Raw genomic sequence first — 288,358 nt, forward strand, 5'->3', positions numbered from 1 at the left:
TTATATCTGCAAAATGAAAGAAACAAATACAAAGTTGTAGTGTTCCTTATGCTGTTATGCCATGAAGCATCTCATGTATACTACACCTATACTCGAGACTGAGCAACAAGTGTCATACATGCTTAGCGCTACTATTACAAACTGCATGAAAAGGGTTATTCAATCTAGAAGAGATACACCACTAGGGTGCTGGTTGTAAATACCCCTCCCTCAGCGACCCACATGTCAACCATAACGCAGCCAGAGTGACCCACATAACAGTAATAGCGCAGCCAGAGCGAGCTTAGAGTTACCAGTCACGATCGTGACCCACTTCAAACTGAACATGTGAGGCTACGCGGAGTCGGCGGGTTAAAGCATATAACATTTAGCCCATTGAGCGAAAAACGAAAGGGTACTTCCCTGGCGCTTCGTTTAGAATGAAAGAGTACTTCCCTGGCGCTTCGTTTACAATCCGTCTCACCGTGACTAACTGGGAAGACGCCTTTCCTCAGCCGTGTCGGACGCCCACACCAGGAGCACTCAAGACGGCAGCGCCGGTGCAGCCACGCCCATCGCGTCACATCACGTGATCGCGACTCCTTGCGTGGCGGCCATCTTAGCCTAGTCAATAGGCTTCAAACACTACAGCAGGGTACACTGGCCCAGCCCTATCTAGGGGGTAAGGTGCTATACCACTGCAACATTGCCCTGGCAAAAATACTGGGTATTGATACTAGGAGGGCAGGGACATAATACCATAGAATGTCAGAACTTCCCCACATAAATAAAACGTGAAACAGGACACACTGATTAGTTAATAAACAAATGAATGATATGCTAGGTATCGCACTGTCCCCCTAGACCATATCCTGTGCAATTCACCCCCATGAGCATATTGAAAACAGTGTAATAAGAACACCCGTAGCTCCAGAGTAACACACAGTCAGGGAGTGCTGTGCTAGAAAGGAAATTGTCATCAAGGGGCAACCAATATGGAGCGACTGGGTTCTGGGCACAGGAAGGGCAAGTTTACACGGAACCACTCCTTGATCCAACTGGGAGATCGTGAACCCAAGTTTGGCCGGGGGGCATGACCCAAAAACATAGAGGGGGACCCAGAGTGGTGCAACATAAGACCCAGGTTCACAGTTTAATCCTGTTCCATTCAATGATTTCGTTGAGCCCAACTCTATCAGTTTTCTCATTATAGATCCAGCGCGATTCTTTAGCCAGCAAGATCTCATCAATGTTCTGGGGGGAGCCTGTGATTTTCTCAAGCACTGTCCACTGAAAGGTGTGTTTCTCAGTAGAGCAGTGCTGAACGAGCTTTGTTGTTAATTTACCTGCTCTTATTGTGCTGAGATGTTCCTGTATGCGCACTTTGATCTTGCGCGAAGTCAGACCTATATACTGCAGTCCACACTGGCACGTTAGCCTGTATACCACTTGTGTGGAGTTACAGTTACTAAACTGATTTTGAAACCACTCCTTCCCTGATGTGAGACTCACACTTTTGCTTTTCTTGGTGAGTGGACATACAGAGCATGTCCCGCACGGGAAGTGGCCTTTGGGTACAGTGGAATTGTGGTCAGTTGGTGCCTGGGGGGCCTTTGAGTGTACCAGTTTATCCTTCAAATTGGTCGCCCTTTTAAATGCAAATCTCGGGGGTGGCATGCGGAACTCACTGTTAGATAGGATGGACCAATGTTTACGGATGGACTGGCGGATTCTGGTGGCCATAGGGTCAAACGTCATGACCACAGGTATACAGTCGTCCCTCTTCTTGGTAGCCTTTTCTAAAAGAGCACTCCTAGGGGTGTTGAGAGCTCTCTTTTTGGCTTGTTTTACAACCTTCATAGGATAGTTCCTATTGGTCAACTTAGAAGTTAATACTTCAGATTGTTCCAAGAAGGTGCTGGTGTTAGAACAGTTACGTCTATACCTCAGGAACTGCCCTACGGGCAAGTTGTCCCTCAAAGCTCTTGGGTGAAAGGAATCATACGAGAGCAAGGAATTCCTGTCTGTGGGTTTTTGATGTACACAGGTGTTAATGGTGCCCATACTGTATTCAATATCGAGGTCAAGGTACACTGCTTTGTGTCTGTCATATGTCCAAGTGAACTTAAGGTTCTCATCTTGTGCATTCAGCCAGTTAAGGAATTCCAACAAGAGTTCCTCCGTTCCTGACCAAATGCAGAACACGTCATCTATATATCTCTTCCAGAGCCGGATCTGGCTCTGGAAGGGGTTGTTGTTATGATAGATGACGTGCTCCTCGAACTGTCCAACATAGATACAAGCTATGCTGGGTGCCATCGTAGCCCCCATAGAGGTGCCAGACACCTGTAGATAAAGCTGATCTTTGTAACAGAAGTAGTTCTTGGTAAGGGCTAGCTCTATACACTGCAGCACGAATGTCTGTGTAGTGTCATAGAACCATTCCTGGTCACCCAGGGCGCGGGCTGCTGCCACCAGCGCCGCGTCCTGGGGAATGCAAGTGTACAAGGATTCGATGTCAATAGTGACAAAGAATTCATTTGTGGGGTCGTAATGGATGTCTTCAAGTACCTTAAGGATGTCCATCGTGTCTTTGACAAAGGACTTTTGGGTGACTACAGATTCTCTGAGAAAGTAATCCGCGTACTGGGATAGCGGTTCCAAAATCGATTGAATACCCGCCACAATCGGGCGACCCGGAGGTGGACGAGTGGGTTTATGGATCTTTGGGAGGATGTAAAAAGACGGAGTCCTAGGGCTGGTATTTACAAGGAACTCCGCCTCTTTAACCGAAATCCATTTTCTTTCTTTAGCGACCCCAACCATGTCGCGAATGGTTTTTGACAATTCTTCCACCGGATCTTTTTTAAGCGGTACATAGTTGGTCCTGACACTCAGGAGGCGTAGTGCTTCGGCCTCGTAATCAGTGGTATTAAGAAGGACGATAGCACCGCCCTTGTCCGCCGATTTTATAGTCAGCGTGTGATTATTTTGGAGGCTTTTAACTGCTTCCCAGTCTTCTTTAGTCATGTTTTTATGATGGAACTGTCTCTTCGTGTTTTCTATTTTTTCTATGTCCTGTAAGACCAGAGACTCAAAAACCACTATTTCTGGGCCTACCACAGAAGTGGGCGGGCAGAAAGTGGACGGATTTCTCAGATTAGAGGTATAGGTGGTATTCTCTAATGTTTGCTTATCTTTGAAGAACTTTTTGAGTTTAATTTTTCTCATTGTTTCCTGAAACTCAATTCTGCATTTGAATGCGTCATGAGTAGGGGTAGGAACGAATCCCAAACCCTTGTTCAGTACTCTTTTTTCATTGTCAGACAGGACATGATCAGAGAGATTCACTACGATGTTGCCGCTTACTTCTGGGTCCTGCCTCTGCTGCGGGTCAGCCTCGGCGAGAACGTCTGCCATTGCTGGCGTTGCTGATTCGGCTGATTGGTATGATTTCCTCTGCCTCTTCCGCCTAGAAAAGGCTACCAAGAAGAGGGACGACTGTATACCTGTGGTCATGACGTTTGACCCTATGGCCACCAGAATCCGCCAGTCCATCCGTAAATATTGGTCCATCCTATCTAACAGTGAGTTCCGCATGCCACCCCCGAGATTTGCATTTAAAAGGGCGACCAGTTTGAAGGATAAACTGGTACACTCAAAGGCCCCCCAGGCACCAACTGACCACAATTCCACTGTACCCAAAGGCCACTTCCCGTGCGGGACATGCTCTGTATGTCCACTCACCAAGAAAAGCAAAAGTGTGAGTCTCACATCAGGGAAGGAGTGGTTTCAAAATCAGTTTAGTAACTGTAACTCCACACAAGTGGTATACAGGCTAACGTGCCAGTGTGGACTGCAGTATATAGGTCTGACTTCGCGCAAGATCAAAGTGCGCATACAGGAACATCTCAGCACAATAAGAGCAGGTAAATTAACAACAAAGCTCGTTCAGCACTGCTCTACTGAGAAACACACCTTTCAGTGGACAGTGCTTGAGAAAATCACAGGCTCCCCCCAGAACATTGATGAGATCTTGCTGGCTAAAGAATCGCGCTGGATCTATAATGAGAAAACTGATAGAGTTGGGCTCAACGAAATCATTGAATGGAACAGGATTAAACTGTGAACCTGGGTCTTATGTTGCACCACTCTGGGTCCCCCTCTATGTTTTTGGGTCATGCCCCCCGGCCAAACTTGGGTTCACGATCTCCCAGTTGGATCAAGGAGTGGTTCCGTGTAAACTTGCCCTTCCTGTGCCCAGAACCCAGTCGCTCCATATTGGTTGCCCCTTGATGACAATTTCCTTTCTAGCACAGCACTCCCTGACTGTGTGTTACTCTGGAGCTACGGGTGTTCTTATTACACTGTTTTCAATATGCTCATGGGGGTGAATTGCACAGGATATGGTCTAGGGGGACAGTGCGATACCTAGCATATCATTCATTTGTTTATTAACTAATCAGTGTGTCCTGTTTCACGTTTTATTTATGTGGGGAAGTTCTGACATTCTATGGTATTATGTCCCTGCCCTCCTAGTATCAATACCCAGTATTTTTGCCAGGGCAATGTTGCAGTGGTATAGCACCTTACCCCCTAGATAGGGCTGGGCCAGTGTACCCTGCTGTAGTGTTTGAAGCCTATTGACTAGGCTAAGATGGCCGCCACGCAAGGAGTCGCGATCACGTGATGTGACGCGATGGGCGTGGCTGCACCGGCGCTGCCGTCTTGAGTGCTCCTGGTGTGGGCGTCCGACACGGCTGAGGAAAGGCGTCTTCCCAGTTAGTCACGGTGAGACGGATTGTAAACGAAGCGCCAGGGAAGTACTCTTTCATTCTAAACGAAGCGCCAGGGAAGTACCCTTTCGTTTTTCGCTCAATGGGCTAAATGTTATATGCTTTAACCCGCCGACTCCGCGTAGCCTCACATGTTCAGTTTGAAGTGGGTCACGATCGTGACTGGTAACTCTAAGCTCGCTCTGGCTGCGCTATTACTGTTATGTGGGTCACTCTGGCTGCGTTATGGTTGACATGTGGGTCGCTGAGGGAGGGGTATTTACAACCAGCACCCTAGTGGTGTATCTCTTCTAGATTGAATAACCCTTTTCATGCAGTTTGTAATAGTAGCGCTAAGCATGTATGACACTTGTTGCTCAGTCTCGAGTATAGGTGTAGTATACATGAGATGCTTCATGGCATAACAGCATAAGGAACACTACAACTTTGTATTTGTTTCTTTCATTTTGCAGATATAATAGTTTTATTACAAATCAAGGGGCACACTCACGTTTGGAGTATTTAGGGTCCCAGTTTGATAACGGAGTGGCCGGTATGCAATGCTTTGCTGCTCCTGGGTAAATATTCCTCACACTACCACTTGGCATATACCTTCATAGTATACCTCTGGCCAGCCTAAGTCTACATGTTTTTAAACCTTGTATCTGGTCTCCATTTACAGCACGTTATAGAGCTGAGTGTCCAAAAAGAGTGAAGTGGCAGCACTTGAGTGCAGCCCTGATGAAACTGCTCTACGTTATACAGCAGTGAAACATGTCGGCACTGTAGGTAATGGTATGCATGACTAGCTACCAGCCTTTTTAATACCCAATAGCACGCAATCACCACCCTACGAATAAAAGTGGATAAGGGATTGGTGTGTTGTGTGTGGTTTTAGGCACTCTATCATTATGTTTGTGTGTGTTTGTCACTAGCAGAGTTTTCTGCACTTCACTGCAGCACTTTATATGTTGTTTGTTTTGGACACGTCTTCTTTTCTATCACCTTTATTTTCCCGAGGAGCAAGTGACCACCGATGATGAGACAGGGGCCTGTCTGGAAATTGCATACCAGTTACCCCGCTTGGTGGTGTTTCCGTGAGGGGTCACTTGCTTCTCGCACATTTTTTCCTCTATTTAGAGTAATGTCCAATGTGTGTTGTGGACGGTTGTGAACAACTAAGAGTGAGGTCACTCTGAGATCTTCGCTCTGTTTGGTTGTTGTGGAGAACAGATATTTTTAACAAGGCAGAGCACAGTGCATTATCTCATTATTATGTGGATAAGAGATTAGTGGGGAGTGGGATATATTTGACCCCCCATATGTCACTGATAGATTTGCTCGCCAGTTGGATTGGGTCTCATTGTATATTATATTCCAATATATGCCAAAGACAGAAATGGAGGTGGTCCAACCAATTTTGTCCACAAATTGAGAAAGCGAGGAAGCATGTAAACAAATCTGTTTCAGCTTACATGAGAGACCATGGAATGGGCTCCTTGTACAACAATAACTTGCGTTACTACATGCAAGATATCTACAGAGGAGATGGAGTTCACTTCTCAGATGAGGGCAACAGAATTTTCATTCTGAATTTAAGACTGTGCATTGGTACCTACTTATAAGTACCTAAATGTACCATAAACCCAAAAGCTCTTCTCAGAGCTACCCTTCATCTGATCACTCAACAATTATTATTTTTTTCTAACTTTTTTCACTAATTTTCCACAAATTACGCTCCCCGGGGCGCTACCCGGTTCGCGAACCGAAAGCTAACCTCGCGGAATTTTTTAAAAAAATGTTTTTTTTCCGCACATATAAGCCTCCTCAGCCACCCTCAGAAAACCTAGGGGGTCAAGATAAGTCTACCATGACCCCTTCTACCCATTCTAAACATTATTTGTCCTCCATCTTGTATCTTAATGCGACCGAAACACAAAATGGTGGACCCCCGTGACGCTTAAAGTTCGCGAACCGAGCCGCTTCCCGGGAAGCGGTCCAAAAAAAAGGTGGGAAAGTAATTTACAGAAAAACGACTAGAGACACTCTCACCAAATATAGATTAGCTCATACTACATAGCAATCCCTTTCATTTTCACAAATTTGATTGAAATTCCATTTAGCCATTAAGCCTGTAGACCTCTCTAAGTACCGTGAGGTAAATTACTTCACAAAACACATCTGAAGTGTTGGAATTGACAACCAATGAAAATGTTACTTTCATTTTCTACTTTTATTATCTGACATTTGATTGGTTATATACCTGTATATATATAAAGGAGGAGAAGAAAACACAGCCATTTTGACTGCTACTTCTTGTTGTACTTGTACATCACATTTGAATAGCTATCAAAAATTCAACTTGTTTGTGAAGGTAAGTTGTTATTTTTAAAACTGAAGTATATTGTGCACTATAACTTAATATGGTAGACTTTTTCTGATAGATATATACTATCCCTCTATAGTAGTTATAGATTTAGATAGACTTCTCTGTTATAGTTATGAATGTAGTTAGGCTTGTCTTGGTTAAACCACATACACTTTTTTATAGTCCTATTTCCACTCTGATACTATACACTGCCAAAAGATAAATTCACTGATAAAAACTGCCTATCTAAAATTAATTCCAACAGTGCCCTATCTCTACTAATATATATTTTTTTAATCAAAATTTCAGGCAAAATGGAAGGCGAGCAACAAGTTAAATTTACAATTGTACTGGAGGAGAGCAGCCAAGAAAAAATTGATGATTTTATGGATCAAAGTAGAGACCAGGAACTACTACAATGTGTTGAAGCAGTGGATAACCTGCTTCAAAATGAGGACAATTTACACCCTATATTCAATTTTGAAATTTCTGACACTGAAATGTTAGAAAATTTAATGAATTATGAAACACAATCAAAATAAAAAAAATACTTTAAAAATAAAGAAAACAAAAAAAAACAACAAAAACAACAAACAATTAACATACAGTATTAGAAAAGTCTATCATTCTTTTATCCTTATAGTACGCTGCCCAGAACACTTCCCGGTTCGCGAACTTGGCGCTCTCCTGGGCCCTTTTAAAACCTCCACATAAAACCTAGGGGGTCAACGAGGATCTACTATGCCCCCTTATGGTAATTTCCCCCTTTGTTTTGGCCTCTTCTTCTCTCTCGATCCTACCGAGAGTTAAGATGGCGGAGGGATCTGCCTGTAATTTTCCTTAAATTTGCCTCGTTGTGCTCCGCTCCTTCCCTGAAAGTTTCGGGGGATTCGTCAAGCGGGGGCCGAGAATAAAGAGGGGTCCCAAAACGTGTTTTCCCCATGTTAATTTCCAAAGGGACATTCTGACAAGGCTACAGCTCGAACGGCTGAACGGAATTACACCATATTTGGCAAAATGGTAGGGACTGGTATGCAGATATGCCTTTTGTATGTTTGGTGTAAATCCCTCCAGTAGTTCTTGAGAAAATTGAATTTGAAATTTTTCAAATGGCATTTTCTATGGGACCTTTAGACACGGCTACAGCCCGAACGGCTGAACGGAATTACACCAAACTTGGGAAATGGTAGGGACAGGTATGCAGTAGTTCCTTTTCTATATTTGGTGAAAATCCCTCCAGTAGTTGTTGAGAAAATTGAATTTGAGCAAATTATATATCTATATGCGATCACCGTAGGCGCACCGTACGTGTACGGTACGCGTACCGTACGCGTACGTGCACGTACCCTTAGGTGAGCGAGCGAGTTTCTGATTGGCTGGCAGTTGACTGTCAACATTCCAAACTGTCCAAACCAGGGAGTGTTTACCACCATCTTGTTTTTCAGGAGAACTGAGGCACAAGAGAGCCCAAAACAAGAGTGGAAAACACGAAAAGGGGGCAGGGAAGAGGCCCCCCAACCCTCTAGCCCTTCTCAGGGGGTCCCAAAAGGACTCATACACCTATACAGACACTCACACACTGCCACCCATCCATGGAGTTACTCACACTCCTAGTCAGTCATTCAAAGAATCGATCACACTTCCATTTCCTCAACTATACAGTTATACACACAACACCTTACTTATTCAAACATATACTAACACATACTTACTCTCTTCTACAATCACTGATACAAGTACACAATGATCCATACAGCCACTCGCACATTCACTGGCTCTCATGTATAGTCATTTATATATGCCAACTCTCACATGCACTGTGTTTTACATATGTACTTACTTGGACATGTAGCACTGAGATATCCATTCACTCACCAACACACCCATGCACACAGTCAACCGCCCATATAGCTGTTTCCACATGCACTCTTGAACTTGTACACCTAGTGAATCAACTGCCACGTAAGCTGGAACCTTGCAGAGCTGCAAAAGAATGTACAATTACTTACAAATGCCACAAATGCTGCTCATTCTGAGCACACATGTATATGATTTGTAGCTGGAACTATGATGACACTCTCCCCCCACATTGGCAAATACCTTTCATTTGAGTCGTCTTCCGATTTTGAATCCCGCATACAAGAGTTCGATTACAGAAGGGGGTGGGGTTGGGGGGTGTTAAGGGTATGGTTTTCTTTACACACTTTGAGCTCCTAATCTAAGATCATTTCTGGTGTCAGGTGAAGGTACTGATAGATTTCATCCTCCTCTTGAGAGCCAAAGCACTGAGCAAGCAGAGCCTCGTGCGTGGTGCTCATCGGAGGCAGGCCTGTAACCAGCAGCAAGCCCAGCAACAGCTAATCTCAAGCTCAGATGTACTGCTGTATCATAGAAGACAAACTACAGCAAGTCTAAAAACCTCATAATGACGGCCAAAAAAACACAAATATGTGAATTCCGATATCGCAAGGCTGCATCAACACAAAGTCATTTCAACATGATCAGCCACTCCAAGTTACCCACAGACCCATAAATCAAACTGGAAGCGGCTGAAATCTATGTGAGGGCCCATTGTTGACAAACACTGAAATCATTCAAGGAGGAGTCTGTGGGCATCCTGGCAACACACACTGGCACAAACATGAAAACATCTCGGTTGTGGGATTATAGGGGAATAGGGTGGGAAGTAATTTAATTAATAATAATTAAATATGTAAATATATTTATTGATAGTAATTAGTAAATAATTGATAATTAATTTATATGTGTTCATTAATTTAATAATAATTGTTAATTATTTTATATTAATTGAATAATTGGTTAATATGTGATTTTTACTAATTTAATTTTTACAACTACGCTTTCCAACGCTTTCCTTACTTTTGCATCCAATGGAGTTGGAATAGTAATTTTAACCCCTACGCTATCCAACGCTTTCCCTACTGTTGCACCCACTGGAGTGGGAATAGTAATTTTAACCCCTACGCTATCCAACGCTTTCCCTACTGTTGCACCCACTGGAGTGGGAATAGTAATTTTAACCCCTACGCTATCCAGCGCTTTCCCTACTGTTGCACCCACTGGAGTAGGAATAGTAATTTTAACCCCTACGCTATCCAACGCTTTCCCTACTTTTGCACCCACTGGAGTGGGAATAGTAATTTTAACCCCTACGCTATCCAACCCTTTCCCTACTGTTGCACCCACTGGAGTGGGAATAGTAATTTTAACCCCTGCGCTATCCAACCCTTTCCCTACTGTTGCACTCTTTGGAGTGGGAATAGTAATTTTAACCCCTACGCTATCCAACGCTTTCCCTAATGTTGCACCCACTGGAGAGGGAATAGTAATTTTAACCCCTACGCTATCCAACACTTTCCCTACTGTTGCACTCTTTGGAGTGGGAATAGTAATTTTAACCCCTACGCTATCCAATGCTTTCCCTACTGTTGCACCCACTGGAGTGGGAATAGTAATTTTAACCCCTACGCTATTCAACGCTTTCCCTACTTTTGCACCCACTGGAGTGGGAATAGTAATTTTAACCCCAACGCTATCCAACGCTTTCCCTACTGTTGCACCCACTGGAGTGGGAATAGTAATTGTAACCCCTACGCTATCCAACGCTTTCCCTACTGTTGCACTCTTTGGAGTGGGAATAGTAATTTTAACCCCTACGCTATCCAACGCTTTAGCTATTGTAGAATTCACTACAGTTGTTATAATAATTGTTAACTATTTTGTTATGCTACGGTAAAATTATTATATATGTTTATTTAATATAAAAAAAATTATATAAATATATATATATTATTTCTTTAGATTTATTTTTATTTTAAAATAAATAATTATTAATATAACATTATTTTAATAATGTAAAGTAAGTTTAGACTAAACATATTTATTATTACATTAGTATTAACTTAATTTAAAGACATTTAAAAAAACGATATTTTTTACAGTCTATATTTTAGTAACTCGATATTTTGTAGTCGATATTTTTGTACTTACCTGTTTAAAGATAGCCAGTCGATATTTTGTCCATCGATATTTTGTCAACGATATTTTGTCACCTCGATATTTGTGAGGTCGATATTATTTCAGTGATCCATATATTGTACATATCCAAACCCTATAGCAAGCGTTTTTTACCTGAAAGCAGGGCAAGGATAGAGGGTATGTTGGCTTTTGGCGTCATAACACCGAGATTTTAGTTTCGATTAAAAAGTTCAGATTGTTCATCCAACAGCAGCATCGCTTTTTTTTTTTTTTTTTATTACATTTTTGAAAACCTTTATTGAATCAGAACACACAGCTATTCAGCCTGACATCCCGGAGGCGAGGCAGCAGGAATAAAAGGAGAGAAGTAGTGTCAAACAATTGAAACATATACGTCAAAGGTTGATTTTATATTAATGAAGATAACAACAAGGCGCCCGCGGGCGCGAAAGTGGCAGTGCGAATAGCGTGACGCTGGGTGTCAGGGAAGGGTAGGGAAAGAGGCAGGAAAACGCGCATCAAGGATCAGGTACAGAATGGGAAGGAGGAGGGAGGGGGAAGGTGACAGGAGAATATAGTACAATAGAGCTCAGTTGGCGTCACAGGCTAGGGGGAAACATCATCATGCTGGCTGATTGGTTCAGGCGGTAAGCACACATCTCCCCTGTATTCATTCCATGCTCCCCAAATTTTAGACCAAGTTCGAGGCCTCCCTCTGGCCACATAGACTGTCTTCTCCCTGAACATGCACCAGTCCATGTTGGCCTTCCACTGTACCAGCAGGGGGGCAGCAGCATCGCTTTTAAACAACTGAAAGATATATTTCACATTTTTTCCAATAATCACATACGGACTCATCTTGTGACAATACATCATGACCAGCTTTGCATGCTGCGGGATAAATGAAGTTTAAAAGAGCATCCATCATGGTGCCTTAAAGTAGAAATTTTGAATGCTACTGCAGCTATGCTTGCCTTGGGAATGCCTTCTTTCATCAGATCTTCCACATGGTATTCTAATTGTATAGTTTTTTGGAACAGGGACCAGCTTTTACCATTATCCTTTTAGAAGATTTAAACAGATCAATGCCGCTGCCAGTGCGACTATCATGGCCTTTTGCCATTACTATCCTGTACATAGCTAATAAATCAAGTTTCGAAAAAAGAACTTGGCAAGTATCGGGGAATAACTGGAATTACAAGCAACAGTTTCCAAACAGCAACAAGGAAGACAGCGAAACCGAAAGCAGCCCGGGCTGAGAGTGAGAGGGCGGGGGCTGCCCGCGCATGAGCGCTCTTTGTTATGGAGACCGAAGTCCGGCAGCTGAAGTCCCGGTGCCAGGAGGGGGCCGGGTGAAGACCAGCGCTGTGGAGCTCCCATGTCGAGACTGACCCACTGGCTGACGAGAAAGGCAGGGACACAGAACACGCTGAAAGAGCCCAGGGAGTGTGGGGGGATGTGTGCGCGTGTGTGTGCGTCTGTGTGTGTGTGTGTGCGTGCGTCTGCCTGTGTGTGTGTGTGTTGTGTGTGTGTGTGCCTGCCTGCGTATGTGTGTGCATGTGTGTGTGTTTGCGCACTTCAGGGAATCTGAGGCAGGGGATGTGCACGGCGCCGGACTTGACGTGCGTGTCCACAGACACCAATCGCCGCGCGTGCCCGACCCCTGTCTCAGATTCCCAGGAGACGGGCAACATTAGTTTTCGAGCTGGATGCAATGCTTCGGATTGCTTTCTCCAGCTCGACCTAAAAATGAAATACATGCACATTCCATAGAGGAGCTCTGGGGCAGCCGTCTTCGTTCATTGGCCTGTTCGCATCTCATTCATATCTTGCTTCTTCCCGTGGCAGCATTCAGCAGTTCAGTGTGTCTGCCGGAGCAGCTATTAGTTGTAAGGCACTTTGAGTGACAGCACTTACCCTGATCACATGTGCACAATTCCCCCTCGAATATATATCGTGGTCTTCAGTGCCAAGCTAGGGGGTATATTCTTACTCCTTTTTTTTTGAATGCCTGACACCTGTTCCTGCAGACCTACTGCTCTTTTTAATTATACGAGAATTGAGAAACAACTTAAACTGCCTCGAGGCCAGACCGAGAAAGTACTTTTTTTGCTGCACTTCAACCACCAGCTTGTTGCACTTTGACCTCTGACTGATGGGATGGATATCGCTCAGCAGAGGGCGTGTCAGGAAGGAGAGGGTGCGGATTGCTTTCACTTTATAAACAGCAGAAACGAAACTCGTCTATTTCCTGCATCATGGCGGCGGCAGCTCAGTCTCAGAATCTGGAGGACGAAGTTACTTGTTCCATTTGTTTGGAATATTTCAAGAATCCGGTGAGCATTGACTGCGGGCACAATTTCTGCCAGTCCTGTATCTCACAGTGCTGGCAGGGGATAAACACAGACTTCGCCTGTCCCCAGTGCAGGGCCACATCTCCAGAGACAAACTTCCGGCCAAACAGGCAGCTGGGAAACCTCGTGGAAATGCTAAAAATTCATCTCCCTTTCCTGAAGCCGCAGGAGAACGTGTGCGAGAAACACCAGCAGCGGCTGCAGCTCTTCTGTGAGGATGACCAGGAGCCCATCTGTGTGGTGTGTGACCGGTCCAGGGACCACCGGGCTCACACCGTCGTTCCTGTAGAGGAGGCTGCCCAAGAGTACAAGGTATGTGTGAGAAACGGCTGGGGTCGCAGCTCTTTTACTACAAACTGTACTGCTTGATTGAATGTGCCCAGGAGTACAAGGTACGTGTGAGGTGCTTCTGGGACCACAGTTCTTTTACTGGGCATAATTACAACCTGGGGTACAGGGAATGTGTGAGACAATGCTGGGAACGTAATTGTTATACGGTAGCTCCTTATCTCCATAGCAGCCAAGGCTTCAGAATGCTGTGTGACATTTTCATAATGTCAGTGTAATTTCGAGTGACATTTCAATAAATACGAGTGACACTTTCTCGCAAGCAAAATCAAGCAATGAAGATGAGGGAAACATATAAATATCAAAAATATGACACCCATTTGAGCAACATAAAACTCTAAGACGTAATTGAACTAAAGTGCACTAACAGCAGGCAGCTGAAAGCAGGGCAGAGTCAGACTGCGAGAGTGCACAGTTCTCACTCAGTACACTACAGGCAGCTCAGAATGATTGAAGCATTCATTTAATTTATTAATAACATCCATAGCAAGTTAGCTGAGCTAAAAATACACAGAGGCATTAGATTTGCTCACACTGGGTCACCGGGATCCTATCTGCTGCCAGCATCAATCAATCATATCAGGATGCCGAGCATCAGTGGGGGCACAGAGGCCTTTCTGTCACAAGTGGGACCAGGCACACAACAGATGGATGTGAGGCCCCAACATTTACATCTCTTCTCAGCTGCCTAATTAAGAGCCAAACACCGCAGCTGATGCAGACAAGCTCTGGGCACTGGGCAAGCTTCTGGTTGAGGGGCACACAGTCCCACATAGGTTATAGCTGGCAGCCAGAGCTCTGTAATGTTATATTCCAAAAGCTACTCTGAGTCTAACACGCGGCACTGGGCAGGGCTGTGCATGTGCGATGCAGCCAGTTTCATATACACAGAGCGTAACTTTCCTTATCACAATACTGGACAATAATTGCTAAGACAAGAGGAGAGATAGTTTCTGTGGTAACAGACAGCACAGCCAAACATAGCAGTTAGGTTATGTGGTTGAGGTGTTATGCAGATAACATTACTAGTGAATCACAGGCCAGGTAAAATAAAGATGCAGGGTTCAGCCTCAAAGTTTGAAGTGAAACGGCTGCAGCACGCACAGTATTGCAACTGATTAAAGTTCGGACCTAACCAGAGGGCCCGTTCAGAAACTAGTATTTGGCGGAGAGCATGAAAGTTGATGCAGGACCCACTTGAACTAACGCCGTTCAGCAGATGCACACCCCTCAGACAACACATTGAATTGGTTTCATTCAACGCGACGGAGACCCACAATGGGAAGAAGAGAGTCTATGGAGGAGTTTTGATGCTCCGAGAGAGACGCCAGCAGGAAGTGCAGCTAATATTCAGTGCGCTTTGTAGCGGACGGTAAAGACTGGCCTAGGTAGCTGGCGGTGTGCCGGTCACCAGTACCGAAGTGGAAGGCCCCAAATCATCATATACTCTGTGCACTGCACCCAGGGATCCCAAACAGCAAAGTCAGGGCGTCAGCGGCACAGTAATGCAGCGGTGTGCGGCAGCAGTCAGTGCTGGGAAAAGGGTGGGAAGGGCCTGGTCACAACACTACAGAGCCGATGGTCTCTCCCCTCCCTGAAACAGCGTGTTGAGCCCTCGGTACAAGGCTCAAGTCCAGGGCTCTGTCAGCACTCACGCAGCACCCCTGGGCAGCACACGGCCGCTGTGTTCACTCTGGTGTCTCCAGCATAGGAACAGGTCAAAAGTATAATGTTGCAACACTTACGTTCCGCTTGCGCCACTACGTTCCCAGGGCTGTTACTCTATTTATGGCTGCACCGCAACTCCCCCGCAGGGCAGGCGGCACTGACACAAGTTACAATATAAACTGTGTACACTAAAGTCAGTCACAGCTGTGACTAGCGCGCAGCGTGTTGGCTAATGTAACAATTAATTAACTAGATTTCAGACAGCTGTCTCTGCGTCCTGGTCCGTCCGGCGTCCACGGCGTGAGCCGCACAGGGACCCGCGGCCGCACAGCACACTCCATGATGCACTCTGCAGTCTTCCAATCCAGACTGACTCACGGACTCGTACCCCGCCTCGCCGCAATTTGCGCCGCCGCCCGCGATCACCACAATTTCGATGCCTCTGATGCGTGGCGGCCATGAGTGTCCTGTCGGTGAGTGACTAATTAATTAGTCACTGGTCGGTCCGGCAACGCCGGGGGTTTTATTGCGTGGACAGTCAGCAGCGCACTGAGGACTCAACTCTCTCTGATTGACTCCCCCACCGCTTTTGACCTTACCTCACTCCCTCTTCCTCCAGGATGTGACTACGGTCACATCCGGATTATAATCCCGGCCTCCCCCCATGGTGTGCCACAGCCAGTAGCAACAACTGCTGATGGCAGGCCCTGCCCAGTCTCGGTAATTTGCAGTGTTAGTGTGGTGCGTGTCTGAAAGCCACACGGAAATATGCAGCCGGGCATGAAAGGCTGGGCAGATTTGTAACATTGTAGCACTCTCAGCCACTCCAGAGCTGAGAGCAGACAAGATCTTTAACTATTAACTTACTGAGCCCAGCTGCTGGCAGCAAGTCTTCGGGGAGCAGCAGAGCCGGCACACAGGTGCACAGGCGCCTGCAGCGCACGCTGGTACCCTTAGTAGCCAGATTTTCAGAGGGGTATTAAATGCGTGACAATGCATTTCAGTGCGGGATGCGGGACAACACACTGAAATGAGTTAGCAGGCCTGTCTATCCTGTAATTACCACAATCTACTGATGACACGGATGGCTATTTCATTTATTGTTTCTTTATTTTGTCCTTGAAGCCTGCCTGGAAGCGAGCAGAAAACACGCTGCATCATTCTTGCAGGTGCGTGCCCATCTATATAATATTACAGTGGAGAGTGCTCAACACTGATTTAAGTGTTGCACGCGCTCAGCACTAGAACCAGTAACAAAGAGTTTTAGAAATGTTGACCCCTTGCTGTTCGCAGGGTCGGTCCTGGGATATGTGAGGCCCCAGGCAGAAGAGGAACATGCAAGGCCTCTATAAGTTTCATAAGATTTAACCTCACAGGAAGTGACATCATAGGAAGTAATATCAATTGGCCATTATTTATATGGCATTGATGAAGCTGCTTTGCAAGAAGCTACTTACATAAATTGGATTTCAGTAACATGGTTAAAATAGCATTAATAATCCTTTTAAAATACGTACATAGATATTAAATTGCTAGTAAGTAGATTAAATGAAGTTTACATGTAGTTTAAATTAGTTAAACTTGGTTATTGTTCTATTGAATGGGATGAATGAAAATGATATGCTAACCAGTCATTCTGATTCTGGCACTAAGAGATGTCCAAAAGAGAGGTGCAAACTTTACTAATGTGGAGTAAAGACAGTTTTGAGTGTATTTCCAAAAGACTGGAGTTACACCATAGCTCAAGAGGGTGATAGTTTCAGTCCTGCACAACTAGAAAGGAGAAGGATCTGCGTCCAATCGGAGCCATCTACATTTTAGGATGTCACAGGAGTTTGGCTGGCTCTGAGTATGAGGTTCTGGACTGAACATAAGGAGTGCTGTAGAAAGGTAGATCCTTTTTAATGCAGTGCACAACGACAAATGAATGGTGCCTCGCAGATAGAGGGTTTTGCAGCAAAAACCCAGCAGACAGCAAAAAGGTGAGAAGAAATGACATGCAGATGAGGACGGTTCTGAATGATTTGAAGGGTACTGAATGCAAGAAGGCAGGAAGCCCAAGTAAAAGGGCATTTGCGTAATCTAGTGAGAAGACAATTGACTGTACAACACCCTCATGGTAGTGAGAGGACTGAAAAGAAATGATTTTCTGTTGCTTATGGATGTAGTATAGGCAAGTGGTTGAAAAATGGTTATTATATTCTTAAAACAAGAGAAGATGCTGGAAAATGAATCCAAGATTGTATTGCTGACTCTGCCCTTGTGGGCGATTGACTTACTTCCACCAGACATCACAGAGAACACCATTTGGTATGAGATCCTTCAAAAATGAGAACCCTTGATTTGTTACTATAAAGTTTAAAATTAATTTGTCTTCATTAATAAAGCAACTGCAAGCTTGCACATACAAACATATTCTTCGGCAGAGACCTGATTGCCACTGAGGAAAATCATGGTTGGGTATCAATATGTGCAAGATATCAGCAAGAAACCATACATATAACACTACAACTGACATACACCAAAAAACAGCCAGGAGTATTAGTTTTGTCAATGGTTGTTAGCTGTTTAAGCTAAATGAGTAACAATAATACATTATTTTACTTTCACATTGTTGTTTTAATCAATAAGTAGCTCCTTCACACACATTTGCATAGAATCACAAATAGAATGCAGGACCATTGCTATGTGTGCTCTGCAGAGAGGCCATATTTTGAATGATCATGTAATCTGAACACCTTTTTGAACCACAGACAGGCACAGTGTGAAATTTGTACTGCCTGCAGACTTAACTCCAAAGTGCTCAATTTAGCCTGTTATAAACACCTGGAGGCGACTCAGTACAAAGGGTGCATCATCCAAGAGTAATATGCTGTGAAAGGAAATACAGAAACACACATGTTGGAAATAGTTAGCACTCTTGGGGAATGCAAGATTAAGTAAAGCATGGGAAATATAAACAGGAACAAAATCACTGCCATGGATTACCCTAACATCAGGACCGCAGGAATTATGCGGAAGGGGAAGGCTTAATTATGTGGCAGGGGGAGTAAATTATGTGACAAGAAAAGGCAAATTATGCGGCATAATGTGGCACATTTTGAAATAGTATTGCTTAATTGTTTTACACTTTTTAAACTTGGTAAAACCTTTGTGCATTAGTACCAATTTAACACCCAAATTTAGTAGTGGGAACAGAAAGTTGACTATTCCAGCTTTTCAATGGGCCTTCACACATGTGGCAAGACGTGTCTCTGTATTTTTAGTAACTTTTAAACCGTTTCAGATAGAAAGCAATTTTGTTGTTAAAATCTGTAGAATATGCAGCAGATGGTGGATTATGTGGTAAATGCGGCAAATTCATAATTATGCAGAAATCGACGCCACCGCCCAATCACATAATTCCAGTGGCCCTGCCTACCATGCAGCATCAGACTGGGACAGAAAATAGACCAAGTACCAAAATAAAAGAGGCCCCCATTAGTGAGTTAGTTAGCTAGAAATGTGTCCCATTTTTGCAAACTAGGGCCGTTTTCAACTTGTAAAGACATGGGGTATAAGTGTTTTGTAAGGTATGGAAGACTGCACTGATTTGAATTTGCTGCAGGCAATGTTTGCTTTAATATCATAAAAATCAACAGTATAAACCGGCTCAACTGACAATAAAGCAGGTTCACAACTAGCCCAAAAAAACGGCATACATACTGACCTGACAGCAGGGCTTTAAGTGGGATGAAAAAACTGGGGGGGGGGAGTGTCTTTCAAAGTGACATGGCTGATGTAATTAAGGGTGTGGCTTAAAAACATGTAAGCTATATAAATTTGTGCAAAGCATACCGTGCCGCCATACTGGTATTTTGCTGCTTCTGTCACTGCATCCAGATAAATAATAGAACAAGTAACATTACACCTACAACAAGCCAGGACTATTGGCTTTGCCAGTGGTTATTAGTTGCATAAGATGAATAAGCAACATCTACAGCTTCCTTGCATAAAATGTTGAAAATGCTTCAGTTCTGAAATGATGAGACTGGTAGAACTAGAACGCGTTTCGTTGAAGTTACATTTAAGGCAGTGAAGAGTGGCACTGCTGCAGAGTTAAGGTTTGTTTTTCCCTCTGAGGGTGAGGACAGAAATGGAGAGTGAGCCCGTCTCATCACCTCCTTTTCAGAACTTTCATTCATTGTGTAGACAATGGATCAATGTTTTTGCAGGCAAAGTATAGGACATAAATATAGGGTCTCTTTTCAATATCCATTTTAATTTACTACTTGGTCTAAGACTTGAGTGACCCAGCACACTTTAAACCCTGCTCCATCCACTTTTACATGATGATTCTGCTCCTCTGCCTGCACCTCCAGATGGGGGCGCGGTGCGGGCGTTCTAAAGGGTGGGCGGGGCTTCGTCGGCCAATGGTCGTCCACAGCACCAGGGAGCGAGGGAAGGAGCACGGAATGGGTTAAGACATTCTACTCCCTTAGGTACAATTGCAAATACCTACCATCACAACACAGAGGAAGGAATTTCTGCACTCATCGGCCCATAATGTACATTCGGGATCAGGAAAAGTGGCTTAACAAGGTCGAGAAATCCCACAAATGTGTCCTGTTTTCTCATCGTGCATGTTAAAATGCGTGGACATGTGCCAATAAAAAAATCACGAATATGTTACTGTGGTGTATGTGCACGATGACAAGCGTGAGTCGAAAGGCAGTGCTTATGTATACCTTAAAAAGCAAAAACACAGTTGATGGACAGAATGCAGAACAATGCCATACATTCACCCCATTACAGAGATCTGGGCCTAAATCCATCGTTTTTTGGCACTCCACATCACCCCAGTTCAGACATGGCCATATGCAAATCAGCCTTGACCCTGTGCCTCATGGGAACAGTCCAGCCCGAACTGCCAAGCCATGTCTTTCCTGGACCGGAATCAAGCATCCTAGGACCGGTTTCTGGCTATCAACCGTCTTCAGCCAGGATAGCTTGACTCCAGTGTTCTGGAGAGCATGGGACTCACGTCTGAGCATACCCATCCCACTCGGGGTGACAAATGCAAAAAACACAGTTGATGGACAGAATGCAGAACAATGTCAAACATTCACCCCAGTACAGAGATCTGGGCCTAAATCCATCGTTTTTTTGCACTCCACACCACTCCAGTTCAGACATGGCCATATGCAAATCAGCCTTGACCCTGTGCCTCATGGAAACAGTCCAGCCCGAACTGCCAAGCCATGTCTTTCCTGGACCGGAATCAAGCATCCTACGACCGGTTTCTGGCTATCAGCCGTCTTCTGCCAGGATAGCTTGACTCCAGTGGTGTGAAGAGCATGGGACTCACGTCAAGTGTGGCAGGGTATGCTCAGACGTGAGTCCCTTGCTCACTTTGCCACTGGATTCAAGCAAGCCGGCTGAAGACGACTGGGTCAGACTGATTTGCATATAGCCATGTCTGAACTGAGGTGGCAGAGCGGGCTAAAGAACGGTGATGGATTAAACCTAGATCTTTTGACTGGGTGTGAGTGTTTGATTAGTTCAGATGCTCCGTCCATTACTACCCCCTTTTGTACCGCTTTTGGCCACCACAAGTGTGGCAGGGTATGCTCAGACGTGAGTCCCTTGCTCACTTTGCCACTAGATTCAAGCAAGCCGGGCTGAAGACGGCTGGAATGCCAGAAACCGGTCCTCGGAAGCTTGTTTCCGGTCCAGGGAAGGCATGACTTGGCAGTTCGGGCTGGACTGTTCCCATGAGGCACAGGGTCAGACTGATTTGCATATAGCCATGTCTGAACTGGGGTGGCAGAGTGGGCTAAAGAATGGTGATGGATTAAACCCAGATCTTTTGACTGGGTGTGAGTGTTTGATTGGTTCAGATGCTCCGTCCATTACCACCCCCTTTTGTACTGCTTTTGGCCGCCACAAGTGTGGCAGGGTATGCTCAGACGTGAGTCCCTTGCTCACTTTGCCACTGGATTCAAGCAAGCCGGGCTGAAGACGCCTGGAATGCCAGAAACCGGTCCTCAGAAGCTTGTTTCCGGTCCAGGGAAGGCATGACTTGGCAGTTCAGGCTGGACTGTTCCCATGATGCACAGGGTCAGACTGATTTGCATATAGCCATGTCTGGACTGGGGTGACAGAGTGGGCTAAAGAACGGTGATGGATTAAACCCAGACCTTTTGACTGGGTGTGAGTGTTTGATTGGTTCAGATGCTCCGTCCATTACCACCCCCTTTTGTACCGCTTTTGGCCGCCATAAGTGTGGCAGGGTATGCTCAGACATGAGTCCCTTGCTCACTTTGCCACTGGATTCAAGCAAGCCGGGCTGAAGACGGCTGGAATGCCAGAAAGCGGTCCTCGGAAGCTTGTTTCCGGTCCAGGGAAGGCATGACTTGGCAGTTCGGGCTGGACTGTTCCCATGAGGCACAGGGTCAGACTGATTTGCATATAGCCATGTCTGAACTGGGGTGGCAGAGTGGGCTAAAGAACGGTGATGGATTAAACCCAGATCTTTTGACTGGGTGTGAGTGTTTGATTGGTTCAGATGCTCCATCCATTACCACCCCCTTTTGTACCTTAAAAAGTAGACATAGGGCTTAGTTTAGACATCCTGTGCCCATATTTCACAGTGCCATGTAAGAATCTAACTCAAATACCCCCGGGGGATATGATGTTCGTGCATGGCCTCATGCCAGAGTTTGCGCCTAAGGCTTTTAGAGTGGAATAACCTGAAAAACCCTTTTCTGTGCTATTTTGTGCATGTTGCTCCCTTCACTGCATCCTTTGGTTACGCAGTTTTCCTACTTCTGGTGCAAAAAGTTCACAGGTTTTGCTCAATTTGTGCAGAAGCTTTGAGCTGGGTGCAATCACTCGGAATGAACCTTTGTGAATTGTGGCCGGTGTCCCGTACTTGTCCTGGTCTTCTATGAGCTAGGTGTTCAAACCTCAGTATTCACCAGTACACGATCAGAACACAGGAGAGTGTGAAACCTATGAAAGCACGTGTGTGCAAACAGCAGCCTAGAAGCTTGTTAAGTACATTTTTACACTGATGGACACAGGCAACTAAAGAAACAAAGTAATGCTGTGACATTTTGCAGTTTGGAGGACAGCAGCGACTGCAGCTTGACACTATTTTTCAAGCACCTGTATTACACGTGTCTTTGTAACTAACGTGCGATGAATATAGGCTCGGAAGGACACAGAGTGTGCTCCGAGCACTTGCTTTGTCATTTAAATTGCGATTCTCATATTAACATGACTAGAGAATCTGGATTTCATTAAAGAGATGGAGGCTGACATTATGCATCATTCCTTTAATGCAGTCCAAGCAGCAGCTTACATCACAATCTTAAAAGGTTCCAGAATCGAACAATAGCAACCCATGAAAGGCATGAGCCATCAACAATCTGCCTCTTTTAAATGTGGAGGAAAATAAGTTCATGAAACTTGAAACATCAAAACGATCTTCTGATGAGCAGGATGAAGGAGAAGGAAGAACAAAGGTAAAACCAAAGGCCAGATGACACACAGTTAAGGAGCGTTACCTGAAAAGAGAAAGAGGTAAATAACTCTTGAATGTAAAAAATAGTGTCACGCTTATCAAGCTAAAAGGAACAAGAGATGAAACAAGTACTGTTAATAAAAAGTACAGTAATAAACTGTAACAAAAACAGCGTTAAATCATTGTAAGACCACCAAGGGGTGGGATGGGAGGGATAATGTCAGCCTCCGTGTCTTTAATGAAATTCAGATTCTCTAGTCATGTTAATATGAGAACCGCAATTTCATTACAAGAACGGAGGCTACATTATGCATGTTGGTAGCTTTGTAAAACAATATCAGACATATGTTCAATAGGCTTGCAATAATGATGTGCAAAGGTGCTAGCATTTTTGTTGCTCTGGAGAGAGAGGCATGTCTCTTGGGAAAGAAGTTTTGTAAAGGTATGTGAGTCCAATCTATCATAAACCCATTGACAGTGTTTAAGAACCAAGGATCTTGAGTGATCAATCTCCAATTGTGAAGGAAGTATTTGAGTCTGCCACCCACTTTTTGGGGGAAAGAAGGAGAAGGGAGATGGGAGAGAGTTCTCACTTGCAGGGTTGTTTGAGATGAAGGTTCACAGTATAAACAAGTTTTTCCCTTGGCTCAGTTCAATAGCTATTGAAGCCCAAATACTCGTCTTGGACACAAGCAACTAGAGGTTAAATCATAAACATGGCAACATTCTTTGTATGAAAGTATAAAAGATATTTTATTAAAACAATTGACAATTCCGGACCATATGGACATACACTTCATAAAAATAGAGTCGAAGAAGGCTCTATGCGTAAATTATAAAAACATCATCACATAATTACATATTTGTATTAAAAAACATGAAAGAAACGTGTATATAGCATTAAACAGACAATTGATCAAAAGGAAGACCTACTCAAGTTCAGTACAGACATAAAGGAAAGATGTTTGGGGGAGAGAAACAAAACAGACACAGACAATCACAATTTGTCATTGGATGTTGCACATTAAATATCCCATCTAACTCAAACCCAGACCCGACTTGTTCTCGATGTTCGTGGGGCGAGTTTGGTTGTTTAATTGTGCACTAGCATGCGTCGACACGTTTCGATAGTCTTTTTAGATGAATGCCATCTTTATCAAGACTTGTAAATCTTGTTTATTGCTCTCCTACAATGGCACTGGATGGTTGCCTTTGTACATAGATCCTGTCGATAAATATATTTGAGTAAATATGTGGCATGAAGTTACATATTATTTACACTGTGAAAATGTCTTTAGTTATGCTCAACATTTGTTAGCTCTTGTCCGAGTATGCCGTTTCTGTTTTACATTTATGCTATGCACAAGGTTAGCAATCATTAGTCAAATACACCTTGTTTTTATAACACCCTTGCATAATTTCTAGGCACATACTTTTTAGAAAACATGCTATTCACACAACTTGTTCGTCCTACTAGTATGTGGGCTTCTGTTACAAATTTCCTCCACAACTTACAGGGTTGGGACCCGCCGTAATTGTAATTGATAGGGGTGTGGACCATCGCTTGGGCAGTACTCTGTATCTCCTCCCACTCTATGTTAGGGGGCGAGGCAAAAGGGATTAATTACCTTAAATCATCTTCCTTCTGAGATGTAAGGCTTTTTGCATCCTATTGTACAGGATAGTACTCATTGACGGACTTAGTCTGAAATGAGATGAGATGACGGGTTTGGACTCAAATATTCTATTTTTAGTCCTGGATTAATTTGATTGTTTGGGGTGTATAGTTTACCTGAAGCTTGTATCCCCTTCGAGAATTACTGGTTCTGGTCAAAAATTCTTAATCTTGGATCAGGAGATGTGGGGGCAATAATGCAATCACACCTACACAGTAAATACAAATATTCTTATAAAGGAGTGTTCACGATGGTTCTACTTTGATTGTTAGACCTATTAGTCACTAATACATTGCATGTGCAAAGGTACCTCCAGTATTCTTGTCCTAAGCCTGGTGTTTCCGTTCCTTTCTGCTTGCTGTCCGCTGAAAAATGGGATACCCTCTCTTTTTTACTTCATGTCCTGGAGGAAATATTAGTTCTTGTGTCAATGAAATCCTGCTAGTCTATTGGGTTTTGATAAAACGGGGCTTGCAGAAGGTGCTGCCTTACCTCTAAGTTGCAGTTAAAGGGTCTCGGGATCGGGTGGTTTTAACAATGGAGGGCGCCGTGTTTCCACGTCAGATTAACCCGGCGCACACTAAGGGGTGATAGAAATAGGATAGAGTAGTTAGTTCTCTCTCCCATTGAACAGATTTCAGACTCCCAGGGTAGTGGAACCTTACCTATCGATATGTTTCTCCCGTCGTCCAGCCCGTCCGTATCACGTCTGTCTTACTCTCCGTCTTCCGAAAAAGTGCTGATTCTCGTAGACGGTAGGCGTCTTTTTAAATCTATATTTCTGGACGGCGATTGGTTGATAATAAATTTGTAGCAGCTGTGTTTTGGAAACCTCTAGGCGGGATCATGTTTATGCCTATCGAACGCGGGTTGGGTTACTACCGCGTTCCAAGCCTCGTTGTCAGTTTGTACACGCCTCATTGTGGATATGCTTCCGTGTGTTGCAAACTCGTTTCCGGGTGCCTCTGTATGTTTTCTAAATTGCTATATTTACAATAAAGATGGCAAATCTTCATGGGATCCTGGCGTGTCATTAAAGATTTTTAGACTTTTTGAAGATCCATGTTATATAGGTCTGAAGCGCGCGATTGAATACTTCCGCGTTTCCAGCCTCATTCTGAGTTCATGCAAGCCTCGTTTTGGTTATACTTGCGCGCAATGGGCCTTTATGGTAAACAAACCTTGTTGTCACTACATGGGCCGTCAACCCTATATATAGATGGAATTGTGTTATTATCAGCTTCATATTGTCGATGTACTTACAATGGCGAGTTATTGATTCCTTATATTGTTCGCAAGTTGGCGTACACTCTATTTATATTTGACCAGGTTAGATACTCTGTATTCATAGAGTCGGCTGACACCCTTTTTTTAAATAATAGACCCAGATAAATCCTATAAGCTGGTCTGACTAGGTATAATGAAAAACTGGATCGTCCTATGTATTTATTTATTGTATATTGGCTTTTGATTGTGAAAATGACACTGTTGCTTCATCCCATTTGTTGTCATTTATCTTACAGATTCAAAATAATTTTTGTCCATTTTAATAGACCCAGATGGATCCTATAAGCTGGTTTGACTAGGTATAAAAAAAACACTGGATCGTCTACCCTGGGAGTCTGAAATCTGTTCAATGGGAGAGAGAACTAACTACTCTCTCCTATTTCTATCACCCCTTAGTGTACGCCGGGTTAATCTGACGTGGAAACACGGCGCCCACCATTGTTAAAACCACCCGATCCCGAGACCCTTTAACTGCAACTTAGAGGTAAGGCAGCACCTTCTGCAAGCCCCGTTTTATCAAAACCCAATAGACTAGCAGGATTTCATTGACACAAGAACTAATATTTCCTCCAGGACATGAAGTAAAAAAGAGAGGGTATCCCATTTTTCAGCGGACAGCAAGCAGAAAGGAACGGAAACACCAGGCTTAGGACAAGAATACTGGAGGTACCTTTGCACACGCAATTTATTAGTGACTAATAGGTCTAACAATCAAAGTAGAACCATCGTGAACACTCCTTTATAAGAATATTTTTATTTACAGTGTAGGTGTGATTGCATTATTGCCCCCACATCTACTGATCCAAGATTAAGAATTTTTGACCAGAACCAGTAATTCTCGAAGGGGATACAAGCTTCAGGTAAACTATACACCCCATACAATCAAATTAATCCAGGACTAAAAATAGAATATTTGAGTCCAAACCCGTCATCTCATCTCATTTCAGACTAAGTCCGTCAATGAGTACTATCCTGTACAATAGGATGCAAAAAGCCTTACATCTCAGAAGGAAGATGATTTAAGGTAATTAATCCCTTTTGCCTCGCCCCCTAACATAGAGTGGGAGGAGATACAGAGTACTGCCCAAGCGATGGTCCACACCCCTATCAATTACAATTACGGCGGGTCCCAACCCTGTAAGTTGTTGAGGAAATTTGTAACAACAGAGGCCCACATACTAGTAGGACGAACAAGTTGTGTGAATAGCATGTTTTCTAAAAAGTATGTGCCTAGAAATTATGCAAGGGTGTTATAAAAACAAGGTGTATTTGACTAATGATTGCTAACCTTGTGCATAGCATAAATGTAAAACAGAAACGGTATACTCAGCCAACAAAAGCTAACAAATGTTGAGCATAACTAAAGAAATGTTCACAGTGTAAATAATATGTAACTTCATGCCACATATTTACTCAAATATATTTATCAACAGGATCTATGTACAAAGGCAACCATCCAGTGCCATTGTAGGAGAGCAATAAACAAGATTTACAAGTCTTCATAAAGATGGCATTCATCTAAAAAGACCATCGAAACGCGTCAACGCATACTAGTGCACAATTAAACAACCAAACTCGCACCACGAACATCGAGAACAAGTCGGGTCTGGGTTTGAGTTAGATTGGATATTTAATGTGCAACATCCAATGACAAATTGTGATTGTCTGTGTCTGTTTTGTTTCTCTCCCCCAAACATCTTTCCTTTATGTCTGTACTGAACTTGAGTAGGTCTTCCTTTTGATCAATTGTCTGTTTAATGCTATATACACATGTTTCTTTCATGTTTTTTAATACAATTATGTAATTATGTGATGATGTTTTTATAATTTACGCATAGAGCCTTCTTCGACTCTATTTTTATGAAGTGTATGTCCATATGGTCCGGAATTGTCAATTGTTTTAATAAAATATCTTTTATACTTTCATACAAAGAATGTTGCCATGTTTATGATTTAACCTATAGTTGCTTGTGTCCAAGACGAGTATTTGGGCTTCAATAGCTATTGAACTGAGCCAAGGGAAAAACTTGTTTATACTGTGTGTCAGTACCCCATTCCCCTGGTTTTAAGGGGTCTCTCTCAAAAATCTTAATAACTTGAGATGAAGGTTCCACAGGATCTAAATCCTCTGATGCGTTGGCCTCTAATTCTCTGGGGGTAGAATTAAAGCACATTGTACTGCTGATGCCCTCTTCCGAAACCGCAGGCTCTTGGAAATGGCCTTTGATTGAAGCGGCCGAAAGAGAGGACCCGTCTTCTGGCCCTCCATAAAAGGTTAGGATTGAAAACTCTGCGCATATTTTGCTGTGCCTGGTCCAGGGCGGTGGAAGTGGAGATATATTTCCCCAAGGATTTAATGAGGTCTTCCCCAAAGAGTAAACCTTTTGGGTTTTGCGAGGGTTCTTTACCCCCATGTCAGTTAGTTTTGGATTTATTTTAGTCAAAACAACTTTTTGTCTTTCTGCATTAATGCTAGCATTGGCATTACCCAGTAGAATTAATGCTCTCTGGTTCCATCCCCTGATGAGATTGGTGTTGAGAGGGGTGCCATTGATGTGGCTGTCTTCTGAGGAATCTAGGATTCTGGCTAATGGTCCTAGTACGTCGAGAAGACGGTCTTGGCACCCTTTAAGGGATTTTTCCATCCCTTTTCTTGGATCACGTCCAAGTTTGAATAGGAATTTGATGAGTTTAGGGTCCAAATTGGGGGGTATAGCAGATTTTATCCTCAGTAGAAGGGCTAGAGAATTCAGCTCTAAGGATGTTACGAGTGACCCTTTCTAAGAGGTTTCTTACCCATTTTTTTATGAATTTTGCACTGTAGTCCTGAGGGAACCACGCAGAACTTCTTCAGTGTTTCAGATTTAATGGGGAAAACCTTTCTTCCCCTACGGGGTCAAGGATAATGTCCTTAGAGGATGAGGGGAGTTCCTCCTATGGATTGTAAAATTCTTGATCAGCTTCATCAAGATAAAGGAAATACTCATTAGGTGTGTCTGAGGATTCTCTATTATTAGATTCGTTATCTACCATATTTTAAAGAGCATTATGATATTTTGTGCCACTAGGGACATTCAGATGTTTTGTGCTGCTAAGGACACCCAGATAAGTTGTGCCGCTAAGGACACGCAGATAAGTTGTGCCGCTAAGGACACCCAGATAAGTTGTGCTGCTAAGGACACCCAGGTAAGTTGTGACACTAGGGACACCTTGGGGGTTTGAGGTGCGAGGACCTCCATTAGAAGTTGAGGCTAAGACCTCCCTGAATTGATGAGGTGCTTGGAGCTCCTACATTGCTCTTATCAATGTTTTTACTTTTCTTAACCCCATCGCCGTGGGGTTAATTTCTTCGCGGCGCGGGGGAAGGGGGCGGCGCCAGGATGCTGCTGACAAGCTTGGCTCGTCATGCAGCACAGTGACGCTGTGCTGATGACGAGCTAAGCTTGTCATGGCCCCGCCCGCTCAATGGAACGCCTAGCACAGCGGGGTAATTATCCCCGCATTGGCGTTCCGCTCGTCACCAGCACACGGCCACCGTGCTGCATGATGAGCTGAGCGCGTCATCAGCATACAAGGAGTTAAGTCTTTTACCCCTTAATTCAGTGATCTTGTCAGAGTAAGGTTTGGAATTTCTGAGATTTTGTCCTCATCAGGGAGTGACCTTTTAGAGGACATGATCTGACTTAAGGTCTCAAACATGCAGGACCTCAATTCCTTATGAAGGATTTTTTGCAGGGCTTCGTTGTCTATGTTAGGAGTAGGGGCAGAAGGCTTGTCTGAGTCAGAGTCAGACATGGTATATAGGAAATGTTAACTTATAAAAAGTGGTAAAGCCCTTTAATGAAAGATAATTAGGGAGTGACCAGGTTTATAGATGAAGGAATGTCAAGAGAATAATTCCTCTCATTATAACTAATTTTGTTATAGAATGTTAAAAGGCCAGTTTAATGAGTATTTCCTGCTAAAACCCCTTTTTTAGGTCGAGCTGACTTGGCATTCATGCGAAAACATGAATGCTGTCAGTTCGACAACTAATGTTACCCGTATTTGTGAAAGTGGACAGCAATCAGACGCGCGCCTTTCCATTGTCAGATTTCACCTCGGGAGCGCGCTGCTTGCTGTGTGTGCAGTGTCAGTGTCAGTTTCGCTTTTCATTAGTTTCGTTTTCCCGAGGCTGGCTTTGAATGAACACACTTGCTGTGACCATTATCTGTAATTCTGGCTTTTGAATAACATGCTCGCTGTTAGCATCATTTTTAAAGCAGGATTTAAATTATTATTTGCAAGCTGCCTCGTAATGAACATGCTCATTATTTTTTATGAAGCTGTCTTTTCATTATTTTTGTGGCGCCATGGTTTTCTGCTGAGCACTATGCACGTATTATGTTTTTAAACGCGTCTATCCCTTTGAAAACACTTCTTTGCAGTGGTCTTATTTTAAAGCTATCAATGAGTCAAACTGCTTGTATTTTTGATTCTTAGGAGCAACAACACAATCAATGCAGTGAAAACACTCAAGGCGAAAACTCCAAAGCCATTTCCCAAGTGCCATGTTTATAAGTTACATTTAACATCAGGTCAGAGTTCCTGTTGCCCTATTCTTCCCTTCGAGCACAAACAGACATCATTAAAACACTGGCTTGAAAGACAGCGTAACATGTAATCTGTACTCAAGACTTCAGGCGACATTACCGGGCATGCTTAACCTTGTGGCCGCACTACTACTGCTGGCAATGTGATTACAGTTCAGCATGTAACTACTCAATAATGCAAAGTAACGTGCACTTACAATTATATGCAACACCAGCCTCTTATACAGCACCCATTACTTCTGCAAACACCCTTGCATGTGCTCAAATAAACAATAAGTCCACAATAGTGAAAGCGTAACGCTGTCTGGTCCATATTCACTTGCACAGCATTATGTACAGCTTTTCTTGCGCTTCCCTCTCCGCTTCCAGCTACCATCACCCAGCCCCCCTCCCCCCCTTTCCGCTGCCGCCCCCTGTCCGCTCCAAATTCACGCATTATTTACCGCTTTTCTTGCACTCGCTCTCTGCTTCCAACTACTATCATACAGCCCCCCCACCCTGCTGCCGCCCCCTAACCGCTAAATATTTACTTATAAAGCAATATTTACTGCTTTTCTTCCGCTTCGCTCTCCGCTTTCAGCTACCATCACCCAGCCCCCCCCTGCTGCCCACTGCCCTTCTTTCACTAGTTTCTATTTACACGCTTTATATTACTACACAACAAAGCTGCTCCTCTCTCCTCCCACCTCGTACTTTCTACGCGCCAAGCTGCGCACATCAAAATAACTGCGCAAATACGTTTAAATTATTGGATTGGCATAGTAGATTATTAGTATATAAAGGAACGTGCACTTACAATTAAATGCCACACCAGCCTTTTAGACAGCACCCATAACTTCTGCAAACACCCTCGCATTTGCTCAAACAAAACAATAACTCTACAATAGTGAAGGCCTCACCCCTTGCATTACAGGTACGTAACAATAACAAAACAACATTTATTTCCCCAAAAAAGCTGCATTTTCGTACTTTACTAATATCTTCCTGCATCAACATTCACATGCAACATGTCTTAAAGGCGCCATTTTAAGTAACGGCCGTACAATCTGCAATAACAACAGAGAACAAAACACACGTTTAAATATTCGCATTATTTTACTATTTACAGCATCTTTAAAACGTTACACTACACTTCACGCATACAGCATTTCATGTGCGATACATAAACAGTATATTACGCGTACAACACATATAGTATCACACACACTTCACATATAGCGTACAATGAGAGCTTCACATGTACAACATAACACTCAATATATACATAGAACGTGCTCAACTTACCAGCCACTAAACTTCTGTAAACACGTCTTCAACTTCTGCTTCTGTAAATAGTTAGCAACATGCAAGCACAAACAGCTTACCAAAAATTAGACTCTGCCACGTGCTCTATCCCACGCCCATGTCCAAGGCACAGGGCGCATGCGCAATGCATACGCTTATGTGACGAACGGCTACCACTTTCAGTTTCAGCGTACTATTTGTTTTTTTGTTACCATTAATAATCGTATTTTTTATGTTATTAATTATTAAGCTTGAAAAAATTATGCAATATACTAAAAATCGGCAGTCATAGAAAAGAATTATTTTAGCAATTACATTTAAATTAAATATTGAAATACTGCATTTGTATTACAATGCTATTATATTACAATCTCAATGCATCTCTGTACGTTCTTGCTTGCGCGCGGCACCTGCTTCTTAGATATCACCCCATAACTGCCGCAAACACGCTTACATTCGCCGAAACAAAAATACGAACTCCATAATACCCCACGCCTGCCTCCTGTCCCTCTTAACATTCATTTGCATTGCACGATCTATCGCTTTTCTTCCCGCCTTGCTCTGCCCTACCAGCCACTATTACTCAGCATACTCTCTCACCTGCTGCTCAATGCCCTTTTCCAATTATTCTTTTTTACACGCTCCATACTACAGCACTACAAGCCCGCCCCTCTCTTTACTTCACCTATCACTTTGGAAACGCCGCACTGCGCAAAAAAATAATGCAGTAATCTGTGTATATGTAAGGCATCACTATGTGTGTGTGATGCAATGCACTATGTATGTATATATAATGCAGCACAACGTATATGTAAAATAACAGTGCATTTATAAAGCAATGCAATGTGTATGTATGAAGCAGCACATATGTGTGTATACATTTGTAAAGCAGCATTGTGTGTGTGTGAAACAGCATAGTATAATTGTACAATAAGCAGCAATGTGTGTGTGTAAGGCAGTTAATATGTGTTTGTTTATAAGGCAACAATATATGTGGGTACAAAAGTGCTATGTGTGTCTGTATGTATAAGGCAGCACTATGTGTGTGTGAAATGTGGCAGTGTGTATGTAAGGCAGCATTGTGTGTATGTAAGACAGCATAGTGTATATATAAAGCAATGCAATATGTATGTACAGAGCAGCACAGTGTATGTGTGTACATGTGTAAAGCAGCATGGTGTGTAACACAGCACAATATAGTGTATGCAAGGCAGCACTGTGTATTTGTAAGGCAGTGCAATGTATATGTAAGGCAATACAATATGTATATGTGTGAGGAAGTGTATTATGTGTCTGTATGTTTATAAAGCAACAGTATGTGTATGTATAACAATGCAATGTGTATGTAAGGCAGCCAATGTGTATACGGTAGTGCAGTGTATGTATAGCAGTGCAGTATATGTGTGAAAAAGCACAGTATGTGTATGTAAAGCAGTGCAGTATGCATAAGAAGCAACACAGTGTATGTGAGGCAGCATTGTATATGAGTCAAGTACCGCAGTGTGTGTATAAGCAGCCAATGTGTATAAGGTACTACAGTGTATGTATAGCAGCAGTATATGTGTGAAAAAGCACAGTATGTGTATGTAAAGCAGTGCAGTATGTATAAGAGGCAACACAGTGTATGTAAGGCATCATTGTATATGTGTCAAGCAGCGCAGTGTGTGTATAAACAAGCACAGTGTGTGTGTGGAGACAGCACAGTATATGTATGTTAAAAAGCATAATGTATATATGAAATAACAGTGTGTGTATAAAAAAGTGCAATGTATGTATATGTAAGTTAACACAGTATATGTTTCTAAAGCAATACAGTATTTATGTATAAAGCAGCACCATGTGTATTAGACAGTGCAGTGTGTGTAAGGAGTGAATTGTCTATGTTTGTAACACAGCAATGTGTGTGTGTAAGGCAGCACATTATGTGTGTAATGCAATGCAGTGTATTTATATGTGAGGCAGTACAATATTTGTGTGTATATGAATGAAGTAGCATTATGTTGTGTAAATTAACGCAGTACATATCAATAATAATAACTAATAATTGCCGCACCACCTTTGCAAAATTTCACAAACTCGCCAACAACTTTAATATGCATATTACTTATTTAAACAAGTTACAAGATTTTCTTATTATTCATAATAGCACAACAACTTATTAACAGACAGACAACACATATTGCAATACAAATAATACAAATGTCACATTTGCAAAAGTTTGAACACGTGGCATTGTAAATAACACACCTATTACTTTAATTATTTGAAAACTAAGAACATAAATAAAAGCTTCGCCATTTACAATGCCAATAGCTCAAACTTTCCTAATGCGAGACCTATTGCATTGCAAATGCTTGTTATGAATATGTTTGTAAAACAATAACAACTTGCGGATGAAATCCGAAATAATAAAAGTAAGTATGGGCGAAATGCGCAAATTCGCGTTCCGCATAATCCGCGAATTCGTGCGAATTTGCGGATCATTTTTTTTTGCGTGCTCGCGGGGCGCTTTGTGTGTTCGCGGGCCTCTTGCAGCGCACCGACCGCGAAGTTACCCATGCGGTCATACATGGGCGCGGCCATCTTGTCCTCGTTGCGTATTTCCGTTTCCAGGCGCTAGGTGCATGCTCGCGTTGTACGCGGGGCGCGATTACGTTGTCGCAGGCGTTTTTGCGTGCTCGCAGGGGAAATATCGCGCAAACTTACCCATGCGGTCCTCTATGGGCGTGGCCATCTTGTTTTTCAGTCATTGCTATGGTTCAGGGCATGCTATTTCAATCCTTCCCTAATCTTTGCAATCCTTTGTTTCTTTGAACTTTTTTTTAATCTTTTTTGCTCATTATCTATCTCTCTATTTTTCTACATCTATCTTTTGTGTTTTTTTTAACTTTTTGTTAATTTAATAACTACTTTTTTTGTTTAGCTCTCTCTTATTTTAATTTTTTCCCCCTATTCTTTTCTTCTTTCGCCCAGGACCATCATGCATGCGCTTGAGGGCGAGAATGTACAGGCCAGAGAAGTCTTTACTGCGGTGGAGGTGGCCGCACTCATCTTCTATGTGCAGCTCCACCTCCCGAAGACCGTGGCAGCAGGGGGCAGGCTTGCTTCAGGTTATGGCCTCCGGGAGCATCGCCAGCTGTGGGACAAGGTGTGCCGGGCCATGCGTAGGGAGTCGGCGGTCCGGCGCACCTACCAGCAAGCGACGCACTGGTAGTCGGACCTCCTTGACCGGGAGCAGGACCTGCTCCACCTGCTAAGTGTGGAGATCCCTGTCCTTGGTGAGTAGCTATTTAATAACTACTTTGTTTTCTTCTGCTCTGTGTTATATTGCTAATGTATGTTTTTCCTGAGGAGCAAGAATGCTGCTGATTCGATTACATTACAGGTAAATTAATGTTTAAATAGCTTCTGTCATTGCCGGAGCTCGCCTGCTCAGTGGCGTTGCTACTAAGCTTACTTGTTTGCAACTTTGTGCTCATTTGAGAGCAGAACTGCGTAATGCTAGAGAGACTAGAGACTCAAGTCTAGTCCTTCCTTTGTACTCCTGTTGCCACTAAGAAGAGATAGTGGTGGATTGATACGTTGAGTATATTATTTATGACTTGTTATTTAGTAGTAGGACATTTTTAGTGGTCTGCAATCATGATGACGGACTGTGTCTGTCACGTCGCGTTATGCTGAGTGCTGGCAGTTGTAGTAGAACCTTTTTGTTGTTGGTGTAGTTACTGATTTACATAACTTTCCTAGTAGACGGTCTGCGAATCCAATAATACTGTACTATCCTCCTAGTTGACCAGATCAGATAGGTCAATACATGTAGTGCAATTGTTGGTAATTTGTTTCCCCGAGATAATTTTAGATTGTTGTCAAAGAAATCAAATATTTCAAAAAAACAATCATCCCTGTTGTGTTTATTTCATGATCATCAGCACCTCCCAGGGGCAAGGAGACTACCACAACAGAGACTCCGGCGGAACACGGTGGGCAGCAGGATCGGTCCTCTGCAGGCTCTTCTGCTGGCCCCAGTAAGTTGTTCTATTGTTATATTAATACTTATACTTCCCTAGCTTTTACAGCTCCTATTCATTACAAGCTGTTTCCTAATTCTATTTTTTACAAAATAGTCTTTGATCTTCTTCTAGACTGTTTCTACATTCTTATCCTGCCTCTACCATCACTCTCTGTGCTAATACTATTTACTATTATTATGAGTCGGTCTGTGTAGGTAGCTAAGCTTGCCTAGTCGGAAAACGGTGTTAAATAAAACTCGGATCCAGCAATAGCTCTAGGCACTGAGTGCAGTCCTCTGGGTTGCCCTTGCTGTCTATTCTGGTCTTCTTAATGCAAGTGCTTTGACAATTTCCAACAACAAAATATTAATGTGTCCACCAAGAATAAGCTAGTAGTTGGCTTTTTTGATTTGATAGGAGCACATACCATACCGCTAGTGTTTCAGGGACTATTCTGTACATTCAGAAGTATGGACTAGAGAAATAGGACATTGTTGATGATAGGTGCAGTTCGACTTTCCACATACCTCCGTCCGAACAGAAGTTGAACCCCCAATCCCCTGACCGACTATCTGGTGTGTCTGACCAATGATTACCACCCAGTAGAACAGAAGAAGACTACCGCCGAGTCCCGACCTATCAGAGTCACGGAATCATGCCTGCAAAGTGCAGTAGTTCAAACCCTTCTGCTCACTCACTCGTGAACAAAAACCACACAGTGTTTGTTCGTTTTAAAGTTTTATTTGCAAATAAGATATAAAAAAACAATTTCTTTATTTTTAATAGCGCAGTATTCCGAGCGAGCACTGATGATAGATGACGTTAAAGTTTAAATAACATTCCCTTGAATCAATATATTTCAACTTAACACATCAAATTATTAGAATAACTGTGCAGGAGCCCCCACCTTCTTTAAAGTACTTAAATTACTGCTGGTGATGAGGAGTAGGTGGTGAATTGTCCTGTTGGCAGAAGGGCAATGGAATCTTCTTTCTGTAATTAGAAAAATGGTGCACGTTAAAAAGCAAGCATTCATTAGTTGTCCTAAAAAGTGTAGCATTTAATGGCTAACCATATAAAAGGTTAACACCCTCCCCAAAACCGTCACTTTTTTCATTCCCAATAATTAAAAATTGGTTATGTATTAACGTTTTCTTCCATTACGAGACGAAATAGGGGGTGGTGTATGGCATCTGAAAATATGACATGTTTTTTCTAGACATCACAACATTGGATGCGGCACCTAACATCACCAGTGCCGGGGCCAGCAGTGCGGATGGGTCACTCCAGGGGGTGATGCGGCGGCACCACAAGTGCCACCAGCTGGAGCTGTAGGGGATGGCTCAGCGGTGGCGGACAGTGGTAAGTTATTATACTCCTTACTTATTGACATTTTTGAGTAGGCTCGCAAAGGAGTGTATGATGTACTGTACAGTAGACAGTACAAGTACACTGTACTGAGTTACTAATTTAGAACTACATTTTTGCCAATCACGGAGAAGACAGTCAACCTTGACTTAGTAATAGCATTAGCAGCGGTAGTTCTCAGGTAAGCAATGGCCCCCTCTATTGGACCTCAACTCAGCTGGGAAACTTTTATCGTGAAGCCAAGTCATATCAGATGAACTTGAGGGATGTGAAGAACGAAAAGGGAAACAAGGGTGAAAGGAAGGACGAGGGAGTCATAACATTTATGACTGTAAAGAATGATACGTGTTTTTGAGTGCAGGCAGAGGTGGCTGATAGGAAGGAATCAGATGCATGGCTGCTTGAAGCAAGGATGGTTGGAGAAGAAAGAAAAGATGACTGCCTGTGTGGGTGAACCAGAAAATGCATGTGTGGTGTGCATTGCAATATATATCATTTGGGTCAAACTCAAATGCAAGTCAAGACGGTGGTTTACCATATAAAATGAAAAGGGTGTTAGTTGGTTGTTGAGAAAAAGTAAAATTGGTACAGTTGAGACATTAAGAAGAATGATAGACGTTTACTTTGGAAACCTGGATGGTATCTTCTTCTTCCTCATAGATAACAGAGGTGTATGTAGTAGAGCAGACGCTCAGTGGATGAACAGTGTTACTTTGAACAGCATGTCCGTGCCAGAGTAGCAAAGCTGAGGAAATCCAAATACTAGAAGTTGTGATTGTTCAGAAATACTCCCTTGACTAACAGTACAGTAGTTACTTTGCAAGCACAGCATATATTGTGTATGTATTGTATAGTTGACATTATATCAAGTCAAGTTGCTTCCTCTGGCAATTATGGGTACCACACTCACTCCCTATGTTAATAATTTTCTTTCAGCTGTGTCATGAGTGGACTATCGCTGTTGTTCACTCAATCGATCGAAACAAAGCACCTAAAGTCATCCATCATATAAGCAAAGATCATGTGATCGGCAGGATATATGATCAGAAATGAATAATCTTCATTTTCCTTTTGTAGTAGTCAGTGCAAAATATAAATTACATAGAGCAGTAGCCCTTGATGTAACTGAGTATGGCCAGTGCCACCCCTATAGAAAAGTAAGAGCTTCCTATCCCCACCTGCATGTACTGCTTAAAGTAATGCGAGTCTGCGTCATCATGGCTTGTGTCTGTTTATCTTGGGTGCAAGCTGAGTGAGCTGGCATTATGCCGGCTACCACAAGTTCACGTACAAGTAATTTCTTTTGCAAAACAAGAGAAAAAAAGAAAAGAACACTGGTGTAGTCTCCGACTCTCTGACTATGTAGTAGTGAGTCCATAGTGCTGCTAGTAGAATTCCTGAAACTCCCACTAATGTCACAGGCCTACAAAGACGGCGGAAAGATACATGCCAAAATGTTATACTGTGCTTGCAAGTTGCTAGTGTTACTGTGAGACAACTTTCTGTTGAATTATTTTGACTTAATGTTAAAAACTATTGGCTACAGTGTTTTTCTTTCTTTCTTCATACATATGCTCCGCAACAAAAAAAGCTCACCCGGAAGGAGATGGCTGTCCGGGCCAGGGCCCGTAAGCTGGAGGCCATTTGCGCCGAATATCGGCGGCTGTGTGCTCGGGAGGAGGAGGAGGAGAAGGAGGATGAGGAGGCGGCAACTACTGCATCCTCCTCCAGTACCCCCGGGGCCACCAGCCAGCAGCCTCCAGCAAAACGGGCCGTGGTCCGACAGCCTCCCGCCGCCCCCGCACAGCAGCAATAACAATAGCAGTCCTCCCCAGAGCCTGGATGGCACGTCTGCGCCGCCTCCGAAAGAGAGTGGACTACCTGGAGCGCTTGGCAGAGAAGCAACAGCGCCAGCTCCGGGAGCTCCGCAAAGAGCTGCGGGACCACCTGTCCACAGGACACCGCCGGAGGAAGTGACTGTCCCTTGCCCCTTTTATAAAGGCTGTTGGGGGGGGGGGGTGGGAATTGGGCATTGGGGAAAGGGACTTGGTTGGGGTTAGGGAGGGGGATGAGTTGGTTAAGTTTATTTTTGTTAGGGGAAATATATTCATTTATTTTACATACTTAAACATAGTATACATGTTCATATTATTTTGTGTCGTGGTGGGCGGGGGTTACTGTACGTTTGGTTTCTTCAAACTTACCAGCATGAATTATCTAAACGTCCAAAAATGTACAAAAGTGCCACTAACAGAGTTAGTAAATTCAATTGCCCTACTAGTACTTTACTAGAACTACTGTCAGTCTCTCCTCTCCTCCGAGTCTTAGCCCATTATTCTACCTCCACAAAGTGCTTATCTTACCTGTGATTCGTGTTTGAGAATAGGGCTAGGCACAGGGCTGGCTGCATGGCAAATGGCGATTAAGGTTGGGTGTTGACTTGAATCCTGGACGGATGAAATATCATCGTTGTGCTGTTAGTAGTAGTGGTTCACACTGGCAGTAGCAGCATATGAAAAAAAAGGAAATGAAACATTGAGTGGCCTGAGCGTAGCATTAGAAACTGTACGATAGATAGTACGGTAGAGAACATTTCCATAAATTGTAGCCTAAGCAGTGCTAAAGTATTCTAAATATAAGTACTAGTTGTGTGGAGTATGGCTTCTATAAGAAATAGTATTAAGGCAAAGGACACAGCAATGTAAGCATTAAGCATTCGATTCGTCAACTGTAGGAGGAGGATGTTGTTGATCAATCCACGATGGCACACATAAAATTCTGATTTGAATGATTTTTCTGTTGCTTTCACCTTATCCTCCCCAGGAAGTGTGTGGAATTTATTGTTGGCATTTAGTCACACCTCAATGAAAAACCACACAGCCCGGGGAAGAGGGTTAGGATGTGAAAATTGGATGGGAATGGGGGGTTTTGAGAAAGTGTTGTGGAGAGAGGAAAAAAAAAACACAGCATGGACATAAAACAAATGAAGAAAAACAAATCTTTGGATTTGAAGATATCCATAAATCTTTTAAGGGACATAAAGGAAGTGCACTACTGCATGCATGAAGTTGTTTGCTAGATGGATGGTTAGGTTACTGAAAAGAAGTACTTACTACAACTTACTAGTAACTATGAAGGAACAATTTGACAGTACAGGGCTGCAGTAATTACGCAATTTCACTTGCCTCTCTGCCCTCAGAGAGAATAAACACTTATTATTAGTACATTAAATTAGTTTTAAAAATAGCAAAGAAACTTATCAAATAGCTGGAGGGATGAATTTGAAGCAGAGAGCAAACAAACGCACAGAGTCACACTCAGAAGTTCAAGTTCACAACAATAACATTTAAAAGATAAGGAGAAGTGAAGAGGATACTGTAACTGTATGTTGTAGTTGTCCTGTCGAATTTGTGAAGTTGCATGCATCCAGCCATTCCTCTTATTCGTGGTACTCCTCCATTACATCTGACGCTCCGTCGATCAATCTTGGTGATCAGACACACTGTCCACTGCCTGCCTGATGCGGAATTGCGGATTGCTAATGGTTAGCCTGAGTTAATCGTTTGTTCCATGGCACAGGGTAAAAGCCTGCCTGTAATTGTTGATGGAAAAACAGGAAGTGATATTAAAACACCACGGATAAAAAAATATAAGGTACGCTGCATAGTGCAAAAATAACACTGTCAGTTTCAGAGGTGACAGTATTACATACAAATATCATTTCGAAAGTGCGTACCCTGAGTCTCCTTTTCAAGCATAGTAATTAGTAACTATGGGCGAATTTTGCGGTTCAGCGGTCCGCGAATTCGTGCGAAATCGCAAAAAAATCCACAAATTTGTGCGAAATTGCAAAAAAATCTGAGAATTTGCGGATTTTCCGGCAAAACTGGCGGATTCTTTTGCGATTTGCATAACTATTACTGGAGTACTTTCTACTGGCTAATCCAGTAAGTGCTACCTTGTTTGGTAAATGTATAGTGCTTTTCCTACACTACAGCTGCGTAAAGTGCCAGAAGAGTTGTCTCCAGTTACATCTGCAATAACACATTACCGGCAATGTTAGCCTATGCGCCGAAATGCACCTCAGAAACAGGGCCAAATTCCCCTTTCCCCTCAACCTACGACCAAACTGCTACTTTCACACAAAATTAGACCTTCCCAGCAGAGCTCCCAGACTTCTAAACCCACTCCCAAAAATCTAGTACACACCACATTACCCTCCCAAAAACGTGCAATACTGCTAGCTCGCAGAGGCCTAAGTTCAAATCGTGCCAAAACGCACTCTGAAAGTAGGCTCAAAACACCCCTTTTACACCATGGATTTTCTTCAAACCACTTGCAATTAAAATTAGACCTTCCCAGCTGTGCTCCCAGACCCCTCAACCCACTTCCAAAAATCTAGAACACCCCACATTACCCTCCCAAAAACGTGCAATACTGCTACCTCGCAGATGCCTAAGTTCAAATCGTGCCAAAACGCACTCAGAAAGTAGGCCCAAACCCACCTTTTCCACCATGAATTTTCTTCAAACCACTTGCAATCAAAATTAGACCTTCCCAGCAGTGCTCCCAGACCCCTAAACCCACTCCCAAAAATCTAGAACACCCCCAACCAGCCCCCCAAAAACATGCAATACTGCTAAAAAAACACCTCTTTTCCACCATGGATTTTCTTCAAACCACTTGCAATCGAAATTAGACCTTCCCACAGTGCCTCCCATACCCCTCAACCCATCCCCAAAAATCTAAAACACCCCCAAACAGCCCACCAAAAACATGCAACACTGCTATCCCCAAAGAGGCCTAACTTAAAATCGTGCCAAAACACTTTCTGTAACTAGGCCCATATCCCCCTTTTCCACCATGGATTTTCTTCAAACCATTTGCAATCAAAATTAGACCTTCCCAGCAGTGCTCCCAGACCTCTCAACCCACTCCCAAAAATCTAGAACACCCCACATTGCCCTCCCAAAAACGTACCTCGCAGAGGCCTAAGTTCAAATCGTGCCAAAACGCACTCTGAAAGGAGGCCTAAAACACCCCTTTTCCTCCATGGATTTTCTTCAAACCACTTGCAATCAAAATGAGACCTTCCCAGCAGTGCTCCCAGGCCCCTAAACCCACTCCCAAAAATCTAGAACACCCCCAAACAGCCCCCCAAAACATGCAATACTGCTAAAAAACACCCCTTTTCCACCATGGATTTTCTTCAAACCACTTGCAATCAAAACCAGACATTCCCAACTCTCCTCCCAGCTAAGCAAATCCACTAAGAACCACCTACAACACACTCCAATCGCTCCCTAAAACACGCAATAATCGAAAATGAACATGGGCGCCTATGGCAGCGGTTTCCCTTCCTCGACTTAGCCTAAACAAACCCTTCCCATCAATCTATTCCTCCCAAATTTCCTGCACAACCACCTATTCCCCCTCCCTACCACTCACAGAAGCCCCGTTCCCCTAGCTCAACTGGAACACCCCAAACACACTTCTCCTTGCGCCCCCAAACATGGCAAATCTCGCCTTGACAAAAAATTGCTATTTTCAGCACTTCCACTACTTCGATCCTCTTGAAACTGACCAGGACACTTGTTTCAGTGATTCCCAAGAATCTAAGCAAGGCAGAACAAAATCGATCCGCTGGAAGGTGTACAACTTTTCACCCAAACACACGCAAAACACCAAAAAAGGCCAATTCTGGGCCAAAAAATGCCAAACCCCCCCAAAAACCTTGCCGACGTCATTATGAACGAGCCTGCATCGGGCCCTGAGCCCTAGACTCTGGGAACCCTACCAAATTCAACCCAAAAACCCTAGTAAACCGCACTGAATCCCCAAAACAGCCCTAAACCCTAAAAAACACCCAAATTCCCTCAAACCTAGCCCTCAACCCTACACTGAGCTGACCTAAAAAAAATATATCCGCCCACATGTGCGAATTTTCGGCAATTTTCGGCAATTTTGCGAGATTCTCGGATTGCGAATTTTCCGGCGAAAATCCACAAATTTCGGAGCGGAACGGATTTTTGGCCCATGCTTGCGGCAGGGCCATGCAGATGGTCAAGGCAGGCACCACTGAGTGAAGCAACCTGATGTAGCATACCTAGGCTCTTTGACACAGACAGATAAAGCATATCTAATTGTATGCAGCAAGCCACATAGCCCCAATTTTACATGAACTGCAGTCTGTGCTCTGCCTGGCACAACAACACTACACTGCCTCGACCACTCCATACCACGACTAGACAGACATGTAGTTCTGCTGTAGTAGCTATTGTAGACTGGTATATCTGTTTGGCACTCACGAATTGGCCATAGTTCTTCTGTAAACCAACGATGATGATCGATCCATCACCGGTGAGTGACTGTAAAGAAAAAAGATATATTATTTAACTTTGATCATCAACACTCATCATCAATAAACATGGTATATTGGCAAACAGTGAGTCCAAGGACATTTTGCATATTGGAAAATGCAACGTAGTGGCCCCTGCAGTTGAAGTACAATTTGAATTAAACAAGGTTAAAAAAAAAACAGAGACTTGAGTTACATTTAGTGTGTAAAAGATTAAATAATAACAGAAGACATACGATTCATTTCATGCACAACAAACAAACAGCAATTGCTTTCATCAGAGCCAGACAGCCATTCCTGTCCACTGCTTGCCATCTTCTCATCATTCATTACCTGTTCCACTTTTTGTCCGCATCTTCTTCTGAAAGTGAAGGCCAACAGGGCAGCCTCTCTTGTCAATTCCAGAAGTAACTGTCAGCAATCAGCATGTAGTGAGTAATTTCAGAACCCCCTGAGGGGACTCGTCTACGAAGACAAAGTTTCTTGATTCTACGTAATCCAGCCATCTGCCTTGAGGGAAATGGATAGGGGGTGTCTGGAGGAGGAGGATAGAGGAGCATGATTGAGTTGTGAACTTGTGAACCTCAGGAATGCAGACTGCGGCACCTTTAAATCAATAAGGAAAGAAGATGACAGTGCTGCTGATGGACTTGTTGTGATTAGGTGATTAGAGTTTTGTTGTGGTAAAAGTTGCAAATCAAAGAAAGACACACAAGAATAAAAGTGAATAAGGACGAAAAAAAAGGAAGTCATTTCCAGGCCTCTGTGTCAGAGAAGTAGAGCTCATCCTCAAACTCTGTGAATTGAGACGGGAGTAGGTCACCTAAGTCGGTGTCCTCTTCTTCCTGTGTGCATTCACCTATTTTGTAATCTGGTGGTATGAAGTGTTGACTCATCTTGATCATTCTTAACCTCTTCACATTTTTGGGCGAGAGGCGGGTCCTTTTTGAAGTTACAATGGCACCAGCAGCACTGAAAACACGTTCAGAAGACACGCTTGCGAGTGGGCAAGACAAATAATTTAAAGCCAGGTTGGTGATCAGTCGCCATAGAGGCCTTTTCCCATACCAATACTGCAATGTGTTCTGATTAACAAAGACCTCTGTTGGGTCATTCAGACAGGCCTGCACCATCGACTCAAGGTTCTCCAGGGTTGCTCCACTTTGCGTACCATCTGTGGCCTTTGCATCACTGGAACGAGCAAACCCTTGATGAGTTAGCCAATCTGCTTCCGACAATATTATGGCTGGGCCTGGTGCAGGTAAGGATGATGATTCGGTTGCTGGTGTTGTTAACGGCTGTGAGGGAAAGTGACTCCCTTCGGCCACAGATTCAGAAGTGGACCCTGATGCCGGATGGCCTGCTGATTCAGTAGCACTTCTGCCGGTTCCTTAAATTTTCTGCCGCTCTTTTTCGAACCGAGTGGCTGACAGAGCTAGCCAATGTTTGTACTTTGAAACATCCGCTTCATTAAAAAGAATGAATGCTTTGCTGGCCACAGCCTTTTTGTACCGTGGATCCAGAATAGTGGCACAAATGTAATACTGTTCTGTATGTATTTTAAGCCTTTCATTGTCAACTAGGCGGCTTAATAACCTCTCCGCCAACTGATATGCGTCTTGCTTTTCAGCATCATCTCGGAACGTTGAAGACACCGCCTTCAGTTGGTGCTCTAGCATGCGCAACAATGGGATAGCTTTGCCCAAAGTACAGTCCTCCCTGCTGACTTCACGCGTGAAGACCTCAAAAGAACGAAGCATGTCTGTCAGGCTTTTAACTGGCTTCCATTCCTCCAACTCTAGCCACATGTCTTTCATAGAAGAACCCAGTCCATAGACATACTGATTGATTACCACCCACTGCTCAGACAGACGCTCAAGCATGTAGAAGGTTGAGTTCCAACGTGTTACCACCTCCTGGATGAGTCCTCTGACTGGCAGTCTATGTTCACTTTGCATGTTCCTCAGCTGCTTCTGGGCCTTAAAAGAATGGCTGAAATGTGTGCAGATTCTTCGGCAGGTTGTCAGTAACTTGCTGACTGTCTTTTCTTTTTTCGAAAAATCTTGCACAACAATGTTAATACTGTGCGCCAAACACGGCACTCTGAAATAGTCACCGTCATGCATGGCCTTAACTATATTAGTACTGTAAATAACAAGGACCCCCTGATTTAAAAATTCATTCAATTCCTAGGTCAGGGACAAATATATATGAAAAGTAACAACCTAGGCAATTATATCAACTTGTCCGTACAATGACAACTGGGAGAAGTAACACAATGCCAACTATGGTTCTAGTTTTTATTAACACAGTTACATGGAAAATACATATCTCATTAAAAGAACTTGTATCCATATCCAATATAGACCAAATCCCACCATATTAATAAAACAAAATCACAAAAATAAAATACAAGGAAAAACACAGTGGCACATTAATGAAATTGACGCGCGTTTTGGTGACCAGCGCCTTCTTCAGGAGTAGCCACAAATTTCCTGGAAACATTATATAATGGAATACATTCATTATAAAACATAACATATTTAGTCACATATTTAATAATTCACAAATATAAAAATAGGTGTATAACGACTGCAAAAAAGATTTAAAACAATATCGAACCCATAGTTGAACAGCCTACATTCTCTTTTTTCTTTACAAACTCCCATTTAAAAAAGACAAGAAAGACTTACAGTAATAAAAGTCTTTTGAATACAGTTTAACTTCAATGCTCATTTTAGGGCCTATATCCTATTTCAAATTGGCATATTGGTCAAAAGTAAGAACTACTCGCACCGGGTGGTTTGTCTAACTTTATAGAGCATATTGATTTCTGACTTGGTTCTGAACCATATTATATTTGTACATAGGCATAATTGTCTCTTATTTCTGATAATTCCAACCACTTTGACCTATATAAAAGTTAGCCGACCTTTAAAGTAATGCTTATAGCATGGATCATTTTGAAACCTAAATGAAAGGTTTACTAGCTCATATTATTATTTATAGACATAATAGCAAATGGTACATCTTGGTTCCATAAATTCTAGCCTATGTCAGGTATGACCGAAATGTAAGGTAATACTTACTTATAATGATTCTGGCAGGTCATTAAAATTTGGTGTCTTAAAGATGTAATAAATTATACATCTGTAAAGAATAATACAATCGATATAGATAAAGCCTTCAAATAAAGAACTTAAATGTATAGACATGACCGGTATCAAATTGTGTTATTTACTCACTAAAAATATGATATTTGATGTCTTTTAGAATTCTCTTGGCTGACGATCTGTTTTATTTGTGATGTCGAATGAGAACAGCCAACATCCGGGAAAGTATGTTGTTACTCTTCTGTTGCTAGCGTAGAACGTGTAACAGCGAAGTCTAATTTTTGATAGTGCACAGTCGCTATTAAAGGCACGTCTTATCCACGTTTCTACATTCGAAAGAAAAGATCGTATAAGATTGAATAAAGACACCTCAACAGTCCATAACGTGGCCCTAAATTTTATTATAACACAAATATAGTTACCCATTTGTTTAAGGAGATCGAAATCAACTTTTTATACAAATGGTGCTCGTTGCAACGAAAGACTGCAAAAACATAGAAAAAAAAGTCAAGTCCCCATAAAAATACGCCGTTTCGAATTACAGTTTATCAACAAATAAATTGTTGAAAGTAGATCACTGACTCAATATGTATGAACAGAATTAAGATCGTAATGCAGAAACGCTATAGTTTCCAACTCGGTAAAACCATGACTTATTAGTAAGGCATAGAGCTGCAAAATTATAGAATAAAAGCCTATAGATTAGAGCAAAGGGCACCTGGATAAAATACCAATTTTGAATAGTCATGTCTCTAAAAGACAGGCGTGATTATGCAGCCGATATTGCCTTCTAACAAACAAATGTTGGAACAAAGTACAATAATTGCCTAATGTGTTAAAACGTTGAAAATTCAAGGCCGCCCTCTGGTAAATGGATAGCTTTCCAGGCACACACCTGAAAAAGTAAATACGAACTGATAAGGAACACTATCCAAAATGGAAATGTAATCCTAGGTAGAGAAACGCCTTATCGCGTTTACCTTTGATAATGGCAGCCGGCGAAGTCCAGAGGCGAACGGCGTCCTACGTCAACCACGGAATAATGGCGAGAAGGTATCAACAACCCGTTACCCTGAGAGCTCTTTAAATACTTATACTTGATGGGAGGGGCTCTTCTGTGACTGGTCGTATGATTCAGAACGTGATCTGAGTATTACACCCAGTCGTAAAAATAACAAAAAGACTATCAAAAATAAAAAGCGACAGGAGAGCCGACCGGATTACCCATACGTCGCAAGATAGTCAATAGAAAGCAGACTATTTAAAAAAAGATATATATTGCCAGAATCGTTATAAGTAAGTATTACCTTACATTTCGGTCATACCTGACATAGGCTAGAATTTATGGACCCAAGATGTACCATTAGCTATTATGTCTATAAATAATAATATGAGCTAGTAAACCTTTCATTTAGGTTTCAAAATGATCCATGCTATAAGCATTACTTTAAAGGTTGGCTAAATTTTATATAGGTCAATGTGGTTGGAATTATCAGAAATAAGAGACAATTATGCCTATGTACAAATATAATATGGTTCAGAACCAAGTCAGAAATCAATATGTTCTATAAAGTTAGACAAACCACCCGGTGCATGTGGTTCTTACTTTTGAACAATATGCCAATTTGAACTATGATATAGGCCCTAAAATGAGCATTGAAGTTAAACTGTATTCAAAAGACTTTTATTACTGTAAGTCTTTCTTGTCTTTTTTAAATGGGAGTTTGTAAAGAAAAAAGAGAATGTAGGCTGTTCAACTATGGGTTCCATATTGTTTTAAATCTTTTTTGCGTTAGTTTATACACCTATATTTATATTTGTGAATTATTAAATATGTGACTAAATATGTTATGTTTTATAATGAATGTATTCCATTATATAATTTTTCCAGGAAATTCGTGGCCACTCCTGAAGAAGGCGCTGGTCGCTGAAACACGCGTCGATTTCATTAATGTGCCACTAATTGTGTTTTTCCTTGTATTTTATTTTTATGATTTTGTTTTATTAATATTGTGGGATTTGGTCTATATTGGATATGGATACAAGTTTTTTAATGAGATATGTATTTTCCATGTAACTGTGTTAATAAAAACCAGAACCATAGTTGGCATTGTGTTACTTCTCCCAGTTGTCATTGTACGGACAAGTTGATATAATTGCCTAGGTTGTTACTTTTCATATATATCTTAACTATATTAGTGCCATTATCCGTGGAAACATAACCAATCATGAGCTTTCTTGGATGCAGCCATTGAAAGACCTTACTGTTAAACTCCTCCAAAATGTTTACTGCAGTATGAGATTTCTCCATGGCAAACATGGCTACTGTTGCATGTTTCCGAGTAGCTTGAAAAACTGTGTCCGGGTCAACACCTGCATTTATCTTGTCTCTAACTCCTGCAAAAGTGACCCAGTGTGCAGTGATGCACATGTAATCAAGGACTTGGCAACTGGTCCACATGTCTGTTGTCAGGTGGATAGTGTGAACAGCACTCTTCTGCAAAGCTGCCCCAATCACCTCCAGCACATCTTGATGTAGTGCTGAAACCGCAACTCTGGTAAAATAGGACGGGCTAGGAACCTTCCATTAAGGGCAGACTGTTGCCATAAATTCTAGAAAACCCACCCCTTCCACAAAAGAAAAAGGGAGAAGGTCCAGCGCTAGCATTTTAGCCAGCTTTGCCTTATACAGACGTGCCGTTGGGTGGTTGTGTTCAAATGTTGCATCCGACCAAAACATGCTTCTATTGGTGGTCTGGACCGTTTTACGTGATGATGATGCAGACTTCTTCAAACCAGTTAGGCTCATTGATGTACTTTTTCGCATTGGTGTCTCTCCCAGACTCTAAGTGTGGCTCATACATGTTGCTGGTGTAGAGGGTGTGGGCGCTACCACTGCACTGCTGCTGCCAGGGGTACTGGGTGTACCAGAAAAAATGTCTGTCGCTTCTTCACTTCCCCCCTGCACGATCAGCCCCTCGTCATCATCAGATGCAATATGAATGGATACATTTGGATTTATTTTTCTTATGGCTTCCTGGATCTTCCTTAGGTGCGCCTCCCACTGGATGGTGTGGTCTTTTTTGAGATGACCTCTCTGGCCTCCCGTACCATAGTTGGTACAAAGCTTACCCCGACTAACTAGTATTTTACAAATCGAACAAACCACCATGTTTTCCGCCTTTTTGCTAACACTAAAGAAGCCCTAAACTAGGGACTGGAGATGTCTGTTGGTGGTGGAGGTGCTACTTTCAGTTTCAATGCCAGATGAAGTGGAGGATGGGCGTGGCTGAATTTGACTCTGTTTTGCACTTACAGCACCACTACTTGAGGTAATGGAGGTCGAGCTGGATGGAGGTCCCTGCCGGCCCTTCTGACGAGAAAATATGGAAGCTGTAGGTTGTGTTGGTGTAGTAGTTAACTGCGTTGGTGGTACCAGTGCCAAGTCGCCCACATCCCGCTGAGCATCAATTCGGGATAGGGTCAAAATGTGTGTCTGCTGCATGCCTGCTGGGGCTGGAGTGATGACTGTGATGACTGGGTCGTCGTCAGACTGTTCATTAGCAGCAGAATACACCACTTCTTGTTCGTCGTCATCATCACCCATAATTGAAAGCCTTGCGGGAACCTTCATTTTAGGCTTAGCTATCTTTGTCGGCTCATGGCGTGCCTCCCTCTCAGACTGCATTGCTGGGTTCCAATCAACATCAAGATCATCAGAAGGAAGGGGGCTTGAAGAAGAACTTGTAGTAGCCCTCCTTGACCTTTTTCTTGATGGGGATCTGGAAGACAATGGATCATCATCAGGAGGAGTGGCTTCCTCGGATGATACCTCCGCTTGAATCTCGATTTCCTGATGTGCCCCTACTTCTGGAGGAACAAGCATTGTGGGCAGTTGTGCCGCGTCATGCGCCTCTAGTTGCGCCTCCCCATGCGCCTCTCCATGCGCCTCTCCATGCACCTCTCCTTGCACCTCTCCTTGCACCTCTACTTGCACCTCTACTTGCACCTCTACTTGCACCTCTACTTGCACCTCTACTTGCGCTTGTACTAGTTGCACCTGTGGTTGTCGTTGCGGGATTGGATGCTACTTTCTTGCGATGAGCCAACGTCACTGGTCGATGTTGATTCAGCAATTAAAGTGGCTGCCGCTGCAGCAGTCATGGGCTTGGACCTAACTCGGTGTGGTGGCCCTGAGCCCAATGAAGCGGAGGTGCTGCTTCCAGCTTGGTCCCCGGCGGACACCGCTGCTGCTGCAGGCTTCGCTTTTTTTCTCCCAAAAAAGGTGTATGTGGGCACACCAGTCTCCTTTGTAGGTGGTGCCACTTGCTTCTTCTGCTCCTTCTTACTGGCAGTGGCACCGGCAACTTTTTTCTTAGAGGCGCTACGGCCACCTTTCTTTGGGCCCATCTTCTTCAGATGTCAGAACAGCAGGCCGGAGTTGCACGAGTTGCAGAGTTGTCTGAGGCCACACGTGACGTCACTTGACGTTGTTCTGCACACACCGCTGTAGGACTTCTTCCTGGCACTGATGATGAACAATGACTGATGTGATTCTCTTGTGCACCTAAAAGCAAAGGAAGCCAGAGGAACATCAGTAAATAAATGTTGCATATGTTGTGCTTCAATTAATATTTGCAACTAGGCATTGCATTTATTATTATTACAACAACACACCTAAAAATGGAAAGACACAAAATAAAAATTGCAACTCGAATCCAAAATGGATGCTTAAATTAATAGAAGAGAGACCACACAGAGAGAGTTGGTCCATGCACCACTGAGTACCCCTGGGCATAATGGATGAAAGGCAAGCAAGGCAAACTGGGTGCAGGCCTGAGCACACTGCCTGGCTTCAAAATGGCCCCTTGACCCCCCCACCACATGGCCAGGCCCTGCCTGAACCAGGCCTCAAAATGGCCCCCACCCACATGGCCAGGCCCCAACATCACCCCAAAAAGTCAAAAAACACACAACAATCACCACAATCCATGCCCTCAATTATGTTTAAATTCAAGACACCCCACAGAAAGACTTGGTCCATGCACCACTGAGTACCTCTGGGCATTAAGGATGAAAGCAAGGCAAACTGCGTGCAGGCCTGAGCACACTGCCTGGCTTCAAAATGGCTCCTTAACCCCCAGCCACATGGCCAGGACGTGCCTGGACCAGGCCTCAAAATGCCCCCCACCCACATGGCCAGGCCCCAAGAACACCCCAAAAAGTCGAAAAACACACATAAACCACCACAATCCAATGCCATCCACGCCCTCAATGATGTTTAAATTCAAGACACCCCATAGAAAGACTTGGTCCATGCTCCACTGAGTACTCCTGGGCATAATGGATGAAAGCAAGTCAAATTGGGTGCAGGCCTGAGCACACTACCTGGCTTCAAAATGGCCCCTTGACCCCCCACCACATGGCCAGGCCCTGCCTGAACCAGGCCTCAAAATGGCCCCCACCAACATGGCCAGGCCCCAACAACACTCCAAAAAGTCAAAAAATACACAAAGATCACCACAACCCAATGCCATCCATGCCCTCAATTATGTTTAAATTCAAGACACCCCACAGAAAGACTTGGTCCATGCACCACTGAGTACCCCTGGGCATAATGGATGAAAGCAAGGCAACTGGGTGAAGGCCTGATCACACTGCCTGGCTTCAAAATGGCCCCTTGACCCCCAGCCACATGGCCAGGCCCTGCCTGGAACAGGCCTCAAAATGGCCCCCACCCACATGGCCAGGCCCCAAGAACACCCAAAAAAGTCGAAAAACACACCAAAATCACCACACTCCAATGCCATCCATGCCCTCAATGATGTTTAAATTCAAAGCACTCCACAGAAAGACTTGGTCCATGCACCACTCACTACCCTTGGGCCTAGTGGCTAGTGAGGCTTTACAGGCAACTCCAAAATTAAAAAAAAAAACACATATAACAGTGAGCTAAAACTCCATGACATGAATGAGATTTAATTTCAACAAAACTCACATAAACAGTTGTATCATGCACCCATGACTAACCCTGGGCTTACTGGATACTGTGGCTACCCAACAATATATTTTTTTTAAAGTTGTGAAAAAGTTTTAAAATTGTAGTTGCAGCAACTGCAATGCCCCAAACAAACAACACCAACTTACTTGTAAACTCTCAAATCCAAACGTGATCCAAACTCCAAAGTCCAAAAAGTTCTCAAATACAAATATCCAGCAGCAGCCACAAAAAGTATTCCTTCCAGCTCCAGATCCAAATGAAAAGTGACCAGGACATGGACAAAGCACTCGGAGGAGCCTGCTGGGCAGGAACAAGAAGTTGGAGACTCTGGGGAACTTCCTTCCTCCCACCCACCCAAAAATGGACTCCTTGCACAAAAAAGTGCAGCCAAATGTCAATCTGAGGAGTTATTCTGATCAAAATCATCATTTTCAGAAGATTTATGCTGCCTGCGGAGGATTTCTTGTGCAGAATTGCAATTTTTGCAAGTTCGGGAAAGCGAGCTGTTCAAATCTCCCTCCGGAAGTCAGCTGCACGCCGCATCTATGTGTTCGCAATTATTTACTCCCACGATGCATGATCACAGGCCCTTATGACGTACTCGCGTTGTCAAAATCTCGCTGTTCAAGATGGCGGGCCGCGATTACGTACTTGCGGTCGAAAAACTCTTGCGCGATCACGCAGCAAGATCCAAAATGGCGCAGCACACGCAAAACGGGAGGAAAACAACTCGGCGAACTCAGAATCACGGTAAGTCAACGCCGCGTGCGCGTTATTGTATTTTTGAAGCGCGACCAGGCAAAAAAATCCACCAGCTTGCGAATTCGCAGACTGCAACATTTCCAAAAATCTGCAAATTCCGCGCACGGAACAAATTTTACGCCCACGCTTAAATAAAAGGTTGCGATGCAGAGCCGCGTTGGAGTGCGCAGCCTGTATCGTGGACAGAGTTGAAAAACGGGAGTTAAACGAAGACATTAGGTAAGCTCATTATGGCATCAGGAAGTAGAACAAGGATGAAATTGAAGAATAATCGTTTACACAATAAATAAAATATTAAGGTTTAATTAAACATCTAAAAATCTTTAAATATATTCAAACATTAGAAATAGTACATAAGCTGAAAAGAAAGGCAGGTTAATCTGGTCAGTCACGCAAGGAATGGACTCCGTAAATTGGAGATCGGTAGAGAGGCAGTAGGAAGGGGGGGGGTTAAGCCACACACTAAGGAGCTTCAAAATAGAGATAATAATGGTAATGAAGGAAAATTAACTTATCTGCTTGGAGCCGCATTTAAAAGAGGCAGATTGTTGATGGCTCATGCCTTTCATGTGTTGCTATTGTTCTATTCTGGAACCTTTTAATATTGTGATGTAAGCGGCTGCTTGGACTGCATTAAAGGAATAATACATAATGTAGCCTCCGTTCTTGTAATTAAATCATGTCATAATTCACAGCACCCCTCTGGGGTTGTTAAATGCACTAGTGTTGGTACTTTATCAAAACCATAAGCAAAGCAAAAGCACACCTATCTGCCCCCCCTTTATTCTGTTTGTCTTGCTCCTTTTATTCGCCGCTCTGCTCCCTTTCCACTTGTCCTTGATTAGCAATTTCCATTGTGATGCGCCACCATCACCACTCTATCCTTTGCTATGCCCCTGCTGGATATTCAGCCTTTTATTCATACAGGGGCAGGGCACTTCACAGGCAAGCACACTTAAATGACCTGTCCGATTGCCGTCATCAATATGCAGATGCAGCCATTAGGCCCACAGAGAGGGGCCAGCAGGGGAGATTGATAACAAAAAGACAAATATAAACTCTCAGGGGGCCCCCTGGGCCTCGAAACTCTGGAGTCTTTAAAGGTGCGAGGCCCCATGGCTGGGAGCAGACGGGGGCCCAGGGCAGCTGCTCACGCTGCCCATGCCTAGCGTCGGCCCTGGCTGTTTGGGGGTATGTTGGTTGGTTCTGAGGTGAGGTAAATAAGTTTATAAAAGTAACTGCAGCCTTCGGTACCGGTGGCTAGCTAGTCAAAAAGCAACAGACCACAACACTACGTTTTGGTGACGCAGAAGCATGTTACAGCGCATGCCTAACTCTATGTAGTCATTTTCTCTGTACAACATACATTTTGGCGAAGAGAGCTGCGGCCTACGCTTCTCACAGGTGATGGCGCGAGATTACCAGCTTAGGATATTGCTAAAACACCATACTGACCTGGGCCCATAAACATACACACTATAAGCCGGTTATCTATTTGCTGCAGATCAGGAATTTACCCTAATATGACTTATACCTGTACACCATGACTTACCAAGTCCTTGTCACTTCTAATTTTAATTTACTCGGGTCAATGAATTAGGTTGTTAGATTAATAGGCATAAACAAACAATTTACCTTATTTCATGAAATGACCACAGATTTACGAGAGTTTTAAAACCTTTATCTATGCAATATTTTGTGAGTCAAATATCAATACATGTCAAGCACCAACTTGTCAAGGAGGAAAAATACGAACAAGGCACAAATCTTTAGAGCCCTGTAACGGCCGGATTCTCGGACCAGATAGGATCAGCTCCTCGGAGCACCACCAACCCAGCCGGAACGTAATCACCTCCCTCCTCAGGACGTATTTACAATGGGTATCTATGCCTTGTACCTAAGGATGGGGAATTAGCAATATACATGCATAGGTTTTCTACAATATCACACTCACACCAATTAGTCTCGCGGCAACTTAGGCCCAGACTAATCTACGCTAGGGCAGTTCTGATTAGCTACCATTACACACTGATCACAGTCAGTGCCCACCCGACAAGCCGCAATCCTGCGTGTCTAGACACCAGTCTCCTCCCTGGTGTTCTCTCACTTACATTCCGAGCCGCAATCCTGCGGATCTAGGCACCAGTATCCTCCCTGGTGTTCTCATTACTTACATCCCAAGCCGCAATCCTGCGGGTATCGGCACCAGTTTCTTGCCTGGTGTTCTCCTTAACGCCGCTTACCAACGACGATCACTTTCCTATGAATACCCTTGGAAGGAATCTCTCATTAGCTACTAGGGATACGATACTACAATATTATAGATCACACAACATTTTTTCCAAATTAGATGATGTACAATCTATTCTCCTCCTCAAGGGGCCCCTCTCTCCCTCATTGCTCAGTCACTACTTACCTGACCGGGAATTACATCCGTTCATGAAAACAATGCCTGACTAGAAGAACAGGTTACCCTGATTGAACAAGAATACAAGGCACATGCTGGTTCACTAAGAACTTGGGTACTTTATTACAATGATCATAAAAACACAATACTATACTATAACATATATCCTACAAAGGAAAGTGAAAGATTAGAATGTGCACACTATAGAATATAGACTGACGTCACCTGATTAATGTGAAGTCGGGGTTCAGCAGTCATCTAGGTTCCCTTCTCGTCTGTGTCTTGGCTCGTCTTAAAGTCACCCTTCAGCAGTCACGGGTACACGTCCGCACCGCTATGCTCGGTTTTCTCTGCTTCCCTCCAAGTCACTGGAACCTTCCTTTTATTGCTGCTTTCTCTCTGGCTGTTCTGCGCTACTCCTCTCTCCTCTCAATCACGGACCATCTTCACTTCTCGGCTTCGATCTTATAACTCAGTTTCAGCCACTCTGGTATTCGTTCTCTTGACTAACTGCTTCATTCGGAATACTCTGATCTTATGGGTCAAAGCTCGCCAGCTGCTCCAACTAAAATAACTCCAATCTTTCTCAGAGAGTATCAGCCTCTCGGTCGTTCTCGGACTTCAAAATGGGGACTGTCTGCCCGGAAATAATTAATGGCATTGATGCTAACGGCTAGCTGCCGCCTACAGACTGACTAACTCACTGCCTCATGCTTTCGCTAATATGGAAGCTTGTCCCTTCATGGAAAGTTACGGCCAGTAACCTGCCGCCCACCAAATTCTTGTACCTCCCCGTACCAAGGACACTTTCCCAGCCGGCCGGCCTGATGTTGTGTCTTCGGAATGGAGAAAAATACAGTCTTTCGATAAGGGCCAGCCTGAGCCGGTTCTCTCCAAGCGAACAACACTTCGAAACTAAAACATTACACTTGACCTAGAAGCAGCTCAAGCTGCCGGGGCAGAAAGCAAGATGGAGTCTCTCCCGTTTGAGGCCTACAAGGCCCGAAATAAGCATAACTCCATAGAAGGTATACTAACACTCTTGCAAAAGGACGGATTATCACTAGTACTAATGAATCTATCCCCTAACATAAGTTTATAAGCCCTGATCTAAGGAAAAGGGTACGAAAGTGCATTACTGTACCCTGTGAATAGGCCCTGTCTATGGTTCTAATCCTTGCACTAGAATGATAATAGACTGGAGTCACCTCCAATCATCTTCTCTCATAGGAAGGCTGAAAAAGTCGGTCAGAACACTTCACCCTTGACTTTAGTCTATTAATCATTCGTTAAATGGAACTCACGTCTGTGGAAGAATAATATGAAACAAAACTAACTGATCTATTTCTCGTGCCGAATCTACAGTATTGGAGTAGGGAAGGAATGCACTGAATAAAGCAGCAAATAGCCACTAAAATACTAATAGCAATCATAATACCCCCTAATATCTGTTGTAAGGAATGTAAGTCAGGTAACCAATTGAAGAGCCAGTCAAACCAGCCCTGGTCAATGTGTTTTCTAACCTCTTCAGTCAAGTCATGAAGTTTGTCAATATCAGCCTGAATGGATTTAGTATGGTCTGATAAGTTGAAACAGCAAAGACCCTCAAAATCAGAACAGTCATGTCCATGTTTAAGCAAAAGATAATCGATAGCAGCACGATTTTGCAGAATAGCTCTGCGTTCACCCTGGGCATCTAATAACATATCAGACAAAATTGTAGAAGTATGATTGAGTGATTTGACCATCCAACAGGCCATTTTCCCGATGGATTTAGCGTTATAAACAGCCAATGCTGGGACACCAATAATCGAAATAGCTAAACTAAGGTATTCAGACTTGGAATAGAGATGTAAGGAAGAATCACAATCCTCATGTAACATCATAGCATTACGAACTATACGGGAATAGGTATTAGGATGTGAAGAAAACATTAATAAACTCAGTCTAGTGATGGCACATGGGCCTCCGGAAATATTTGCGGGAATATAGGGCCAGGAGGTGTTGCCACAGGAAAAAAGCCAACCAGAAGGTAACAACATTGTACGATAATGGCTAGGGGCAACTACTAGACTCTTGCAAGTCATATTATTTTTAACAGAAGTACATGACTTTGGAGGTCTCCGGGAGCACAAAGTTCGTTCATGAGCCGAAAAAGAAGTTGCTGCTTTGAGCTTCAACTTTACACATTCAGTAATTGCATTGGGATCACAAGTAAGAAAGAAACACAGGTCACCCTGTGTGATATTATAGGTAGTGATTTGGGAATGAATCGGGGGAATTGAATCTGAAAGGATAGTACATAAGGGACAGTACTCATGCGCGGCAAGATCACCAAGAATTACATTGGGTCGGGCATTTGATATATTAAAAATATGCTTCAAAGTCTCTAATGAGGCGGGGACAGCAACCAAACAGGTCGCTAGAATGTCAGTCACTGAACGCATCGGTGTCAGGCAAACATGTGGAGAGTTGGTAACTCGTTTAGCTAAAGTTGTCCAAAAGTTCGATGATGAATCCCATGCAGCGAAGGAACGCGGTACTCGGGTTCTCGAATCAAGCAAAGTCTGTGGGTTCCCTCCTCTCCCGACGTAGCAGGCCAAAAGGAGTCCAACGCCGGCACATCCTGCAGCAACAGTCCAGAGAGTGATCTGAAAGAAAATCAAATACAGGCATTATTCATTCTCGTAGATAACATTTGTCAGCCGGGACAGCTTCCCAGCTATCTTTCCCTGGTCTCATTACTAAAATGGTATTGTCATGACCGGTTGCAATGATTTCAGCTTGTTCAGGGGGATTTTTAGGCGATTGCACCCATATTCTCGCTCCAGGATTATCCGTAGAGCCAAAGCCTTTCTGGCCTCGCACAGTTAGCAAAGTTGGGGCGGTGCCTTTCTGAATCTCACCACTGAAAACAGGCATAATTAGGAATTGAGCAACTCGGTCAGTCTTTTGAATCGATAAATCAACCTCACTGCTATTCAGCAGGAGAACCTTAATCTCACCCTGATAATCGCTGTCAATTACTCCTCCGAGAACTTGAATGACTTTTAAGGCCAGGCCCGATCTAGGGGCAATCAGTCAAAAATTTCCAGTTGGTATACAGACACCAACACCAGTTTCAATGATGACTCGATCTCTACTCTTAATCACAGTGTCATTCATGGCATGCAGGTCCAAGCCTGCGGAACCTGGGGTTGCTCTGCATGGAGCTAGGCCTCCGGGGGAAATTTCCCAGTACATTACAGTATTGCCAATGGAGTTGGGCTTTGCATCAACAGCTGGAGGAAATAAACGCATTAAAGGAGATTCAGCATTCAAAGAGGGACGATTGTTCAAAATTAACAGTGCTTGGAACAAATAATCTCTCCAATTCTTATATTTATTGTCAGTCAATTTTCGCAATTGTTCTTTTAGCAAACCATTCATTCTTTCAATAAGGCCTGATGCCTGTGGATAATATGGTATATGAAACACCCATTCAATGTTATTTTCCACACAAAATTCCTGTATCAATCTTCCACGAAAGTGGGATGCATTGTCAGATTGAATTTGAAATGGAACACCATAATAGAGCATAATCAATTCCAATGTTTTAATGGTATTCACTTGCGTAGCTTGTTTACAAGGAAAGGCCACTAAAAGGCCACTATAGGTATCGACAATTGTACAAACATATTGGCAATTTTTACTCATAGGGAGTGGACCAATATAGTCAATCTGCCAAATTTGAACGGGCAATTTTCCTCGATGTAAATGACCTCTAACAATTTGTGGTACTTTTCGTCGTCGGGAATGTTGACAGATGGGACAATGCAATATTGTGCCTTTAATCAAATTTAAAGGAATATAAATTCCTCGATCGGCGGCCCACCTGCTAGTGGCTCTCTCCAAAATGTCCTGCTTTCTGGTGGGCCCATTTCGCCAATCCCGCCAAATCAGAATCTTGCATGTCCACCACTGCCTCAGCAATTTTAGATTTCTCATCTGCAATGTTATGAAAGAATTTGTCAAGGGAATCTATCGGGGTATGAGCATCCACATGAAAGATTGTCACAGTACTTTGTGGGAGCATCTCCCAAATTTCTTGCCATAATTCTTTTCCCCACAGTTCTTTTGAATGCAATTCCCAATTATGAGAATGCCAAGTTGGTAACCAAACCGCCAGTCCATTAGCAGTAGACCAGGAGTCAGTAAAAATATGACATGTGCCAGGTAATTTCTGTTTCAAAACTTGGTAAACTGCATATAATTCAGCGAATTGAATACTCTTTCCCTCACCGGTTGTACTCAGCAACTTTTGTGTGATCGGATTATAGGACACACAAAAGTTCTCTCCTATGAACTTTGCTGAACCATCCGTAAACCACACGTTTTCTGTCCTCCACGGACAAATCATCAAATGGCTTACCCCACTTAACAGGAGATTCCTGTGCTACAGGTACAGAGCAATCACTTCCAGTCTCCATCGATGGCGCCTGCGCCACTTGCTCATGTAAAGATGCTACACCTTTCGGACCCACACGTGCCCTATCTTGAATGTACCATTTCCATTTAATCACACTCGCTTCTTGAGCATGTCCAATTCGATGAGTTTTCGGCGAACTCAAGACCCACTGCATGATAGGAATTTCAGGTCTCAAAATGACATCATGACCCAAAGTCAATTGCTCGGTATCCACCAGAGCCCAATAGCACGGAAGCAACTGTTTCTCAAAAGGTGTATAACGCTCACCAGCCTCAGGTAACTTTTTGGTCCAAAAACCTAATGGTACTTTTTGTCTGCCTTGTTTTTGCCACAGACTCCAATTTGCATAAAGACCTTGCACGGACACATTCAAATCCACATCACCCTCGCACACAGGCCACAGATCCAGAGCATACTGAATCGCTTCTTTTGCTAGATTGAACGCAGCTTGCTGTGGTTCGCCCCATTCAAACACATTCATTTTGCGAGTGACTCGATATAAAGGGGCCAATATCTGACTCAAATGTGGAATATGCTGATGCCAAAAGCCAAACAAGCCAATGAAGCTCTGGGCTTCCTTCCTGTTTCTTAAGACTGCAAAATCTAAAACTTTTTGTTTAACGTGTGGGATCACCTCTCTGTGACCTTCATGCCAATTGATGCCTAAAAACTTTACACTTTGGGATGGACCTTGTAACTTATCGGGATAAATTTCCCAATCTTTCTCACGTAAGCACTCAAGGGTTTGATCTAATTGGGTCTGAACGTGATCTTGTGTTTCACCTTGAATCAAAATGTCGTCAATATAATGACAGATCTGGATTTGCGGGTGTACAGATACTTCGGACAAATGTTCCGCCACCAGCCGGTGACAGATCGTAGGACTGTGTACATAGCCTTGGGGAAGACTTCTAAACGTCATTTGACGTCCATTCCATGTAAAACTGAATTGTTCCTGACACTCTGGGGCAATCGGAATTGAAAAGAAGGCGTTAGCAATATCAATGGATGCATACCATGTACCTGGATGCTTTTGGATTCTTTCAATTAAAGTAATAATATCCGGTACTGCAACAGTCAAAGGGAGTGTATGTTTGTTCAGCTCGCGATAATCAACAGTCATGCGCCAAGAATTATCACTTTTGCGCACGGGCCAAACGGGATTATTCCAAGCAGAAGTAACCGGAGTTATAACTCCTGCATCAACCAAATCCTGAATAGTGGCACTAATCTCTTCATGGCCACCTGGAATATGATATTGCTTCTGAGAAACAACTTTTGTAGCCTGAGGGATTTTTATGGGGGGCATTCGTAAACGACCAACCCGTACGTGTCTGGACGATATATAATGTTTAGTTCCAAATTGATAACAGCCGTCATCTAAATGCAAAATCATTCCTTTTAGAATGTCAATTCCAATTATATACTCCAAAAGTGGTACAACAAATACAGAATATTCTTTTCGGGGAATTCTGCCTATTCTCATTTCAAGTGTAGGTTGCTCTGCGGGAGTTTCCTTTCCACCTAAACCAGTAATTGTGAAAAATTGGCTTTTGAATTTCTTTGATTTTCCATGAATAAGAGTGGCCTCCGCTCCTGTATCTACCAATGCTCGGGCCCTTTGGATATTACGATGTTTCCAAAAAATGTCAATATCTACATAGGGTCTATTGTCTTTGTGAGCCCACCTGCGTACTGGAGCTTGACCTATTTCCTAGTCATTCTTACTGCTTTCTGTCAACCAGGACAAATCAGGGTAAATGCTCTCATGTTTCTTGGGTATTAAAACATCATGTTCATATCCATCTCCATTACGAAATGGATTCCTGTCATCTGTATGGTACTGTGAATTACGATCGGAAAGTCTGTGTCGATCCTCCCTTCTCCTCAACTCAGGGGACTGATCCCTTTCATCTCTATATCTGTTGTAGACACGATCATCTCTCCCCCTTTCTCTTTCCCCCTCTCGCCCCCTCTCCTTCTGGCTACGAGGGGACACATCACGCTCATATCGCCGTTCATCACGACGATCAGAATCCTCACGACGCCTGTCGTCACCACTATCATCAGAACAACCGCGATCACAATCATTCTTATGCACACGACGGGCACCCTCCTTTCGATCCAAACCACGCTTGCGAAACATCTCCCATATGCGATTATTAGGTTCACCATCAATGTCCTCCTTTTTCACACCATCATTCAACAGCGCAAGAAACATATCACATCTAGAGAATTTATAATCTCCAGCAGTACGACCCTCCGGTCGAGACTGTCTCTCAGGTTTAAACCAGTCACCCAATTCACCAAGCTGACGGACAGATTCAAGCACCATAGATAGAGCATTGCCAGTTTGATTGATTAACAAAGTCATCATAACCTGCTTATAAGCAACAGGGGAAGAATGGATAATGCGATTCTGCACAGAAGATGTCAATAAGCCATCCAACAACCTGTCAGCAGTACTGAGAAAAATCGCAGTTTTCATCACCTCCTCTTTCAACCGCTGCGCCGCATCACGCAAAGTGTACCACGGCTTGTCATTGACAGGCCAGTCAGATTCGGTAGGATATTTATGGTTACAGCCATCAGTCGCTAACTGAAGTAGACTAATCTGGCCAGCACCATTAAAATTTCGAAAATGATCTTGGACAGTAGAATCGGAACTCAAAGAGCAAAATTTCAAGGCATCTCCTGCATCTAACATGATACCTGCAGCGCCCAATTCATAAAGGCGCACCATCCACGTAAGCAAAGCCTCACCAGGCCGTTGCCGAAATCGTTGCAAAATGTCACTAACTTCCTGTTGAGTAAAGTCTTCCAAGCTATCCAAAGCAATACCATTTGGGTTACCAGGAGCCTGTTGTAATTTGCGTCGAAAAACCGGGTGCGCAGAAACCTCCGGACGAGCATCCGAAGAAGCCCGATCCATAGATTTAGAAGAACAATCAGGACGAGAAACATCATTAGAATGGGAAGAGCGACCACGGTCGCCAGAATCATCATTTGTGTCACAAGAAGTAGATTTACAATCACGTCCGGAGCGAGAAGACTCGCGTCTGTCAGACTCCTCAGCCGAGAAACCAGAATCATTCGAGTCCCAGATATTACCATCCCATTCGTCGGGGTTCCAATCCGGTCCCGCTTTCGCCACAACTAGACGCACTTTCGGTTTACAAACACGACCGCGACGACGTCTATACTTATGTTTCGCAATGCGAACAGCAGCCCTTTCGGCAATGGTCTGATAAGTTTCAAGTTTGTCGGCAAGCAACTTATTTTGACAACGCAAAAGAGTATGCACATTTTGCACTTCAACAAACTTTTCCTCCATATCCACAAATTGTTGCTGTAATTTTACAAATTTCTCATGTAGAATTCTGTACGCAGTCAAGACAATCCAACTTCTGCGTCCTAAAATAGGAAGCTCATCACCCTTCACTACTGGTGCCTTCTGCAAGCAAGAAACCACATCAGCCGGCTCCGCCAGCTCCAAACAAGAAGTCCAATTCTCACTCAAACCAGTAGAATCGGCCCACTCACGGGCCAAGGCCTCGTAAGGCGTTGATTCCCAGCTGGGAATTTCAACAGGCAATTTAAAAGTAGATTTCGACTTACGCGAAAACATTTTGATACACAAAAAAGATATATACAACTATTAACAAACAATATACAAAATAAACCACGTACGAGCCGAGCGCAAATTAACAAAATTAAAACAATACAGCGCACACAGGCTTCGTAAGCAGTTCGTGACGCCAGATGTAACAGCCAGATTCTCGGACCAGATAGGATCAGCTCCTCGGAGCACCACCAACCCAGCCGGAACGTAATCACCTCCCTCCTCAGGACGTATTTACAATGGGTATCTATGCCTTGTACCTAAGGATGGGGAATTAGCAATATACATGCATAGGTTTTCTACAATATCACACTCACACCAATTAGTCTTGCGGCAACTTAGGCCCAGACTAATCTACCCTAGGGCAGTTCTGATTAGCTACCATTACACACTGATCACAGTCAGTGCCCACCCGACAAGCCGCAATCCTGCGTGTCTAGACACCAGTCTCCTCCCTGGTGTTCTCTCACTTACATTCCGAGCCGCAATCCTGCGGATCTAGGCACCAGTATCCTCCCTGGTGTTCTCATTACTTACATCCCAAGCCGCAATCCTGCAGGTATCGGCACCAGTTTCCCGCCTGGTGTTCTCATTAACGCCGCTTACCAATGACGATCACTTTCCTATGAATACCCTTGGAAGGAATCTCTCATTGGCTACTAGGGATACAATACTACAATATTATAGATCACACAACAGTTTACCAAATTAGATGATGTACAATCTATGCTCCTCCTCAAGGGGCCCCTCTCTCCCTCATTGCTCAGTCACTACTTACTTGACCGGGAATTACATCCGTTCATGAAAACAATGCCTGACTAGAAGAACAGGTTACCCTGATTGAACAAGAATACAAGGCACATGCTGGTTCACTAAGAACTGGGGTACTTTATTACAATGATCATAAAAACACAATACTATACTATAACATATATTCTACAAAGGAAAGTGAAAGATTAGAATGTGCACACTATAGAATATAGACTGACGTCACCTGATTAACGTGAAGTCGGGGTTCAGCAGTCATCTAGGTTCCCTTCTCGTCTGTGTCTTGGCTCGTCTTAAAGTCACCCTTCAGCAGTCACGGGTACACGTCTACACCGCTATGCTCGGTTTTCTCTGCTTCCCTCCAAGTCACTGGAACCTTCCTTTTATTGACTGCTTTCTCTCTGGCTGTTCTGCGCTACTCCTCTCTCCTCTCAATCACGGACCATCTTCACTTCTCGGCTTCGATCTTATAACTCAGTTTCAGCCACTCTGGTATTCGTTCTCTTGACTAACTGCTTCATTCGGAATGCTCTGATCTTATGGGTCAAAGCTCGCCAGCTGCTCCAACTAAAATAACTCCAATCTTTCTCAGAGAGTATCAGCCTCTCGGTCTTTCTCGGACTACAAAATGGCGACTGTCAGCCTGGAAATAGTTAATGGCATTGATGCTAACGGCTAGCTGCCGCCTACAGACTGACTAACTCACTGCCTCATGCTTTCGCTAATATGGAAGCTTGTCCCTTCATGGAAAGTTACGGCCAGTAACCTGCCGCCCACCAAATTCTTGGACCTCCACGTACCAAGGACACGTTCCCAGCCGGCCGGCCTGATGTTGTGTCTTCGGAATGGAGAAAAATACAGTCTTTCGATAAGGGCCAGCCTGAGCCGGTTCTCTCCAAGCGAACAACACTTCGTAACTAAAACATTACACTTGACCTAGAAGCATCTCAAGCTGCCGGGGCAGAAAGCAAGATGGAGTCTCTCCCGTTTGAGGCCTACAAGGCCCGAAATAAGCATAACTCCATAGAAGGTATACTAACACTCTTGAAAAAGGACGGATTATCACTAGTACTAATGAATCTATCCCCTAACATAAGTTTATAAGCCCTGATCTAAGGAAAAGGGTACGAAAGTGCATTACTGTGCCCTGTGAATAGGCCCTGTCTATGGTTCTAATCCTTGCACTAGAATGATAATAGACTGGAGTCACCTCCAATCATCTTCTCTCATAGGAAGGCTGAAAAAGTCGGTCAGAACAAGCCCCCGCCAGGCCGACAGTAGCCACCGCCGGCCTGGTGGGGACGATCCGCCCACCATCTATGCAGAAATGACCCCCCGTCATATTATAATGGCTGGGGGGTCCGCGGTGGACGGAAAGAACGTCCGCCGCTTTTCCGCCCGGTCGACATGTCGACTGGGCGGAAAATTCTATATGGTGGCAGTGTCTGAAAGACACCGCCAGCCATATTAGATTGTGCATTTTACAATACCAACGGAAAGGCATGGGGAGTCTGCTTTAGAGGCCTGTTGCAGGCCCCCATGGACCCCGGGGCGTGGGGGTGCACATGGGGGTACTTATGGTACCCCCCTGCCTTTCAAAGAACAACATGGCAAGCACTGCGCGGTGCCTGTCACGTTGTGCTTTGAAAAGCACAACATGTATTTTTAGCATTGTGGCGGTGTTGCTGCTCAATGTTAAAAATACGGGATGCGACCACCACTGTGGCGGGCGCATCCTAATTGCTCCCATAAGACCCCCGTCCCTATTGGGGTGGTCCCTTTTACCATGAGGATGGCGGGCTGATGATGCCCTTAGTAATATTTCTAGACATTGGTACCTGAGAAGGGTGGAGAAGGAAACACGGTACAAGGACATACCAGACAGATGTATATTTACCTAGAATGGTGCGAGGACCAACCCCTGGCCAAGGACAGGACAGGTAACCTCCTGAAGTAGTCCTGCAACATAAGACTGGACACAGGAAATAGTTTCTTCTTAAGTTTATTCTATAGAGGATCCCATCCATCAACCGGTACTCAATCTCTTCTACAGCGTAAGCTTTCATCTGAATCCTAACATAAGGGCCCATTAGGATCACGAGCGGTTTGCCACTGCCCGCATGGCGGGGGCGATCCGCCCGTGATCCGACCCCGCCCACCACACAATTCCCCGTCATATTACTATGGCGGGGGAACCACGGTGGAGGGAAAGTTGACCGGGCGGAAAAGGGTTTAATATGGTGGCGGTGTCTGTCGGACACCGCCAGCCATATTACTATGCAGGCAGTGACGCCGCCACGGAAAGGCATGTGGTGTTTGACTTTGGGGGCCCATTGCGGGCCCTCAGGTACTCTGGGGGGTGGGGGGGTGCACATGGGGGTACCTATGGTACCCCCCAGCAATTCCATGCACAACATGCCTTCCTGGCATTGTGGCAGGTGGTGCTAAGTGCACCGCCCGCCACAATGCCAGGAATGCAGGATGCGCCCGCAACAGTGGCGGGCGCATCCTAATTGCCCCCCACGGGACCCCTGCACTTATGGCCGGCAGTCCCTTTTACCGTGAGGATGGCGGGCGGACCATCCTAATGATTCCTATAGAATCTATTGACATATATACAATTCCTACATGACATGACCATATGACATACTTGCAATTCCTTTAATAACACAATACAATTCTAATACTGACATGGTGAAACAAATCATAAGAAAGGCAGAATTCCACACATCTCCCTTCCATATCAAAAACAATATAAAGGAAAACACAGTTAAACATAATCTGAAAGATAAAATGGAGGTTTGCATTTTCTAAGTGAACTTCGACTTTCACATCTTACATTAATCTGAGGATGAACACAAGTTCTGCCTAACTACATGGATTTACATTAGAGTCATCATTTAAATTACCTTTGACCACCACTACCCTATTTAAATTCCAAATATGATGGTCTTGTGTTTTTATTGCATTTCTAAACACTTTTATCACTTTGATGGGTTTCATGAATTTTGAAACAGACTTTCTTCCTAAACCTGGACGTTTAACCATTACCAAATCGCCCACCTCAACTTTGGTTTTCTTAACCGCTTTTTTAAAATCAAAGTATGTTTTTCATTGCTTTGCCTTCTCTTCCTTTCTCTCTAGAAGGTCAAGATTATCACACTCCCTTTCTTTACCTTTGTTTAATTCATATTTGTTAACCCATGCAGGGTCTTTACATGTATTAGGAACTCTACCTCTGAATATGGGAAAGGTGTTTTTCCAGTGATAGCATGAGGAGATAATCTATATTCCTCAATTTGTTTAACAACTTCACATTTCCAATCTAAAGATGATGATTTTGCTAATAGAATAGTTTCTTTAATTACTTTGTTGAATCAGCAATGTTAATATCCACACCAGGGATGTACTTAAGGGAAAAATTGCATTCTTGAAGACTTATAACCCATTTGGTTATTCTACTCGAAATTTAATCAAGTCCCTTCTTGCTAAATACCTCAACTAAGGGCTTATGATCGGTGCACACCTCAAAATCAATAACTCAGAGAATTTCTTGTTAGTTTTTTTATAGCCCAAAAGACTGCCAGAGATTCCCTTTCTATTCCTGAATACCTAGTTTCAGGATCTTTAGGACTGCGTGATAAAAATATTATTGTTTGCATTTCTTTGGAGCTTTGTTGTTGCAGAATCACCCCCAAACCCTTTTCTCTAGCATCGGTGATGAGTATAGGCTTAATCTTGGGATTGAAACTTCTAAGTAAAGGTGCAGCTTTGAGTTTCTCCTTGATGCTAATAAACTCTTTTTCACAAAGATCAGTCCATTCAAAATCAACCCCTTTTCTTAATAAATACCTCATGTTTGCAGCAGTCAGCAACATTTTTAATGACTTTTGCATAATACTCGACAACTCCCAAAAATGCCATGAGTTCACTCTTATTAGTAGGAGAACTCATGTCTTGAATAGTGTTAATTAAGTCATTCTTAGGTTTAACTCCTTCACTAGTAATGTTGTGTCCCAAATAATTTATAGAGTTTGTTCTAAACTTATATTTTTCTGCTTTGATAGTTAGGTTATGATCACTCAACTTTTCCAAGACTAATTTCAAACAAGAATCATGCTGAGATGCATCATCTCCAAAAACCAAGATATCATCTTGGTAAACAAATATACACGTGTGGCCATGAAGCACATTTTCCATTACTCTCTGGAACACTGATGAGGCTGAGACTAAGCCAAAAGGCATCCGTATGAATCTGTAAGTGCCAAAAGGAGTTATAAAAGATGTAAAGTCTCTACATGACTCCTCCAACTCTGTTTGATGGTAAGCCGACTACGATCAGTTGTGCTGAAAATGTTTGCTCCACCCAATAGAACTAACAACTCATTTATGTTTGGTAACGGGTATCTATCAACCACTACACATTTGTTTAACTGTCTCAAATCAATGCAGAGACGCAAATCCCCATTGGGTTTGCGTGCTGCTACAACTGGGGCCAACCATTCCGTACCTTCGACCTTCTCAATTATTCCCCAATCTTCTAGTTTAACAATTTCTTTTTGCATGTCCTCTCTTACAGAAAGAGGAACATTACTTACTCTAGAACATACTGCCATTGCATCCTTTTTGAGTATTATCTTATGTTGATAACCTTTAAGACAACCCAAATATTTTCTAAAGACACTAGTAAATTCTTTTTTTAAATCGAAAACCATATCATTATCATCCTTCTCAAGAACAGAATTCACACAATTTTTAAGCTGAATAGGAGGATCAGCATTAGGATCGAGAAAGGCCCTAAGATCAGCTCAACTAATAATGCTGTCTCCTTTTTTAGAAACATATATAGACCAGTCTGCCTTTGTATTCTATAAACAGTATAAAATATCCATGTAATTTGATGGGCTCCCCTCCATAAGCCAAAGGCATTATATCTGGTTTCAAAAGCTTGACTTTGTTTTTCAAGTTATTCATAGAAAAACCACTAGAGACCATGGTGATTTTAGCACTTGAATCAAAGAGTACTCTATTAGTGTTTGCTCCTTCCACCACAATGTCATCGAATGACAAGATTTTCTCTTTTCCCCATTTTCTACCTGTACTACAATTTGACCACAATCAAAATCATCCGTACTTGACTCATCAGTGTCCCCTTCATAAACCTCCACCTCCTTTACTTTGGGAATAGGCCTTCTGTTGCACATCAAGGCGAAATGACCCTTCTTCTTGCATTTAGGACAAGTTTGGTCCTATGCAGAACATTTCTTCTCATTAGCAAAATGTCCCACCTTACCACACCTGTAGCATTTACAGTCAACCCACTTTTCATTATGTTTTACTATGTTTGATACAAAACCTTTAGAATTTTTATCTTTAGTTACCACTTTTTTTTTGTTTTTACTCTTAGGGGGCAGATGTATCAAGATTCCATTTTGCGATTTCTAAATAGCGATTTTTAAGGAATCGCTATTTAGAAATCGCAAAATGGAATGTATGTAGAAAATCGCTATTTTTGAGCAATTTGTTAGTTTTCCTTATTTGCAAATCCGCAATTAAGGAAAAATTTCCCATTCATTCCTATGCGCGAGGAGGCCCATAGGAATGATTGTGAAATAAATCTCAATTTATGATTCGCAATTTGCTAAATCGCAAATTGAGAATTATTTCATGGGTGCAGGGGTGTCTCAAGGACACCCTGCTGCTGAGGTACCGGGTTTTTATGGACCCGGCGGTGCCAGGGAGAACACCCGAAGACCTCGAGTCCTTCCTGTTTTGGACCACAGAAACACAGAGTCTTCTAGGTGATGTCAAGGATCGAATTTATTGGCTGCAACCAATAACAGGTATCCTAGAAGTACAACAGCATGTAGGTTCTCAGGAGACTGCTCGTTTTTACAGAACCAGTCTTCTCTCTTTATACTAAATTACGTGCTTCAGGCAAACATTCCTTGTTTTATGGTCAACCATACAAATATTTCTATTACAAAGAGAAAGCAGAGTCATGATGACAAGCCCACATTTCAGTTTGTCCAGTTCGTGATAGATTACCCGGCAAGGCCCAGAACTTTCATCAGATATCGACGGACCCCTAATAAAATCGGGCACCTCCTCCTTGTAAAGCAAGTAATGTAATGTAATGTAAAAATTACTTTTAAAGCGCAGCTAACACCTAGCGGTTTCTTGGCGCTTGAGCAAACAGGGGGGAAACCATTAGCAACACATGGGTATTAGCAGAAGGCATTACAGAACAGATAGGTTTTAAGAAGAGATCTAAAACGTGCATAGGGAGAAACAACTCTGATATTCAGAGGGAGTGAGTTCTAGAAAAAAGGGGCAAGAAAAGAAAATCTTGAACCTCCATGTTTCTTGCGTTTAAAAACAGGGACCTTGAGTAAAGCAAGATGGGAGGAACGAAGATTACGGACAGGAACATAAGCGTGCAGCAGTGAAGAGATGAAGGAAGGACTCAAGCCGGCAAGGGATTTGAAAGTAATACAGCCAAGTTTGAATTTGCACCACTCAGACACGGGGAGCCAGTGAAGGGACTTTAACAATGGACTGACGTGGCAGTGCCTGGGCTGATGATGGATGAGGCGTGCAGCTTGGTTCTGAATAAGCTGCAGCCTCTTCATCAAGTAGGATGGAATGCCTGCATAGAGTGAATTGGCATAGTCAATTCTTGAGATGACTAATGCCAGCAGAACTAAGGTAAGTGCTTCAGTGGTCAAGAAACGGGCTATCTTCCGGATCTTTCGGAGCTGAAAAAAACTGGAGGAGACTACTGCATAATCTGGGGCTTCATCGTAAGATCGTTACTGATGATCCCACCCAGACTTTTTGCTGAGTCGACTGGATTTGGGGGAGAGCCAAGGCACACCGGCCAGAAGGTGGATTTCCATGGGTTGGCGGCACCCCCGACAAGAACCAGTTCGGTCTTGTCGGGGTTAAGTATTAGATGGTTAGCCCCCATCCAGTCACAAATGTGGCAGAGGGTGGACTGAAAGGTGTAAATAGACTCCGCTGAGCCATCAATGTTAAAAATCAGCTGAATGTCATCTGCGTAATTGAACGCGGTGACATGACTGCCTCGTAGAGACCGGATAAGAGGGGTCAAATATAAATTAAAAAGAAGAGGGGATAAAGAGGAACCCTGCGGGACGCCACAGGTTAGACCTACCCTATCAGCGGTAAACTGGGAGAGCCGAACCGCCTGATGGCGGTTGGACAAAAAGGAGCAAACCGATGGGGAGGAGCCAAGCCGGCATCCACGATGGCCGCCCAGTCCCTCGGCTCCGAGTACCATCTCCTCCCGAGGGTACCTTCTGCCTAACATCCTGACCCGTAAGGGTACACACGGGTGTAGGAACAGTTCCGGCGATAGATGGCCCAATCCCAAGGTTCGTACCTGCTCCACACGGGGAGAAACAGCCAGCGGCGTTTGCGGCCCGCGGCAGCTCAAAGACCGGGGACTCGTCTGGACTGCAGGGCCACCAGTGGCAGTGAGGGGCCGGTCGGCTCCGGGTCAAAACGGAACGGCTGATTCTTGGAACACTCGCTTGGCCGATTGGGGGCATGAGTCGGGATAAGCCTTTCATAGTTCCCCTGAGTGGATTGTGTCTTTCCTGGAACTTTGCTCGCTTGCCGCCGGGGAATGTTATGAGACCCGTCCCGCTAACTGCGGGAGTATCCCGAATTTGTGCCCAGCCGCGTCCTAATAGTGCCGATTCCATCGGTGGCTGCGATTTGGCTACACTTTAACTGTTTAGGTGACCTGCTGTTGGTACCATGACGCCTGATGCCCCACTGCGTGTGCTTCGGCCCCAATCCATGATGGTGCTACCCCAGAACATAGCGAGGGGAGCAGATTGCAGCTTCTGGGAGACCGAGTCCCGACCTGATTTACATCATATGGAGGAAAGGAGCTTGACAAAAGGGGGGCACGGAGCAGAACTACACCTTGGCGATCTTCTGGCTGCCCTAGCTGACCTTCCCGACACCTTGGAGCAGGATGCCCGATCACTGGGGGATAAAATGGATGGTATGGTCTTTGTTGCGGAACTAATGATACTGGGTGGTTCGTGGACGCACAGTGAGATGCCTCACTTAGTACCCAGATGCAACAATATGGCGTCGGCCACTGACACCGAAAAATCCGGGACACAGACTCCCGAGCCATCTCCAGTTAGTGACGTCGGTGACCTAGGATTATCCGTGGGCCCTAGCTTGGAACCGAGCGATGGACTTTCTTTCCACGTCATGCTGTTAGTATCTCTGGTTCTGCTCCAGCCGTGCTTGGACATTGTGACGATCTTCCCCTGCTCTGTATTGCCGATCGAAATGTGGCGGTCATGTTATTGCGCTAGGTTAGGTCCATCATACTGGCAGGAAACGGGCTCGGCTGAGGTCCGGTCGCATCGCAGCACTGCAGACTTGCTGCTGTCTGGGTTTGCTCTGGTATTCCGATTCCCTACGATTATGGATTAGGAGTGCGACAATTTGGCTGACCATCGCGGTATGCGCAGGACTGGACAAGGTTAAATACTGTTTCCTCCGTGTTGACAATTTCTGATTACGGGTTCATGAGGGATGTGCGGCACATTGTTTTACTTATTGACATATTGGGCTGATCCTGTGCCTAGTGCATTGTGCTACTGTACTGATTTTAGCAGAAGTGTTTTACATCCTGTGCAAATACGATATTGGCATGAGGGAGAGGCCGGGGGACTGTTAGGGGGCTCCCCTCCGTTTCTCATTTCCTTCTTTGTAGTTGTAGACCTGAACCCCCCGTTTTTCCTTATCTTTTCTTCTCTCTTTCATAGACTTTGGGGTTCCTCTTTTCTTTCTTCCCTCACTTGGGTTCTTCTTTTAGTCTAGGTGGGTGGTAGTTCCTTTTCTCTCTCTTCTAAATTTCGGGTTTCATACAATGGGCGACAGGCACGCTGCTGAGGGGGAGGCCGTAGCCGGAGGCAGGGGTGCAGGGAGGGGGGTTAGGGGGAGGGGTATTCTCGGTTTTCTTTCCCTCTTTCAGTCTCTAGGGCACCTTTTTCTCACTTGTTCTGCTTGGCTTTCTCTCTCCTTTCTCTCTTTTTCTTATCTTCGGGATTCCGAGTGGTAGGTGGCTTGCTGGATGTTCTTATCTCTCAAACCATAAGGGTGGATGTTATAATAGAGCTCTCAGCTACAGCGGGCGAGTGCTGCATTGGGGGGCGTAATGTACTATTTACTGTCTATCCTGTTTAATGTGCTTTAGTACCAACGTCCTGCCTGCAGTGGTCCCGAATGTGAATATCCTGTTTTGTGATATCCCCTAGTCTTGGTCTTATTGGATTGTACGACATCGGATCCTGTTCTTCCTTTAAACTCTTAAAAGAAACCTCTCTTATCCTGGTACCATTACGGTGCGACAGTATCCTGGGCTTCGATGTGGAATTGAGGAGGCGGAATGTATATGTTTGGATTTATTGATTTGCATTGACCGTCTCTGAAATAATGGCCGTCTGTGCCTACTCTAGGCCTGATATTATATTTGCCTTATGTGACAATAAAGGTTTACCAAAAACTAAAAAAAAAAAAAGACGCGAACCCAGCCCAGAGCGGTGCCCCGGATGCCGGCCTCCTCGACACGGTCGACCAAAATATTATGGTCGACCGTGTCGAAGGCGGCCGATAGATCCAGGAGCACCAGAACCTGGCTGATGTTAGAGTCCGCTCCTCTCCGCAGTTCTTCCATAACTGAGAGTATAACTAACTCTGTAGAATGGGCGGGTCTAAAACCGGCCTGTTGGGAATCAAGATATTGGGAGTGCACAATGAAGGAGCTCAAAGTGTTGGTAACATGAGACTCCAGCACTTTGCTGAGGTAAGGAAGGAGGGAGATGGGGCGAAAATTGCTCATAATTGTCGGGTCTGCCGTGGGTTGTTTTAAAATAGGCACGACCTCAGCCACCTTAAAGGAGCTGGGAACTAAGCCAGAAGACAGAGACAAATTCAGGAGTCTCAAGGGAGGAAGCGGACAGGCTGTAAAAGCCTCGCGCAAAATCAGAGGAGGACAGCAGTCAGTCGGGGATCCAGAGGTGACCTTGCTTAACAAGGTGGAAAACTCAACCTCTGAGATAGGGGGGATATGAGTGAGTTGCTGCAGATTAGGGGAGGACAGAGGGAGAACGGACCCAATAAGAAGAGGGGAGCCGGCGAGAGAGATACTCTTTTTAATTTTGGCAATCTTATCCACGAAAAACTGATTCAGGGAGTCGCAGAGCGCTTGGGAGGGGAGGGGTTTGATGGTGATCCTGTCCGGGTGTGATAGCTCCTCCACTATGGAGAAGATATCTTTCGTTTTAGTCGCAGAGTTCACTATTTTTTGTGAAAAATAGGAGGTCTTAGCCGATAAAATTGCAATTTTATATTCTTTGAGCAGGGACCTGTACCGCGACTTCGTGTCAGCGGCATACCCACGCCGCCATTGACGCTCAGCCTGCCTAAGCTCAAATTGTTGAGCTTTAAGGTCTTCAGTAAACCATTTTTGTGCATCATGTGGGCGTTTAAGCTTAATGTGTTTAAGAGGGCAACAATATTACTGGCTGTTACAAGCCAGTTCGTAAGAGCTAAGGCTTGTGTGTCGATAGAGGCAGTAGAATTGGTAACAGGGGGGGGGAAGAGTTTTTGAGTAAATCAGCAAATTCACAGAGATCCACCCTGTTCCAGTTCTGGGCTTGAAAATTACTCTGCAGAATTCTGCTAGGACAGGCAAAAACTGTGAGGGTAAAGGAAATTAAAAATGATCTGACCATAGACAGGGGGAAATAAGGGGAGCCGAGATCTCCACATTAGAGGTCCAGACCTGGTCCAAGACATGGCCTTTGATGTGGGTCGGGGTATTTATGTGTTGGCGGCAGTTCATACCAGATAAAAGATCCGAGAACATGATGGAACAAGCACTCTCCTTCTCGTCAAAAGGCCAATAATTAAAATCTCCTAAAATTAGGATATTAGAATTATTAATAACAAGTTCAGAGAGCATCTCACCAAACAATGACAAAAAGTTAGGCATAAGTTGAGGGGGGCGGTATGCCAACACACAGATCAGGGGTGTGGCTGAGGATTCCAGTTTCAGCACAAGGTAATCTATCAAAGGAATACAGGCCGTAGTTAATGAGGAGAATCTAATAGAGGAAGTAATAATCGCTGCTACTCCTCCGCCGGGCCTGTCAGAGGCTCGGTCTGCTTGCAGAATATAGTAGCCAGGGGGGATAGCCACAAGGATATCTGGGGTAGATTCAGCGTTAAGCCAGGTCTCAGTCAACAACAGTATGTCGGGTTTCACGGAGTCTAGGTAGTTGAAAATGTCCAACTGGTGTCTAACCAGTGAGCGAGTGTTGAGATAGCTCACTGAGAGTTTTGATGCCCGAGGCCCTTTGGTAGGAGGGGTGTCCGTGCAAGTGGGGGGGGACAAAGGGGAATGAGCTGCAGAGACTCGTGAAGGGAGTGCCAAAAACTCAGGAAACTAGTCCCTGGCGCATAATAGCCCCAATGAATCAAGTGTCGACCGAATAATGGCTGACAGAGGCCAGTTAGCATGTAGATGACGAAGACAAGAGGATGAGTATCCGAATAAACGGACAGGGGGACTGGCCCCCTAGCCCCGGTCGGCCGCGGACGGGCGCAGACGGGCTTACTTTAGGCTTACCTTCAGCGCGCCATCGTCGCGCCCGCTGCGCTCGTCCGCTGCGCTTCCGGGGAGCCATTGCAATTTAAAGCCAAACCCCACCCCCAGCTAGAGCGCAGCGCGCGTCACCGCCGGGAACCAGGTCCTCACGTAAGATGGCGCCTGCCCTCCAAAACAATCGGCACGTCAGCCGTGGTGGACCGGGGCAGGGAGGCACACCCCACGCAAGAAAACGAGTCTCAAGTCACCCGCTGTCTGGTCGGATATTAAAAGGTAAGAATACCGAAATTGCAGGAGTTTTAAAAGGTCGCGCTGCCAGGTGCTGTCAAGCAGCTAAAGGAAGTAAAAAACACAGCAGGAGTCATAAAGAAGAAACAGGGACAGGTGCGTGTGAGATTAGCCATAGTTTGTATGCGATGAACGGTTTATGACATGTTGTGCCTTGATACTAATCTCATTCGGCCACTGGAATGGGAACTGCCCGAACAGGTTTGGCTTGAGGCAGTGGAGTCAGCTCACCCAGGTCACAGGGGAGTCAGCAAAGGTGTACGTGTCCTTTTAGGTCGAATTCGGCCTTAGTTATTTGACTATGTAAGGGCAATCACAAAATGGATGCCTCTCACAAAATTGAACCCGAGGGTTCAAGACAAAAACTACGATTTCAGGGTGATTTCGTCACTCGATCATGACGTAAATGCTTAGGTATAGTATCTCAATCATTACCGGTCTGCCAATACCAAAATCGTCATGATACGATGATATTTCTGACACGAGTGTAGAGCTTCGACACCACACAATAGCAGGGTCCAGAATTTTCAGTACCACACTGCACCCCTGAAATGTACATGTGTGTGCATATGGCGCACATACATGCCCTATGGGCATGTGTGTGCGTCACATGCCACCTTCAAAAATGCCAAATTGTGCATTTTTAAAAGAATTAGCAAATTACCATCAACTACAAGTTGGTGGTAATTTGCGATTTCTTAACCAAAATTTGCAAATGAAAAATGTTACATACATAGCATTTAAGGAATCGCAAAATTGCAATTCCTTAAATGCTATGGCAAAATAAGGAATCGCAAATTTTTGCAATTCCTTAATTTGCAAATTTTTGATGCATGCCAAGGCCTAGATGTATCAAGCCGTTTGCGAATGGCAAACAGTCTTTTTGCATGTTTTGGCATGCATCAAAAATTCGCAAATTAAGGAATCGCAAAAATTGACGAGGGTAAACAAAAACAAGTCTTCAAGCGATGAGGTCAACCACAATGTAAGAACGTTGATATTATTTTTTTAGTTGATATTATTTTTCAAATGTAGAAACAAGTAACGTTGCTAACGTTACAGCCCTGTCCAAAACCCCCCAAAAAAACAACAGTTCTCGTATTAACTTTATCCAATTCATGAACAACGCTGCTCTGGCACTTTAGAAAGTCACTCACTCTTGCATTCTCCTCACACCATAGACTGATGCTTTCGGATTAACCTTTCTCAATTCATGAATAACGCTGCTCTGTCAAGCTTTAGAAAGTCAATAAATAACGCTGCTCTTGCAATCTTTCGAAAGTCAATCAATAATGCTGCTCTGGCAAGCTCTAAAAAGTCAATCGCTGTCGCATACTTTACATCAGAGTTTTTCCAAGTCTACTTTTCTTCCTTGCCACAATGTTAAGCGCTTAGTTAAAGCCCTACATAAATGAGCCCGCTAAGATGAGCCTGCATCGGTTATCTCCCAACCCTCCAAGTTAAATAAAAGGGGCGAGCATGCGGCAAAGCTCCCAATGATTAGCAATAGAAAGTTAAAACACCAAATAAATTCTTATTAGATTGGAAGTTAGGAGAGGAGAAATACGTCATGTAATGAGGTTTCTTGAAGAAAGGCTTCCTGAATAATTGAAGTTGACAGAAACCAGAAACCTTATCAAAAATAAAATACTTCTCTCCAAAAGTTTGTGTTGAGATTCTCTTTAGATTATCCTGCCGACTACGCCAGTGAAGTATTCCTGCAACATAAGACTGGACACAGGAAATTGTTTCTTCTTAAGTTTATTCTTTATAGGATCCCATCCATCAACCAGTACTCAATCTCTCCAACAGCTTAAGCTTTCCTTTGAATCCTAACATAGAATCTAATGACATAGATACAATTCCTACATGACATGACCATATGACATACTTACAATTTGTTTAATGACACTATACAATTCTAATACTGACATGGTGAAACCATAGGAAAGGCAGAACTCCACACCTCCTCTAAGTGGAACACCAGCATTACACCCCTTTCTGGTGCTACTCTCGTTCCCTTCTAGATAGATTGATCTTCTCCTTCAGCAATCTCCTGATTCTTCTTTCAGAGTGCTCGACCAGCTCTCTGAACTCTGTGACATCCACGATCTCCTTCAGCAAAACATTGGGTCTGTAACAAGACTGACTGACAATCTAACTGACTAAGCCTACCTTAGTTATACTATTCTCAGTGTATGTACCCCCCCCCAATGTTTCAATATTTGTGTATTCCCTGCATTCAATTGGTCAGGTGGGGGGGGGAAGAGGTCATCACACCATACTAATGTAAAGTCATCTTCTTTGGTTTAATTGTTCTATGTTCCCGCCCTTAATTTTACTTGCCCATACCTTATTACTCCCAGCAACATTCACATTACTTCAAGTACAATGTATATGATTTAAGAAAGTGATCTTCCCCTTCTCCTAGTCAAGAGTTAAAGTTCTCAGGCGCATCGCTGGTAAGATGAGACTTGGCAACCCTTCAATGTCATCGTTCGAGGTCTTTCAGTGCTTTTCAACGCATGCATGTAAATTTCAAAATGGAGATTCCAGTCACCCTCCAGGCCCAAATACGAGCTATTAATAAAGTCAAAGAAGAACATGTTTGAATACGAAAATAAATGAATGCACTGCGTACGACTTATTCCTATTCTAATCCCATTATTTTATTTTAACTATGGCAATAATAGTTTATCAGGACATGCAAGGTTTAGTTTAGGCAAAAGCATATGCATTAGCATGTGAAGTACAAAGCAGACATTTTGGCTACTACTGCGCAGCTGCAAAGAATTCCCACCAAAAGCAAAAGACATCATACTACGCAGATGCAGTAGACGCATGCGCAGAAGAGTTCCCGCGTTTTCGGCAGCCATATTAGATACTCGGATTACTGGTTAGTAAAGCACATTGGTAAGCTTCCCCTAGATGACCTAAAATGTCGTGTAATGCAGTTATTTATAAATACAAACATGTTGATCAGTTTATTACATGCTATTTTGAGAGAATTGAGTCTGAGCAAGTTTCTTTACGCATGAAACCTTGCTCCATCACAGGCTGGAAGGACTCCCTCTGCTACTACAAGTCTGTGTGCCTAGGATTGCCTTCTACTTGCACCACCGGCATTTTAATGTCTCTGCCAGTACAAACATAAGCAAAAGCAACTAAAGCAGGTATTTTTAGCCTTTAGCTGTACATCCTTCAAAAGCAAATTTAAATAGAAAGCACATTTAAATATGTTCTAATCTGGACCTGCTTCTAAGACTGACTAATAATTAGAGTAAACAAAGACAGGAAAGTAAGGTTACCAATGAATGCACCCGGTTTTGTTTACATTCTTTTTCAGAATCACAACCAGAACTTTGCAGACTCAACTACATCCAGTAGCTGGAATTCTTCTCTTGGAAAGGTAGCAATCCTACGTGTAGCTGTAGTTGACCTGCGTGCCTATCAGCAGCCAATGCCAATTCCCCCATTCAATAAAGTGCAATGTTACTCATAGCTCTCTATATAAGTGGTTCTTAACCTTTTGACTTCTAAGGACTCCCATTTAATCATTACTGGAGTCCAAGGACCCCAAGGAGTTATTATTGGAAACTGGGACCCCTGCCTAAGCAATTTCAATGACTTAAACAGCAAAAAAATACACAAAAAAAATCAGAAACAAGCATTCATCATTAGTTTAATTATTTTATTTACTTCACAAACACATGAAAAAACGTCACAATTTTTATTTTAATAGAAAGGTTGGAGCTCTTCTAAATTCAATTGATCCTACCCATCATCGATACTAAATTCTGTTTGATGCTCTTGAATTGCTCCAACATATACATCTGAGGATATCAATTTAATGTTTAGCATTAATTTTTAAGTTCCTTCATATTTACAGAACATTTCAAAACTTTCAGTGTTAAATTTTGCTTTTTTATTTATGTACACTTTATAAATCTAATAATATTTAATTTTCTAGGCAGTCACGGACCCCTTGTGTAGGCTTTGCGGACCCCAATGGGTTCCCATTCCACAGGTTAAGAACCACTGCTCTATATAAGCCAGTGAGTTGGGCGCTGCCTACCACCAAAGCGTACCCAAGGGTTCCACGACACTCTATCTCCAGGCAGAAAGCAGCTCTGGTGATGCTGATTGCTGCTGCACCTTCACCACTAGAGGGCACATAGCCCGAGTTTCCTATGGTGCCATGCCCTGTCTGCAATATTTGAAAGGAAGTGAACCACCTCACCTCTGCAGTGCTACCACAAAAGACCCACCCACCCTGAAGCTAGCCAAGGGGGAAGAGGTGGTCACTTCAGAGAAATCCTGTGGGCTATACTGCAAAAGTGAGGGTGGCTAGCAACGTAGAAGGGCCGCTGAAGAGGCTCTGCCCAAGCGTTGAGGTCAGGCCTACACCACAAAATGAATGAACAGGAAGAGAAGAGTATTGGCCAAGAAGTGCAGCAGGTAACACCCTAAGGTGGGTCGCGAGTCTTCATGCACACCAAGACACACAGAGTGACAGCCATCCCCTCCGGTGAAGGCATGCTGATTGATAAACCGCCCGATAAGGAAAACATAGCTAGAGAGAGCTTCGATAGGACCAGGGTGTTAAGAAGAAATGCTGATTATTTCAAGTTTTGAGTCCGTCATCATCTCTGGCAATCATCTGTACAGCCTCACACGTAGAAGCAATGGATGGAGATGCTCAACATGTACTTGACTGCCTTTACTGTAAAGGACAACCAGAAGTGGCATATGTTGCTATATCTCGTGGGTGGATACATCTACAAGCTATCACAAAACGTCTCAGTGTCGGGTCTGCATTCACATACCTCACCATAATTGGGGCTAGGTCAATCAGTGCTGCGCCTTAGCCAGACTTGGAGAACCGGTTCTAAAAGGACACAGCAACTCTCTGCAGGGAATTCTAGCCTAAGGCACCCAAAAGAGCTTTCAAAAGGAGGAGTTTCGTACATGAAGGCTGCCGTACACAAACTCCCCAACCAGATCCTCAACTCTGATGCTCTGCCAAAGGGAGAAGGGCATCAAAGAACACGTGGCCAAATGGGCACTATGAAGGGCCATTCTCTCACTCAGTTCTTTTCTCAGCCAGTTGTAAGAAATGCTCTGCGTGTGGAAAGATAAACCACCCCGTTAAAGTATGTAGGCCATATCTCCCACAGAAAATGCCCCAGAAGACAGAAAACGCTGTTGCAGTCCTTACAGATGATTGCACTGAGGATGATAGATTAGGTCATGCTCGCCACTGAAATGCCAGTAATGCTCCCATCAATATCATGGCCAAAGACATGTACGAAATCCTGACTAATCAGCTAACAATAAACTCTATAAAATTAGAGTTCATGCTTATCAACATTCCAACCTGCTGCCACAAGTGGGCTTGACACTTACATCACCCATTATGATACAGCCTAAGAAAAGGTGGATGTCTCTCAAGGAGGGATAGGCATGCAACGGTGCCGGCAAACAGCTAAAATTCTTCAGCTCATTCAGTTTGCATTCAGGGCGCACATACAGATCTGGATGGCCTCCTTGAAGAATTCAAAGAGCTATCCCAAGGGATCTGGTACCTACAAAGGAAGATGGTATGACTACGGAAATTGGAACAGGCTCAAGAGAGTAGAAGAACTCACTCTGGGTGTTGCCAATTGTAATGACTGGTAAAGCAAAGCTACAGAGAGAGGTGAAACTGTGTATTGAAATGTGCTGTTATATGGCTCCTACAAATTGTAGGACTGAGTATTATGTCAACAAAAACTTCACAATCTAGAGACGTAGTCTACTGATATCGTCAGTAAATGTTGGTTTATTAGGCTAGCTTAATGTACCACATCAAAACCCCTAACCTTTCAGGGTAATAGATGTTGGTAATCTCAAACATGACCACTCCAATTCCCAAGGAATTTGTGGAAACAGATCTAACCTTTTTGTTACTGTTGCATACCCAAGCTGTCAACAAGGAAAGATATGAAAATACGTTTTCAAATATTTATTGCAAAAGATATTATTCTTGCAAATAAAACATGAGCTGCGTTTATTAAAAAGATATGAAACATTGTTGTAATAAGAATTATTAGAACAGTGAAAAAAATAAACAATTCAACCAGGTTAATTGTTTCTAATGTTACTTTTATTTCTCACTAGTACCTATACACTAGAAAGAGCATAGCAGGAGCATACATCTGCCAGACCTGTTGGGATGATTTGACCCCCATATCTTGGTATTATGTGTTAGGAAGCCAGCCTCAGCGCATTCACAAATGCACCTGTCTACATATGCAGTGCTATCTTCCTTCTCATGATGAAGGTTGGAGTCAGCACGGCTCAATAACAAAGTGGTTCAATGATAATCTCAGCATGAAGTGCTCCTCTTACGGACTTAAGCATGGGTGCTGTTTATATAATAAAATACTAACCTTATCGCACTGTGCCAGAGGTGCAGAGCAGCGTCTTTAGTTTTTCTAGGGAGAAAGAGTTGACTCCTACGAGCACAGAAAATATAACAAAGGACATCTCGTACTAATTCTGTTTCCCTGGAACTAAATAGGCAGACTACAGGACGACATTGAGCTAAAAAAGAAATCTAAAATGGACAACAGTGTTACTTGAATTTGATGCTTAAACAAGAAAGACATAGTTTATGCTATATTTAGCAAAATGAGTGGGATTGCTAGTTTTCAAAGGTGGACCTTCGGTGTGGCTATCACCAAATGTTGTCAGATACAATGCAACCATTTTTCTTGCTTTCGGGTTCTGCTGATAGAAAAGACTGAAATTTGATATGTGTCTTCCAAAACACCATACAAGAGGTACAGCCAGGCGCAACTAGTGATAATATGAGTGAAGATAGATTAGTGTACGCTCCTTCACTTGAAGAACACCATGCTTGGTTCTGCAAAGTGTTTCCAAATCTTCTAGACTGGTCTCATGCCTCACAGGGAAAAGAGCAAACTTTTGCAGTCAGTGTTTTAGTCCACTTTTTGGAATAATAAGTGGCCCCAGACTCAGCCAATGGATAAGGCATTACATCAGCACCTCTTCTGCCTTCGGTGACTGAAGTGAGAAGTTTCATGGGGATGGTCAATTATTGTGGGCAGTTTGTTATAAAATTAACCTCTCATACCACCCCTCTCTGTGAGCTCGCAAAGGCATAAAGGTGTCATCCACATGGTCATGGGAAAAGGCCCATGACTTGTTCTTTCAAAACACCAAATAGGCACTGCTGACTGAGACCACTGTGGTGTATTTTGACCCACCAAGGAGTCTGAGCTCTCTGTGGATGCTATCCCTACAGGATAGGGGGCTGTTCTTTCATGAAGGCAGAGATGTGGCAAATTAATTCCTGTCGGTTTTCCTGACGTGAGGTGATCCCTTTCACTGGACGGCACATCAGGACAGCCTAGGCTCCCAACCTGGGGTCCCCTTCTGAAACTCTCCAGGCCCTGAGACTGAGGTTGGGGCACCTCGGGACATCTCCCCGTCTCACTCCTTCCTGTAGATAGGATGTGAGGCCCTACAACCCTCTCACTTCCCTGGGACCTAGCTGGGCTATTCCTCACCTCTCCCGCCTCGCTGGGTCGGAAGATCCCTGTACCACTCCCTTCAGGATCACTCCCCAATGTCCTCTCAGACTCTCTGGCACATATCCAAAGGTCTGCCTCCGGTGCAATTTCCCTGGGGCCTGAGAACCCACACTTTAACAGGTGGTGACGCAGCTTTAGGAAACAATTTCTTAGCATGTGTTCTCTGATAACTACAAGGCATAGCCCTTTCTAATCCTCCACTGCGCTAACCACCACCCAATCCACCAATGCAGTCCAACACTCCTCCGCAAACTCCCCCCAGGACTGGTGGGACAGTTTCCCCCTGCCCCTGAACTCCAACCTATCCCCCTCTTCATGGGAATCCGGCACGGTCTCCTGGGGTCTGGGAGTGGGACTCCCTGCACTGGAACCACTCTCGCTGCCACCACTGGATCCCACCCTCACTGGTGAATCCAGACTCCTGAAACCACTCTCAGGGGACAACCTACCCACCTGAGCTAGTCCCTCCCTGGCGAAGACCCTCTCTGCCTCTGCCATCCTTTCCTGTGCTAGGACCTTCTCCGTCTCTAGCCTCCGCTCCTCCACCCTCAGCTGCGCTAACTCCTCCGCAAGCTCCAATCTGAGCTTCTCCAGAGCCAGCTGATGCTCCCTTTCTTCCCTCCTATCTACCCACTCTTCTGGGGACAGGGAAAGGGATGGGGCAGTGCGCCCAGGACTGGACCCAGCACAGGACTCTCTATATACGGTGTCCTCCATCGCTACTGGCGTCTACGCCCTATAAACTTCATCCTCCTCCTCCTCAAAGTCACCACCCTCCAGGGTTATGGACTGGGACCCCTCACTCTGCGAATGTCGCCTACTGGGGGTATCCCTCTCTCTCGGCAGAAATACAGCACTTCCTGCTCGCTGTACTCCATGAGGTAATCCTCATCATAGACCAACCCCATCCTGGCAAGGTACACCAGGGACACACCACCCACAGTGCAACAGGGGGACACAATTCAAAAAAACACTTTCAGGAGGAAACAATAATAAAGAAAACACAATAATCAGAAAAACACAATAATCCCCAAGAAAAACTGTGACTACTTTTCAATGCTCTATTTGCAGTTTAATCCGTGGCCGCTGTGGTACTGCGCAAACACAAGTCCTATCCCACCGCTCGCCAACAATGTTAGAAATCACGTAACCAATTCTACGGGGGTAGCATGGTGCAGAGCGGGCAGGCCAAACTCCTGAGGACATGTGTGAAGCATCCACTCAGTACACGCAGACGACACACCAGGCACAACGCAAAAAGAGACACTACACCGGTTTTGGTGAAAAAAGAATAACTTTTGTATTGTCTCAAATCTGCAACAGAAATCACAGTAGTCACAACGCTGCGCCAACCGGCGCCAGGGCACTATATACACAGGGGATTATTTACAGGGTAAATGAAAAAGAAGACCAAGGTGAGTCCATTAGGGTCAATAGTGCAATTAAAACGTCAGCATTAACCTTTTGCCTAAGCGATTTGGTATCAGTATTAACATCAGGCCTAGACCCGCAGCACACCTAAATCATGAGGCAGGAATCCATCAACAGTGGGCGTAACCTTAGCCCGGAGCCCAAATATTGTATCCTAAAAACAGTAGGCCTCAGGAGCATTAGCATTAGGCATCGAATCATGAGTAAGGGACTAACTCCTAGCATAGGTCCCACTCTGCGGTGTGCAAAATCCTGGGAGCCCAGGGGCATCAACCTTAGGAAAACATCAGGCACAATAGTATAGGCAGAACACATTTGGCCAGCAGCACAGTGCACATATAAATGGAAGGTATACAACTGTTACCACAGATTTTTTACAACGCATACCATTACCACGCATACATTTACAACGCAAGTCATTTTACAACGCATACCTTTACATTGCAATACACTACAACGCACATACTATTACAACACATACCATTACAACGTAAGTATTATTATTGGTAAGTTTATTATCCATTTTTAGGTTTTAGGGCTGGGTATGGGTTTTGGGGTACAGGGGTATTTTTAGGTTTTAGGGCTGGGTATGGGTTTTGGGGTACAGGGGTATTTTTAGGTTTTAGGGCTGGGTATGGGTTTTGGGGTACAGGGGTATTTTTAGGTTTTAGGGCTGGGTTTGGGTTTTGGGGTACAGGGATATTTTTAGGTTTTAGGGCTGGGTATGAGTTTTGGGGTACAGGGGTATTTTTAGGTTTTAGGGCTGGGTTTGGGTTTTGGGGTACAGGGGTATTTTTAGGTTTTAGGGCTGGGTTTGGGTTTTGGGGTACAGGGGTATTTTTAGGTTTTAGGGCTGGGTATGGGTTTTGGGGTACAGGGGTATTTTTAGGTTTTAGGGCTGGGTATGGGTTTTGGGGTACAGGGGTATTTTTAGGTTTAAGGGCTGGGTTTGGGTTTTGGGGTACAGGGGTATTTTTAATATATATTTACAAATATACAAATACCATTACCACGCATACATTTACAACGCAAGTCATTTTACAACGCATACCTTTACATCGCAATACACTACAACGCACATACTATTACAACGCATACCATTACAACGTAAGTATTATTATTGGTAAGTTTATTATCTATTTTTTTAAAAGGGCTGGGTATTGTTTTTGGGGTACAGGGGTATTTTTAGGTTTTAGGGCTGGGTATGGGTTTTGGGGTACAGGGGTATTTTTAGGTTTTAGGGCTGGGTATGGGTTTTGGGGTACAGGGGTATTTTTACTGGACAAATTGGTCCCAGTTAAACAACGGTCACGCAACCGATCTACCCCTTCGGCCCCGTGGTACACGGAGGAACTGCGTACACAAAAGCAACAGTGTCAAAATAGAGAGAGACACTGGCGGAAGGACTACTCTCCAGAGGCCAAATTCCTATACAAGGAGTCTGTAGCAAAATACAAACAACTTATTTTTGATGCAAAAAAAAAGTACTACTGCAACAAAATAGAAAGCGCACAAAACTCGAATAAATCCCTATATGAGACCACTAAACAACTAGCAGGTCTCTCAGTTGACCTCACACCTCCCCCGTCCCAAACTCTCTGTGACGCTTTGTCAAAGTTCTTCTTCAGTAAAGTTGACGATATTTACCGGGTCTTCGCCAATAACATAACCCTCTCCCACAGGCCATCAACTCAACCTGAAGGACCTATCCTCCCTCAGTTCAGAGAGGTGACGTGTCCGCAGGTGCTAAACATTGTATCCTCCATTAAATCCGGCTCGGCCCTTGACCCTTGTCCCCTGAAGGTCCTGCGACCAATCATGGATGCAGTCCTGCCGACTATAACCAATATCTGCAATTCCATGTTTAGCACTGGTATCTATCCCGAGACACTGAAGAAAACTCTAATAAAGCCGCTTCTCAAAAAATCCACCCTTGACAAAGAAGAACCCAAAAGCTACCGTCCTATCGCCAGTCTCCCACTATTAGCGAAGATAGTGGAAAAAATCTTGAATGCCCAACTCTCTTCCTTTATTGAGGAAAACAAATGCCTTGATGAATCGCAGTTTGGCTTCCGTCGTTTCCACGGAACTGAGACGGCCTTGGTCAAAGCGGCGGACGACATCAGATCCATCCGGGACGCGGGAGGCACCGCTGTCCTGATATTACTGGATCTATCGGCGGCCTTCGACACGGTCGACCATACCACCTTGGTCGACCGTGTCGAGAGCATAGGCATTCAAGGCAATGCTAAAAATCTTCTTGCCTCCTTCCTGGCTAACAGAACCCAGGTCGTCACTGTAGGACCTTTTGAATCCCCCCCCCCCTGTCACTACCATGTGGAGTCCCCCAAGGCTGATCCCTTAGTCCGACACTATTTAACATTTATGTGTCGGACCTTGCCAATGTCATCAGGGCACACGGGATGAGCCTCACGTCATACGCTGATGACACCCAATTGGTCCTTGCCGTCAAAAATGACGGGCCTCAGAAAGCCATCTTGTTCAACCAGGGCATGTCGGCAATTGGGAACTGGATGTCACACAATTGTTTGAAGTTAAACTCCGACAAATCGGAGGTTGTAATTTTTGGCAATCTCTCCCCGGAGTGGTCCCCCCTTTGGTGGCCTTCATCCATGGGCCAGCCCCCAGACCCGGTTGACAAGGTGAGGAACCTGGGAGTCATGTTCGACAACCGTCTGAACTTCCTACCACATGCCAACCAAATATCCTCATCAGCCTTTCATAAACTAAGGCTTATCAAAAAAATCCTGCCCTTTCTACCGGAATACACCGCTAAAACTTTGGTAAGCTCCCTGGTGCTCTCTACCCTAGATTATTGTAACGCGTTGTTTCTAGGTGCCCAGGAGAGAGTATTATCGAAAATGCAGGCTATCCAGAACGTGGCCGCCAGGCTCCTAGGGCGAATCCCCAAATTCCAACCGGTTTCACCCACCATAAGACAGCTTCACTGGCTCCCGGTGAAGAAGAGGATTAAGTTCAAGTCCCTGTGCTTGGTATACAAAGCTTTACACAACGCCGGACCAGTTTTCTTCACTCAGAACCTAACCCCCTACTGCCCGTCCAGAACACTGCGCTCCTCCAGTTTATTGGAACTAGTGATCCCCCGAACTAAATCTGTCAATTGGGGCGACAGAAGATTCCTTGTGGCCGCTCCAAAATTATGGAACACACTGCCTCACTCAATCAAGACCAGCACCTCCCTCTGGTCTTTCCGCAAAAACCTGAAAACCTGGCTGTTTAATCAGTGAACTCTCAGTCCCCTTGTTGGCTAAGCATTGCAGCTACTTAGCGCCGAGATGCCCACGGGCCTTCGTTTCGCGCTTTACAAATGTTTTTATAAATAAATAAATTACAATTAAAATTAATTTAATTAATATAATTATTTAATGATTAAATAATGAATAATAAAATTAAATATTACACAAATAATTATTTAATATATAATAATGAATAATTAAATTAAATATTACAAAAATAATAAAAAAAAAAAATATATATATATATACTTACCTATACTTACGTTGTAATGGTATGCGTTGTAATAGTATGTGCGTTGTAGTGTATTGCGTTGTAAGGGTATCCGTTGTAACATGACCTGTATTGTAAAAAATCCGTGGTAGACACAACAAATGCTTGCTTTTCTGAATAGACATGGTGCACAGGTGGTTTTTCTTCAGGAAACACACCTTAGGGGTAAGGCGGCTGAAATGGTGGGCAAGCAGTGGGCAGGGGTGCGACTGGCTACGGCATACTCCTCCTATGCCCGTGGGGTGATGATTCTGATAAAGAGAAATGTCCCGTTTGAAATAATCCATGAGGAGATTGACCAGGATGGTAGATATGTCATTGTACAGGGTAAATTATGTGGTACGCTGATCACTCTTCTCAATGTATATGGTCCGAATGTCGATGATCCTGATTTCTTTGTTGCACTCTGGAACAAACTTTATATGCTTCCCCCATCGGCTATCCTATGTGGAGGGGATTGGAATGTCATGCTAGATTCCGAATTGGACAAGAAACACGACTGGCCCATATGTGCGCAAGAAAGCAGTGGACGCGGTATGTGAGGGTATGAGTGGGCTGCAACTGTTGGATGTCTGGAGATTGCGGTATCCGAGCAAGCGGGAGGGAACATGTTACACGTCGGCGCATGATACGTGGTCGAGATTGGATTACTGGCTAATGACTCGTGATGTGAGTGGTTGGGTGATGGGTGTTGAACATTTACCTCGTACTATCTCTGACCATGCGCCTGTTACACTGGTGCTGCAGCTGCCAACGCATGCTCCCGCTCCTTTCACTTGGCGACTCTCCCCTGGTGTGTTGACTGATCAGGTGTTGTGTGAGCGTCTGAGACAGATAATTGAGGAGTTTTTCGTGAACAATGTGGGGTCTGTTGACACTATGAGTACAGTGTGGGAGGCCTTCAAGGTGACGGTGAGAGGGGCGTGTATTGGTCTAAGATCAGGGGTTCTCACATCTATCCGGGATTCCATGGCCAGGCTGGAAAGAGAGTTGTTGGTTCTGGAGCGGCGACTGGAGGAGGGTGCGGAGGTCACATTACTGGCTGAAATTAGATCAAAAGTCACTGAATATAACGACTTGGCAGAGCAGGAGGTGAAATTCCTGTCCAAACATGCTACAGCTAGGTATTATGGTGAAGGGGGTAGGCCAGGAAAGGAGCTCGCGGATCGGGTCAGGGACCCCTGGGCACGCCACTGCACGGTACAGGAGATTGAAGATCAGGGGGACGTGGTGACTAGCACGGACGGTATTCTCGCCTGCTTTGCGAAACATTATGCGCAGCTCTATGAGCACAGGGACACGGCGGATGAGGAGGACGTGAATCGGTACTTAGAGGACATCGCCTTGGTATGGTTGTCCAGGGGTCAGCAGGAATTCCTTATGCATCATGTCACTGAGGCGGAGTTTAGGGACGCAATTGCCGCTCTCCCGAATGGGAAGGCGGCTGGCACGGATGGTCTACCCTCCGAATTCTATAAAGCGTATGCCGATTTGCTGATCCCGCAATTGGCAATGGTTTTGGAGGAGGCGTTTGAGTGTGGACGGCTCCCGGCGACAATGAGAGAGGCGCTGTTGGTAGCACTGCCTAAACCAGGGAAACCCCCGAACAAGTGCGATTCGTATCGTCCCCTTTCACTCATGAACACCGATGTTAAGATAATTGCCAAAGTTTTAGCTACAAGATTGCGTTTACTTCTGCCAGTCATGGTACTGCCGGATCAGTCGGGATTTGTTCCCCTCAGGTCCACTACTCACAATCTGAGGGCGCTGTTTGCTGTGCTACACCTGCTTAAACCGGAGCTGGCTGCGGTGGCAGTCATGCTTGACGCTGCCAAGGCCTTTGATTCAGTGGCATGGAAGTATATGTTGGCTGTCCTGCACCGGATGGGGGTGCCTTTCTTTTTTACATCGCTGATTGCCCTCTTGTATACTGCGCCCACAGCAAGAGTTAGGGTCAATGGTCATGTTTCTTCCTCATTTCCGATTCAGAGGGGGACGAGGCAGGGTTGCCCTCTCTCACCCTTGCTTTTTGCCATCATGATGGAACCACTGGCCTGTATCTTGCGGCAGAGGTATGCGGAAGCGGCGTTAAAGTTCCCTCTTAGGTCTTTGGCTGTGTCAATGTATGCTGACGACATGGTCCTCTATGTTAGGGACCCGGTGCTCCATCTAGAAAACATACTCCGTGAATTCATTAAGTTTGGTCGCCACTCCGGACTGACCATCAACTGGGACAAATCTGTAGTGTTACCTCTCACGGACGCAACTCACCAAATTCCCTTGAAATTCCCGCTGGAATGGGCAACAGAGTCGGTTCGATATCTAGGCATCTGGGTGCATAAGGACTGTCAAGAAGTCATAAGGGCTAACTATGGCGTTGCCGTCTCTAAGTTAGAAGATCAGGTGGCGCGATGGACTCGTCTTCCACTGACCCTGGCGGATCGAGTGTCCTTGATTAAAATGGTAGTGCTGCCGAAATGTCTTTATCTTTTTGTTAACATTCCTGTCCCGCTGAAGTCGCATTTCTTTGCAAGGATGCGGTCCCTTTTGATATCTCTCACCTGGGCCGGTAAGAAGCGACGTGTAACGTGGGAGGTACTGATCAAGCCATTTGAACTGGGAGGGTTCGCCATACCGGACATGAAGCTCTATTATCTCTGCGCGCAAGCACATTTTGCGATTTACTGGATGAATGCTCCGCCGTACACCCCGCATGTGGCGCTTGAGGCCAGTGCTGTTCTGCCACATCCCCTGAGGGCCATGATTGTTAACGAACATTCGGTGTTTGAGAAGGGGGAGATTGATACGGTGCGAATCACAGCGACCGCCTGGGAGGACCTGGGTAGACGGGCTGCCAGGTTGCCGTTATATGCGCCGGCTATGCCGCTGCTTTATCACTCAGGTATTTCAGTATCGGGTGAGATCGGAGGATTACAGGTTCTGCGGGAAGCTGGACTACAAACAATGGGGGACCTCTTTCCCGGGGCATCGTTTCTCTCCTTACAGGCCATGACAGCCCGCTCAACTAATGCTGGTATGTCTACCTTTGTCTACGTTAGGCTTCGGGCTGCTGTACGTGATCTATATCCAACATACCCAGGGGAGCCGTTAGCACTCGGGGCTTTACAACTGCTTTACACAGCTAAGGACAGGACTAAATTGCTATCTAAACTATATAAAGCTGCGCAGGAAGATGAGGGAGGGGGCGCAGTCCTGGCTAGGGCCAGATGGGATAGGAGCCTCCCAGAACCGCTGAGTGATGACGAATGGACCGAATGTTGTACTATGACTGGGGGGTATGTGATTAATGGCAATTTCCGCCTTCTGCATTATAAGTTTCTACATCAGTGGTACTACTCGCCGGTTCAGCTGGTTCGGTTTGGCCTTCGAGCTACTGCTCAGTGTGTCCGGTGCGGTGCTGAGGACGCTGACTTTGTGCACCTGGCCTGGGGATGCTCGCGTGTGTATGACTTCTGGAAGGTGGTGACTGAGAAGCTGACTGTCATGACGTCGACTGAAGTTGCGTTGGATGTGCACCTCTGCCTTTTGGGAATAGCTTCTGGTGTGTCACGCAATCGCGACGGTTTGTGGTGTTGGCGCTCCAATTGGCTAAAAGGAGAGTTGCTATGGGATGGGGAGGGAGGAGAGCGCCTGATGTGCAGCTGTGGCTGAATGGCATGGCTTACTGCAGGGACCAACTGCACTGTTACTATGAGGGACTGCCAGCGAAGTCGCGTCCACGGGATGTATGGGCTCAGTTTACGCTCTATATGCTGTCCCTGGCTGACACCGATAGCGAGAGGAGTGAGAGTGCCGACTTGTCAGAGGGAGGCGGCGAATCTGCATGAGTGATACCTGAGTGCGGGAGGGACGACTGTCCTGTGTAGTATGACTGAGCTATGGAGCTAATTGGAGGTCCCACATGCGCTATGAAAGGTTAGCGTGGCCTAGCTGCCTTCCAAATCCCCGCTATGGTCTGTGCCCGGTTGGAGAGACCGGTTAAAGGTTGCCTACCCTGTTAATGACCTTTTTGCCATTTTTGAGGTTGAGTGACTCTTGGACACTGTACCTATCGAACTCGGAATGCTCACCAGGACCAGGATCGGAAGGGTTGGGGGGACGGGGGGGGGGGGGGGGGGGGGAGTTGGGATTTGTTGTTGCTTGACTTTGTTTCTGCAAAACTTGAAAATGAGACCGAGATCACATAAGGGCGACACGGCCACAGTCTTCAGGTGTGCTTTGAACATTACATTTAGATCATCTGTGGTGCCTTCGTGAGCTGTGCCTTTCCAAATCATGCATTTGTGCCAATGATGTATGATTTCAAGCTCGTCTTTCTTGTATGGTACACTGATTGCGGCCGGCCCTACCAGTGGGTTGTAGGCACACCGCTGTGTATATGTATAATGTGCAATAAAGGTCTTCCAAAAAAAAAAAAATCTGTGGTAATGGTATGCGTGCTAAAAGTACGCGTGGTAACGTCATATATCCAAATGGCATAGAACATCAGCAATGTAAGCGCGAGGGTAAGAAACACTAGGCATCAGCCTTTGGGCATATCAGCGCATTAGGCAACATACTGGCATGAACACACTCCACCGGGGCATATACCATTAGCCGCACAACAAATTATCAGCATGGGAAGCATTAGCATAAACACCCAGGCAGGAAGGTATAACCACATAAACATGCCCTCGGTCATTGCAGCTGCCCACTGTCCTGCGGGGCAGCTAGGTAGAACTCAGGCCCACGTGAAAAGCAGGGGAGTCCCTCTTGCGCGGCTCTCAAGTTGCCGAGGCCCCACCCAGGGCAGTCCCACTATCCGGTGGCCAGTTGAGCAAAGGGGCAGATAGCAAGAGCACCCAGCAATGCGTCCCAATGGGCCCCCTTCCTATGCTCACTTCAGGTATGCCCCAAACAACTCTCTCCCCTCCTGGAAGTATGTAGGTGCAGGGGCCGGGCAATGACTGTGCCCCGACACACACCCCCCGCCACCACACAGTTGAGCCCCACTCACCGGGCTCCGGGCTCTCCCGCTCTCACCTGCGGGTCCTCTGGAACTTTAACGCGATGCTGGGGAGGGGGCAGGCACCAATACCGTGCCTCGATGCTCCCCCTCCCCCTCCCGCTCTTCCCTTGCGGGCACTGCGGGACTCTGTAAAAGGTGCAGGGCTCACTCACCACCTGGAGCCCTGCAGACGTTGTGCAGCCCGCTCCTGCGGCTTCCGGCTGCGGCTGCTACACCGCGGGACTCTCCTCGCCTCACGGGAGCCCCGCCGACACCACCACACCTCCCATCTTCACCCGGGCTCCCTCCTGGGACCTGGGGCTTAGGTCAGCTTCCTCCGGCTTCCCTCCGGGTCGCTCCGGGTCTTCTGGCTGCCTTCCAGGCCGGCAGCCAATCCCTGCGCGGCTACTTCGGGGCGCGGCAGCCTTCGCCAATGGCTGCGCCGCTTCCCAGGGGCAGGAACCAATTGTTTGACAGCTTTCCGGTGGACGCGGCCACAGGATCCAATGGGGCCGTACCTACCACCAGACGCGGCCGATGACGTTGGCCTCGGAGAACGCTCGTGCGGGGTAGGCTCCTGCTGTTATGGATAACACTACGAGAGGTAGGCACTTGCTCCAGATGCAGGCAAACGCTGGCTTGGCACCCGCTTTGATGGGCAGCAGGGCGCAATCACACGGGGTAGGCACCCGCAGCGCTTTTTAGTAGAAGAGTTCCCCTGGCCAGGCAGCGATTTGCAGGCACAGGCAGTATAGCACTTGACAGGCTCAGTCCTTCATGGCTCAGCGCTTCCAGCACACAGCGCTTTGTGGGCACAGCACTCCACCATACAGCGCTTTGTAGGCACAGCACTCCTGCACATAGCGCTTTTGGGTTACAGCCCTTAGGGGGGCAGACAGTCCCAACGGCAAGCCACAGGGGCCCCAGGATAACGCTTCTCACCTCCTGGGGGGGTCCAGTCCAGCCCCAAAATTGCGCTCTCCTCTTCAGGCGCTTTTAGGTATAGTGCTCGTGTGGCGCAAGGTCCCACCAGCCTCTGGGACCTAGGATGGCACTCCTTCTTCAGGGGCCGGGTGGCAGAGCAGCAGGCACTACTGGGCCAGGTCAGCAGTCAGTGGGAACTCAGCAAGACAGGGCGGTAGGCTTTAACCATCCTCCACTGTAGCGTGGCCCTCCTCCTGTACAGCAGCCTGTACTCCTGCAGTGGGGCTTCCACTAGCCCGGGGGACAGCAGTGGGGTTTTAGTTGGGTGCAGGGTCCAACACACAGGCCCAAGTGGCGGTATCCCCTGACAGCAGGTCCCCTCACGATCATGTCCCTGCCCTGACTGAGCACATGGTGGCACATCCCCCTTATTTATATGCCCCTCACCCCCTCCTACCAGGCAGTGCCAGAAGCTGCTGGAATCCTCTGGGGAACTGGTTCTAGCTGGCTCAGGGGGAGGAGTAGAGAACCCTGGGTGCCAGGCTTTCCCTCCAAATGCTGGGATGACTGGGTACCAAACAACTAGACCGCTAACCCTCTGCAGTCAGGTGGCACAACGCACAGCCATGGAATCCATTTTAAATGCAGCATGTTACCAGGGTATATTTCTACAATGGGGGGTTAACAAGTGCACACACCATTGCATTATATTTCCACATTAAACAGGGCATCTCATACCACACATGGCCTAGATATTTAGCTAAAATGTAATGGGGTTGGAAGCGCACACCTATGTTTTTGTGAAATAATCAAATATTTACAACAAACTGAAAAAATCTCAGCACAAAGGTGCAGCAGTGTAACCCTCGCTGTCTAACAAGGGCCAGTAGACAAAAAAGTAGAATACTACCAGAGCGTTCACAACACTGCGCGCTATTCACAAGTGGTCACTAGGTGACCCTCCGGGTCATTGAGTACAATTTAAAGACACTGTATCCAAAATAAACCACATAAAAGAAAATATACTCGTAAATGTAAATCTTTACATGTAATTTATAGAATCAAAAGTTCATTAACATCACTTTTTGGTTGTATTCACATGTGGAACAAAATTAGATTCATAGAACATTTGTCTTCAAAACATTCACATATGTACAAATGATCAATTCTTTGCAATGCGTTTTGTAGGGGCCCGATGCATTTCCGGACCTGAAAGTCCCTTCTTCAGGGGCCAATCTATACGGAAAGCAATAAGCATATGTCACTTAACATAATTGCGTGAACACGCAGCGAGAGAAAAAATAGCAGGAAGTTACACGAAGGTGCACAAGGAACCATAACTAGGTGATAGTATTACTATCAATATTTGCCATAGAAGTCAAATAACCACGTATTGTCCATATAGATAAAACCTGTGAGCTCAACGTGTCCAGGGCCGTGGTGATAATAATAAAAAAACAAAAAAGGAAAGTAAATAGAACCCTTCACCTGGAGCGTGAAGGAAAGGAAATAGCAACATGTGTGAGTATAAACCCCAAGGTAACTACAGTATCAACCCTGTGCTATAAAGCGTACCTGACTGTCCAGTGGAATGAACTTCTGTAACGTAAATACAAATGCTACTGATCGTGAATAAACAGCGCTATGCAATGGCTGTACAATGCTAGACACCTATAAATCAATCTTCTAGGTACGCACCTGAATGGCCTCCGGGAAGGCAGACAATAGAGACTTCCAAAACTTTATCGACAAATGTCTGTTCTTGTGTGGTGCTGTGAGGGGTATTAAGGATGTAAGTCACGGTGAAAATATAAACATATAGCGGAGCTGGTAAACTCGTGGTTTCTACTGGGGTAAGGTTATGCACTCACCAAAAGGGAAATCCTCAGTTGTAAACACCACTCTACTTCTTAGTTCTGAAATTTGAACAAGCCCCCTGTGAACAGGGAATAACCGTCACTATGGAGCATTCGAGAAAAAAGGCATTGTTTTAGAGCTACAGTGGTAGGAAGAAGAATCCTCGATCTAACAGTTGACTCACCGGTGGGAACCGCGGGGAAAAGAAACAGCCTAGGGGTCGCCTCATTCAGTTGTAAATAAAGCTCGGAATACGTCGTAGTGAACTCGGGGAGTACTTGAAGAGAGAAGAAGGACTCCTGCCGCAATTAAGCCAGCGCCATCTTAGAGTGGTGTGTGAACTGTGTGGTAATGCCTCATTAAGTTGTAAATAAAGCTCGGAATACGTCTTAGTGAACTCATGATCAGGATAGCCAACAAGTGATCTAGAACTGTCTAGGTGGTAGCACACACACCAATCATGTGGCACATAGGAACCTACAGGTATGAGGTGGTAGAAGAAGGATACTACAAGTAAGAGACTGAAAGTGAAGATAATAATCAAAAGAGAACGTGTGGACAGTGTGTGGAAGGAAAAAATAATACTAAATTCACCAAATCAATGATTATGAAATAAAGAACCATGAATAATGAAAGAATGTCACATAAACATAGTAAATTTCCCAGTTGGGTACAGTGATGGCAATATGGCAGCCTATGACCTGCAGAGATACATGCATGGACAGAGAACTACTCAAAACATTTCAATACGTGCCAATATACAGTAATATACAAACTGGACACAAAGGATAAGGTACATAATTATACAGACAATATACATGTCGAAAAAGAACACAAACATGATAAAGGGATGGTTCTTGGGGTCCTTAGTGTACGGCCTGGCACATATCTAAAAATAGTCAGTGAGGGTCAAGCAAAAAAAATGTGCCTACTTTACAGAAAACAGATCATATCAAGCCGGTCATTAAGACCCACTGGATGCATTGTTCCCAGTGATTGAATCCAGTGTATCTCCCTCTGTAGTAATAGCTTGTCGATATCTAGGCCAGATCTAACCTTAATTTGTTCAACAACTTGTACCCGCAGCTGGGATATCGTGTGGTGAGCTTCGTCCCAATGTCTTGCCAGACTTGAAGTGTTGCTTTTGGTTCAAATTCGACTTTTATGCTCAGTAATTCGTACCTTGAGTTTGCGTGTGGTCTTACCTATATAGGCTTTGCCGCAAGGGCATTTAATACAATATATTATATTGGCCGAGTTGCAATCTGTGTTGTGCTTGAGGTGTATTTTCTTGCCTTATGTGGGGTGTGTTAAAGTATTCCCAATGGTCACATTATTACAATGGGTACAGTTGTTGCAGCGTTTGGTTCCTGTAAAAAGCTGAGTCTTGTCTATGATTGTAGGTCTCGCTAAAAGTGAGCGTAAGTTAAGCCCTTTAGTATAGGCAAACAGGTCTCTCGTTAAAGATACCCTGCAAGTCTTCCTCGGTCTGCAATAGTTCCCAACGGTTAACAATGATCTGTTTAACACATAAACCATATGTTTATTGTCCTCCTTAATGGTAGGTTGTAACAACTCATCACGTGTTTTCTGGAGGGATTTTTGAAAACACTCCTGCACAGTCTGCTCGGGGTAACCTCGATTGAGGAATCCCTGTGAGTATTCTTGCATTTTCACCTGACTAACCAAAACATCTGAACAAATCCTGAGAATTCTGATGAATTGGGAGTACAGTAAATTCTTGAGTAGGCCCCTTGGATGAAAGCTGGTATGCGAAAGGGTGCTGTTGCGGGCTGTCGGTGGAATATACTGATGTTTGAAATTGGTTCAGGGGTGTTTTGCGAACTTCAACGTCCAAATAATGGATGGAATCCGTGCTGATGTTGAACATTAAACGTATATGTGGATTCAAATCATTGAGAGTGTTGATCATGTTAGTGAGTGATTGTTCGGTGTCCTGCCATAACAGAAAGATATCGTCAATATATCTACAGTAAAGGGGAATTTTTTCCCACCATGTTTTGTTGGAAATGATGTGGTCAAACTCATACTGAGATATATATGTATTGGCATATGCCGGGGCTCCAGAAAAGCCCATCGATGTACCCGTTAGTTGAACAAAAAAGTTTTGTTGCCATTGGAAATAGCTGTTATGTAAACAGAATTTCAAAAGTTGCAAAATGAATATTTTTTCCATCTCAGTCCGGAGTAATACCCACTCTACCGCCTCTAGCCCAGCAGAGTGCGGGATCGAGGTGTAGATTGCTGTCACATCTATTGTGCATAACAAAATTTGGGCATGAGGGTCAATATCAAGCCAAGCTGGTTTCTGCAAAAAATGGGTGGTGTCCTTAAGGTAAGTGGGCCAATTTTGGACAAAAAGCTGTAAATAAAAGTCCAAAAATCTGCCGATAGGGTCAAAAATGGACCCACATCCCGACACAATGGGTCGAAATGGTGGGTCCTGGGCGTCTTTATGCATTTTGGGAATCATATAGATTCTGGGGCGTCTGGGATGTGTTGTAACCAAAAATGCTTTGATTGACTCATCAATCCAATCATTGTTGAGAGCCTCCGTGAGTAGAGTCTCTAGCATTTCTTGTAGTTGTACCGTAGGATCATAAGAAAGTGCCATGTATGTGGATGTGCAAACAAAACAGGTGATGGACCGAATGTGGATCAATGTCACACACTCACCCCAGTCCGAAGATCTGGGCCCAAATCCATCGTTTTTTTGCATGTATGTGGATGTGTCATTGATGTGAGCCTGAACTTTGGATTCGTAGTATTGGGTGTCCATCACGACCAGGGCACCCCCTTTGTCTGCCGGTTGTAAAGTTAAGGTCGGATCATTGGCTAAAGCTGTTATAATCTTACGCTCGTGTGGATTAAGGTTGTCACGTTTTTTGGTGGTGTAGGATAATTTCTTAATATCATTATGGATCAATGTCTCAAATGTATCCAATGTCTTGTGGGACACAGGTGGCATGAACGTACTCTTGGGTTTGAATGGGCAAAGCCTTGTAGCTGGAAGTTGGGAGTCTGGTGGAACCACATTGGTAGAAAAATGGCGCAGCCTTAACAGCCGCATAAACTTGAACATGTCAGCCTGTACCTGCAACGGGGTGGTAGTATTGGTGGGTACAAAAGACATTCCATGGTTAAGCATTGCGATCTGTTGAGGATTAAGTTGTTGAGAGGAAATATTCATGACTAAATCACGGTCTTGCCGCTTCGCAAGGATCGTCCAGATTTTTCTTTGTCCTCGCCTGGTTTTTCTGTTAATGATGTTGGGCCTGTGACCTGACTGGTCGGAGGTCTGTCTAGATTCTGTACCTGTGCTAAAAAAGGTACAGTAACCGCTGGTTGGGATATTTCTATACTGGAGGTTGAAGGCCCTGCCATTTTCCTACCATGGGTGAGACATCCTGAAACAGGGGGGGTGAAAGGTGAACATTTTTGGGGAAAATGGGCCAAGTCCAACAGGGTCTCATTATGATGGCAGACGTACTGGCTCAGTCCGCCACGGTGGCATGAACCGGGACCGTCCGCCATGCACGCGGCGGTCCCGCATACCCCATTATGATGCGACCGCCACTGTGGTGCTATTGTTCCGCACCGTTAACATTGCGGCGGTGGCTGCTGACAGCAGCACTGCCGCAATGCCAAAAGGAGCATGTTGTGCATTTCACTGCACTACGTGGCAGGCACTACACTGTGCCTGCCACTTGGTACAGTGAAATGTTGGAGGGTACCACGGGTACCCCCCAGTGCAACCTCACCTCCCCCCACCAAAAGGGGGGCCCGCAACAGGCCCCCTAAACGAAACTCCGACTGCCTTTCAACAGCAGTTGCACCGCCGCGCAAAGGCTGGCTGGAGACCTCATCATAATTTGGCGTACAGTGCTTGCTAGGCACTGCCACAATTTTGTGGATACAGACCGCTCTGCCAGGCAATCTGAATCCCACCGCCGTCGTAATATGGCGGTGGGAGAATCGCAGTCCGCAGGGCCGGCGGACAACACCACCGGCCTGGCGGTGGCGGTCCTTCTGCCATCATAATGTGCCCCTTAGTTCTGTATTTGTAAAAATAACATTTGAGGCATACATCTACAATCTTTTGTAGAGTTGCCACCAATGTTTAATGCAGAGACTTGATGGCAACACCATGGGAGAGGGAAGTCAGTATGGAGACTCTTTTCTGCTTTTTTTCTGATGTCAAAGATAGTGGAAAAAGACAGAGGAAAGCCTCATTGGCCTTCATGAAGCATAGACGGAATTTAAGTTACATTTTAGATGATGTTTATGAAATAACTCCTGTCCTAGCAGGATAAGCTAATCCGAAGGACTTCATGAAACAGAACATATCCAAAATGTCAAAGTATAAGCAACTGATAATCGGGAATTGAAGAAATCACGTTAACTACAGACAAGGCTCTCCAGGGGAAAGCCTCTAAAATCAAGTTTTTAAACATACCTAACTATCCAAAATTACCATACCTGGCACTTAGTGGTCAGAGAGCATTAGACGTTAACATTACTTCGAAACTGAATAGAAAGGGCTATGACATCACCCTGTCATCACCAAGATCTACTGAACAAAAATGCCCAGGTTACCAGAAATCCAAGGTAGCAGTTGCAGGTGTGAAGTCACATGGGAAGAGCATTTTCCCAGTACTAGGAACCAAATGTACTTTGGTGTTCCTAGGGCGGACATCCTTTATACCGGTGCCTCTTACTTCTTCCCAGCCAATGTGGGCTCCATGTTCTAATCGGAAAGTATGTCTTTTGTCCAAATGCTCATAGCACAGGCTCTTGGGAGTTGATGTTCAGGTAATGGTCAAAAGAATGTCAGTGCAGTTTCTGAAGCTGACAAGAGCTAAAAGAAAGTATGGAATGTGCAAAAAGAACACAGGTTTCGTTTGGTTCCTCCAGTGCTAGCTAGTTGAGTCCAGGTGCAGTTGTGCATGCAGGCAGTTTTGTATTGTACCCACCATCTGTGGAGTGGTCGGTGTCTTCCAGTTTATTCCATATGGTGCATGGTGACTAGAGAGGCGAAGAGAGCTTTGGAAGTCCAGTCTTGCATTAACTGTAATACATGCTCTGATGCCCACATTGGAATGGGAAGTGGACTAAATCCCAGGCATAATCCCAGGCATAAACCCATATTATGTCTGGCTGCATTATACGATCTTATGGGTCCAATGTGGATGAAAGAAAGAACCATTTTTTGACCAGTTATACTACATACCCGGAAGAGTCTACCTATAGTATGTCAGGCATTTATGAACTGGACTAAGTACAAACTTGCTGCACACAACACAGTGTTGTGTGTGAGGTGTTCAATTGAAACCAGATTCCAGAAACCAGGATGAAGCGGATCACTGGGAGATAATGTAGTGTGATTGTGAGGAGCTTTGTTTTTAAATTCACTGTGTGTTTTCTTCTTTGCAAGATGAAACTTGTAAGTGGATCATCCAGAACAATTACATTAGAAGAGCCTGGTACTGTGGAACAATGGTTACATCTGAATCTTATTATTGGGAAATACATGGTAGCAAAGCAGACATCTATTTCCCTCACTTTCATGGACCTGTTAATGGCCTTTGACTGTGTTAACTGGTTGAAGCTGTGGCAATTACTTTGTGAGATGGGCCTGGATTCTAATTTAGTGCATTTATTTGTATCACTACACACTGACACCAAGGCCAGGGTCAGGCTTGGGCATAACGGCGAGGTAACAGATGTAATATCGGTCATGGAGTCCATCAAGGATGGTCTCTTGCCATTTTGTTATTCATTCTTCACATCAATAAACTCGCCTCTGACTTAATCTCAGGTACTCCTGATGCCCCTAGAATAAACAGCACTCCGCTACCTGTTTTGTTGTATGCCGATGACACCATATTTATTGCTCACAGTCCCAAAGCATTGAGCGTATTGGTGCAATCATTCATACATTTTATGGTCGATCATGAATTAACAACAAATTATGCCAAAACATTTATTACGAGCTGTGGCCCTAAGAGCACTAAACTCATGAGCATCCAAGCAGGTAGTCATTGCCTAATGAGCATTGGCACTTATTCGTATCTTGGTTTGTCTTTTAGTTCTTCAGGATCCTGGGCTCCTCATGTATCATTATGTAGAGTAAAATTGGCTAGAGCAGTGGGATCCCTTCTTAGGCTTCCCTGCTGTCGGGTGGCAGGGCACTTGCCCCATTGTTACAGATTTATCCTGCCCAATGAAACCCAATAGCAACATATGTGCCAGAAATTTGGGGCATAAAAGATCATGTGACTCTGCAGAGGGAAGAACATCGCTTCCTTAGAAAAATGTAGCTGTCCAGCTTTCAACTCCACATTATATTTGCCACAAAGATTTGGGTATGAATTTTTAGAATGATTATATTTGTACTAAACACCACTTGCTGTGGCTTTCTGATTGGAAGAATGAGGCCGCATCATTAACTAGGGGCTTATTAATCTGACTGTTTGGCATGCGACAAGGTCTCTTAATCCCATGGCTGGCGTTTGTCAAGAAATGATTTGAGGAGATTGGATTACTTGAGATATTTTCTGAGAGGGCATCATGTGTTGCGAGTGACAGAAAGCATTACTGGATGAGTTACAAGTAGGCAGGAAAAATGTTGAATGCTTGAAAACATCTATTGCTCGACAATTGCACCTAAATCCAGAAATCTCTCCTACCAGGAATTTATGGAATATTAGAGGACACTGGCCGCCTTCATTATTGTTTAACCTCAGAGCTGATTTGAGTAAATATTTGCTTTGCTTCCCGTTTGGATATCAGCAAAAATTATATAGCAAATTTTGCCCATGCAATAATGTTTCTAGCCATTCGATGTTTCATTTCTTTATAAATGCGATTTTTATAAGATTTCACCAAAACGTTTTTAGTTCCTTTTTAAAAACTTAGGAATGTAAGGTATTGTGTTCAGGCTTAATATTATATTTAGCAACTTTCAGATGAAGAGACCTTTTTATGTGCGATCACGAGGCACAATGCACTAACCTAGATGGCCTGGAGTAACCAGGCCATCTAGGATGCTTTTTATATGTTCAGGCTCTGGTTTTAGTACTGTGTGTGGGTTCACTGTTCATGTAATTTATTGTGTACGTTTAAATGCATTTGGTAGTATTATACTAAATGGTCTTTTGTATTTTATGATTGTGCACTGTTGTTTTTATGTATGTTTAAGATCGAATGTTCTTTTATGGTTAGTTTATGAACCGAATAAAGTTTATATTGATTGATTTATTGATTGACATTAGAAGAGCTGGGGGCAGACCATCGAATATATGAAGGTCTGATCCGAAAGGAGAGGGAGAGCTCAAAGAGAGGTTGGGCCCCCATTGACTCAAACAAAACAGAGATTTTGATAATGTAAGAGAGCATCAACCTGTGGTCATCAGACTTCCTCTGCCAACCTGCCCCAGTCCTGTGGGGGTGGAAAGGAACATTGGCATAACGATTACTATGATATGAGGCTGACCACACACCTTGTAACCACCTGCTTCTTCTATCTGCACTGGCTACATAGAGTGATGCGGTTCCTCACTCAGGGAGTCTCTTTGTGATTGGCTGCAATCGTGATTACGCCATTTGCATAAACTCAGGCTCAAGTCTTTTGGTTCTCCTGCATACAAATCATCAAAAATGATGCAGCTAGACTTGAGACCGTTGTCATCATTGGTAGCCATCATTGGTAGCCAAGTCTCTCTACTACAAAATAAGTTCCTTCTCCAAGCTAAAGTAGCCTTTAAGAAGCAGTTTTTTTAGGTCGAGCAGACCTACTCTCAATGCGTGAGCATTGAGAGTGTCTGCTTCAGACCTAATGGGGCCCGTATTTAGGAAAGTGGACACGACTCAGACGCGCGCTTTTGCAGTCTCAGTTTTGACCGCGGGAGCGCGCGTCTGAGCCGCGCTTGCGCAGAGTAACTCACAGCCCCTGCTCACACACAGACACAGCCAGCCCCCACCCCTCTGCATGCACGCACACACACACAGGCGCACGCACAAACACACAGGTGCGCGCACACACACACACACACACATACATACACACGCTGCTGCCCCCCACCCCCCTGCATACACACAGATACGCAAGCACGGAGCCCCACTCACCGGGACCTCTACTCCGCAGGACTCGCAAGACAACGTGCCCGGTCAGGTCCCGCTCCGGGGCTGCTCACTCCGACGTCAACGGGCACAGGGACACCGGCACTCCGCTCCTTGGCTTCCCGGGCGGACTCCGGCTGCATGCAGGGCTCTCCTCTCTCTGCACCGGAGCCATGCGCCAGCCACTGCAACCTGCCTCCTGGGAAGCTCCGGTCGCGTGTCCGGCCCCGCCCCCGTCCCAACAAAGGTTGCCTGGCTTCCTGTTGAAGCCGGGCTGCGGCGGTGAGTTTGCTTGTTTAATAAGTGCTGCTAATGGGCTGTTGAGCCAGGTCCAGGCATTCCATTACAACCACTGAACAATATATATATATTTAAGCTGAGCATCAAGCGATCACTGATAAATTGCTCCTCGGTGTACCAGTTTTTGCTTGCGTGCTCGGAGTGTCCCGAGACAATGTGCATGTAAAGTGAACGTGTCACATTTATTTAGGCGTTTCTGCAAAAATTAATGGAACTGACACGAACTCCATTTATCCGGTTTATGAAATAAAATATGCTGTTGAGTTGTTCTATATTTGCTTAGGGTCGTTTCTGAGGCTTTGGAATTTTGAAGTAAATCAGATTAGTTACATTGATTTTGTTTTTTGATATTATATTATTTATTGTATATTTATGCGAGGTTCTTAATGTAAGACTATAAAAAAAGAGAATCTGCTCCCGAGAAAATACGTGTACTGCAGGAGTAGTTTCCCTTTGTTCTAAAGGTAACAGGCAAACTTTCATTTATGGTGTGGAGAAGAGAAGATATTGACAAAAGGTGTGTTTCTACAAAAAAAGCTGTTGAGTATTTACAATGGTGTTTGAGGCAGGCGCAAGCAAAGTTTCAATGAGGGTACAGTGCAACTAGTTTTCACAGGCTGAACCCTTACATCATGAAAGAACACTAGAAGACTCCATATCACGACACGCAATGCTCCTGGGCAATATTTTCATGTAACAACAAGTTGCATTGTGGGAGCTGTAGGCTGGGTTTCCTTCAATCGAACTAATTGACCCTGCATGCCTAAACTGCACCCTTTCTGCTCAGCTTACAGGACTAGCAAATAGCAGTCCCCTCGAGCCAGTACTGCTTGAGACTATAAAATGAAATAAAAATAGCGCCCACGACAAATTCACCGACACACACAGACAAGTAAAATGCATGCACACACAACGACTTGTCACACACAGGCAATTATAAATACATACAGTCATACAGATGCTAACATGCAACTCACACCATGCACAGTTACCCCAATACGCACACACACAAGCACAAACCCACACGTTCATGCAGTTGCATTCCTTACTGTTACATATATGACCGCACAAGCACTCACGCACATATGAGCTAATTCAGACATGTACAGATATAATAAAAATTAAGCAAAGACAGACAGATACATGTAACAATTGACATAACGTGCACAAAAGCACTCACGCACAGACAACAAACGGAGACACAAACAGAGAAAACACAAAATACAGACATATGATTCCATAGATAAACAGCAACGGTTGCTGTTTATCTATGCTGCAACACACACATGCAACCGCAAGCAGACACGCAGCACACCTACACTACAGCACATCACAGTGTGTTATATTATGGCATGCTCTGAGCGTGTTTTTATAGTACATTTCCACCCCAGCATCAATCTGTGCAACCATTCAACAACAACTGGTTCAAATATGTTCTCTCAATGTTTCAAACTTTATTACAAATGTCACAAAAAAGATGTTAATATTTCACTACTGTTCTTGGATTTTCGTCACAATAAAATACACTGAACATAATCTTCACAAAAGTTATTTACAAAAGTTTAAGCTATTGCCATTATAAATTAAAATCTCTTTTATTTAAGTATTAATTATTTAAAAAAATTAAAAGCCATTGTAATTTGTAATATTAATACCGCTAAGTCACGTAAATACAAAACATGTTGCATTACAAATGCTATAGGTGTCACATTTGCGAAAGTTATAACTATTGGCATTGTAAATGACAAAGCTATTAATTTAGCTATTTTCTCTATAAATCCATTGATGGTAATGCACCTCACTTATTGAGAAAAGTCAGTGCCTGGAGTGCTACTTACGATTACCATCAGATGTATCGCAATTCTTGATCCGACACTTTGGAACTATCTGCAATCCACTTTTGGACTTATTTCTGACCTAAGTAGACTTGCAAACACTGAACTCCCTGAACTGTCTCCCCCCCCTCTCTTTGCCCTCGGACCCGCAGACGTAGGGATCTTAGCGCTGGTATACCTCCGGGTGACTACGCGCTTTATAAAATTTTTTAATAATAATAATAATTATTATTGCTCGAATCTGTATTTGTAGGCTTAATAGTTGATTGACCCGTGCCACGAAACCAGTGTCTAAGCACATTCTAAGAATAGCCCTTTAACATGGCATATGGATCTGACAGTCTTTGTTTAGACATATTCAATATGGAGTGCTGCTGCCCAGGCCTGTCATTCGCCTTAGAATAAGCTGCATTACACAGAAGCAGTTGCGTCCATCTCATTCTGCATGTATGGTAAAAACCTCTTTTTTTTATTTCTAGAAAATGTTACAAAGTCGCTTGATTGAACTGAAGAGCAATTTAGAAGATGTGAAGAGATTAACAACAGAGATGATAAAGAAACGAGTAACGCTGGAAGTGAGTTACACAGTGATGTAGGAATTGTTCCCTGTAGTGTTTTAATTACATTATTTATATTTATGCTATTTCTATTGATACGCTCTCTAGAGATTTCCAGAGCTACAGCAGTTGGTTTCCTAGAACCTCTTCCCTCCCCCAAGCACTAAAGACTGACAGCCTGACCGACCAGCGGGCGACTGCCACAGTCGCCCGCTGCCCGCCCACCATATTACGAGTCATTTCCTGGACTGGCAGACGGCGGGTGGTCTTGTGGTCTCATATGTGAGCCTTTGTACTGCAGCGCCAAAGCAAGTTCCTGCTTGGTATGGATTTTGCAGTCCAGCCATGCTGGAACTGGGGTGCATGCACACATGGGAGCACAGCATGTGCCCCCCTGCATGTGCCCCCAGGCCATGAGGCAGCAGGGGCCCTGTAGGGCCCCCTTAGTTTCCTCACCACCAGCATTTTAATGGAGTGAGGCCCCTGAGCATATTATGTCCTCAGACCGCTGTGCCACCGCCAGAGATTGTGGTTCCTTGGCCGTTGCCGCGGTCCTATGGCAGTCTGACTGCCGTAGTCAAAATAGAGCGATCCAACCTCAGATGCAGTGGTCCCCGACCACCACCGCACCTCCACCATGGGATTGGTGGTCCACTGGACCGCCAAACTCGTAATTAGACCCTCAGTAAATTTGATAATCTGTTGAAAGACAGTTGGACTGCAACGAATACACAACCCAGTAAAGAAAGTTTGCATAAGATGTTTTTCTGGTATTGATCAATCAAGGATCACTAAAAACTGAATCTGTATTTTGACATTTTTATTTTAAAATCCTATTCTAGTGCACATGATATGAATGGTAACCAAAAGAAGAAAAGAAATGTGGCAACAAAGACGTTTATGAGCCATGAAACAGAACAAATGACTCTAGCATTTATGTAAGCTTTCATAGCACAAGCACACTCATTTCCTACTTCTAGACACTATACTACTTCTAGAAAGTCAGGAAATAAATTCAATCTGAGTTTGAAAGGTTTTGCATAACTGAATTCGAACAACAGAACCTTTTGTGTCCTCTTAAATAGCAAGTCTGCTATGCCAGTTGCAGATGTGCAAAGGGGAAGAATAAGCACAGTGTTTTGATCTCTTCACAATAAGGAGATTGAGAATTTGGAGCTGTCTCAGGGTATAAAATAAACGAGGATAAAACGGAAATTATGAGTTGGAATTTGGATCCGGGCCCTATAAAATGCGAATCAAAAATGAGGTATCTGGGGGTCAGGATTACTCAGAACTTGGATGACTTGGCAAAAATTAATTTTGTAAGAGTTAAGAGAGAAATAGGAGGAATGCTTCGAGGATGGAGTCATTTGTGTCTTAATCTGTATGGCCGTACAAATCTGATAAAAATGATGGTTCTTCCAAAACTAACTTTTCTATTTGAGACAATCCCTCTTGCATTCAAAAGAGAATGGTTGAAGAAGCTTCAGAGCGAAGTCAGTACATTTATATGGGCCTCAAAAGGATCTCGTCTCTCATGGACTAAGATAAGGAGAAAACTGCTTAAAGGGGGGCTGTCAGCCCCGGATTTTCAGTTATATTGTTGGGCTTTTCAGTTAAAAAATCTTAGAATTCTTGTAAATACTCCACCGACTTCGGGTATTGGTGTATTGTTGGCAGTAATGCTAAAAAGCTGCCAATATAAGGAATCTGGTTTTCTTTGTAAATTTGCGGATCCAAAGTATTTTAAAAAAGTGCGTCTTAAGCTACTGCGGGAAGCAGCGGAACTTTGGTACTGGATTAGGAGGATACTAAAAATCCCCTATTATGGGTATTATACTTCCATTTGGGACAGCCCAGGATCTCCTGCTTGGACTAAAGATGCATTAGCTATTCCTCTAAGAACTGCAGGGGTAGAAATATGGGGACATCTTTTTCCGGATGGAAAGCTGGTTGGGTGGAGTCAGGGAGTGGACATCTGGGGGCAGGCTATATCGAAATTTAAATATCTGCAAATCCATAGTTGGGCTGGTAAAGCTGAAACTATCGTGGGACTTCAGAATGAATTGGAAGAGAAGATCCACTCAAGCCAAGTGTATAAAAAAGAAGTAGGACTCTAGTACTGGTCAATATTGGAGACGACGGATGGTCAGTTTATACTGCCAGAAACGCTGTGGAGTGATTGCTTGCCGGACATCGCATCTGACACTCAATGGCAAGTAACTATGGCTATGTTGTATAAAGTTGTCAAACCCGCAAATTTAAGGCGAAATCATCTTTTTACACTCCACAGAGCGTATTGGTCTCCATATAGACTTTCAAAGTTCAAGTCTGGAGGGCTGGTGGAATGCCCAAAGTGTAGAAGTCCCAATGAGAAAGATATACACATGTTCGTGGAGTGTCCAAATATTAAAGAGTTTTGGGAGGAAGTAAGTAGCTGTTTATCCCAAGCTATCCTTTCGCCGACCGCCGAGGACGAGGAAGACAGACTCCGTGATTCCTTAAGTTCGGATGCATGCAGTTTAAAGAAAGGGGTCAGTAATTCAACCAAAGAAAGGAACACCCGCAATCCTCGGCTGATGTACGGCGTGATAACTCGAATTAAAGAGAGGAATACGTTTAGGTGCCAATAATAAGATACCGCAGTTATTGAGACCATTTTTTGCCGACCCGCATTACACCATTGAGGGCATCATCAGTCATTAAAAGTTTTTAATTGACTCCCTGGAGAACTATCTCTGAACAGGTTGAAGTAATCGCGCCCTGTCCCGCAAAGAAAACTGGTCCCCTGATATTTCTTGTTCCACAAGAGAAAAAAAGGTCCTGAGGAAGGTGGTTCACCCACCGAAACGCGCGTCGACCTATCATGTGCGGGGGTCTCGAATTCTCCAGAGACCCTAGAATTTGACAACTTGTATACTTGTCAATCAACATCTAGTCCCTCCTTTTTTCCCCTTTTGGTAGTATGGTTGTGGTATGTATGTGTGTATGTTAGTGAATTGAGCTGAGTTTTTAATATCAGGTGGCTGTTTCAAAATTAATTGTGTATTATAATCTTGTATGAATTTTTCTATCACTGATGCTTTATAATTATGTGTGTTCTTAAAAGTAAAAAATATAAGTCTGTTAAATGTACCTATGATAAATCATGTCTTTTTATATAAAAAAAAGGTGAAATGAAAAAATACATTAAATGAAAATAAAAACTATGATTAAGTAAACACTGTTATTTAATTCTGTCACCATTCTCAATTATTGGATGTATATTGCTTACTTGATACTTATGACCACAGAAGGAACATTTCTCTAGAATAAATATTCCAAGCTATCGACCAGACTGTCAAGGTAAGCCCTGAATTTATTATAACTGGAAGGTTGAATTTGCAGATAAAAAGCATAGATGATAAAGCTAAACTTGTATTTTATGGGATACTCTTGGCCCGCAGAGAGATATGTAAACTTTGGGTCTCCCCTTTATCTCCCGGGATTTTAGACTGGTTGCGAGCTATGAGATTCACAGCTAAAATGGATACTCTGGGTCCGACAAAAGTTAAATGCAAATTTTGGACATTATTTTTGGCACACTTTGGGTGATGAGTGTTTCTCTTAGAGTAAAGGGATAGGTGGATTTGTAAGTAATTTCAGTCCAATGATTAAGGTCTTGGCCTATCTCGCCGGTGGTGCTTTTTCAACGTGACGGTGGAGTTCACCCATGTACCAACCTCCTACAAAGGGTGGCATATATAAAGAGGCGGTCATGGACTGACACTACTAGTGAGGTTGTTAATGGTCCCGGTATATGAGATAAAAAACCCATAGGCGGTATCGTTTGGTTAGAAATGGGTGGCGTAAAGGCTAATGAGGACAAAAAGAAAAAAAAGGAAAAGAAAGAAAAAAATAAAAATAAAAAAATAAGGAGATTGATGTACAGGGCCTTTGGTTCTAGTAAGATGAAGATATTTATTTCTGCAACAAGCATAACATTTGATTTTTCCACATCGCATGAGCTCATACTACACTTGGACGCAGTTCCTTGGAGATATAAATACCGTAATAACCTTATCATTTCACTCATGCGCCAAACATTACCATCTGTTAACTAAACCACCTCTTCACCTAAATGATGAGGAGACCATTGAATAGGGTAACAATAAACATCTGTTATTCAGAGCCAAGATGCCTAAGGGTGACCGCGCGATTTACAAATACACGTTATGTTATGTTATGTTATGTTATGATGTGTAGTAGTTTTGCAACCTCTCCTTGTAATAATGGCGCAATTTGTGATCAGGTTGGTTTGTAAAACGTTAGCTCAGTCCTGGGTAGCAGTGGCTCAGAACAGTCAGACTTAATCAAAAGAACAAGTTGATTAAGAACGAAACAAGATAAGAAAGAAATCTAACACCAATTTGTAAACATAGGTTGTATTTTTGTCTCTAAATAGACTCTTGAATGGAAAAAATTCACTGAAGGGTTCAGAGATATACATTTTTAAAGAATCAATTAATCACTGCTTTTCACCAGATGCAGTAAATCATTGGAACGTACCACAATAGCGGTAGAGGTTATCCCACTTTAGGAAGGCAAAACATATTATATGGGCATGCTTTCAGGTGCCAGCTCTGGCAGGGAGCAGGTCACAGGGACCAACAAGGTCCAGTTGATCAGGTATCTCACAAGAAAAGCAGTCTCCAGTCCAGTTGCAGGTTCTGTGGGTGAATCACCATTGGAATGGAGCTCTCCTGATGCTAGGGATGCAGGATGCTGAAGATGCTCATGGATGTTGAGGATGCTGAGCTGTTGCTGGGGGTCTTCCTGTGGCCACCCTGAAGTCCTCAAGCTTAAGGGGGTGGTGACTTTGTCCTCAGGGGTCATTATCTCACGACGTCCTGCGAAAAACCAGTTGCCAGTGGTCTACTGGCCTCCAGTTACAACCAAACCAGTGGTGCTCTTTAACTTGCAGTAACTTCTGTCCAGGGCAACTAAACTGCACTCCAGTGACTCTCCTAAGTCCAGCAGACGCAGTGCAAATTTTGAGGGTCAAGACTCTGACTCCCAAGCTGCACTTGGCGGTCAGCAGGGATCAGGAATCTTGGGGCTGGCTGGCAAAGGTGCAGGCTTCTCAGCTTTGTGGTCCTTTGGGTGGAACAGGGAATCAGCCAACTAACTCTTGGAGTCACCTATTCAGTTTGGGGAATCGGGGACAACTTTTCCATGAGTGGGGCAAGACAGACACAGTTCTTTCTTTTCTTGTTCAAAGTTCAGAAGCTGCTGTCCAGTCTTTGGTTCATCCTCTCTTTGCTAGGTCAAGAGAACAGCTGGGCGGTCCTTCTTCAGTCTTCTTTCCAGTTCAAATGTGATCTGAATGGGTGTCACTTTTATGCACATGTGGGAGGTAGCAGCCACTAGCCAATTGGCTACTCTCTCTCCTCCCATCTAGTGATGACTTACTGTGAAGTTTGGCATCTGGCTATCCCAGAATGCACTATTCATCCCACTCCCTACATGACAGAAGCCTTCCCTTGGTGTGTGGAGATCCCTAGCCCAACCCAAAGCGTTGTTACCTAGGGGCTACACTTCCCTCAAAACACTGGTTTGACAGCGCTCTCTCCATCTCTGCCTGCCTGCCTAAACAAAAGAGCAGCCCCTTCAGTATGTGAGTACCATTTGCCTTTCAAAGGCAGGTTCCCCTTTGAAGCTCACCTTTGGGGCTCACACTGACTCTTTGCCATCATGGCAGGAGGAGGTTGCACCTCTTTCTGTAGCAGATCCATTGTTTGGCTTCCTGAGAGACATTGCCACCTTCCCCCATGAGGGCAGAAGCCTGTCTCAAGCACAGGAGGACGCGCAACTGTAAATGGCTGATAGAGTCTGCACAACTTTCTAAAGTTTACATTTATATAAAAGTTGCCTAAAATTCTATGAGAGCAACAAGTGGGGTTTCATGCAATGGTTCTTTTGATACCAAAGTATAATTGTTAGTAGTCTCTTTGGAAGTTAGCACTGCTGAGTTGTCAGTTTATAGCCCATACTCGCCAATGGGGCAACTAGCCTTTCCAACTTCTCGTCTTTTCTTTTATGTCCAGCATCCACATCTGTTTTAAATAGCACAGTGCAAATCTACCCCTCATCTTTTCAACAGGAGAATTCTCGCCAGTAATTCTGGAAGTAATGCAGTCTCCCCAAAGTAACCCTTTGATCGCTTGATGACTATCTTGCTCATTTGCCAATGTCAACTGCAACTCTTCTTTCAAAACCCTTATCCTCCTCTCCACAATACCATTGCTCTAGAGATAATACACTGACATGTCTATATGTCTGATTCCGTGACTTGACAAGAATTATTTAATTTATGATGATGATAATCAGTGGCGGCTTCCCCATTGGGGCGTGGTGGCGTCGCCCCACTGCTTTCTAGCGGTGCGAGAAGGCAGAAACATAAACGGTAAAAATTACCATTGGCTTGCCTACTGTTGTGGGCACTGACTGTTGGGTCAGCGCTGGAGCGACGAAACAGTCAGTACCCACATCAGTAGGTAAGCCACTCCCCCCTGCCCTCGAGCAGGACCGCCTACTCTCCCTTTTTAGGTCTCGCTAGACCTATTGTTACCGAGTTCCTTGTGAAGCGACCTAGATCTGGCCACGAGCGCCGATTACACCTCGTGGACGCGCCCCCTGGCCCCGCCCCCCCAGCCGTGCACATCTCCAGAAGCGCTAGACCTATTGTTACCGAGTTCCTTGTGAAGCGACCTAGATCTGGCCACGAGCGCCGATTACACCTCGTGGACGCGCCCCCTGGCCCCGCCCCCCCAGCCGTGCACATCTCCAGAAGCCGATTGCCAGGGTCAGCCATGCCTCTCCAGTCACACGCGCACACACTGCATACACGCACGCACACACACACACTGCATACACACACGCTGACACACAGGTGCCAAGCCCCCCAAGCCCCACTTACCGCCTCAGCCGCCTCTGCCGCCTCTCCTGACTTCTGCTGCCATCCACTTAGTGAGAGTGGGCGCGGGCTTCTCCAAAAGATGGAAGTCCCGCCCCACGACTGCCGTGAGCGTGCACATCCCGAGACCGGAAGTTCGGGAGAGTGCACGCTCACGGCTTGTTTTTCCTCTTATCCTACAAGGCAAAGGTTAAGCCGTGCATCGGGCGAGTTTCAGGTTGTAGATGAACCTTTGACCTTTTTTTGGTATTCCCTTGTAACTTTAATATTACCTGTAATTTGTTCCTTTTGTCACGTTGAATGGAACCGAAACTGCAATTACCGCGTGCAACTTTCTAGTACGTTGGATTGAGCTCCCAGCAGCAAGTGAAGGCTATGCATGTCATTGATGGGATTTGATTGGAGGACCGATTAAAGCAGCTTTAATCTGCTGACCTTCTGTGCAACCTATACTGTCTCCTTGGGCCGAGATGGCATAGACTAGCAAGGTGGTACATCAGTGCAATCAGGTTAAAAAATGCGTTCTAATTCATTGTATGAGTGTGGATATTTGTATTTGCTTCGGTGTGCAGTCGGTGCACGAGGTGCCTATTGCCTCCCCGCGCAGCTTTCCCTGAAATAAAAGTGGGGGTCTGATATATGTGGAATAAGTGAATGCAGCAATGCCGCGCGGGAGGCGCTGACATCTAAAGGTGGGGGTTATCGGGGTAACTGGGCGGCACGGAGTCTCTTGTCAACCTGTCTTCTACTGTTTTTGGGGGTTCATGTCTAATACGTGAACCCCAACTAACGTAGTCCGCAAATGACTATAGAACTCTGTGTCTCCCCTTCCCGTTCTCCCCTTCAAAAGAAGACACTGACACACAGCCTGTCCAGACCTGTGTGGGTCCCAGACACTGATACAACCTGTCCAGTCCTGTGTGTGTCCCAGCAGACACCGACACACACCACTGAGACACAGGCTGTCCAGAATTGCGTGTGTTCCCAGCAGGCTTCGAGACACTGTTGGCTTAGAGCTGTGCTGTACACAGCAGACACTGAAACAGTACGCATCGAGATGTGTGTGTCACCAGGAGTTCCTAAGAGACACAAGTGCCCTCTCTATTGTACTTTACAAAAGTAGAATTGTACATTCCACGCGTTCTGCCACGTCCCACGGTAGTTCGACGCGTCTTCCGTCTCTTTCTATTAACCCGTTCTTGTTTTCTTTCAAGTGTTTTTATTCGCGTTTTCCTTTGCTGAATTCATGAAAACTGAAATGTGCACACTAATGACTACAGAAATGCGGACAGACCAATACACAGAAGGACTGTAACATTACACACAAAAAACCAGCACACATCCAAGACACACGAATGTACTCTAGCACACTCACACCTACGTGCGGGTATGCAGTAAGGAACACCTGCATACAGAGGCACTTGAACATCATCTAAGCCATAAACACCAACACGCACAAGCTATCACCTGCGCGCACACACTAAGCAGAAACACACAAGCGTGCAAGAACACTGTCAAGCCAAGACAAACTCACGCTTACACACACACATGCAGTGAAGTAGTGTGGCTCACTGGTTAGAGGCGGCAGACCCGAGAGCAGAGGACGCCCCGGGACCAGGGTTCGATTCCCGGCGCGGCAGGTTTCTGGACCAGGGTCAGCGGACTTGATAATTCTCTCGCCTCGGTGCCCACTCTGATCAGCGATCACACTCGGCAACTCTGGGCATTAGCTTGCCTCATCTTCACTAACGGCCCCACCAGACCGCCGGGGATGCCTGGTCTCACCCTGGAGATACCCATTAAGGGACCATCTCTCAGAGAAGCCAGGAAGGGTTTCGCAGCGGTCGAAGCGCCTTGGGACCCTACGGGTAAGTAGTGCGCTATATAAATGCCAATACATTTACATGCACACACATGCACACATGCGCACGCACACACACACACCAAAGAACCCCCCAAGTAAAGCTGACAGGAACAAACACGTGCGCTGTCACACGAAAAAGTAACAAGCTGAAAAATGAACAAGAATGTGTGCGCACACATCACCCCAAAAACGTGAGCGCTAAAAATCTAACGGAGAGAATAACTGCAGAACAACCACGTTAATGTAGACATAGGTGGTTAAAAACTAGCAAACCCACAAGCAAACAGTTGAGACAAGCATTTGCAATGGGTCTCGCATTTGTGAGTGTTTAAGCTATTGGCATTGCAAATGACAATGCCTTTTACTTATGTTTTAAAAACCAACACGTAAATGAAAAGCATTGCCATTTACAATGCCAATAGCTCAAACTCTCACAACTGCGAGACCTATTGCATTGCAAATGCTTGTTCTCTATGCAAAGAAAATGTCCCGGCTGGGGCGCTTGCCTGCCTCGCCTCCCAGCGTTGTGATTGGCTTCGCTTGCGTTGTGTAGGGGAGGTAGGCTGCCTGCTGGCTGCTTCCTGCTGCAGGACACGCGGACTCACCAGTACAGCCAAAGCAGAGGCGATGCGGTATCCCGGTACTCAGGTACGTTTTTATTTTAATTGTAATTTGTTTTATTCCCCACCCGCGACTTCCCCTCCCTCGAGCATGCCGGCTGCCGCTGATGAGGTTGTACAATTCATTTATGTGATCAGTAAATAGCAAGGCCATGGAATGAGCAGCACAGGTGATTTATTTGTTTAGAAACGCTTTAATTGTTTTCAGGGTAGCTCTTGCTTCGAAGATTAGTGACAGAAGCTACAGCACAGAGAAGCCTCTCGAGTGTGGCCAGCTTACTGTAGGAGGACAGTATTTTTTAAACTATTGGGACGGGGGTCTGTTCTTCAATGCGATGCCCCTTTTTCTTACCTTAGTCACATTTGTAAAGCGCCAACCACCATTGTCATGGCATTTTGAGCACTAGTTCTTTTTGGCCGTCCTTACTTTCAGATCAGGGAACGCCAACAAACTGCAGGAAGTTTGGTTGAAAGGGTGTGTTTGGTTCTGTGTGGTTGCAGCGTTTGTTCATTGTTTTGACTTGGTGGAAAGTGTGAGGGGCTTTTAGTTCAGTTAACGTCACCAGAACTCAATGCGTTTCAGATTCTGAGGTATCCTTTCCACATTAACAATATACCTCCAAGTAGCAGACACGGAGCATTGCACAGAACATTTTTGTTGTAGCAGAGACCTCCAAACATCAGGGTTTGTACATAGAACAGCTGGTGTGCGGCGAGACCAGATCACAGAAACAGGATGTGGTGATCGTGTCTGGGGCACTGCTGGACAGCACATTTCTCAGTTTCATTTTTCTGATATTTACGTTTTGAGACACCATATGATAAACTTGCCAGAATCTCTTGCATTTTTCTTTTTTGGGGGGTTTAACGATATACTGGCCACAGCCGATTTTGGGATTCCCGGGGTCTCTGCAGAGAGCATATCTCACTGAACCCCAATCCATGCTGCCGTGTCTGGCACTTTGAATTTGACAGCCATGCTTCAGTTGTTTTTCGTTCGACTGTACAAAGCTGGCTGGCATTAAACTGCTCTCTTTCAATGTAAACATGCATTTTCTGAAGCAGAATTTGAGACTGTGGAGATTGTAAGCGCTATGAATTTGCAAAGATCCGGAAACTCGCTTGCCGAAGATCTCACAGTTTGGTCAAGTGGACATTCCGAAATGTGACCACGTATCACCGGGTTTCACATCCAAAATGTATCCGTAGGGCACCCCTTTCCGCTGCTGCTCTCGTGAGGCATGTCTACCCAGACACATAGCTTATCCTCACCTGAACCCCGAGACGCCCCGGCAGCGGTACCAGCAGAGACCAGCCACCCTGCTGCATAAGCCGCCAGGATTTGCAGATTTAAGACGCCTGCTTGCCAGTGCTTACCTGGAGCAATTGAACACCGGACTGTTGAAACAGCGTCAATGTAGTGAATACTAGAGTGCGAGGCCTCACACCGACCTAGAGGTGCCAAGAAGCAGCCGTGCCTTGCAGAGACCGCCCCTAAATGGGGGCCTCGAGGGCCGGCGCCATAACGGACGCGAGAGCCCAGAAAGGATCAAGTTCCAGCTGCCAGAAAGCGCCTCGAAGCAGAAGGGGCCCTTTCATCGCGGCAGAATTCGCGGCAGGATGGCGCAGAGTCACCTGGCCATTGGGGGTCAGGTAAGGTTTGACATTCCTCCAAATGGAGAAACCGCCCCCCTTTTCATGGCGGGAAAATTGTGAGGGATGATAAGACGTCGTTCCCCCACAGTGCAGGTCGTCAGCCTCCCTAGCGGCGTGGCGGTAAGAGAGGTACAGCGGATGGTTGTGGAGGCACACCGACGGGGCGCTGTGTAGAAGGAGGGCCATCCACTATGGAATGTCGAACGGCAGGGTGAGTAGGCCTGACAGAGGGGGGTAGCAAACGGAGACGGCGCTCGCAGCCCAGACCCAGCCGGTTGGCAGGGCACAAAAAGAGACTAGCAAGGTAGCGAGTTGAGGCCTAACTCTGGGGAGAGGCTATCCCCCACATGCAAAGTGGCGTGGAAACTAACAGAACAAGTTGGACCCAAAAGTGACCAGAAAGGAGATACGCCTATGAGAGAGCAGAATAACGAACTGTCATGGTGATTCGCGATTCTATGATATGCAAAGGAGGTATGACAAGCAAATGATTTATGAACAGGAATGATGGATGACAAATGATTTACGACAATGTAACGCAAATGATTTATGATATCCAAGTTATGGCGGTCCATGACACAAATGATTTATGGTACAAAAATGATTTATGACACATCATGTATGATCCTCTGATATGCAAATGAGTGATGACAGACACATGATTTAGGACTGACAAAATAATGTATGACAAATGATTTATGACCCAAATGATTTATGACCAGCGACGCAAATCATGTATGACGTCCAGTTATCATGACACTAATGATTTATGACATACGGTTAAGGTATGACACATGATTTACGATAAGCCATGATAACAATTTATGCCCCTGGCCTTAAAAAATTATGCCCAAGGGACAAAATTGAGTTGGTATGTAATGGTAATAAAACTGCGGCCAACAACGACTACAACAAAACTATAACTCGTGTTGGCTGTGTTTTTGATAATATGTAGCTAAGGAAATTTGCAGGCCATCCGGGAATGGGCCTGTGCGGGAGTTATGGCCCTGAGGCACTGGAGTAGGGCAGGATGCCTTTATACTCGGATGAGTGCAGGGTATCGGACTAAGGTAAAGTATTGTTTATCTGTGTTTACCACTGTTTCTATGTTTTGTGTGTTTGTTTGTATATGCATGTGTGGCACCTGTGGGCGCTCTGCCACCAGTAGCCATTTCATCCTGCCTAAAAAGGCGTTAATAAATGTGCACTGTAAAATTGACGCCTGTATGCGCTCTAGTACTGGCAGTCCTTTGATCCTGCAAATATGGACAGTTATACAATGCACTGCACACGTGGCACCTGTAGTTCTTTGATCCCGCAAATAATTAGATTCAGACAGTGCACCTTACTCAAATTTGCTTGGAAATGTACCATTTACCCACTCTTTTTTCAAACTTTTTTCGGTGGAGATCCCCCGAACCCAACGTAGTTGGTTCGGTCTCTCACGCTATGCCCACTCGCTGCAGTGCAGTATTTACGCCCCGCCACTTTCAAATGTCACCAGCCGCTACTGATGGTAATTGTACTCCACAATCAGTCATGATGCTTTTTGAGAAGCTCTCCCTCTCCAAAGCGTCTTTCATAAACTCAGTAATATTTCTAGATGTAACTTTTCTCACCATTTTCACATACAGCCATGCAACATTTGATCGTTTAAAAAAATTGTAAAATACCTGCCTTTTCAATAAGCTTATAGAACCAGCAATGTCTAACAATATTCTGCCCCAAATCCTCCCTGGTCTAGACCTTGATAATGTTGTGTAGTTCATTATTCTCTGTGATTTGTCGCTTGTGAAACACTCTTTACATGACCCCTCTTTCTCTTCTACATGCCTGTTGATGCTTAGCACCCAGAAATTACAGGTCAGTCAAGTCAAGTCAAAGAATTTATATAGCGCACTACCTACCCAGAGGGTCTCAAGGCGCTTAGAAAGGGGAGAGGATTACTTGTCAAATATCCATGTTTTAAGTTGCTTTCTGAATGCTAGGTGGTTCTGGGTGAGGCGAAGGTAAGCGGGGAGAGAGTTCCATGTTTTAGCAGCCAGGTATGAGAAGGATCTGCCTCCCATGGTGGTCTTGTTGATGCGAGGTACATTAGCGAGGGCTTGGCTGGAAGAACGTAGTTGGCGGGAGGGGGTGTAGAAGGACAGTCGTGAGTTGAGGCATTCTGGTCCGATGTCGTAGAGTGATTTGTGTGCGTGGGTTAGCAGTCGGAAAGTGATTCTCTTATTGACGGGTAGCCAGTGGAGGTTTTTCAGGTGACCAGAGATGTGTTCGTTGCGCCGGATGTCTAATATGATCCTGGCTGAGGCGTTTTGGATTCGTTGGAGTTTCTTCTGGAGTTTAGCGGTAGTACCTGCGTAGAGGGTGTTTCCGTAGTCCAGTCGGCTCGTGACTAGCGCATGGGTGACTGTTTTCCTTGTTTCGGTGGGGATCCAGCGAAATGTTTTTCTGAGCATGCGAAGAATGTTGAAGCAGGATGAGGATACGGCGCTGACTTGTCTGTTCATTGAGAGTGAAGAATCCAGGATGACGCCTAGGTTCCGTGCGTGGTCTGTCGGGATGGGTGCTTTTCCAAGGGCTTCCGGCCACCAAGAGTCGTCCCATGCAGAGGGGGATGTACCTAAGATGAGGACTTCTGTTTTGTCTGAGTTCAGTTTCAGACGGCTTTGTTTCATCCATTCGGCAACTTCCTTCATTCCTTCGTGTAGGTTAGTTTTGGCGGTGCTGGGGTCATTGGTGAGAGAAAGGATTAGTTGAGTGTCATCCGCGTAAGAGATGATGTTGAGGTTGTGTTGACGGGCGATGGCCGCGAGGGGGCTCATGTATACGTTGAAAAGGGTGGGGCTGAGTGAAGATCCTTGTGGTACGCCACAGATGACTTCAGTGGCCTCGGACTTGAATGGTGGGAGGCGGACTCTCTGGGTTCTTCCGGTGAGGAACGAGGTGATCCATTCAAGTGCTTTTCCTTGTATTCCGATGTTATTGAGGCGCTGTAACAGGATGCTGTGGCAGACTGTGTCGAATGCTGCAGAGAGGTCGAGGAGGATGAGGGCGACTGTGTCTCCATTGTCCAGTAGAGTTCGAATGTCGTCTGTTGCTGCGATGAGGGCGGTCTCAGTGCTGTGTTTTGCTCGGAAGCCAGATTGTGAGGAGTCGAGGGATTTGTTGGTTTCGAGGAAAGCGGCGAGCTGGTTGTTGACAGCTTTCTCGATGACTTTGGCCGGGAATGGAAGGAGCGAAATGGGGCGGTAATTTTTGAGTTCGGTGGGGTCCGCTGTGGGTTTTTTCAGAAGGGCGGTGAGTTCAGCGTGTTTCCAGTCTTCCGGGAAGGTGGCGGAGTTGAAGGAGCAGTTGATGACGTCTCGGAGGTGCGGTGCAATGACGGAGTCTGCTTTGTTGAAGATGTGATGAGGACAAGGGTCTGTGGGTGATCCTGAGTGGATGGAATTCATCAGGCGGATTGTGTCCTCAGTGGAGATTGGGTTCCAGTCGTAAAGGGTGTTCACGGGGGGAGAATGTTCAGCAAATGGTTGGGTGGGTTGGTCTCCGGGTTGGTTGTCGAAGCTGTTGTGGATGTCTGCAATCTTGTTGTGGAAGAATGAGGCTAGGGAGTCGCAGAAGGCTTGAGAGGGGGTGATGTCGTTGGAGTTGGCCGAGGGGTTGGAAAATTCCTTGACGATGTTAAAGAGTTCCTTGCTGTTGTGGGCGTTGTTGTCAAGTCGATCCTTGAATGCTGTTTTCTTGGCCTTTCGGATAAGTTGGTGGTGAGTGCGGGAGGCGTTTTTGAAGGCGTCCTTGGTGCTAGTGGTTGGGTCTTTTTTCCAGGCCTTTTCAAGGGAGCGGCAGAGTTTCTTGGACTTCTTAAGATCATCGTTGAACCATGAGGCCTTCTTGCTGCCAGGTTTGCTTTGACGTTTTTTCAGTGGTGCTAAGGTGTCGGCGGTGCTGGATAACCATAGGGTGAGGTTGGCGGCGGCTTGGTTTGGGTTAGAAGAGTGGGCTGGGGTGTTTAGAAGGAGCGATGCGGAGATCTGGTCGGTGGTGATTTTGTTCTAGTTTCTTTGCAGCGTTGGTTGGAGGTGGTTGGTGGGTTTTGGCTTGTTGTAGGTGAAGTGAACGCAGCTGTGGTCAGTCCAGAGGAGATCCGTAGTGTGGCTGAAGGAGACATGATTGCTGGAGGTGAAGATGGGGTCGAGTGTGTGACCTGCGATGTGGGTGGGGGAAGTGACCAGTTGTTTAAGTCCGAGGTTGGCGAGGTTGTCCAAGAGGGTGGTGGTGTTGCGGTCGTTGATCTTTTCAAGGTGAAAGTTGAGGTCTCCCAGAAGGATGTAGTCTTTGGAGGGGAGCGCGTGTGGAGTGATGAAGTCCGTGATGTCTTCACTGAATTTAGCGCGGGGTCCTGGTGGTCTGTAGAGGAGGGTGCCTCTGAGTGTGGTCTTGGGGTTGATGTGTATTTGGAAGTGAAGGTGTTCGGAGTTGGCGAGGTTGGCGTCAGAGCTGGTTGAGATGCAGATTGATTTCTTATGGACGATAGCGATTCCTCCTCCTGTGTGGCCAGTACGGTCCTTGCGTATGATCTTATAGTCTTCAGGGATGGCAATGGTGATGTCTGGGGCGGAGGAGGCGTTCATCCATGTTTCTGTTAGGAAGGCGACGTCTGGAGAGATGGTGTCTAGTAGATTCCATAGGTCAATGGCGTGTCTGTGGACTGAGCGGGTGTTGAGAAGTATGCATTGTAGGTGGTTGGGGTCGGGACTCTGTGGTGTGGTCGTAGCGGAGATGCAGTTGGTGCCGCTGAATTTGCAGGAGTAGCAGGAGAAAGGTCCATGAGTGTGTCCAGGAGCTGCTTGGACGCAGTTGGGGGCGCGACCGGGGTTAAGGGCTAGGGGGGCGGCTGCATCGTAGGTGATGCGGGAGGGCAGCGCAGCGCGAGGGCCAGGGGGTATGGCGCTGGGCGCGGTCCAGGCGCGGACGGGCGTAGACGGGCTTACCTTTGGCGCACCTTCGGCGTGGCCGTAGCGCGTGGACGCTGCGCGTGTGGACATTCGACATAAATGGAGAGTGGAGGGGGCGGAGCGTGGGAGGGGCAGCAGCTGGGAGGCGGTAGCGGGGAGGAGGGGCGGGTCAGGGAGCTGCTACAGACAAAATGGAGGGTCAAAGGGAAGGTGAGGTAGGGGCAGCAAATGGACCAGCGCTCCTACTGTTCTGTTAAAGCGCCACAAAGTCCCTCGCACAGCGCTATTCAGTTACAATTATAGTGCCTTTTGAAAACAAGCTAGTTAATTACCAAGTCCCTCGCACAGCGCTATTAAAATACAGAGGCTCTTGGAAGGCAATCGAGTCAATTTCAGGGGTAGCGATACCAGATGGAGTCAGCAGTGTCCACAGTGCCTTATGAAAACAAGCGAGTCAATTACCAAGCTCCTCGCATAGCGCTATTAAAATACAGAGGCTCTTGGAAGGCAATCGAGTCAATTTCAGGGGTAGCGATACCGGATGGAGTCAGCAGTGTCCACAGTGCCTTATGAAAACAAGCGAGTCAATTACCAAGCTCCTCGCATAGCGCTATTAAAATACAGAGGCTCTTGGAAGGCAATCGAGCCGATTTCAGAATAAAGGTAACAATACCAAATGGAGTCAGCAGCGTCCACAGTGCGTGAGACCACCGGGGGAGGGAGGGAGCGACCGTTCAGGAACAAGTCCGGGCGGTCACAGAGGGTCAGAGGAGGAGGTGAGCTCTCTATCCGTGGGTGGGAGGGGCAGCAGCTGGGAGGCGGTAGCGGGGAGGAGGGGCGGGTCAGGGAGCTGCTACAGACAAAATGGAGGGTCAAAGGGAAGGTGAGGTAGGGGCAGCAAATGGACCAGCGCTCCTACTGTTCTGTTAAAGCGCCACAAAGTCCCTCGCACAGCGCTATTCAGTTACAATTATAGTGCCTTTTGAAAACAAGCTAGTTAATTACCAAGTCCCTCGCACAGCGCTATTAAAATACAGAGGCTCTTGGAAGGCAATCGAGTCAATTTCAGGGGTAGCGATACCAGATGGAGTCAGCAGTGTCCACAGTGCCTTATGAAAACAAGCGAGTCAATTACCAAGCTCCTCGCATAGCGCTATTAAAATACAGAGGCTCTTGGAAGGCAATCGAGTCAATTTCAGGGGTAGCGATACCGGATGGAGTCAGCAGTGTCCACAGTGCCTTATGAAAACAAGCGAGTCAATTACCAAGCTCCTCGCATAGCGCTATTAAAATACAGAGGCTCTTGGAAGGCAATCGAGCCGATTTCAGAATAAAGGTAACAATACCAAATGGAGTCAGCAGCGTCCACAGTGCGTGAGACCACCGGGGGAGGGAGGGAGCGACCGTTCAGGAACAAGTCCGGTCAGTCTTGTTTTCATGCTACTTATTCCTTGAGGCCCCATATGAGCCAAGCCTGAGGTTCCGTGACAATTGTAAGTGGTGTTTTTAACTCGCACGAATATGGTCGAGTCTAGTATCTATGAACCGCAAATGACGAGTTTTGTAAGTGTGCGCAGTTTCGCTGTGCTAACTTAAACCGTTCGTTTGTTATGTGGGTTTGTCATCTGTACCCACGGGTTCCATCTTAGATACGGCATCCATTTTGTCTCTTGCCCTCAAGTAGCCAGCGAACGGACGCTGTCCGCTTCGCGACCCTGGGACTCCCAAGATATTTGCGGAAGACACATGTTCTTTGAAAGTGTCTTTATGACGAGGGGGATGCTACTGTAAGGCAGATGGCGCCGCTCGAGGCTCATCTTGCCGCACGGGCTTATTGTCTCAGTCGTGCATCTCATTAGGCACGTCCCTTTGATGCCTGTATCTCGTGCTTCTCGACACTCCCCTTTTACACCCTTTCCGATCTCCCTACTGTCTCCGTCTTCCTCTGCACCTGTCTTCGTTCCTATTTCGATCTACTTTACTGCTGATTGGAATTTGCTAATGGTGGGAAGATGGGTTTTTACAGTTGGGAACCGCCAAATGTTTCCGCACTTATGTTCCGGATCTTGTGTGTTTCAAAGTGATCTAAGCGACCCCTCTGAGAGCGACTTGTGGGAACCAGGTTGTAAACTATTGTGTATCATGTTATCCTATGGGTAAAAACTGTATAAAAGGAGCGATCCACAAATACAATTGGAAGCAGTCTCCCCGAACTACACTCGATGTACTTCCTGTGACTTCTGTGTTCCCTGCAGTAAATAAACCTTGACTCTTTGACGCCGAAGGAAGTGTCCCGTGTCTCTGTGACTTGTACGCCGGAGCAGGTTACCCACGAAGGTTTCAGGTGTTGTGCCCTGGCACCGCTGGGTCCAAAGAACCCAGTCCTTCAGTTGGCGCCCAACGTGGGGCTGCATCAGTGGTACCGGTCCAAGCCCGACGATCGTGAGGAACTTCGTGTGAAATCTCCGAGGGAAGGTGCACCCCGCTTCATCGATCCTGTTGTCGAAATAAGTGGCCCGAAGACTTTTCCCGCGAAGATTCCCGCCTCCTAACGGCTGCGACGGACTGCTGCCCTGACTGTAGACCTGTTTTGGCGCCTGGCGTAGACCTTGGTATAGCGAGACGATTGACGGGCCTTCCTGAGGACGCCATTGATCTTTGAGTTAAGTATTTGTGGGTCGCTCCCAGAGTTCTTGGTTGTAGACACTTTAGCGAGTGTCTTTGTTGTAAACACTTTAGCGAGTGTTTTTGTTGTAGACACTTTAGCGGGTGTCTTTGTTGTACACGCTGTGTGAGTGTTTTTGTCGGTGACACTTTGCTAGCGTACTTTGTTGTTGTTGTATTTGTTTGACGACTGCAGCCGCCAAAGACCGAGGGTTTAGTTCTTTGCTGGGACTTGGTAAATCCCGAAATCCCGTAACCCTTGAAGTTTGTGAAACTCGGCTAGTGTGCAAGATGCCTGGTCGCAGTACTTTGTTCAGTTGCTTTAGACCTTGTGGTGCGGATTCCCTGCTGGAGGACTCGTGTCCGATACCTCCGGTTGGAACTCCTACATATGACTTATATAGCAAACATGGGCTAGGCCCGATTGCTTTTAACGATTATTGGATCAAATATACAAAGAAAGACGGCGATCTTCGTTGGCCACCTCACGGTAGCTTCGAAGCGTCGATCTTAGATAATTTGGAAATAAAGTTGTTCGAACGTAAATCAAGGCCGGCCATGTTTGATGCCTTTCGGTTCTGGCGCAAAGAAGCCCGACAGAAAGAGATCAGACAAAATAAACGTAGTCAGCGAGATACTGTTGCTACTATAGTGAAGAAAGCTGAGCAGTTTCAGCGTGATAAGGAGGATAAGGATAAGGAAGTGTTTGAGAGATTACAGCGTATGTCCATAGACAAATGCTATCCTGTTTTGCCTACGGAGTCGGATAAGAAGGAAGAGGCAGTTGAGGATTCTTTAATGTCCTATCTTATGAAGTCGCCACCTCCGTACGTACAGGGTACCGCAGCTCCTGTGGTCCCTGCCGTACCTGTTCTTCCACCTGTTATTCCTCCACCAGTTCCTCAACCTGCACCTGCTCTTCCGACTGTTCCTGCTCCTTTGCCTATTTCTATTCCTACTGCTCCTCCGCTTCCACATACTCCTGTTCCCGCTACTGCTCACGCTACTGCTCCTGTGTTGTTAACCCCTGTTGCTGCTAACGTCTCTACTCCTTCTCTTGTTAGTCCTGTGTCTTACTCTTCTCCCTCTACTCGTAATCGTGATTCTCCCCTTGCGACAAACTTCTTTCAGTCGCTCGGACCTGTTTTTGGGTCTGCAGGTTCTGATGGTCCACAGAGACGTAGCCAGCTTCCTGGTAATAGAGAACGTGTTGCGCTATACAATATGGCGATGGGTTGGATGATAAACCCTGTTAGAAATCCACCTCGTGTTGTCCTCGAAACGTTTGATCAATTCAACATACCTACTCAGAGATATGTGTTTGATGAAATGTGCAAGTTCTTACATGATCAGATAGCGGCCAATGCGCCTGACGAGGTGCTGACCGCCCTGTCTGAACTCCGGCTTCAGTTCGCAACTGGACTGATAGTCGACACTAATGTCCGACGTGCTATTGAGCGGTTGCTATCTCTTCGTCCCGCTCCTATTCCTCATGCATTGTTCGTTGAGGACATTGAACAACGAGATGGGTCTGGCCAATATCCTATGCGTGAAGTTCCGCCAGTTTGGGTACCCGCTGATAATACTAATGCTAATGCTCCAATACCAGCACATTTCCAGAGAGTGTGGATACACCTCCCTTGGAAACGATCGGAAGTGCTTCAGGTGAAACAAACTTTGCCTGATCCTCGCAAAAATCCTGCGGGGTATTACAAAGAATTATCGCAGCTCGTAGACGCTACGATAATGAATCTGGCCGATATCGACATGTTGTTTGGCAATGTCGTACCGCAACCGGTATGGGCCAAGATTCGTCACCAAGATCACGCGAATGAATTAGGTGGTGATTGGGCTGCCATTACAGCGGCAGACGCTGGACAAGTGGCTGCTACTAAACCCGATCAGTTGATTGAACTTCTTCCCCAGCGAATCATTACATTAATGAAAACGCTTATGCCAGCTATGAGGGTAAATTGGGACAAGTTGTCAGCCTGTAAGCAGAAGAAAGATGAGAGTGTTTCAGACTTCTTTACGAGGTTCGAGGAAACATTCGTCGATCATAGTGGGCAGGATATGGGTACTGAGGGTGGACAGAGGTTGTTTGTGGATAAATTCGTATCGAACTTATTGCCCGACTTGAGCCATAAATTGAAAAATTCAGAAAGTTCATGGGCCGTTTCTACCTCAGCTCAGATATTGGCTACGGCACAATATTACGAAAATAGAGAAAAAGAGGAAAATGACCGTGCCGATAAAAAGACGAAAGAGCTGAAAACTAAAGTGTTGTTACAACAAGCATATCCGCCGCGTTCTAATCAGAATGCGCCTCAGCAGAATAGATCGCAGTCGCAATCGAATCGATCGCAGCCGCGTAATGATTCATCTTTTCAGAGATCTTCATTAGGGTACAATCAATGTGCTTATTGTAGACAGGAGGGACACATTAAATTCAATTGTCCTGCTTTAAATGACCGTAGTGGTGGTAATTCGTCTAGAGGAGGTCGTGGTGGTGCACAGCACGCATCACGTGGTAGAGGTCGTGGTGCTCAGAATGATCGCTCTGACCATTCATCAAATTCTAATAACTGTTTCGATCAACGTGGATCATCGCAAGGACGATCTGCGCAGTACAATGTAGACGATTATTACGTCGATCAGGGACCTGACGATAGTAATTACTAGGACAGCCAAAGACAAGGAGAGGGAGTGGTATCAGTTCCGGTTGATCAGAGAGGGCCTTACGTCGCAGTTGCTACATCGGGCGTCGTTGAGCCTTTTCTGTTGGACACTGGTGCAGCGAAAAGTTCTATCATGCATTCGAAACTCCCTGGCGCACCTTTGTCTGGCTTAACAAATGTTTCCGTTGGATTCTCTGGCGCCCCCGTTAGCAATCCAGTTTCGCGCCCTTTGCCCCTTAAAATTGGGCCACGTGAGCTCGAAGCTCCATTGATTTTGTCTACTGGTTGTGGCGAAAATCTTTTGGGTCTGGATTTGCTTAAACGCTTGTATGCGACTTTGTATTGTTCTCCTGCGGGTGTAAAGCTTATGTTAGGAGAGAGGGTAGTCTCTCCCATGTACTTGTCCCTCGATAAGCTTCCACCGGAATTGAGTTCTCTTCCTGCATCTTTGTGGGCGACGGGTCCAAATGACGTGGGCCTACTTGATATCTCCCCTTATGTTGTTCAGTTGAAATCGAATGTGCGATTGCCACGTATTCCCCAATATCGTATCTCCCTTGATGGTGAACGAGCTTTGTTAGCGATCATCTATGATTTGATCGAGAAAGATGTCATTGAAGAAACTCGGGGAAACGTGTGCAATAGTCCTGTACTGCCCATTCTTAAACGTACTGATCCTACCAAACCGCCTGTTTATCGTTTTGTTATCGATTTACGGGAGGTGAATAAAATTGTGGTTCCTCAATTCCCTGTTGTGCCTGACATTACGGCGCTACTGACTCTGATTCCAGCTACAGCTTCATGGTTTTCGGTGATTGATTTGAAAAATGCGTTTTTCAGCATCCCGATTGCCGAAGAGAGCAGGGACCTTTTCGGTTTCTCTCTTGGTGGACGTAGCTTCCGGTTCAAACGCGCTCCTCAGGGCTACTGTGAAAGTCCATCGATTTACAGTCAAGCTTTGAAGGGTCAACTAGATGCGTTTAGGTTGCCGGTTGGTGCGGCTTTAATCCAATACGTCGACGACTTATTGGTGGCTGCTGATACTCAGGACATTTGCAAAATTGCTACAGTGTCGTTGCTGCAACATCTCTGTGAGTTAAATCACAAGGTGTCACCTTCTAAACTCCAATATTGTTGTCAAGAAGTAACCTACCTAGGTCACTTATTGTCAAAGGAGGGAAGGAGATTGACCCCAGAGAGAATTGCAGCGATTGCGCGCATGGCTGTGCCACAAACCCAAAGAGATGTGCGTGCCTTTCTAGGTATCACATCGTACTGCAGGCAGTGGATTCCTAATTTTTCATTGCTAGCGAAACCATTGGTGGCTCTTACGTGCAAGGATGTTTCGACTCCTTTACCATGGACGGAAGAATGTCAGAAAAGTTTTTCTGAATTACGTGATTCATTGTGTTCGGCTCCTGTGTTAGGTACCCCTGATTACAGTAAACCGTTCACGTTATATGTTCACGAGAGGGAAGGTTGTGCTTTAAGCGTCTTAACGCAACCTTTTGGTGGTAAGCAACGTCCATGTGCATATTTTTCCTCGACCTTAGACCCAGTAGCTAGAGCATTGCCGAGTTGTTTGAGAGCAACTGCGGCAGCTGCGGTCTCCATCCGACAATCAGCAGGATTGGTCATGGATAATATGCTTACGGTGATGGTTCCGCATGCAGTCGATACTCTTTTGAACCGTACGAAAACTCAGCACTTGACGAGTGCGAGGTTATCTGGGTACGAATTGACGCTCTTGGCAAGCCACATTCAGATAAAACGTTGTAATGTCCTAAATCCGGCAACTTTGTTACCAATTAGTGCAGAGTCAGATGCAGTAACAGAACATGACTGTTACTTGCGGACAGAGGAGGAAACAAAAGGTCGTGTGGACCTTAAAAACACCCCATTGGAAGACCCGGATGGCATCCTGTATGTGGATGGGTCATGTTTTAAATTGCCGAATGGTGATGTGACTACTGCTTATGCTGTGGTGACATTGAATACTGTTGTTGAGACTGCGAGATTGAATCAGAATTCTGCCCAAGCTGCAGAGCTGATCGCTCTTACTAGAGCATGTGTATTAGCAAAAGGTAAACGTGTGAATGTGTACACCGATAGTCAGTATGCTTTCGGTGTAGCGCATAGTTTCGGACGATTGTGGCGAGAACGTGGTTTCTTGACGTCACATGGCACGAAAATACAGCATGGCCAGCTTGTGAACGATCTTTTGGATGCATTGACTTTGCCTGCTCAAGTTGCAATTGTTAAATGTAGTGCGCATCGTAAAGTGACGGATGATGTTGGTCGTGGTAATGCGTTTGCAGATGAGATTGCTAAGGAGACTGCCCGGAACCTTAGCACTCGAATGTATGTGACGAATTCGGTTAGGTGGCCTACAGAATCAAGTATGTGTGAGAATACTATAGAGAGTGTGAAAGCAATTCAGAATGAGGCCACCGACACTGAAAAGATGAAGTGGAAAGAAAGTACGGGAAGGTTGGATGTGAATGGTTGCTGGATTGATTTGTCAGATCAGAAAAGATGGATGTTGCCTGATGCGTATGTACTGGCCGTTGTGCAAATGGCACATGGGTTAGCACATATTAGCGCGAAAGGTATTTGCAAGTTGTTGGCTGATGTGTGGAAGAATGATGGAATTACTAAGTGTGCTGAACGTTTGGTGAAGAATTGTATGGTGTGTATAATGTACAATCCTGGCAAAGGAACCCCAACTCCCCCTGGCAGTTTTGCTCCTCCTTTGTATCCCTTTGAGGTGATCCAATTGGACTTCATCCATATGGAGCGATGCAATAACCTGAAATACGTTTTGGTTGTGGTTTGCGCATTCTCCCGATGGATCGAGGCCTATCCCCTCAAAGACAATACTGCTTTGTCTACTGCGAAAATCCTACTGAAGGAATACTTTCCTCGGTATGGAATGCCTAGAGTCGTGTGGTCAGATAACGGAAGTGAGTTTGTTGGAAGTGTGATGAAGAGTGTGTGTAAGGGCCTTGGAATAAATCAGAAATTCCATAGCGCCAATCATCCCCAGTCAGCTGGATTGGTTGAAGGGTACAATGGCACCCTTAAACTAAAATTAGCGAAGATTCAAGCTACGACTGGACTTTCGTGGCCTGATGCTTTGCCTCTAGCATTACTGTCAACTAGGGCGACTGTACACTCCCGAATAGGGCTCAGTCCCTATGAAATAGTGTTCGGCCGTCCTGCGAATGTGTGGGGGGTTCCTAGGCCAGGAATATTCTCTGATCTTGAGTTTCCGATGTTGATTGATTACTTACATGACTTGACTGCTAAACTGAGGTTAATTCATCAACAGGTTTACGACGCCTTGCCGACGCAGACGGAGGGTCCAGGCCACCAGCTCCAGCCCGGAGATTGGGTGGTTACCCGAAATTTTTCACGAAAAAACAATCTGGACCCTCGCTTCACCGGACCTTACCAGGTGCTCCTGGCCACGAGGACTGCCGTTCGTCTTGAGGGGCGGAAAAATTGGGTACATGCTACCCATTGTAAGCGAGTCCCTATTCCTTTGTCGGCAGACCCGTGGGTAAGGAAAGGCATTGCGTCAACAGAAACAGAAACATTGCCGGCGTTTGTACCTTTTAGCGACGCACAGCTTGTTGGAGAACCCTCAGCGCAGCAGAAAGCCACTGTTGAACATTTGTCAGCAAGAGACTCAAGACCAGACCAACGAACTGATCAGCAGGACGCTGTCTCTTCGACAGATCCTTTGTTCGACGTGCAGACACGTCCCGGGAAACATCGATATTCTTTGCGATCTCACACTAAGGACAAATAAAAATTTGCTTGCTTTGCTGAAATTGATAACTGCAATATCTTCGTTTCCCATGATCAACTTTGAACATTCGTATCATTGAAAATTGTTTTGTATATATATATATATCAAGCTTCTTCCTTGTCCACAGCTGAGAAATATTGTGCTAATATATACATATTGTGTATTGAGGGCCGTAGGGCCGCGCGCGTACTTCCTTCTGGACAGTAGGTCTTGACACTAGGTTAAAGACCGTCGGTTCCTAGGAACTCCTGGGGATTGACTATTGCTGCACAGAACGAAGTGCGTCAAGAAACGTTGCGGACGGTCGTAGGGAAATGGCATTTTCGAAGCTGAATGATTTGGAAGGAGCTCAGGCATATAGAGTCAAGCTGCAGAAACTTAGTCGTACGAAATGTTTTGTATCCCAGTTGTTTGTTTTGTTTTTAACTGCTTCTGCATTTTTGGCGGGTGGGGTGTATTACACTATGTCTTACTTCTTACTTCCTACCCCTACTCCTACTCCTTACCCTAACATTACTTCTACTGCTTCTCCTCATTCCTTTCATATGTTACCAGAACACGAACAGGCTAGACGTGTAGAATTCCGCAACAATTCCTTTATCCAGCTCCTCCATCAGCATCAGTTAGTGGTTAACACTACTAATTGTTGGGTGTGTGGGTTGATGCCACATACTACGGGTAAGGGAATTCCATATCTGGTGTTACCGTATAGTTCCCAAGGGTCAGCTCGAGCATTCCAAACAATGCTTCGAAGCGCACTGGGTTTCCACCCCACTCCAGAACAACGTTCCCCCAACGCTGGTCCTACCTCGTATCAGTGGGTGGTATCGATGGCAATACAGGATTTAGAAGATGAGATCTATGATGCTTTTCTCATCCCTAAGGCAGAGGTACAAGCCTATAGGGCACCGAATAGAGGGGAATATAGTACGTTCACTAATGAAAAGCAGCTTAAAAGCTCGCCTCCAATATGGGTCGTACCCCACACTGGTAATCTTTGTCTTGTGGGTCGTGGTTCGCAAGCCTCACTTGGAGTAAGTGCTTGCACTGAAAGTTACGTTCTGCCAATGTCCCCGATCCCTGTGTTTCTGGCTGCCAAGGGTACATACTTTATCTGTCATGATCGTGCATACACATGGTTGCCCGCAGACTTCATGGGCTCATGTTTTGTTGCAAATCTGTTGCCTCCGACGTTTACTGTAGATGCCGATTATCATAAGACTAGAGTTGTACGAGGCGTAATTAGCAAAGAGGATACTGCCGGTCAAGAGGCAGGAGACTTTTTCAAGGGTTTCCTCCCGTTTTGGGGACCTATGGTTAATAGTAGGAACCTGAGACATTTGACTCGAGTGGTAGAATCGACAGCTAACATTACTGCCAGTGCCCTTGGTAATATCACCACAGAACTTCAGGCGGAGAGACTTATGACATTACAAAACCGTATGGTTTTAGATGTTGTCTTAGCAGATCGCGGTGGGGTATGTAAAGTGATCCATTCGAGCTGTTGCATTTTCATTCCAGATAATGCTCCTACTGTCTATCAAGCCATCTCGAAGTTGCACAAGATCTCCGAATCCATACACGTGGATGTAGGGGATTGGACGCTACTTGGTTGGTTTTGGGGCCTGGTGTCGACTTGGGGTTGGAAGATTCTGACGATCATCGGGGTTGTGGTAGTGTTCCTGTTCACGTGTTGCCTTTGTGTGCAGTGTGGTCCTGCCTTATGTGGCCTCTGTGCTACAACGTGTATGAGACAACCATCTGTTACCAAGGGGACTCGGTTGGACAGAGCTATGCTACAACGACATCTTGATGGTCTGATGAATATCGAGTATGATTCCGACTAGTGCTTGCCTACATGAGGGCAAAAGGAGCGTCTGAGGTTCCGTGACAATTGTAAGTGGTGTTTTTAACTCGCACGAATATGGTCGAGTCTAGTATCTATGAACCGCAAATGACGAGTTTTGTAAGTGTGCGCAGTTTCGCTGTGCTAACTTAAACCGTTCGTTTGTTATGTGGGTTTGTCATCTGTACCCACGGGTTCCATCTTAGATACGGCATCCATTTTGTCTCTTGCCCTCAAGTAGCCAGCGAACGGACGCTGTCCGCTTCGCGACCCTGGGACTCCCAAGATATTTGCGGAAGACACATGTTCTTTGAAAGTGTCTTTATGACGAGGGGGATGCTACTGTAAGGCAGATGGCGCCGCTCGAGGCTCATCTTGCCGCACGGGCTTATTGTCTCAGTCGTGCATCTCATTAGGCACGTCCCTTTGATGCCTGTATCTCGTGCTTCTCGACACTCCCCTTTTACACCCTTTCCGATCTCCCTACTGTCTCCGTCTTCCTCTGCACCTGTCTTCGTTCCTATTTCGATCTACTTTACTGCTGATTGGAATTTGCTAATGGTGGGAAGATGGGTTTTTACAGTTGGGAACCGCCAAATGTTTCCGCACTTATGTTCCGGATCTTGTGTGTTTCAAAGTGATCTAAGCGACCCCTCTGAGAGCGACTTGTGGGAACCAGGTTGTAAACTATTGTGTATCATGTTATCCTATGGGTAAAAACTGTATAAAAGGAGCGATCCACAAATACAATTGGAAGCAGTCTCCCCGAACTACACTCGATGTACTTCCTGTGACTTCTGTGTTCCCTGCAGTAAATAAACCTTGACTCTTTGACGCCGAAGGAAGTGTCCCGTGTCTCTGTGACTTGTACGCCGGAGCAGGTTACCCACGAAGGTTTCAGGTGTTGTGCCCTGGCACCGCTGGGTCCAAAGAACCCAGTCCTTCAAGCCTAACATGGTTTGCCTCAGTTTCCCAGAAACCACCAACAGCTCGCCCCATATTAACACACCATCCTGTTCAGATAGCCCCTCTGTACCATGAAAGTACAATAACACACCTTCATCTAACACTTTCTTATTAGGCCATTTTGTCGTAGTGTAATTCAAAACCTTATGAATCCATTACACTTGCTTCTTTCCATTCTGTCTCTGTGACACATCCATTTGCAACCACTAGATACGTCACAAATCAATGCTACTGAAGTCTGAATCTTCAAGACAAACATCATTGGTGTCTCTGATGGGAAGATGTGATCATTTCTGGCCCAGGGAACTTATTCCACATGAAAGTGGTACACTTAGAATTTGATCTTCCATCTTACTACTATGGCGAGTGTCCACCTACAATCCTTTGTAGGTGGATTTTCTTGTTCACTTTACAGGTTTTTGTCAATGATCTTGTCATATCGGCATTGGGAGTTACCGTTTTTGTTTCAGAAAATCACTTTTGGTGTATAATAAACCAATATTTTTAACTTTGAATTCCTTTTTTGGGGGGTTCCAGGGGCATTTCTTTGTACACACACTTTTTTTTAGTTTTTTTAATGTTTTCTACAAACCTTAGATTGCATTGAGGGATGTCTATTTGATTTGTTTTATTATTGCATTTTCTGGGGGGGCTTTTTGGAAACAGGGTTCCCGTTTTTAGTGGGTGTGAAATGTTAAATGATATTGTTTGTGTAAATATTATGTGATTGTTATTTTGAAATGTATGATTTTTGTGCAGTATTTATTTTACGATGATGATTTGAGTTTGTTCTTCAAGCTTTTTGGTCGTAAGCTTTACTTTTTTAATTTAAATACATTTATTTAAATTCATGTCTCCACAGAGTGTTATGGGAAGTTGCCAGTGCACCAGCTCTTCATTTACCCAGTTGATTATGCCCGGCTAGTCTAAATTACTCCCATACATAGAGCAGATCGTAAATGCAAAGTTTGTCAAAAGTGAACAACCCACAATTACCCATCTCCCGAGACCATCTGACTTAACTCCATTCACCTTTAAAGACAGTCTTATATTAGATAGGAGCCCCACTGCTTTCACCCTTGCCCCTTGAGTTGTTGCCCCCAAAACCTTATATCCCAATGTATTCAATAGATGTTTTTGAGCACCTTCAATATGCGTCTCCTGGAGACAAATCGGATCGGGTCCTAATGACCGCAGTCAATGTGCTACTTTCTGTCTTTTTGCAGGGTCATTGAGACCACAGATATTTACAGAGACTATTCTAATTTTTTTTTTAAACTCATTTATGGATTTATAGCCTCTTTTGGCCTATTTCTTTCTTCCATGCTTATCCCCCCACACCAATTCCCTGATGAAACATCCCATGAATTACAAATAACACTCCATTCTAAAACCTCTGCCCCCTCCCTACAGCAAAGTTTTGGTGTCCCCTCCCCTCTTCCCCCCCTTAATTGAGCAGTCAAGATGACCCTGTATGATGGTTGGCATGTGTGAGTTCCAGCCCCCATGTCACACATAAAAAAAGAAAAGGAAGAATTAAAGTAAGAATACACATTTTTTGTTGTCCTCCCTCAGATACCACTAGTGATTACAGTTTACAGTTCACATGAAAGATGTCTTCATGTCTTCATAATGTAAATGTAAATGTAAATGTCCTAAATGTAAATGTAAATAATCCTTTCAACTCGGAGTTTGTAACCCTTATGACCCTGGACATCGGTTAATTCAGTCTCTTCCGCCTTGTAATTTCTTTTAGAAATTCCCCCGCTTTAATCTCTGAGAGAAAAACTCGAGTTGTGCCATCGTAAAGGAATTTCAAACTGGCCGGGTTCATTAAATAGACTTGTGCCCCTTGTTGTAGATATTAGCTGGCGTAGTCTCCATCTCCGTTCTACAGTTGCATGGCTAAAGTCTGGTTTTGCAAAGACCTTAACTCCATTCACTTCTTTATGGGAATTTGGTCTGGCTTTATTGTAGACCAGCTGTCTTAAGAGGAAATTCCCAAAAAAGACCAGAAACACCCTGGGCTTCTCGTTCGTGCTGTTATCACCCCGTCTCAATTTAATATTGAAGGGAAAACGGTGGGCCCTTTATATTTCTTGGTCCCATTTCCAGTTGGTATCTGTGGGGAATACAGCTTGTAACAATTTCACTATGAACTCTCGGGGGTCATCTCCTTCCATTCCCTCGTGAATCCCAAGCAGTCGCAGATTATTTCGCCATTGTCTGTTTTCCTGCTCTTCAAGTTTAGTCATCAAGTCTACTAGGCAGGCCTCGTGCGCCCCCCCTGCTCTTTAGCCTTGGCGGCTTCCAATTCTAGTGTTGGGCTTCCACCATAGCTACCCGATCTCCAATGTCCGTGCAGACCTTATTTAATTGTCCTATACCGCCTTGTAGTTTCTTGGCGGCTGTCTTAGCGGACAGACTGTCTTACCGAGCCTCTTCCTGGAACATTTTAATATAATTCAAGATTGATGACAAAGAAGGCACCTCATGTTTTCCTCCTGAGCCCTTGGAGCCACCAGTTGTAATGCGCCTGATGCATTTCCAGGGGAGAGTAGACTAGGGGTATCTGACTAGTCCCATTTCAGTTGAGTGCGATTTTTCCGTGATTGCCTTTTCCAAAGCAGTGTTGGAGGCTTTAGGATCGGCCTCTTCCTCGCTATTGCCCTCGTCGAGTAAAACATCCTCACTTGAGGAAGACTCCTCATTATCAGTGTCAGTTAGAGATCCATCTGATACTGAAAAAAAAAATTTCGCCAGTGGGATCGGGCGAAAAGAAGGAGGTAAGGGGTCAGAGTTAAATGGTGTTTGCAACACCATTCTGTGGTCTTCACTGGTTTTTGTCCCACCTGTCTCCCTAAACGTAATATCAGACTCCGGGAAGTCGGGTAAGGGGTCTGAGTTCGAGGGGGGCCCCACATCTGTAGGACCAACCAGCCCCGGAGCAGGTTGTGAGAGTTGGCCGGGGTCAACCTGATCAACTATGATAAAAAATTTATTAACCTCCTTCCAGGGCATTGTGCCCGATCCCATACTTGTAGAGGTGGGCTCAAGAACGGTAAAGTGTTTACTTATAGAGGGGGAGCCCCAGGTGTTATCTGTTCCTGATTCCTTCATTAAGCCAGTTTTACCAGTGTTTTTCTTGAAAGCTCCAATGTCCCTTTTACCTTTGGATGGCGGTGGCGGTTCCATTTTTTCTCCGTCCCCCTGTGCCGAAACAAACCTTGTTTTAAGTCTTTTCTGCCCCCGTGTTGTCATGTTCTCTTTCTCTGCCCTCAGCCTCCTCTCCGCTGTGCGTGTTCCAAGCCCGAAACCCTCCCGGCTTCAATCCTTAGAAGGCGGAGACACGCCTGGAAAGTCCCGTGCAGTTCTACCCAGCTCCTGGCAGCCGTGGGGTGAATAATCAGGCTGCCCGAATAGCGGAATTCCGCTCGGTTCCGCGAAGTACGCACAGTGCTTCTGTGCACGACCACAGCGGACATCAGTGGCAGCGGTAACGGTCAGTCTCAGGGCGGCTTGTGGATCGCCGAGCTTTCAGACTCCTCCCAGCATGCAACTGTGGCGTGGCGACTGTATCGTGGCTCCTCACACCTGCGCTATCACTGCTCCTCACTGTGTATTCACTTTGTAAATTTACCAAGCAACTGGAAATCTGAATATAGAGGCAGAAAGCCAAAGGTGTTTCAAGCCATGATAAACCTAATCAACACACATGGATTAGTAGATGTTTGGGCAGATCAGACCAAGATTGCTTTACCTTCTTTTCAGCTCCCCACTTGTCACTAGCAAGACTAGATTATTTTTTAGTCTCCTCCTCCTTAGTCAGCTCATGCCATATTGATATTTCACCCAGGTTTATTTCAAATCACAACCTGCTGATTCTAACGCTAGAGGGTCCAGGCTCTGAAAGGGTGAAGTCTAACTGGAGCTTTGAAAAGGTGCTTCTATATGACTGTAAATATAAGGAATATATGCAGGGGTGGTTTTGAGAGTTCCTGAGGATGAATATTGTATCGGCACCTATCATGATGGTGTGGGACAGCTTTAAAGCGGCGGTCAGGGGAGAGACTCTCCATTTCTCATTTAGTAGGAATTAAATAGAGAAAGAGCTAGTGAAACAGCTACTAGATAAACTGACAGCAGAGGAAAGGAAGTTAACTTCAGCAGTTATGACGGGAGTTGGGGTAGAAGTAGCACAGCACATTGTAGCCGCAGTAAAAGCCGAGATCGGATCTATTTTTGCGGAAAGAAGAGCAGCTAGATGGGCTTCTGCCCGAGGGAAACTGTATGAATGTGGGAGAGCATTGGACATCAATTGGCATTAGCCATTAGGCAACAGTCATCCTCCAATGCAATAACTTCTATCCGCACAATGGCAGATTGAATAACGAATGACCCCAAAAAGATCCATAAGGCCTTTAGTCGGGTTTTATAGGGAATTGTATACAGAAGAGGATACTAGACCCCCTGAGATCAGGACAATTGATAATCCAGAGTACTTAGAGTCTATACCTACGGCTAAACTTAATTTAGAGGACCAAGAACCAATGGAACACCCTCCCACATGGGAAGAGATAGCTTCCTCCCTGGCGAGCCTACCGGATGGCAAAGTTACATGCTTGGACAGCATTCCTGTAGAATTTTATAAGCACTTTTTACCGCAAATTAAGGAAATCCTCACCTCAGTGATCTTTTCAGTTTTTAATGGGACATCGCCACCCCCCTCTCTGTCCCTAGCTAAAATAGTGATCTTTCCCAAAAGATACAAATCTCCTCTCAAAATGGCCTCCTACAGACCTATAACCTTAATAAACACAGATTCTAAAATATTTTCAAAAATGTTAGCAACCAGAATTTCCAACAAAAAAGAGGGTGTGGTATCCAGATGGCAACATGGGTTTATCCCTAAAAAGGGAACCACAGAACATGTCCGTAGGACAATTACATTGTTCGATGCCGCCAGGATGTCAGGAGACCCGATCGCATTAATTCTACTCGACACTGAAAAAGCTTTCGACCGGGTCTCCTGGCTATTCCTTTGGGACGTTTTGAGGAGGACTGGCTTTGGACCTAAGATGCTACAGGCAATTCAAGCTTTATATAAAAATCCCGTAGCCAGAATCAATATTAACGGACAGCTTACAGAACTGATTGAGAGTTTGCGTGGGACTAGGCAGGGGTGCCCCTGTTCTCCACTTCTTTTTGCCCTTTTTTATCAATCCACTCGTTAGCAAAATTGAAGATAATCCAAAAATAGTGGCGGTTAGCAGACATGGCATAGACACTAAGATCATCGCCTATGCTGATGATTTGGCGGTAATTACCCCTGCCCCCACATCCGCCATTAAGGCTCTAGAACGTGAAGCTCTTGAGTTTGGGAAATTATCAGGGTACGCCCTCAATAGAACAAAAACTCAGATAATCCTGAACAATGAAATTAAATGGGTTAATAGTCTAGTAGTTCCGAAAGCTAAGTATCTCGGAGTTAATATAGTGGTTGATACGGATTCAATAGTAGAAGAAAATCTGATTACACTAGTGGTAGGCATTAAAAAATCCCTCAAGAGAATTGATAATTTGCATCTAACAATAGTCGGTAGATGCAACGTCATAAAAATGACTTTTTTCATGAAGCTACTTTATTTCTTTAGAACCATTCCCCTTGAGTTTAATTATAATATTTTGCACTTATTTGAACACATTTTTTGTCAATTTATTTGGGCTTATTCACAGCCTAGGAGAGCGTATAAACTACTTTCTCTATCTAAGGAAAGAGCATTTGGGCGTTGCCCAACATAAAGCTATACTATTGGGCAACAGTCTTACAGTATAGCACGTTTCTATTGCATGAAGTTTTTGACCCGGACCCTACAGGAGTACCATCTCCATACACATTACTCTTGGGGGAAAGTGCTATGGGATGTCTATGGAGACAACTTGACTTTGGATATTATAAACGAGTCCGGTTTAAGACTTTAATAAGTGCATATTGGGTATTTACCAATATTCGAAGAACTTTTGGGCTGGATAGACTAAATCATTACACCCCCATTAAAAATAATCCAAATCTGCCATCAATCTTTGGATACTCATACCTACAGAAATGGTATAGAGCAGGAATAACTAAATTGGGGGAGCCAGTAACTCCAGCCCGGGTACGGCCCTTTGATGAGCTAAAGGACCAATTTGACTTCATTGCGAATCAGATTTTCTTCTACTGTGCGGTTAAAATATTTCTAGCGCATAAAACAGGTGGGCTTGCTGGTTTTGTAAGGCTAGATTTCATAGATAAAATACAGGAACATAAGACACCCCAGATTGGTGGAATCTATTCAATTTTAAAAGCCAAAATGCCAGATGACCTGGAGAAAATTGATGCAAAATGGCAACTGAAGTTGAATACCTCTCAAGATACTTTTCTCTACACTAGACCTTGCTCATAAATATCTGTTGTCATCTAAGCTACAGGCTCAATTTTTTAAGTCTGGATTTTTTCTCTATATTACCCTGAGTAAAATAGCAAAGTGGGGAACTGGAAGTAGAACTTGTGTCCCAGATGCTCCGAGTATTCTGCTGACCAGATTCACATGTTTGCAACATGTCCAAATTAAAAATCTTTCCTAAAAGATTTTCAACAATTTTTAGGAGTAGTCCTGGCTCAAGACATCCAACTTACTCCTACAACTATCATGCTAGGCCAAGACGATACTATTAGCACTAGGGCAGGCGGCGCTTTGATATTTGTTGCTATGACCATTTACAGGATTTGTCTGGCCTTATACTGGAAAGATCCAAACCCTCCTTTGTTCACACAATGCCAGGCCAGGTTACTGGCCATTTGTAAACTAGAGTGTGCTAACTATGCTAAAAAGGGTGGTCGCCCGCCTACCTGTTGAATCCACCGGAACACACCAGCAGCAAACAGGAGTCACTTTTCATTCTCCTTTGCGCCGTGAGGGAAACGGCAATTGTCAGCTCACCAACGCCGTGAGGAGAACGGCCGACGGAGCCTCTCAGTTGGGACTGGACCACATCACCCAGAATCCCTAGCCCAGACGCCCGCCAACATCATCATCAGGCAGCTCCAGGGCTTCACAAAAGACCAGCCGGTGCCCCGCAGCATGGGACGCCCGCCTACCTGTTGAATCCACCGGAACACACCAGCAGCAAACAGGGGGCACTTTTCATTCTCCTTTGCGCCGTGAGGGAAACAGCAATTGTCAGCTCACCAAAGCCGTGAGGAGAATGGCCGACGGAGCCTCTCAGCTGGGACTGGACCACATCACCCAGAAGCCCTAGCCCAGGCTCCCGCCAACATTGTCCTCAGGCAGCGCCAGGGCTTCACAAAAGACCAGCCGGTGCCCCGCAGCGTGGGACGCCCGCCTACCTGTTGAATCCACAGGAACACACCAGCAGCAAACAGGGGGCACTTTTCATTATCCTTTGCGCCGTGAGGAAAACGGCAATTGTCAGCTCACCAACGCTGTGAGGAGAACGGCCGACAGAGCCTCTCAGCTGTGACTGGACCACATGACCCAGAAGTCCTAGCCCAGACGCCCGCCAACATCGTTGTATAAATATGGAATGTACCCTACGGGGTAAAAGCGTTGTGGAAGTGGGTACCACTATCACTAATGTGGAGCCACATAGACTAGGGCGTAAGAATGAGATGGGTTGGGGAGAAAGCTAAAGATTTGCTAAACTCAATAGTTAAAGAAAGTTTGACTGACATCACCCTTATTCTGGATCATGACACCGACCACAGGAGGGTTCTAACTGCTTTCTCAGAGATTAATAAATCCATTGACGCAAGGTTCACTAGACCTAAAAAAGTACAAAGTAGGAATGGACCGGGTTGGTTTGACCATATGTGTACTAGTCTATTAACTAAGCCCTTGCAAAAAAGCCTAGGGACCCAGGGGAAATCGTTAAGTATAAGCAAGCTCTTAAGAGGAGGAAGGGTGAGATGCAGCAACAGGCATGGGATTCCCTTAACGAAGCTGCAGAATTATCAAATAATACTCTGTTTTGAGCTACTGTTAACTCTACTTTCCTTAGGGAGGAAAATATCCCTGAGTTAACCTCCAACATATCTAGCGATGACTGGGTCTTGCATTTCTCCCACATTTTTGGTCTGTCTAACATTGCTGATAACTATTCTAGTAGATGGCCCATAATTGACTTGGACATTAGTGTTAAAGGGGTCGAGCTTGGGATCAGTGCGAGTAAGGGGGGCAAAGCCCAGGGACCCGATGGGGTCCCTATAGATGTTTATAAGGCAGCCCCAGAGCTGTGGAGCCCTCTTTTGGCTATTGTTTTTAATGCTGCCGTTTGTACTGCAGCACCAAAAACTTGGGGGGAATCCATCATAATCCCGATTCATAAAAAGGGTAGTTGATCTGATGCTAGAAATTACCGGCCCATCTCTCTTTTAGACTCCTCAGTTAAGATCATGAGTAGAGTTATGTTGGCTAGACTAGAAGAGTGGGTGGAGCAAAAGGGTATCCTGGCTGATAGCCAGTTTGGGTTTAGAAAGGGTCGGGGGACACTCGACCAGTGTATCAACCTTGATTTATTGATAGGCAAATACACCGAAGCAAAAGAGGGCTCAGTATATCTCTGCTTTGCAGACCTTAGCAGCGCCTTCGATATGGTCGACCACACTATACTATGGCCGACCCTGTTATAGCTAGGAGCCCCAGAGGGAATAATTTTCTTTCTCACTAGATTGTACGAGAAGCTAGAAACATGTGTACGCTATGGCCCCAAAGGTGAATGCACCCCGAAATTTAGGGTTAATCGAGGGATCAGGCAGGACTGCTTATTAGCCCCCTTACTTTTTATATTGTTTATTAATGAAATTGACCCAATTTTAAAAACTGTAAATGCGGATGTCCCTAAAATTAAAGGCGTCTCAGTACCAGTGTTATTGTACGCTGATGACACTGTCCTGCTTTCAAGAACACCACGCGGACTACAACGTCTGATCGATAGATTTTCTAACTTTATTAAAGATAGAAAACTATCTATCAATAAAGGGAAAACTTATACTATGACGTATGGGGCTAAAAGGAAAACATCCAATGCCTTTTTTATGGAGGGTGAAAGGTGCTAGAAGTAGATAAATTCTGCTATTTTGGGAAACCTTCTCCAAAAATAAAAAAATGGACTAATGAATTCAACAATATTAGTAACAAAATGGCAAAAAACGCACATGGTGTTTTCAGATTTGCGACAAAGGTTGGTGACAGACGCACAAGGCATATGCTCTATATTTATCAAGCTAGATGTGTCTCTATTGCAATGTACGGTGCAGGGGTGTGGGGACATATTTGTTCCCATAATTTGCAAATGGAGGAGAATACCTTTTTAAAAAGACTTTTATGTCTACCCTCCTCTGCTCCCACCGAGCAGATCCATCGAGAATTGGATATTCATTTCTTAGATGATCTACTATCAATGAGGCCATTGCTGTTATGGAGGTCGATATGGCTCCAGGAAGAAAAGACTTTTAGTAGATCTATTATTGAGGATTGTATTTCCCTGGATACGTTTTGCAATATCCCATGGTTAAAATACGTTGCTAACTGTTATCTTGAAATATTTAACATTAATTTACTGACTAATCATAGTGCCGTATCCAAGATACCCAAAGTAGAGTTGAAATCAACATTCTTGGCCCTTAAAGCAAGGAAACGGGCCTCAGCATATGGATCTATGTCCACGGTTATGTTTTATTGTAAATACAATATAAGTGAAGGTTTTCCAGGATATCTTGCTATGGTAACTAGGCCATCCCATAAGTTTGTGTTAACCAGGCTGAGGTTCGGCGTGGCACATCACCTAGTGGCCTTACTCTGGTCAAGAAACACCCAACTGGGCCCTGTTTTTGTGATGCCATTACCAAACAAAGCACTTTGCACTTTTTATTGATCTGTAAATTGTATATGAATTTCAGACTAGCCTATCTGAAACCCTTGTTTATCAAATATGGTGTACGTACTGTTAACCAGGCGATGAATCTACTATTTAATACAGTGTCCGCTGACATTTGCTTTTTTACTGCTACTTTTTTAAATTGTTGTATCAAGGCACGTAAAAGTATGCTATTTTAGGAATGCTGTCTGTATTTTATGACTCCTTTTAACATGTCTTGTATTCTGTAAAATTGTTATTATACATGTTCTGTGCTTTTATGGTCATTTTTAATTTGCCGAATAAAGCTTCATGAATTGAATTGGGTAGACGCTCACAAAAAAAGAGGTATGGGAATTTGGGAACCTTTAATGAATTGGTTAGAAGGGGTAAACGCATAGATTGTTTTGGACTGCTCTTTTTCTGCTAAATGTTTAAATACAGCAAAATTCTTAATAAGTTGATACTTTATTGCATTTTATCGTTCCTTTTTCTTTTTCTCCCTCTTTTTTCTTCTCATTTCTCTTCTGTTTGATGTTCTTTTTTTTTAAATTAATTGTACAATAGTAATCGTCATCCTACTGTTCCTTTTTGATTTCACCCTGAATGTACAGATTGGTGTCAGGGTGAAGGGAGAGGGGGGCGCTGCAATGAACTTCTTGAATATTTGGAATGTTTTTACTTGTGTTGTATATTTTGTTATCAAAGTCTTATTTAATATTGGAGTTTTAGTTAATGTTTTGACTGATGTAAGAAAATATTATGTTTATTATTTATATCAAAAATTATTTGTCATTTTGGTATAGATTGTGTGACTTTTTTCGTCACTTTCGTACTTTAATATTTATTTTATTAAATGCTTTTGGCAATTATTTGTTAGTAGTCTACTCCATTGTTGTTCATGAATAGTTTGACTTTAAATTATAGCATGTCATACATTCTGTTGGTTTGTTTTCTGAGTGTAGGTGCTAGTTGGGTAACAGATTGCTCTACTTGTTGTTAGGTTTGTTCTTTTTGTAATGCTTTTATAAATGTATACATTGTAGTCTGGGTTCTGCCTAGTGTAGATTACAGGGCATTGTGCCATCCTTCCACTGTGTTGAATGTTTTAGCTTCCTGTGCCAGATTGTTGTCATGTACATTCCACCATTCTGTTTGGGTTGGCATCTGTGCCCAGAGTGATGCAAAGTGTCCTTGAAGTAACCAATTAGGAGGCTTAGTTTGTCTTCGTTTTGTTGGTAGAAAGGACTTTCTATTAGTAAACGTAGTGGTTATGTACCTCTGCGACATGTGGTATCATTTGTTTTATTTCAAAGGGGAATGTGGCTGTATATAGCACATTCTGCATCCTATGCTTTGATAGTAACAACCTTGAATGGCTGTGTGGGGGTATATTTTTAAATCGGTCTGGATCATGGCTTTTTCAAAGTCTATGATTATTTTTTGTGGGTAGTAGTTTTTATTTTTTTATTTTAAATGTAGTTTAAGAGTTCGCAGTAAGTGCTGCTTTGTTTATTTGGTGGAAGGGAATGTATAAAAGATATATTAGTTTTTTGATATGCACCATATGTGGTGCATATCTGAGTGAAAGGTTAAGGACACATTTTGTGTTATAAAGATTATATCTTATCTCCATCTTAGTTTTTCTTTCTAACTTAGCACATTTGCGAGATGGTGGTTTAAACATATTTTTCACTAACACAACAAAATGCCACACACGCATTTATTATAGTTTGACATTGTTGTTCTGTAGTTCCAGGGACTCATTTTAGAACACAATGTTGTTGCTTTATTTTGTACTCTTAGGAGATGACCTTTTTACCCAGACGAGTTAAAGCTGTTTTTCTGCGTCTTCTGCAGATAAGATAAGGCCAGTATTTGGCGAGAGGCACTTCACACTGGAGTCATCATGGATACTGTGGAGAGCTGTGAATTATATGCAGTACTCCAGGCCTGACACATATTCTAAGTAGGAAGATAGCTACGCTGGCAGAGGTGTGTAGGGTTGCATACTGAGACAGAGTGCATTTGTTAATGCATTGAGGACAGCTTCCTGAGATAATCATTCCAACTGGGTCTGGCAGAAGGCTACTCCAATAATGTGCTCACTAGTGTAGGGCTATTAGTGATAGATAGGAGTAATATTAGAAATAATCAACATTGTTGAATTATTCATACGTTTCACCATTCTAATAATGCTTATAACAATGATGTGTATCATCTGATTAATAATATACAGTTCACGTTTTAATTTAAAAGAGTAAATCTTTTGAATAAACATTTGAAAATGTATTTTTCTCTCTTCTCCTTGTCAAACCTTGGGCATGCAAAAGTGATATATGAAAGGTTTACATCTATTTCCACGAACACCTTGGGAATAAGTGTGGGCGTGTTCAATGTTGCCAACAGCATCTATAACTCTGAAGGTTTAGGAGTTTAGATGCAGTACTGTGAGCTAGATGGACCAACATTTACTGATAATATGAGAAGACTCAGTCTCTTCATTATGAAGTTTGTGGATCCAACCCACATTCCTACTACATTCATAGGAGCCGTGTAACATTTGTAGCTTTACAGCAGCTTAGTTTTAGTAAGTTATTTGCTGTAGAGAATAATAGGATTTATTTTTCTTGTTTAGATTGTAATGTAAAAGGAAAAGTGGGCCATTATGTGTCATTGTTGAATGTTCAGATATTTCTATGTCTTGGTATCTTCTAGGCCAGGGCAGGAGTAGTATTGCGGGTGGCTTTTTTAGTTCGTGCAACTATGTGTTTTAAAGTGGGCATAAGTGGTAGTTACTCTGTGATGTTCCTGGACACTTTGGGCACTATATCTTTTAAGATTTTGGTTGTGCGTTCCTGGTAGCTAGTGTTTGCCTCTCTTTGGGCCATATGTATGAAGGTACCGATTTGCGATTCTGAAATAGCGATTTTTAAGAAATCGCAAATTGGTATGTATGTACAAATTCGCTTTTTTTAGCGAATTCTTAGTAGTCCTTAATTGCGATTAGCAAATTGCGAATCTCAATTAAGGAATATTTTCCCATTCATTTCTATGGGCCAGGAGGCCCATAGGAATGAATGGGAAGGTATTCTCAATTTTGCAATTCACAATTTAAAAATCGCTAATTGAGAATAATTTCAAGGGTGCAGGGGTGTCCAAAGGACACCCTGTTGCACCCCTGAAATATGCATGGGTGCACATGTGGCGCACATACATGCCCTAAGGGCATTTACGTGCGTCACATGGCACTTTGAAATATGCTGAAATGTGCATTTTTAAAGGAAATCGCAACTTACCACCAACTAGAAGTTGGTGGTAATTTGCGATTCCTTAAGGGCATTTTGGACATTTTTTTGGCTTCATACATTGCATTTAAGGAATCGCAAAATTTGCGATTCCTTAAATGCGATTGCAAAATAAGGAATTGCAAATTTTGCAATTCCTTATTTTGCACCAGAATTTACTTCATACATATCATTTTCCTAATTCGCATTCGCAAAGGCCGAATTTCTGCAAATTTCGGCCTTTGCGAATGCAAATTTGCTTCATACATATGGCCCTTATATCCTTTATTACCTCCCTTACTTCCATTTCTGTCACATTTGGGGCATGGTTGAGTTCTTTTACATGAAATACAGCATCATCTTTTGTAGTGGCTCTCCCATAGCATGCCATAGAATATTACTCGGTTCAATTCCCATTCACATTTTCTGTTGATGCACTTTGTTGATTGTAGATGTAACCCATGTGGCTTAGGGAGTAATTACGAATTTGGCAAACCTGCTGTGGCTACCGCTGCACTGATAGTCTGACCGCCCTATTGTGAGTTTGGCAGTCGGACTGCTGCAGGCCCGCTGCAATCACCAGGGAACTGCTGTTCCCCAGTGGTGCTGCTGCTGTGTGAGGCAGTAATATGTTGGCGGTGCTGTCGCAGCACCGTCAAGCATATTGCGAGTTTCGTCACTGCCAGCCTTTTCATTGGCGGTGAGCCTGGCATGAAAAGGCTGGCGGTGAGGGAACTAAGAGGGTCCTACAGGGGCCCCAGTGCCTAAGAGCCATGGGGATACATGCAGGACTCCCGGTCTGCATGCATGCCCAGTTCCTGCATGGCAAGGACTTGGCAGTTCATACCATGCAGCCTTTTTAATAGACACCGCCGTGGGAACACCAAAGGAAAGCTTGCCAGACAACAAAGTAACTCGTAATCTGGCAGCAGGCCATTGGTGAGCTTTGGCGTTGTAGCTGTGGGCTGATGGTGTGCTGCCCCTATCCCACAACTCAGAATCATCCCCTTACTAATTGCTTTCATTTCTGAGATGTAATTTTTTTATTTTTTAGAGTTTTATATAGCGCAAACTTGACCCAAATCGGGTATCAGAGCGCCTTACATAGCACCAGTTGCATTACAGGAGGACACATTGTTAGGCACAGGGAGAATAAGTGATTTGCCTAGATTCACAGGATGTTCAGCGTTATTGACGAGACTCGAACCCAGTTCCCCAGATTCAAGGCCTATCGCCCTAGCCGTCAGGCCAACTCCTCTCCCGAAATGTATATTTGGCTTGCTGTGCCATTTTGTCTAAAACTAGTGTGATAGAATAAATAAATAAACTTTTTTAAAGTTCATACGTTTGTTATTTACATATAATTTTATGCAACTACTTCTATTTTTTATACTTCCTATTTTGAGTTTGGCAGCCGGACCACTGCACTCCCGTTGCAATCACTGGGGAACCGTTGTTCCATGGAGGTGTTGCAGCGGTGTGAGGCAGTAATATGCTGGTGGTGCAGTTGCGGCACCGCCAAGCATATTAAGAGTTTCCTTACTGCCAGTCTTTTCATGGCGGTGAGCCCGCCATGAAAAGGCTGGCGTTATGGAACTAAGGGGGTCCTACAGGGCCACCTGCTGCCTCAGGGCCATGGGGATGCATGTAGGGAGGCACATGGTGTGCCCCCATAGCTGCATGTACGCCCAGTTCCTGCACGGCATGACATAGCAGTCCACGCGATGCAGAAACTTGCATTGGTGTACCCATTGCGGTGCCATTTTGTATAGGCACCGCTGTGGAAATGTCATTGTACTCGAATGTGTGCCGTGTGCAAAGCAGCGCAGGAAAGTAAAAATGGCGTTTAAACTTCTAATAAGCTCATGCTAAGTTAACATTGTGTAAATGCAAAGCTCAGCCCCACTACACCCTCCCTTGATCGGAGCACGTAAAAAAACGTGGGCAATTTAGGAACGCAGAGTTCAAGTTCGAGAAGCAGAAACAAGTTCAAATTTTCCGTAATGTGAACTCCGAATTATAGAATCATACGCAAAGTTAATATACACCTTTGGTGTGGACAAAGCACGGTGAAAAAAGATTTAAAAATCAAAATCTGCTGGTCAACACACGACAGCAGTCTTGACAATCATCAGAGGACAACTCGGGTCTTCTTCAATGAAACTGCGTGCCAAGAAGTCATGCGCCGCTGCAAAAACATTCCAATGTCCCAAGACTCCATGCATTGCTGCAAAGGGCATAATCCCGCCGCCAGAACAGAACAATTTATGAGCAACTAAGGGGCTCATTAGCTGATCATAATCCGCGTTGGGATACACCGTTCTGTAGAGACAAAAATCCAGAGCCCAGTTGAAATCGCAGCTCAGGCAGTGAAAGACAGGCTGAACGCATGTGAGAAAGGAAAATCGAAACGATAATCCATAAGCTGCACTCAATGTAGCCAGAGGCAGCGCTTCATAGTAACTAAGCCTTCGGTTGCGGAGCAGCAACAGCCGTGACATATTGTCATGTGCCACAGGATGTGCATCCATTTTTAAACAAACAAATCAACAGAAGCACACCGCCGACTATAGCGAGCATTAAGGGAAAACCACCAAAAAGGCTGGAAAACATTGAATGAAAAAATGCTGGGAACACACCAAATATAGTTTGGAAGGAAGTCACAAGGCCACTACTAATAACTTTAAAAAAGCGTGCCAGCCCTGTTGTCGAGGAGGCATTAAAGATAGTGTGAATTAACTCCCCAAAATGCAGGGGGAGATCTATATTTAATAACGCATGCACTTCTGTGCCGGTGTTTGCTACGTGAAGGACAAATGTTTCACGGGCAGATGTAAGGGCAACTTCCTTCTGGAACAAAAGCGCTCTTATTCCACTCATCTTGTTGAACTCTGCTTTCAAGGTCTGAATCGACGGCCAGATGGAAACATCCAGCTTCCCATGTGGAGGAGGAAACAGGACGTTTTTACAACAAATTATTCTTAGGGAAACCGTAACCACGTAAGAAATTCCACTGAACATCCCACAACAATCCTCATTATTTAAAAGTAAATAACTCCTGTTTGCTAGTAATGTGAATGTTGGTGAAATATTAGGTATAGGTGTGCCTTTTAAAACACAAGCCAAATTTGGTTCATTCTGATTACAAGAGCCATGCAATTGGATATTCCTACACACTAATGAGTGATCAGGTGTTGTAGTACAGTCTTCACCATTTAAATAAACCTCTTTACCCTCCCGCAGGCACCTATAGGTAAACGGTAGTGACCAAGCTTCATGGAGATAAGCACTGCCTAACGGTTCATATCTGCCAATAGCATAATACTTCATACAAGCTTCAAATATGAACAGCGGGAAAGGGAGCGTTATCAATCCATGGATAAGCCACACAGCAGAATTGGATTCGGCCACAGAAAATGTGAAGGGTTCTAACTTTTCAATGTGTAACATGGAAAACGTGGCATCCTTCATTGACATAAACTGTTGCTTCTCAGTCAAAAATTAAATGGCGCGAACAAGGACAACGTGTTCATGTAGTCCCAAGGCACGGGCCAGCTTTTAACGTTTGCAAAGTCCATGCAAACTGCATGTTGGAACGCAGTTGATTTTGACCATGAAACAAAACAGACACATCTTCTTGCACAATATCAACAACAGATGAAACAATATTATCTAATGTGTAAATGCGGGAAGAAAGCGTGTTAATGCTATTATCTACAACTGCAAGCACTTTTTCTAAATTTGCTGGATCCATAGCTCTTAACCGGGAAGCAGCCTCAATTTGAGACAGTTTCCAAACTTCGTTGTACACAGCATATATCCATCTTTTAGATCTGCATGAAGCTGGTCCCTTGACAAAGTCATTCATATCAACATCGTCAGTCAGTTTAGATAAATGAAGCTTAACTGACACTAAAGTGGAGTGTTTGAGCCAACTCTGACTCAATTTACCTACAGAATAGGTAGTGACAGAATGGTCACTCTCAAAGCGGGGATCCACCCTAACCTGTGTATAGCCACGTTCTCCAAGTGTGTGTGATCATGACTGCACAGTGCATTATTAAACGCACCAGTATCAGAGGCAGCCGCAGCTGCATATGTGTTATGGCTAGAACGTGCGATGATCATTCCGAACAGACACAGTGTTCAAGATAACCTTGACTGTCGTAGCACTCACGGTACAGACTAAACTCACAAAGCAGCCTAGGAATGTAGCAAAACAAGCCATTCTCATGTGAAGCAAAATACTCAGCCTTCTCTAAACAATAGCTCGATTGTGTGCCGTGTGCAAAGCAGCGCAGGAAAGTTAAAATGGCGTTTAAACTTCTAATAAGCTCATGCTAACTTAACATTGTGTAAATGCAAAGCTCAGTCCCACTACAGTTGTTTACATACAAATGTATGCAACTACTTCTATTTTTTATACATCCATGTATCTTCTTAGATGTTTCACACTGTTTTGCAGCTTATCTGTTGGGTGAGATTTCTAAATTCTTGGCTTAAACTCTAAAGAATTAGGGACTTGATTTTCTTCTATAAATATAGTAGATTTTATCTACGATTAGTCTAAAGTTTGTATTCTTGAAGTCAAATGTTTTGTAAATATTACACTGTTCAACACTTCTCTCGATGCCAAATGAAAAAAGGGAATGCACACCTAAGACAATGTTCTACTAATACAGCAAGGTACCTTTATACTTTAATCCAAGAAGTCCTGCTAGGTATTAGTTTAAGAGCTCGCAAGAGCCAAAGGACCCAGAGCCTGTAAACAGGTGAATATGATTCTCCACTCTTAGGGGGAGTTGCAAGTGGTAACCTTTTCTGCTGCAGGCCTAGAGGAACATTTTCTAAATGTCCTTCATCTGCTGTGATATTTGAGGTCTTCAGTGATGCCAGTCTGCAGTGCCATGTACAAGAACACGGGCAGTGCATTCCGGGCTTACCTACTGTCTTGGCTGTATTTAAGAAAATTGTTGATGTGTTTTTGAGAATCCACTTAACTGCACCTATTTTTACCTGAGTTACTTTTATTCAGGGACAATTCAAGAATCAAGCTATGATAATCACAAGAACCTTTGAAGATCTGCAGCGGTTTCTAGAGCAGGAAAAGAAAAACATTCTGGGCAAGATGGAGAAACATCAGCTGGAAATTCTAGAGAAGATGCCTTTTAAAATGACTGTTGTGGAGAAACAGAATGCCTCCCTGAAAAGCGTGATTGAGGAGATAGAGGCCAAGTGTCAGCAACAGGATGTGCAGTTATTGAAGGTAAGAGCGGGTTAGACATCAATAGAACTAGAAGGGGAAAATTCCTGCACTAGGAACCTGATCCAGTTAGATGTGTCCACACCAGGGTGTAGAATTTCACAATGTAGAGCATGTACTTTTTGTCCTTACGAATCTGACCAGAGATAGTGGAAGTTCCCTTAATAGGATCTGTAGTCACAGAAAGGGACAGGGGATAGGAAACTAGATGCAAGTTTGGGAGCACACCATTGAGTTAATGCAGGTGAAAGACTTTTGAAATGTATAGTTCTAGAAGAGCAGTTTCAAGAGGAAAGGTGAATCTTCCTATCCCTACATCTACAAAGGAGGGATTGTCTCTACATTAAGGGGGGTAGAGAGAACTCTGATTCAAGAGGCTCAACTCGTTGACTGACCATATCAGAAGAGAAGGAGTCGGCTTACCTTTAGTGAAGGCAGTCAGTTGTGTCTGAAGCATTACATCTCAAGCTTTCATTATATATCTGTCGAAAGTAATGTAAGTTAGGTTGCATATCGTATAGATATACTATTTATCATGACCCTGTCTCCCTGAGCCCATGTTTCACTACCTAATGTTTTATAAAATCATGGAACTCTGACATGGCTTGCAATATATATTTGTTACACATTTAGATTATTCCTTATAATACATTGCTTAACATGCATAATTACTTTCCTAACAGCAAATGTTTAAATCTTTTGTATGTTTCTACTTCTTATAAATACTTTCTCGGACTGCAGGAATAAAGACTACACATAGAACAAATACTGTTAAATTAAATGTGTTAATATCCGACTTTCTTGTTGTGTACTACATCAGGGCAATAAATAATCATGCTACTAAACATGCATCCTTGTTTGCTAATCAAAGTGACTATCAATGAAACATTCAGCAGGTTGCTGAAAAGGTATGTTGTGCTTTATTTGTGTAACCAGAATTTGCAATTCTGGTCTTTGATTTGACTTTCATTTTTTCCTTTAGGGTAGGAAAATAGGCAACTGGAATAGTGTGTGACGCTGGAGTGTGCAAACTTCCTGTCATATGACAAATGATGATTGATAATATCACAAGTACACTGTAATATTGAAATTAGACTCAGATTTTCTACAAAAATACAGTGAATATAACTTTCTATAGGTATACAGACTTTCACTATATATAGCACCACATAAATGTACCCCGATGATATATTCAAGGTACCTAGATGTGGAGTTAAGAATAGTAAATCTATACTTACCTATTTTCACTTACATATTTTGTCCTTACTATTTCTGTCAGTGATCTCCATTGTTAAGTCCCCCCCCCCCCCCCGAAATTAGTGGCTGCGATTTCCTAAGCCTCAAAAAGAAAACTGGTAAGTGCCTCTCATCCCTCACAACAAGTTATACTCATTTGGGAAAGGGTGTTAGGAATCATAAAAAAGTTTCTGAAAATCTTACATCTGTGGGTGCATACAAATGCCACCCTGATCCACAAAATCAGTAAACTAACATTTAATACATTCTTTTTTCCTACAAATTATATATGAATTATTGCCAGAATTATTAATAACTCAGCAAACAAAATGAATAAAAATTGAAACCTAAAAACACTCAAATCATAGAAGCTGCCAGTATTGTATATTTTAGTTCTTCTGATAAAGACCAATAAAAGGCTGTTTGTATTTTTTTGTGCAGCTCAACAACTACTGTAAAAGCAACCTGCTGTAGGGACTGGAAAAATCCCTTCTCTGGCTTATTGATGTGAGCAACAGAATGTGTCAGAATTCAAGCCACATAATTTAAAAACAGGCCTATCTTCATAGTCTTTAAACTTCTATCATGCAGCAAAGCCTGTTCTCTCTTTATGCTGTACTAGCAGCCCGTCCCGACGTTGTCCGGGTAGGCTTTGCGAGGTGAAAGTAAGTCACCAGCATTGCGTAACCCGGACACGGCCAGCTCCTTTTTGTGTTTTAGCAATCAGCCCTTTTTGCCCACTTCCCCTCAAAGTACTTGGCCTTCTGTTGTGAGAGCCTGCGCACCTTCCCTCCCCCCCCCCCCGCAAATCCCCTGTAGTCACCAACATTGCGCAACCCGGACACGGCCAGCTCCTTTCTGTGTGTTCCCCTCAAAGTACTTGTCCTTCTGTTGTGAGAGCCTGCGCACCTTCCCCCCCCCCAATCTCCTGAGCCCAGTCACCTCATCCTCACACTATCACTGGAATACACTCACTTCCGCGCTCCTCCGCAGTGAACCGTGTGTCGGTTCACACTATCACTCGAGTACACTTACTTCCGCTCTCCTCCCTGCGCTCCTGGCCGTAGGCTGAACATTGCTTACTTTTCTTCTTTACGGCTGCACTTTCGCCGCTCCTCCCCATGGCTCCAGTGGCTCACATTGCAGTGAACGGGGTGTTGGTTGCACATCGCCGCTCCTCCCCACGGCTCCAGGAACGCCATTGCAGTGAACCAGGTGTTGATAGCGCTTTCGCCGCTCCTCCCCACGGCTCCAGGAATGCCGCCTTACTTTTATTGTTTATCCTGCACTTTCGCCGCTCCTCCCCACGGCTCCAGTGTCGCACATTGCAGTGAACCGGGTTGAATGCTATCGCGTTGTATGCACCAAACACCGCGTTATGCACCCATGACGCTGACGCTGAACGCCGCGATCAATCACTGTATGCCTACGCCTAAGGACTACTTTTCCCCTAACGTTCTATCCCCCCCAATGTGTATGGTGTGGTGATTTATAGCCTATGTCCATCTCCTGGACCTCCCCTTTCCAACGCTGTATTGGGTGTTGTGATTGGTGGTGTACTTCTGGAGTTTACCTTGCCCAAAGGTTCCCAGTTCTCTCTTTATAATAGTAGTATAAATTGAATAACTTCAAAACACAAAGTCAAATAGAGTGCATTCGTAGGACAAAAACAAAAGCATATGGTGTAAATGCAGACTGAAATCCTAATACAGGCATTGTATTCTCTACATACTTTTTGTAGTCAACAGGCAAGCCGCAACCATCACATCTTGTATTTCTTATAGTTAGGGATCTGTTTGGCAATGTGAGGCAGGTGATACTTACCTATATACCCTCCGTATTACAACACACACAAGCCCACATCCTACTACTGAACATGTACATGTGGTAGGAGATAGACCTGTAGATGACGCCAGATGATTTGAGTCAGTTAGTTGGTGGAACTGTAGAGTAGTGTTGCAAGGATTTCTGCTCATACACAAAACTGTGCACAGAGACCTAGGACATTAGTGAATTATGGTGTACCAGAAACTCACCTCATTACCTTGAAATCCCCAACCAACTAGCATCAGTGTCACATTAGCTCTTCGTCCTTTAGCAAAGTAACCAATGATTATACAACCTAGGACATGCGACTTAAGACTATCTCAGGAATGGTGGAAAGTGAGAACACTCTTTTGTTATACTCTCATACCAGTCCACAACAGGAGTAAAATAAGAGACACAGTAAGGTTAAAATATTTATTTTAACGAAGTGATCTCAAGCACAGTATTTTAGTCAACATAAGCAGACATATGATTAAAAATAATATGGTCAGCATGGTTACAACTCCATAAAATACAAAAGGAGGAATCATATTACAATGATAGTGCAAACAGGTGATATAGCACCTAGTTTTAACACCCTCCCTATATAGGAGGAACTATGTATTATAAACTATAGAAGGTCTCTTGAGCTTGTTTTGGGGGACCCCATTACCTTTCCACTCAGTAAGTGTAATTTACATCTGGATTAGCAAGGCTCTCTGCATCCCTGGAATTTTCCAAGTGTGTGAAATTATGGCAAGTGTGCTATGATAAAGGTGCCAGAATCATGCTTGGCTCGCAGCTGCCAAAATGTTGTGTCTAGAATGTGTTACACGTACATGCCGATAAACAGGCTCACATGTTATGATAACCTTGACGGCTCAGCACTCACTGTACAGACTGGGGGCACGATGTACGTCTAGAGATGTCGAAAAACAAACCTTTTTTCATGTATATACCTAAGTGAAAGCTAACTTGCAAAAACAGCTAAGAAGTGCTGTGTGCAAAAAGCAGCAAAATGTAAAATGGCGTTTAAACTTCTAATAAGCCATGCTAACATAACATGCACGCAAAAAGGGGTCCTAAACCATACTACAGTAGTACAGCTCAAACTGGTCATTGCAGTATATCAAGTTGGTAAACCAACCCTTCACCATGGGACCTCCATCCCTGTCCCACACACTGGCTATCCATCTTTTGGCCAGCAGCAGAGCCCAGACACAAACAACCGAATGCTCCGAATCAGTGCCCTGGTACAGGCACGCAGTGCCAGCTTCACAATGGTGCTATGGTGTCATCAGGCATGTTGAACAGGAGCTTTAACACATTACACCAATATTTGGCTACTGGAGGACAGCACCACGCTATATGGAGAAGTCTGTTCCAAACGTGGGACATCTGAAAGGCGTGTAGTAGGTTCTGAGCTTAACCCCTTCGATGCTCATGACAAGCTCAGCTCGACATGAGGTACAGTGGAGCTGTGCTCATGACTAGCTGAGCTCGTCGTGAACACACCTGTTTCCATTGACCTTCAGGACAAGAGAGGGATACCATCAGCAGCGATGGTGTTAATATTAAATATTGGTGTGTGGTATGTCTGATGGAGGAACTTCAAATGTAGGATGTGTAGGCGACCTTCAGGGGACTGGTTACCACAGTAGAGCCAGTCTTTTTCAGAGAGTTTGTCAAGCCATATCTGTCACCCAGTTGGCTTTTGTCCTGTGGATCACTAATGCAGCCACTGATTGCTTTGATTAATATAATCTAGAGACCAAAAGTGGGTGGGTTGTGTGTGTGTGCCATCAGTATTGGTGTGTTTGTGATTCTGAAGTAGGGCTTTTATCCCTCATTTGTTGGTTCTTGTCCAAGATCTCTCTCAGGTTTTTTCACTTCAAAAGTGCCTTCATTGAACAGCCTTACTAATTTCCCTCCTTTAATGACCCTACTTGTCACCTTTATATGTAAGCAAAGTGCCCAAAGCTATTAGGTCCATTAAAGCAGGCTCTCCTCTAGACAGGTGTCTTCCAGCTCAGGAAAGTTGCTCCGACAAGACCTCCCGCTATCTGTCATGGTCTGCAAAGTTTTAACCATAGCCATCATACCATGCACCTTTTTAAATATGCTATTGTAATCCCTCTCTGTAATGATCCGAAGTAAAATGATAGCAAGGAAGCCTACATTATAGTTTTGTGTGAAACAAAGATCAGCTAGGAGAGAAGCCTTCATTAAACTTCTACTTTCATTCCTATGATATAGAAATAAAAATAAGCCTTCTTTGCCTTGGATATATAGAAAAGATAAAAAGCTCAGCCCAGGCAGAATTTGGGATATGTTATGTGTATTTATATTCACGCTAATCACCCATGAGGCCATCCAGGCACTTTGCATGTGAAAACAGCATCTGCCTCCTTGGAGTGACTATTTGAAAAGCCAGGTCTTCAGCTTCACTTGGAACCCAAGAAGTGAAGAAGAGGCCCTGATGTGGTGTGGGAGGTCGGTGCATTCCTTGACTAGGGGATACCAGACCAAAATGTAATTGTAGGAGACAGGCTTCAAGCTCTGTTTTGTAGATCGGCATTGAGATACATGGTGGCGTACACAGGGCTTTAAGTGGGATGAAAAACTGCTGGGGGGTCTCTCAAAGGGACGTGGTCAATGTAATTAAGGCCGTGGCTTAATAACACATAAACTAAAAATCTGTGCTTAGGTGTGCCGCCGGACTTGCATTTTGCTGTTTCTGTCATTGCATCCAGATACAAGTAACATCATACCTACAACAAGGCAGGACTATTGGCTTGTTAATGGTTGTTAGTTGCATAAGATAAATAAGCAGCAACTATGGCTTGTTGTATATAATACGGAAAAAGCTGCCACTTAAAGCCCTGCAGACACCACAATGATGTTGCTGCTCCTGAGTTTCAAAAAGAGAAGGGAAATTCATTGAGAAAATAACTCGTTCAAGGATTTCCCTTCTCCTACAATGCTCACCTAGCATGACGTCATGCCATAACTTCTCCACTAGTGAGAAGTGAGCAGTGTGAGCACGTGCACATTGATGTGCCTGCTGTCACTCGCCTTGGCGAGATCTATTGTTGTTCGTTTTGTGTCGGGCTTCTTTGGAAGTGGGGTTTTTTGTCCGCCCTGTCTCTCTTAGGCCCCGCCCACCCTGACTGGAGATGTAGCTCGTGCACGGCGTCCCTTTTGCTCACGCACGGCGTCTCTTCCAGACACGCGTGTTTATATTTGCATTGCGCTTTCACTGAAACTGAAAGCACGATGCAAATATAAACAAGCAGCTATCGTTGGCATAATGGCGACAGAGGCAGCATCATGGCCGTGCGGCGGCAGCATGATCAGAGGCACCGCATGATGATTGGGCCATGTGGGGAGACTGCATGCAGTGCTGCACAGCTGTGCGCCCGCCGGACTCCATGTGGGCACAATGGCTGAGCAAGTCGCTCGCACCACCACCACGGCGGTATTGATGTTGTAGACCCGACCCCATCGGCGCCAGCGGCAGGCTGCTGAATGTGAACCAAGCCAGCCCGGCCGTCAGAGTGGTTCAGCAGCAGACTCTTGTCATCAGAGTCCTGTGAGGCAGATGTGTGCCAGAATCATGCTGTGTTGGTTGCCGCTGTAGTCTGCTCCAGTCCTAGCGGGCCAGCCACCATAGGGCCCACCTGTAAACGAGGTGCGGCTTGCCTTGCAGAAGTAAGTGCCTGAACTGACAGTAATCATCTCCTAATTGCACTGACTTGCTATGCTCAAAATTTACTTTTTCGGCTGACGCGCGGCCATGAGATCAATCAGAACTTGTGTCCTCCAGGGCCCTCTCACTTGGATACTGCATTGCTCTGCAGTCTATCCGACTCCTGTGACTGCCCTCTAGTGAAGCTCCTGTTAGGTGACCACTTAATATGGGCCGATCTCCTCTATCCACCCGTGGCCTGCCTAAAATGTCAGCTGCAGTACCAAGTTCTGGAATACTCCAGGGCTTATCTTCACAGCTACATAAAACAAGCATTTACAGTGCAGTAGGTCTCGCTACTGACATTGCAAATAACAATGCCTTTTCTTTTTATTTATTTTTAAAAACATAAATAAAAGGCATTGTTATTTACAATGCCAATAGCTTAAACTCGCGTAACTGCGAAACCTATTGCATTGCAAATGCTTGTTCTATTGTAGCTTGTGTTGCGACCCTCTTCCAAGCCTCTGGACAAGTCGCAATGGAAAAAGGACAGCGTGTGTATTGTAATTGGGCTGTCGGGACCGCTGACTGCTTATCAGACGGTATTGAGCTTGGAACGATGGCAGTTGGACGCTCGTCCCACCGCCATCGTAAATGAAATTTCAAATATAGATTAGCAAATTTCAAAAGAGTTTGCAACTTTAAAGACATAAAAGTACATCATTCTACTGGTAAAGCTGAGATTTTCTGTTTTAGTACACTCTATTATCTCTTTTTGCTCCACAATGTATTTTGTCCATACTGATAATCTCCCCCTCTCTCTCACTGTCTGTTTTTTCTCTCTCTAAATTTACACCATATTTTGCTGCTATGGAACAAGGCACAATTACAGTAAAAAAACAGTCAAACCTTTTTTTTTTCTTTAACCCAGGTTGCACAACAACTTGTGGGCAAGCGTGTTTGGATGTACATGAGCCAGCTGCTTTACACACAGACACATTCGTATTTTATTAGTAAGAGCTCCCTGCTGCAGGGTCACAGGAAGAGCTAGACTGGGGTTGGTTACTCTTTTTTTATTAGTCCTATTGGTGTGTTTCAAGTAAAAAAAAGCACTATAATTCTGTTGATCATGTCAAAGCGCTTTTTTCAACTATAATACATGCTGCACAACAGCTAAAGTTGCTGTGGAACATTTCTATAAAACATTGTCAAAACCAATAGATTTTACAGAGGCCAAAAATAAGTCATAGCACTTTTACTTAGTTTCTTTCACTTATATTGCACAACTCCTTACCAAGCTAAATCTTACACAAAAAAGGTATTAATAATCACATAGGCACAACCTGTTGGCTTTGCCAATGCTTGTTGTGATTTGGTGTAAATCTGTTCAGTAGTTTTACGAGATATCAAGGTTCAAAATCTATGGATATTCCATCCCGCAGAGGATTTTCGGCCGTTACCGACCGGTAATAGACTTTTCCAATGTAGGAGGCTTTTTTACCGATTCTGTAAATAACGAATCAGTATTTACCGATTCGGTATTTATCGAATCATCATTTACCGATTCGATATTTACCGAATCGGTAAATGAGATCTAGGAAGCACTGTAAACAGTGCTTCTGGGCTTTAAGAATTCGTTATTTACCACCAACTATTAGTTGGTGGTAAATAAGGAATTCCTATGTAAATGCAAATATGTGCATTTACACCTGTGCCATGTGATAAACATACATGGCCGTAGGGCATATATGTATGCCACATGTGCACACCAGCACTATTGAGGGGTGCAACAGGGTGTCAATGTGACACCCGGCCACCCTTGACTATTTCCCTATTTTACCGAATCGGTATTTACCGATTCGGTAATTGACATTCATTCCTATGGGCCTTCCTATGGGAATCTTAACGATTCGGTAATTTTTACCGAATAATTACCTACATAGGATTTACCGATTCTAAAATACCAAATCGGTAAAATTTGGTATTTTAGAATCGGTAAAACCTATTTACCTACATCTAGCCCTCAGTCTCTTATACCAAGGCCTGGTGGGGTAGTCCCAGAGGAACATCCCCTGGGGCCCAAAAAATGTTAACGCAGATCCCTTTTGATAAATTAGGCCCTGGTGGTCTGCACAATGTATTTTATGAGGGAGTGGGCATGCAGCTCCCCCTCACAGTCATTTTCAGGCGCAAACCCTATTCTCTAGGGTCAGTATAGTTATTTATTTATGGGGAATGGGATGTGTGGTCCTGGTCCCCTAGCCTTTGTAAGGACACGGCGACCCAATCCCCTGGGGCTAAACATTCTATTTGGGGATGGGTCGTGCGGACCAATGCCTTGGGCCTCTTTCCTCACCCCTCCCCCCCAATGATAGAATGATAGACCACATTGTGGGTGTCTCTTGTGAGCACCTGGGCACCAACAAAATAGATGGCTCCTGCTGGCACCCACAATAAGTGCTGACTGGAGAGCCGGCAGGGGTCGTATGGGGCTTCAGGCTCCGCCCTTGGCTCCTAAGTAGATGGGCAGTTATATATGCTCCCCGTGGGAGGTCACTGTCAAATAATAGCTGGCTCCTACCGGCAGCCACTGTGTGTGCTGGCTAGGAAGTGCAGGGGGCCGCGGCCTCCGCTGCCCCAAAGTTAATATAAACTTCGGGTTCCCCAATTGGGACTGAGACACACAAAAAATAAATAAAAAACCTTATTAAAAGAATAAAGAATGAGCAGCAGGAGCCACTCATGTATTATTCACTGCTCCAAGCAAAGTGCCCTTAAGGGCATTTTAGTTATATTTTGGCTTCCTGGTGGTGCTCCTCGCAGGGGCTGGGAACTTCCAACCATTTTTTTAATGTTGTGGAGAGCTGCAGGGAGCACTGCAGCCCCCCTAGCAATATTTAAAAAACACAGTAAGTCTCCTGGGACATTGAATCCATGATCCCAAGACAGCTTACCATATTTTTAAAGCAGTCTGAGCTGGAGCTGCATGCTCTTCAGTTGGAGTGCAAAGACCACTTGTGGTTGGTTCTGTCACTGTGCAGGGGCCCTGCTGCATTGGTTCTGTGGCTGCCCTTTTTTCCCTGAAAAATGTTTAAAAGACTCGAAGACATGTTCAATGTTTTTTTAAAGATGTCTTTTAATGAAAAACTTGTATTGAAAATCCCTCACAAATCCTAAAATTCACTTCTAGAAATACCACTGCGGATTACATTCAAGTTCATGTGTCTCGTACATCAAGCTCTATATATGGACAAACAGACACTTCCGTCATCTCGCTTAACCTAATAACAGCCATGAGATTTTCTAAGGTCAACAGATCAATACCTTCTCCCATCCCAAAGATCAAGCTTTCTTCTGGTAGTGGTAGGGCTTTCTAAGTAGCGACAGCAGCACATTGAAGTTTACTTCTCTTAGTGAAGCCCCATCTAAAAACGGGTGCAAGGAGTGTTCATTGGTGATGAACTAACCCAAGGCTTGCCTTTTTCTTGTGACTGAATCAGCTTAATAAGCTCTTAAAGGCATCCTACTGCAGGTGCATTTTCGTCCTGCAAACAATGGCATTTTCAAAGCGAAGTGATATTAATCAAAGAGTAGAATGAATGATGTCTCCGGAGTAGCAGGTAGTATTTCTAATAATAAAAACGGATTCACAAAAACAGATCACCATCAGAAATCACCAGTGCCTGACAAGGGTGGAACTCCAGGAAGCCTGTCAATTATACATGTTTAGGTCTATCTAACAGACAACTTTTGCTGGGTGTTGCATATTTTCCCCCATTGACTTGAATTTAAATGAGGGCAATTTCAGTGGGAGAACGCTAAATCGAAGCCATTTTTAGTTTTTGGTTTTAAAAATTGTGAGTCTCCCGTCTGAATAACGTATGTTGACATGTATGGCGCTGGTGAACAGACCTATTGTATTCAGTGCATGTTTAGAGTCCACTTTAGGTCCTGATTCAGTGGCCTTCCTGTCCATCTCAGTACCTGCTCCATATTCAATGGCTAGCCTCGTTATTCTTGTGTGTCCCCCATAAGAGCATTCCGGTCTCACTGTGTTGTGACTTTATACTTCTGATGTCATGCACTGCACTCTCCTCCAGTGCCCACCCAGCCTCTGATTACACCCCCATCCAGTTGATATGGGCGGAGGCCATCTTTGAATGGTTTTGAAACCATTTTAATATTCCTTATTTTTACGACCAGTTGAATTTATAGTTATTGTAGTTGTTACAAATGTTGCTGGGAGCCGAAGTATCATGTATTCAATTCGACTAATCGCAATGGAGAGGTTGGTACAAAATACTTTTCTGCAAGGGACATCTACCATCCTCAAGGCCCATCAACTTAATGCGTGCAAAGATTATAAAGCACTGAAACAGATGAGGAATCAAATATCTTTACTGACCGATCTCAAAAGGGGAGCATGGAAAGTGGATACCCATGAGAGGTAGAGGTCTCACGTTTTCCAGATACATCAATGAGTAGCCATCTGGTGCATGTTTTTGCTTTGAATTCTGGGACTTTTGGTCTAGATAATCCATTTAGAAATTCAGGACGGTAAGTTCCATTCTACAAAACTAAAATCTGAAGTAGAAGAGCTGCTCTATTGCATTTATGACTGAATTGCAATGAAACAACTATATGTAGACCAGCCCAGCGTACAACTCAACAGGCTTGGAATGAGTTCTGCAAAGCATGCGTTTACGGAGTGTAGTAAGAGCCTGCCTACACTGAGAAGTGCCTACAGGACGGAGTAAGAAGAGAAAAACATTATTTTTAAAAAGATCGTTAAAGTCACAAGAAACATATTTTCCTTCAGTGATTTAGTGCTTCAGGTCATGTTTTAATATCTGCAATATTATGGTCCTTAAAGTCATCATTAAACCTCTTTATAATCTCCATTTGCATTATTGTCATGTTAATTGTTACAAATGCTGTTTACATTGAATTAATGAGTACCTTAACTATAATATGCAACTGGAAATATAAACTAAAAACATTGACAAAACTCTCTGGTATAAACCGGACCTCTTGGTTTTGCCAATACTTGTTTAGTTTCAGTGCAGTTCACACATCCGCCCACCGTTCTTCTAGCTATCGCTGGGGTAGAGTTCACAATTGTGTTTCACCGTGCCCGTTGTATAGTGTTATATACCGAAGCCGTGTGGCAGAGAGGCCAAATTACCTCCCCGGCACAAATAAGGGGCCACGGTCTGCCCTCTAATCACAGGTCAGAGTATTCGCCGCCTTTAGATCAATGCTTACTAATTATGTGGCACAGACGCATCTATATTCCTGTAATGATGACCTGCAAAAGTAATAGTTATAAATAGTTTAATGATAAAATATTTTCTCTGTCTCCTTCTCTCCCTCTCTCTAGGATGCCCGGGGCCTACTGAACAGGTATGGTTCTCTTCTCAGGTAATGTCTCCTATAATGAAAACTGTGACGCTAAACCGACCTTGACTTCTGAAACTAAAATCTTGTGTGTGTGTTAAATGCACATCGTTCAAGATGACACACTAAAAGCTATCTATGTAAGGAATTCAGACTAATCCATGTGCACATCTATTATGTGACGAACAAGTGTGCACTAATGGCACTGCCTGTACAATTTCAGGGACGGGTGAACAGAAGAACAGATTAAATAATACCTGACTTGCAGAAGGGTGAGACGATTCTGCTCTATGCGGTGAAGCTGGTGTAGTGTGTTGGAGGTGAACAGACACTCACCTGCTTCACAGATTCAATAGGGTCAACCAGATTCAGATTGCGTTGTTTCCGCAAGTGAGTGCAGTTCCACTGGTGGTCGTAGCTTAGAGGCTTTCACCCCATACTAGTGCACAGCCATGGGCACCAACTCACTCGCCTGTGTCCACCTATGAATGTCTGCATGAGTTTGCAGGTCTGTCCCCATTGTACAGGGCTAGATACATTTTCATGGGTGCAGCCACATCAGATCAAGAGAAGAAACACTGACAGTTGTAAGCAAGGCAACCTTAGTAGGACCTATTACCAAACACCTACCCAGAAACATGTCACAGCTCTAAATAGAGCTCCTCACAAGAGGAGGTTTATAATGTTTGCAGCATGGGTTTGTCTCAATGACCATGCGCATGTTAAAGGATATCCCCCCCCCCCCAAATTCCCTAGTAGTTCCTACCACCCGCAAGCAGGTCTCTGCCCTGGTTAGGGACAACGCCCCTCCACCTGATTAAGGGAGGACAGGCTTAGGGGGGTTACCCACTGGCATTTGACCAACACTGCTGACATCCTTTGCTAATAAAGGGCAGTGGGTGAAGATGCAAGTAATAGGCAAGCATCTTCCTGAGGCCTTCAAAAAGATTGGGAAGGAAATAGTGGCAGAGGGAAAGCCTATCTCCAGTGCCACCATCCGTTGTGCCCTTGATGCTGTGGACACAGCCTCCCGGCATACTTAGGTACCATGTCTGGCTCTGTATTTAGGGGATCAAGTTGCAGGTTCAGCAAAATCTCAACCTCACACTCAATGGGTAAGTAACCACAGTTGATCAAATGGGAGGAAGCTTGAGCCTCAGTAGTGGTAAAAATAAAAAAATGCCTCAAATAGACCGACAATACTGCTTTTATTTTTAATTAAAGGCACTCTTTTTAAGTCATTAGCTTTTTATGAATTGTATTTTAATCATGTTTACCAGTGAGAAAACCTGAGGATGAATTTCGAATCACTTGTTAAATTATGGAAACTTAAGAAAAATTGTGACAATTGTTATTATTCCGATTTCATCTGCAATTAATGGACTTTGACAGACTTCATTGTCTAAATAAAGTATTTTTTTTTAATTGGATTGCCAAATCCACAGATGCCCTTCACACTCCATCTGCTATAGGTTCCCTTCACAGATTACAGTACAGGCCAGGATTTAAGGCCACCGTTCCAGATGAGCCACAATCCTATCAAACACAGCAATAGCCTTTTCAGTGAGCCAATTAAGGGCTTGACAAAGCCGCAGCAACAGGAGCAGGTAAAGAGGCCTCCACCTTCAACCAATGACCTGCCCTGCATCCCACCCTTCCAGAGATCACACCTTTTGGTGGGAGACTGAAGAATCTCCTTCCTTGCTGGCAGGAAATCTTCTGCAGTCATCAGACATGACTACTACATAGAACTTGTTAAAACCCCTCCCAACATTCAACTCCGGGCTCATTTCCTCAGCAGAGAACATCTTTACCTTGTTCAGGAAGAGGTACCGGACCTTCTCCTCAAAGGGGCAATGGAGTGTCTCACATTACTGGGGCAAGGGCGTGTACTTTTTCTCCTTCCACATTCCCAAGAAGGACGCTCCCTCAAACCTATCCTGGATCTCAGATCTCTAAACAAGTACATTGTGTTGGAACATTTCTAATGTAAGGTAAGGACGCCTCCCCCGCTGTACTACTTGAGCCTTGGGAGGATGACTCCTGGGGGAAAGACACAGATGACTCGGACACGCTTAACAAATGCCGTGCCCATACTAGCCCTCAAAGTTTCAGCGAGCTCTTACTCATTGTGATTGAGACCGGGGCCAGTGCCTGACTCCAAGGTAGCGCCCGTTGTGACTGTATAGGGGTTTTTCCAGGTAGCGCATTTTAAGAGTTAATGGTAGCAGTGGGGCATTACCGAGATTCCACCTGACAGTTAGATCTGACCCAGGGACCTTGTTGAAGCCAATATTTTCTTTGCTGAGCCTTCCCTGGGTAGTGCCTGACCTCATGATGGCGACTGGCACCAATCCTGATCAACACCGCGGGGGTCCCCTGAGGCACCGGGCTCACCCAAACAGCTGTTGTGGCTTTATATCTGGACCCCCTTACATTGGTGCTCTATTCTGTTGCCATTTCAATGACATGGTGTCTCCTATAGGATCTGGCCATGACAACGCCTGACTCCAAGATGATGCCCACCTTCGGACTCCGTACTGACCCCAGTTTTTCTCCGGCTCGGAGGCAGCTTCCTCTCCCAGACACCGAGCCTCCTGCTGATTACGCCTTTATAACCACAGAAAGAATATCCCCTTTCCCACCTGGATTCTGATCGGACTGTGATTTCTCATCTCTCCTATTCCCTTGTTTGATTTTGACTTTCCTAGTCTATACCTGACCTTCTCCTGACAGTGGAGCCCGAGCATTATGGCAGTTGCCCGGTAGAGCTGGCTTGACAGCTATAGAGATCTCCCTGGTTTATTCCCTCGGCCGTCACCTACCCAGCCGGACATTGGACACAATTTCTCCCCATTGCCCTGTTTTTGTCTCCTCCCCCCTCATCCCTCTGACGTATTACCGCAACATTGCTTTTTTTATCCCATGATGACTATGCTTCTGTAACATGTAACTTGTAACCTGTAACTCATGATCCTCATGTAAAGTGCTCTGATACCCCCAGGTCTAGCAGTCTCTCCATCGTATTCTGCCTCCTACCCCTTTACTCCACCCCCTTTCTCCTTTACGCTCAATGTATCCCTTTTTGCTCTTTAATTGTTTTCCCGTTGAGACCTAGCTGTTTAGCTGATGCCCTGTGGAGCTACCTGATAGCTATAGATTAGAAGGGCTGTGGACTTCCACCTTGGCCGTCAACTACCCAGCCGGACTTTGGGCATATTGTCTCCCTCCTACCCCTTTACCCCACCCCCATACCCTCAAAGCTCCAGTTATTTTGTCTTCCACGCTCTTGAAATGTTTTTCTAGTAACTGATGTAATTTGTTATTGATGTAATCTTGTAATTTTGTGGAACCTTATGTAAAGCGCTCTTGATACCTGTGGGTCTAGCCAGTGCTATATAAAACTCGCATAAATAAATATAAATAAATACATGATTACCCTTCACAACATCATTCCATGCTACAGCAAGACAACTACATGATGTTGTCAGACTTCAGGAGGACCTATTTTCACATACCCATCACCACTGCCAACAGTACTACCACTGCATCATGGTAAGTGGTCAGCACTACCAATTAATAAAATACTGCCTTTCCAGATGACCACTGCAGAAACAGTGTTCACAAAGTGCCTTATGCTGGTAGCCGCCTATTGAAGGAGGGGCAGGACACGTGTCCCCCTACCTCAATGATTGGCTCATCAAGAGCACAGTAAAGGCAGTCATGCATAGACCACACTTAAGCTGCAATTTCCCTGCTGCACAGCCTGGGTTTCATTATAAATGCCACCTAATCCCACCTTCAAACCCTTCAGGTACAGGCCTTTCTGGGGTTCACATTAAACATTGTTACAGGTAAGGTGTACCCAAATGCACAGAGGGTATTAGCAATTCAGCAGCTGTTACCTCTTTTTCAGCCAGATCATCTCCTCTCGGTCATAATTTTAATGCACATCCTAGGGATGATGGCAAGGCTACTCACCCAACTTTTATCATTATTATTATAATATTAATTTGTATGGCGCAACAAATCATCCCCTGGGGGATCTCTCGGCGCCTGAGGAGAGGACACCGAATGAGCAGTATAATCTTAAAACAGCCAGATCTTAAGCATTTTCTTGAATGGAGAAAGGTTGGAACAGGCACGGATCTCCTCAGGAAGACTGTTCCAGTGGCTGGGGGCTAGATGAAACAAGAATTTACAATGCAATGGTTTCGCCTTTGGAAAAGTTAGAGCTATTGGCATTGTAAATGACAAATTTTGTATTTATGTGTTGGTTCTGAAAACAGATAAATAAATGGCATTGTCATTTACATTGCCATCAGCTTAATCTCTCGCAAATGTGAGACCTATTGTACCCTACGGACGAGCTCAGCAGACAGCAATTACTACCACACACACACACCCAGAGCCACACACACACACACACCCAGAGCCAGCCACACACACCCAGAGCCACACACACACACCCAGAGCCACACACACACACCCACTCAGAGCCACACACACACAGAGCCACACACACACACACACCCAGAGCCACACACACACACACACCCAGAGCCACACACACACACACCCAGAGCCACACACACACACCCAGAGCCACACACACACACCCAGAGCCACACACACCCAGAGCCACACACACACACAGAGCCACACACACACACAGAGCCACACACACACACAGAGCCACACACACACACACCCACCCAGAGCCACACACACACACCCAGAGCCACACACACACCCAGACAGCACCATACATACATCTTAAAAGTACACAATCCGTTGTGTGTCGGGGTCGATGCCCCGCACACCGCCCTACTCTACACACGCTAACGTGCTGCATCAATGCCCACAGAAGAGTGCCACAGCCCAGCCACCGCCCTGCATCTCTGGCACTGCACAGATAAACAACTGTCGATATATGTGATACCAATGCAGCAAACCCAGCTGCTGTATCATTAGAGACAGGCACTCATCCTTTTATCGTCGTCCTGCTATTATATTGCTTCCTATAAATGACTTTGATGTGCCAATGCCGTTCCCACATTTCACGTCTCTACCAGGACAGGTCCCACCAACAGGGTCTATACCCCAAAAGCTTTACTGTCATCTTTCTGATATCAACAAAATGGGTGCCAAACAGAAGGTGGGAAGAGAGCATCTCCACGCCCGTCGAGGGACGTCATCCCCCAAGGTAGATTGCTTTCAGCATTTGTTCATGCCCAACCACATAACACAATTCAGCTCCGTCCGGCTGTGCAAACAGTTTTAATTTTTCTTGTATAGGGAGGACAGAACTGAACTCCAAAAATAAAACATTAGCAGAGCACAGAAGAGGATAAAGAAATATCGGAGACTTATTTCAAAGAACAGCAGTGCCACAAACAGGTATGAAATACCAGCACCGCCCGGTAGTTAGGAGAGATCACCCCACAATTACCATCACACTAATATACACAACTATCTTACAGAATACCCTGAGACGTAGACAAAGTAAGAAGGCTGTTGAACCCCTTGGATCCGGCTACACGCAAAGTTACAGGTACATAATTGCTGACAGACAGAGGCCAAGTGAAGCGTAATGGGATAGAACAGAATCACTAAAGTGTTGTTTTCTCTCGGTTGCACACTTTCCAGATAGAGAAAGAATAGAAGTGACAAAGCCCTGATGAGACCCCGTGTATTGAGTTTACGGGTTCGAAACGGGTCGGCATGAAGAAGGCTATAAAAGTGCACAGGATTGATTGCGATATTTGATTTATTGATTTGTATCTACTAGCCTTCTTGCAGACTCCTTTTGTCCTTCAATGACTCTTTAAAAATTCTCATTTCATGATACAGGCATTTTGGAAAATAATGTGCAAAATGTTGTTTGTTTTTTCCATTTTTGTTTAGATTTAATGTTCTTACAGTTAATGTGTTGTCATTCATGAGCTGTATATTTTTTGATATATTTTTTGATTAAGTGTTATATGTTACGTGTGTTTCTCATACATGTAAAAGAAACTGATTTTTGTATTTGAATGAAGAAAAAGTTAATGGTGAAATTAAATAAACCTACATAATCAGAAGTAACCCTGATTTATGTGCTTGTATTAACAAGCAACAAAGAAGTGTGAGAGGGGCAAATTGTATGTTAATCTAAACAGAAGGTGGGTGGCATTAATCTATGTAAGCATTTGGAGACTAGTCAGCCTGCACTATGAGTCATTGTGCCCTCCAGCAGCTTATTAATTCCTGTTTCAAGTCCTCTCTCAACCACGAGGGCCCTAATGCTCATAACACCAAGACACTACCGTGCTCACATTTGGGCTCAATTGGTGGTAAAAGCTCCGAGTGTCACAATCTTTTTTTTTTTTGGGGGAAAACCTTTATTGTTACTTCAAACGAGTACAAGTATGGGCCTACAACCACCAGGGCCGGCCGCTAATCAGTTGTCAGCACTGCAAGTCAGTTATGACACAACTCGGCAGCCCGTGAATCGGAGGTACCATAAATTCAATTAAAAACTGGTTATCGAGCTTATCAACTCAATTACAGGATTCAAAAGGCTCCATTTTATAATATAAAAATGAAAGGATCAGGTGCCATACAATAACACAGAGTCACACCTAGGGCGGGCAAAATAGTAAGACATCCACAGTTAAAACAATCGCAGTTAGAACAATGGCGCTAAAGCGTATGAATCAGGACAAACAAGCATACAGTCACAGTTCGCACCAGTTAAGCGCCTGCCCATTGATACTGATAATACTGTAGGCAATGTAGGCACAAATAAAGAAAAAAAAAATCAATAATAGACACAAGAATGAACCCACAATGCTGATCCGAAAAATGAAGAAACAAAAGAAAAGGCAAAACGAAAGAGAAAAAAGGCCATAGAAACAAAGAAAGGCAAAACAAAAAATCCCCTCCCCCAACCCCCCATCCTGCACCCCTGCAGATGACTACGGCCTACCCCCCCTAGCAGCGTGCCTGTCGCCCCAAATAACTGAAACCCGAAATATAGAGAGAACGAAGAGACATAAAGCATAACTAAACCCCGACACTAAAAGTAGAAGTAGAAAAGGAGGAGGGCATTGTCGTACACATTCCGGGTCCCCCCCAACCCCCCGTCCCAACAAGGAATCCCCCCACAAAGCAAATGCAATCGAGCAAAACACAATAGAAGATTACACTGGAGGAAACCATAAACCCCGCCCGGTCTCCGTTAACCTAATAAAGCAAGTCCCGTTTACCGATTAAACCACAATAGTAGGCCCATAACAACAGTCTCAGCCTTTACCCCGTCGATCAAACTTGTTGACTGCCTCTGGTAAGTAGAACTCCATCCACAAGTTGTCAAAATACAGATAGAAGTTGCCGAAATATAGTCTGCTAGATGGAGAAAAATTGGCAAACCCCAATATACATGGCCGGTTCCAACGATACCCCTCCCCGACTCCAAGGCCCGACACTGGTTCCACCGCCATCTTGATAAACCAGCTGGGAAGGGGGTGCGACGGAATCCGACGCAGTTCACAGTCTCGACCAAAAGTTACCAGAATGGGAACAACAGTTAAATGATCCACTGGTAGTGAAAACAAGAATTCCAACCATACAGTCGGTACGCAGATCGCAGCGTGGTCGATCAGCTCCACTTCTGTAGGGGCAGGCACATCTCCATGCACAGGGTCTGAATGCACCGCTGGGGTGTCCATCGGGAGTAGAGCTGGCACTCTAGTCCCGTACGATGAATCAGGGTCCGGTCCCGATTGCCCAATTCCGCTAGCTGCCGACATCAGTTTACGGACCCGAGCCTCCATAGTCACTTGAAGTGCCTCGAGGGCTGCCAGCATGGACCGCAGTGACGGGCCACATTCAGCCCGCTCTGCCAGGTCTCTCACGATATCAGGCATAGTGACCCCCTCGGAGAGCCCGCCCTCCCCTGGGGAAGATTAGACAGAGTAGGAATGAACAGTGAGGGACAGATCGTTAACGTGCGCTCTTGCGCACCGAGTTCCCAACCCAAAGGTACCGGCGGGGTGAACACCAGGCCTCCGGGTCAGGGACCTCCGCCACACTGCCAGGGCGTCACACGTCCCCTCACCTTCAATATGAGACCAGGCAATAGATCGGCAGAAAAGCAGTCCGAAAGATGTCGGAAGTTCCACGGACCGGACCCTGCCGCCCTCACCAGTCCGCTGTTGTTCGACTGGGACCCGGCAGGACCAGCACTCAAGACCCCAGCATCCAGGCAGGGTTAGGCTTCAAGTCAAACCTCGAAATTACTCCACTCCACAATGTCAGAAAAGTCTCGGGTTTGCTCCATCGGACTGCAGATCAGTTCATAGACACGGATATGTGGCGGAAAATCAGGATAGACGACAGGATATGCACGCAAAAGACGGAGGTCGGGGGAGCCGGGAGACTAAGCGGTCATCTTGTTGCTGTCGTAGCTCCTCCCGTCGAGTGTCACAATCTTGGCCCAGTAACTCCTGTCTGCCATGGCCTTCCTGAATTAAAAAGTCCCCACATACACCCTCACTTTATTAAATTCAAGTGCATGTCATCAGAGCTTTCAGGTAAACCACTGCCAAGAGAAAGATTTAAACGAGAAACATGGGCACACGTTTACATCTGAAAGCATTCTGGGATTTGCAGTCTTTTTCTTCCTGTGCGCGAACTGTTTAAGTAATCCATAATTTTTTGACAAGGCTAAACTAAATACTAGGTCACTCGAGCATTAGGTAGGCCATCAGCGCCCTGTCAGCAGGTGGGATGCGGCGCGAGGAAGGAGATGAATGGGCAAGAAGGAGCAACATGCAGAGGGACACTTAGCTGGACTGGGAGATTAGTCCAAATTCACCCACAGGCAACACACCTTCAAAGGATTGCAACATCAGCACTTTTCTAAAGCGGCAGCTGCAGGGGAAACTTTGCTGAGGCGCACACTCATTACCAGGCCCCTCAGACGCAGCCCAGAAAATAATCAGCAGGTTCCTCTTTGGAAGAAAACACTCCTGCTTACAAAACAAAACCACCTGCAACCAGGCCACTTTGCTGAGGACTGGCAACCGGCTCCTTAGTGCGAGGCGAAACAGGGCCGTGCGCCTGCAGCCTTGACGTCCACTAACATGGGCTCGGGCAAACCAGGGATGGGGCTCTCTCTGCCCGGACACAAGCTCGCACTCAACAGCACAGACAAGCACACAGGGGCACAGTGACTATTCGGCACGCATAAACCAGGGATGGGGCTCTCTCTGCCCGGACACACACAGCAACATGCTCGCACTCAACAGCACAGGCAAGCACACAGGGGCACAGTGACTATTCAGCATGCATAAACCAGGGACGGGGTCTCTCTGCCCGGACACACACAGCAACATGCACGCACTCAACAGTACAGGGAAGCACACAGAGGCACAATGCGCTCTTCGGCACGCATGAACCAGGGACGGGGTCTCTCTCCCCAGACACACACAGTAACATGCTCGCACACCAGCACATACAAGCACACAGGGGCACAATGTACTCTTCAACACGCATAAACCGGAGACTAGGCACTCCATGCTCTGGACACAAGCAATAACATTCCCGCATACAACGGCACATGCAAGCACACAGGGGCACAGTGCACTATTCGGCACGCATAAACCAGGGACTTAACGGGCTCTGTCTGTATCGGACACACACAGCAACATGAGTCGAACGGGCACACGGACAGCGGGAGGGGGGCGGGTTAACGGGCACACGGACAGCGGGAGGGGGGAGGGGGGGCAAGGGAAAGTAATAAAGACAAACAGAAAGCAATACATTGAAGAAAGGCGAGAGAAGAAAACAAATGAAATGAAAATACCATGGCGTTCGGGCACAGAGGGGGAGACCACACCTCCGGCATCATGGAGACATCCTCGGGGGCTGCCGAAGACAAACAAGAGAAAAGGGTCCGAGCTTCGGAGCTTCCGAAGTAAGCTACTGCCCGCCCGCCATCTTCGGAGGAATGAAAAAAAATAACCTTGGAGAAAAAAAAACACCCGCCCACCGCCGCATGACGCACGAAAATGGGCGGGATGAGTAAAAATCGCCGGAACGCCCACAAATCTGCTCGAGGAATGAGTGATGCATCTCTGTTCCAATGGCTAGCCTCCATTTATGGAGCTAGCCAATGGAACAGAGAGGCTGAACAAAGCCCCATACTTGTAAACAAAAGTTTTCGCCTGCGCGAAACGCTGATGCGCAGCTGTTCGCCAGGCGAAACCTAAAAAGGCCCAGCCCCGCATTTTGGCCTTCCTTATTCTCCGTGTGAAAAGCAGATTTTGATTGCTAGATCTCAGCTGACGCACAGGTTGATAGAGTTCAAGTTCCTTCTTAAAATAGGCTGGGCCTGTCCCCGGGAGAGATCCAAAGACCGTACATAACAACTTGAAGATAGCTCGTTTCCTGATAGGAAGCCAGTGTAGTTGGCGGAGGGGAGGTAAAGAGGGGGTGCGCGCCGGTTTATTGAGGGCAAGGCGGGCTGCTGTATTTTTGAATTACCTGCAGTTTTGATAACAGATCCTCCCTTATTCCAACCAGCAAAGAATTGCCATTATCCAGTTGACTAACCAGGAGCGACTGAATAAGAGTTTTTCTAGCCGTGAGAGGGATCCAAGGGAAGATCTTTCTAAGCATCTGCATTGTTCCGAAGCAGGTGCCTGGCAACGTCTTCACCTGTTCCTCCATAGACAAATTGTTATCAATTCTGATGCTGATTCTTAGCCCATCTTTTTGGGGAGGGTGCCTCTCCTAGTTCTGGTGGCCACCAATCTGGAGTGCCCAATTCCTCCGCTTTACCAAACACCAGTATCTCGGTTTTCATGGAACTAACCTGAAGGAAATTCCATCTCGTTATGTTAGACATACAGTTTTTAAACTTTAATTTGGTTGCTGCAGGGTTCTCCTCTATAGGGACCACCACCTGCATGTCGTCTGCATACGATATGGTCTCAAACCCACAACTTCTAATAATTGAGGCCAAGAAAGCCACTTATACATTAAACAAGGTGGGACTTAGGATGGATCCCTGTGGGACTCCCTTATCCACCAAAGTGGTTTGTGACACGGTAGGCAGACAAAATATCGTTTTTTTAATATCGACCTACCATAATATCGATGTTTTAATATCGAAGGGACAGAATATAGAAGGTAAGTAATATTGATTTTTTTTTAATATTGAAGGGACAGAATTTCGGAGGTAAGTAATATTGATTTTGTTAACATAGATGTAAGTAATATCGATGTTACTAATATCGATGTTAGTAATATCGATGTTACTAATATCGATTTTTATATGATTTTTATGTATATTATTATGTATTTAATATGTATTATTTTTTTAATGTAATTTAACCCCTTCGATGCCTGTGACAAGGTCAACTCGTCATGGGTGTTACCTGCGCTGTGCTTATGACGAGTTGACCTTGTCACAAACAATGGGATTTTGCAAATGGCAGCACACAGAGGGAATATACTGTAGCAATGATGTGGTTAAGTACATTTTTAATTTTAGTACCGTAGCGGGTTGTGGTTTATAGGGGAATAGGGTGGGAAGTAATTTAATTATACTAAATTAATTAATATTTTTCTAGGAATTATAAATTAATTTTAATTAATTGTTAATTAGTTGTTATTAATTGGTAATTTATTTTGATTAATTGAGCCATTGATAATTATGTTCTGTCACAGGTTGTGGGTTTATAGGGGAATAGAGTGGGAAGTAATTTAAATGTAATTAAGTAATAATTTATTTTCATTATTTGTTTTTGCTAATTATATTATTTAATTGATTAATTGATAATTATGTTAAGTGTATTATTTTATTATTGGCGTTTGTTGTGCGTTAATAGAGGAATAGTGTGTAAAGTAATTGATATGCAATTAAGTAGTTATTACTATTATAGTTGGGTATTGATAATTAATTAATTTTCTGGATAATTATTAATTGGTAATTTTTTTTAAATAACTATTGGTGTTTATAAATAGTATATATTAATTTAATAAATCATTGTTTTAATATTTTAAAATATTAATTTATTTATAAGTATGTTATTTTTAACTTCTACTCTATCCCTACTGTTGCACTCTCTGGAGTTGGAATAGTAATTTTTACCCCTACGCTATCCAACACTTTCCCTACTGTTGCTCTCTCTAGAATGGGAATAGAAATTGTTACCCCTACGCTATCCAACACTTTCCCTACTGTTGCACTCTCTGGAGTTGGAATAGTAATTTTTACCCCTACGCTAGCCAACACTTTCCCTACCGTTGCACTCTCTGGAGTGGGATTAGTAATTTGTACCCCTATGCTATCCAACACTTTCCCTACTGTTGCATTCTCTGGAGTGGGAATAGTAATTTTTACCCCTACGCTATCCAACTCTTTCTCTACTGTTGCACTCTCTGGAGTGGGAATAGTAATTTTTACCCCTACGCTATTCAACGCTTTCCCTACTGTTACATTCTCTGGATTGGGAATAGTAATTTTTACCCCTATGCTATCCAACACTTTCCCTACTGTTGCACTCTCTGGAGTTGGAATAGTAATTTTTACCCCTACGCTATCCAAAACTTTCCCTACTGTTGCAATCTCTGGAGTTGGAATAGTAATTTTTACCCCTACGCTATCCAACACTTTCCCTACTGTTGCACTCTCTGGAGTCGGAATAGTAATTTGTACCCCTACGCTATCCAACACTTTCCCTACGGTTGCACTCTCTGGAGTTGGAATAGTAATTTTTACCCCTACGCTATCCAACAGTTTCCCTACTGTTGCGCTCTCTGGAGTGGGAATAGTAATTTTTACCCCTACGCTTTCCAACATTTTCCTTATTGTTTTTTTTGGGGAGTTGGAATAGTTTTTTATTCCCTCTGTTGCTTAATATTTTTTGTATTGTTTTAGTTAATGTAGTATATAATTAATTTAAAAAATATTAAAAGTAAATTGAATTTCTTTAATTTGTTTTGCATAACTATTTAATTTCTATTCATGTTATTATTGTATGTGTATAGATGAATTTGTAATTTATATTTTTAATTATTTATAAGTTATTACAATAAATAATAAAACTGATTATTAAGTATATATTATATATCATATGTATATGTTTAATTATTTTTTATTAAATCATGTATATTACTTATTAATTTTAAATAATATAACATATTTTTTACTATGTTTATTTTTGACTTCGATATTTTTTTCTCGATATTTTTGTGCTTACCTAGTTGTAGATAGGATGTCGATATTGTTGACATCGATATTATTGCTCCGATATGGGAGATGGTGTCAAAGGCTGCCGACAGATCGAAGAGAAATAACATCGCTGGAGTCCCATTGTCCAATGACACCCTCTTAGTGTCAGTTTTGCTGGAGTGTCCTTTCATAGTGTCCTTTTACTGGAGTGCTTTTTGGTGAGGGGCTCACAAGCAAAGGTTCATTTGAAGGCCAGCATCCATCATTTTCTGCAGTGATGGGGACACACACTCTTCCCAGCTTCAGCACTAGCACAATAGATTTGGCACTGGGCCAACCGCCATCGCATACACTTCATGGCGGAATACCTTCAGGGTGTGATTAACTAGATAATTTTGTATGGACTAATTATTAAATATGTGTAAATTAATTGCCATTAATTATTCATTATTAATTGTAATTGTGTAATTAATTTTAGGTGTGTGTTGTGGTGTTTATATGTAAATGGTGTGAAAGGTGATCAGCAATTAATTTGTTATTGATTAATTAGTAAATAATTATAAATTAATTTTCATTAATTAGTAATTATTAAGTGTATTGTGTAATTAATTATTTTTTATTATCTTTGTTACAAATATTATATTCAAATTTATATATTAATTATGTTAATATTGTAAATTAAATGTGATAAAAATGTTGATGGTTTTGTTTTTTATTGTTGTGGGATCCAGCGCTTTCCCTACTGTTACACTCACTGGAGTGGGAATAGTCATTTTTACCCCTATGCCATCCAAAGTTTTCCCTACAGTTGCACTCATTGGAGTGGGAATAGTAATTTTTACCCCTCCCCTATCCAGCGATTTCCTTACTGTTGCACTCACTGGAGTGGGAATAGTAATTTATACCCCTACGCTATCCAACGCTTTCCCTATTGTTGCACTCGTGGGAGTGGGTATAGTCATTTTTACCCCTCCGCTATCCGGCGCTTTCACTACTGTTGCACTCACTCGAGTAGGGAATAGTAAATTTTACCCCACCGCTATCCAGTGCTTCACTCACTGGAGTGGGAATAGTGATTTATACGCCCTCGCTATCTAACGTTTTAACCACTAATGTTTTCATTTTGTTATTAAATGTATGTATTATTATTTTTTTTAAATAGTTTAATGTGTTAATTAAACATAGAATATTTTATTTTAAATTATTTATATATGTGTTAATTTTATTTTTATATTATTTAAAAAGTTTATAAATTAAATAGGGATAATAGTTAATAAAATGTATTTAAGTAAATATATGTATATGTACAAATTCTTTGTGTTTATAATTATTGAATTAAGTTTATTTGTTATAATTAGTTAAAATATGTATTCAATTTAAATTATGTTGTTAATTTTAATATTATTTAATTAATTTTATTCAAGTTATGTTATTTTTGAAAGTCGATATTTTTTACATCTATATTTTTTATATCGATATTATTGAGTCAATATTATTGTGCTTACCTGTTTAAGTATGGGGAGTCGATATTTTCGTTTTCGTTATCGAAATTTTTACATCAATATTTTTTTCATCGATAGTTGTTACATCGATATTTAAACATGGAACTCTAGAACATCTGTTAACTTATTCTGAATAATTTCCATAGTGCAGTTAACATTACATTTGATTTTAATCAGCGAGTTAGGATTTGGCGATTTAGCTCTTGTGCATTTCAAGTTCAACTTCTCTTTTTTGTGTGCCTTATGTGTGATTTCTTTCTCTTACAACTGAACTTGAATGATCTGTAATTTTGCTGTGTATTGTAAACAAAAGACATGAGCGTGCTTGAGATTGGCCTTAATTGTGTTTTTGCCCCTTAATTGCGTTGTTGATGATCCAGCACATTCTCTGCTTGTTTAGATACTCCTGGAGTTCATGATGGGATGAGAGAGATTATTAATTACCCAAAGAAACACAATAGATCTGTAGAGTGAATCACCAAAATAGTCTGACCTTTTATTGTTGGTGTGCAAGTTGTTTCTGCATCTAGACCGTGACCCAAGAGGTCGTCAGATAGCTTGAATAACTTGCATTGCTACTTGCTATCATGTTAAATAACTTGTTGTAGTGAACATGAGATAAGTGACTGTTTATTCTTTTATATGGGCCTAGCACAGTACATTATTCAGGAGATAGTCATTGTACTGTTAATTTTTATTTACATTGAAGTTATGCACTTTGCTTGAAAACCCTCATTGCTCTGCACTGTCAGGTTAGAGAGCTCGCCGGAGTGGCTGGGAGTTTGATGAATTGCAATGTATTTTTGCAATCTTTGACTTAAAGATTCAATTAAGCAGTCATTGATTTAAAAGCAAGAGTTTTATCAAACTGTTGCACTTATCACGTCCTCGCTGCATATGGATGCCATGTTGGGTAAGTATGTAGGAAAGTCATGCTTTCAATAATACACTTATGAACAAAGGGTTTAAGCAACACGATTATTCCACGCAATTAGGCAATCGCAATACCTTATTGAAATGGTGGACATTGTTCCTTTTAAGGGTTGTTTACTCATATTAGGTTTTGGAAGGTTGTTGAGACTCTCATTACATGGCTAGTTTAGCTCTGCTCTCTTGTCATAGGCCCAATCTAGGCCTGACTGTACATTCACGCCTTACACGCTGTCAAACTGAGGAAGAATGGTCTCAAATCCTTCCTTTACTTTCATTAATCTGGGTTTGGTGTTATAAGACTGAACTAACTGAGATCAAGGGCAGGGATTACATTTGCAGAGCTGTTCAATTAAGTGGTCATCTTTTCCTCTGACTGAGCCACTCCTTGAACACTCTGCAGTCTGAAGAGTGTGCAAAGAAATTATACCAATAGAGAGATTTGTTAACGCTGCCATCTGGAGATAAATTCTTACTTTCTGTTGACATGTCTTTGGACTTCAGGGCAATGCCCAAGTTGGCCTGGGATCTTTGTACAACTCATTTAGAGAATATTATCCTACTCTTAGATGGAGTTCCTTATTGTCATTGCTAACTGTTGCATGTGTGTAGGATCATTTTTCTGTACTGTGCAGAATGTATGAGTTTCAATAAAGAGCCCATGAGGTGGAAAGGTTACTTTTAGCCCTACTTCTTCCTCGAAGTAATCGTAAACAAAAGCAGTCCTCCTCACCTGCAACTGACCATGTTAAATTCCTAATTCAAGGAGGATTGAAGATCTCACTGTAACAAAATAAAAAGGACCTGAGTGACCAATTGGCAGCACAGAGCATGGTAGAACATAGATGATGCATCCTCAGCTAGAGTTGCCTCTGAAAGTTGCTGCTGCAGTCACATTCATGTATGTTTTCCTTTAAAAATTACTTCCTTTTGCAGACTGAGCAGTCCAGTTCTGGGTCTATTTACATTTGCAGTTGGCCTGCTCTTAAATACAATTTTTTAAAAATGCCCTGGCCATTGCCTGTAGACAGACAAGTATTCAAAAAACAATATTCTAAAGAGATTTTACCTCTCACTAAATGTCCTTCAGGATCCGGTACCCTGCCGGAAACATTCCATTTCTTTGGCTTCACTGAAGATTCCCATAATGGAGTAATTTATATAAGTATGCATTGTCTTATGCTAATGAACACTCCAGTATCCTGCACATCTTTACTCCCTATTAAGGGGCATATTATGATTCCCTTGAGAAAGCATTTGGGTTAGGAATGCTTTCCGTATGAATCCCACACCAAGAGTCCTACCCAAGAGTCCCAAGAGTATGTGTAAGGACTCGGTTAGGTCGCACTTCCGTTGAATTCAATGGGAGCTTGTGTACCCAACGTGAACACAGGCTCCCATTAAAAAAGGGGTCGGTGGGGGAAAATGTGCACCCTGTGGCGGGCACCCCATGGTGCCAACCAGACTGTGCATGCATGGAAAGGGGGGACCCATGAGTAGCCACCTGCAACTGATTCTGAGGGCCTTGGGTGAAGGGGGTCCTGCTACAGCCCCCGCAGTCCAGTTCCCACAACTGTTTCGCCTCAGCAAAAATGAGTCAGTACGGCTGTCAGAATCGGTCATCGTACTCGCTCATTCAGAAACCGTCCCCACTGAGCTGCACGATTCGGCTTCGAACAAGTCATACTGACTGATTCGGGTTCGGAACCGACTTGGTCAGCGTGGACGGCTTCCTCACATCGTACTTGGTCGTTAGGAAAGGGGACGATTCATTCTGAACCATGGGCTCCGAATCAGATTTTGTGTTCCTGAATCCCGTTTGGAGCCTTTCCTAACGAGATCGTAATCGGCCCCTAAGTGGTAATTCTAGTGTTGATAAGTGCAGCAGAGTGACTGTTCATAGAGGTGTGGCTCCCACAGATCTACGAAGCCCGGCTACACATGGGGTGCATTCAGAAATCAGTTCTTGGGATGTTGCTTCCACATTGAAGTCGATTTCTAACTTTTTAGGGATCAGCAAAGAATTACGCAAGTACAACAGGAAATCTACAGTTATCATGTATGAAATTTTACCCAGCTTGGTTTTGTACCAGGTCAACATTTCTGCATGGCTAAATTAAAGTCTGATATGAATTAGTGTTTTTCTCTTTTTTTGTCCCCTAAAAAAAAAAATGTTTTCCCTGTGGACGAACTGCATTGCCTAATATATTTGTTAAGACTGGAGATCCACTCTGGAAACACACTTCCTCCTGCCTGTAGCACAAGGAGAACCACGTTTTACCAGGATGGAATGGGCCTGCAAGCTGCATGTGATACCCACAAGCGTACTAGTTGTGGCTATTGACCTGTGTTCACCTATTCAATGATGGGTGAATTTCCACAGTTGTAACACTAAAGCACTACAAACACTAAAATTTCTTCCAACCATGATTATGTGAGTTAAGATTAGGATTTTACACTAATTTATTTAGATGCAAAAAGCCTTAGGTAATCAAGACTACAGGCACTTGCATGGATTAGTATACCATGGTCTTTGGGCCTTCAATAGGGAAACAATGCAGTATATCAAGAGACCGCTGAGAGTCTAGAGAATACAGGTGGTTACGGAGCACAAACATATTACCAAGACTCACTGAGTTGCATAGAATGTATTTCAGAGATTTGACTGCAAACATTCTGTAACCTTTAGGCACAAGGAGGGACGGAGCCAAGACTAAAACTTTTGGGTCAGTGTTGTTTATTGCACACAGGGCAAGATTAACATAACGAAATATAGAGGCTTTTCCGGGAAGCTTCTTCTGTACAGGGCATCTCCTTCCTGGTCTTCCGGTGTACTGCTTCCACTTGCCCACCGTAAAACAAAAGACACAAACGTGGCTGTTAGGGCACAGCACTTACTAGCACGTGATATGGGAAAGGGGTTGTGAGGAGGACTTTCGTGTAACACAGTTACCACCACCAATAAAGACTTCAGCCCGAAAGTGCAGTGCGGTACAGTCGGTAACTTGGTCCTTGCCTCCCGTCTACCCGGTCCCTCCCCTCTTAAACCCCAGCAAGGCACGCAAACGCCCACGCACCTGGCTTAGCCACGCGTCCTCCTGCGCGTGGCTGGGCGAAGAGCGATATTGGTGGCCTCCTGGCTTCTCCTGGTCGTCCGTTAGCTCCCGTTCTCTTTGCTCTGCGGCTGCTTCCTTGAGCTTCCTCCCGACCTCCGGATCTTCACTCGGGCATGCCGGTTCTGCTCCCGGGACCTTGTCTTGGATTCCGTTCCGCGTCGCCTCGTCTTCCTGGTCCGCTGCAACGTCCTCCTTCCACGAGTCCCAGGACACGAGCACCTTGGCGTCTTCCGCGTCCGCCTTTCTCACTGATAAGGACGGTCCTGATAGGTTCACGTGACGCTGTGTCAGAGGGGCGGAGCTGGTCTCACCGTAGCTTAGACAGTTCTTAAAGGGGCCAGCCCAGTCCTGTAGGCAAGAGGGAAAGTCCGTTACGGGGCTAACTTCAGGAGAACTCCCAACCCGCTGACAAACCTCCCCCCCTGGCTTTTCCCGTTCGGGGGAAAGAGGGTAGCGTGAGAAATAGTCTGCATTCGTGTGCTGCGTCCCCTTTCGATGGCACACCTCGAAATTATATGGCTGCAGAGAAAGGAACCATCGTAGGATGCGATCGTTCTGGCCTTTGTACTGATAGAGCCAAGTCAAGGGGGCATGATCAGTGATCAATGTAAAATGTCGGCCTTCCAAGTAATAACGGAGTTTCTCGATACTCCACTTCACAGCCAAGCATTCTTTCTCTATTGTTGGGTAAGCAGCCTCTCGGGGGAACAACTTGCGGCTTAAGTGTAAGATGGGTCTTTCCCTCCCCTCTCTGTCATGCTGGGACAATACTGCACCTAGACCAACCCCTGAGGCATCCGTTTGTAGACAAAAAGGTTTGGTGAAGTCTGGGGTTGCCAACACGGGAGCTGAGGAGAGAATGTTTTTCAGATCCCTGAAAGCAGTTGTGGCTTGAGGGGAGGGCTGTTTGAACTGTACAGAAGTGGCTGTTTTCTTTAACATATCCGTCAGGGGGGCTGACACAGAGGCAAAGTGTGGTATGAAGCGGCGATAGTAGCCAACCAGACGAAGAAATGCCCTTAGGTCTCTTCGGTTTTCTGGGAAGGTTTGTGACTGTATTGCTTTTACTTTCTCCTCTTGAGGGTACAGCTGACCACTTCCCAGGACGTACCCTAGATACTTTTTTCGAGTTAATGTGTAGTCCCGCTTTTCCCAACGCACCTAGAATCTGGTCGACATGTCTCAAATGGGTCTCCCAGTTGGGGCTGTGTATGACTATGTCATCCAAATACGCAGCTGCAAACTGAGTATATGGAGCGAGAACAGTGTCTATGAGGCGCTGGAAGGTCGCTGGAGCTCCGTGCAACCCAAAGGGTAACACAGTGAAATGGAACAATCCGTCTGGTGTGGTGAAAGCGTTTTTTTCCTGGTCTTGAGGGCACAGAGGCACCTGCCAATAACCCTTGGTGAGGTCAATAGTTGTTATATACTGGGCCTCACCAAGGCGCTCAATCAGTTCGTCGACCCGTGGTAGCGGGTACCCGTCCAGTTTTGACACTTTGTTGACCCCGCGGAAGTCAATGCAAAAGCGAGTGCTTCCGTCAGGTTTTGGTACGAGTACTACTGGGGAGGACCAATTGCTTTTTGATGGCACTATTATTCCTGCTTTGAGCATGTTATTTACTTCGGTTTGCAACAGCAACCGTCGTGCCTCTGGTACTCGATAGGGTCTTTGTTTGACAGTGACTCCCGGCGGTGTATGTATGTGATGTTCTGCCAGCGTGGTTCTGCCTGGTTGATCAGAGAATATGGACGGATGTTCGTACAACCCGTCCAGAACTTCCTTCCTTTGTGTCTCCGACAGATCAGGGTTTATCACTGCTTGTTCTATTGTATGGGGAGTGGTCATGGCTAGGGATACTGACACTGGGGTTCGGGAGGGGGACCTAGCCATTTCTTCAGAATATTGATGTGATAAATTTGAGTCCGGGAAACCGTTATCTTTAGGGCATAAGTGGTTCGCCCAATTTTTCTTACTATCGGGAAGGGTCCCTGCCACTCTTTACGTAATTTGTGGGTAGGAGTGGGAAGTAGGACAAGAGCCCAATCGCCGATGTCTAATTCTCTCCACTTCTTTCCTTTATCGTAAAAGAACTTATGTTTTGCCTGGGCTTTTTCTAGGGTATCATAGGACAATGTCCTTAGTTTATGTAACCTATTTTTCAGCTGTTGGGCATAGTCCATTAGTTCTTGTGCGTCCTGTGCTCCTTCCTTTTCCCAACTATCTTTTGTTATCTCCAACAAGGTGCATGGCTTCCTTCCAAACAACAGCTCAAAAGGAGAGGCTCCTAGACTACTCTGGTGTTGACTCCGTAACACAAAGAGGGCCAGCGGAAGTAGTTGATCCCACTGTTTCCCATCTCCTGACAGAAGTTTTTTTAGTGTAGTCTTAATCAGGCCTTTGTAGCGTTCAACCAGCCCGTCGGTTTGCGGATGGTAAACCGACGTGCGCAGGTGTTTTAACTGTAAAAGAGCGCAGACCTGTTTCATGAGCCTGGAGACGAATGGTGTACCCTGATCAGTGATAAGGTCTTTAGGGAATCCCATTCTAGCAAAGAGCTCTACCAATTTTTGCGAAATGGCATTAGTGGTGGCAGCCCTTAATGGAAACGCCTCCGGATAGCGGGTGGCATAGTCTACTACTACCATCACGTACTGGTAACCCCTATGAGATTTAGGCAGGGGTCCTATGATATCAACTCCTATTCTTTCGAATGGTTTCCCAATGATAGGAAGAGGGACAAGAGGAACTTTGGGCGGAAGGTATGGGTTGCCTTTCTGACAAATTTGGCACTCCTTGCAGTATTTCTTTACTTGTGCGTACACCCCAGGCCAATAAAAGTGCTGCACAATAGCCTCAGTTGTTTTCTCAGCCCCGGAGTGACCAGCCAATAGGTGGGCATGGGCGTAGAACAATACCTGTTCACGGAACTCCGTTGGTACAAGTAACTGAGGAGTGGCTTTATCATGGCTCAACCTATACAAGAGCCCGTCCTTCTTTTGGAAACAAGGGTATGTACGCTGTCCCTGCCCTTGAGCGTCCTGGGCATTCTGCCAGGCTGCAGCTAAAGACGCATCATTCAACTGAGCAGCCCTAAAATTACAATCATTAGCCCAGGGTTCGGTAGTTAGCAATCCGGGGACAACCTCAGATGGTTTACACTGGTTCAAAGCTTCTGCCATCAGAGTAGGGAAACACTTGTTGTCAGTCCCTATTATAAGGGGTTCGGGCAAGTTTGAAAGAACACCTACCTCACACTGAACCGGAGTCCCTTTTTCTGTGACTAGCTGCACCCTAGCTAGGGGATAGGTGCGAACATCTCCATGCACACATTTTATCCTAACAGTACGATTCAGGAAAACAGAGGAGTCAGTCAGGGAAGTACTTTTCACTACAGAGTGGCGGCAACCGGAATCTAACAATGCCCGAATAGGGCGGTCATCAAGGAGGACACTTACGTAGTAGGTTGGTCCTGTTTCCTGGGCATAGAGGATGGCACGTGGAACATATCCCACCTCCATCGGCTCTTCTTCCTTCTCTTTTCTTTTTCGGCAATGTCTCGCGATGTGACCCCAGTCACCGCATTCGTAGCATTGAGGTCCGCTGAAGACTGGGCATTCAGGTCCTACTGGTCTGAGTTTTGGGGGTGGTGGAGGGTCAGTAGAGCCCTTGGCGGGTTTCTTGTCAAATTTTGCGAGGGCTTTATTAGGAAGAGTTTTCTCTGTTTCTCAGAAAGTTGGACGGATTTGAGCCCGGGCATATGAGTTGGCCATCTTGATGGCATGTTCAAGCGTCAGACCTGCGTGTTGCCTGAGCCACCTCTGTGTCCCATAGGGCAATGCATCCAGGAATTGCTCTAGATAGATTTTGTTCATTACATCATCTAAATTGCCATCTTGAGGTTTCAACCACCGATCAGCGGCTTCTTTTAATTTATAAAAGAGCGTCTTCGGTGTATCGTTGGGTTGTCCTCTCTCTTGTCTAAACCTTATTCTATGGCTTTCGTCATCTACCCCTAGTCTGTCTAGGACTATTTGTTTTACATGTCCATAGGCAGCAGTGCCGTCCTTATTAGCAAGTTGGTAAGCCGCCTGGGCTTCACCAGTCAAAAGGGGCGCCAAATAAAACGGCCACCTTTCACCTGGCCAGGCGCTAGCACGGGCTGCTCTTTCAAAGTTAAAAAAAAACGAAACAGGATCGTCTCCTGCCACGTACTTTTATAGAGGTACCACTGCTCCTGGGGGTGCAGCAGATCTTTGCTGTCCGAGAACAGTGAGGAGCTGGGACTGTCCTTCCGTGAGCTTACTGATGTGGTCCGCCTGTTGTTGTATATTGCCTGCTCTGTTGATTGTCCAATGGACCATTCTAGCTTGGCCTGTCCCTCGGACATCTGTGTGAGTATGGCCTCCATCTGTTCAGACGGATATCTCCTGGCTGGCTCGCCACTTGTAACCTTTAGGCACAAGGAGGGACGGAGCCAAGACTAAAACGTTTGGGTCAGTGTTGTTTATTGCACATAGGGCAGGTTTAACATAACGAAATATAGAGGCTTTTCCGGGAAGCTTCTTCTGTACAGGGCGTCTCCTTCCTGGTCTTCCGGGGTACTGCTTCCACTCGCCCACCGTAAAACAAAAGAAACAAACGTGGCTGTTAGGGCACAGCACTTACTAGCACGTGATATGGGAAAGGGGTTGTGAGGAGGACTTTCGTGTAACACAGTTACCACCACCAATAAAGACTTCAGCCCGAAAGTGCAGTGCGGTACAGTCGGTAACTTTGTCCTTGCCTCCCGTCTACCCGGTCCCTCCCCTCTTAAACCCCAGCAAGGCATGCAAACGCCCACGCACCTGGCTTAGCCACGCGTCCTCCTGCGCGTGGCTGGGCGAAGAGTGATATCGTGGCCTCCTGGCTTCTCCTGGTCGTCCGTTCGCTCCCGTTCTCCTTGCTCTGCGGCTGCTTCCTCCTTCTCCGTCTCGTCGCGCTTCTTCCGGACTTCCGATCTTCACTCGGGCATGCCGCTTCTGCTCCCGGGACCTTGTCTTGGATTCCGTTCCGTGTCGCCTCGTCCTCCTGGTCCGCTGCAACGTCCGCCTTCCACGAGTCCCAGGTCACGAACACCTTGGCGTCTTCCGCGTCCGCCTTTCTCACTGATAAGGCCGGTCCTGATAGGTTCACGTGACGCTGTGTCAGAGGGGCGGAGCTGGCGTCACCGGAGCTTAGACAGTTCTTAAAGGGGCCAGCCCAGTCCTGTAGGGAAGAGGGAAAGTCCGTTACGGGGCTAACTTCAGGAGAGCTCCCGACCCGCTGACACATTCCTTCTTCTTTCTTTATGTGATAAGTTCATCAGCGAAGGGAGTGATGCAAGTTTACTCCTCTGCATTTGAGAAATGTGGTACTGACACCAGATGGAATCACATAAACATCTCAAAATACATAAGAACAAGTTATTTACCTTCGCTAACGCTTTTTCTGGTAGATACAGTATCTGCCTGTGGATTCCTCACCTTGTGAATATCCCTTTGCGTCAGCAACATTCGGAAATTCTTTTCGTAGCCTCGCGCCGACGTGGACTTGGACGTCATAGAGACACGGCATCGCACGCGACTCCGCTGACGTCACCGACGCCCATAATAGGCCCACGCCGGCGTGATGACATCAGTTCCGCCCTTTTTTCCGTGCCTTTGAGGCACACGGACGGACCAACGACAGTAGAAACATACATAGTATACACAATACACGAAAGTCAAGGTAGCACACACACAGTGTGAAGCAAATGTAAGAAAACATTTGAAATGACACATTTTCATTTAACCATAAAACAAAAACAATACAGTTTTTCGGGTAAAGAAGAGTGGACAACGGGGAGGCGGGTGGGTCAGTGAGGAATCCACCGGCAGATACTGTATCTACCAGAAAAAGCGTTACCGAAGGTAAGTAACTTGTTCTTCTGATAGATACATCTGCCTTGTGGATTCCTCACCTTGTGAATAGAGTCCCACAGCAGTCCCCACTCCCGGAGGAGGGTGTCCACTCTCCTAAACCAGAAAGTCCTGGAGGACAGAGCGCGCAAAGTGGCCGTCCCTCCTCACTTCGGTATCCAAGCAGTAATGCTTCGCCAAAGTGTGGAGGGAGGACCAAGTTGCGGCCCTACAAATATCCTCTACAGGAACACCTCTAGACAAGGCAGAGGTTGACGACTTAGCTCTTGTAGAATGAGCCCTTATACCCTCTGGAGGCTCCTTACCGGCCAAGGAGTAGCAGATCTTTATACAGAGGATGATCCATCTTGAAAGAGTTCTCTTATGAACCGCTCTTCCTTTTTTGCAGCCAGCGAACCCAATGAAGGGCTGGTCATCCACACGACAGTCTTTAGTTCTGTCCAGGTAAAAGCTCACCGCCCTCCTAGGGTCCAGACGGAGTAACCTCTCGTCCTCCTTGGAAGGGTGTGGTAGAGTATAAAAGGTAGGGAGGGTAATGGATTGTCCTAGGTGGAAGGGAGTCACCACTTTAGGGAGAAAAGCAGCCCTGGTCCTAAGAACCATTCGTTCAGCATGAATGGTCAAGAAAGGGGGCTTGGAACTAAGAGCTTGAAGCTCACTTACCCTCCTTGCCGAGGTAATTGCAACGAGGAAGACTGTCTTAAAAGTCAAAAGCCTCATAGGACACTTGTGTAAGGGCTCAAAGGGAGCACCCATCAAGTATGTTAATACAAGATTTAAGTCCCACTGAGGTACAATAAAGGGAGTAGGAGGGAATTTATTCGTTAGACCCTTCAAAAATCTTAAGACTATAGGAGATTTGAAAAGGGACAGTTGATCCGGCAAACACAGAAATGCCGACAAGGCCGAGAGATAACCCTTGACTGTGGCAACAGCAAGCCCTTGCTGCGCCAGAGAGAGAGCAAATTTGAGAATATCAGATAAATGGGCTTTCAAAGGGTCTACAGACAAATTTAGACCATCTGTAGGAATAAATGGATTTAGTGGAGTCACGCCTGGCCGATAAAATGACATCCACCACATCGTGTGGAAGAGAAAAGGAATTCAGGTTGCCCCGTTCAATCTCCAGGCATGAAGGTGTAATGTCTGGAGGTGGGGGTGTAGAACCTGCCCCTCCATCTGAGAGAGGATGTCTGCCCTGAGAGGGAGACGGAGCGGCGGGTGAGAGGAGAGGTGGAGAAGATCTGTGTACCACACCCTTCTTGGCCAATCCGGGGCGACCAATATGACTTGGGCCCGGCCTTGGCGAATCTTCCTCAGAACCCGAGGAATCAAAGGTATGGGGGGAAACGCGTAAAGGAGTTGGCTTCCCCAACTCAACTGAAACGCGTCCCCAAGGCTCCTTGCATTGGATACTGGAGACTGCAAAAAGGCGGGCAGTGAGCATTCTCGTGAGTAGCGAACAGGCCCACCTGAGGAGTTCCCCACATCTGAAAGATGTCTTGAACTACCTCCGGATGGAGCCTTCACTCGTGGTCGGCCGAGAATTGCCGACAGAGTGTCTGCACGAACGTTCAGAACTCCGGCCAGATGATTTGCCACCGGACAAATCTGATGAACCAGAGCCGCAGTGCCTGCCTGCTGAGACACTGCGACCCCACTCCTCCCTGTTTGTTGATGTACCACATCGCGGTCGTGTTGTCCGTCAGGACTTGAACTGACCGACCGCGAAGGGAAGGGAGGAAGGCCTTGAGTGCCAAACGTATCGCCCGCAATTCCAGAAGGTTGATATGAAGGAACCTTTCCTCTGGAGACCAAAGACCCTTGTCCTCCAGGTCCCCCAGGTGAGCACCCCACCCTAGAGTGGGTGCATCCGTTATTACTGTGGCCACCGGAAGAGGCAGATGAAAGGCTTCCCTTGAGACAGGTTGCCTTCCACGCCCCACCAAGACAGATCCGCTGCAGCTTCTCTGGAGATCCTCACTGACACCCTGAGATCTCTGTTGTGCTGATACCACTGCCTGCGAAGGCACCACTGGAGTCCCCTCGTGTGCCAGCGTGCATGGTTGACCAACAGAATGCATGAAGCCATCAGACTGAGCAGACGAAGGACCTTCAGGACTGGAACGACCGCTCCATTGTAGAATAAATTAATAATTTCCTGAATGTTGCGAATCCTATGAGGAGGAGGGAATGCACAACATACAGTTGTGTCCAGTACAGCACCTATGAACAGGATGCGCTGGGAGGGCACCAGGAGAGACTTGGGTACATTTATCGAAACACCCAACCTGTACAACAACTGGGTTGTCTCCTGCAGATGCTGGAGCACTCTCTCCGACGACTCTGCTTTGATTAGCCAGTCGTCCAAATAGGGGAATACTGGAATCCCCGACCTTCTGAGATGTGCTGCCACCACCGCCATCACCTTGGTGAAGACTCGAGGCGCAGTAGTAATTCCAAAAGGAAGGACCGCAAACTGATAGTGTTGCGACCCCACCGTAAAACGGAGATACTTCCTGTGCGACCTCAGGATTGGGATGTGAAAATACGCATCCCAAGTCGAGCGACACCATCCAGTCTTCTTCCAGCAGCGCTTGAAGAACCTGAGCAAGGTTGAGCATCTTGAATTTCTCTTGTTTCAGATAGAGATTCAAGTTCCTGAGATCCAGGATTGGACGAAGTCTGCCATCTTTCTTGGGAATCAGGAAATACCGGGAGTAGCATCCCTGACCCCTTTCCTGCTCTGGGACCACCTCTATCGCACCCTTTCTTAATAGAGTCTGCACTTCCTCCTGTAGAAGCAACAGATGTTCCTCCGTGCAAAAACCTTGGCAAGGAGGGTAATTGGGAGGGAATTCCCGAAAGGGAAGGGCATACCCATTTTCTACGAGATTGAGAACCCAAAGATCTGATGTAACTGATTCCCAATCCCGTAGAAAGTGGGTAAGCCGACCCCCCACCGGACCCGCATGATCCCGAATGGCTGATCTAGGGCTGCTTTTCTGAGGCTGGGGGATTGGATGAGGTTGGAGGAGGAAGAGGTCTGACGTCCACGTGGACGAGCTCTTTGCTTTCCCCTGTAAGATCTGTACAAGGTATTCTGCTGCTGCTGACCTTGTCGGTAATTCCGAAAGGAAGAGCGTCAAAAACCTCTGAACTTCCTGGCCGAAGAACCTCTGATCTGGAGACCTAAAGATTTAGCAGTAGCTCTACTTTCTTTATACCTCTCCAAGGCCGAATCAGCTTTCTTGCCAAAGAGACCAGATCCATCAAACGGCAGGTCCAGCAAGGCCGCCTGAACATCTGCCGAAAAGTCTGATGTTTTCAGCCAAGCCGATCTCCTAGTGGCAACCGCCGTGCCCATGATACGTGCCACCGAGTCTGCAGTGTCCAGACCACTCTGTATCACTTGGCGTGCCGCAGCCTGTGCATCTGATAAAAACCTCCTCAAAATCCTTTCTGTTGGCATCAGGGATCTTAGGTGCTAATGTACCCATAGTATCCATAAGGGCATGCACATACCTCCCCATAAGGCAAGTGGCATTAGTTGACTTCAACGCCATACTTGCAGAGGAGAAGGTCTTTTTAGCCACCTGATCCTGTTTCTTTGCCTCTTTATCACCGGGCACTTGTGGAAAGGCACTCACGTTCTTTTTGGAACATGCAGCTTGAATGACTAGACTCTCAGGTGATGGATGAGACGTCAGAAAAGCAGGGTCTTCAGGTGCAACCCTGTATCTTCTAGCCACACTCTTAGATACTGCAGGAGCTGACAGTGGTTTTTTCCACACCTCCATAATTGGTTCCGTTAAGGCATCAATAAATGGTAGCAATGGTTCCACTACAGAGCTAGGTGAATGTAAAACTTCTGTTAGAAGATTGGACTTAAACTCCACCGTTGGTAAAGTCAATTGCAGAAGTTCTGCCGCCTTCCTCATCACCACATGATAGGGTTGGACGTCCTTTGAAGGCGCATCTGAGCCTGAAGGCAATTCCCACTCTGGAGAGAAATCCAAGCTACCAGCGTCAGCCAGATCCTCAAAACAGTCCTCCTCCAGTTCACCTTCCTCCATATCAGGATGTGATTCTATATACCTTTGCTCCTCCAAAAGGCGTTGTGCCTCCCTTCTGGACCTCTCCTTAACACGCTTCGCAGTCGGATCCACCAACGACCCCAACGGAGTCGGGACTGACGTCGGTATTGAATTCAAAGGCCCAGTAGGATGCTCTCGAGGTCGATCTGGAGCGGGCGACGCCGGAAACGGCGTCGACGACCTCTGCGGAGCCGGGAATTGCCAATGCGGCATCGGAGCCGGCATATAGGGCATGAATGGAGCAGGAGGATAGGAGTTAGGAACTCCTAAATTGAAAGCCAGTGGACCCGTGGGACCCGAAGGTGCACCAGAGGGGTACCACGCCCTTGTAAAGACGCCATACATTGCGTTTAAAAACGCTGATGGGTCCTGGCCTGGGGTTGGGAAGGGTGGCTGAAAACCCTCAGGCTGATCTTGTGGAAGGTTCGAAGTCGGCTCTTCGACAGGCGCAGAATCCGCATCCACTTGAACTTTTTCCTCTTCATGGGCCGGAGACGGATTCGAAGTCGGAGCCGGCGACTGAACCCGCGACTCCGCAGGTGAGGCCTTACCTTCATGATCAGAGACTTCAAGCGTGACCACCTTCGAACGTATCTTGTTTGGCGACCTCGACCTCGAGCCCGACTCCTTACCAGAATGACGTCTGGACTCATGCCTCTTCTTCTTATGTCTCCTCCTCGACTTCGATGCATGGTCTGAAGGTGACTTCGAAGTCGACTCCTCTCGAGATCTGGATCTAGACTTCGATCTCGACCTCGCCTTATGAGAACGAGACCTCGAAGATCTTCCCTTGCCAGCCTTCAGCTTCGCTACCAGGAGTTTGGTCTCTCTTTCTCTAAGGGCCTTCGGGTTCATCTTCCGACAAGATGAACATCCATCCACATCGTGATCAGAGCTCAAGCACCAGATGCAGTCATCGTGCGGATCCGTTATGGACATCATCTTCCCACACTCCCTGCAGGGCTTGAAGCCGGTCTTCTTTGTCGACATCGCGAAGAGACAAGAAACAATGAAGCAAAAAGCAAGCATAAAGGCAACAAAGTCACCAGTTGGCTACTGAGATTCCCGAAACCCTTAGCGCGACGACGCGGAAAAAAGGGAACTGATGTCATGACGCCGGCGTGGGCCTATTATGGGCGTCGGTGATGTCAGCGGAGTAACGTGCGATGCCGTGTCTCTATGACGTCCAAGTCCACATCGGCGCAAGGCTACGAAAAGAATTTCCGAATGTTGCTGACGCTATTCACAACGTGAGCAATCCACAAGGCAGATGTATCTATCAGAAATTCATTTACTAATGCTTTCTCTCTTTCTTTTCAATATTCCATCAAAATATTTATGATTCATACCATGCTTACTAGTTGTTGCAGTTTAAATGTTTTTAATCTTGTTGGTTTCTTCCCCAGGGCTGATAACGTGAAGGTTATGGTATTGGAGAATGATTACCCCGAAGGAGGGCAGAGTTTGCAGATCTTCACCACACATCATGGCAAGTTAGTGGAAAAGATCAGAGAATTCAAAGGTAATACACTTGAGCCTGTTAGACCAGGCCTATATTACACATTAAAACAGGCATGCCAGTAGGTTTTATGGGGCCCAGGTCAGAAAATTAATGAAGACCCCATATCCACACTCCTGCAAAGGCCTAGCTTGGGACAGTAACAAAGCTAGTTTAAAAAGAGCTATGGCAATGGGAGAAATAATGACCATGATACTACAGCTCCAGAAATAATGGTCACCTCACATATTTTAAGAGTCTCTTTAGGACTTTAAAACCACCAAAATGCAATCTATCAGTTTTTTAAAGCATTGGGTATTCATAGTACGGCCCGCGGGCCGGCAGCGGCCCGGCAAGCCTTCCGCTGCGGCCCTCGAACCATGAGACATCGTACCCATGTTTTAAAAAACATTTTCAGAGTGTCTGCAAACACTGCCGGTTGCAGAGACACTCGGAGAGACTCTGCTGCTCTGTGGGGGCCGGGTGATTCATTCCGGCGAGGCCAGAGTGGAGCTGCAGGGGCGCTAAAAGGAGGAGAAATACAACAAAGCCCCATTCACATGCAAATGGTCTTTTTAAAGACCTGTGAAATGCTCGGGTGGGGCTGTGTGTCTGTGCGCGCTGGGGAAGCTGCGTGGGGAAGCTGTCTCAGCCCAGTGACACACAGGCAGGGTGAGATGACAGAGGGTGACAGAGGGAGGTAGAGAAAGGGAGGGAGACAGAGGGAGAGGGAGGGAAAGGGAGACCTAGAAATGGAGACAGAGAAAGGGAGACAGACAGAGGGAGGAGGGCGACAGAGGGAGGGAGACGGAGTGAGGGAAGGGAGTGATGGAATGGGAGTGAGGGAAGGGAAGGGAGTGAGGGGAGGGAAGGGGAGTAAGGAAAGGGAAGTGAGGGAGGGAGTGAGTGAAGGGGAGTGAGGGAGGGAGTGAGTGAAGGGGAGTGAGTGAAGGGGAGTGAGTGAAGGGGAGTGAGAGAAGGGAGTGAGGGAAGGGAGTGAGGGGACCTGATAATTCTCGCCTCGGTGCCTATTCCAATCATGGAGTCCCACTCTGCAACTCTGGGCAATCGCTTGCTTAATCTTCACAACGGCCCCCACAACGCTAAGGATGCCTGGCCTCCACCTTGGGGGTTCCCAGGAGTGGACGCCTCACAGGCAAAGCCAGAATGGGTTCCACAGCGGTATTCGTACAAGCGCCTTGAGATACTTGCGGGTGAGTAGTGCGCTATACAAGTATCCATTTACTCCCCTTCCCTCACTCCCTCCCTCCCCTCACTTCATTAACCGCTGCAGCCGTAGCCGCAACCCTCCTGCCCATCCGTTCTGGGTGACACTTCACGGAGAGCTTCATGTTGGGGGCAGCCCCCGGGACCGACCCACCCCAGGGGCATCTTCTAGACCGGCGGAGGAGCCCCACGCGCTTCGTCGTTGGTCAGCCAAAGGTCGTCTACCTTCCGGGGACCCGATCTCAGCCCCCAGGGGACCGATCTTGTTGATTATAGCCTCTTCTTGCTCCTGGGGGCGCTCCCCAGCCACTGGGAGCACTCTCCTTCGCCCTCTGGGTCTCTGAGAGGGGTGTTTGAGCAGGGAGCTGTCTTCACTGGCACCCTGCGCCAGCCTTCCGCCTGCTCTCCTCCTGGGCCTCTCTTCTCCCTGCGCAGAGGCCCCTGCTTCTGCGCACTGGTCCTGAACTCTTCCCCTGGCGCTGTTCAGGATCCTGGGGGCAGTCAGGGGGTTCTAACTGCCCATTGCACCAGGCTCCAGCACCTTCTGCCTCAGCAGACCACACCCCAGAGAGAGCTTCTCTTCCTGTACAAGCACTTTTTAAAAGTTGAGGAGGGGGCTGGCAGGAAGTCTCTGTTCGTCCTGTCAAAGAGCGACACGTCACTTCACTGCCCCTGCTCCCTCCTTCCTGCCCAGCCTCTGGGTTTGTTCAAAATGGCATAGTCCAGGGTCTCCTACCACATGGTCTCTGAAAGCCACCTCCCCCCATGCTGCCTTCCCTCCCTGGTGCAGCCTGGTGCCTGGCACCCAGTGATAGCTTCTGATGGATGAGCCTATAGCTCCACCCATCTTCTCCTCCTTGGAAAGGAGGCCTTAGCTTGTGGAAGAAAGGATATCAATCCAGCTTGCTGAGGTCAGCCCTCAGCCAGGCCCTGGTTATGGCTGACTCAGAGAAATGAGACATTTCTGGATGACCCAAAAGCAGTACAAATATGACTTTGGACTCTGCAGAATACTTCTTCTCACATCCATTACAGTGGACTTTAGTGTGTGTCTGGAATATGTAGGCCTTAGGAAAGTTAATCTAGCCCATGGGCTCCACATCCCCATATGGGAATAATGAAGTGGAAAACAGTAAAACACATTGACTTTCCTTGGCATGTTTCTTCCCAGAGTTTAAAGCCTGTCCATGTCACCACCCCATTCTGCTTAAGTCCTGGCACACCAGTCTATCCACACCTGCTCCTTGATTGCGCACCATAGGAATCTCCCCTGCGCAGCCCTTACAGGTGTGCACATGCATGTACACATGTGTATGCATATAACCAACCCGTTGTCCCTTACTCCAGCTGCTGCACCTTGGCCTGGTCTAGCCAAGGGGAACCAGTAAAATCCCCATGCAGTCTCTTTCATTATGAGTTCACTGTGGGTGAGTCCCCACTTATGAGGATCCCCCACAGTATAAGCTCAACAATTAGGTGCTCAAAAAGTGAAACATCCGGGCGGCCCATAGTGTCAGAACCACTGTCTAAAAAACATGTTTTGCAGTGGAAAGTAAATTCCTAATCAACACTTTGTGCTGGTTTGTAAGTCAGGAAACGTGAAAAATCTTTTGCAGAAGAGAAAGTTATTTGAGTGGGATGATGCTTGTGAAACATAGTTTAAGTACTTAAGGATGAGATCGTTCTGGCAAATTATTGAAGGCACAAGATCTGAATGTACAGTGTTGCATCAACATCCTGTGATTCTGGGAAAATCTGTTAATCACCCCGTGCCCAACAAAAAAATTAATTGTTGTGTCTGTCTGTAATGCAACTGGTGCTCAAGTAAAGTGCTCTGATACCTTCGGATCAAGTTTGCGCTATATAACAAAAAAAAAAGAAAAAAACTTTGGATGCTAGCAACTGTAGTTTGGGTGCAGTGCTCTGCCAGAGGGAAGATATTTAGAGAACTATTGGATTTGTATCAAGGACCCTGCAGCAGGCGGAAAGACAGTATTTAATTATGTTGCTAGTTTGCTGATTGGAAATTAAAAAAATGTAAAAGCTTTGTGTGGGGAAGGTTGTTCGCTGATCACAGACCTCCACTCTACAATACGTCACTCAGCTCCACTCTACTCTACACCTCTCTACTCTACGCCACTTTGCTGCACCCCACTCCAGTCTATACCAGTCCATTGTACTCTTTGCCACTTGGCACAATGCCTCACTACAGCACTCTATGCCACTCCACTTTGTGCTACTCCCTGCTACTCTACTCTACACCACTCCACTCAATATGACTCTAATCCATTACACTCCATGCAACTCTGCTCCACAAGATTCTACATCACTCCACTTAATGCCACTCCACTGATCTATTCTGTGCCACCCTACATCATGCCACTTTATGCCACACCACTCTAGACCACCTCACTCTACGCAACCCTGTTCCACACAACTCTACTCCAGGCTTCTACACTCTACCCCTCTATAAGCCCCTCTACTCCACACTACACAATGCCACTCTGCGGCACTCTCCACAACTCCACTCTGCACCGCTCAACTCCAAGCCACTCCATTCTTTGCCACTCCACTCTACACCACTACATTCTATGCCACTCCACACCACTTCACTTTACACAATGCCACTCTATGGCACTCTATTCTACTCCAGTCTACTGTACCCCACTCTACTCAACGCCACTCTACGCCACTCCACTCTGAGCCACTCCACTCTACGCCACTCCATTTAACTCTACTTCAGTCTATGCCACTCTGCTCTACGCCATTTTACTCTATGCCACTCTATTCTTTGCCGCTCTACTTTATGCCATTCCAGTCTATGTCACTCTACTCTATGCCACTCTACTCTAAGGCACACTACTCTATGCCACTGTACTGTACGTCACTTTACTGTACACCACTCCACACACTGAACCCTATGCCATTCTACGCCACACCATTTTACAGGACTCCACCCCACTGTACAATACTCTACGCCACGCCACTCCACTCTGCTCCAATGTCCTCAACGCCATGCCAGGAACCTGTAGCCATGGTGAACAGCAGCCACGCTGTATTACAACATGGATAAATTACATTGGCAAAGCCAATTGCTATCACATAGGCAAGACCTATTGGATTTGCCAATACTTGTTAAATGTACTGAAACTATTTAACGATTCAGAAAGACTGTCCAAAAAGTTAAATGGGTTTAGGAAACATTAATGAATTTCTATTTGGACTGGGCGTTTGGAGGAATACTAATTCCTTAAGATATGTATTATTGTTTTGCAACCAAGCTCCAGTCACAAAACATTTATATTTTGTCACCCACTCAAAGGAAGTGGTAACCCATTTGCAAACTGAAAGAAGTCCCCAAGTGGCCCCTTGGCATTTGTGAGTGGTTAAAAACATTTTCTAAGAGTAAATCTGCTTATTCTTTTCTTTTTTTTTAAACGCACCGTGTTTTCCTGTTGGAAAAACGGGTTCCATTTTAAAAAAAAGATTGCTCAATTTAAAAGCGATCACAGACATGGTAGTTTGCTGACCACAGCAGGCCACTATGCATGTGATTGTAACCAATTGTAGTGTGTCGCAATTTGTGACCTACCTCATTTATATTTATTAGGTCAATCGAATGGCGGTCCACTACAATTATGTATTTTCTTAACTGACCAAATAATACAAAGGTCGGTTCGCAAAATAACAACACATTCAGAAATAGTCAGTGCACAAATTGGGACCCCGTTTAGCTAATACATTATTCGTACATGAGGCCCCATATCTCAAGGATAGCAGGACTAAGCTTGAAGTTGTTACGGTATAATATTAAGATGTTATTCATTCAGCTGTAAACATCATAGGATATATGTTATCCACAGGCCAACAGGTTGGTCAAACAGCATGCTGTAGTTATACCTGACCAGTCCACACTCTTGTTACTGGTGTCAGTCTGTTTGAATTTTGTCCTGTGTGGTTAATGAAGTAGCATTAAATTGCTGTGAGTGTGGGTATGAGGGATTTTTTGACCCATTCGTGTGTTTAAAAATCTCAAAGCAAATGCCAGCTATTTTAGAAGAAGAATTCTGTTAAGTAGACTAGTGTGAGCTTTCAAGTAGAGGCCTGGGAGCTGGTAAAAAATCCTTGGACGGCAGCGGTAATGGCTGCCTAATCCTGTCGCTCAGAGCAAGGAGGAGCGATATCGGTGCGAATCTGGTGGATAATCGACTGTTAGAGGCGGAGGTCACCAGATCTCGACATCGGAAGACATGTGGAGCCTGCAGTGACTTGAAAATCCGTCTTTTGTGGAATTGTAAACCCATAAATCAAGTGAGCTATCTGAGCCATTCACCAGACTCGACCTACAAAATCGCGACGTCTGGTACATATGCATCAAGGATGGTAACATAATCAAATATAACGGCAGAACCAGAAGCCACTTGACAGGAAATATCCGCTGCTCATGAAGGTGGGTGCATTTAATTAGTAACCTGTGCAATAGCCACAGCCCTACATTGACACTTAGGATATACAAGTCTTGCTTTGCCTGACCTGACAATGGCGCGCAAAGTTACGGTCTGCCTGCTTTAGAACTCCCATTCAAGGGAGTTCTAAAGCACCGCCACCAAATTGCAGCCAATACCCGCGGATCAGCGGCGGACGGAACTGCCGTCCGCCGCCTATCCCACCGCAATCATAATCTGGCGGTGGGTGTTTTGAAAGTCCGCAGCGGTGAATCCGCATCCTCCGGGCCGGCGGTGGCTTCGGCAATCATAATCGACCCCTATATACGGACTCCATGTAACTGGAACTGACCACCATTAGAGCAGACATGCACACGCTCAACTCAAAGCTCACGGATGCTGAGCAGAGAATAAGTGACGTGGAAGAGGTGACTTCGCAGACCGGAAAAGAAATACAATATCTTAAAGATGTTACGAGTGATCTCAAGAGACAAGCAGCCGAATTGGAAGACCGTAACAGAAGGGGGAACATCCGCATTTTCGGAATTGCGGAAGGGTCAGAAGACTAGGCAGACTCCTGCGGAGCATTCTTAGAATCCTGGATTTCATGATAACAGGCAATAAATTCCCTCAGGCTTTAGAAATGGACAGAGATAATAGGGTTCCAACGTTCAATTCCTCACACAGGAAAACAACTCGACCAATATTATGCAAGCCCTTGCACTTTCAGCATACAGAGATGATCCTCAGCTATGCATGGAAGAATCATAGAATTACATGGGAAGGTCATCAGATAAACTTCTCACAGGATTATTCCAAGCAGACAGTAGACATGAGAAAAGGGTTCCTTAAGCTGAGAGACAAACTGAGAGACAAAAACATTCAATTTCCCTTTGCTGCCCGGCAAAATTCAGAATTTTTGAACATGTAAACCATATTTTTTCACAATCCTTAAAGACCTGGAAAGACATTTGGAAGCTTCCCCGGTGCAGGAAATGGACACCGCTACCGGACCTTCATTCAAACGGAAAACATAGGGTCACATCACCATTTGTTCTATATTAGTCCTGTTATACTGTGGTGCCAGTCACACATGAGAGTGACAAATTCGAGATACACTACTCTGTTAATGGGATTCTTTACTATGTTCATTGAGGATGTTGTCACTAGGTATTCTTAGGTTATTGTTAATTTCCTTATGAGACATAAGCATGGAGTTTTTCAGGTGGAGTAGGACTTAACTTGCCAGGCTCACTGGGTTCCTAACGTACATTGTGTACAATGCAATAAGGGCGAGTACTTATGGGGGGTTGTTTCATTTTAATGCAGTAGGGTCACCTCTTTTAGACAGGTGTCTTGATTGTTTACTTTACAGGTACAAGTATGCTATAGATTGCTTAAGTTGTTCCAACAGTGGCCTGGGGTTTCCACTATGGCCAATTCATTTTCTTTCTGATAGGTAGTTTTGGAAAACCTAGCAGGTCCTAGTTAAAATCCACCCAGATTAGGGTTAAGCTAATTTATAACCTCCCGGCTGCTAGATGACGGATCTGCCGTCGCAGCTCCTGATCTCAAATTTTTCGGGGGGGAGGGGAGAGGGGGAGGGAGGAGGAAGGAGGGATGAGATAAGGTTAGCAGGGAAAGGGTGGTTGACTTTCTCGTATGTTATGTGTTGTATGTGCTTTGCTCCTTTTTTTTGCTTTTCTGTAATTACTGCAATGACGAGTATACTTCATTCTAGATACAGTCTCATAATTAGAGCCCAGGTGCTCCTTAATGGTAGAAAAAGCTGTCTTATGTAGCGCTTTCAATGTGAATTAGATGGAACCCTCAAGAGTTTGCCCAATTAGGCTACGACCAACGAGATAGAGGATGGCTTACAATAAAAAAATAACAGAAGATATCAATATTGTATCCTTAAATGTGAAGGGGCTTAACCACCGTATGAAACGCCGGAAAGTCTTTGACTACCTAGCCAAAACAAAAGGGGACATTATTCTCCAGGAAACGAAGTTGTCAGAAGAAGACACAAGTTTTATTAAGCACAATTGAATCTCCCATATCTCCTGTTTGCCAGCCGATCACAAAAAGAAAGGTGTCACTCTCATAGCCAGAAAATCAAACATAACTTCTATTTCCCACACTCATGACGATGAAGGGAGAATGCTAGTTACTCACCTGCAGAAAGGGGAGGATGGAATCCATGTCCTTAATATTTACGACCCTAATTCTGATGCGCCCAGCTTCTGGGAAATGGTAGCAGGAAAGATAAATGACCTGCCTCAAGATGATCTCGTCATCGTAGGAGGGGACTTCAATCTACCTCTCGACCCCCTAATTGACCGATAATCTAAATGTAGGTATCAGACTACCCGTTCACATAAGATTCTCCATGATATCTGATGATATCTGTTCCAAATTCAACCTCAAAGACTCATGGCGTCTTCAAAACCCAGACACACGCAATGTTACCTTTTATTCCGCCCCCCACAACTCCTCTACTAGGATTGACTATATTTTAATATTAGGCTTGTTCACCCATCTTATTGACCAGACAGACATTGCCCCCATATTGATCTTGTATCATTCCTGCATTAACACAAAACTAGCAGGCACTCACCACACACTCCCCCTAAACGTTGGAGTTTAATGAGGAGGTACTTGCCGATCCAGCCGATAAAAAACTGATAGAAAGCGCTATTCAGGAATACATTAGGCACAATGAGGTCCCAGACACAGACACATTCACACCATGGGATACACTAAAGGCAACTATCAGTGAGATTCTCATTGACATCACAGCATGAATTAACAAGAAACTCAACTCTGAACTAAATACCATAGAAAAAGAGATCAAACTCTTGGAATCTTCGCATGCCAGTGCGTTGGATAATAGAGACGTACTCGATCATCTACTGAAGAAAAAGTATCTTTATAACAAAATAGTAAGTAAAAGAGCGGGAGTGTGGATTAACAAATATAAGGCACTGAAACATTGCGAAACAAAGCAGGGAAACTACTAGCCTCCTATCTTAAACATAAGCAGCGACAATTCACCATCTCCTCGATAAAAGACTCCTCTAACGCCATCCAAAATAAGCAAAATGAATTTCTGAATGCATTGAAATCTTTTTACGAAGATCTTTATTCTAATAAACAAATGGTTGACTCGGAAAAATGCGCCAGATATCTTGAATCTCTAAGACAGATGGTGACACTCTAGGCAAAACCATCACTGACAAAGAAGTACTTAGCTCTATTAGGTCCCTGAAATCGTTTGTTTAATGACAACACCCGCTTGTTGCCACATCCTTGAACAGGCAAAGCTTAAGCCTGCCCCGTCGTGTGCCATTACTCTGGCTTCGGAAAAGGCGTTTGACAGAGTCTCATGCTCATTCCTAGAGCACTGCATGTTATCCTTTAATCTAGGCAGTTCGTTTGTCATCATGACTATGGCACTGTACTCTGAACCAACTGCACGCATTACGATAAATGGAACGCTATCTGATGCCTTTACTCCTGAGCAGGGCACTAGACAAGTATGCCCCCTTTCCCCTTCCGTTTTTCTCCTTGCCCTTGAACTTTTATTGCAAGATATTAAACAAAACCAGGCAATTAAAGGTGTGAGCTTTAAGGACCTCTGGGTGAAACTGGCCGCTTACGCGGACGATTATCTCATAGTCAGGGAGGATCCATGCCCCTCCGTTGCTGCCCTGAAGCAAACCATTAAAGTGTATTCATCCCACTCCGGGTACAAATTGAACAGAGATAAGTCCGAAGTCAAACCCCTCAATACTTACTGCACTAGGGAAGTTTTGAGTGACTTGGGCCTTGCCTGGCAGCGAGGATTCATTAAATACCTAGGGATGGAATTTGGCAGTTCTCTCCTAGAGTCTTTACAATGTAATGAAACTACCACTCCGGAGAAAATCAAAAACCATCTAGATACATGGTCCCCAAAGTTCATCACTTGGTGGGGGGGAATTTAAACCATCAAAATGATGATTACGCCACTTGTGAATTACCTAATAACTATGCTCCTCCTTACATTGTCTGAGGAGTTCCATAAAAAATTAGATATCCTCATCTCAAAGTTCCTATGGCAAGGGAAAAAGGCCAGAATTATCCTGAAAAAACTCAGGCTGGACAAATCTCTTGGGGGAGTAAATCTGCCTGACTTTAAACTCTTCCAAACTGCGTTCTTAGCAAAACAGGGCTTATATTGGTTTGTTCCTCCCACGGGTTATACTCCAGTCTGGCTGGAAATTGAGAAGTCGCTGCTCAACAATTTGGTCCCAGCTGCCCTACTTACCTCTAGACTTACAAGTATCAGCTGCTCAACATCCATATTTAGGAACACTGAGCACGCACTTTTGCGATCTGGATGTTAGTATAAGGCACTCACACTCAGAATCACTGTGGGACAATCCTAAAATACAATATAGGGGGAGCACCATACACTATAACACATGGATAGCTAAGGGTATCTCCTTTCCTCACCAACTTGTGGACTCTGTTGAACCCATCTCCTTTAAAAACATGCAGACAAAATGTAATCTAGATCATAGAGAATTCTATAGCTTCCTAAAAATGAAGGTGGAATTTATTTTGTGCTACTTGATTCAGAGATGTTTGGAATAAAACCCTTTAAATCTTCCTATGATCCAGAACTCAATTATTTATTGGCCTCAAACACTTATTGTTACCCTGCTAAATTAAGGTTCATAAGGCCGCCTTTAATGCATGATCAGTCTGGAGCAGTATCGACTGGTAAATTCAGGGTGATTTGAATCTTGGGGTGTCCTGGATTTTGAAGTACACAGTGTTGCTCCCACATTGTGTATTGATGAGGATGCAAGAGAGTGAGAGGAGCTGGGGTATCAAGGAGGTCAGTGTCATTCTGAGGGGGGAATTAACCAGGTTAGACTGGGCAGGGGAGTCTGCAGACTACTGAATCTGGGGCAGATAGGCAGAGTGGGGGCCAAGGCAGGGGCGTAACACAGGGCCCCGCAGCCACCGCGGTGCGGAGGGGCCTCAAGCACCAGGGGGCCCCCTCAGCACTTGGGCTGAAGAGCTGCTGATAGAGCAGTTAACGTGACTCGCCAGTTGTGACATACAGCTGTCAATGCTCCGGACTTTGCCACAAGCCTGGTGGAACTGAAAAGAAATACATTATCGGCAAAAAAAAATTTATTTACTGCTTAAAAATGTGGAAGTGGTCCGACTGTATGTAGAGATTTAACGGTCAGAGGTCTAGTATTGGTCTGAGAGTATTCAACACAGAGAAGGGGTGAGGGTCCTAAAAGTTTAGACTCTACCACCCCTGACCCCCATGAATAACGAATGTACACACACGAAGGGGGTGAGTAGAGTAGACCACCCAAGCAAAACACAAAAAGACATAAACATGAATATCCCAAGCAGGCAAATCGCTCTGAAACCAACACAAAACTTACAGCGCATTTTCAGGAGTCAGGCCATGGGATAGATGACCTAAGATGGACCGTGATATAAAAGGTCCAGTTGGGGAGACATCAGGGCGAGGATCAGAGGCTCCTGCTCCAACGGGAGCAAAGATGGGTGTATCGCCTTAGGAGCCATGTGGTGGGACTCAACGATGATATCCCCTGGCAGTCATTAAGCAGGTAACAGATAAATTACAACTTTGGACATCAACACGTTCCTACCTGTACATAGCAGTAGTATCAGGGATTCTTTTACTTAGAACAAGGTGATACTTTTACATCTAGAGTTCCTATCCCTTCTAGTACTAGACATAGCAGGAGGATCAGGGATTCTTTTACTTAGAACTAGGTGATACTATTTACATCTAGATTTCCTATTCCTTCTAGTAGTGTCAATCCACACACTGACTAAGAATTGAAGTACTCTCTAGTCATCTATTCTAAAGGGGACTACAGTCTTTTTTGTTAACCGATATGGCAGCAGGATGGCCATTTGCTATCATCCAGTATGAGGTGAATATGTCCAGTCTTGGGAAACGGTGACGGTTCCCGCAATGAAAGTGACAGATATTCGGTCTTTGGGGTAGATTGCCGATGTGACCCAGTGCATCAAGCCCCTAGCAGAATACTCGGAACATCACTCACGGCACATGCCATTAACAATCTTTGAGATTTTTGGCTTTTCTTTGATTTACATTCAGGGACTCTGGGTAATTTTGGTAATCCGAGTCCGTTCTTGTTAAAAATGACAAATAGGCGGCTAGAACCGACATAGTCAGTCGATCCACCCCTCTAAACCACATCTCCCATGTTCCCGAGCACCCGGCATGGAAAGAGCGTGCCGCGTCATCACGCTGACGGCGTGATCACGTGGGACGCGAACCTGAGGAAATGGCTTTAATAATCTTTCCCCGACACCGCGCTCACTTGCTTCGCGGTGTTACGGAACACAGACTATCAGGAGATGGTGTGCCTACGGAACAGTAAGGAGGGGGCGCAAAGGGTGACAAGAGGGGTTGGTGATATGAGGAGGTACCCGAGGATGGCACTGAAGCGTTTGTCACTTGGAGGGCGTATTAGACCTTTGGTGCACCTCGGAAGACGGGTGAACTAAAGGTAACTCTCCCACCCCCATTATTTATTACATAGGCTGTGTTCTCTGGCCATCTCCCTGCCAAACACCAGTTCGGGTTTATGGACCGCATAAACTCGGTGAGTAAACAAGACGGGAGCTAAACATACACGTGAACTATGCCAGACTCTTATATTCTTTTTGCGAGGTACTGGGGTGTGTGTGGTGTGTGTGTGTACGTGGGGGACCCTCATGCCTCTAGAGAGAGAGGGGGGCCCTGTTGATGCATGGAAGCACACAGTGTATGGAGGTTGAAAAACCTAGCAGCAACAGACAATTTGTGCGGGATGCTGAAAAATTAACAAGGGGGCATGTTCCCAGGAATAGGCAGCTAACTGTGATCAGATACTATAGTAGTTTGCCTAACCAGTACTAATTTAACATAGCCTCAATTTGAGGGGGCCTGACAATTGTAGATGGGGAAGAAGAGTATAGAGGCTTAAGTAAGGGTCTCTATCATCACCCTTTGTGTTTCTACAGTGAATGAAGTCCCACACCACTGGGACCAGTCTCCACACATAACGTAGGAGGGGTACGGATCTAGTGGACCTGCCCATCCCTTGGGATCCATCATCCGAATTACGGGAGGACCCAGAGTGGCACTGATTGCGACAGTCCTGAAGAAGACCGAATTGACCCTTAGAGGCACACAGTTACCGGTCGAAACATGTTGACTTTAGCAGTGGTAGGAGGGAAGCCTTGAGATTCCTAAATTTCTCCTTAAGGCTTTTCCCATCCTTTACTTACTTTTTAATCCTGATAGGGGTACCAAGGAAAGTTGAATAAAAATATTTGTTTGGTTGGCACCCCTAATCAGTTTTAAGCACGTCCCTTGTACTGCACTTTTGGTCGCACTTACAGTTTTGGTCACTGGGTGTTTGCACGGCTTTCACCGCAATTTATGTTATGTGTAGTCCTATGTTGAATTTTTCTGGTTGTATGTCTTGTTAAGTGGAATTTATTATTTTTTCCCCCTCCCTTATGCTCCGTCCTGTGTGGGTACACCAGGGCGTATTGTAAGCAGGCCCAATGATGAAGCATGTCACATACTTCGGTATGTGAGTGAGGGCAGTTTTTCCAAACAGAGCGATTTGCCTGCTTGGGATATTCATGTTTATGTCTTTTTGTGTTTTGCTTGGGTGGTCTACTCTACTCACCCCCTTCGTGTGTGTACATTGGTCTGAGAGTACCATCCTTCTTTGGGATTAGAAAGTAAAGGGAGTAAACCCCTGTTCCTTAATAAGGTAAGGGAACTGGTTCTATTGCATGTTTTTGTAATAGGGAGAGAACCTGCTGTTTTAACAGTGTCAGATGTTCTGTGGATATTGGACGTTGTTTGGGGGGTATGAATGGGGGAGTTGAAGTGAGTTCCAGGCAGTAACCGTGCTGGATAATTTATCTTACCCACTTGTCTGTGGTGATGGTATGCCAGACAGGTAGGAACTGTGATAGTCTTCCCCCGACTGGAGTGGAATGGTCGGGGGAAGTGGAGGGAAGTCACTGTTTTGTAGTAGGAGAGATGCAGGTGTTATTACCCCGGCCTCTACCCTTGTTATTGTTGCCTCTATAACCTCCTCTGAAATAACCTCTGTTAGGGGAGGTTTGAGTAGTGTTTTTGTAGGAGGATGAGGTGTTATCCGTTCAACTAGTTTTAGAGGTGCTCCTATAAAAGGAGCGACGAAAAGAACCTCTAGAGGTTGTTGCCTGTAGGGCTCATATGGACTTAGCGGTTTCTGAGTCCTTCTTCATTTTTCCAAAGAGGTGTCTACAGTGGGTCCAAATAACTGTTCTTGATCAAAGGGTTGATAAAGAATTGTGGACTGCACATCCTGTTTAAACCCAGATATGCGTAGCCATGCATGTCTGCGTAGTAAAACGCTTGTGTTAACTGCACAAGACGCTGTGTCGGCTGCATCAAGAGCACACTTTATAGAAGTGCTTGTAATTAATTTTCCCTCTTGTATGAGGTCATTACTGATCGGGAAGATGTTGTATGAGCTTTTCAAGCTCATCATAATGAGCCCTATCATACCTGGCCAGTAACGCTTGGGTATTGACAATGCACCAGTGATTTGCTGCTTGCGAGGCAATGCGTTTGCCAGATGCCTCTAGTAATTTAGACTCCTATCTGGCGGTGGGGCCTCCCCTGATGTTTGGGAATTTGCTTGTTTATGTGCATTTGACACAACCAAGGATTCTAGAGGGGCTGTGCTTTAATATATGATTGATCATTGGGAGTTGGTTTGTATTTTTTCTCGATCCTTGGGTTGAGAACTTTAGCCCTGAAGGGATCTTTAAAAACGTTAGGTGCATTTTTGATGATACCTTTTAACATGGGTAGAATGCTTGTTGATTTTTGTGACTGTGCGAAAGTCTCTAACAAAAAATCTTCCTACTGTGGGTCTGAGTGTAATTCTACTCCATGATATTGTGCAGCTCTATTTATGAGCTGTGCAAAACCTATGTTGTTGTCTGGGGGTGATGGCCTAGGTGGGTAGGAGTCTGGATCGGGGAGATCTGGTACTTCTGGTGGATTATCATAATCCTCCCAAGGATCAGGAGGTGGGAGAGTAGTCCCATCATCATTATACTCATCCCCACCCAAGGGTGTAACACAGGGCCCGCAGCCCCCGCGGTGCGGGGGGGCCTCAAGCACCAGGGGGCCCCCTCAGCACTTCGGCCGAAGTGCTGCTGATAGAGCAGTCAACGTGACTCGCCAGTTGTGACTCACAGCTGTCAATGCTCCGGGCTTTGCCGCAAGCCTGGTGGAACTGAAAATAAATATATTATCGGCAAAAAGAATAGTATTTACTGCTTAACAAATCTTGAAATGCCGTGGGAGCTTAGAACAGCAGGTGCAACTTCACCTGTCAAGGAAAATTCATGCCTTTTATTTCGGGCTCAGACCTCAGTTGAGTCTGTAGTGAGGTTGGTTCTGCTCTATCTATATAGTATGCATCTGTAGCCCCGACGGCGGGAATGGGTGAGGTGATTGGAGCTGGCACAGTGGTGTAGAGTGAGTGAACCAGGTGTACCTGGAGGGCAGGACGGAATTAGGAAAGAGAAGCTAAGAGCACAGGAGGGGGGGAAGCAGAGATACAGATGCAAATCAATGGTGAGAACTGGGGAGTTCGGAGCGACACGTTGTGGCCAGATAAAGAGGGGGGCTTCACGGGTTTGGGTGGCAGAGGGACAGTGCCAGACTATATTTTTCTGTGCTCTTTCCCACCACCACTAATAGGCACAGGCTTTGTTCTTGCTTTTCGCTGTTTGCAATATTACTTTTTTTTATATTATCTCTTGGGGCCTGTTCCTCGATTGTTCTCTGTGTATTGATTAAGGGGCCATGCTGGATGGGGACTGGTCACCGAGATTGGAGGAGGGTAAGTGCAATCATGCATGAGTACCTATGGGCTCAGTCAGCAATATAACCTGACAGGAGAGACAGAGGAGGGTCTTTGGGGATGTCCATCCTGACCCTTGCTTGACTGTCCGCATACAAGGAAGTCATCATCCTGGAGGTGCAGCGCCTGGACACGTGCCACACAGTCAGGGAACAGCTTTTGTTGGTGCTGCTCTTGATGCCAGTCAATCAATAGGAGTATCAGGGAGAAAAACAAGGTAAGGCCGCCCCCCACTCAACCAAATAACAACAAGATGAAGCCTTACCTATTATAGACACCTACATGGATAGACCCACATTGAAGTTTTGATAACCAATAATTTTTCTAAATCCCTTGGGTGTGTTAATTAACACTGATCCCTTAGGTTATGGTGTATTTTCTATTTATAAAAACGTCACAACAGGTCAACTCTCACTCAGATAAAGGACAAAGTGAGCAAAGAGAGAGTACCTCACTGTAACACCACACGAGGGGGTGCCTGGCTGACAATTAGCAGTTTACCAACTTCTCATCATCGGCCACTCTCTCTTTGTAGTGTGTAGAAAAAGAAAGACAACAGAAAAAATGTGCCGTATTTCTAAATAATAATCGTGAAGTGCAACAATAGTGGACGTGACCAGAGTGTACACTGTTCAGAAACTGCGTGTGTGCACCAAGAACCCCCAAGAGAACCGGTACATTTGGTTACCAGAGTTAAAAATCTAGTGAGGCTTGCTGGCTATCCAACTTTATTTCACTGCTGCAAGCCCTCCCAATTAAAAATGGTTAACAATATACCATACTCATTCACTTAATGCCAACATTTTTCGTTGCTCAACATTCCAGCAACTTCGTCAGGGCAGTGTGGGGTTCTGTATTCTTAATCTTCACACTCATTCATTCAAAAGACCTGTGGTGACATTAAAAACAAGAAACAGCAGTGAATCTTTTAATGCCGCCTGGCCCAGGTTTGCACCACACCACCTGCCCCAGCCTGCCAGTCCCAGATCCGCCTCTCTATATAACATGTATCATCCGTGCATTGCTTTTGGCTGGCACAAGGCTGTCCATTTTGGGGCCTGAGCCCACTAGAGTGAAATTTCAGGAGGAGGGGGGGGGAACTTGGGGGGGGGGGGGGGGGGGGGTTCCAGCAATGGGCAGAGTGAAGATGCAGGGACTATAAGAAGGGGGGAAAGAACATCAAAGGCTCGTTAACAAGTAAATGGTCTTTTAAAGACCTGTGAAGTACTCTGGTGCTGCTGTGTGTGTGCCCGGGAAGTTGTCTCACCCACGCTGACACACACGATGGGGGTTGGGGGGGTGGTTTGAAGCCCTTTGAGCCCAGTGGGCGTTGCTCGCCTGACTGCTGCTAAACAAATAATCAGAGGACAGGTCTTCAATACTGTACGACTGGTAAGCAAGTGTCCTCTGCTGCTCTTCAAGTAAGTCATGAGCACATAAAAAGGAGAAAGGGCCTCTTCCTCATAAGAGTTGGGCGAGCCAATCAATTAACAGGGAGCAGCCTAACAAGCCCTGGCACAAACTGAGAGCCATGAGAATGTTTGCAGCAATGTAAAAATATGATAAAACCTCTTCAAGAGTAAAAAAGAGCATTTCTTAAACTTGCTGAGAGCGCAACGGGTTCACCTTAAAAATATCACTTTATATCACTGCATGTAGAGGAATTTATTAAAACTAATGGTTCCAAACTTAAGCCTGGAAACATTCCTGCCCCGCCTAGACAGCAATGGCATTAGTGAACACTAAGCAGCGAGCAAAATGTCTTGTGTGCCCTGGATTATAATATGTAGAGCAACATCATAGCATATTAGATCACACACACAAGGTTTTTGTACAGAACACATCCTAAATTCTCTTGTTTGAAGGTGTTCTCACATGCGACAATGTAGGAAAGACGGCATGAGGATAAAAAAATCTTTCCCTAGGGTCACACAATTTGTCAAGCGGGGAAGCTGGGATTGGTCAAATTTTTTAAATTTTCACATTGTACATTTTAGATTAGTCACTAGATGGGAATGTCTGTTTCTGCTATTTTACATCAAAGGTTAATGCTTTGACTTTGATACTTATTTCCTGAAAGCAGGTCAGTTTTACCTTAAAATGTCAGATAATATCATTGCATTATGAGGCATTTATTAAAACGGATTAAACTTCAATTTAAAAGCATTCCTGTCCCCCTCCAACACAACAATGCCATTGGTGAAGTCTAAGCGGCAAGTCAGTTGTCCTTTGTGCCCCATATTATTAAAGGTGGGGCTTTATTAGGGCTTATAAATCAAACATGTGAGGTTTTTGTACTATGCATATCCGAAAATCACGTATTTGAAGGTGTTCTCATATGTGGGTATCAGGACAAAATATTGGAAACAAATATCATGGGAAAAATTCCATGTCAAAAATATCGAGACCAAGAATATTGTGTTGGTTATTTTTTCTGCGTAAGTAAAGATTTACTATATATAACTCTACATATATATATATACCTTGACAATATCTTCAAGGTATGTAGATCTGGAGTTAAGAATAGTAAATTATACTTACCTATTGGCACTTACCTACTAAATATTCTTGTCATGGATATTTTTGACACACTATTCTTTCCAGACGATATTTGTGCTTTCAATATTCTGTCAATAATCCTATATGCAATAATGAAGAAAAGGCTGTATGAGAAAATGAAACATTTGCCTTGGATAACACAGTTTGGTCAAGCAGGGAAGCTGGGATTGATCCCAGGCTTCATAGTTTCACATTTGGAGTTTAGAAGCCAGATGGAAATCTATTTCTCTCATCTGTCTGTTTTACACTAGTGGTTAATGCTTTAACTGTATTTCTTGAATCCGGGAATCAGAAGAGTTTCCTCTTAAAATATCAGATTATATCACTGATTTGAGGGACATTTATTGAAACTGATAGTTTTTAAGCTTCAGCATAGAAACATTCCTGCTCCAGGCAGGGGCGTAACACAAGCCCTCGCAGCCCCCGTGGTGCTTGGGGGCCCGAGCTGCAGGGGGCCCCCACAGCACTGTACTCAGTCTCAGGCTTGAGAGTTCCGGATTAGATCCGGAGTGGGGGCCCCTATGTGTACCTTGCAGGGGGGAGTGGCGGGCCCTTCATCTTTCCTTACGCCTGTGGATGAAATAGCTAATAAATTATGTCTCCAGATGTGATATTAACTATACAATTCTGCTGGATTAGGAATCTGCTCCACCAATCAATCAAAAATAAGCGTGCTCATGTATTTGTTTTGGTGTTCTTGTATTTTGTACATACATTTTTATTGCTCTTTAGAAATTCTAGAAAATGTTACTGATGTCCTTGTCATGCGCAGCAACACTAAAGGGAATTGGATGCTAGGAGCAGCGGAAATGACATCACTAGGTTGACACCTTGTCCCACCTTTAGCACCTCAACAGTTTATTCTTTGCTGCACATGTATTAGGCAAATGGCAAGCAGTGGAAACTGCAGGTGGCGAACAGGGCTCTCAGGGCAGAGTTCACCTTCTTTTCCTCCAGTTACCCTCATGGCCCCTCAGTCAAGAGGTAACAATGGAAGTGCAAATGGTACAATAGGGCAAGCATGGGGTAGCTATCCCTGGTCACCACTCACTGGTATCCATGTTCGAATTTTAGTTTTTCTGAATGGCATGATGCTTCTCCCACGTGCAGCTTCACCTCTTAAAGCCCTGTAAGGCCGAGTAAGTACAAGCACTGCCCTACATGTCCCAGTATGATCTTTAGTACTTAGATTCTCTCTCACAAAAAGGTGCTAACTGCACAAAGGGAATATTTATAGAGGACTGAGACTCATCATACTGAAACGAAGAGAAATGACTGGATGAACCACTCACCCTGACATGTCCAGCTTATTTGCTTCTTCGTGAGTCTGTTTCTTTGAAACTGTGAAACCTATTTCAGCCACACCATATTTGGATATTTTAATCAGTGGCGTAGCCTGGGTGCCTGGGGCTCTAATGCAAGAAAGGAACAAGCATTGACAAAGCAAATAGGTCTCGCCTTTTGGGCGTTGCCAATGGTTTTTAGCGATGCTGTACAGAAACCCTGATCCTGTGCAGCATAGCTAAAGAGGACCCGATGCTGCGCAACAGGGATAAAGAGGAATATGGGTAAAGAGGACAAGATGCTGTGAGGCATAGATAAACAGGAATAAATAATTTAAAAAATCCTATGACACAACCTGAAGCATCATTTTGTAGGCGCTTGCATGTCTTTTTTTAGTTCTCGCCGACACAGTGCATCCAGTGTACCGCAAGACGTATTGTTTCCAATGGGCTTACAAACTGCCCACAGCATACCACTAGTTGCTTTTGTTTTCACTCTTATTTGCAATATTTCAATTATTTAGCTCCAGTAGGCATCCCTGCCTTTCTTGTGTTAGCTCCTTCCTGGAGCATGGACCAAGTACATGTGTTCTTCCGTGTCTTTGTTCTTCCTTGTCTTTTTGCAACACTCTATTGTTTATATGTAAGTGTTTCAATATTACTCCTGGACATGCAATGTGCTTTCCTACCTTTACCTCTGGCTTATGGCTTCTTATTTATGTTGCTTTTACCCTATCTGTCATCTCTATTGATGCTTTAGTTACTTACACATACAACTGTACTACTCTAAGCCATTCTACTTTATGCCACTCCACTCTACTCCACTCCACTTTGCTCTACACCACTCTATTCTATACCACCATGGTCTACTCTACGCCACTCCTCTCTGCGCCACTGTATGTCATTCCACTTTACAACACTCTAGGCAACTCGGCTCTACTCTACTCTATCCCACTCCATCCAACTGTACGCCACTCCACTCCACTCTATTCTATGCCTTTCCACTCTACGCCACTCCATGCTACTCTACAACACTCTGCACCACTCAGCTCCACACAATGCCCCTCTATGCTACTCTACTCTACACCACTCCACTTTACTCAACGCCACTCCACTCTCCACTCAACTCTATGCCACTCTATTCCACCCCACTTTACTCAACGCCACTCTATTCCACTCCACCCCTCTCTCTATGCCGCTCTACTCTATGCCCCTCTACTCTGTTACTTCATCTTACTATACTACTTACTATACTCTATGCCACTTTATTACTATACTCTATGACACTCTACTCTACGCCACTCTAATCTCTGCGTCACACCATACCATGCTACTTCACCTCACTCTGTGCCATTCCACTCTGCACTACTCTGTTCCATGCCACTACACACTATGCCACTCTGCTCTACTCCACTCTATTCTATGTCACCTTACTCCACGCCACTCCACTCTTCATTACTCTACTCTAGGTCATTCCAGTCCAGTCCACTCAATGCCACTCTATGCCACTGTATGCCATCCCACTCTATGCCACCTCAAATGAAGACACTCTACTCTACGCCACTCTAATCTCTGCATCACTCCATACCATGCTACTTCACCTCACTCTGTGCCACTCCACTCTGCACCACTCTGTTCCATGCCAATACGTACTATGCCACTCTGCTCTACTCCACTCTATTCTATGCCACCTTACTCTACGCCACTCCACTCTTCATTGCTCTACTCTAGGTCATTCCAGTCCACTCCACTCAATGCCACTCTACTCCACTCTACTCCACTCTACACCACTAAACTCTACTCCACACCACTCTAGGTCATTCCAGTCCACTCTACTCAATGCCACTCTACTCTACGGTACTTCACTCTGCACCACTAAACTATACACCACACCACTCCACTGTACACCACACCACACCACTCTACACCACCCCACTCTACATCTCACCACTCTACTCTACACCACTCTTCTCTACAACATTCTACTACACTCTATGCTATATCCTCTATGCCACAGTACGCTATTCTGCTCTATGCCACTCCACATCAATCTAATATATGCTGCTCTATTCCATCCCAGTCTATGCCACTTTACCCCACTCCATGCCACTCACTCCACACAATGCCACTCTATGCCACTCCACTGTATGCCCATCCACGCTACGCCACTCCACGCTACTCCACTCTAAGCTACTGCACTCTACGCTACTCCAGCATCCACTGGATCACCTTCAGGTACACTGACGAAAGAAGCTTGGAAGTACATCTCATTGTGCATGCTCTGAGTGACTGAGATATCAGGGGGCAGCATTGTGCATGCTCATATTTATAAGAGCATAGCACGCCACGTGGCCCTGGATTCCTGCTGCCAACAAACAAGAGAATGGCCTCACCTTTGGCGAGGAAGAAATAGATCGAATCTTGACAGCTATCAACCCATTTGAAGGCCTCAGCAGCACTGAACCTGGACCAAATGTAGCTGACTGGGATGAATTAACGAATTTGAGGAGAACACAAATCAAGGCAGCCCTCCATGGCTTGCTAATGACGGAGTACTTGAGGAATAAGATAGCACCACAAAGACTCTTGGTCAAAAACGAACCGTTCATTTTCCAAGCAGACGCGCTGTTTAAAAAAGAATGGTCACTAATATCATGGCACTGCACACGTGACTGTCTAGTGCTGATAGTCAAAACGGCCGCCAGAAACACACAAGAACTTAAGGTAGACATACAAAAAATTGAAGTACAACTCAAGACATACCAAAAACCGACAGACCTTTAAAAAAGACTTGATGAACTGAACCAGCAGATGGCAGATTTTGAGATTACCCTTAAGCAAAGTAAATTTATTAAACTCAAAAAGGACAAAGACCGTTTCACATCTGAGGGAGCCTACCCATACACAATAGAGGGCTATATCGCTATGAATAACAACAGCGACACTGATAGCGAGGGCTGATTGTGGTTCATCTGGATCTAATTCAAGCGGCAACCAAAGACAGAGAAGGGGTTACCAGAGACGTCAAGGACAACAGTACCCTAGACAAAGAGGGTGGAGTGGGTATCAAGCACAACCCTTCCATCCCCAGTATCCAGGACCTACCTCTTTCCCACCATACCAGTACGGTCCACCACACAATCAGGACCCAATTTTCAACAGTGGGACACAGACTTTGATTCAGGTTTTTTTAACCCTCAGTCTTTTTTAGGGTCACGCCAAGGACCCCGAAGAGGTCGGAACATGAAGGGCAACACAGTCATGTGGCAAGACCCTGAGCAGGAGGATCCCAGAATGAACACTAGGAGTATGACGGGAGCACTCCCGAGCCACCCGTCAACCAGCAAGAGGGGGACTTAGTAGTCAACATCACTCCATGGGAACTGACAACCATCCAAATGGCGGTATTGAATAAGGGTCTAGGTTTTGTCCCAACGAACAAACTTGACTCTTTTAAATGACATACCGAAATGCAAGAATTTGTCCGAAAAATCTAATTACAGACTTTCTTTAAAGATAAAGAAAGCACCAATGATACAGACACAGGCCTAAAACCGAAATCCACTTTTACGCCACCGGACACCTTATTACCAATTGAGGTCCTTACTTTCGAGAAGGCAGTAATGAGCGAATTAAAGGTACTTGGCTCGTCACCCCGAGCCTGTTTCCATAATACAAGCCGAGTAGAACAGGAGGCTATTCGGGAGCTGGCTGCCAACAAAGAGATCACTATAAACCCTGCCGATAAGGGGTAAACGATAGTGGTCCAAACCACGACAGCATACAATCAGGAATGCATGAGATTACTGTCTGACAGACGCAATTACAAAATCATGTCAGAGGACCCGACGGAGGCACTCAGAATCACGATAGGCGGGATGGTGGAGGAAGCATTGACACATGATTGGCTGTCAAAGAAGGAAGCAGAGTTCCTAATGTAAAAATCACAGAGGACGCCATATTTCTACTGTATCCCAAAAATACACAAGAAACTGGACAACCCCCCAGGGAGACCCATAGTCTCTGGCATAGGATCTATCCTAGAACCGCTCTCAAAATTTGCGGTTGCCTTTCTCCGCCCTCTAGTGCAGACCACAGACACTTACCTTAAAGACACCAAGGCAGTCTTACAATTACTGAAAGAGCTCACCTTTGATCCAGGTACCCAGCTGTTGCTGAGTCTCGACGTTGAGAGCCTTTACACGAGCCTCCCCACGACGAAACATTAGCAATCATAGAGGAGGTCCTGTACAGTACCAATTGGAAGTACCAGACACCTAGAGGAGTAGTGCTTGAGTGCATCGCACTGGCCCTCCCTAAAAACTTCTTCGAATTCAATACCACCATCTATCTCCAGAGCCATGGGACCAGCATGGGAGTACCTTCGCTCCTAGTCTGGCCGGGCTCTATGTCCATCACATGGAGACAAATTACATTTTTCACACTAGCAACCCGTACAGACAGCACATACTCACTTGGAAAAGGTATATTGATGATGTGCTAGTCATCTGGCAAGGGGACCAATCGTCTGTAACACAATTCATGGAGTGGCTCAATGTCCAAAACCCTTATCTAAGGTTCACTCACTCAGTATCCAACGAAGCACTGTTTTTTTTAGACCTCAACACTTACCACAAAGAAGGCAGCTTACAAACAACGACCCATTTCAAGCCCACGGCGAGAAATTGCCTACTCAGATATGACAGCTTTCATCCCCGTCACCTACGGGCAAACTTACCATACGGACAGCCTCTCCGTTTGAGAAGAAACTGCACTGATGTGGTCGCTTACAAATCCCAAGCTTCAGACCTCAAAACGAAACTACAAAAAAGGCAGTACCCAGATCAAATCATTAATGCAGCCATGAAGAGGGCTAGGAATAACAATAGAGAAGCCTTACTGGAAGACAGGGTGCAATCCAGCAAAAAACAAACAAGACCCATATGTGTGACAACGTATAGCACACATTCCAATGAAGTGTCTAAGATCGTAAACAAACATTGGCGTATTCTCACATGTGGAACATTAGATTTTGAGAAACCAATGTTTGCTCACAGACGAGGAAAAAATCTCAAAGACATATTAGTCCACACTCGTCCCAAACCTGAACGACAACTACAACTTGCCCAACATGGAATACAGGGCCACTACCCTTGCAGCAACTGTGGTAGCTGCCATCTTACTAAAAAAAGTAAACAACTGACATTCAGTAATGGCACGAAGTGGGACCAACGGAGACTAACGAACTGCAATAGTAAGAATGTAGTTTATATGATTACCTGCCCCTGCGGCCTACAATACCTAGGCATGACCACCAGGCCAGTTAAAGTGCGAATAAATGGACACAAAAGCAACGTTAGGTGCAAGAAAATCACCACCAAAATGGCCACTCATTTTCTTGAAACGCAACATTGCGTCAATGACATAGATTGGACAGTAATAGAGCAACTGCCATCAGAAGTGGGATTATTTGAGAAAGAACAACGCTGGGTATTCCGGTTGGGTACCCACATCAGAGGCCTAAATGACGAAATTTTGTGGGGCCAACTTACCTAACCCAAAAGAGACCCCCATTACCCATACAACCCGCTGACTATGAAAAACGACGATTATTAGCTGTCCAGGTTCTGACCACTTGTGTCCACCCCTGCATAAAGTGACACAAACTGAGCAGTGTTCCCCGAACAGGGGAGTTTGCCCAATAATAAATTGCTCACTATACGACTCTTCTATATAGCTACTGACATATATAAACTTGTTTCTCATCACAGTGGGCACTACCCCCAACATATATATAACTGCATGCAACGAGAAGAGAGAAGCCACTGGATGTAGATTGCACATATGTGACGAGGGGGACCCGGATGACCCTGTGCGACATGACGTTCAACATCCACCCTTGAACAAAACCCTACTAAATCTTTCTGAATCCTTTGAGATTTCCTAGGCGTGATACGTAGTTTTTTCCATTCAGAAGATTAGCATTCCAAATCGCGCAGGCGCTTTCGAAGCTTACTAACGCTGAAGCACAAAGACACGTCCACTCAGGACGCATGCCCAGAATTCGCTCCTGACGTCTCAGCCGCTACCCGGCCACGAACACCGGAATACCCAAGTAAGGAGATCCGTTTACCTAATTGCCAATTATACTTTTAATTGGCGATCTCACGGAGTATAAATAACGAGACCTGACCCTCATACCACGTACTCTCAACGGAGCCGTGTATGGGGCAGTCAGGAGGCATTCTCTCTCAGATCTCGTGAGTATACTTACCAGCAATCTTGGACTACTAACTCTACGACAATATAAGTACTGGAGAAACCACTGACTATGCATTATTCATAGGTAGCGAACCAGCACGAGGACCCCTACGTTTCCTAAGGCTCATGAGGCATTGGAACCAATACATAACAGTATGTTTCTTTTATTTCCCAGGTACCTCTCACTGCATTAACTAAGCATTTTTGATCCCATGACAACACAAGATGGCGATTTGCTGAGCAACCAGCCTACCTTGTAACGGTGTGTTAGTTTTTAGAGTGTGTGGTTTATGTTGAGTGTCTGTATGTCTTGTCTATCTTTTTTACACCAGCCACGATTTCCCACATAGTATGACAAATTTTGTCTAGAGATCTAAGCCGCACTTTTGATGTTGATTTTACCCACAGGTCACTTTGCTTCTGGATACTAAGGAGTGGACCACCACAAAAAAATGTTTGTCCCCTTCCTTTTCAGGTCAGCTAAATAGCGACTAAAATCGAGAATTTGTAGGTACATTGCATAACCTGCACCATATCTCACTTTTTGTAAATAACACAATTTTAAAAGTAGAGAAACGTGAGTAAGGTGGGGATTTGTGTACCCCAGTCCTGAAGAAGGAGTTACAACTCTGAAACATTTTGACACACACACAGGAGGTGATGCACATTGTCCTGCATACTACACCTCCGTTTCTTTCAACCTTTTAACAGCGCCAGCCCGGGGGCCCATTAAAGTATTTTTTGTGTCCACCCCACGAGCCAGGCACTTTTTAACATCACTCGCCGATAACCTCACCACTCACGCACATAAAACATCAACCCTCACACACACCACACATAGTTGTTTATTAGTGCTCCCGCGTAATCGTAGGTCGCAGCAAGCCGCATCCCGTAGAGGGGTGCGAAGACCCCGATGATGAAGCATGACACCAAGGGACCTTTTGGTGTGTGAGGGGTATTTTAAAAACTCTGGTGATCCCAACCATCGTAGGGAAACCTCCCCATTCTAAAAAGTGGATTCATCTTGTTTATACATTGCCCCTGATGTTTGGCTTCTGCTGTCAGTCAGAAGACAGTGATGACTGAGTACCGCCTCAGGAGCAAACAGGCAGAGGGCAGACTTTGATGGTCAGTAAATAAATGTGAAGTTACTTAGCACAGAGTGCTAGAAATTTTTAAAAAATGAATTCGATTTGGAGGGGTTTTGGAACATTTTATGATATAAAATGTGGTATTAAAGGTAACGTGTACACATGTGCTAGCAAATGTCGTCATTATTGGTTATTGCAGCGGCAGAAGAGCCAATCATTCTTCGGAATCTCCAGGAAACAGGCCAGTATTTTAGAGGACAAGAGGGTGCTCTTCAGATGAAGATGCAGATAGAGGGGGAAACTGACTACCTGTTATATAAACCCAACAACTTTATGAGTCATCAAGAGCAAGTTTTGGAGGCTGATCCCGTTTAAATAAATGGAGGATGGAGAATGACTTCATGGTGGGTGGTAATAGTCAAGCATTTTTGAGAATGAAGACAGATTTAAAGAAGATGATATCTTCTAAATTAGAGTGAATTCAGAAGTGTGTTAGAGGAAAACAATTGTAGTTCAATAGGCAAAGGAATGGTGAATATAATTAAAGAGTGCTGATAGGAGTCCCTATGCAGAAAATGAGATGCTGGTACGGCTTAGTGGCGTAAAAATGGCCAGCGGAGTGCGGGCCCCCTTTCATCACTGTGCACGGGCGCGGGCCCCTAGCCAGAGAGCTCCTGATTAGGTCTGGAGAATAGGGGGCCAGACTCCATGTACTTTGCAGGGGGGCCCCCTCAAGTTTCGTTACGCCACTGAGCCAAGGTTTGCGGGATCTGTTGGGTGAAATGCAAGTGAGGTAGGTGAATGGGATGGGAATGATGATAGACTAAAGCTGTGATGGTTGAGGTAGGAGGTAGGGAGTTAAAGGGAAAAAAGCGGGTATAGGTGGTGGTGCAGGTGAGAAGTTGTTTGAAATAGAGTTTGAAGGAGTGCAAAATAACTCAGTATATAAAGAAGAGGGACCTGAATCTACTGTCCTCGCAGCACCACATTTCCCTCCTAAATATTAAAATAAAAATAGCCATGTACTGGACGACTGACTGCTACTAATGACGTCTCTCAAGCACCCGGGTCAGTGCGGAGTTTTGTCTCCGCGTCCATAGATCAGTTTTGCACAGACTGTAGAACGTTATCGAGTGGGCAGAGAATACTGAAGAACCCCCACCCCAGGTACTGTCTTTAGACACGGAGAAAAAAAGATGATTCATTTAGGGCTTAGTTCGGGTGTAGGAGTAAGGTGCCCCAGGATACCAGTTAGAAGACTGGAGGCCAGCAACCTGACGCCACAAGCCGGTTCCCACATCATGTGCCTCCTGGTACACTAGTGTGTTGTGCGGAACACGCCATATTTGTTCCTGAAGGGTATTGTCAGAGGGTGGAGAGTGCCCTAACAACTGCCTGTTTTGTAATTAGTATTTGTCAGAGTGTAAACCCCGTCCTAACAGAAAGAGAGGGAGAGAGAGAGAGTGTGTGTGTGTGTGAGTGTGTGCGCGTGTGTGTGTGTGTCCGGTGTCGTCGCCCCTAACCCCCCAATAGAAGAACCCTCGGTGAGAATCATAGTAGGTAAATTCTACTCACATGTCTGGAAGCAGGAGCACTGTGTAATGGGCACAGCCGCAGGGTCTGTGATTTAAGTTTGGGAAGCGGCCACAAACATGACAGGCTGCAAGAGCCAACTGGAGCCGGTGGGTGGGGCTGCAGGTTAGCACCCCAGGCTAAAAGGCTTCAGAAAACGGATATGAATTGTGGGACATTACAAGCCAGGGCTCGGTGAAGAAGAGGGAAGGGGGCGTTTCAAGCGCGCGGACACAGCTGAAGGTTTTACATGGGCATATAATGGTATGATAGGCCTCGTGGGCCAGCTGTTCATCTCTCAAGCGTCATATCTGTATAACCGACCAAAATGAGCCCGTGTCATCGCTCTAAAGATGGTAAGAGTTGAATGAAAAACAGCACTTATGATCATGTATCGAGCAAAAGTTTAAATTGATCGGGTGACAGGGCATTTGTAGATGTTATAAAATGGCATTAAATAAAAACGACACGCGGTTCTGTTCAGAGCCTCTGGCCTCCTCTCCATCCACAGTAAAGCGCTTTGTTTCCTTTCTCTGCAGAGGCGCTGACTCGGGATCTGGACACAGCTCTGGACACCACTCTGGACACAGCTCTGGACACAGCTCCTCCTAAGACTGAACTTGAAACACACTCAGGAAATCGCCGAGAGCGTTATGCACGCCCTAAGTTCCGTATGCCCCCGGTTTCATATCCTAACAACTCACAGAGACCTGCCCCAAGTGCATCTGACGTCCAAGACCCAGAACACTGGCCTCACCGGTCTTCTTTTTTTCGTCCTCGGATGAGAACCAGAGAGCCCCAATCATGCCTCCTCCAATCAGAAAGCCTGCCATCAACAAACTGAGCTCCCTCTCGAATGTGGCTGGACAGTGACTCGGACGTACATTCCCTTCACTGATCAATAATCCGTATAACCCCTCCAGAAGTGGCCAGCCCTAGAGATGGCTGTATAAGAACAACACATGCAATCAATATTATCACTCATATCAATGTGGAAAGAACATGTAGATGTGGTTATTTCCACTTGTAGTAAATCACGTGTATCTTTCATTAGGTAAAGGGATAGCTTAGACATTACTCAAAGTGGGAAAACATGTTTTAAAAACGCAGCAAGTCATAATGGTGAGCACATTTAAAACATACACTTGTCGCTGACAACGAGTGCATAAAACATGCAGCTTGAGTTGCCTAAAGAGGGAATGGTTGTGTGTCACTGCTCAGGTAAACGTGAGGGTGGCAATGGAACACAGTGTGTATCGGTGACAGCCTTCAGGTGTGGAAGTCACCCTATTTAACACCTGAACATGTTCTGACATGTGCCTTGATCAAGTCCCATCCAGGCTTAATTTAAAGGGTTCTGCATCCCTTAACACTGGGCACATGCCTGGGTGTGTCTGGTTATAGGGCTGTAGCAACACATGACGGACGGAATGCTGAGTAAATCAAACATTCACACTCAAGTCAAGAAATCGGGGTTTAATCCATCGTTCTTTTGCTCACTTTGCACCCCAGTTTGGACCCAGCCATATGCAAATTAGTCTTGACCCTGCTCCTCATGGGAACAGTCCAGCCCAAACTGCCACGGCATGTCCTCCCTGGACCGGAAACAAGCACCCTGAGACCGGTTGTGGTGTTTCATCCACTCATCAGCTAGGTTAGCTTGAATATAGTTGCACAGCGAGCAAGGGCTGGCCTAGGCCAGAGACAGATTTGTCCCTTCTAGAAGGTCTGATAAAAACACACACAAATGGACAGAAGACTTGCAAAATAGCTTTGTATTCACCAAGCAACAGACGTTCCTCAAGCACAAAAGTACAAGCATCAGCCAGCACCTAACAAACAACCCCTCTGCAAACCCCCAAACCAAGACATACGATCCACTTCTCTGAAAGAGCTATAAAAAGTGCAAGCACTGACCGGTACCTAACAGAAAACCCCATTGTAAACTACTCATCTACCTCCAGACAGAAGATGTACTTTACCAAAAGAACTGTGAAAAGAACCCCCAGCCTGCACCCACAGGACAATCCCATTGTAACTGCCTTCCTCGCCCCTCAGACAGATGTCACACATCCACAAGAGACCTACTGACAGAACCACCAGCACGCAGGACATTCCCATTGCAGGATTTAGTAGTGCCGGTCGGCTACCATCAGAAGCCTGCACTGGCTTCCATTGGGTCGGAGAATTGTGTTTAAAGCCCTGTGCCTGGTGCACAAGGCCTTTTACAATATGTGGTCAGAAGGCATTAAACAACTGTTTCGGAGATATTTCCCCAGCAAGCAGCTAAGACCTGCCAGCAAGAATTTGGTGACAGTTCCCAGGTTCAGGAAATCCAGATGGGAAGTGGTTTTTTATTGGCTGCAGCCAATCTGTGGAACTTCCTCAATTTTGACTCTGGAAATTGATTCCTCATTCCGTAAGGCCTCGAAGACCTGGCTCTTCACCAGCTCGAATCTTTAAGCCTTTTACCTTTGGACATCTCTGATCCCTAACCGCAGCGTCTTGATGCCCCTGGGCTACGTTTGCGCTTTAGGAAGCCTATATTCATACATTCATTCATTCCTTAAAATATGGCCAGTATGTAGTCCATGGGAAAGCATTGCCCATGAAACTAAAGCTCACTGACCATTCTAAAGACTGGAAGAAGATCAGAGAGCCCAGGCCCTGTCTTCAGATCCCTGCAGATGCATCAGAGGTGTGTAGGAACTTTAATCAGTTGCTGCTGCTCCATCACTTCATAGCCGGTCCCTTTTCTTACACAGATCAGGTGCCACCTTCCTATACCTTCACACGAGCCCTGGTGATCAGAGCTCTGATTGATGAACAATCACAGCCTTCACTGTGATACAGCTCAGAACCGACAATACAGTCCCATGACGGCCTGTTATTGTCCGAGATAAGGCTCATATCCTGCTTCGATCCATTTCTATTCAGTCCTTTCTCAACACAAACCTTGTTGCAACTCCCTTTAACCCCTCCCATGCTCATGACGAGCTCAGCTCGTCATGAGCCATGGTGGCCGTGTGCTCATGACGAGCTGAGCTCGTCTTAACGGTCAGAACGCTCGCACGCGAGGCTAATTCCCCTGCTTTGCTGATCGTTCTGAGAAAACGGGTGTGGCTGTGACGAGCTCAGCTCGTCATGAGCACACGGCCACTGTGGCTCATGATGAGCTGACCTCATCATGAGCACCGGGGCCCTGTGCCGCCCCCCAGCACAGCGGGGGAATAACCCCCACAGCCAACAGGTTAAAAAACAGGCAGTCTGTACACCAAGCTGAGCCTACAAGATAACGCCTGGCAGATTGTCCTTCTACAGACCCAGCACAGAGCCTGCCATATGATCAGTTCAGAGTCAGTCATCTGACAGACCCAGCAAAGCACCTGCCACGTAATACCTTCACAGCCAGTCCTCTCGCAGACACAACATGGAACCTGTCATAAGATGACTTCACAGTCAGTTCTGCCATATAATTACCTCGCAGTCAGTCCTCTCGCAGACACAGCATGGAACCTGTCATAAGATGACTTCACAGTCAGTTCTGCCATATAATTACCTCGCAGTCAGTCCTCTCGCAGACACAGCATGGAACCTGCCATAAGATGACTTCACAGTCAGTTCTGCCATATAATTACCTTCACAGTCAGTCCTCTCGCAGACACAACATGGAACCTGCCATAAGATGACTTCACAGTCAGTTCTGCCATATAATTACCTCGCAGTCAGTCCTCTCGCAGACACAACATGGAACCTGCCATAAGATGACTTCACAGTCAGTTCTGCCATATAATTACCTTCACAGTCAGTCCTCTCGCAGACACAACATGGAACCTGCCATAAGATGACTTCACAGTCAGTTCTGCCATATAATTACCTCGCAGTCAGTCCTCTCGCAGACACAGCATGGAACCTGTCATAAGATGACTTCACAGTCAGTTCTGCCATATAATTACCTCGCAGTCAGTCCTCGCGCAGACACAGCATGGAACCTGCCATAAGATGACTTCACAGTCAGTTCTGCCATATAATTACCTTCACAGTCAGTCCTCTCGCAGACACAACATGGAACCTGCCATAAGATGACTTCACAGTCAGTTCTGCCATATAATTACCTCACAGTCAGTTCTCTCGCAGACACAACATGGAACCTGCCATAAGATGACTTCACAGTCAGTTGTGACATATAATTACCTTCACAGTCAGTCCTCTCGCAGACACAGCATGGAACCTGCCATATGATGACTTCACAGTCAGTTCTGCCATATAATTACCTTCACAGTCAGTCCTCTCGCAGACACAACATGGAACCTGCCATAAGATGACTTCACAGTCAGTTCTGCCATATAATTACCTCGCAGTCAGTCCTCTCGCAGACACAGCATGGAACCTGCCATAAGATGACTTCACAGTCAGTTCTGCCATATAATTACCTTCACAGTCAGTCCTCTCGCAGACACAACATGGAACCTGCCATAAGATGACTTCACAGTCAGTTGTGACATATAATTACCTTCACAGTCAGTCCTCTCGCAGACACAGCATGGAACCTGCCATATGATGACTTCACAGTCAGTTCTGCCATATAATTACCTTCACAGTCAGTCCTCTCGCAGACACAGCATGGAACCTGCCATAAGATGACTTCACAGTCAGTTCTGCCATATAATTACCTCACAGTCAGTCCTCTCGCAGACACAGCATGGAACCTGCCATAAGATGACTTCACAGTCAGTTCTGCCATATAATTACCTCACAGTCAGTCCTCTCGCAGACACAACATGGAACCTGTCATAAGATGACTTCACAGTCAGTTCTGCCATATAATTACCTCACAGTCAGTCCTCTCGTAGACACAGCATGGAACCTGCCATAAGATGACTTCACAGTCAGTTCTGCCATATAATTACCTCACAGTCAGTCCTCTCGTAGACACAGCATGGAACCTGCCATATGATCAGCTAACAGTCTGTGCCATTTGCCTTCATAAGGCATGAACATTTCATTGTTAAACATGCTGAATTTCCAGTGCTGTTAACAGGATGTTTCTTTCCTTACCTTCCCACGGGAAGAAGTGTTTTCTTTTTGTTGTAATCATTATGGAATGTTGAATGAGTGTTGTGTATTCAAGAAGACACCGCCTTGTGTTAATGAGTTTAAACAATGTATCCAGCCACCGAGCACGTGCAGGTTGGAAGGACACAGCTCGATACTGGTTGGTGAGGAAGCCTTGAGAAGCTGTCGAATATGCAACTGTATCGTCTCCTTTAAACCTGATTGGACGGCTTTCATGAGAACAGTGTGCAGGTGTGTGAAGGCTATAGATGTGCCTTTTAACACAGCGCACAGCTGAACCGAACACTTCACACTCTCTTCAGACTGAGGCAGACATTAGACTCATGCAGGTTACTTTAGACTGGAGGCCGAGATAACAGGCTTTAGACGTCCTTTTCTGCATCCTTAGACTAGACTGTCCACTGATCTATTAGACTGATGATTTTGCATATTAATTGAAGCATATGCATTGTGATCAGGATTTGCCATTAACTTGATTGAATTTTTTACTTCTGTAAATCTTTAACTTTTAATACATTTTAACGTTTTGAAACTGAATGTTCTCTGTCATTTTTGTGGATTCTAATGTGCTTCACATATTATCGAATGTATTTAATTTGTTAACCAGGATTAGTCTTGGAAATTCAATCCATCTGAGTAGCGCGTTATGGTCCTTGACATTTTGATGAAGGAAAGCGCTAACACCTGCATTTAATCCGTTCACAGTCGGCCCCTTTACAAACACAACACAAAGCCTGCTCTGTCAACCTTTAGGCACAAAACTAAGCTTCCAGCACAAAACCTGCCACATTACCGCTTCACATACTCAATATGGCGCCTGCCACTTCATGGTCAGTCCGCTCACACAGGGAGCAGGGAACGCTCACGCGCAGGTGCATATTTACTAGGTTCTCACAGAGCGCAGCGCAGCAGCCCCAAATGCTGCGCTGTGCTGCGCAAGGAGCGAGCAGGGGAGCACCATAATTACAGAACTATGGCCCTCTCCTCCCTTCTTCCTAGCGCCGGCGCAGGAATGTGCTGCCTTGCGCCCCAGACACACCTTTGCGCCATAGTGCAGGGGTGTCTCGTGAGTCTAGCATAGGTTTTTACTGGAAGGGAATCCTTTCAGTACAAAATACCATGCTTAGACTAACTTGGAACCTTTTCCTGCTTTGCAGGTGTGCTGTACAGAGCAGCACACACAAGCGAAGACGGAAAAGAAAGGAGAAATGCAAGCATTTCTCTTTCATAGTGCCTATTTGAAATTGGCGCTATTTTCTCACACTGAACCCTGTCTACTTTTTGAAGTAAATAGGGCTTGAAGTCAGAAACCTTGGGTGGTTGCACGGGAACGCCAATGCGCTACCCATGGTATGCCCCCTTGGCACTAAGTAATGCAAGGCAGCACTGCTCGCTACCATGTCCTACTTTTTCCAGCGCTAAACAAGTTTAGCGCTGGATTACAACAAAACAGAACCTGCAGCTGACTCTACGCTGAGCACATCAGTCATAAGTGGCCCCTGTTTGTTATAGTCCTGTGCTAGTCCACCACGGGACCTGCTGCAACACAGTCCCACTGGAATCCAGATACGAGATGCAATGCAAAAGTGGAGACAGCACCAGGGATGAAGTCACAAATTGGTCACTTTTTGTTAAAAACTAATTCTTTTATTCTTCTTAATACAAACACTTGACAACAGCCAATGCATTTCGTTCCTATGCAAGGAACTACCTCGGGGCAAAAAATTAAGAATAAATGGGTTCCTAGAAAAATCCCAGAGTGTTCGGCATGGACAAAATAATCCCAATATCTCCGTTTCGATCTCTTATTACCATGTGCCCAATATCGTGTTTCAAAATATCAAAAAATTATGAATAAATGGGTTCCTAGAAAAATCCCAGAGTGTTCGGCATGGACAAAATAATCCCAATTTCTCCGTTTCGATCTCTTATTACCATGTGCCCAATATCGTGTTTCAAAATATCTTATCAAAGAACAATAATCGTTGTAAAGTACGGCTATAGCTTCAAAGGTCAAAATGAGACTCCAACTTCAAAGGGCCTTTGTTCCAATGATAAAAGCAAAAAGAAGCCACAGGACTAAAATATCTCCACAGTCCTGTAGTTGGAGGTATGTTCTCTATCCTGGGGTTGGAGTCAATCACAGTGGGCTTCGTAAAGCAAAATTTCACATATGAAGTGCAATATATTATGGTAAACTGCACCGCTCAGGGATATAGACTGTGGGTCCTTGTATCAGTAGGTGAAGGTGATCATGGTAGATCCCAATCAAAAGCAATCTCCCTTCGACGCGCAGAGTCACAGCGTCACCTTCATCGGAAAACCCGGTTTAGCGCTGGAAAGTAAACTAGTTAAATAAGATTTTGCATTGTTTTGTGTCACTTTTGTATTAAATCTTAGTAAATTGACCTCGCAGTCTCTTCACCAAAATGGCACAGACACTGATATCCAATTACTTCACAGTCAGTGCCCTCTAAGATTCGTCAATGAACTTGCAAGAATTGCCTAACAGTCACTCTTCTCACAGGTACAGCATTGAACCTGCTATATGCTCCCTTCAAGGTCACTCGCTTCACCAACAGAAGAATATATCATTTCAGAGTCTATGTTTTGGGTCTGGCCACTCAAGAAGGCTGATTAGACGTGGCCCTGTGAGACTCCCACTTCACTCCATCAGTTTTGCATAACCCTGGCATCTGGAACAGTGGTGCTGGAACAATGTTCTAAGTGGGAGTGCTGACTATCTACTTAAGTGCCTTGTTTGTACTTTCCACGCTGCTGATCTATATTTTAAGATAGTTATAAAAACGAGTGTCACTAGTTAAATGATTCTCTTGCAGTCAGAGAAAGGAACACTAAACACAGTTGTCCATGTAAAGAGAATTTGCAGCATTCTGTCAAATGAAGCTGCCTGTTATGTGACGCTTTGTTCTTGAACACACAGTAAATGCTCCAAACTAATACATAATAATCACTTGAAATTGGGTCGGATTCACTTGAAATTGGGTCGAGGTACGCGTCCGATCGTAGGAGATAGCGAGAACTACCACTTGTCAACACGCCGAGAAACGCCGAATTCGCCGACGCCCTGACCTGGGAACTGCCACTCGTCCCTGCGGCCTCCCTGTGTCCCAGGAGGGATTGACCGCCGAGGCCAGCGCTAACAGCTTGCAGCTCCCGCTTCGCGGGAGCCGCTGCGCGGAGCCAAGGCGTGGGGTTGAGGCTGCAGGACAGGTCGTCATCAAGCAACTACCATTACCGGGAGGATAAGAAGAACAGCGGAAGGTAACTGGGGGCGCGTGAGGCAGGGACTCCATTGACCAGGAGTCCCCGCGCTGCACAGGTGTGCACGGCCGCGCCCCCAGCAAGCCACGCCCCCGGCCGGCCAATCTTCGTTAAAGAGCGCACCCTGCCAATAATCTGTGGGATTGTCTTTCCAGAACTACCACTTGTCAACACGCCGAGAAACGCCGAATTCGCCGACGCCCTGACCTGGGAACTGCCACTCGTCCCTGCGGCCTCCCTGTGTCCCAGGAGGGATTGACCGCCGAGGCCAGCGCTAACAGCTTGCAGCTCCCGCTTCGCGGGAGCCGCTGCGCGGAGCCAAGGCGTGGGGTTGAGGCTGCAGGACAGGTCGTCATCAAGCAACTACCATTACCGGGAGGATAAGAAGAACAGCGGAAGGTAACTGGGGGCGCGTGAGGCAGGGACTCCATTGACCAGGAGTCCCCGCGCTGCACAGGTGTGCACGGCCGCGCCCCCAGCAAGCCACGCCCCCGGCCGGCCAATCTTCGTTAAAGAGCGCACCCTGCCAATAATCTGTGGGATTGTCTTTCCAGAACTACCACTTGTCAACACGCCGAGAAACGCCGAATTCGCCGACGCCCTGACCTGGGAACTGCCACTCGTCCCTGTGGCCTCCCTGTGTCCCAGGAGGGATTGACCGCCGAGGCCAGCGCTAACAGCTTGCAGCTCCCGCTTCGCGGGAGCCGCTGCGCGGAGCCAAGGCGTGGGGTTGAGGCTGCAGGACAGGTCGTCATCAAGCAACTACCATTACCGGGAGGATAAGAAGAACAGCGGAAGGTAACTGGGGGCGCGTGAGGCAGGGACTCCATTGACCAGGAGTCCCCGCGCTGCACAGGTGTGCACGGCCGCGCCCCCAGCAAGCCACGCCCCCGGCCGCAACAACCTCCACAAATAGAGGACGGCAACGCGTAGCGGGACGCGAGCGGGACGCCGAGCGAAGCCCGGGCAAAGGGCGGGCCCTCTGTGGCCCTCAGGGGCCTGAGGCGGCCGGGACGGGCCACCACCCTAAGAATTTTCCCACTCCAGTACCTCTGAAGAGCAAAGGGGCTGCAACCACTGTTCAACGATGACCAAAACAACTAAAACACCAATGGCGACTAGATCTACCAGCAGGCTAAAAACAGTGAGTACACCTTTGCCCACTATAACCGCCATAGATAAAATGCTTCAAAAAACCATCAATGTTGTGGCGGATGCTATTCAGGACACTGAGAGGAGACTCTCCCTGACACCTAATCTATGCTTCCCTGACCTGTCCTCTCATACTACCTATGACGATCCAAATATGGATGACACTATCTCATCCCAGGAGTCTCTACTCACACAATCGTTCTCGGAATTACCTGGATCACACATTAAAGAAAAACCCTCTAACTCTTTATTCTTGGAATCATTAGCTAATAATCAGGATAATAGTATCATGGTCATATCTAACAGTGCAAAAAATGACCAGCAGACAATAGATATTCCCTTGTTATCGGAAGCTGGGACCGAGGAAAATGCCCTACCGGTCATTGTCTTAACAGAATCTCAACCACCAACACTACATAAATCGCCAAAGATTAAACGGAAGAAGCCCAGAATCAAACCCCCTACGAGGAAAATCCACCTACCTTCTGGTAAACCCAAACGATCACTTAAAGACATGTGGCAGAAGAAAGGCTCAGTAGAACCCACTGGACCAAAACGTGGGGGACCCCTTCCAACCTCCCCAGATCTATACGACTCAGACGGTAAAGCTAAGTCTAATTCAGGAACTCCTGTAGTTAATGAGGAAACAGGTCATATTGATAAGAAGAGTACCTTAAGCTTCCCCTTCATGAGAGAGATTGAAATTTTAATTAAAACACTTCTTCAACCTATTAGTCATCAGATAGATACCATAGAAAAGGCTTTGAGTAAATTTGAGAGGACCCAAAATGATATATCCTCCAGTATTCTTAGATTGCTCAACACAACTAACAAGCCCTCTCTTTTTGTTCCTTCATCAACTACACTTAATGTAAAAAATTCCAAAAAAACTGGCAACCCAGTAAAGAACACAGGAAAACAAAATAAACCCCAATCAAAGGGCCTACCCACATCAGACCAAACTATAAAGTCTCAAACAGTCCCCAAACCCACTGTGAACACAACGACTCCTACAACCAATGAACCAAATAATCAAATGGATGAAGATGATGAGGCCAGTGAGTGGGCTACAGAGGGACATCCACCTAATACCAACACAGACGCACCAAAGAACAAGAATTGCACGGCGTCTCCTAAAACTAATACTCAATTAAAAGAAATAGGAGCTCATCCTGCCAAACCTACCACCACAAGTTCACTATTACATATTAACCTTCCTCCACAGGCCAACCCCTACACGATAGTCATGATTGGGGTGCCCAAAGTCGACGATAACAGGGAGGAAACGCGGGAGGAATTGAAGAACAAAGTCATGCAATGGCTTTCTACACATAGGCCCCTCCCTCAAAATATAATAGGTACTATACTTCAAGTCAAAAGGGTAGAGTGGGTGGGCACTCGCTTTAAATCCACAGATGGTGACTGCATCGTGGTCACCTTTAAACATCTAGGACCGGCAAAATTTATCGCAGATTGGAGGAGTTCGGGGACAAACAGCTTGATTAGGACTATGGGATTAAGCTATTTCTATCCAGCCCGCTCAGATTCACGTAGGAATAAACCCAAATATAACTACACCCAAGAAGGACGGCATATGACACAATCTAATTTCCAACCCTGGCTGGCCCCTGTTCTACCCAGACTTGATAGTCAAATGGGTTTAGATCTCCACTCATACACTCACCCATGGGGAACCAAAGTATACAACCAGCAACCAATTGAGACAGCTGTACGGCAAAGGCACGGTTTTTACCACGCCTATAACCCTGCTACTGTACAATTTGAGGAGTACGGGTTTCCTACTGCCAATAGATATGATGCTCTTTACAACTACGATCATTTAGACGAGGTTGACTGACTGTCATCTGATCCATTCCTTGAAACTCTTTTTGTTAAAGCAAGGAATCCTTCCGAAAACGATACAAACGCAGTGAAAACAGCCACCTCCCATCTAGTTTGCGCAGTAAATTCCACCCCCACTACGACATCGAGCTGCACAGTCAGTCCCCGAGCACATCAAGCTCTTGCTCCGTCAGTGAACGAAGTATGTAGTCCATCTAAGATCATGGCTTTACAACCTAATCCATTACCTGAGAACCCAAGGTCTAAGCATATGACAGGGACAATCCAAGAACCGTGCTCCCTCTCTAACATAAACCCAGGACTCAAATCAGAGGAGACTATTTCTAACCCTATCAAAATTCTGTCCTGGAATATTGCTGGACTGGCCTCTAAAATCGATGACCCACTATGGGTGGCTTTCGTTAGGAAGTACACCATCTTGTGTTTTCAAGAAACCTGGTTGACCAATGGCAACACCTTCATCGAGGGATTCCAAAGTTTCTTTGTCCACGCATCCCCCTCACCTAGTGGCAGGGCAAAGGGGGGCCTGGCAATATTTATCAGTCTGTCCCTTAAAATGCTGATTAATTATGTGCAAGTGGATAGCAGGAATATCCAGATCGTTACACTCAGAAGGGGGAAAAAAGACATAACGCTGATTAATTTCTATAACTCTGTTGCAAACCCAAGTGACTGTAACATCGACAACCTTGCAAATTGTCTAGCTGAAAATCTGACAAAACTACCACAGGATAAAATACTCCTCGGCGACTTCAATACGCATATTTGCGGTAACCCTCTCCTGACAACCTTGGGATCGTTGGGCTGTGATCTTAAAACAGGTCTCCATTTCACACACTGCCACCGTGGATCAAAATTGAACACCTTAATGGATTCCACGAACATGATCTTGGCACTATCTCTGAAAGAGGACTCTTTCACCTATGAAAATCCCTCTTACAAAGGATCTGAGTCAGGGTCCATCATAGACCATATCCTTCTTTCTGCAGGTGTGGCCCAAAAGGTCCTTAAGTTTGATATCCTCATGAGCACCTATAGTGATCACAACCCCTTACACCTCGAACTACAATGCGACCCTTCCGTACTCCAAAATAATATCAAGGATCCAGGGATACTTAAGCCGGTAAATAACAACCGTCGCTTGAAATGGAACCTGGTAAATAGTGATAAGTTGTATGAGATTGTCGCCAAAGACTGTGAATCCGAACTTAAGCTCTGTGCCACAGACTCTGCTTCACCTGAATGCGTCCTATCCGCCTTTGCAGTGGTGTCCAGAAGGATAGAAAAATTTCTGACTATAACTGCCAAGGGATCAACTGCTCAATACCCACGATGGTTTGATCATGCCTGTTCTTCTGCCAACCGCAAATTAAAGGTTGCTCTCAAAAGTAAACCAAGAGATCTAGCACTGGTAAAGGCCCTCCGAGCAGACTATAAAAATGCAATTGCCTCTTGCAAAAAATCAATAAAAATTAAAACATGGGAATCTTTGCTCGACCCCTCTATTCTGGGCAATAGCGCAAAGTTCTGGAAAATAATTAATAAACCTCTTTTTGATGACCCGACCGCTGACAGTCTCGGCACAGTCATACCAGAGAATGACTGGATCACCCATTTTGGATCTATCTTTAAGAGTGAAGCACCAAAGTCAAAAAAATTACCTCATTTCCCTGAAAGCAGCCCTCTACACTTCTCTTCTAAAGAAATTGAACTAGGGATTCTTGGTCTCTCTAGCAACAAAGCACCGGGCCCTGATGGTCTTCCACCAGACCTATTTAAATCCAACATCGCCTTATGGGCTCCAATTCTTACATCAGTTATTAACGCCGGGGTTGAAGTGGGAGCGCCTAAATCTTGGGGTGCATCCACTATTGTCCCGGTTTACAAAAAGGGCGATAGAACAAAAGCAGTTTGCTATAGACCAATCTCCCTGATAAACTCTGTTGCGAAGGTAGTGGGAGGGGTTCTTTTAAATCGGCTGAATGCTTGGGCCAAACAAAATAACATAATGACCCCGGCACAGTATGGATTCAGACCGGGTCATGCAACAACTACACAGTGTCTGAATCTATACCTAATAAGTGGTAAATACACCCAAGCCAGAGATGGAACATTGTATATGGCCTTTATGGACCTTTCCTCTGCCTTCGACTGCGTCGAGAGGAGCAAACTATGGGAAATCTTGCATAATATGGGTGTGGAAAATAACCTAATCAATTTCCTGGCCAATCTACATAATGACACACGTGCCAATGTACGGTACACAAAAGACCTAAAAGTTACGAGAGAGTTTAATATTAACCGGGGCGTCAGACAGGGCTGTATTCTAGCACCTTTTCTTTTTAATTTGTACATCAATGGACTCGAGGATCATTTGGTAAAAACGGACACAGATTACCCTCGTATTGGGAAAACAGGGGTGCCGGTCCTACTTTATGCGGACGACGCCGTTTTGATATCCAGAACCGCATTAGGACTTCAGAAGTTGTTGGATTCTTTCTTCCAATTCATGACCTCACGTGATCTGAATATTAATAACTCCAAATCTTTCATAATGACGGTTGGAAAACCCCCCAAAAAACGATACCCCTTTTCAGTCAACGGAGAAAGCATACCGTTGACAAAAACATTTTCATACTTAGGAGTACTATTCGATCACAAACTTTCTTGGGGTCCTGCTATAAATAAAAAGAAAGGCGAGTTACTAAGAACCAACTTCGGAATATTGGACTTTGCACGCAAATTAGGTAACACCCCAGTGTCCGCTATAATGAAATTATATCAGGCAAAAAGCGTAGCGGTGGCATGTTATGGGAGCGAGCTGTGGGGTTTCTCACCAGTAGAAGCCTTGGTTACACTAGAAAATAACTTTTTCAAACAGGTTTTGAGCTTACCCAAAAGCACCGCTAATTTCTCTGTACATGAGGAACTGGGTATGCCATACCTAGGAGATAGAATTGCTGCAAACCCTTTACTCTGTTGGCTAAACTGTTGGCGCAATGCACTTATACCCCTGACGCATAGCATCCTCGCTGAAGCCCTCACCTGGGAAGGACATCTTAAAATACCCTGGATGAACTATATTAGAAACTGTTGCAAAGACCTGGGTAGATTGGACTTATATCTAACACCACAGCATGCTACAAAGAAGGATGTTGATTTTGTAAGAAACACTTTCATGTTAAAGCGACAACTTGTCAGGGAAGACACCGAGATGAAGAAGTCCAGTGTTAGGAATCATACACTAATAAAGACATGTGTGTTCTGTGAACCATACTTATCATGGAACATCTCCAGATACGACCGTTTTCTGTTGAGCAGATTCCGATTTGGTCTTTACCACTTGATTTTAGCTGTGCCGAGTGGAGCACACAGAGGTCAAGTGTTGCCAGCTTGTGGCTGCGACAACATGTCTCCACAAGACCTGGCTCACTTTTTATTTCTGTGTCCTTATTATTCTAGTCCAAGACAAATGTTTTTAAAACCCTTGCTTAAAAAGTTGAATTTTGTACAGATTAAGCCTGCACTTTTATATCTTCAGATGCTGCCTGATGACAGTACCTTTTTTATCTGTAAGTTTTTAAAAACAGCCCGGAAGTTCAGATTAAGCATGGAAGGATGATCCCAAGATGGCTTGCACTAAACATGATATTATGTCTTGAACAGGCATTTTTATTCTCCGTTGGTTTACTGCATTTTTAACTCACTGCATTTTTAACTCTTTGGTGAACTGCCTACTTTTAAAAAAATGGTTATAAAAATCTTGAATGAATTGTATAACAATGTATTTCTGTGCTTTTATGACTGCTTTTCTGACAGTCGAATAAAGGATTTTTGAATTGAATACATAATGGAGTCTTTAGTCTTAATTCTCCCTCTGCACTCAATCAAGGATTTCTGGGGCCGTTGCTCTCCTTCTCGCACCACTGATCTGAATCAGTGCATAATGCTAGAGGAACACGGTTTGCATCACAGGGGAATGGAGAAGAGTAGCGGAGTGGGGTGCAGGCATGTACTTAGCCCTATATAGCTGTGGAGGGGAGAAACAAACAGTGGTCCCTGGCGAGGTTTAATGGGATGCACGGAAAACACAGCCGGAGTCCTGGTCGGTCCTACTCAGTCCTACTCAGGTGTTTCTGGCTGTGGCAGGGCCTGCCTGGGCACTGTGCTTTGGAACAGTGGAAAGGATCCTGGGGCCTTTTTACACACAGTGCACCCTGGGCATGTACGCCAGCTTTTTATGTCTCTGGGACTCTATAGTATTGCAGTAGGTGCCGCCAACACTTGTGCGGACCCTTCTGTAATACTGATAGCACTGGTGTACAGTACATGTAGTACCAGCGCTATCTTCAGAGGGCGTTCCCTCATTTGCAAGGGGTTTGTGGCCTCACGCAGATGTAGGAAGCATGTTGCCTCTGCGCTCGCGCTCTCTCTTCTTGCAGATCTGTCACTCCAACAGCCGTCACTACTGATTTAGCTCCAAGCACCATCTACTACCTTTTGCTACTCAGGGTTGTCTTAGATACTGCCCTGGAGGTTCAACAAGTGTATGTGCCTACCTTTTGTGCCCACCAAGGCTCTACATTAGTACAGAAGGGGCCACAGATGCTTGTTCAGGTCCTTCTGTAATACTGAAAGCATTTGTGCACATGTAGCTATAGTGCTACCTTCAGAGGGTCTTATCTCATTTGCATGGGGGCATGGCCCCATCCAAATAAGGGAATCACTTTGTCTCTGCGCACTGTGCCTCATAATGGATGCAGGCAAACAGGCTGTCAATGCGCCTCCTTATGCCAGCCTTCCGGAGGGTGAAAGGGTCGAATGAATCCCCTTGACATCCCCCTGCAGGCAGATGCAGTTACTCATTACACCAGCCTACTAGGGGATCTCTCTCATCGCTTTAAAGGGCAGGTTTATTGCAATTAATACGCTTCCCTCAGGGCAGCCACAATCCTGTGCCTGCTGTGGAGACACCGTATTCAGTGAAATACGGAGCAGCTGTTTAAAAGTCACTCTGTTTCACCGTGTAGGTGGCATGCCACCTGCACTTTAAAGAGAGGGGAGAGTTCTTCTAGTAGGCAGGTGCAGTGAATGACTGCAAATAAGGGAACATCTTCTGAAGGTAGTGCTACCGCTACATCTGTGTCAGCGCTATCAGTTTCAAAGTATTAGCTACATAAGCGTGTCAACTCCTATAATACCATGGAGCCCGCGGTCCTAGATTGGTGGAGGCGCCTGTGAAGACTGCTGTGCCCTCTTTGAGGGGTTGCTGGACTAGGAAGTTGATGTGACTGTAATAATCATGGAAAAAGAACAAAGAGGCTCCAGATAAGTTTCAGCAGTGTATTTAATTACAGCCTCACGCTGCGCCAGCTTCCACAATTATGACGCTCTGTCCCCTTCCCAACCGCCACCCATCCGAACCCTCATGACCAACATTCTAGCACGAGCCCTGTGACCAATGACACAGGCGTAAACAGGCAGGAACAGTACAAGGTGAACTGACTTTAGATAGGACGAAATGCCAACCCTAAAATGGCGGTACGCAACGCACGCTGCACCGGGTGGCTCACGGCACGTAGGTGCTGGATAATCCATTGTGATGCAATTCAGCACGGAAGCTTTTGTGGACATCAGACAATACCACGTAAGCCTTACGTGCATTTTCCATCTCGAGCACAGTTTTTAAATGGCGCTATAACACTTACACTGTCCGCAATGGCATCGGGAAAAGAAGCAGTCCCTCTAAACCCAGATTTATGCTTAACTTTCATTCGAATGCAGAACATTCACATCACAAAACCGGGACCCAATCCTTCACCCCGATTAAAGTATGAAATCATAAAACTCCACCATATGTTTATGGGCTGACATCCTCCTGGCATGGACTCCAACGATGCAGACTCTCCCGCTCCCCTCAGGTGCTCGAGGCAACTGTTCACAGCACACCAACGCAGGATTATTTCACAGATCTGATGACAGCACTTTCAAACACAAGTGGATTGTGCAAAATTCAGATATCCACATACATTTTTAGACAAGTAGCAGGCAGATTCCAAGTTAATCAAATCAAACCACCTCCTTTTGTAAGATGCGTGTAAGGCGGAGAGTCTCAACATCAAGTTGCAAATTCCATGTAATAGCAGATTTAAAGAAGCAGGTGACAACATAAACACCCAGCGTTTGGGTGTACTTTAACATGTCCTAAACCCAACTTACTTCTGGCCGTCAGTTGTTGTAAACACCGGTGGGGCACTCAAGAGGTTGGGCATGAGGTTCAGATAGTTTCTTCTGTTGAAATATCTTTTTGATCACGCGTGGTTTCTTTCCTTAAATCGTCACCAGTGTAAAATCCAATAATTGAAAGATGAATCCTTATTTGCTGTGTCAGGAGGTATGTTTATTCTTGGTAATCACATAATCAAGTAGAGTATTTAGATAAGGTAGTAATCCAGGTTCCAGTAAAGGTTAAGGTAAATGCCCTTTCAGGCGCGGCTGCCCTGCTGCTCAGCCTCCAAGGTAACGGACAGTACACTTCAAGATACACAGATAGAGCTAAGGATGACATCACAGAGACAGGCTGAGCAGCAGAGTACAAGAGACTAAGAAAGGACAAGAAAGAAAGAAGAGCAGGGAGAAGCAGGATACAACACAGCTGCAGAGGTGCACTTTCAGCTGCCAAATGGAGCTGTAAATCAGAATTGCGGTGCTGAAATAGTTACTTAAGCACAATGGTACTTGCATGGGTGAGTTGAGCAAAACCCTTTAGAATTAAAGCAAGGAGCTGGTCCTGGATCAATATACCTCACTCAGGGGCTCGGGTGTAGAGGTGCCCTCGGTACCCGTGGTGCTGAACAGGATCTGTGGCCAGAAGAGCTGGCAGGTCTGCCAAGAAAGTGTAAAAAGCAAATGCAAGATCTTTATGATGGAGCCACAGGAGTGGTTGGTTCTATGAGCAGATATATCTCTGCTTTCTAAGCAGTCAATCAAGCAGGTTGTCATTGAACTAAAAACCAACAAGCCTTGGTATCATCAAGCACTCTGGTTAGAGAAATCTTTACTCAGAGGACCTGGGGAATTGTGTAGAAAGCTGAGCCTCACTGAGTGTTGGGACAACCGTTCCCAGAAGCCACCGACAAGGACTTGGAGCAGCCATGTCAGGTGGCTTGGGGTGCTGATGTAAATAAATAATTTACTCTTAATTTCTATGCAGGTAAGTACTTAATCAATAATAACTCAGTTCGGATGAAAGAAGACAGAGTCCGTGGTGTTAGAGTTCTTAGGGGTTTTATTCCAAAAAGGAATGGTCTGAATCAGAATATCATGTTCTGAACACCACACAGGGTGTCAGAAGGGATAGAGTGAGCGCGCTACATTTTATTTACAGTACATAGCTTATATACTTATTGTACAGCATTAGAAACAGTATAGGAGGCGTAACAGCTGAGAGAAGACAAGATAACAGTATACACGTGGTACAATTACGTAGGCAGAAGGCGTAAACTAGGCGTAACTGGAGGTGTGTTCTAGAAACGTCGCAAGTAGGTGACACAAGTGGGTGGCACTAAACTAGAGATGTTGCAATGTCAGCAGAAATCTGAAGCTTGGATGCGCGCGCAGCTGCATGACGTGTGATGCACGTGGGACTGGAGGGTGCATGGGGACTTGACATTTACACTGACGGAAAGAGACAGAAGTCTGGCATGTCAGATCAACTTGTACTTCTATCATATCTGATATCTGATGTTTAGGAACTAAGCTATCTGGGCGGAAAGGTCTCTAGAGCAGAAGCTATTTTATACTCGCTGTGAGTGCGTGTATAAGCGCCTGGGTGTCTGCATGAGGAGCGTGGGGGCCTGAACCTTCCATGGAAGCATGGCAACGGAGGCTATGAATTACTTGAATTAACTGCATAAAGACAGGTCGGCCCTTTGGCCCTGCAGCTGAGGAAGGATGTTTACTGAAGCTAGCAGGCAGGAATGTATTTTCAGGGAGCGGAACAGATAACTCGAAGGTTATAGTCAATCTTGGCAGGCAGCAGGCTGAGCTGAGCACGGAGGGCCGCGCTAGAAGTAAGTCAGAGTTCACGGGTACGGGGGGCAGCCTGGGCTGCTTGCTCTCAGAGTCAGAGAACAGAATGGCAGAATTTCAGGCCTACCTGTTCAGAGCTGAAAAACGTGTAGGGTACACCTCAAAAAGACGTTGGCAAGGCATACTTAGGAACGGACCATTGAACCCATTCATGGTGGGTCTAAAAGAAGACATGTTAACGGTGGACGCAAATGTATCTGCGTCTTCATAGCTGACACAGGAGGGAAGTTACATGCACTTTAATCTCGTACATGGAGTCGGTGGGGTACGCGCTAGGGAACACAACTTGACCATAAAATTTATATTACCTCATTCCCTCCTTGTTCCCTACGGACCCTTCATGATATATCGATCCTCATGAATCGATCAGTCTGTTCTTGTAACATTATTTGTTCATTTTTCTTTCTTTGACTGTTCAAGAGAGAACTGGAATGCTCAATACATGACGTGGCACACAGTCCACATATCGCTGGCCCACACTGTAGGCACAGGCAGCAACTGAATACTATAACTAGACCAATGCCTAGGAAGGATAGGATCTTCCATCCCCAAGCGGATAACGTTGTCCAGAACCAACCGGACCAAGTCCAGGTGCCTGGATCCTGATGTATCAGACTTGCAATTTTATGAAGACGAGTAATAGCTTTGTATACAGATGGTGCGTTTTGTGGAATGAAAACACAGCAACTTGACCCGATGACCTTACAGGCTCCACCTCTATCTGCCAAGATGACGTCAATCACGAGACGATTTTGAAGGACAACAGTTCGTATAGCAGACTGTTCCTCTGTCAAGTTACCTAAAGCGGAGGCAGTTTCATGTACTACTGCTTCAAGGGTTCTGGTTAATCTACGTATTAATTTACTATTTGATACAGTACCTAAGTAGGGGAAGAAACCTTTATTGAAATCTGTGTATTGCTCCCATGCCGTTTCAGTATAGTCGACAATCGGGAGATCTCTTCGGAGTCTGCTCTTTACTAGATTGGTATTTCTGTGATAATCTGGAGGAGCTAGGAAAACAGGTGGCAATAGGAATGCAATGTAACAGGTACCATCCCAATCTGGGGGCAAACGTATGTATGCAGTATGACCACAAACAAAATAAGAATGACGGATAGCTTTAAAAGACGATTTACCATGATCACTGAATTCGACCACAGTAGTGCATTTACTATGACCTAAGTGTACTGAACCTTTCTTGCTAACACATAATTCACCGGTGACTGGTAATACGGACATGGCGGGCATAACTGGTTCGGCTTCGGATTCTACAGTAAGAATCATAAGGCTAATTGTGTAATTACCTAATCCATATACTTCATTTTCTAGATCAGTTCCTATTCTAATGGGGAGTCCCTCCTGGTCAGGATGACAGACGTGAAGCAGAACTAAGTTCAGGTTTCCCCAAACCCAGCTCCCATCGAAAACAGCAATATCAGGATCTAAGGAATTAATTATTTTAAACCATGCGCCACAGGAGCCATTGTGAGTGAACGGGTACGGAAAGAGAGGCAGTGCTCCCTTGTAATTCTGGTAGGGAGGGAGTCGGCCACATATCCAGCAGTTTGTAGCGTTATTAGTCTGATGGGAATGATGCAGCATACTAATGAATGTGTTATTGCGCAGCGCCAATCTGTAGGAGAGTTCATGATGCGGTAACTCACTAAAAGAGTGTTCAGCAGAGACATTGTAAACAGACTGTTCATGCTTGAAGATAGGACAGTATATAGGAAGCAGTAAACTGGCAATGATAATTAGAACACTTAGAAAAAACATTATTAACAATGTCACTATACAGTGACTACGCAGTGATTTGCAATATGTACGTTTCTTTGCTTCTCTCTCTCTCTCTCTATCTCGATCTAGGGGATACATGTCAGAAACTATTTAACCGATTCACCTAGGGGAGGACTTAAACAATTAAACTGTCTGACTTGCTAGATCGGAGTTTCATACGATATATTTCTTGGGGAGTTTTCTCCCGTTCGGAAACTGTAAAGTCTTTCGTTTCAACACAGTCTTTGGTGGGGGTGGGCGAGTCAGAGTCCTGTTTCAATTCGTTCTTTAGTTCATTACAAAGTTTTATATGACTCGAGTGGACCCACCCCTTTCTTCCTTCCAATTTAACGGCGGTCCTGGTGGTAAGGAGGACGATCTTCGGCTCCTTCCAACGGGGCTCCAACGGACTTTTCCTGTCAAAATTGCGGACGAGCACTACATCACCAGGGCGGACATCATGAGGCTTTACATCAGTGTTGTCAGGGAAGGCTGCGGCAACCTGTGAACGACATGATTGGAGTGCAGACATCAAGGAGGCAAGGTAATCTGTCAACATATTACTATCAACATCAGTTATTTTTCTCGGACTGGGCGTCCCCCACATATTCGGTGGTCTGCCAAAAACCACCTCGTACGGAGATAGCCCTGATCTAGAATGGGCGACCATTCTCATGTAGAATAGTGCCACGGGCAGGGCGACTATCCAGTCGACCCCTTTATCCTGACATATTTTAGCAAGGCGTATCTTTAATGTCTGGTTATGCCTCTCTACAAGGCCTGCTGCTTCGGGGTGTCGGACACAATGGAACCTCCACTGATATCCTAGCAGTAAAGAAACTTCTTTCATTAAGGCAGATGAGAATGGCTGACCGTTATCTGAGTACACGACACGGGGCAAACCGTACCGTGGGAAGAATTCACGAACCAGCTGCTTGGCAGTGGTCGGAGCAGTGTAATCTGATACTGGGTAAGCTTCTGTCCAACGGGAAAGTGCACAAACAACTACGAGGACATATTTGAATCCTCGACAACGGTCCATCTGGATATAATCCATCTGGAGGACTTCAAAAGGGTGATCGGGAGGATGAAATCCACCTTGCTCTACAGGGACGCTTTTACCTGGATTGAACTGACAACAGATCATGCAAGTACGCACTTTCTGTTTTGCTGCTGCTCGTAAGTGTTTGTTACTCCAGAGATTTTGTAAACTGTCTAAAATGGCTTTCTCTCCTAGATGTGCCGGACTATGTGCTGTATTTATCATGCTTTGAACCATTGAGTCGGGAAGAAACCATTTAGATTTTTCCTTCGTCATCCAACCTTGATCTGTCTGGATCCCTCCTAGTTCAGTCCATTTCTTTATTTCATCTGGAGTAGCGTGTGTCTGGATATCGATTACGTCTAGGGTGGGATCTCTAACTGCCATACACTGTGTCGGTACTATTGTCTTTGTCACATCAGTAGTCTGGGTGTGAGTCAATGCTGTATGTTTTGCTGTCTGGTCTGCCAGGTCGTTACCCTGGGAAACAGAATCTGTAACTTTAGTATGTGCTTTACACTTCATGACGGATATGCCCGAGGGCAAATGTATTGCTTCTAACAGTGCTTGAATGAGTGGACCATGCTGAATCTTGGCACCATGGGAGGTCAAGAAACCTCGCTCTTGCCAGAGGACTCCGAAGTCGTGTACAACTCCGAATGCATAACGGGAATCTGTGTATATGTTAACATTTCTGTTCTTGGCTAGAATACAAGCTCGGGTCAGAGCGATGAGCTCTGCTGCTTGAGCAGACAGTGTGTCAATACGATGTGCTTCTTTAACTTCAGTTTCAGTGGTCACGGCATACGCGGCCACTAATTCTCCTGTACTTGTTCTCATGCATGAACCGTCCACATAAAGTGTCAGGTCTGGATTTGTCAGTGGGACATCTGTTAAGTCTCGTCGGGGTTTTGTTACTGCATTAATGATCTCTATACAGTTATGCTGGGCTGGATCTGTCATAAGTGTAGGTAACAATGTTGCTGGGTTCAGGATACTGCAGCGTCTGATTTCTATGTGTGGCTGGAATAGCGTTAATTCATAACCTGTCAGTCGTGCTATAGTCAAGTGCTGAGTCTGGGTTCTGTTTAACAGAACCTCTACAGAATGTGGAACTTGTACTGTTAATTGATGTCCTAAAACAATTGAGTCGCTTTGTCTGATTGCTAGTGCTGTTGCTGCTACTGACTTCAAGCATGCAGGGAGTGCCTGAGCTACTGAATCCAATGTACTAGAAAAATAAGCGCAAGGCTTATGTGAACCTGCTTGATCTTGAGTGAGGACAGACAACGCTGTACCATCACGTTCTGTAACAAAAAGTGTAAACGGTTTGCTGTAACATGGTGTCGCTAAAACTGGTGCTTGGCATAAAGCTTTCTTTAATTCTTCAAAAGCCTGTGTATGTTCTTGAGTCCAAGGGAGGGCAGTCGAAGTTGCTGCCTCCTGCGTTGTTAACTGAATGAGTGGCTTGGCTAGAAATGCATACTGAGGAATCCATTGTCTGCAGTACGAGGTGAGGCCTATGAAGGCCCGCACTTCCTTTTGTGTCTGGGGCTGCGGCATATTTACAATTAACTGAATGCGATCGGGAGTGAGCTGTCTCCCCACTTTGGACAGCAAGTGACCCAAGTACACAACTTGCTGAACACAGAATTGTAGCTTCGAAGGGGACACCTTATGTCCCTTGTCGGCCAGAAAGTGTAAAACTGTCAGTGACGCTTGTTCACATTCGGGCTCACTTCGTGCGGTGATCAGCAGATCATCGACGTATTGCAGTAAGGCTGTATTAACTGGCATTGTGATACAATCGAGCTGTCTTTTCAATGCTTGACTATAGATGCTGGGGCTTTCTGTGAATCCTTGAGGTGCGCGTGAAAATTTGAAACTTCGTCCATTTAAACTGAATCCGAATAGATATTGGCTCTCTGGGTCAATAGGTACACTAAAGAAGGCGTTCTTGAGATCAATTACAGTAAAGAACGTCGCTTCAGAATCAATAGCAGTCAATAGGGCTGAGATATCGGGGACCACAGGATACTGTGGAATAATGCATTTATTTAATTCTCGAAGATCAATCACCAGCCGATATACTGGCGGTGCATTGGGATCAGTACGTTTAAGAATCGGAATGATGGGTGAATTACAGATATTGGAGTCGGTTTCGACGACCACTCCTTGGGCTATGAGCTCGTCAATGATTTTCAGTAAAGCCACTACAGCATCGGGTGGTAACTTGTATTGTCTGATTCTGGGTAAAACTACACCTACTTTAAGTGTGACACGGTATGGTGTAATGTGCATACAACCTACATCAGTTGGGCCTTTCGCCCACAAATGATCTGGTACATTTTTCAATCTGACATCGAATTCTCGCAAAACATAATGACCCTTGAAATCCCGTAGAAAGAGTCTAACTCCTTCCGGGGAACAGCATATTATAGCTCCTAAAGCTTTTAATGTTTTAATTCCTAACAGATTTTCTGGACATGATTTCGTAAGTAACAAGTCTGTAACACGTGATAATGGACCTACAGCTAGGGGAACTGGTTGCGATACCTCATTTACAATAGGCTGTCCTGAAAAACCAAGGGAAACATTCTGTGAGCCTGAGAGGGGTGCCCCTGGAACTTCGTCATGGCTGATTGTTGTGCGACTTGCCCCTGTGTCAATTAAGAATTTTCTGTCTTTTCCTAATACTTGACTATGTACATAAGGACCTTCTTGATCTACAGGAATCTCAATAAGAGGCAAGTCACCTTCCCTCTCTAGGCTGTTTCATGTATATCGGGAATATTCGGGGTAAGCGGACTGGGCATACTGGTACATCTGCTGTGAAACTTGCTGAGTTGCGGCAATGGGCTGTGGCTGTGGTACCGCTACTGTCTGTGCTGTCTGTGCTGAAGCATGCATGGGCTGTGTATTCTGCATGTGCTGTTCGTGCTGTGAAGACTGATGCTGGTTATGGTCTTGTCTAGGTGGATGCGGTCTTTCTTTAGTTTTACCTGTTGCTATGTTATGTTTCAGAACTGGGCATTCATGTACATAATGACCTGGCTGTTTACAGTAATTGCATGTCCCTTTAACGGGAGCTGTAGTGTGACTTGTCTGGGTCCCACCCTTTCTCTGGCCGTCGGCTGGGACCGTCTGGGCTACTAACATTTTCATCTTTGTGTCTTTCATGCGTTTTTGTTCCTGATCTTGTTCTTCTCGAATTCTGTTCTGATGATATTGTAACATTTGTAACATCTGGGATGGCGTATTTGCCTGCCAAGTACTTTCAACCTTGTACACTCGATTTTTAACTAACGGTAGGGAATTCTCTACTAACTTTGATACAAAAAGATGCGGATATGACTCGCTACTTGGTTTGAGGCCACTATTAATAATGAAACATTTCTCGAATCTGGAATAGAAGTCACTAGTATCTTCATCATGTTTCTGTTTACAGGACGAGATGGCGTCCCAATCCTCCTTTCTAGTTGTCAATAATCTGGGCAGGACCTGTACTATCAAACCTGGTAATGCTTTAGTTTTGTCCCCAAGGCCTACCCCTGGGACACGTTTCTTTTCCTCGTCTTCTATTTCTGCCCATGCAATCTTTTTGTCCCCCACCTCCCATTCTTTTTCCTTTAATTTCTCGAATATGCCCGTGGGCAACAGTACTTTTAACATCTTCATAATATCATCATACGTGTAATCCCCCATCAGTAACATGTCTTTAAGCTCTCTGTGAAAACCTGCAGGGTCTTTATCATGACACGGGACTAGTTTCTTCATTTCTAACAGTTCTAACTTAGTCAGAGGCGTGTGTACATACACGCGTTTCAAGATTTTATCCTCACCCATAACAGGGTGTACTTCCCGTAAGGCGTTCTGACTTTCAATGACACCCCCGCATTGCATGTGGTACATTTTCCTTTCTGGAGGCGGGGCGGGAACATATTCAGACTTTAAAACAGTTTCATATCTACGGCGTTGTTCTAGAATTGTCTGAATTAATTTGGTGCTTAAACCTCTCCATCTATCCATAAGTAGGGCTTCTAACGTTTCGTGTAACGGACCTGGATCGGAATGCTGATTTCTGTACTTGATGAGGAGGTGCTGAATCATGTATACACCTGCTAATTTCTGTTCGTCTGGAGAGAGGTTCAGGAATGTCTGTGCTACGGTATCATCATTATACATGTCTGGATTTTCGGCCCATAGTATGGCGGACCGAGCTAGTTCTTGTTCATCCATAGAATTGAGTACATGGTACCCTATTCAGTCTCGGAGTCTTCTATCGGTTTCCTGAAACTGGTGTTCGGCAGAATTCGGATTTGTTAAAGCAGAGAGAAAAACTCTCTTACTTTCTGGACGGATGCCCTTTCTAAGGTAAGTTCCCTTACCTACATATGCTATAGTGCCTGTAGTCCGTTCTGGTTCTTCAGGTTCTTCTTCCTCCTCGGAGGAAGCTTGTTCTTTCGCTTTCTGGTGTACTGCTATCACCGCTTTTCTTATTTTCTTATACATACTGGCTATACAAGTCCCCTTGTCATGTTTTCCATCGGCTATATTTTGGCCCCACTTGTTCAGTGCGTCCATTTCACTCTGATCTGTTCCAGGTCTATCTCGTTCTCTTATTAAGCAATTTATGAAAAATCTTAGTATCTGTGCTTGAATGTCAACTTTCTGTTTCTCCATGGCATCCTTGATACTATCAGGGTCTTTCCCTGTCTGAACAAACTCATATATTCTATCTAGACGGTCCTTCATTCCTGCATAACATAGCAGAGTGTCAGTAGCAGATCTTATCCGTAGTGATGCCAATATCATTAGGTCTTCTTTACCGGGTACTGGATCATATCTGCAAACGGAAAGGTTTTCTCTAAATGCGTCAAAACGGGGAGACTTGAACGTGAGAGGGCTCTGCGGACCCCTGATATTGAATCTGCGTGTTAACGGAGGGGTCCGAAAACCCGCGGTCGCACCTCCTGAAGCGGAGGCTTGTGCATTACCTCCCTGTGGAGTCTGTATCTGAACTTGTCTTTTGGTAGGATCTGATTGAAGTGGTTTCGGTAAGTCAGTTTTGGTTGCGGGAAGTGGTGGAGCTGGCGGAACGGGACTGGTCTTTTGCGATATCGGCGGAACGTGATCTGGGGGCGGAGTACTACCCCCGGCCCTGTCAGTAGGCAGGGCACGAACAGGCAGATTGGTGTAAGCTGGTGCTACATCTTCAAGATAGGAGTTTAGGAATATATCTTTAGTAGTCTTATGCATTACTTTAGTTGGAATTAATGGCGGCGGCAGATTTTTCGGTATTTCTGAAATGGCGTCGGGTGTACCCTCGGCCATAAGATACATGCCGTTTACTTGACCATGTCGGATACGATCTATTTGTTCTGATTTTACTCGGATCCCTTCAGTAACTGACTCGTTTTCTTGAGCTTTATCTGATTCTCTAAGTCTGTCTTCTCTACGGAGTTCTTTTTCAGTACGCTTGTGTGATTCTTTACGCCAAAATTCTATGGCGTCTTTCTGAGATTGTCTGGCTTTCTTTTTCCATAGTGCTTCTTCTACCTTCATGATGCACTCGGCATCCCATGTTCCATTAACTGGCCATCTGTGTCTTTCGTCTAGATGCTTGGTGTAATCGGTCCATAATTCTAGATACAGAATGGCATCTAAGCCATGCTTATTATACATAAAATGACCTGGAGTGTCCCTAGGGGGAATCGGAATTTCTTCCTCAAGTACCCCTTTTCTGGTTCTTATTTGCTTTAACTTACTGAGGAACGGCATTTTGCTTTACTTAGTACTGAACGTCTGATTCTTGACTGCTTAGTTCTAGACACAACTAGTTTCACGAGAACACAATAATACACATTAAAACAGTCTCTCATACAACGACATTGATCACATAAAAAGACATTTGAAACATAGATAACTACCCCCTATACTGGATGTACTGCTCAACAGTACAGATACACTGGTGTAACAGTGCAAAATTTCAGAATACTAGATATACTGCTAAACAGTACAGATACACTGCCTAAAAACAGTGCAGACCGGACTTGTGTACCCAAACCCGTACAGATACGTCCCAGCAATGGTACTCACCGGGAAGCACGGAAACAGAAGGCCTCGGAAAACTCGACTGGACTGGACTCGGCTCGACTCGAAACTTCGGAAAACTTCGGAAAACTTCGGAAAACTAGGAAACCTGGTGGGCCTCTTGACACCTCGGACCTTGCTTCTTTCGGCTAGGCTCTGGTCGGGATCCTCCGCACTCCTTACCGCCTCGTCTGGGTACTGATCGCAATCTTCGTCACCTCCGTGGGCCAGAGGGAGATACAGGAAATCCTGCCGGTACGCGTAGGTTCCTTCTAGCTGATGGCAGGGGACAGAGTGTGCAACGCACCAACCGGCGCGTAAGGTGGGGGAGGGGTCCCTGTTCGGGCGCCAAAATGATGTAAATAAATAATTTACTCTTAATTTCTATGCAGGTAAGTACTTAATCAATAATAACTCAGTTCGGATGAAAGAAGACAGAGTCCGTGGTGTTAGAGTTCTTAGGGGTTTTATTCCAAAAAGGAATGGTCTGAATCAGAATATCATGTTCTGAACACCACACAGGGTGTCAGAAGGGATAGAGTGAGCGCGCTACATTTTATTTACAGTACATAGCTTATATACTTATTGTACAGCATTAGAAACAGTATAGGAGGCATAACAGCTGAGAGAAGACAAGATAACAGTATACACGTGGTACAATTACGTAGGCAGAAGGCGTAAACTAGGCGTAACTGGAGGTGTGTTCTAGAAACGTCACAAGTAGGTGACACAAGTGGGTGGCACTAAACTAGAGATGTTGCAATGTCAGCAGAAATCTGAAGCTTGGATGCGCGCGCAGCTGCATGACGTGTGATGCACGTGGGACTGGAGGGTGCATGGGGACTTGACATTTACACTGACGGAAAGAGACAGAAGTCTGGCATGTCAGATCAACTTGTACTTCTATCATATCTGATATCTGATGTTTAGGAACTAAGCTATCTGGGCGGAAAGGTCTCTAGAGCAGAAGCTATTTTATACTCGCTGTGAGTGCGTGTATAAGCGCCTGGGTGTCTGCATGAGGAGCGTGGGGGCCTGAACCTTCCATGGAAGCATGGCAACGGAGGCTATGAGTTACTTGAATTAACTGCATAAAGACAGGTCGGCCCCTTGGCCCTGCAGCTGAGGAAGGATGTTTACTGAAGCTAGCAGGCAGGAATGTATTTTCAGGGAGCGGAACAGATAACTCGAAGGTTATAGTCAATCTTGGCAGGCAGCAGGCTGAGCTGAGCACGGAGGGCCGCGCTAGAAGTAAGTCAGAGTTCACGGGTACGGGGGGCAGCCTGGGCTGCTTGCTCTCAGAGTCAGAGAACAGAATGGCAGAATTTCAGGCCTACCTGTTCAGAGCTGAAAAACGTGTAGGGTACACCTCAAAAAGACGTTGGCAAGGCATACTTAGGAACGGACCATTGAACCCATTCATGGTGGGTCTAAAAGAAGACATGTTAACGGTGGACGCAAATGTATCTGCGTCTTCATAGCTGACACAGGAGGGAAGTTACATGCACTTTAATCTCGTACATGGAGTCGGTGGGGTACGCGCTAGGGAACACAACTTGACCATAAAATTTATATTACCTCAGTGCAAGACTTTAAGGTTGTGGACTTTGCAGTTTGTGCCTGCCAACTGCAGGGGACTAAGGGCCAGATGTAGGTCGGTCGGTAATGGCCAAAAATCAGTATTTTCGGCGATTACCGATCGGTAAATAGGTGATCGCTATGTAGGGGGCATTATTTTACCGAATCGGTAAAATTACCGAAAGTGAGCCACCCAGATGTAGGTGGGACTCTTCAGAGTCCCAAAGGCCTTACCAAATCGGTATTTTACCATCAAATCCAATTTGATGGTAAAACACCGATTCCGGTGTGCATGCACACCTATGCCATGTGACAGGCAGACCTGCCCTTAGGGCATGTATGCCTGCCACATGGCACCCGAGCCTGTTTTGGGGGTGCCAGAGGGTGTCAAAGTGACACCCCCTGCACCCTTGTGAAATTCGGTATTTACCGATTCGGTAAATACCGAATCGGTAATGCCCATTCATTCCTATGGGCTTCAAAGCCCATAGGAATGAATGGGCATTACCGATTCGGTATTTACCGAATCGGTAAATACCAAAATCATCCGATTCGGTATTCCAGCACATCTGGAATACCTACATATCCACCCCTCAGATTTACCGATTTTTAATTACCGAATCGTTAAAATTCGGTAATTGAAAATCGGTAACTCTATTTCACCTACAACGGGCCCGAGATCCTCAAAACCAAGGGAGTTCTTGTGATGTCTGGGGTTTGTAGAGGGGTTCACATTCCTTTGCTAACTAGACTCTTGCCATGACCAAGTTGAATCCAGCGAGTACAGGGTGGCTACCACAGGTGCACCTCTCTTCATGGAGTCCTACCATGTTGTGTAACGGGTCTCTTGTTATCATGTCGAACCTGAGGTTCTGGTGTCTGGGGTGCCCCTTAAATTCCAGAATTAGGGAATGTTAGTGGGTGTGAGGCCTAATAGCCAATTGGAATCATGTCCTGTGGCTAATCCGCCTCAGTAGTAACAACATCCTGATGTTGTATGTCACTAAAGTTAATGAGAACCTGTTTCAGCCTAAATTCAAGATTGCCAGAACCATCCACAGTGATTCACCTCAGCTGCCAACCCATGGAAGTGGGGTCAGCCTTGTGGAGGTGCATGCCTCCTGCATAGCAATTTCCCGTCTGCCCATGAAATACAGTGCCTGGAGCAGGGGAAGGGTTTGTCCTTCGAGCTGGAGACTGTTACATTGACCAGTGTCACAAATGAATATGATATAATATAATGCACATTTGTAAAGCGTACAATCACCCATAAGGGTCTCTAGGCACTGGGGGCCGTCGGGAAGATGAAGCAAGCTATTGCCCAGAGTCACATGGTGCTGGGCTAATCTGCTGCCGGTGCCGGGGATAGAACATTGATCCCCAGATTCCGGAGTCAGTCGCCCTAGCCGCGGCGCCACACCTCTTCCTCCTGCAGTGTGCCTGTGAGGCTCACTGCATTGCCAGTTCAATTCACTAATCATCATGTGTGGGCAGAGGTGGCACCTCCTGCTCACATAGGTCCATTGTCTCTGACCTCCGGGAGCAACACAAACTTCCCAGCATGAGGTCAGACTTATGTGTGGGCAGCAAGGCTTTGAAAAGTCAGCCAAGACATGGGAACACAAGTTAAATTAAGTGGGCCCTTTCTGAAGTGTCACCTAAGTTGACGCTGGCTACACCTGAACACCACCACTGCGTCAAGGATTAAACAAGCATTTGCAATGCAATAGGTCTCGCAGCATTAAAGTTTGAGTTATTGGCATTGTGTATAACAATGCCAATAGCTATAACATTTGCAAATGTGACACCTATAGCATTTGTAATGCAATATGAGTTGTATTTACATGATTTAGATGTATTGATATTACAAATAACAATGGCTTTTCATTTTTTTAATACTTAAATAAAAGTTATTGTAATTGAGTTGGTGGAAGGGTGAAGTGGGTCGTGTCCCCGAGTGATGTGGTGGTGTCCCGAGTGATGTGGTGGTGTCCCGAGTGATGCACCCGAGTGATGTGGTGGTGTTCCCGAGTGACGAGTGGTGCCCCTGAGTGATGTGGTGGTGACCCAGAGTGGTGTGGTGGTGACCCCGAGTGAAGTGGTGGTGTCCCCGAGTGAAGTGGTGGTGTCCCCGAGTGACGTGGTGGTGTCCCCGAGTGATGTGGTGGTGTCCCCGAGTAATGTGGTGGTGTCCAAGAGTGAAGTGGTGGTGTCCCTGAGTGATGTGGTGGTGTTCCCGAGTGATGTGGTGGTGTCCCTGGAGTGATGTGGTGGTGTCCCCGAGTGATGTGGTGGTGTCCAAGAGTGAAGTGGTGGTGTCCCCGAGTGATGTGGTGGTGTCCCCGAGTGATGTGGCGGTGTTCCCGAGTGATGTGGTGGTGTCCCTGGAGTGATGTGGTGGTGTCCCTGAGTGATGTGGTGGTGTCCCCGAGTGATGTGGTCGTGTCCCAGAGTGATGTGGTGGTGTCCCTGAGTGATGTGGTGGAGCCCCCAGAGTGATGTGGTGGTGCCCCCAGAGTGATGTGGCGGTGCCCCTGAGTGATGTGGCGGTGCCCCTGAGTGATGTGGTGCATGGCAGTGGTGGTGTCTGTGTGTGCATGGCAGTGGTGGTGTCTGTGTGTGCATGGCAGTGGTGGTGTCCGTGTGTGCATGGCATTGGTGGTGTCCGTGTGTGCATGGCATTGGTGGTGTCCGTGTGTGCATGGCAGTGGTGGTGTCCGTGTGTGCATGGCAGTGGTGGTGTCCGTGTGTGCATGGCAGTGGTGGTGTCCGTGTGTGCATGGCAGTGGTGGTGTCCGTGTGTGCATGGCAGTGGTGGTGTCCGTGTGTGCATGGCAGTGGTGGTGTCCGTGTGTGCATGGCAGTGGTGGTGTCCGTGTGTGCATGGCAGTGGTGGTGTCTGTGTGTGCATGGCAGTGGTGGTGTCCGTGTGTGCATGGCAGTGGTGGTGTCCGTGTGTGCATGGCAGTGGTGGTGTCTGTGTGTGCATGGCAGTGGTGGTGTCCGTGTGTGCATGGCAGTGGTGGTGTCCGTGTGTGCATGGCAGTGGTGGTGTCTGTGTGTGCATGGCAGTGGTGGTGTCCGTGTGTGCATGGCAGTGGTGGTGTCCGTGTGTGCATGGCAGTGGTGGTGTCTGTGTGTGCATGGCAGTGGTGGTGTCCGTGTGTGCATGGCAGTGGTGGTGTCCGTGTGTGCATGCCAGTGGTGGTGTCCGTGTGTGCATGCCAGTGGTGGTGTCTGTGTGTGCATGGCAGTGGTGGTGTCTGTGTGTGCATGGCAGTGGTGGTGTCCGTGTGTGCATGGCAGTGGTGGTGTCCGTGTGTGCATGCCAGTGGTGGTGTCTGTGTGTGCATGGCAGTGGTGGTGTCTGTGTGTGCATGGCAGTGGTGGTGTCCGTGTGTGCATGGCAGTGGTGGTGTCCGTGTGTGCATGGCAGTGGTGGTGTCCGTGTGTGCATGGCAGTGGTGGTGTCTGTGTGTGCATGGCAGTGGTGGTGTCTGTGTGTGCATGGCAGTGGTGGTGTCCGTGTGTGCATGGCAGTGGTGGTGTCTGTGTGTGCATGGCAGTGGTGGTGTCTGTGTGTGCATGGCAGTGGTGGTGTCCGTGTGTGCATGGCAGTGGGGGTGTCTGTGTGTGCATGGCAGTGGTGGTGTCCGTGTGTGCATGGCAGTGGTGGTGTCCGTGTGTGCATGGCAGTGGTGGGGTCTGTGTGTGCATGGCAGTGGTGGTGTCTGTGTATGGCTATGGTGGTGTCCGTGTGTGCATGGTAGTGGTGGTGTCTGTGTATGGCTATGGTGGTGTCCGTGTGTGCATGGCAGTGGTGGTGTCCGTGTGTGCATGGCAGTGGTGGTGTCCGTGTGTGCATGCCAGTGGTGGTGTCTGTGTGTGCATGGCAGTGGTGGTGTCCGTGTCTGTATGGCAGTGGTGGTGTCCGTGTGTGCATGGTAGTGGTGGTGTCTGTGTATGGCTATGGTGGTGTCCGTGTGTGCATGGCAGTGGTGGTGTCCGTGTGTGCATGGCAGTGGTGGGGTCTGTGTGTGCATGGCAGTGGTGGTGTCCGTGTGTGCATGGCAGTGGTGGTGTCCGTGTGTGCATGGCAGTGGTGGTGTCTGTGTGTGCATGGCAGTGGTGGTGTCTGTGTATGGCTATGGTGGTGTCTGTGTGTGCATGGCAGTGGTGGTGTCCGTGTGTGCATGGCAGTGGTGGTGTCCGTGTGTGCATGGCAGTGGTGGTGTCCGTGTGTGCATGGCAGTGGTGGTGTCTGTGTGTGCATGGCAGTGGTGGTGTCCGTGTGTGCATGGCAGTGGTGGTGTCCGTGTGTGCATGGCAGTGGTGGTGTCCGTGTGTGCATGGCAGTGGTGGTGTCTGTGTATGGCTATGGTGGTGTCCGTGTGTGCATGGCAGTGGTGGTGTCTGTGTGTGCATGGCAGTGGTGGTGTCTGTGTGTGCATGGCAGTGGTGGTGTCCAAATGGACTTCAAGGTGCACTTTTCCGAACGGAGGTTTTTTTAATCGAAGACTGTGATTTGTGATTGTTGAGACTGCGTGGTTCTGAATGAGACGCCGACCATAGTATATCTTCTTTAGCTTGGATCTTGTGAATAGTGCCCATTCAGAGATTGTCTTTTTATCAAAAGAAGGTATTTACAGCCCTACACCAAAATCACTGTTATCACTCTTGCTGGATGAGCATTGAGTTGTTGACGGTCTGGGGTGAAAAGGTAATTAGTCTTTGCATTCTGCCCCAACAACAAGGAACTTCGGGTAATAGTTTGGGTACAGCGAGTGGTAGGCCCCCAAGATGGAGGAGCCAGGGAACCCGCGCCCTGCAAAAAACGAAAGCAACCAAGATGCTTTCACAGCCTGATGGCCCATGGGATTTAATCAATGCTGCATGTCCCTATCACATACACTTTCACTGGGTTCGTGTTTTGACTTTCAGCAGAAGGACGGAGATCTGGGAATCCCACACCTAGAGAGATACTACCAAGCTGTCCAGCTGCGTTCAATGATTGAATGGTACAGGCTCACTTCTGGGAAACCATTGACTGAGTAGTCACAGGAACCCATATCTGGAAGGTGCCCTGAGTACTTAAAAAACCATCGACCTGCTGTGGTATATATCTCGCCCATTCTTAAGGCTACGGTGGGAATATGGAACACGGTGCAGGAGTCCCGACACCTCTCCACTCACACATCCCCTTTCACCTCTTTCATAGGCCACCGGACTTCCCACCGGCTAAAGACGGCGATTGCTACATTAAGTGTCCGGAAGCTAATTGCAAGAACATTGGAGACTTCTTTGATGCCGAAGGGGTGACGGACTGGTTATAGTTTCCCTAGTGAGGCTTATTGGCAATATATTGCCCGGAGGCACTGGGTCTCACATGCCCCACAGCCACATACACAATGGCCTCCCTCTAACAAACTTTGAAAAATGGTTCATAACCTGCCACTCAGACAAATGCCTGCTCTCCGATATGTATTCTTTCCCCCTCACACCACACCAAATCCCCAGCACGGCGTAGATGGGAGTCCGAATTTGAGCAAGAATGTTCCTTTAAGGAATGGCAGGATATTGTACACAGGCCCAGGGCCTCTTTTTGCAGCACCCGCCGGTAAAGGAATGTTTCTTAAAATAACACTCAATTGGTACTATAGCCCGGCTAGGGTGGCCTGCTGGAACGAAGGGGGGCACACAGAGCTGCTGCCGCTGTGGTTAAAAGGGCACACGCGTGTTTTGGCACTGTCCGAAAATTCAACAGTTTTGAGAGGCCATGTTGTCTGACGTAAACAACACCTATGACACAGATTAGGATCCCAAGCTATAGACTATAAGAGATTCCGAAGGCCTTAATCTATCCTCTCAAACCTTCCGAGGGAGAGCCAGCCATCTGGGGCCGCCAAGCAGGTTCTGCTTTCCAGATGGGGAGCTGAGAGTGTATTGGCTGCACAAGATGTAGGAGGGGCTAGGTATGGAAAAGAGAGTATTACAAATACACTACTGTGCTTTGACAAAACATGGGGTTCCACTATAGAATTCTTAATGGTGGCATTTAATGAACTAACCTGCCCAAGGAATCTGGGAGCTCTCTGACCTACTGGATCAGCCCAAGGGACTGCGTGATGCAATCTCCTGTGAGGTGCGTGGCATCTATGTGTGACACTCCATTATCTGGTGCGATTACTTCTCTAAACTGCTTAAGGTTTCCCCTTAATTTCCTCTCCTTATATCCTTCTTAGACAACACCTTTCGCCCCCTCTTTCGCAGCCCTATTCTTCGCGGACCCCCAGTGTCCATGTACAAAGGGCCAACAAAGTGCCGTATCTGAAGAACAGACACCGGCCGCGCGCCTCTTTTTATGTTTACTTGACATGGAGAGGCTCGCGCTTCAATGAAATCGTCGTATTTAATGTCGACTTGGCTCTTTTGTGGAACGGAGAGTGAGACATTGTTAACCCAACAGGAAGTACAGGCTAAGGCTTCAAACAGCGCGAGTACAAACGGCAGCATTTCTGAGAGCCGGAGCCCCTCAAGTTTTCCAGTTGTTGCAAGTTGTACACAAAGTCCTGATCCAATGCGAACTCCTGCTGTGCAAATGCTGTGGCGTCCAACAAAGAGGTATCTGTTGGAATACAAACACCTGCCAAACAGAAAACCTCTCCGTACACCCCGGAATCCCGCCGCGGCCGCCCCGGAAGTCAGGCACGGTCGCCTGTGACGGGGGCGGGGCCACGTCCAGACCGGAAGATGAAAAATATGAAATCTGTAAATATCGGGAATTTATGTACTTTGACTTTGAAAACTGCCGATTTTTCTGCGTGAAAGTCTGGGAGAAATGAGGAATTACCAGGAGAATCGGACCAGTATATCATAAAACTTGTGATAGGCAGTAATTACCACACCCTATAAATACTGAAAACCTCCGTTGTGGTTTTTATTGTGTGCTATGACTGCTACATTCAAGGGTGGCAGACTCCAAACTAAGGTCCTCAGTATAAGATCCTCTTAATTCCTATGGGGCTGGTACCGGCTTCATTTGAATCACGTTTTTATGTCACCCAGAGTTTTGAGTTGCAAAAAGGAGCCAACAAGCCTGGTGAAAGTCCAACCAAAATGAGAATTTACCATGGAAAAGACACCCAGATTCACTGATTCCTGTGGGAATTCCTGATTTCTTTAGCTCTCATTATGAGTGGCCTGCTAAATGGCCTAGATTTTCGACCCGACCCCCCTCCCCACCCCAGCTGAAGTTCTCCCTCAAGAGTTAGAAAAAAGCATGTATAGGCAGCTCTGGGGTGTTACCGATACCTGGGCTAGGCGTACAGGCAGTGGTGGGGATAAACAAGCCCATTACAAGTTGGATCCTGAAAGTCCACCAAGAAATGAAGAATTACCAGGAAATGGGTAACTCTGGGTTTGATCTCTCTTGTAGTTCCTCATTTCACAGGTTGGTGGTGACTGTTCTCAGCAGCAGTCGAACCGTCCAGGTGAAAATAAAGAGATCCATGATGTTCCCACAGATCTTACTATTCCGATGGGGCGTTAAGAGGGCACTCCGAGTGAGGGCCGTAGTGACACTCAGGGTCCAACTTGTAACATGCCAGATTTTTCACACCCCCTTGGAGTTACCGGAACCCTGATATCAGAAACTCTGGGGGTACGGAATATCCGCCCTGTTTCTGGGACCACTCATCTATCCCAGTTAATGCCTGTAGCAGAAACACGATAACCCAGTTTGGACACAGGCCATATTCTTCAGTCCCGAGTTAACGTTTTGCATACAAATGACCCAATTTCATTTGTTTGTGTTTTTCAACAAAATGCACACATTCTCAAGCTCTGATTGCTTTGTTTACGCCTGCAAAGCACGTGCTTTTTTCAGTGTACCACATTTTTAACAATCGCCTCTTACATTCCATTTCCACACAGTCTCAGAGGTGCTAGTTTACAGAAGGGTTTGGACGTTTCCTAAAAAGCAACGTCGCTGAATAAACAATCAGCGTAGAGCATTCCGAATTTCAAAGGCTTAGAAAACTGTGAAAAAAAGCTATTTAGGTGTTTTCAGAAACGGAACTGTCTCAGTTCTCAATGTATAAAAGACTCGATGCTGCCTTATGTAGCGCTGGTGAGACAGACCCACCCTGCAGCCAAGCCTCGTTTTCTCCAATTACATTATCTCTGCTTCCTATCTGATTGTATTTTTAGATCTCTAGCGAGACATTTTCGCTACGAGACCCAAAAATACAATCAGATAGCTACAAACACCTGCCAAACAGAAAACCTCTCCGTACACCCCGGAATCCCGCCGCGGCCGCCCCGGAAGTCAGGCACGGTCGCCTGTGACGGGGGCGGGCCACGTCCAGACCGGAAGAGGAGGCAGGCGGAGGCAGGCGGAGTCAATGCGTCTCGCGGCCCGGGGCTCCTGTGAGCGGTGTGGAGCCTCGGGGCCGCGCCAGCAGGAGGTTGGGCGCCGCGTGCTGAGAGCAGAGTCCCCGACATTGGCCAGGTAAGTTCCAAAAGGCTGGGGGGGCTTGGTGCACTTGTGTGTGTGTGTGTGCGTGTATGCTCGTGTGTGTATGTATGTGTGCGACGGTGACGGCGGGGGAGCGGGGGCCTCGGTGCACTTGTGTGTGTGTGTGTGCGTGTGTGTGTATGTGTGAGGGGGGTGTCTCTGTATGTATGTATGTGCGTGCGTGCATGGGCGCTTGTGTGTGTGTATGCGCATGCGTGTGTGGTGCTTGAGCTTCCCAGGAGACAGCGCCTGGCCACAACGCGCGTTCCAGTTTCAAATCACCTCCAAGGCGGTGTGCGCGGCCGGCACTGTCTCCTGGGAAGCACAGTCGCCAACAATAGATCTCTAGCGAGACACAGCGCTGACGCGCTGTGTTTTCGCTACGAGACCTAAAAAGCACACACTTGAAGGAAATCAGCTGGGCCATTATGGAGCTGGACATAGAGGTAATGTCCCAATGCCAGCCCATGTCATCCGACGGGGCAACAATCACTTGCGGTGGAATTACATTTAGAACACTACCACATGGCACTATTTTAATACTGATGAATATGATGTTGAGACACACCAAGATATATGTATATTATATTTCAACTTTGTAGACACACTATTGTGAAACTTTAAACGAGGAATAAAGTTCACTGCACAAATCTAATTATTGCTATTGTCCTGTAAACGACAATGCTACCAAACTAGAAAAAACGGTTGCGACCTGACTGGGTTTCAACATGGTTATATGGGTGCTGTTTATTAAAAATACAGAACCACTTCCTTGATTAGGTCAGAGGAGCACTGACACTGTGAGGTCACTGCATGCCAGAATTCCTGCTCAGCTGTTTTCTGTTTTCCGGCACTTCCACAAGATGGACAGCCTGATGGCACTTACTCGGAGTGAATGGGAAATTTAGACCACCCAGCAGGGATTTTGCACATCACCCACCCTAGGCAAGACTAGGTTACTAAGCACTATGTGGGCGGACTGTTTTAGCACAATGGTGGACTTGTTCGTCTTTTTTGCTATTCTCGTAATGGTAATTACATTATTCTGTTTCCTTTCATTGATCATTACAGCACACATCTTATACTCAAGAACCGTAATGCTGTAATGTACAGTGAAACCGCAGGTTGTGTATTACTTTGAGTATGCATGAGAGTCCAAACAAATAGCTCTAGATTTGTGGCCATGATTCCTTAGGAAATCTGGTTGGTCATGTCCTGAGGTTGCACAATCTATCTGCTACCTGGTTAGGTTTGGAGTACTAATAGTGCTCTGTGGGGTGGCAGGATTAAAGCCAGCATATCCTGGGGGTGTGCATAGAATCAATCTGGCACAATCCTGATGTTTATGTTGTCCAATATACACACAGTTTTTACTAGGAAGTATAAAGCCGTACAACAATATGGGAACATCTTAGAACCTACATTTTCTATTACTCAAGTTTACTTTTTCCTACGTTCCGTTTTTGATAGCTGATCCTCACATTTCCTTTCCCTTCATGGATGTACTTTTTATCCTTGCACTCCATTTATTTTCCGTACTTTTAATTCTTTTTTTTTTCTAATGAGTTTTTTGCCCTAAATTTCTCCCTGCTAATCTTTCAGGGTTGCTCGCTTTCCTCTTTCTGCATTAGATTTCTTGTTGTTACTATCAAATGTGTCCACAGCCATCCTCCTAAGCATATGGTCTCTCCAAATTCCCTCCATACTCCATCTTGTCTTCTTTGCTGTACTCCATAAGTTCTCCTAGATGAGATGAATGAATAATCGTCTATTTCCTGTGAGCCCTAGTCATAGCCTCTGTATTATAAAAGCAAATCATGAATTAAATTAAAATAAGATGATTTTAAACAAGGGAATATATATATATATATATATTTTCTTTTTTTAAATTTATTTATTTTGGGGACATGTAGTTGGCCCATAATAGGGATCGCACCTGCATATACGTATTGTTATTGCCACAATTGAAATATAATTGGCTTGTTGATTTTTCTTCTAGAGTAAGGTGCTTATCGTATTCGGATATTGATCCTGGGTTGTCGATATAATCGAAATTCCCCTTTTGGACCTACAGTGGTTATTAATATTCCCACTGTCTACTCTAACCTAGTGAATACCACTTTGTATATATCTTTTTATAACTCATTTTCTGCATCTTCAGAAATTTTAAATTGCTTTATTTACAAGTATTGAGGACAATAGTCAATTGTTTTTGCAATTGCAGTCTATTGTTCTGGTATATGTTACAAATCGAAAGTATTTTCTTCATGTTCATGAATCAAGAGGTGTATTTCTATAGGTGATAGAGCGTAATTCCTCAACTTCAGAAAGGCATTGCCGAAACGCGTTGTTGTTAGTGTGCACACAAAAAATCTGTGTACTGTCCTCTGGTGTGCCGCTGGGACTTCTTGGTGGGATTTCCTGCTTTGTTCCTGCTTTCTGCAAAATATATATATATACACACACATATATATATATATATATATGTTTCCACACACCTCCGTGATTCTTCCAGAGGTCAAAGAAAGGACGGCACTCCAAGTCGTAGTTCAACCAAAGTGGTTTATTGGCAGACCCCCCTGCCCCCTCGACATACGCGTTTCACCTATTTGGCTTCCTCAGTGTCAGCCATACATTGTGCATACAGCCATTAAATCCCCCACCACTTCCCAAAACATAGAAAGTGGACTAGTGCTCGCCAAGATGTTTTGCGGCAGCCATATTTGAACGTGCAATTTCACATTTTGTTTGCAACATTGTTAGCCGTTTTAACAGGGGGATAAATGGCATTTGGGAAAAGTGCTGGTGCAAAAGTTCATTAGACATGAAAATCTTAAAAACAAAGGTTGTGTGACAGGGCATGTTCTTCACTAGTGTCCATTGTATATACATATTTTACATCCACATTTCGTAATGTATATTTTTCTTTAACCCTTTTCACAGGTGAAAGAATAAGAATATTTACAAATAATCCATATTTACAGATAATTCATACATGTACAAAATTGTGCCCTCGATGGGCTCAGTGGACAGTTGATATGTTAACCCTGTTAACCAACCCAAAAAAAAAAATATATATATATGAATCCAATAGTGTAGTTCCAATTTCCAATAGTACCCTGTCTTGCAGGACCTAGGCTGTTTACAGATGACATATACCGTGGGTCAGGTGGCAGACTGACTCTGTACACCCCCACAGAATATATTAGCCATTAGGTGAAAGGTTTAGTCCATAAAAGGCTGCAGTCCTTATAAGGTGTGATGTACTTATAAGGCATTCTGTCCTTATTTTGAGTTATGTCCTTATAAGGCTTGTTCATATGAAACAACAGGAGCTGATGCAGAGAAAGTGTGCGATGTTCCTTGGACCTATATCAGGGTACCAATATGAAATATAACATCTGTTCTTACTGGAGCTGGAGAGAGCTAATTCATATGAATGAGGTGGTGTTGTGTGTTCCATGTAGAGGTAACATTAAGTCCATGTCATTCCATCTCCCATTTACCATCCCATTCCCCTTTCTCTTTTTGTGATCAGTTGAATGGTCCTGTACCTGTCCATCCTCTTCTTTGGTGGAGAAGTTGACTGAGAGAACATTGTGAATGTGTGAATGTGTGGCGGCTCCTTGACTGGCAAATGCTATGCTGTGCATGGACTGTTATGTGACAGCTGTGCTCTCGATCTGGAGAATTATAGCTGACGTCCACCTTTATGCCCTGATTTTGACAGACTTATTCCAAGTTCCCTGCAGTTTTCCATGGACACGTTCCAAAAGCTTTAACCTGACCAAATGTATCCATGATAAACCCTGAGTGCAGTAGTGTTACTTTTTTTGCAATACCCGTTAGATCAGAAATTTTGTTTTTGTGCAAAATCAAATGTACAACAAGACGTGCAATGAAGGTGTCTGTGGTGTCACAATGAAGCCACTATGTGATGTTCAGGCCTTGCTAATATGAAATTTGAGCTCTAATTTAGAATGAGTTCTACTTTGTAAATGACATTCTATGTTTGGAATGAGAGTTCTAATTAGGAAATAAAAGAATTGCATTAGAATGCAGATTGGAACCACACTTCTAATTTGGATAGTCAGAACTGAGTTTGGAATGCAAATTCTACCCTTGGAATGAATGTCTGACAAAATATCGAAATCAAAAATATCGAAATACAAAAATATCGAAGTCAAAAATATCGGAATCCTATCCCTAACAAGGTAAGTACAAAAATATCAAAAAATTAATATCGTAGTACAAAAATATCGAAATTAAAAATATCGTTTTTTTAAATGTATTAATAATAATGTAAAAATAATTATAAAATACATATAATGTTACAAATATTAAATAAAAATATTAAAATATAATAAAAAAATTAAAACTAATACATATACATTTAAAATAAATTAAAAACGTAATAATTTAATGTAATTTTATATTTTTTAATTTCATTTAATTGATTTAATTTAAATTTATTTTAACCCTGTACGACTGTACCCCAAAAACCCAAAACTGACCCTGAACCCTAAAAATACCCCTTTACCCAAAAACCCAAAACTGACCAGAACCCTAAAAATATCCCTGTACCCCAAAAACCCAAAACTGACCCTAAACCCTAAAAATACCCCTTTACCCAAAAACTGAAAACTGACCCTGAACCCTAAAAATACCCCTTTACCCAAAAACTGAAAACTGACCCTAAAAATACCCCTTTACCCAAAAACTGAAAACTGACCCTGAACCCTAAAAATACCCCTTTACCCAAAAACTGAAAACTGACCCTAAACCCTAAAAATACCCCTTTACCCAAAAACTGAAAACTGACCCTGAACCCTAAAAAATACCCCTTTACCCGTGAACTGAAAACTGACCCTGAACCCTAAAAATACCCCTTTACCCAAAAACTGAAAACTGACCCTGAACCCTAAAAATACCCCTTTACCCATGAACTGAAAACTGACCCTGAACCCTAAAAATACCCCTGTACCCATGAACTGAAAACTGACCCTGAACCCTAAAAATACCCCTGTACCCAAAATTAATTAATATTATTTAATTACCAATTAATTATTAATTAACAATAACAATAAAGTAAATATATTAGCACATTTGCTGTAATTAATTTAATAATTAATATTATTTTGCCCAATTAATTAATTAAGAATAACAATAAATTATATATAAAAAAATACTATAATTAATGTAATAAAATAATTAATAATAATTAATTACCAACTAATTAATAATTATAAATATGTAAATAATTATAATAATTAATTAACTAATTAATAGAAATTAATTACCAATTAATTATTAATTAAAATATGTACAAACATATATCAATTAATTAATTATTATTAAATTACTTCCCACCCTATTCCCCTATAAACCCATAACCCGCTACAGAACATATTTATCAATTAATCAATTAATTAAAAATAATTAAAAATTAATTCTCAATTAATTAATTAATAATTCCTACTAATTAATAATTAATTTAACATAATTAAATTACTTCCCACCCTATTCCCCTATAAACCCACAACCCGCTACAGTAGTAAAAGACAATATTTAATTAAATTACATTAAAAATAAATAATAAAACATAATAAATACAATATAATATACACTAAATTTATTTAAAAATTGATATTAGTAACATCAAAGTTATTAATTTCGATATTGTTAACATCGATATTTACAACTTCGATATTACTGATATCATACCAATATCGATATTTAGACTGTCGATATTACTTACCTTCGATATTTTTGTATATCGATATTTAAACTTCGATATTTTGGTATATCGATATTTAAAACTCGATATTTTGTCTGTGTACCCCTTGGAATGCCTCTTGTGCAAAATATAAAATGTTTTTTCAGGTTCAAACTGCAGCTTTTAGAATTTAGAATTTGTTTATTGTACAGTTAATAAAAACTCACAATATTACACAAAAGATAAAAAGTCTTTGACTATATAAAAAACTTTTACAAACAAGAAGATATTGCACATTGGTAAAATCTCAAGGAGTCTATAGTGAATTAGTAAGTCTTCCTGTTGGTCACAGCTATTAATACTTATAGTTCTTATGGCTGTAAGGCTGTTGCAGAGATCTCTGTTCTCCTGATGTGATCAATTCTTTCGCCCAACAGTCTTATAGTTTTTAAGGGCCATTAAGGAAGACTACTTTTCTCCGGGTGCGGTTGGTTTTTCGCACCCTTGTGTTATTTCATTTAATTTTTAATTTCACTTCTAATTTCGATAGTCAGAACTGAGTTTGGAATGCAAATTCTACCCTTGGAATGCCTCTTGCGCAAATATAAAATGTTTTTTCAGGTTCAAGCTGCAGCTGTGTATGATGTCTAAGGTTCATTTTGTAAGTAGAATGAGCAGATTCTAAGGCTACAGTTTTGTTGGGCACCTCGTCTCCCCTGGGTACCCAGAACTACCTTCTATTGACTGAATAGGTGCGATGCTCTTGAAGCTGTGGAGAGTCACCCAAGGAGTCTATGGCAAGCCAGGCCAGCACAGATGAAGACTCACAGCCCAGCCATAAGGCCACTGCCAGGCTCTGCCAGTCAGTGCAGAAGAAAGATGCAGGGTGTCTTCTAATTCTTAGACCCCACCCTGCCATTTGAATACCTGAATCACACCTGTGAAATGGGCAGAGCAGATAGGAGGAAACAGAATGAAATGCTGTACATTCCTGTGCAGTGCACTAGGCCCGTCTCCCCAGCGCCTTTACAGATTCTCTTATGATGGGTTTGAAGGACATTCTTTTTGGCAGCGACATTAAAAGATGACTATTGTTAACTATTGACCGCAGTGGCTACAACATCTGCAGAATAATTAAGACAAAGAGAAATTCTGAAACAAATCCTCTGACAGCTTCTGTCTGTCTAGGCAGGTTCAAATTAAAGTCTGTACGCAAATAAGAGAACACAGGAAACCTTAATAATTAGTTCATTGTAACTGACTTCCTTCCCTCAATCTTTTGGTTCTGTGATGTCATGTTACAGAGGGGCTTACACCTATCAACATAATGTAACACTGGTCTCTCCACGCAGCCTTGAGTGTTATCAGCATTTTAATCGATCCCTCGAGACATCAGGGACTGCTTCACATCCTGGGTCCTGGCAGGCTTGTGACATCATGTACCTCATCACACCCCTGGCAGATATTATGACATCATTCACCACTTAGCTATATATAGAGCCATAGTCAGTGATACCTGCAGTGTGAGTGCAGTGTGTGGGCTAGCATATGAATGGTGTGAATGTGGTGTGAATGACGACGGACTTTGGGGCCCTTAGCACTGCCATCATCCAGGGGGGATGGCCACAACAGCTCTACTTCTCTGAAGGCCTGGCAGGAGCTTGCCTGGTTACTTCAGGGGGAGAAATCAGGGAGCACCTTGTGCACGCAGACCGAGAGGAGGCAGTCATATGTGCTGTGAGTTGGGGGTGCAAGGACCAGTCGGTGTGGTATGGCCAAAAAATACGCTCTTTCCCGGGTTCCCCAGTAGGCAAATTGAATTTTGCCCTGAGCTCGACGAACCCGTCGCACCGCCCCTTTCTGGAGCTGGACACCGCATCTCTGAGCTTGTTGAGCAGCAGCAAGGTAACCCCTGAATGACGGTGTGAATGGTATGAATGCAGCCGCGGCCGGTAGTGGGAGTACCGGCCGGGCGGTGAAGGGAGGGTGAGGGGCCGGGTGGGGGGTAGTAATGTATGGATTACGGAGTTTAACAGGTAAGTAAACATATACATAAATAAAATGAATTTTGTTGCGTGCACTGCATCACCAAATGCGATGCAGTGTGCGCAACAAAATTAGATTAATTTATTTATATGTTTACTTACCTGTTAAACTCCGTAATCCATACATTACTACCCCCCACCCTGCCCCTCCCCCTCCCCACGTCACCGCCCGGCCGGTACTCCCACTGCCCCGCGGCTGGTTGAATGTCCAGTAGCAAAGGTCAAAACCTTGGCGTGGTGCTACTGCTCACAAGTTTACCCAGGAACTTGTGCTAATTTGACCTATTTTGGATGAAAGTGGATCGTGCATTGGCTTTGATTTCTCTGTCTTTCTGTTCTGTGTTTTTCTCCTAACTGCTTTCTTGTCCTTTCATGTTTCCTTTCTCACTTTTGCTTTCTAAATCTCTCTTCATTGTCTTCATACATTCTTTTATTCCTTCATTGTTCAATTCTATGAGTTTTTTCATCTCATTTGTTTTGTCTTATATTTTATTCTTTCATCCTGTATAGGCTTCCAACTTTCCTCATTGCTCTTTTTCTATTTTTTATCTTGAGGACTTTCTCTTGTCCAGAATATTTTCTTTTCTCATTCTTACTGTATCCTTTCTCTTATTCAAACTTCCATACTTTCTCTTTATTTCCTAGTTCTTCTTTATATTGTCTTTATTTTATCCTTTCTAACATTGTATTCGTTTTCATATTGTTACTTTTACCACTCTTCACTTCATTACTTTCTGGCATCAATACTTCCCAATTTGTTTTATTTTAGGTGTTTCTTTTTACAAATGGGACAAATATATTTTAATTTGTTTGCGAATGACTTTTGAATCACCAATAGAATGGGGTACCTAGAAGATGTCTTAGCCATTTTAGATGTAGCCACTACCTTGAAGCAGTGAACCCTATCCTGCCACCATTGAGCTGTATATTATATCTGTTCTGCATCTTACCAGAGTAGCTGTTTGAGGTACATGAATCAAGAAGACGAAACTGGACAAAAGGACCTACTTAAGACCTTGTGTTCATCAGAAGTAGAAAGACACTGAAAGATGAGACCAAAAATAAAATGTTGAAAGCCCTGCACCTGTCCTTAGAGGGGACAATATCTGAGAGGAGCTTCTCGGCACTGCAAGAACTGAGGTATAAAGAGGACTGGACAGAAAACCTTTGAGCTATTCTGAGTCTGCAGTGAAGGTGGCCACTTACACTTTTTTATTGTATAGCCTGCTTTGATTTTTAGACCATGTGTAGAGTCTTATTGCTGTAATAAGAAATGTGTACAGGCGTTGGAACCTCTGTAAAGCAAGTCAGGATTAAACCATGATACAGTATCAAGGAAAAAAGCACTGGTAAAGCCAATCGGTCTGACACTGGTTGGCAGTATTTTGATTTTGTCAATTCTTATTTTGTTTTCTTATTTTTGTTTTATAATAAAGAGGTGTTTTTTTCTTACTCTCACCAGTTTCTTAGTTCTGTTTTCTTGTCTTCCACCTCAGTTCAAATCTGGTTTGTTTGTGTTTGCCTTCAGAGAGGACATAGTCTGGCAGTTCAACTGGATGGTTCCCATGAGGAGCAGGGTCAAGACTGATTTGCCAAAGGCAAGGTATAAACCGAGGTGGCATGGTGAGCAAAAGAACCATAATGGGGACGCTACCCGCATGAGTGCCAGTAGTTAGATTACTTTCAAGCATTCCTCCCATCACCTTATCAGAGAACTTTACATCGACCAATTGTACGAAACATATATTTTAAATCCTAGAAACTCACATAGCCATAAGTTGAAAATGTTGCTTCAGTATATTCATAACACCCAGCACAATTTTACCTCTTTAAAGTGAATGAGGTTGTAAAACCCAATAAATGAAAGTTAGATCCTTAATTGCTGTGTCCAAGGGGTAGATGTATTGATTAAATGAAGTTACGAGGTGGACACGTACAGCTTATAATATAGATGGTAAGTTTCAATAAAAGCTTCAGTAAAGGCCGCACCGGGAGTAGCTGCCCTGCTGCTCAGCCTTCATGGTAGCTGAAAGTACACTTAAACACACACAGATGGAACTAAGGATGACATCATAGAGTGGCTGTGGCTGAGCCGCAGAGTACAAGAGACTAAGAAAGGACAAGAAAGAGAAAAGAGCAGGGAGAAGCAGGATACAACACACCTTCCCCCTTTAAACAAAAATTGAAGAAGATAAAACAGAGCAGAAGAGTACAATAAAGAAACAACATAAAATGCACAACAATAAACACCCTCTTCACAATGGTGGAGAGAAGAGGTGAGGGCGAGGGTACTAAAGGTGTACCAACACCATGAGCTCACAAAACAATAGAAGAATTACTAAAAGTGGTTATGGTACACCACTTGACAAAATCAACATTAGAATGAAAATGGGAGGAAAGCCATTCTGCCCCAGACAATTGGAACTGAACACCTCAATGAAAATTGAGCAATAAAGGTTCAGTACCGTCAATCATAAATAAACTCTGAACACCTCTAACAATATAGAGCACCGAAGTGGTTCAGCATACATAAGCGCCAATAGAATTGAGCCCTAGGCTCATCACCAGTAAAAAATAAATAGAACTGAGAATCTCAATATGAATAGAACACCTCTAGTCAAGTCAAGTCAAGAATTTATATAGCGCACTACTCACCCAGAGGGTCCCAAGGCGCTTGAGGGAGGGGGGTTCGCTACTTGCCAAATAGCCAAGTTTTGAGTTGTTTTCTGTAGGAGAGGTGGATCTGTGTGAGGCGGAGGTGGGTGGGGAGCGAATTCCAGGTCTTGGCCGCTAAGTAGGAGAATGATCTTCCTCCCATGGTGGCTTTTCGGATGCATGGAATCGCGGCGAAGGCTTGATTGGATGAAGGTAGTTGGCGGGTGTGGGTGTAAAAGGTCAGGCACGTGTTGAGGTAACTGGGTCCTAGGTCATAGAGGGCCTTGTGTGCGTGGGTGAGGAGACGGAACATTATTCTCTTGTTTACGGGGAGCCAGTGAAGGTCTCTCAGGTGACCGGATATGTGATTGTGGCGGGGTATGTCTAGGATGATTCGGGCGGAGCCGTTTTGAATGCGTTGGAGTTTTTTCTGTAATTTGGCTGTGGTTCCGGCATAAAGGGTGTTTCCGTAGTCCAGTCAGCTTGTGACGAGTGCTTGGGCACCTAAGTGGTTCACAACATGTTAGCATAAATATAACTGAGCACATCTACGGCTCCTCATAAACACTAAGCATGAAGATGTAATATGAACACTTTTAACAAAATAAAGGTAAGATTAGATAACACTGAGCACCTCAACATAAGTCGAGCAAATTAATGGCTCAGTAGCAATACGAATAAAACTGAGCACCGTTATGGCTCATCAAAAACACTGAGCCCTCTGTGGCCCATCACCAATAAGCATAACAAGAATCTATCACCGCAATAGATATTGAGCAAATAAATGTCTCCAACAAAAGTAGCAAAATTAAAATCTCTACAACTAACCTCTAGAAGATAGGAATGGAAATGAACATGAAAATGAACACCTAAATAATTAGAGCACTAACGTGGTTCATAAAAATTTTAGCACAAATGAGCGAGCACACCACGGCTCTTCAACTTTAAACTTAACGGGAATGGAGCTCCTCAACGAAGAGGAGCACAGATATGGCTCCTCACAGCAACACTTGAAGAATTCATCAGCATGCATAGTTTCTTCCTTTTGTTCGTTCTTTCATTTGAAACTTTAAACCCCTCAACAAATAAACCCCCAAAAGATTCAGAATCCAGTTAACTAATAAAAAAACGGAATGGAGCACCTCAATATGTACATAATGAGCATCAAAAATGGCTCCCCACTTCGAAGAAAGAATTGTAAATATATGAAATGACTTGCGTAAAATATCACATAATAGGTAATTAATCACAATGAACTTTAAATCATCAGATCAACAGCACAGTTTGTAAATTAATTAAAATGGAAGGTGCGGCTGACAACATTTTAAACAAAACAAATTAAAATAATCAATGTAGTCACCGTTGTCAGATTTTTGGACCTTCCTGACTTGTAAACTGAAGTGAGAATGAAAACACCAACACTCTTTTCCTTTACAGTCACCACAAGCAAATAAATTGGAAGCACGGAGGACGTCATGGAGAAGCTCAATAAGGGGTCTCTCCAAACATCAGAACTACTTGAAGGATGAGCCGGTCGTACTGCCAAATAAAATGATGTTCTTCTGAAGCTGTAGTTGTATTAAGATGCCATGGCACACATTATCAAACTGCAAACGTGTAAGCGTTATTCCTTGCACCAAACAAAGATGTCTAAACACAGCAATGCACGCCGGGCACAAGAAGGTAAGAACACTTTTGAATAGAAAGGCTGTGATGCAACAGATGACACAGGCGTAAACAGGCAGGAACAGTACAAGGTGAACTGACTTTAGATAGGACGAAATGCCAACCCTAAAATGGCGGTACGCAACGCACGCTGCACCGGGTGGCTCACAGCACGTAGGTGCTGGATAATCCATTGTGATGCAATTCAGCACGGAAGCTTTTGTGGACATCAGACAATACCACGTAAGCCTTACGTGCATTTTCCATCTCGAGCACAGTTTTTAAATGGCGCTATAACACTTACACTGTCCGCAATGGCATCGGGAAAAGAAGCAGTCCCTCTAAACCCAGATTTATGCTTAACTTTCATTCGAATGCAGAACATTCACATCACAAAACCGGGACCCAATCCTTCACCCCGATTAAAGTATGAAATCATAAAACTCCACCATATGTTTATGGGCTGACATCCTCCTGGCATGGACTCCAACGATGCAGACTCTCCCGCTCCCCTCAGGTGCTCGAGGCAACTGTTCACAGCACACCAACGCAGGATTATTTCACAGATCTGATGACAGCACTTTCAAACACAAGTGGATTGTGCAAAATTCAGATATCCACATACATTTTTAGACAAGTAGCAGGCAGATTCCAAGTTAATCAAATCAAACCACCTCCTTTTGTAAGATGCGTGTAAGGCGGAGAGTCTCAACATCAAGTTGCAAATTCCATGTAATAGCAGATTTAAAGAAGCAGGTGACAACATAAACACCCAGCGTTTGGGTGTACTTTAACATGTCCTAAACCCAACTTACTTCTGGCCGTCAGTTGTTGTAAACACCGGTGGGGCACTCAAGAGGTTGGGCATGAGGTTCAGATAGTTTCTTCTGTTGCAATATCTTTTTGATCACGCGTGGTTTCTTTCCTTAAATCGTCACCAGTGTAAAATCCAATAATTGAAAGATGAATCCTTATTTGCTGTGTCAGGAGGTATGTTTATTCTTGGTAATCACATAATCAAGTAGAGTATTTAGATAAGGTAGTAATCCAGGTTCCAGTAAAGGTTAAGGTAAATGCCCTTTCAGGCGCGGCTGCCCTGCTGCTCAGTCTCCAAGGTAACGGACAGTACACTTCAAGATACACAGATAGAGCTAAGGATGACATCACAGAGACAGGCTGAGCAGCAGAGTACAAGAGACTAAGAAAGGACAAGAAAGAAAGAAGAGCAGGGAGAAGCAGGATACAACACAGCTGCAGAGGTGCACTTTCAGCTGCCAAATGGAGCTGTAAATCAGAATTGCGGTGCTGAAATAGTTACTTAAGCACAATGGTACTTGCATGGGTGAGTTGAGCAAAACCCTTTAGAATTAAAGCAAGGAGCTGGTCCTGGACCAATATACCTCACTCAGGGGCTCGGGTGTAGAGGTGCCCTCGGCTACCCGTGGTGCTGAACAGGATCTGTGGCCAGAAGAGCTGGCAGGTCTGCCAAGAAAGTGTAAAAAGCAAATGCAAGATCTTTATGATGGAGCCACAGGAGTGGTTGGTTCTATGAGCAGATATATCTCTGCTTTCTAAGCAGTCAATCAAGCAGGTTGTCATTGAACTAAAAACCAACAAGCCTTGGTATCATCAAGCACTCTGGTTAGAGAAATCTTTACTCAGAGGACCTGGGGAATTGTGTAGAAAGCTGAGCCTCACTGAGTGTTGGGACAACCGTTCCCAGAAGCCACCGACAAGGACTTGGAGCAGCCATGTCAGGTGGCTTGGGGTGCAAGACTTTAAGGTTGTGGACTTTGCAGTTTGTGCCTGCCAACTGCAGGGGACTAAGGGCCAGATGTAGGTCGGTCGCTAATGGCCAAAAATCAGTATTTTCGGCGATTACCGATCGGTAAATAGGTGATCGCTATGTAGGGGGCATTATTTTACCGAATCGGTAAAATTACCGAAAGTGAGCCACCCAGATGTAGGTGGGACTCTTCAGAGTCCCAAAGGCCTTACCAAATCGGTATTTTACCATCAAATCCAATTTGATGGTAAAACACCGATTCCGGTGTGCATGCACACCTATGCCATGTGACAGGCAGACCTGCCCTTAGGGCATGTATGCCTGCCACATGGCACCCGAGCCTGTTTTGGGGGTGCCAGAGGGTGTCAAAGTGACACCCCCTGCACCCTTGTGAAATTCGGTATTTACCGATTCGGTAAATACCGAATCGGTAATGCCCATTCATTCCTATGGGCTTCAAAGCCCATAGGAATGAATGGGCATTACCGATTCGGTATTTACCGAATCGGTAAATACCAAAATCATCCGATTCGGTATTCCAGCACATCTGGAATACCTACATATCCACCCCTCAGATTTACCGATTTTTAATTACCGAATCGTTAAAATTCGGTAATTGAAAATCGGTAACTCTATTTCACCTACAACGGGCCCGAGATCCTCGAAACCAAGGGAGTTCTTGTGATGTCTGGGGTTTGTAGAGGGGTTCACATTCCTTTGCTAACTAGACTCTTGCCATGACCAAGTTGAATCCAGCGAGTACAGGGTGGCTACCACAGGTGCACCTCTCTTCATGGAGTCCTACCATGTTGTGTAACGGGTCTCTTGTTATCATGTCGAACCTGAGGTTCTGGTGTCTGGGGTGCCCCTTAAATTCCAGAATTAGGGAATGTTAGTGGGTGTGAGGCCTAATAGCCAATTGGAATCATGTCCTGTGGCTAATCCGCCTCAGTAGTAACAACATCCTGATGTTGTATGTCACTAAAGTTAATGAGAACCTGTTTCAGCCTAAATTCAAGATTGCCAGAACCATCCACAGTGATTCACCTCAGCTGCCAACCCATGGAAGTGGGGTCAGCCTTGTGGAGGTGCATGCCTCCTGCATAGCAATTTCCCGTCTGCCCATGAAATACAGTGCCTGGAGCAGGGGAAGGGTTTGTCCTTCGAGCTGGAGACTGTTACATTGACCAGTGTCACAAATGAATATGATATAATATAATGCACATTTGTAAAGCGTACAATCACCCATAAGGGTCTCTAGGCACTGGGGGCCGTCGGGAAGATGAAGCAAGCTATTGCCCAGAGTCACATGGTGCTGGGCTAATCTGCTGCCGGTGCCGGGGATAGAACATTGATCCCCAGATTCCGGAGTCAGTCGCCCTAGCCGCGGAGCCACACCTCTTCCTCCTGCAGTGTGCCTGTGAGGCTCACTGCATTGCCAGTTCAATTCACTAATCATCATGTGTGGGCAGAGGTGGCACCTCCTGCTCACATAGGTCCATTGTCTCTGACCTCCGGGAGCAACACAAACTTCCCAGCATGAGGTCAGACTTATGTGTGGGCAGCAAGGCTTTGAAAAGTCAGCCAAGACATGGGAACACAAGTTAAATTAAGTGGGCCCTTTCTGAAGTGTCACCTAAGTTGACGCTGGCTACACCTGAACACCACCACTGCGTCAAGGATTAAACAAGCATTTGCAATGCAATAGGTCTCGCAGCATTAAAGTTTGAGTTATTGGCATTGTGTATAACAATGCCAATAGCTATAACATTTGCAAATGTGACACCTATAGCATTTGTAATGCAATATGAGTTGTATTTACATGACTTAGATGTATTGATATTACAAATAACAATGGCTTTTCATTTTTTTAATACTTAAATAAAAGTTATTGTAATTGAGTTGGTGGAAGGGTGAAGTGGCTCGTGTCCCCGAGTGATGTGGTGGTGTCCCGAGTGATGTGGTGGTGTCCCCGAGTGATGCACCCGAGTGATGTGGTGGTGTTCCCGAGTGACGAGTGGTGCCCCTGAGTGATGTGGTGGTGACCCAGAGTGGTGTGGTGGTGACCCCGAGTGAAGTGGTGGTGTCCCCGAGTGAAGTGGTGGTGTCCCCGAGTGACGTGGTGGTGTCCCCGAGTGATGTGGTGGTGTCCCCGAGTGATGTGGTGGTGTCCAAGAGTGAAGTGGTGGTGTCCCTGAGTGATGTGGTGGTGTTCCCGAGTGATGTGGTGGTGTCCCTGGAGTGATGTGGTGGTGTCCCCGAGTGATGTGGTGGTGTCCAAGAGTGAAGTGGTGGTGTCCCCGAGTGATGTGGTGGTGTCCCCGAGTGATGTGGTGGTGTCCCTGGAGTGATGTGGTGGTGTCCCTGGAGTGATGTGGTGGTGTCCCTGAGTGATGTGGTGGTGTCCCCGAGTGATGTGGCCGTGTCCCAGAGTGATGTGGTGGTGTCCCTGAGTGATGTGGTGGTGCCCCCAGAGTGATGTGGTGGTGCCCCCAGAGTGATGTGGCGGTGCCCCTGAGTGATGTGGCGGTGCCCCTGAGTGATGTGGTGCATGGCAGTGGTGGTGTCTGTGTGTGCATGGCAGTGGTGGTGTCTGTGTGTGCATGGCAGTGGTGGTGTCCGTGTGTGCATGGCAGTGGTGGTGTCCGTGTGTGCATGGCAGTGGTGGTGTCCGTGTGTGCATGGCAGTGGTGGTGTCCGTGTGTGCATGGCAGTGGTGGTGTCCGTGTCTGCATGCCAGTGGTGGTGTCCGTGTGTGCATGGCAGTGGTGGTGTCCGTGTCTGCATGCCAGTGGTGGTGTCCGTGTGTGCATGGCAGTGGTGGTGTCCGTGTGTGCATGGCAGTGGTGGTGTCCGTGTGTGCATGGCAGTGGTGGTGTCCGTGTGTGCATGGCAGTGATGGTGTCCATGTGTGAATGACAGTGGTGGTGTCCGTGTGTGCATGGCAGTAGTGGTGTCCGTGTGTGCATGGCAGTGGTGGTGTCCGTGTGTGCATGCCAGTGGTGATGTCTGTGTGTGCATGGCAGTGGTGGTGTCCGTGTCTGCATGCCAGTGGTGGTGTCTGTGTGTGCATGGCAGTGGTGGTGTCCGTGTGTGCATGGCAGTGGTGGTGTCCGTGTGTGCATGGCAGTGGTGGTGTCTGTGTGTGCATGGCAGTGGTGGTGTCTGTGTGTGCATGGCAGTGGTGGTGTCTGTGTGTGCATGGCAGTAGTGGTGTCCGTGTGTGCATGCCAGTTGTGGTGTCTGTGTGTGCATGGCAGTGGTGGTGTCCGTGTCTGCATGCCAGTGGTGGTGTCCGTGTGTGCATGGCAGTGGTGGTGTCCGTGTGTGCATGGCAGTGGTGGTGTCTGTGTGTGCATGGCAGTGGTGGTGTCCGTGTGTGCATGGCAGTGGTGGTGTCCGTGTGTGCATGGCAGTGGTGGTGTCCGTGTGTGCATGGCAGTGGTGGTGTCCGTGTGTGCATGGCAGTGGTGGTGTCCGTGTGTGCATGGCAGTGGTGGTGTCTGTGTGTGCATGGCAGTGGTGGTGTCTGTGTGTGCATGGCAGTGGTGGTGTCTGTGTGTGCATGGCAGTGGTGGTGTCCGTGTGTGCATGGCAGTGGTGGTGTCCGTGTGTGCATGGCAGTGGTGGTGTCCGTGTGTGCATGGCAGTGGTGGTGTCTGTGTGTGCATGGCAGTGGTGGTGTCCGTGTGTGCATGGCAGTGGTGGTGTCCGTGTGTGCATGGCAGTGGTGGTGTCTGTGTGTGCATGGCAGTGGTGGTGTCCGTGTGTGCATGGCAGTGGTGGTGTCCGTGTGTGCATGGCAGTGGTGGTGTCTGTGTGTGCATGGCAGTGGTGGTGTCCGTGTGTGCATGCCAGTGGTGGTGTCTGTGTGTGCATGGCAGTGGTGGTGTCCGTGTGTGCATGGCAGTGGTGGTGTCTGTGTGTGCATGGCAGTGGTGGTGTCCGTGTGTGCATGGCAGTGGTGGTGTCTGTGTGTGCATGGCAGTGGTGGTGTCTGTGTGTGCATGGCAGTGGTGGTGTCCGTGTGTGCATGGCAGTGGTGGTGTCCGTGTGTGCATGGCAGTGGTGGTGTCCGTGTGTGCATGGCAGTGGTGGTGTCTGTGTGTGCATGGCAGTGGTGGTGTCTGTGTGTGCATGGCAGTGGTGGTGTCTGTGTGTGCATGGCAGTGGTGGTGTCTGTGTGTGTATGGCTATGGTGGTGTCCGTTTGTGCATGGCAGTGGTGGTGTCTGTGTGTGTATGGCTATGGTGGTGTCCGTGTGTGCATGGCAGTGGTGGTGTCCGTGTGTGCATGGCAGTGGTGGTGTCCGTGTGTGCATGGCAGTGGTGGTGTCTGTGTGTGCATGGCAGTGGTGGTGTCTGTGTGTGCATGGCAGTGGTGGTGTCCGTGTGTGCATGGCAGTGGTGGTGTCCATGTGTGCATGGCAGTGGTGGTGTCCGTGTGTGCATGGCAGTGGTGGTGTCTGTGTGTGCATGGCAGTGGTGGTGTCTGTGTGTGTATGGCTATGGTGGTGTCCGTGTGTGCATGGCAGTGGTGGTGTCCGTGTGTGCATGGCAGTGGTGGTGTCCGTGTGTGCATGGCAGTGGTGGTGTCCGTGTGTGCATGGCAGTGGTGGTGTCCGTGTGTGCATGGCAGTGGTGGTGTCTGTGTGTGCATGGCAGTGGTGGTGTCCGTGTGTGCATGGCAGTGGTGGTGTCCGTGTGTGCATGGCAGTGGTGGTGTCCGTGTGTGCATGGCAGTGGTGGTGTCCGTGTGTGCATGGCAGTGGTGGTGTCCGTGTGTGCATGGCAGTGGTGGTGTCCGTGTGTGCATGGCAGTGGTGGTGTCTGTGTGTGCATGGCAGTGGTGGTGTCCGTGTGTGCATGGCAGTGGTGGTGTGTGTGTGCATGGCAGTGGTGGTGTCCGTGTGTGCATGGCAGTGGTGGTGTCTGTGTGTGCATGGCAGTGGTGGTGTCCGTGTGTGCATGGCAGTGGTGGTGTCTGTGTGTGCATGGCAGTGGTGGTGTCCGTGTGTGCATGGCAGTGGTGGTGTCCGTGTGTGCATGGCAGTGGTGGTGTCCGTGTGTGCATGGCAGTGGTGGTGTCTGTGTGTGCATGGCAGTGGTGGTGTCCGTGTCTGCATGCCAGTGGTGGTGTCCGTGTGTGCATGGCAGTGGTGGTGTCCGTGTGTGCATGGCAGTGGTGGGGTCTGTGTGTGCATGGCAGTGGTGGTGTCCGTGTGTGCATGGCAGTGGTGGTGTCCGTGTGTGCATGGCAGTGGTGGTGTCTGTGTGTGCATGGCAGTGGTGGTGTCTGTGTATGGCTATGGTGGTGTCTGTGTGTGCATGGCAGTGGTGGTGTCCGTGTGTGCATGGCAGTGGTGGTGTCCGTGTGTGCATGGCAGTGGTGGTGTCCGTGTGTGCATGGCAGTGGTGATGTCCGTGTGTGCATGGCAGTGGTGGTGTCTGTGTGTGCATGGCAGTGGTGGTGTCCGTGTGTGCATGGCAGTGGTGGTGTCCGTGTGTGCATGGCAGTGGTGGTGTCCGTGTGTGCATGGCAGTGGTGGTGTCTGTGTGTGCATGGCAGTGGTGGTGTCCGTGTGTGCATGGCAGTGGTGGTGTCTGTGTATGGCTATGGTGGTGTCCGTGTGTGCATGGCAGTGGTGGTGTCCGTGTGTGCATGGCAGTGGTGGTGTCCGTGTGTGCATGGCAGTGGTGGTGTCCGTGTGTGCATGGCAGTGGTGGTGTCTGTGTATGGCTATGGTGGTGTCCGTGTGTGCATGGCAGTGGTGGTGTCTGTGTGTGCATGGCAGTGGTGGTGTCTGTGTGTGCATGGCAGTGGTGGTGTCCGTGTGTGCATGGCAGTGGTGGTGTCTGTGTGTGCATGGCAGTGGTGGTGTCTGTGTGTGCATGGCAGTGGTGGTGTCTGTGTGTGCATGGCAGTGGTAGTGTCCGTGTGTGCATGGCAGTGGTGGTGTCTGTGTGTGCATGGCAGTGGTGGTGTCCAAATGGACTTCAAGGTGCACTTTTCCGAACGGAGGTTTTTTTAATCGAAGACTGTGATTTGTGATTGTTGAGACTGCGTGCTTCTGAATGAGACGCCGACAATAGTATATCTTCTTTAGCTTGGATCTTGTGAATAGTGCCCATTCAGAGATTGTCTTTTTATCAAAAGAAGGTATTTACAGCCCTACACCAAAATCACTGTTATCACTCTTGCTGGATGAGCATTGAGTTGTTGACGGTCTGGGGTGAAAAGGTAATTAGTCTCTGCATTCTGCCCCAACAACAAGGAACTTCGGGTAATAGTTTGGGTACAGCGAGTGGTAGGCCCCCAAGATGGAGGAGCCAGGGAACCCGCGCCCTGCAAAAAACTAAAGCAACCAAGATGCTTTCACAGCCTGATGGCCCATGGGATTTAATCAATGCTGCATGTCCCTATCACATACACTTTCACTGGGTTTGTGTTTTCACTTTCAGCAGAAGGACGGAGATCTGGGAATCCCACACCTAGAGAGATACTACCAAGCTGTCCAGCTGCGTTCAATGATTGAATGGTACAGGCTCACTTCTGGGAAACCTTAGTGTTTCATTGACTGAGTAGTCACAGGAACCCATATCTGGAAGGTGCCCTGGGTACTTAAAAAACCATCGACCCGCTGTGGTATATATCTCGCCAATTCTTAAGGCTACGGAGGGAATATGGAACACGGTGCAAGAGTCCCGACACCTCTCCACTCACACATCCCCTTTCACCTCTTTTATAGGCCACCCGGACTTCCCACCGGCTAAAGACGGCGATTGCTACATTAAGTGTCCGGAGGCTAATTGCAAGAAAATTGGAGACTTCTTTGATGCCGAAGGGGTGACGGACTGGTTATAGTTTCCCTAGTGAGGCTTATTGGCAATATATTGCCCGGAGGCACTGGGTCTCACATGCCCCACAGCCACATACACAATGGCCTCCCTCTAACAAACTTTGAAAAATGGTTCATAACCTGCCACTCAGACAAATGCCTGCTCTCCGATATGTATTCTTTCCCCCTCACACCACACCAAATCCCCAGCACGGCGTAGATGGGAGTCCGAATTTGAGCAAGAATGTTCCTTTAAGGAATGGCAGGATATTGTACACAGGCCCAGGGCCTCTTTTTGCAGCACCCGCCGGTAAAGGAATGTTTCTTAAAATAACACTCAATTGGTACTATAGCCCGGCTAGGGTGGCCTGCTGGAACGAAGGGGGGCACACAGAGCTGCCGCCGCTGTGGTTAAAAGGGCACACGCGTGTTTTGGCACTGTCCGAAAATTCAACAGTTTTGAGAGGCCATGTTGTCTGACGTAAACAACACCTATGACACAGATTAGGATCCCAAGCTATAGACTATAAGAGATTCCGAAGGCCTTAATCTATCCTCTCAAACCTTCCGAGGGAGAGCCAGCCATCTGGGGCCGCCAAGCAGGTTCTGCTTTCCAGATGGGGAGCTGAGAGTGTATTGGCTGCACAAGATGTGGGAGGGGCTAGGTATGGAAAAGAGAGTATTACAAATACACTACTGTGCTTTGACAAAACATGGGGTTCCACTATAGAATTCTTAATGGTGGCATTTAATGAACTAACCTGCCCAAGGAATCTGGGAGCTCTCTGACCTACTGGATCAGCCCAAGGGACTGCGTGATGCAATCTCCTGTGAGGTGCGTGGCATCTATGTGTGACACTCCATGTTGGACAGGCCACATGAAGGGCCGCTCTCCCCCGGCCCGACCAGGCCCGAGCCCGGTCACGCAAGTACCACACACCACCATTGCACGTCCTCCGTCCCCTCAGGGACCCCTGCCTTCGAACATATCGACCTCGTGGGCCCGATCCACTGCTGGCCCGCACGCCCATCCGGGACGCCATCTTGGACACTCCACCACGAGGCCGCCTGGCCCCCGATCGACCTCAACCCTGGGCCTAGCCAGGCCTCAGACATCCCGGCACCACCATCCACCCAGGAGGTGAGCGGGCTACTTGGCAAGTCAATGGGAGAAAGAGGTGTCGATGGCTCTCCCCCGCCAAGTGCCGCCCGGCCATCGCCTCCCCGGGCGCTGGCTCCACCCCCCTGCTGGGTGTCGGGACACCCTCATCCCGGACCTCCCGACCTCCAGGTGCGAGGGTCCGGACATCAAAGAACATCAGCCCTATAACTGGGGCAGCTCCAGAGCAGGAAGGCAGTTGTATCTTTGAGTCGAGAGACGCAAAGAAGAACTCATCCTTGACGGACTACTGGCGCTGCCGTAGCTCTGCCTTGTGCACCTTCGTCTTGCCTGCTGGCGCTGCCGCAACCTTCGTAACCTTCCGATCCTTCATCGTCGTCGGGACCTGCTGGCGTGGCCGCGGACCGTTTGCAACCATCATCTCATCGGGACCTGCTGGCTCCGCCGCGGACCGTCGTTTCCTTCGTCCATCTCGGGACCTGCTGGCTCCGCCGCGGCCCGATCATCTAGAACGCCGAGCTCGAGGATTGAGAGCTATTTCCACCTTTTTGGTAACAAGACTGTCCCGCTACCCTTTTCCCAAACCAGAGACCAGAATCGAGGGGACCCCTGAGTCCAGACCTCCTTGTACCATTCCATCGTACGTAAAGAATTGCCTATAAAGTCTCGTTGAACTTTACCCTTGTGTGGTGTCCGTCTGTGGGGGGGAAGTTACTTGTCTGTACGATCGCTGGAGACGGTTCTCCCCGGAGACCTCTCCCCTTATCCTCGGCCGACCCTCCCGGTCCGTCTAACATTGGTGGCCAGCGGCGCGATCCGAATCACCGCATAATCGTACAGAGAGTAGCTCACCCCACGACGAAATCACGATGACGACTAAAGAAAGCGGAGCAACCGAGAAATTCCAGATGGAGAAATTGGGCGAGTACAGCCATCGTGAACTAAAACAATTCTGCATCGAACTAGGTATCGCTACCACCGGACTAAGTACCAAAGACGATTTTAAGCATGCCCTAGAATCTTGGGCAGAAACCGGGGCTGCCGGAACCCCTGATCAAAGCATCGCAGCAAAAACCACCACGGCCCCTGAAGAGCGAAGAACGGGTCTCTCGCAAGACGAGATCCAGGAACGAGAAAAAACCCGACTACACGAGCTGGAAATGGCCCGGCTCAAAATGGACATTGAACTTAAGTTGGCCGAACAAAAAATCAACTTAGAGCACCTGCGTCTCCGAGAAGAAAGAGAGGAGAAACAGAGACAAAGGGAGCTCGAGGAAAAGAGACTGGCATATGAACACGAGCGAAAACTAGCTGAGATCGACCTACGCAAGCAGAATAAAGAAGTAGGGGTGTCCGAGCAACCCCACACCCCAGGGGCAACAGAGAAAAAGGTACACATCCCCAAGGATGTCGTTCGAGAATACTTCCGAGAGGACGACATCCAGCAATGGTTTAAGGCCTATGAAATCGCTATGACCGCACACCGGATCGATAGAAGCGATTGGGGAGCCGGTCTATGGGGGAGATTCCTCAATGAGGGCCGCGACGCCCTGCTACAGCTCCCGGACCACCAGATGACCTCCTATGACCATATGAAAGCTGCACTCCTCACTCGCTATGGCCTCACACCCGAGATGTACCGCCAGAGGTTCCGAGACTGCCCCCGCATCCCGGGTACAACTTGGGTGGACTATGTAAACTACTTTAGCCGAGCCTTCGAGGGCTGGATCAAAGGAAGCAAGGTCACAACCTACGAACAACTGTTCAATCTTATGGTATGGGAGCACCTGTCGAACAATTGCTTCATTGAACTCCGCCAGCACCTCCTCGACAGCAAGTTAACGGATCCCCGGCAGCTCGCAGCCGAAGCTGACCGGTGGGAAATCACCAGAGTGGGCCGGAATGGGTCCTACGAACAGAACCGGAACAACAATGGTCAGCACCGTCCCCGAGGAGGAGGAGGGGGCCAAGGACGAGGAAGAGACAACGCCCCGGTCGCCCCCGCTACCAGCACCACCCCCCCGGCCAACCGGGGCAGCACCCCGGCGCGACCGGGATACCGAGCCAATGTTACGTGCCATCGATGCCAACGAGTCGGCCACTATGCAAACGACCCAAACTGCCCCCAGTACCAGAGCCCAAGGCCCCGCCAAGTAGCCGCTGCTGCTCTGGGGGAGGAACAGATCTCAGAGGAACAAGAGGAATATGAACAGGAACATCAAGAATGGGAGCCAGCCGCCATGGCTCTAGCCTGCTTAGGGGGGAAAGACATGGTCCCGCGGGTCCCCCTACCCGCTAACACCCAGAAGTACAGCCAATGGGTGAGCATCAATGGACGCCGGGCCGAAGCCCTTCGTGACACCGGGGCCAGTGTAACAGCCGTCCGCTGTCACCTGGTGACCCCAGAACAGTATCTACCAAACATTCTCTGCCCTGTACGTTCCGCCGATAACTCGGAAAGTCTGTGCCGGATGGCCTGCGTCCCCTTCGAATGGGGAGGGGTCACCGGCATGTTGAAGGTAACGGTCCGAGACGATGCCCCCGTAGACTGCCTCCTGGGGAATGACCTTGAAAGCTCTCCGTGGGCAGCCGTAGAACGAAGAGAACACCTGGGGATGTTAGGCGTCCCGGACTGGGCGTGTGTCACCACCCGGTCCATGGCCGCCCGTGCCAACCCCCGCCCAGAGGAACCCGAATGGCCGGCGCCGCCGCCTCCGGTCGCCCCGGCCGAAACCACCGACCGTGACGTCCCCCCAGAACCAGCTCAACCTCCAAACCTCGCTAACCTCGACCAGTGGCCTCAAGAGGGGGGGCCCACGCAAGAAC

At 45.2% G+C, this 288,358-nt stretch overlaps 1 protein-coding gene across 3 annotated transcripts; it reads left to right on the forward strand.

Annotated features, from left to right (window-relative positions):
• The first annotated feature begins 13,356 nt into the window (after positions 1 to 13,356).
• LOC147717652 (E3 ubiquitin-protein ligase TRIM39-like) lies at positions 13,357 to 227,071 on the forward strand. 3 transcript variants are annotated; one of them, XM_086924441.1, is made up of 6 exons: positions 13,357 to 13,787; positions 107,791 to 107,886; positions 154,130 to 154,360; positions 166,471 to 166,493; positions 196,704 to 196,819; positions 225,774 to 227,071. In XM_086924441.1, the coding sequence occupies exons 1-6, from the start codon at positions 13,380 to 13,382 to the stop codon at positions 226,076 to 226,078; spliced, it is 1,179 nt and encodes a 392-aa protein (XP_086780567.1). In that variant the 5' UTR covers positions 13,357 to 13,379; the 3' UTR covers positions 226,079 to 227,071. The 3 variants fall into 3 exon arrangements, with proteins under 3 accessions (XP_086780567.1, XP_086780568.1, XP_086780569.1); XM_086924442.1 differs by lacking the exon at positions 154,130 to 154,360 and having other exon boundaries at positions 13,362 to 13,787; positions 225,774 to 226,212; XM_086924443.1 differs by lacking the exon at positions 196,704 to 196,819 and having other exon boundaries at positions 13,362 to 13,787; positions 225,774 to 225,993.
• Positions 227,072 to 288,358: the final 61,287 nt, after the last annotated feature.

Source organism: Lissotriton vulgaris, chromosome 5, assembly GCF_964263255.1.
Source record: "Lissotriton vulgaris chromosome 5, aLisVul1.2, whole genome shotgun sequence".
NCBI classification, from domain to species: Eukaryota; Metazoa; Chordata; class Amphibia; order Caudata; family Salamandridae; genus Lissotriton; species Lissotriton vulgaris.

Coding starts and splice junctions, on each gene's coding strand:
- LOC147717652 (XM_086924441.1), top strand. CDS start 13,380: ATGGCGGCGGCAGCTCAGTCTCAGAATCTGGAGGACGAAGTTACTTGT. Junction 13,788..107,790: donor AGGCTGCCCAAGAGTACAAG/GTATGTGTGAGA, acceptor TTTTATTTCTAG/AAAATGTTACAAAGTCGCTT. Junction 107,887..154,129: donor AGAAACGAGTAACGCTGGAA/GTGAGTTACACA, acceptor ACTTTTATTCAG/GGACAATTCAAGAATCAAGC.